The sequence below is a fragment of the Natator depressus genome, chromosome 6 (assembly GCF_965152275.1).
Source record: "Natator depressus isolate rNatDep1 chromosome 6, rNatDep2.hap1, whole genome shotgun sequence".
Classification (NCBI taxonomy): domain Eukaryota; kingdom Metazoa; phylum Chordata; order Testudines; family Cheloniidae; genus Natator; species Natator depressus.
The window spans coordinates 25,237,053-25,441,207 of record NC_134239.1 but is presented as its reverse complement, the minus strand read 5'-3'; the positions used below and the strand labels follow the sequence as shown (position 1 = coordinate 25,441,207).

The window sequence follows — 204,155 nt, the reverse complement described above, 5'->3', positions numbered from 1 at the left end:
CACGGGAAGCTGGGGGGGCGCGGCGAAGTAGAGCGGGGTGGCGCGTTTGGGGAGGAGGCGGAGCAGAGGTGAGGTGAGCTGGGGCTGGGCATGGGGCAGGGAGCTGCTGGTGGGTGCTCTGCACCCACCAAATTTTCCCCGTGGGTGCTCCAGCCCCTGTGGGCGTTCCAGCCTAAGGCGCCACTTTTGATGTGATCAGTGGGGGAGCGGCCGCTCCCTCTGCTCCCCCCCAGCTACGCTCCTCCACCCCTAGGAGCCAGAGGGACCTGCCAGATGCTTCCTGGGAGCTGCCCCAGGTAAGCACCTCCGGGACTCCCCACCTTGCCCCCCAGCAGGTGCCTCTGGCTCTTAGGGGTGGGGTGGGCACCCACTATGGTGGCCCGCGAGACCCTCCTGCCCGGTTCTGGGGGCAGTCAGGGGACAGGGGAGGGGGGTGGATGGGGCAGGGGTCCTGGGGGGGGCATCAAGGAACATGGGGGGGTTGGATGGGGCAGGAGTCCCGGGGGGCGGGGGTGGGCAACGACCCCCTCGTGGGGTGAAGAGGGAACCCGTTAAGATTTTGGCAGCTCATCACTGGCTAGCTCAGCCGCAAGTTAGACTTTGATGCAGCAATTACTGAGTGAGGGTCTATGGCCTATGCTATGCAGGAGGTCAAACTAGATGACCATAAAGGTCCCTTCTGGCTTTAAAATGCATGATCTGTTCATGTACATACTCTGTCAACACCCACCCACACAATGTGAAAAGCTGGCCAGTCTCTGCTTCGGACTGGACCCGCTGGGAGGTGTTCCTGGTCATGACTGAGGCAGAACACACTTCACTCTAAACAACCACAGGAACACAGGAGGTTTAGTTATATCTGTTTACATTTTTGCAATGCAACCCAACTATGCCCCATCCAAATTAGGGAGGGAGGAGTTGTTTATCCAACAATGACCTCTAACACTCCCAGCTTCCTCTTGATCTAGCACTGCCTGATATTGTAACAGCCTGCTTTGGTCATTGTGAGCATAAATTAGTTAGTGTTTGCGAAGTAATTCAGTAATTGTTTAGTCTGATAGATATTTCTTAGATACCCATGTAGATCCAGCCAGGACTGACACAATATTGAGTCAACCTGGAACTTATCCCTTCCCTAGCTGAATACCTGTCCTCACTTCATTTCAAACCCCTGAGATGTAGATCAGTGACCAGTTCTGAAGAACTTTATTAAACTGAAACAAAATCCCTCCATTGTCAGCATGGGGAAAGAGCATGAGCAGGCACTGTATCAATCAGACTGCAGCAAACTAAAGCACTAATTGACTTGAACACACTTAGGCCTGGTCTACACTGCGGGGTTAGGTCAAATTTAGCCGCGTTAGGTAGATTTAAAAATGACTGCATCCACACAACCAAACCCGTTCCGTCGACCTAAAGGGCTCTTAAAATTGACTTCTGTCCTCCTCCCCAACGAGGGGAGTAGCACTAAAATCGACCTTGCTGGTCGACGGTATTGGCCTCCGGGAGCTATCTCAGAGTGCTCCATTGTGACCACTCTGGACAGCACTTTGAACTCCGATGTACTAGCCAGGTACACAGGAAAAGCCCTGGGAACTTTTGAATTTAATTTCCTGTTTGGTCAGCGTGGCGAACTCAGCAGCACAGGTGACCATGCAGTCCCCCCAGAATTGTAGAGCGTAGAATGTTTCTACGCTCCCCCTATCATCTGAGGTTTTTGCAGATTAGAAGGCGAAAAAAAAGCATTTGCAATGACATGTTTTCCAAGCTCATGCAGTCCTCCCGCACTGATAGGGCACAGCTTAATGCTTGGAGGCTTTCAGTGGCAGAGGCCAGGAAAGCATTAAGTGAGCGTGAAGAGCGGAGGCAGGATGCAATGCTGAGGCTAATGGGGGAGTAAACGGACATGATGAAGCATCTGTTGGAGCTGCAGGAAAGCCAACAAGAGCACAGACCCCCGCTGAATCCACTGTATAACTGCCTACCCTCCTCCCCATGTTCCATAGCTTCCTCACCCAGACACCCAAGAACGTGGGGAGGGGGAAGGCTCCGGGCACCCAGCCACTCCACTCCAGAGGATGGCCCAAGCAACAGAAGGCTGTCATTCAAAAAGTTTGATTTGTAGTGTGGCTACAATGAGCAACATGGCATTGTCCTTCCCTCCTCCCCCACCCTACCCGGGCTACCTTGTCTGTTATCTCTTTTTTTTTTTAATGAATAAAGAAAGAATGCATGGTTTCAAAACAATAGTTACTTTATTTCAAAGCGGGGAGGGTGGTTGGCTTACAGGGAATTAAAATCAACAAAGGGGGCGGGTTTGCATCAAGGAGAAACACACACAACTGTCACATTGAAGCCTGGCCAATCATGAAACTAGTTTTCAAAGCCTCTCTGATGTGCAGCGCACCTTGCTGTGCTCTTCTAATCGCCCTGGTGTCTGGCTGCTCAAAATCAGAAGCCAGGCGATTTACCTCAACCTCCCAACACTCCATAAATGTCTCCCCCTTACTCTCACAGATGATATGGAGCACACAGCAAGCAGCAATAACAATGGGAATGTTGGTTGCACTGAGGTCTGACCTAGTCATCAAACAGCGCCAGTGAGCTTTTAAACGTCCAAAGGCACATTCTACCACCATTCTGCACTTGCTCAGCCTATAGTTGAAGTGCTCCTTACTACTGTCCAGGCTTCATGAACCATGGGAGCAAGGGGTAGGCTGGGGTAGGTGTGACCGCGCAGTGCTGACGGCTGGGAGAGCAGCCTGAGGCAGAAGCCTCCAGCTCACATGATATTCCAGGCAGGCCTGAATCTCCATGAGATGAAACTTAAAGAAGAGAATGACCTGGAGTCTCTGGCTCCCATTTGGTGCTCTAAGAGGAGGATAGCCATGACTGTCCAGGGGCCCCTGATTGACCTTACCGAGATCTGCCAGGAGCATCCAGGAGACATATGACAGCTATCAGTCTTCCTGCACCATCTGCCATAAAGGCAAGGAGCTGCTGCTGTGTAGCAATGCAATACTGCGTCTGCCAGCAGCACCCAGGAGACGTACGGTGACAGTGAGCTGAGCGGGCTCCATGCTTGCTGTGGTATGGCGTCTGCACGGGTAACCCAGGAAAAAAGGCATGAAACGATTGCCTGCCATTGCTTTCATGGAGGGATGGAGGGAGGGAGAGGGGCCTGACAACATGTATCCAAAACCACCCACGACAATGTTTTTGCCCCATCAGGCATTGGGAGCTGAATCCAGAATTCCAGTGGGCAGCAGAGACTGCAGAAACTGTGGGCTAGCTAACCCCAGTGCAATGCTCTGTAAGTTGATGCTAGCCACGCTAGTGAGGACGCATTCCACCGACTTAATGCGCTTAGTGTGGACATACGCAATCGACTGTATAAAATCAGTTTCTAAAAATCGACTTCTATAAAATCGACCTAATTTCGTAGTGTAGACAAGGCCTTAGTAACATCTGGAGCCACCACCCATTGCCAAGCGGTAACTGCAGGCACAGCTAAATCTCGATGTCTTGTACAAATCAAATCTTGTCAAACCAGGAGATCATTAATCCTGATGCAGTCCCACAGTCCTCAGGCAGATTACCTGGAATGGCTACCACCTTTCTCAGTTAATCATTCTGGAGCAACAGTGGGATCCTGCACCCTTGTACTTTGCAATGACTGGACCTAGGTAGGATACTTGTTCCATTGTCTGGGCAGTTAGAGGCCAGACTTAGAGCGGCAGAGGATTTTTAACAACATATCTAGCTCAGAAGCAGTGAGCAAAACTTTGCCCCACTGCTTGGCTGACTCCATCAGTTATACCGTCAGAGGGGCCAGACACATTCTTTCTCCCATGCAGAGAAGTCCAGCTCATGGCCAAGGGAGGCGGGATTTTTTTAGGCAAGGGCAGGAGCTCTCTCTCTCTCATGTGCACACATCTTTCCAAGCGAGGGAGCTCCAGAAAGCTCCTCCAGAGAGGAGGCCCCCCCACCCCCTAAGTGCAACGTGACTAGGAGCAGGTGTAACTTGGGAGCACAAAGGAAAAGTGCTGCAAGCCCTTATTCATGTCATGTGTCCTGTATGAGTATTCGCGCAGCAGGGGCAAGCTCGTACCTATTACATCAGTAGTCTGGCAGAGCTGGGAGGAGGCTCACCGGTGCCACAGAGAGGAGTATCACAGATCTGGATGGCAGTGCACTGGTAGAGCCATGTGGGGTTATCCAGGGTTATCTTGCTTTCATGGCCACCAGCCTCTTCTAATGCAGGCATGTGCACACAGGCATTTCCCTTGTGCCTTGCAGACTTCACCTTTGGGTAAGTGGGAGGCTCCCTGCCACTGCATACAGAACACCTGCCATCATGCACAGTAGTCCCTGCGTGTTTGGGATCCCACGTGGCAATCCGTGTGGCTGCATCATGCAAGTTCTGTGACAAAAGGCAGGGTTGCGCTCCAGCTTTGCTCAGTGGGCTGCGAAAGGAGATGGCTGATCTCCATGGGCTTGGGGGGAGCTCAATAATTTAGGGATGGATGTGTCCGTCACTGGGTAACCCAGACACCACCTCAGGTGAGAATCAAATCTGTGCCCTTGTGCTCAGAAGGCAGCAGCTCCGTCAGCTGCACGGCAGGGGCATCTGGCCCTGGCTGAGCCAGTGGCTGCGGTGTAAACCGGTCAGTTGGAAGTGTCTCTCCCTTGCATCACAGGTACTGACAGTCTGTCAGCCTGGCGCTATGGAGGAGCTGGCAGCCCTCCCCTCTCACCTATAGCTACCCTTTGTTGCAGGGTATATACCATAAATGTGAAGTACCTGCCCTCACTGAACGGGGGAAATGAGCAGTCTCCAAAAGGTATCATGCCCTGCAAACATCTGTCCTTCCCAGGGTCCACCCTGTATTATTAGTAATACCTAACACAGGCACTAATGGCACCACTGAGGGTCTGTGCTACCTGAGGTCCTTGGCTCTAAGGCTAAAGAACTGGTTTCACGTCCTGAGGCTATGTGTCAGGGATCAAACAGAAAGTCAGAACTAACCCGTCCTGTTGCCTCCATGCTGGAAATGCCTCTGCTCCACGGAGAGATGGCAGGGATAAGTGCATGGAAGCACGTGTAACAAACTGATTGCAGACTGCAGTCCACGGAGGCTGGCAGTGTAACTCCTGAGACTAGTGCCCGGGTGTGGACTTGTTACTGTGCTCGAGACCTGGGAGTGTAACTGGAGTATGGCTTCTGCAGTAGGACGGCCCCAGCTCCATCTGCAACTTGGAAAGAGAAAGCATTTCTTTTCTGCTAATACTGTTGAAGCAAATCAGCTCTCAATTTAACCGTCTGATTTGTGTGGCCATGGCAATAGGAGTGTGCTTATGTACCTGTGATTAGCATGTCTGGGGGTGCATAGGCACACACGGCCACATGTGTCTCCTTGTGTGCATGCTGGGGGTGCACGTGAATACGTGTGTTGTCATGTGTGCGCAGCTCAGGGCGTATATGCATGCACACATGTTGGCCCGCATACCCGTGTGGGGCAGGAGATGGGAGTGGCTGGATGAGTATGTGCGTTCTGACATGTCCAGGATTGTCCTCTCCCCTTTGCCCTAGTTCCAAGGCAGGGGGCTACTACACCCCGCCTTGCCTGCCACATTCCGTTTGGCCGCAACTGCGACTGCCTGTGAAACACAGGAACGGCCTTTTTCCAGCTCTCCGGCTTTTATTGACTCAGCCGGGCTGCCAAGCCTATAAATAAATGTTCTCGTGCTAAATATAGCAGCCATTGAAATAGGTTGCAGCCCATTTATTTAGCTTGTGGGCTCTTTGAAAGCTCGCCAGCCAGGATTAATTCTACCTTAGCTTTGTCCCACACCGTGCTGTGGCCACCCAGGGAGGGTGAGCGATTGAGTCAATGCAGGGAGAGAGGGTCACCAAAAGTAGCGTACGTTTCTGAGGGGTTGAGCAAAAAAAGCCTCTGTCGGGCATTCCCTTCCAGAGCCTCCAGGGCCCATGTGTGTCAGGGATAATATTGTCAGGCTTGGGGTAGCCTCTGGGGGCGGACATGTGGGGAGAAGCCTTGGGACTCCTGCTCCTGGGGAGATGGGCTCTCTTGGGTAGGAAAAAGGGGTTTGACAGCTGGGGTCTCCCACAGAACCTGTGTGATATAATCCACCCTCCCACTGGGAGGGGAGTTTAGCAGAGTAGCACATTCTCCGTTCTGCTTGCACGTACAGAGCTGACGGCTGCCCTGCAGATAAAGAGCTCCGGACTAATGGCAGGAAGCTGAACTCCACTTCTGTAATGGAATCTGAAGTCTCATTCCAGCACTCAGAATGTACCATAATGCTGCTTGACTTGCCACGCACTTGTCTCCTCCCTGCCAGAGACAGTGGACCTCACAGTTCCCAGTTTGGTTGTTGGCCATTAACCGTGGGTTGAGCGGGAGAATGAGCCTGGGCTTCCGTGGAAATGCCTGACCTCACCCTTGAGGGGGCATATTTACCCGGCATAAAGGAGTGCCTCCTTACCCCCATTAGAAAGTCATGACTCGCTACAGACCTCGGTGGAACTGCTGCCAGGTTTTCCGTGTGAAACCCATTGCTACAAGGTATCATTGAGGCCAAGAGCTTAACAGGACTGGTAGAATAATCAGACATGTTATGTGGATTGCAAGAACAGCTACAGTTACAATAATAAGGATTTTAAAATTGCTGGGGTTTGGAAGGGATATGAACCCTCAGGCTTCAGGGCATAAGCCAAACTCTAGCTACTGGGGGGTTAGGAGGAAGCTATCCGTGGGGGTTGGTTAGGTCGTAACTGCTGAGTGCAGAGTTTCTTGCACCTTCCTCTGATGTCTCTGGCACTGGCCGCTGTTGGAGACAGGATACGGGAGTAGATGGACCACGGGGCTGATCCAGGTTGGTGAGTCTTATGTTCCTTCTCATACTTTCTGAGGACTGCCGTGAGACAATTATAAATCAAGGAAATCACCCTTAATGAAGAAGCCAAGCATTCCTCTTTAACCTGGAAAAGAGAGTGACATTTCCCTCTAACAGAGCACTGGACATCTGCAAGGCATTGTGCAAACATTAATGAAACGATGATATTCCATTTTCTGCAGTATAAGGGGATTTACCCCATTTCCAGGATGCCATGTGATCCTTGGTTGGAGGGGCCAAATTCATCTTTGGTGTCATTGGTTGTATAAGAGATACGTGGTGGGGGAAATATTCGCCCCTCATTTGCTGCTCCATTTAAGCGCAGGAAGAATTGGCACTTAGGAGCCACATTTCCCTTTGTTACACCTGTGCCACTCCACTGAAGTGACTGAGGTGTAACTGAGAGGAACCTCGGGCCCTGAGCTTCAGCTGGTGAGGACACGGTTGTAACTGGTTAAGGAGTAGAACTCACCAACTGGGGAGAGAAGCCGTGTGTCCAAGTGAATAGGGCAGTGGATGCAGGCGACCTGGGTTCTATTCCTGGCTCTGCCGCTGACCTGCTGGGTGATCTCAGGCAAGTCACTTCCCCTCGCTGTGACTCAGTTTACCCGTTGTCTATCTTGTCTATTTAGACTGTAAGATTTTCAGGACCAGGATTATCTTCTACTGCATGTGCGTTCAACACCTAGCACAATGGGACCTTGATCTTGGTTGGAGCCTCTAGGACCTATTTATTCCACAAATCTGACCCATAGGGCTTAAGTGGTTCATTGGTTTATGCTGGCCTCTGAACAGGGGTGGATTTCACCCAAAGTGATTAGCTCACTAAATAAGCAGGCGAGAATTAAACAGGAAATTATTTGTGTTGGTTATGCATTGATGTAACAGCTGCACCTTTCTGGAACAGCCCCCGTTCCAAAGCAGAAAATACAGCAGGAAAGAAAGATGAGAACGCTTTGCAGCATTAGTACTGCAAGCAGGCGCTGCTCTGTGCTCCAAGGCCAACAGAAATAGGACCCTGCTTACCTTGGGCTGTGATGACTCTACTGCAGACCCATGCCAGCAAAGGAAAAAACCCAGTCACTCCCTCGAAAGCTATATCCACTCCTGGAGCAATCCAAGACATTAATAATGCTTAGCACATATACAGCGCTTTACTAATATGAACTAATCCTCACAACACCCATGGGAGGGAGCTACGTAATTATTATTGTTATTGGGCCTGATCCTCTTCTCACTTACACCCATATTAATCTGAATGAACTCTATAAAATCAATGGAGTTCCACTGGTGTAAATGAGAAGAGAATCATGCTCATTATCTCCGTTTTACAGGTGGGGGACTGAAGCAGAGAGGTCAAGTGATTTGCCCAAGGCTACAGAGGAAAATCAGTGTCAGAGCTGAGTTTAGTACTTGGGACTTTCTGGCTCCTTGTGCTGTGTTTGTAACACCAGACCACAGCTCTCTGAGTTATCAGCCCTGATCCTGGAAAGACTTACATATGATATGTGGAAGCCCCATCACAGGGGGGTTTCAGATAGGTTGGACGAGCACCTGTCAGGGATGCTGTAGGTTCACCTGCTCCTCCCTCAGCACAGGGGGGCTGGACTTGGTGACTTCTCAAGGTCCCTTCCATTTCTATGTGCTTAACTTTGAAACTGAGAGCAGTCTCATTGAAATCATGGCCATAGACACAGGGGAAAATCACCATGCTCATACTGCTGGAATCTCTGCAGCCTTTGACACAGTGCATCGCAGACGCTACTATGCACTGTATAGTAGCATGATGTAGCAGGAGTAGATGGCCTGCCCAGCACAACCGTGGCTCCAATTGTTCCTCTCCAGCAGAACTCAGAGTGGTGAGGGGTAACTGCTCTTCCACTGCAAAGCCCCTTGCCTGTGGGGTTCCAGAGAGATCCGTACTGTCCTCACTTCTCTTCAATATCTACATGTGACCACAGGGTGACAAAGTGAGCTCAGCTGCCAACCGGATGCCACTGATATTCAACAGCGTATCTCATTCTCAGCTGATGCAGCCACCATCGCGACTGCTAGTACCATGTCAGCAATTAGCGGCCCCTTACAGCCCACTGATTGGCAGATGCTACTATTTAAATCAGGAAGCTAGCATGGGGAGCTTTCTGAGCAACAATGCAGGCTCTCTGTCTGCCCCTGCCCCAGACTCCAGCTTCTGACCCTGGTTTGTTCTTGACTTTGCCATTTGCTTGATGTCTATAACCTCATGCGTGATCCCAATTCCCTGGTACCCTGGCCCTGCTTGACTCTGGCTCTACTATTTGCCTACTGCCTGCAACTTGGTGCCTGACCCTGACTTTGACATTCTGACCTGGTTGGCTCCCAACCCCGCTACTTAGCTCCTGACTGCAATTTAGCAGCTGCACACAGGCTGCCCATGGCCTGGCCCTGACGCAGACAGCCCAGTGGGGTCCCCTGTGACTCCTCACTAAGGTTGGGTAGCATCAGAATCTAAAAAAATGCCTTCTTTCACCTGTGGCTTGCTAGGAAACTTCATCCCCTCCTCCTGGACCCAGCTGCAGTCATTCGTCCCCTCCTGACTGGATTATTGTACCTGAAGCTGACTGTGAAGATGCTACACAGGGTCCAGCTGGGACAGACGGCAGCTGCCCGCTTTCACCATGGCTCAGGCCACTGTGAGCACATCAAGCCTATGCTCAAGTCCCTCCGCAGGCTTCCAGTCAGCTTCTGACACCAAGGGTTTAGCCCTAGTCTTCAAAGCAGTTAAAAGCTCAAGCCCCAGTTAAATGAAAGATCACTCATGTGGAGCTCATTGCAAGACTGGGGTCTTCGGTCTTGACCTCATGCAAACTTGTACTTGTTTACTTAAGCTAGTTTATGTTAGTTAACATAGGGCTGGCGAGGCCATCCGGAAGCTGGTTGCACGTCGTTGATCCTGCACCATCTGGCCCCAGTGTTAGAGTAGTCCTCAAGGGGCCTTCCCCCAGTGGAGAATTGGTACAGGTCTGCCCCAGCCCCTCCTCTGAGGTGCACTAGTTGTGCCACCCCTGGGAAGGAATTGTGACTCAGGCACACGCACTCCCAAGGGTGTGATTTTTCGGGAGCCCTTTACAAAGTGTGACCTGATATTTCCCCCCGGCAATGCTGCTGACCAGCGTTGCTGGGTGGTGGTGAAGCCAAGGTTCCACCCACTTTGCCCACCTGCTTGGGTGGGGTGGAGTGTGCCCTCAGAAGCTGCTCTCCAGAGCTTGAGCTAAGAGACAGGGAGCTGGGCTGATTTTCACATCCCCTTACTGCCTGGAGGCATAGGATAGCCAGGTGCAATCTGGCTCACTGAAACAAACAGAGCTTCTTGGGGAGCCAGGCGCTCTTCACCATGAGAGCTGAATCAGGCCCCCTATTGTTTTATTCACCTCTGCAGGGAAACAGGTGTGGCCTAGTGCCTCCCAGTTCCCTACCCCAAACTCTGCTTGTAATCTCAAGGAACCAGATCTGCCACCTCGGCTAACACAGAGTGGAACCTTGTCCTGCCACGGACAGGCTCGTTCCCGTAGTCACGTACTACTCCATGTGCGGAAGGGTGGAAGAGTCAGGAACGACCTGAGATACAGTGTAATGATACCCACAGGTGAGTAATCTGGGGGGCCTGAATCTGGAACCTCTGCATCTAAAAGCATCAGCTGCTACTGCCTGAGCTAAAGGACCACTTCTGTTAAGCCCACCCCAGCAGCACACACAAAGCTCTGTACATGGTAGATGCACTAGCAGGGGGCCAAAAAGCCACACTGTATTGGCCTGGGTTAGATGAGAGCAGCTGGGGATGACAAGCAACGGGCTAGTGGGGGGTATGGGAAAGAGGAGTGTGAGGAGTTAGAGCTTGCTGCATACATGTCCCATTGGTTCCTTTGAGGGAGGAGAGAGAGGGATACAGTCCAGGGCAGCAATATCTGTCAAAGAGGCAGATGCCGTAGAGGGGGGTCAGCCCTGGAAAGTCAAGTGGGAGAAGCAGACTTGCAGAGCACCACTGCAGGCAGGTGAGCAGTGGGAGACCATCTCGGAGACGTAGGCAGGGCGCAGAATGGTCATAAGACAAAAGAGGATGGCCAGCAGTTTCAGAGAGAACATCCCCCTCCCTGTGCCCCCAAACCTACTTCTTTACCATACAAGGTGTCTCTCAGAAACAGTGTGATTAAGAAGAGCCACATCCCTGGCTCCGGGATGGTTCTGTTTTTTCAGTGACTCAGAGCTGGCTGGTGACGCCGTTACTCAGAGGGCCCCATTACTCATCTGTCTGCACTGTCCCAAGGATGAGGCTTGTGTCACTCCTTTCAAGGCACTTTTATTTGCTTGTTTGTTTCAAAAGCCTCCCTCTGCTAGCAGAGCTAATTATCCATCTGAGGATTTACCACTAACCATTTGTTTGCCCCAAAGCTGAGAAGCTTCACCCTTCCACACTGACAGCCTCACGGTGCTTCTCTTAGTCAGTTCCATGCCAGAGAGCAGTGGTCGGGATGGGAGTGGGGCAAAGATAGGTGCTTGCAAAATCAGGCTTCATGGCCCCATGTGCAAATAAAATCCCCTCCTCAAAAATAAATTCCGGAAGAAGAAGGCACAGTGTGACCTGCAATCCAGACACAGCTCTTGGAGTCATACAGTGCAGTCAGGACTGCCCTATATTTAATATTAAAGAGCGGACAGCTCCCAGCATGCAATGCTCCACCTTGATCCCAGCAGCCAGGCTTTTCCTTGCATGCTGGGAACTGTCGTCTCTGCAAGCCACCCTTCCACATGAAAATGGACTTCTACTCTAAAAAACAACTCTGAAAAAAGGAACCCTTCATATGCATCTGATTTGCTCCCTGGAGGCATTCTGATTCACAGCTGCTCATTTGGGACACAGTGGGAATTTTCTGTAATATATTTATGAAGCCTATGTATGCCTCAGTTTCCCTCTGCACTTTTCCCAGTGGAGGGAAAAGTTTGAAGTCTGTACTTGGAGGCAGTGCAGGATACGAGGTGTGGGTATTCATAGAATCTAGAATCATAGAATATCGGGGTTGGAAGGGACCTCAGGAGGTCATCTAGTCCAACCCCCTGCTCAAAGAAGGACCAATCCCCGCAGTCAATTCGGTCATAAAGGAACTGGCTGGAACCCATGGAAAGCAACCCCCTATCAATGCATAATCCCACAGAGACAATGAAAAGCCCCAATGGCCAGAACATTGACCCTTAACAAACAGCCACCCAGAGGAAAGAGGTTTTCCTCCCAGCTCTCGTCAGGAAAGCTGAACAGAGACCAGCTCAAGAACAAAGGACTGAGCACCACCAGCAGGGGATGAAGTGTGGGCTCCTGGTAAGCTGTCTGCTACCTCCTATGACTCACTGCTCCCCTGACTGAAGAGGTCAGAGAAACTGAGATGGAATCCACTATAGCTTGGCTGGGGGTTTGCTCTGTCTTGACCAGAATGGACTATGCTTTAATCTTGATTTCTCTGTGCTAAGGTCAGGACTTCCAATGCTGGGCTCCACCTGACTAACAAATCCTGCTCCCTCTTGAAAAGGCTGGTAGGTGTCACTGCAAACAGTGCATGGGGTGCATTAGTCCCTGAAAGCGTACAAGTCTCTGACTGGGGCGGGGGGTCCTGTATCAATTGGACTCACTTGGTGTGAAGGAGAGCCGGAACCCAGAGGCTCCATCTAGGAGGCAATGAGGTTGGGTGGGCTTTCTCTAAGGTCTACCATACCAAAGGGGTTCCTCCAAGGGACTGTTTAAAAGCTGGATCTACGATACTCATATTAGTGGCAAAGATCCATTCTGACTACTCTTTGCTCCAGTCTGCCCTGGAGAGTCGTCACAGCTGCAGGAGAGCAAGCTGCTTTCGATTCCTTCTGGTGCCTCATCAACAGAACTGTTTACCCAGTTCTGATTCCAGGGACAATCTGTCACACCTGTGCAAACTCACAGGCAGCCGTTGGGCAGCACAGGTGCAGCAAAGGGCATAGTCTGAAAACAATGGGGTTGCACAGGTGTCACTGAGGGAAGAATTTATCCTTCAGAACCTTTATTACCGGTGCTGACGCAAGAGAAAGGAAGGGCCCAGCTTGATTTTGCAGGCTGAATTTCCAGGGCTGTCAGTTAGAGAAAGCATATTTTTACCTGTAAAATGAGCGTATTTGCTCTGGAAGCTGTTGAGACACAACAGACTTAAGACCCTGTGATGCTATTTTCACAATGCCACTGTCAAAACTGAATGGCACTTTGAATATAAGGGCAGCCTAATAAGTCTGACAAAGATATTTTCAGACTCCTTAACTGCCCTGCCAGCTTTTGGCGGTGACCTATGACAATCGGGGGTAGGGCAGAGGAATTGGGTTGGATGCTGCAGTACGCAGGAAGCTAACCTTTAACCTCTGGAGTCTGAGCTTTAATTTTTGGTTGGAGGTCAGAACTGAGAATGAGGTGGTTGGCTTCATCCTTAGCTGTTGCCACGAAGCCATTGCCCCCTCTTCTATGGGATCCTAGTCCTGGAGGGGTGCAAGGTCTGAGGTATGGTTTGTGGTAGTGCCTTCGCTTTCCAGACCTGTATCCCAAGGAGCTCACAGACTCGACAGATGGAGTCAAGTAGACAGAAGTCAAGGAACAACAAAAAGGATTTTTCTATACAAATCCACAAGATTCACCATGGCCACCATGGCAGAGGTGGGTTTTTAAGAAGGATTGAAAAGTGGAGAGGGCAGGGGCCTTGCACATGAGCTTAGGGGTGACAGGGGGTGTCATAGCATGCATAAGGGGCTGTGCAGAAGAGGACCTGGAAGCAGACAAGGCTGACAGGTTGCAAGGGGTGGGATATGAAACTCATGTTGCAGCTCAGGATCAAAGTGCACAGGGAGATCAGTGGGAGAAGGGGGGCCTGCAGGAAGGGGACTTGTACCTTTGGCACTTACATGGCCCCTTTTACAGTCGTATCAAAGAACCTCACCATCTTTTCTAATCATCGCAACACCCCGTGAGGCAAGGTTTCAGGGAGAGACAGAAAGACTAAGTGACTTGCCCAAAGGCAGGCAGGAAAATCTGGGGCAGAGCAGGGACTCTAACCCAGGTCTATGGTTAGCAGCCTAACCACTGGACTGTCCTCCCTCTCCAGTTGCGCAGTGCTGGCCTCCCCTACACTGTATTCATACACTCTTTGTCTGACTGTTAACAGTGCTAAAGATGGGCCTGAACCAGAACCTCAGCTCCGCATAATCCTGATCTTGAGGGAAGCTTGGATCCCAATGTTGGTGTGTTCTTGGTGGCTCGGACACCTCTCTGATCAGCACCATCAGTCGACCTCTGTTCCTTACCTTCACTACCTTCCCCGAGCCACAGTGACCCAATAATCCAAAGCGGCTCCAGTGGTCCGTGTGCGCTGGCTCTTCAGGCAGCTCTGTGGTTGTTTGATTAGCGGTCTGAAAGGGGATCGACCTGCCAGGCCGATGTTTATGGCTCTGCTCTGCCTTGTGGCTAAATGAGCACCTAGCACTCTGGCTGCCGAACTGACTGCAGTGAAGTCATTGCCGGCTCATTTCAGCAGAGACAGATGACATCAGTGTAATGGGTCTGCGCAGAGTAAACAACACTGTAAAGCCAATGCAAAGCAGGGCAGGCAGCTCTGTCTCACGCACACCCTGTCATTTCCTCTCTCCCTCTCTATCCGTATCAGTCATTTTCTCCTCCTGCTCTCTCTCTGTCTCCTTCATTCTAATACTCTCTCCCTCTCTTTGCTCTCCTCCTCCTCTTCCTCACTCTTTCCACCCCACTTGCCTCCTCTCCCGCTCTCTCTTTGCTGTTTCCCCTCTCACAGGGCCAGATTCTCAGATATACTATGACAACTATGATGACTTATAGGGGCCTTAATCGGAATGTAAACGGGCCCCCAGGAATACCCCCTGCACAGGGGGCCTCTGATCTAGGCTAAGGGCTCTGCTCCCAGCCCTCTGTGGAGGGTGCAGGTCAGGAGAACACTGCGCCATGGCTGTTTCCTGTTTCCCAAAGCCCATAAGGGGCCATGGGAAGCAGAGCATACATTAGAGCAGCCCTGAGTCTGCTCTAAACTTGCACCAGGGGCTGGACAGGCCTCCAAATTGCCCCAAAATATGGAAAGCAAACTCCCTTGCCCCATTTGCATTCCATTCCTGCTACAAGCCCAGGTATGCAGCAACTAACAGTCAGGGTCACAGAGATTTTCTTTCACAAGTGAAGTCTCAATACCCATGTCTATACGCATAGGAGCAAACAGAGACTTGGTGTAAGTGGCTTCAACGCCTCAGGAGTCTCTGCTTCTGCCATGAGTTCCACCCACTTAGAGCAGGGCTGAGTTTGGCTCTCAGTGTACAGGGCAAGAATGTTGGAAGGAAGCAACAGGATTGAATGCAGAGATCCGTGGTTCCAAAAAGGCCAGGCATCACCGGACTGCATGTCTGGTGCTGGGGACGCAAGGAGCAGCTCTACTCCTTCAGCCGTGAGAGCCGGGAAGTGTTCATCCCGCAGGAGGCCTGATTGATTCTCGGTGCATGTATGCACCCATACCCATGCTCATCACTGTGTCCCCATACACACACACACAGAGAAGGAGATCACCAGTTATTTCAGCACCTTTAAGATGGTCTGTGCCACATAGAACGTCGGCAGTGGGTGGAGGAGAAGCATGTGAATATATACACACCCCACACAAACATATTCATGGTCAGCAATGAGTGTGGGGTGGGGGAGAAGCGGGTAGCTATCGGCAGAGGAAATGGAAGGATCATTGGTTTAAGGCAGAAAAAATTATTTGCGGTGAAAACAGCTTTAAAAACACATCTCCCGCTGCCTGTTATCGGGACACTGATACAGACCCCAGGAGTTATCTGTGCAGACTGGAATCCATTACTCAGGGAATGTAATGGGCTGACATTACCTCATCATATCACTCCAGTTCAGAGGATTACTTCACTAAGCAAACAGGCACCAACACATACATACATTCACCCCGACGTAAACATATGCATATGAATATATACACACCCCACATAAACATATGCATGGTCAACAAGTGTGTGTGTGTGTGTGTGTGTGTGTGTGTGTATGTAACACTAACAGACCCAGGTTGTTGGCGGATGGAATTGAACCTGGGACCTCTAAAGCTTAGTGTATGAGCCTGTACTGCATGAGCTAAAAGCCACCTCTTTCTTAGCCGCGGCTGTAGCAGACTCATCAATCTCTAGCTGGTCTGTGCACCACACCAAGCAGGCATGGGACAGGGACACACACACACACCCCGTGTGTGTGTCTATACATGCATCTCCAGCCAGCCACACAGTTTGGCCCAGATTCTCAGATGATGTGAATAGGTGTAGCTTTGTAGACCTCCAATTAGCTACATGTGTTTACACCAACTTGAGACTCTGGGCCATAATTAACCTTTTGTGTTTATCTGATGGGCAGTTTATGCACTAACAGAGTGCACCCTTTATGACTAGTTAAATGTCATAAAGTCTCATGGGTTCTGGAACAGTCTTCCAATAGGTGTAGCGGAGGCAAGAAACTTACGTGGTTTTAAGATGGAGCCTGCTAAGTTTATTAACAGGCTTATATGACAGGGATGCCGGCAATAGCCAGGGACTGGGCTCTATAGCCCAGGAGGTCCCTTCTAGTCCTATGTTCCTATGACTAGAGTCTGGCTCTCTCTGGGGGAGTGAATGTGTTCCCCACGCCTGTCCCTTCCTTTGGAATAGCCCCCAATGCGAGGTGAGAAGGATTCAAGTCAAGCAAGGAAATGTCTTTCTGAGCTTTATGTGCCGAGTTAGCAGTAAATCAGTAGATTAAAGTGCACAAAGAGAAGCCAGGGCTTATCCAGATGGGTGGGGAGTGGCATGGGTACAGGAAGAGGAAGACAGCTTCCCAAACTCCAGTTCAAACTCTTATCCCAGGGGCTAAACCTAGCACCCAGCTTCAGGCCCTTCTCCTCCCACAGGCTATGCCCTGCATCCATTCCAGGAGAGTCTGGGATCAGGTCCTTCTCTCCTGGGCTGCACCTGCAGTCCAGTCCAGCTGATCACAGAACTCCCGTTTAGGTGCTAGTTATCCTGGTTCCCAACACATTGCCAGATGAGGTGACCTTCCGTATGGACCAACTCTGGCCACGGGCTCTAACGAACGTCTTCTGCTCGGGATGGCCTCCGGTAAATCCTCAATCAGATTTTCATACCCAGCGGGATGGGAGCGACTTGGTGAGCACACTGCAGCCACCCTAGCAATTGCTTTTCCCAACATTGTCCTCCGCCAGGCCGCCGAGCTGCGACAGTGCCTTGCGCCTCCACGCCCCTCCCCAGGTACAGTACTGCCTGCCAGGAGTAGTGTGGATTGACGTTTAAGGAAGGGGTGGGCGGAACACAGTTCTAAGCCCCACTATGTAAATCAAACTCTGAGGGCCTAATCCTGCGCCCTTACAACCAATGGCAGCCTTTTCACTGACTTCACTGGGCTTTGAGTCAGGCCCCAAGGGCTCCTCCATTCGTTCTACTGGTGCACTGAGCACCTGCAAGGGAGTGGTGGCTGACTAGAGATCTTCCGTCACTGACTGATGGGAAGAAAGTTTCTTTGAACTGAGTGTGTTAGCTCAGTACGGCTGAGCCCATGGAAGTCCTCAGCGGCCACGTTACTTACTGTGGGCTGAGGGGAAGCTGGCGGTGACTAGCTGATGCAGTGTTTCAGAGGGGTAAGGGGAGGCTGGTAAGCAGGAGAGGGAAGTCACCCCTCCGCAGTCACACGTGTGCTGCACTGGGGGAACGCAGGACACCCCTCCTGCTCCTGACCATGAGGAAACAACTGCGATTTCCAATTTTTTTATTTTTATTTGACTTGAATCAGATCATTAATAGGGCCTATCATGAACAAGGATGAAGCCAATGGAGCTACACCACCTTCTACTGGCTGCAGATCTGGCCTCGCTGTGGAATTCAGCTGTGTGTAAGTAAAAGGAGAATCAGGCCCGCAGGCTGCATGTTCTTCCTGTTTATTGCCAGTGACCATAATATTTGTGTGCGGTGAGAAACATTCTTCATTCTCATCTTCCTCCTCCTCCTGAATGATCCCTTCCTTCATCAAGCTTTTGTGACATTTGTCTGGCAACTAACACATGCCCATATCGCAGGGGGGGGCCTCTTAAAGGAATCACCATGGGTAAGATTCTGACCTCCACACCGTCATTGAACAGTACCTTCTCCACCAGTGGTCCCATAGTAGTCAAGGAGCCTGATTCTCCACTGCCCTGCATCCTGGACAGTCACTTACATCAGAGTAAAGTGAGTGCCCAGGTGACCCAAATGAGAATAGTCACATTTTACACCTATTTTCAAGGGTGTAAATGGTCATTGTTATTACTTGGGTTGCCATAGTCCCTGGAGGCTCCAAGATCAGGGCTGCATTGTGCTTGATGCTGTACAAATTGCTCACAGTGTACATACACTCCTTTCTCTACCGCATCAAACATAAGCTGGATATATCCACTTTCAGGGACTTCACAGTCACTCCCCACCCTACCTTTTGTAGATTCATAGATATTTAGGTCAGAAGGGACCATTATGATCATCTAGTCCGACCTCCTGCACAACGCAGGCCACAGAATCTCACCCACCCACTCCTGCAAAAAACCTCTCACCTATGTCTGAGCTATTGAAGTCCTCAAATTGTGGTTTAAAGACTTCAAGGAGTGGAGAATCCTCCAGCAAGTGACCCGTGCCCCATGCTACAGAGGAAGGTGCGAGACATTGATACTCACCTGTGATTAGCTGACTACACCAGCCTCCACTGCCCACTTGTTCAATTTTGAAACAAGCAGCTTCACGCTTTCTCCCATGCTGCCCCCATAGGCGCCAACTTTTCCCAGCGCTGGTGGGTGCTCGACACCCCACCCCCACCCCCGGCCCTGCCCCGACTCCACCCCTGCCCAGTCCCCTCCTGCCCCTGCCCCGCCCCCATTCAACCCCGTTCCCCAAAGTCCCCACCCCAACTCCACCCCCTTCCTGCCCCATGTGGACCCCTTCCCCAAATCCCCGCCCCGGCCCCACCTCTTCCTCGAGCGCGCCGCATTCCCCCTCCTCCCCACTCCCTCCCAGCGCTTGCCGCCGCGAAACAGCTGTTTCACGGCGGCAAGCGCTGGGAGCTAGGGGGAGAAGCGGGGAAGGCACGCTCAGGGGAGGAGGCAGAGGTGAGCTGGGGCGGGGCGGGGAGCTGCTGGTGGGTGCAGAGCACCCACCAATTTTTCCCCGTGGGTGCTCCAGCCCTGGAGCACCCACGGAGTCGGCGCCTATGACTGCCCTCACACTCTTGGGTGGCGCACCCCATAAACACCTGCAAAGCTGCCTCGTTATCCTCCTTCAAATCCTTCCTTAACTCTTCTTTGCTAAGAGGCCTACAAAAAACTTGACAACAATTAGGCTGTCGGTGTGCAGAAATCACTGTCTATCATCCTGAGCAGTATTGTTTCATTGTTCATGTGTACTGCCCCATTGGTCTGTCTGTATCTATCTGTTGTCTCTTGTCTGATACTTAGATTGTAAGCTTGTCGGGGCAGGGTCTGTCTTTTTGGGGTGTGTTTGTACAGCACCTAGCACAATGGGATACTGGCCCTTAGAGTCATGGAGTTTAAGGCCAGAAGGGACCACCAGATCATCTAGTCTGGCCTCTAGGGTTACCACCTGGCCAGTATTTGATCTGGCTGGATTTTTTTCTGGATTTGCCAGTTGCCAGAAAAATAATTTAATCTGCTGTTTTTTTAAAATGTGGATCTAAAGATTTGCATTATTATCACAACACACTGGGATATCTAATGTTAAAAGTTTTGTGTCCAGCTAAAGATGCTGCAGTGTTCCACTTCTGCAGTTTAAGCAATAACAGATCAAAATTGTTGCATATACAGCAGCTGTCTTCCCACCAGTACACAAGCACACTGCACGTGTGTGAGAGAGGGTTTGAGTCACATGAGAGTGAGGAGACATGCAATGTTATCACTATTATCTATATGTGTTATCTCTCTAGATACTAGAAGTGGCTGTTGAAGGACATGGGTTGTGGAATTGCCTTGTAGTTGGGGTTGCAGTGGGCTTGCCTTGTTGGGGGGAGAGCTAGCAGGTTTTTTGCATTTCAAAGGTGGTGACCCTATTGACCTCCTGTATATCACAGACGATCAACATCACCCAGCTAAACCCAACAACCAAAATTATACTAAAGTATTACAACCCACTGGAGACCAGACTACTGTGTGCCACGGGCAGAGAATAGGAGGGGCCAAGGTGCCCCAGTGCCCCGAGGCCGCCAAAGTGTCAGGGAAATTATTACATGAGAGAGAATTAGATAATCCTGGTAAGTGACCCGCACCCACATGCTGCAGAGGAAGGCAAAAAACAACCCACGTCACTGCCAATCTGACCTGAGGGAAAATTCCTTCCCAATTCCACATGTGGCGATCAGTTAGACCCTGAGCATGTGAGCAAGAACCAGCCAGCTAGCACCTGAGAGTGACAGTGCTCAGAGCCATGACCCATCCTGCCCAATGTCCCATCACCAGCCATGGCCATCCCTGAGGCTTCAGAGAAAGGAGATAAAACAAACAAACAAAACCAGAATATCCTGGGGGGAGAAAAAGGATCCTTCCTGACCCCTATAGGTGGCAAGCTGAAACCCTGAAGCATGATCTTAAAGAACATAAGATATAAATGGGAAGTGAGCCCAAGGGCTGCTGAGCCCTGCACCCATCATCACAAGCAACCCCTGATCCATGACTGGGGTGCCTAGGCACTACGTAATTCAAATAATGAAGAATAATGCTAATAAAGGGGAAACAGTAGCACGGAGAGATGAAATGACTTGCCCAAGATCGCTCAGCAGGTCAAACACCTGACAAAGAAAAAGAAGGGTTTTTAGGCAGCAGAACTGGATCAATCCCTCTGAAAGAGACCAGACCTGTTAAAAGAAGCATGACAGCAACACCTAGTGACAGTCCAATGCAAGTGCATGTTTTCCTCTGAGTGGTACCAAAATTTTGGCTCTGAAACCCTAGACCACAGGAAACTTAACCTTGTTCTGAGTTTTCTCATGAGCTGCATCAAATGAACCTGGGCCAAGTTTTAAGTCAAACAGCCTATGTTGTGGGTTTGTGTCAGAATCACTTAAGTGGTGGTGTAGGGTTTTGGTAGAAAAGGCAGTTGAGAAACTTTTCTGCTTTGCTGAGTTTTTGGACATCGTGGGGTTCACTTGAGACCAGTACTCAAACTGAAACTCAGGAGGGTGTGAAGGCCTATGAATGGGAAAAAAATATTTGTAAACATTTATAGCCCAGTGGGATTGAGGGATTGCACCAGAACTTGAGGTCTGGGTTCTGTCCTGTCTCTGCAACCTTGGGCAAACCACAGCATCGCTCTGTGCTTCAGTTTCCCCTGATGATACTTACCTTGTTTGTAAAATCCTTTTGAGATCTGTGGATGAAAACTGCTCTAGAAGACTCACTTTCATTATTTAAGGATCTCTGTAAAGTCAAAGCTCTGAGTTCAATGCAGCTCTGCTCCTAAGTAAGGGAGGGACATTATCCCCTGGCAAGGCTAGTCCCAGCCATTGGGATGCCAGGGCCCCTGCCGCACAGATGAGTGATGAAGAAGACAGTCCCTGCCCCAGGTAGCTCCCAGAGCACACTTTGGGCAGGGCATACTCTATCTCCTCCTTGCACGGCACTCTGGCTGCCTGTCTCCCAAGGATGTGGGCAGGCAGAGCCACTGACAGTACTGACTAATGGAGACATGAGGCGAGCAGACTGAAGTTCTTCCTGTACATGCACGGGGCCCTTGGCTCCAGCGCCCACCAGAGCTGTTAGCAATGAAGTCATCTCTGTATTATAGCTGATCTAGAGTGTCTGGGAGGCTCTCGGAAGTGTGGCTATCGATCTCCTCCACTTAGACTTCCCCCTCAGGGCTTCAATTTCAGGAAATCTCTGTCTCCCCTCCTCCCCCCATCCTCTAGCAGTATTTTCTCAGGGAGACCTTGAGACTAGCACTTAAAGGGCAGTAGCTGGAAGAGCTGCGAACGGGTGGGGTTTTGTTTGGCAATTATTGCCTGTTTAGTTTGCCTGGCGGTGTGTTCTGCCACTAAGGGAGGGTAAAAGAGAAGCTCGTTTTTCCACCTAGTGAGTCAACCAAGATGGAATTAATGTTCTGCATTGAAGAGCCCTGGGTGGGAACTTTAGGGACACCTGATCATTCAGGATCCCTGTGTCAGCCAATACAGGCCAACTCATGGCTAAGCCCTGTGCAAAGGGAAGGAGAGGAGGCTCCAGCCCTTGTTCCAGGACCAGCAACAGTGTGGCTGGGCAGCATGGTCACTGCATACCTACCACCATCAGTGACTCTAGCTTTTCTAAAAGGGGTGTCAGGGCTGGAGTTACCCTCCTTGCACTAGCCCAGGGAGAGGAGGGGTGGCAGCACATGCTGCATCCTCTCTCAGGGTGGGGAAGCTGCCAATATGGTGTTTCTGGGTCAGGCCCTGTCCTTGAGCTGTCTCAGGATTGGGTGCACCCTGACTGGGGGAATGGGAGCTGCACAGTGATCTCCCACCTCTGTGCAGCCAGTGGCCTGTGCTCCCCAGTGCCATGCTGGAGCCTCCACATTTATTTGACAAATAACATTTGCAGAATTTTAAAATATTGTGTGCAGAATTTTTAATTTTTTGGTACAGAATGCCTTCAGGAGTAACCAGCATTCATACAGGTAGGGACACACCCAGCTGTAGTTATACACAGGCTCTCTAAGCACCAGCTTCCCACCCTGTGGGCCCAGAGCAGCACCGTCCTGCCCTGGTCAAATCTGGCCAGTATATGGGTTTAATACCTGGTCCGTCACTCCCTCAATGTGAAGAAAACAATACACACTTGTGGTAACCAAGCAGAGATTTTCCCCAAGCACTCCAGTCAAAACTCACTGGTTTAGATTAAAGCAAAAACAAGTTTCTTAACTACAAAAGATAGATTTTAAGTGATTATAAGGGATAGCAAACAGATCAAAGCAGATTACCTAGCAAATAAACAAAAAATGCAAACTAAGCTTAATATACTAGATAGATTGGATATGAATTAGCAGATTCTGACCTTAAGAGATGATACAAGCAGGCTGCAGATTCTTAAGGTTACAGTTTGGAATCTCCAGGTGTTTCATAAATAGGCTAGAAATCCCTTTAGCCTGGGTCCAGCACTTCCCCCAGTTCAGTCTTTGTTCCTCAGGTGTTTCCAGGAGTCATCTTGCGTGGGAATGAAGAACCACAGATGATGTCACTTCCTGTCTTATATAGCTTTTGCATATGGCAGGAACACTTTGTTCCAAAGCTTGGTTCCCAGACCAATCTATGGAAAAATACTGACATCCCAAGATGGAGACCAGCATCATGTGGCCTGGTCATAGCAGCCATCACTCACAGGCTGTCTGGAGTGTTCTCAGGAAAGCTGACCAGGTGGGAGATCAGCTTCTCCTAAGGCCTATTGTTTTCCCTAATGGTTCATTCCCAACCAGCTATCTAGACTGACAGCATCTTGTCTAGTGGGCGTTACCCAGGTGTAACTACATTTGAAATACAGATACATAGTCAATATTCATAACTTCAGATACAAAAATGACACATACATACAAATAGGATAATCATATTCAGAAAATCATAACTTTTCCAATGATACCTCTGACGTTATCTGATTAAAATATGACGGTACAGATCATTGTTGCAACCACTGTTTTATATTTGCAACAAATCTTGTACAAAATGTGGCATGCAAGATGTCTATGGAAAGGTTATGATTTGCTGAATATGATTATGCTATCTGTATGCATGTATCATTTTTGTATTTGAAGTTATAAGTATTGGCTCTATACCTGGATTTCAAATGTTTGCTCCTGGGGTAACACCCACAAGGTATTTAGCCTGTACGTCTTGGAAGGACTATTCAAATTAATGACAGGTTTCAGAGTAGCAGCCTTGTTAGTCTGTATTCGCAAAAAGAAAAGGAGTACTTGTGGCACCTTAGAGACTAACAAATTTATTTGAGCATAAGCTTTCGTGAGCTACAGTTGCATCTGATGAGGTGAGCTGTAGCTCACGAAAGCTTATGCTCAAATAAATTTGTTAGTCTCTAAGGTGCCACAAGTCCTCCTTTTTTTTATTCAAATTAAGTGGCTCATCAAGCAACACTGAACTGACAATGGACCATGGAAGACGCCCATCTATCTGGAATGGACTGTCCTGTAAACGTTCTGTTTGAGGTATAGGTAATGGCTTCTACTGTGTCCAAACGGAATCATGCATGGACATGGGACTTGCCCATGTGACTCGAAACACTATCTGGTCACCTGTGATTTTCCACTAGCTGTGCTGAGGGCTTTGTTTGAAGCAATGGGTTTCCCTCCACATGGAAGAAGCTACAAAAGGCCCTGGAAACACCTCTATTTTGCCTCTTTCCTGCTCAAACTTCTGGACTATGGACTTATACTAATGGGAGCATTCTAACCAATGGACTGAGGTCCTTCCAATGATTTGGAAGCAGCCAGAGACTTGACTTATTCCATCACTGCTACATGCCTGAACGAAGAACTTTGCAATTACTGTGTGTATTTGAGTCCTTTAACTAATTTTAACTCTCACCTTTTTTTCTTTTTATAAATAAACTTTTAGATTTTAGATACTAAAGATTTGGCATCAGTGTGATTTTTGGGGTAAGATCTGAGTTATATATTGACTTGGGTATGTGGCTGGTCCTTTTATTTGATGAGACTGGTTGTAAAGAACTACTCACCTTTAAATCCAGTGTTTTTGGGGGTTGATACAAGGACTGGAATACTTAAGGAAACTGCTTTTATGACTTCTTGTTAGCCAGTGTGGTGAGACAGAAGTTTACTTTTGTTGCTGGTTTGGTATATCTTATGGAAGAATAACCGCCAGTTTTGGGGTGTAGCTGCCTTATTTCTCAGCAGTTTGTCCTGAATTTGGTATTCTCAGTTGTGACCCACAAAGGCACAGTTACCATCTCACATGACTTATCTTGTACAAAATGCATCATAATTATGCCATAAACCTCTCATAATAATATCACTGTGAAGAATATGAGGTGCAGTGTCAAAAGGGCCCATTGTAGTAGGTGCGGTATAAACACATAAGAAGACTGCCCTGGACTTGAAGAGCTTGTCCTCTAAATAGAGATAAGTTTGGAGAGAGGAAGTTTTCTTATCTCCATATTACAGATGGGGAACAGAGGGAGCGAGTGACTAGCCCAAGATCACACAGGAAACCTGTGGAAATAGCTAGGAATTGAACTGTTGAGTCCCAGCCTAGTGTCTTAACTACAGGTCCTCCTCTCCTCTCTAGATGGAGTTTACTCCTTCATACTTTTACTGTGCTGGGGAACTAAGTCAATTGTATTTCCAGAGTCTCCTTAGCTTTGGGCTTCTTACCTTTGTTTTATGCAATGATTTGTTGCCTGGCCCTGCACACAAGCCCTCAAAGACTTTCAGAGCCTGGGCAGACTTTTATAAATTAATAACTAGAGGCTGCAGATATTAGCACAAACACTTGTTGCCAACAACGGACAGGTAAAATCTTCCCCTGCGTCTACTAGCTCCACCCGGAAAATAAATATGCTCCTGACAGCAGCCATATTAAGGAGCACTCAGAACAAATGCATGGAATTCTAAACGGCCTCTGGGAAACCACAAGAAGGAGTGAATTCCAGGATATTAAAAGTGTTTCCTTTTGTCATAGTAACTTGTACACAGACAACTTCCATAGACACCAAATGTTTAGTGGTGTTATTGCTATAGTCATTATTTCCCCTTAAGTGGGGACATGTTAAAACTGTAAACCCTTTTGGGGAAGAGATCATTATTTTGCTATGTGGGTGTACAGCACCTAACACAATGGAGACCTGATCCCTGACTGGGGCCTCTGAGCAAAACCACAATACACATGATAATCCCATAACTACCTACTGCAGGGTTTCTTGTATCTTCCTCTGAAGCAGCTGGTAATGGCCACTGCTGGAGACAGGGAACTGGCCTAGAGGGGCCACTGCTCTGAGCCAGACTAGGGTGATTCCTATCCTCCCATATTCCAACCTAGAGAAAACTCTCAATGCTTGTTTTCAACTAGAATAATATCCTAACCGGCCTTTTCTAGCCCAAACCTCACTGGGTTTTCTCTGTGAGGTAATGTAAATATAATTACAATCCCACCAGACTCCTTCATTTGGCTGAATAAATTACACTGGGCAAAGGCTTTTTCCCTCTGATCCTTCTGTTAGATTTAACCCTGTAGCATGGTAAGGTGTGAGGATCACTTTTAGGCTAACCCCTCATAATTATAATGCTTCGTAGCTATGAATTATCAAGAAGGAGACTACAAAGAGCCAGGTTGCTAACACTCAGAACTACAGGTGGAGTAAACACAGTAAAACACGTACAGGGAGAGGAGTCAAAATATTCTGTGAATTTGCTAGAGAATAAAACACATATTGGTCACTGCCTGAAACTAAGTCACACAAGAGCATAGAGCACCCAGACTGCCAATTCCCCCTCTCCAGCTGCTCCGAAAGGCCAGCCGCAGTGTGTCTACTGAGGGCCTGATGATCACCCTTCCAATAAGGTGAGGGTGATCATGTGGCCCCGAAAATAACGAATGTCCCTGTTGATTTAAAAAACAAACAGTACTTTGCAGCACGCGCTCCTGCAGGCTTTGACTAGGCAGCCTGAAAGAGCCATCGGCCAGTTGACTGGTGAAACTGACAGCAGCAGGCTAGCTGAAGTCAGGAGAACCTGGCCCAGGGTAGGTATCCCTGGCTGCTACCCAGCCGGACATGTTGGTTTCATGCTGCTCTTTCTCCCCCTTGAGTAGGGTCCTGACCAGCCCATTTTTTCAGAGTTGTTCGCCAAGTTGGCTTTACAATGCCTGTTTTCCTCCCCTCCTGACCCCTGCTTTCTGTAAACCTTCTTCAGAGATGCCCCTAGCCCTGCTGTGCTGCAGCAGGAGAGAACTAAGACCCCTTCTTTGCCTTCCCCAAGTTACCAAAATCCTCCCACTGTCCCACAGGCACCTTCCTGACTTCCCACCATAACTCTCCACCATGCACTCCCCCTCCCATCACACCCACTGCCCTGTTCAATGCCTGGGACAAAACAATGAACTGGCTGAAAATATTCAAAGCAGCTTTTCTCACCCCACCTCCCGCTAACCTTAGGAGAAAAATCTTGGTTTTTAATTTGCAGTTGCTGTTTTTCATATAACCATCAGATGGTGCTATTGAGTCTTCTTTGGTACAAAAGTTCCTCCCTGGCTGTCAAGATAACAAAATCCCATCAGAGCCGCCCAATACAGTACTTACTGATGCAATAAAATGACCCATCAAAATCTGCTTCTTGACTAGACTTACATTTTGGATTTCAAGGCAGTTTTGATTTTTAGTGGAACCCTAGTGTAGTTATATTGCACTGTTTTAATACAGGACTTATGCCAGTGCTTAATTTGTAATGAAAGAAGTGCCAAGATTCAAGCAATTTTTTTACATTCATAACTGATGCAGCAAGTCCAGAGGTGCCAGGCCTATGAACTGCCAAGCCTAGAGGTGCTGGTGATCAGTCCTGGCACATATTAAGCACTGACTTACACTGATGTGACTTACCCTGGTTTCTCTATTCTTTCTTTCCTAGAACCATGGAATTATAGAACCATAAGATTGGAAGGGACCTTAAGAGGTCTTCTAGTCCAATTCCTGTGTTTCTTTCTATGGTAAAAAGATGGTAAAAAAATGTTGAATGAAAATTCTTTTTGTCCAACAAAATGCCTTTTTTAACATTGTTTTTTTTTTTCAAGAGATTTACTTTTTTGTAATTTGATTGAAAATTATTGTTCGTTGTTTTCTGGTTTTGAAACAAGAAATATTTAAAATTATTTTAAAAATTAAATATTTGTAACATCCTACTTGGTGATTAAGATGACTAAAAATCATTTAAAATATTTCTTATGTTCAACGTTGAAAATAATCAATGACACATTTTGATTTTTAAAGTAAGTGTAAAAATTATTCTTGAAACTCTACAGGAATGGGAGTGCCTCACACATTGCTGTCCTGGTCTGTGACTGGAGCTTGTAGGCGCTATGGTAATACAAATAATAAATAACAATAACAATTACAGCTTAGATTGTAAGCTATTGGGACAGAGAGTGTCCTTTTCTTCTGTTTGTACAGCGCCTAGCACTTTGGTCTGTGAATTGGACTCTTAAGTGCTAACACAATACAAACAACAATAATAACAATTCTTCATTCCCCTCCCTGTCTCTTGGCCTGTTTGCTCTGGCCATCAGCTGTTAGACTGGCTTGCATTGCTGACTCATGACATATTGATAGAGCTAAAGGGACAGTTGGGCACTACTTTCTCATTTTCGGTATTGTTTGTAGCACTCTCGGAGGAGGTCAAAAGTATTTTCTCTTTCCTTATTGGTTTTGGCCTTTTCTATTTGGCAAATAACCCCTCCCCCTCCCACACACACACACACACACACACACACACACTAGCTTGGCATTTAAAGCAGCTGGAGATGCAATATGGATGTTTATTTACTCCCTTGCTTGTACACTAACATCATCATCAATGTCTGCCCAGATCCAGGAAGGAGGGGCGCAAATAGAACCAGTGCAGGGATGGAGAAGATAGAGCTGGCACCTCCTCTGTTCAGGGGTTGTGGGGCATAGCGTTGCCCCCATGCAGACTGAAGCAGCCCCTCAGTGCTACCCTAATTTGTGCCCATGCTGCAATGGCTCCTATTGGGTTTTGCAGAGACACAGAATCTCTGAGTCCTAGGCATGCCCTGGCCAGAGATCTGCCCCCCGTTCCTCTGGCCACCCATCATCTGCCCTCGCTCCATGCTGGAACATCCCTGTCTTGGAGCTGTTGCAGGGGTGACTTAGAATTGGAGGAGCTGGCACTTTACCTGGTGTAAGGGTCCCCTCAACTGGGGGCTATTCAGATCGGGAGGGGCCTTATACCTGCCCTACAGATCCTTTGTTCCGACGTGCAGAGCCTCGGGCCCCATAACTCTGTCCGTATCCGCACCCGGAGCCGTCACCCCACTCCTATCCCCAGTGTGGGCGGGGGCACAGACAGGGGGAAGGGGGGCAAGATAAAAAGTTTGGGGACCACTGAGGTAAACACTAGTATTTACCTCAACCAAATAACTGCTTTGTCTACACTATGTTTTTAATTGTTAGTGACCATGTTAGCTAACATAGGGTAAAAATGCCTCCTTTCTTCCTAGTGAAGACAAGGCCTTCCTGTTTGAGGGAGCATGGTCTCTCCAGACCCATGACCACTCTGGGGAACAGCCATGGGGAGGGTACACATTGTCCTATTTTGATGTAGGTTCCACACTTCCCAGCCTCCTCTTGCTCCTTTCCTTTCCTTTGCATGGGGCACAATTTGGAAATGACCAGATGCAGAGATTTATGCATCAGGACACGCTGCATGAGGCTTTCCGACCAACTGTAACTTCCTTTTTCCAGACAAGTTCAGGTGTTCTCGGCCATTTGTATTGATAATACTCCGCTGGGCAAGGGACTGTCTTTTTCTGTTCCACGCATGTGCAGCACCTACCACAGTGGGGGCCCTGGCCTATGAATGGGGTTGTTAGCCACAATACAAATAAATAATCATAGCTATTATATTTTCAGGATCGATTTTATTGTCCATGATGTAAGCAAAAAATATAGCAGCTCACTCTTGTAATGTTTATTGTTTTGTTTCGGATATTTACACAAGGATTTGTAAACCTGTTAAAACTTCCTAAATAAATAAATAGTTGATATATTACTATATTATATATATATATATAAGAGGGACTGAGAGGACTGGTGGTGAGGGAGGGGGGAGGAGACAGAGAGAAAATTGAGTTTAGCCAGTGATGAAAATGGCTGCTGGGCAGGGCTGGATGAGTTCCAAGCCCAGTGGGAGCCTACTTCAATTTCACAGCATAAACCTTTGTGTGCCTTAAAATAACTTCTCTTCTCAATGCGCCATGGTCTCACAGAAGCCCAAACAGCAACCTGTGCCTCTCCCCCACACTTGGTGCTGAGTTGTCATCTGGGGGCTATTTTGAGAATGGTGATGGTGGTGTCACATGCATGGCAGACAGGCCATTGACTTCCATCCTATTGGGCAAGGAGGCTGAGAGAATTAAAGGGAATGCTCTGTAGAGTCAAACCCAGGCTTAGTTAAGAAGGAGTGAGGGGTTTGAAATAGGGAGAGAGAATTGTTGCAATTTAGACCTTGTCCCCTGCCAATGAAATAATGTTTCCCTGATCCAATCTGCAGAGATGGCACCCTCTTTATTCTCTGGGCTACTGGCTCATGTGAGACGTAGTTACAGAAGAAGCTGTCTGTGCAGAGCATTTCAGACAGACTCCTGTTCTCCCAGGCTTTCTTTGTATTGGATGGGGGTAGGGGGTGGGTGGGAATATTTTAACACTGTCATGGGACGCCTCATTTGATCCCACTGGGTCCAGTCCTGTGAGGTGCACCTGGAAGGTGCTGAGTTCATTCAGTTCCCATTGACTTCTGTGGTAATTCAGGTGCCCAGCAACTTACTGGATCAAGCCCTTTGTTTGTCCTCTTACGTATTAACTAAGTGCTGCTGACAGTCAGAGGAGTGTGCACATCCCGCTCCTTCACTCGGAACTCTGGGCACTCAGCATGTCAGTAAATCAAGCCCTTGGGCTAGATGCTGTCCAGGGGACCCTGAATCACACACATCTCCATGTGGCTTGGCAATCCAAGTCCTCCATTTGGGCTTGCAGGTACAGGAACTGGTCTTACATGGTAGGCAGCTTGCACGTGTTCGTACATACAGGGGCAGGACTGAGCCTATGACAACACCACCTTGCACTGCGCACTCATCAGAGCCCAGAAGCTAAGTACGGTCAGTGTGGACAGAGTTTGGAAAAGGTGATGTGTAAGGAACACCACATGCTTCAGGGCATGCAGGTGGTGCATGCATCCCTCTAGATTAGTTCTGGCATTAGGAGGTGCTGTGCTGAAGAAGGTGATCCTGGTGGCTCAGTAAAGGGTGTTTTCTCTCTGGCTTAGCACTGTTCCAATACCAAGGGCATGACGTAAGGGGGTGCTATACTATAGGTTGTGGTGCTGGCATCAATACAGGGAAGGTAGTCTGCAGATCACCTGACTTTCAACTTTATGAGACGGCTAAATTCAATATCTTCCATTGAAGCTGATCCAGTAAAAGCTGTTACCTCACCGACCTTGTTTCTTTAACTTTACAAGAGACGTGTCAAGAATCGGAAGTTACTGATAGGGTTTTGCAGTGGCAAATTACTGGAAGGAAATATCCGAACGCCCTTCTTGCCTCTGCAAAAGTTCCCTCGGCTCAGTTTGGCTAAAAGTGCTCAGGATCTTGAAAAAGAGGATAAAACGTTCTTTAGCTGCTCCTTTTGCTGCCTGGTGTATCTTCTATGTCGAGGCCCAGGGGAGTTTCTGCCATGTGGGAGAGGGGTGTTGCACTAATGAAACAATGCAAACAATTTCTGGGAAAAATCCAGTGTCTCCATCTTCCTCTAAAACTGGGAGGGGAAAATCATAGGTTCTGCTCCGTTTCACTTGATGGGGGCTCACATTCCACCCTCACTGAGGGGCAGATATCCTGTCCTTAATTTAAAGTTACAGACTCTGTTTCTTACCATATGCCCTTCCTCTTTCCCTGGTAGATGCTGTGACAGGTTAAATAACACATGATAGTTGATCATTAAGCAGGGCCAACCACAGTGAGTTACATTGTATCATAGAAGCTGTAGCTTGTGGGATAGAGTGTTGGGGAGCAAATACAAATCTGGGGTGTGGAGCAAGCGCTCCCTGTGAATTCTATCCCCTGGGTATGAAAGTCCTTGGGTGGTAGCATGCAGCTGGTGGTATTCCTGGGAAGACACATAAGGGCAAGTTGCTGAGCACCTCCTGGGGGTGCTGAGTGGTCCCTTTGATTCCCATTGAAATCAGTGGCAGCTGGGGGACTTTAACATCACGCAGATTCAGGCTCTAACACAATTTCCCATCTGCTGACTGTATGTATTTCAGTGCTGGACATGAGCAACAAGACAAAAGGCTTGTCTACACTGAAAACGCTACAGTGACCCAGCTGCACTGCTGTAGCACTTAGTGTAGACACTACCTATGCGGGTGGGAGGAATTCGCTCATCCACGTAGGTAATCTAGATCCACAAGAGGAAGTAGCTTGGTTGCCAGAAGAATTCTTCTGTTGACCTAGCGCTGTCTACATGGGTACTTAGGCTGGTTTAACTGTGGCGCTCAGATTTTTCACATCCCTGACCAACGTAGTTAAACCAACCTAATTTTCTAGTGCAGACCAGGCCTAAGAATCCTAAACATGATCCTAAACATGGATCCTAAACATGAGCCTTGTCTTTAGGGCCAAGGAATCCACTCTGGTTCCACCCTTCCCTGACTTTGCAAGTGTTTTGACTGGTAAAACCTGACTGAAACCCACCACAGCTCTGGCCATTGCACTGCATTGGCCCATTACATTGAGGCTTGGCTTTGGAGAGGACTTCTTTCTCTCTCAGACCCCAGAGCATACTTGGATGAGAAGGGGGCTGTCAGATACTCTTCAGGCTGATGTTGAGGAGACTCATTACTAGGACTGGGTAAAGGGGTTGGTGAAAGATCATTCAGATGGGTCAGTGTTGGGCAGACTAAATCTGAGTCTGAGTTTGGGTGGAGCCTATCTGGCCACCCTACAGTGACATGTTGCCACCCATGTTCCCCTACCACCTGCACTTATACTAGTTCTACAGGGCTCTACGGTACAAGCAGTTGTAAGCCGGCAAACTGACTTTGGTGATGAGAATCAAAATGCACTAATGACAGGTTTCAGAGTAACAGCCGTGTTAGTCTGTATTCGTAAAAAGAAAAAAGAAAAGGAGGACTTGTGGCACCTTAGAGACTAACCAGTTTATTTGAGCATGAGCTTTCGTGAGCTACAGCTCACTTCATCGGATGCATAGCATATTGTGGAAACTGCAGAAGACATTATATACACACAGAGACCATGAAACAAAACTTCCTCCCACCCCACTGTCCTGCTCGTAACAGCTTATCTAAAGTGATCATCAAGGGAGGGCCATTTCCAGCACAAATCCAGGTTTTCTCACCCTTCCCCCCGCCCCCCCCACAGACACACATACAAACTCACTCTCCTGCTGGTAATAGCCCATCCCTCTTTGAAACCTCTCTTTATAATGCGCATGATAATCAAGGTGGGTCATTTCCAGCACTAATCCAGGTTTTCTCACCACCGCCACCCCCCCCACACACACACCCCCCTCCAAAAACCACACACACAAACTCACTCTCCTGCTGGCAATAGCTCATCTTACAATGTGCAAAATGCACTAAGGTTTCTAGCTAATCCCCAAACCTGAAACCAAATGTCATTTACCTACTATTCACTTGATCGCTCTCGCTTCTTAAAAAAAAAATTTAGTTTTCTTGTAGGAGGACACCATTTTCCAGGTGTAAGATGTGCATAAATAATTCTAATACTGGGCACTCCTAGATCTGTGAATCTGAAAGCACTTTACAAACACCCTCACAACACCTTTGTGAGGTAGGGAAATACTACCTCAGTAATCTCATCTCAGTTTACAGATGAGGAAAATGAAGCAAAGGGAGGTTATTACTCAATGAGTGGTTGATACAGAAATAGAACCCACAAGTCCTTATGACCAGTCCCTTGGTTTAATCACTAATAATAAGTTCTTCTACAAAAAAGGAAGCATCTTTTTCTTCTTCTGACTGGGATACTGGGGACAGTTTCCCCCAGAGGTTTACTTTAAGATGTTGCTGTTCTTACATGTAGTATGGGCTCGACTTTCAGAAGGTCTGAGCACCTACAAATCCCGCAGAAGTCCGTGAGAGTTATGGATGCTCAGCATCACTGAAAATCAGACCCCTATGGGCCACATTTTCAGGTGTTCAGCACCCACCTCCAGGACCAGATTTTCAAAAGACCCAGCTCCCATTTAGACATCTAAATAAGAGCCAGGTTTTTTAAAAAGGCCAGTACCCAGCCTGCTCAGCTCTTTAGAAAATATGGCCCTAGTCTAGGTTTATTGTATGACTACAGTACTCTCGCTATCACAGGCAGCAATCAATGCTTACAACCAGTCATGATGGTTATTTATAAAAAATCAAATGTTCCACCCAGAAAAAGATGTTGTTATTAATATCCAGCATGATTAACAATCACATTTTGAGTTGCAGACAGTCCCATGTTGCCAGCAACATGCACTTGCCTTTTTCGAATGGCTATGCAGGAATTTTAATCGTAATATGAATAATGCACACAGACAAAGACATTTTGTCCTAGGGAAGGAGTATGTGGACGGTGCTGATTTAAAGAGCCACTGCCACATTCAAGAAAACTGCAAAATATCTTCTTTGACCCCAAAACTATCAAATTGTTATGTACTTCTACTAAATATTTATTTTCTTCCATTATTGAATATCAAAATCTGAGGATCAGAACTTCAGATGATATAAATTGGTGTAGCTGGTTACAATGGAACTATGCTGATTTTCACCAGTTTAGGGTCTGGGTCTGACTGTATAGCTAGTAGTAGTGGTATGAAATTAAGAAAGGGAAAATGAGGATCTAAGAAAAGACTTCCTGACAGTGAGATACGTTAGGCAGTAGAAGGACCTTGGTTTGCCCTCCACCACCTGACTTTTAATAGGTCAGTATGCTCCACCGCCTCTGTCTTTGCAGGATATAATATAATTTCACATAAAATGGCCTATATGCTGACAGAACTTTCCCACTCCAGCTCCTCCCTCCCCCACAAGATTTTTTTCTGAAATTATGCTCCTGGGCAGTCTCCAAATCCCAAGACCCATGCCTGGGGTTAAGGAACTCTGCCTCTCACAAGGCCCAAACTCTTGGTTCCTTTTCACAGCCTTTGAAGAGGCAGGAATTGACCGCAGAGATAATGCACACTCAGGTAGGATATTAATCCCGTTCCTGTTATCTGGGCAGCGATATCCCCAAATCAATCAGGTGGCGTGTGGGCAGGGCTGGTCTTTTGACACTGCTGACGTGCACGTGGAGTGGAGTCACTTGCAGAGGAAAACTCCTCGCCGAGACACCGTTCACATGCTGCTGCTTCTCCATCCGCTGCCAGGAACAGTGGGAGCCCTGGAAAGGCCTCAGCCAGGCAAAGTGTGTCACATTCACGGCCTGGTGAGTCCTCCCCTCACTAATCCAGGAGATTGGGGCGGGAGGGGTCTCCATGGGAACACTGATCCCTCAAACAAGGTAGGGGAGCTCTCACTCTGCTTTTAGCTCTGCTCCCCCTTACTCCAATCCTTGCCCCCAAATACCATCACTAGCCATTTGGGGAGAGAAGAGGAAATACCTGAACCTATTTAACCCATATCTTTTTCTCATAATGACTCAACTTCTGGAGAATCTGGCCCGCTTTCTCTGCCTCCACGCGTCAAGTGATCAGATACGGGGCAGTTTGGGCAAGCTCCAGACAGAAGGAGTGGCAGGCCTATCTTCCCTGGTGTAATAAACAAATAAAGGGGCAAAGTTCAATTCCACTCTTTAGCAGCCTGCCATGCAAAATCAATGTTTGTTCACCTGTTGTTGCACTCACTGTGGTGCAAAAAGTACAGTAATAATGATAAAATACAGAGCAATTAAATAAAAGCAGTGAGCTGGCACAGCCTCATTAAACCTACCACCTTGATTAATGAATCATGGCAATTCATCCTTTCTGACACCCTTTTTTATCCAGTAAGTATAGAGAAGCTTAGTTAAAAGCCAATACAAAGATCAGGTGTGAGTTCTATATGAGAAACACCTGCTCTTTTATCAACCTCCTGTTTGTACAAATCTGTTTTGTGAGACGCACAGGGGGAGGAAAGCAGGAAACATCGTTATTCACACTTGCTGTTTGATTCCACGGTAATTCTGACCACGCTGAGCTGTATTCAGTGGGCTGACGGACTCCTCTATGCAGGGGCTATGGGGGATGATGTGGCCCCCCCCAGCTCAGACTAAGACAGCCTTCAGGGCAGTATTAACTTGTGCTTCTGCTTTACTGAGCCCTATGGGGCTTTGCACAAGTGCAGAATCACCATGCCACAGGTCTGGACTGACCATGTCCCTCTAGCCCTCCCTCCCCCAAATCTGTTCCCTCCCTCCTCTGGCCTATTCCACAATGTCCCCTCTGCCCAGAACTACTGCAGAGGTGATGCAGAACTAGAGAAGACATTCTGTACCTGGATATATTGGTCTCACGGTGCCTGCGGGAGGGCCAGGGTTTATGCTTGCACTGCAGCCCCTTTGTCCCAGCTAGCTTGGGAAAAAGGGGACCTTAGGACAATGATGAATCAATCCCCTTGTCAATAAACATGGTAGTTTATTGAATACAGCAAGAGCCAAAGAGCTTACACACCCTAACCAGATAGCAAGTGTGAAAAATCGGGACAGGGGGTGGGGGTAATAAGGGCCTATATAAGAAAAAGCCCCAAATATCGGTACTGTCCCTATAAAATCGGGACATCTGGTCACCCTACTTACAGTCCAGATCCTGCAAACCCAGCACGCATGGAACGCCTGTTCACTTTTTGCACAGACTTGCCACTGAAGGATTTGTACATCAGGTCCTAATAGAGACCAAGGGCAGCAGTTGAGGTGTGAGTCAGTGCAGAGACCCCATTATATCACACATGACCATCTCACTATTTTCTTTCTGTTTGTCATATTTGATTGCTACTGCCACACAAATAATAATGGTCCAGAAGATCAATGTAGGAAGCGTTCATGAAAGAAATGGGTTGGGTTTTTAAGAGGGCTTACAAATAGAAGAGGGACAAAGGGATAACCATTGAGGGAACACTATGCCCTTAAAGCATTGCCTTCTTTCCTGGGCTGGTGAGGGGAAGACTCACCAGGTATGGGAATGTGAAACATTTTGCTTGGTAGAGGTATTTCTGGGGTTCCCAATGCCTAGGGACAGAATGAAGAAAAGAATTATTGTTAGGTATTTTGGCTCCCAGGAACCTTTTAATATATATTTATACATATTTAATATATATATATTTTTAGTGACATATGCGCTAATGCTGTGATGTATTGCAAGATGTGATATAAATGATTAATAAAATAGATGTTAATATTCCTGAGTTCATATTGTGCTGGTAATTTTCCTTTGCCATTTGCAATATATTTTCTTTGCTACGAACAGGCAGGAAGTAGCTAATCAGCCATGACAAACTCATTGTATTAGGAGTCATCTCTCGACTAAAATGGGTGTCATATGACTAAACACCCAACTCCTGGAACAATGCACCCCACAGTGAAATTGGATAGAATTCATGTTAACCACTCTGCCAAAAGTACTCTTAACAAAGAGAAACAAGAAAACATCATTCAAATGAGGGACATCTGTTCTCCAATGTTTGCAGATAATGACTGGATCAAAGGTCTGCACACAGCATAATTCTTTTCCACAGATGATTTGATCTGGTATTTTACAAATTATAAAAAAAATCCCCATACCAGCTTCGCATTAGGTATATGGGATTTCACTAGAAAGAAAGAAAACTTTTCCTACCCCACGCCGAGTATTTACAAATGAGAAACAGGAAAAACAGACTCAAGGCAATAAAGAAAAATGTTTTATCTGACAACATACAGCATGCTCTTTGAGCTTTGGTCTTTTCTGGCTCTATCACTCTACCTAATATGGCAATAATGTCCAGTAAGGAGGTTTATTATGGGAGTGAGGCAAAGTAAATGATCCAGGTTATGTCAACAGATTCCCAACTGACTTAAATGGAGGGTTCTGCTTAAAAACTGATGGCACAATATAGCCCTTGGTGAAAAATAATTCCATCATCTTTCCTCAGCTAAGGGAGAAATACCACCACCAGGATGACATGTATTCTTACCTTTGCAACTTATTTTTAGCTTTATGATAACACTATGCACTTCCATTGCATCTGTCATGTGAGCATTTATTACCACTGGAGACACCTTTAATCCTCCCCTCTGATTAGCAACAAGAAGAAAGTCAAGGAAAGCGTGGGCCCCTTACTGAATGAGGGAGGCAACCTAGTGACAGAGGATGTGGAAAAAGCTAACGTACTCAATGCTTTTTTTGCCTCTGTCTTCACGAACAAGGTCAGCTCCCAGACTACTGCACTGGGCAGCACAGCATGGGGAGGAGGTGACCAGCCCTCTGTGGAGAAAGAAGTGGTTCGGGACTATTTGGAAAAGCTGGACGTGCACAAGTCCATGGGGCCGGATGCGTTGCATCCGAGAGTGCTAAAGGAGTTGGCGGATGTGATTGCAGAGCCATTGGCCATTGTCTTTGAAAACTCATGGCGATCGGGGGAAGTCCCAGACGACTGGAAAAAGGCTAATGTAGTGCCCATCTTTAAAAAAGGGAAGAAGGAGGATCCTGGGAACTACAGACCAGTCAGCCTCACCTCAGTCCCTGGAAAAATCATGGAGCAGGTCCTCAAGGAATCAATTCTGAAGCACTTAGAGGAGAGGAAAGTGATCAGGAACAGTCAGCATGGATTCACCAAGGGCAAGTCATGCCTGACTAATCTAATTGCCTTCTATGACGAGATAACTGGTTCTGTGGATGAAGGGAAAGCAGTGGACGTGTTGTTCCTTGACTTTAGCAAAGCTTTTGACACTGTCTCCCACAGTATTCTTGCCAGCAAGTTAAAGAAGTATGGGCTGGATGAATGGACTATAAGGTGGATAGAAAGCTGGCTAGATTGTCGGGCTCAACGGGTAGTGTTCAATGGCTCCATGTCTAGTTGGCAGCCGGAGCAAGTGGAGTGCCCCAAGGGTCGGTCCTGGGGCCGGTTTTGTTCAATATCTTCATAAATGATCTGGAGGATGGTGTGGATTGCACCGTCAGCAAGTTTGCAGATGACACTAAACTGGGAGGAGAGGTAGATACGCTGGAGGGGAGGGATAGGATACAGAGGGCCCTAGACAAATTGGAGGATTGGGCCAAAAGAAATCTGATGAGGTTCAACAAGGACAAGTGCAGAGTCCTGCACTTAGGACGGAAGAATCCAATGCACCGCTACAGACTAGGGACCGAATGGCTCGGCAGCAGTTCTGCAGAAAAGGACCTAGGGGTTACAGTGGATGAAAAGCTGGATATGAGTCAACAGTGTGCCCTTGTTGCCAAGAAGGCCAATGGCATTTTGGGGTGTATAAGTAGGGGCATTGCCAGCAGATCGAGGGACATGATCGTTCCCCTCTATTCGACACTGGTGAGGCCTCATCTGGAGTACTGTGTCCAGTTTTGGGCTCCACACTACAAGAAGGATGTGGAAAAATTGGAAAGAGTTCAGCGGAGGGCAACAAAAATGATTAGGGGACTGGAATACATGACTTATGAGGAGAGGCTGAGGGAACTGGGGATGTTTAGTCTACGGAAGAGAAGAATGAGGGGGGATTTGATAGCTGCTTTCAACTACCTGAAAGGGGGTTCCAAAGAGGATGGATCTAGACTGTTCTCAGTGGTAGCAGATGACAGAACAAGGAGTAATGGTCTCAAGTTGCAGTGGGGAAGATTTAGGTTGGATATTAAGAAAAACTTTTTCACTAGTAGGGTGGTAAAACACTGGAATGCGTTACCTAGGGAGGTGGTGGAATCTCCTTCCTTATAAGTTTTTAAGGTCAGGCTTGACAAAGCCCTGGCTGGGATGATTTAATTGGGGATCGGTCCTGCTTTGAGCAGGGGGTTGGACTAGATGACCTCCTGAGGTCCCTTCCAACACTGATATTCTATGATTCTATGATTCTGTGAGTGGAGAGGATCCTGAATCTGCTAAATGGCTGCAAAAACAGTGCCTGGACCAGTCCTGGAGTGTGCAAATATCCATGAAACTAATGTCCTTCTTTTTATATGTGGTTAGTTAAATAGTGAACAATGTTGACATTTGAATGGTGGTCATTAGGCTTCAAAATGATTACCTTCCTTAAAATGAACAGAACGGTAACCATGCCTACGAGCTATGGTTCCAGGCTGTCTGCAAACTTGGGCAGTATCATTGCATCTGTTTTCATCTGGTTTACATTTGGAAGGTTATCTTTGCAACCACAAGGGCTAAAGACTTCAATGTTTTAAATGAAAGATTAGAGTCTGGAGCGTGAGATGCAGCTCGTAAGGAAAAGTACTAGCTTGCTGAACAACCATGAGACAGCCCACTTCAAACCTGGTGTCCCCCTTTGCAACTCTGTGGGGATTTCTAATGCTGATCCAGGGAAATTAATTGGTTTAGTGGATGGACTCACCATGAGTTAAGGGTTTGGAGAGAGGAAACCTAGCTCCTGAAACGAATAATTTAGAGAAAGTTTTGAGAATTCTAACTAGGGTACTGGAGTAGCCCCATTACAATAGCGTCAAAGTACCTCACAGTCTGCAATGGTTTTATTCTCACAACACCCTTCTGAAGTAAGGCAGCACAACTATCCCCATTTTGCAGATGGGATCTTAGACAGAGAGACTAGAGCCCAGATTTTTAAAGGTATTTACATATTCTGATGCTCAGTATTTATAAAGCCTAACTGCTTTAGGCAAATTTCATTTTGAAAACTTTAGGCACTTAAAAGTCTAAAGTTTTTTCTGAAAATGAGCTTTAGGCTCCTAACTTAGCTAGGCTTTGCAATGCTGAGCACCAGAACATCTGAATACCTTTAAAAATCTGGGCAGAATGACTTGCCCAATGTCACACAGGAAAGTCTGGTGGGAGAGCAAGGAATTTAACCCAGATGTCCTGAGTCCCAGTCCAGTGCTTTAATCACAAGCCTTTCTTTTTATACACTCTTATACCATAAAGGCGCTAATTCAGTGGCAGATTTAGAGTTAGTGGGGCCCTGTGCTCAGCTTCATTTTGGGGGCCCCTCCTTGGGACCAGCCAAGAAAAAGAACATTCTGTCCCCGTTTTTCATTCTTTTTTTCTTCATCCTCCTCTTATAAGTAATAGGAAGTAAATGAAAATAAAGTGAGGTACCTTGATTGTTTTAGTAGTCTACCTTATTTTTTCACAGACCACTTGAAAATCGCTGGGGGTCTCGGTGGCTCACTTAATGATCTTTCCAAATATTGTTTGTACGGTTAGCTAACGATTGTAAAGCGCTTTGGATAAGAGCACTTTATAAAAAAAAAAAAAAGTAAAAAAGCATTGGGGTGCGGGGTCTGGCCAGGACTTAAGGTGCGGGAGGGGGCTCAGGGCTGGGGGTGCAGGGTCTGGGAGGAAGTCAGGGTGCAGGAGCAGGCTGGGGTTGGGGTGCAGGGTCTGGCCAGGAGTTAGGGTGTGGGAGGGGGCTCAGGGCTGGGACAGGGGGTTGGGATGTGGAGCGCTTATCCGGGGCAGCTCCCATTTGGTGCGAGGGGTGCAGGTGGGAATGGGGGGGGGTGCAGGAGCTCCCATTTGGTGCTCAGGGTGGGGAGGATGTGGGGGGTGTGCAGGAGTCAGGGAGGGCAGGGGGCTGGGGGTGTGTGAGGAGGGTGCAGGAGTCAGGACAGGGGGCTGGGGGTGTGGGCTGGAGTCGTGGCGGTGTTCCCAGCCCCCTGCCCTGAGTGGTTCACGGCAAGGGGGTGGGTGGGGTATGTGTAGGGGGAGTGCGGGGACCCCGCCTTTGCTCCACGCTGCCCTGATTCCACCCCCTTCCCCAAGGCCCCGCCCCCGCCTCCTCCCCCAAGCGTGCTGGGGCCTTTCTCCTCCCCCTCCCTCCTGGAGTGACCTGAGTGCCGGCAAACAGCTGTTTTTGCGGTGGGGGAAGCGCTGGGAGGGATGGGGAGGGGTGGGTGCTCTCGGGGGAGGAGGCGGAGGAGGGGGAAGCTTTGCTGCTGGTGGGTGAGAAGCCTGCAGCAGGAGCCCTGGGAGCCAGCAGGACCAAGCTTCTGCCCCTGCAGCTGCCCAGCCCTGGGGTCCCCTGCCACTGGGGGGCCATGTGCCAGGGCACCCTGTGTTTCACTGTAAATCTGCCTCTGGGCTAATTAATAAGTCTTCACTAAGAGCAGGTTAGACAAACACCTGTCAGGGATGCTCCAAATAATATTTAGTCCTGCCTTGACTCCCTTCCAGTCCTATAATTCTATGTTCCTGTTAGTAATAAAATGTATGATGGGGCAGGAGTGCTGGTAGGAGACTAGTATTTATTTGTTCATCCAGTCACCTGACATGGGTCAGGATTATAACAGCTTAATGCTCCCATCACACGGCATAAGTCAGGATCTACTGACTTGAATGGCTACTGTTACACCTGTTGCATCCGATGAAGTGAGCTGTAGCTCACGAAAGCTTAAGCTCAAATACATTGGTTAGTCTCTAAGGTGCCACAAGTCCTCCTTTTCTTTTTGTGGATACAGACTAACACAGCTGCTACTCTGAAACCTGTTCCACCTGTGATATAGATAACTATTATTATGTTCTTTGTACTTGCGGAAAGTGACCTGAGACACAGAGAAGCTATATGACTCAGCTAAGATCATACACTGAGTCAGTGGTAAAACCAAGAATACAACACAGCAGTTCTAGATTAGTGGGTTCTCCTCAGCAGCTTGGAAAATCTGGCCATAGTTGTCCCAAATTTGGCATCCAATAATCAATGGATACTATTGAAAACATGAGCCCTAGTGATCTGTTTTAGGGTCACATAAAAAGTCAGAGGCAGTGCTGGGAACAGAACTCCTAGTGGTACCTTGGAGTCCTTTGTTAAAATTCTGATACCATTCTGAAGGGATGGTTTGGATGCTTTCCCTAGCCCACTCATTCTTAGACTGGCTACTTTTAATTTATTATAGCCAGAGATTATTTATTGCTGGAATTCACAGAAATTCTTCTGAAGAGAAATTTTGTGGCCTTTGGGATTGATCAAGCCTGCACTAAATGACAGATCTTTAAAAAAACAAACCAACCCCACAAGCCTTTCCCGATGTGGTCTTCACCCCCAACTCTTCACAATTTTTGTAGCTGAGCATTTTGCAGAGCCTATTAATGCAGCCCTTGATCACACAAGCTCTTATGCCCACCACTAACTATAAGCATGTGTGTAAACATTGGACCATCATCAATATATTTTTCAGAAACCAAGTATAAATATTTAGAGCAAACACTTTTCTTTCTTGGTTTTAGGAAATGTGGAAAACAAATGAACGGATTCACCAGTCCCTCAACCGCATTTTCTTTGTGAGCACATGTAACCCAGGCCCTTGGGATGTCTCACATATTCTATGCAGTGGTTCTCAACCAGAGGTCCGTGTACCCATGGGGTACACAGGGTTCTTGCAAGGGGCACATCAACTAATCTATATTTTTGCCTAGTTTTACAACAAGCTACATAAAAAGAGCTAGCAAAGTCAGAATAAACTAAAATTTCATACGACTTGTTTATATTGCACGATATATTATATTGTATATATATATTGTATATATATATTGCACTGAAATGTATGTACAATATTTATATTCCCATGAGTTATTTTCGAATTATATGGTAAAAATGAGAAAGTAAGCAATTTCTGAGTAATAGTGTGCTGTGACACTTTTGATTTTTATGTCTGATTTTGTAAGTAGTTTTTAAGTGAGATGAAACTTGGGCATACGTAAGACAAATCAGACTCCTGAAAGGAGTAGTTTAGAAAGTTAAGAGCCACAGCTCTATAGCAGTGGTTTTCAAAATTCGGGTCGTGACCAAGTACTGGGTTGTGGAATGCAAGGCACTGGGTCATCTTGCTTAGCACTCAGGGACCCTGGTGTCTGGCCAGTAAAAACGAGTAGTCCCTACCTGTTCTGACACTGCTCTGCGCCCCGGCAGTGGCGAGCAGCAGGTCCAGCTCATAGGCAGGAGGGTTACGGGGCTCCGCACGCTGCTGCTGCCCCGAGCACTGACTCTGCACTCCCATTGGCCGGGAGCTGGGGGGCGGTGCCTGTGGGCTTGCACACCACTGCCTAGGAGCCAGACCGGCTGTCCATTTCCGGGGTGCAGTGCGGTCTGCGGAGCCAGGACAGGTGGGAAGTCTGCTTCTGCACCCCGGCTGTGTCGCTGACCACGAGCCGTCAGAGGTAAACCCGCACCCCAATCCCCTGCTCCAGCCCTAAGCCCCCCCAACCCCTCATCCCCGGCCCCACCCCAGAGCCTGCAACACCAGCCCAGAGCCCTGACCCCCCTCTGACACCCCAACCCCTGCCCGAGTCCTGAGCCCCACCAAACCTGGAGCCCCCTCCTGAACCCCAAACCCCTCATCCCCAGCCTCACCCCAGAGCCTGCACCCCCTCCCACATCCTAACCCCGTGGCCCAGCTTGGAGCCCCCTCCCACACCCTGAACCCCTCATTCCTGGCCCCACCCCACAGCCCTCACCCCTGCACCCCAACCCTCTGCCCCAGCCCTGAGCCCCTCCCACACCCCAAACCCCTCACACCCAGCTCTGTTGGGTCGTGGGCATCAACAATTTTTTTCAACTGGGATGCCAGAAAAAAAGTTTGAAAACCACTACTCTGTAGGAAGTGCATGTAGCCTCTTCTTAGGGGGCAAGGCCATGCCCCCTTAACCAGAACTCAGGAGTCCTAGCTCCCCGTACTGGGTTTGAGCAGCTAGGCCACAGTGCCGTCTACTAACAATAGATAACTAACAATATAACTATCGTTAATATTAAAACACCCAGAAGGGATGGCAAATAATTAAATACATAATAATACCCAGTTCTTAGCTATGCTAATCCCCTAACGGGCAGATCAGTAATAAAGTAAAACCCCATCACAGCGATGGCCCCATGCAATTATTAAACAGGAAGCCAAAGGAATAACAAAAACAACGAAAAAAGGAGGACTTGTGGCACTTTGGAGACTAACAAATTTATCTGGGCATCAGCTTTCGCGGGCTGCAGCCCACTTCACCAGATGCGCGCACGAGGAGTCCGATCGGCTACTCTTTAAGGTGCCGCCGGACTCCTCATTGTTTTTCTGGATACAGACTAACACGGCTACTCCTCTGATAGGCGGACTAACAGTCACTCAGCGGCCCCGATCGGGGGCGGGGGGGGGGCGTCTGGTGGCAGAGGAGACACCCTGCCTGGTGCGCTCCGCCCAGCAGGGGCTCCACGTGGCCACCAGCCTGCACACCGGACTACATTTCCCATGGTGCCCCAGGTGGGGAAGGGGGGACACTTCCGGGTTAGCAGTAGTCGGGGGCGGGGGCCTGTGTGTTTACTTCCGGCCTCCCTGGGAGTGTGTCTGAGGCTAAGGGGACCCGGCGCAGCTTGGGGGCAGGAGCGTGAGCCCGGCCGAGCCGCCCGTCCGCCGCCGCCGCCGGGGGGGGCGAGGGGGCGGGGCCAGGTGGGGGCGGGCGCCAGCGCCAGCCCCGCCGCCGGGGCCCGGGCGGCCCCATGCGCAGCCCCAGAGGCCGGAGCGGGTGGTGAGCTCGGGCAGGACGCAGGAGCCCGCCCCGGCTCCTCCCCGGCCCCGCGCCCAGCGGGCGGCGCAGCAGCGGAGCAGGCGGAGGAGGCGGCCCCCGGGAGAGCCATGGACTGGCTTATGGGGTGAGTGGCGCGGGGGGCTGCGGGGGGCTGGGGTCGCGGGGGTGCAGGGAGCCTGGGGGGGGCTGAGGGGGTACGGGTAGAGCTTGGGGCTGCTGGCCTGGGTCTGGGGGGAGGCTGGGGTGGGGGGCACGGCTGGAGGGTGCTGGGTGTGAAGCGCAGGTGGCCCTGGGCGGGGAATCCTCTTGCTCTGTCCAGTGGAGGCAAGCTCTTGTGTCAGCAGCCCAGGGGTGGGTCCCTTGCACATTTCTCCTCAACTCATCTGGCTCGGGAGGGGCAGGAGCGAGGGGCAGGGTGTGTGTGGAGCGGCCTGGGGATTTCTTGCCTATCTGTGAATGCAGGTGATGCTAAGAGTGGCAAGGAGTTTCCCCTCTTATCTGGGGTCAGGAGGTGCCTCTAAGCAGCTGGTGGCCACCCGCTGGTCCCTGAGTGGCAAGGAATACACTGACATGGGGTAGCTTCAGGTGACATGGGGACCCCGTGGCCAAGTTTGAAGTGCATAGGGAGACCAGGGGACACGGAAAACACAGGAATTAGCGAAAAACCTCAGAGTGAAAAGCCTCTTAGCTTCCCCCTGAGCTATGTGGTGCCGTCTGATAGTGGCCATAAAATTTAATGCAGTATAGAGACTGTTGGTTACACCTCAAAGGTGGCAGTTGGTGAACAGAGGGGAGCATACTGGGGTGGTAAGGGACTCTATCCTGCTGAGAAGCATGGGCTCCCCAGGTTGGGAAGCATGAGAAACAGTGAAATAGCATGGCACTCCTCTTCCTGCTAAGGGACAAGAGAAATACATGACTAATCAATTGTTCAGGGCTGAAAAGACAGTACGTGTGGTCTCCAGCAGTGACATTGAGAGGAGAAATAGCATATTAGAATGTGCTTATAGGGTTACACAGTGTCAAGCTTGTAAAATGTTTGGGGTTATATTTGGGTACCTTGTCTATTGATTGCTATGTGGCAATTGGCTGTTGACTGGTTTACAGGGTAGGAGAGATGCAGAAAAGAACTTTCCCTGTTCTGCAAATTAATCTGTATAAGAGCAACTAATTTCTTTCCTTTTTTGGATATAAAAAAGGCAGGCATTGCATGTCTCAATACATTTCTATCAGTGTAGTGAGACCGCTATTTCTGCAGCAGAAATTTAGTTCTGACCTAGGAGTTTGCCAAGATCTGATCTGAATGGCTTGCTGGGGAGTGGAGGAAGACAACTCGGCAGAGATTAAAACCAAATCACTGCTGTGCCAGAGGACTTGGATAGCATGGGATTAATAGTGCTAATTACACAGAGACAGAAGGTAGAAAGCGATTTGCTGCTGGTTTTATGTTTAAAAATCTTAGCAAGAGACACACCTGTACAGTAGAATGGAGTGACCTGATATATTATCAGTGTCCCAGAGAAAGAGATTTGATAGCTTATTGCAAGAATTTTGCTGATGACCTGTACTCATGTGAACTGAATAACTGTGGATCCGAATCAGGTGGGCGGTAAATTTATGATTCAGTGACCCTTGGTCTTAAGTTAGGTGGTTTTGTACAGTAGTTTGATCCTTAGTGTGATGTTTTATTATCTGTGTTACATCCTCTAGAGTATGACAGCACTGGAAAATGGGATCACAGCCTATCTGTGTTGCTAGGTCAGATAGTATGTTTTTTACATGGAAAAACTACCCAGTTCCACTTCTTCTTTTTCTGAAACTGAAGTAACTGGATAGTTGGTAAACTGACAGCATTTGTCTGCTCTGCTCTTTTATTAAGAAGACAGATTTCTTTGGACTGGATATGTCCAACTCTAGATCCAATTGTCAAGACTTCTATAACTAGTATTAACTGTAATGTTGACTAATAAGCTAATGGGCATGGACTCCTGCACATTTTCTGGGTAGATTGTTAGTATAGCTTTCCTACAACAAATTAATTAATAGAAGTATAGTGTTTGAGACATGCAAGGCCTTTTTGTGTGATATGCATTGGAAAGCTGGCATCATGCAGGTTAGAAGGAAATACTGTTATAGTTACTAATAATGAAGATGTTGGTCTAATTGGGTTTCTTTTGATTGTGTTTTTAGCAACTACTAGGCAACTAGAGCCTACCATATTTACTTTATATAAACAAATCTAAAAGAAACTTGAGTATTGTTGTGGAGAGTTAAGTGAAAGGAAGCTTCATTTAAAAAAAAGAAGAAAAAGCATATCCCAGTACTTAAACAGAAGACTTAGACGGCTTAAGATGGTTCTTTCACTCCCATTTTGTACAAACTATTATCATAAACTAGCCAAGAACCAAACTTTGTGATGTTACTAGACTTTCATTGTATTAGAATGTAAATTTTCTCATCATTCATGTTTTTAGGCTTGTTGGAAGTTTGCTATGTATTACTGCTGCCACTGTACATGTAATCTTTCCAAGGTGGGTGAACTCAAGTTGGAGTGGAGAACGTCTCTTTGCCTACATTAATTTTCATTGATCTTGGCTTGTCTGTGGATTACGTTTGTTCTTTGCTGTTACCTGATACTTCTGTTAATGTCCAAACTTTGTGTACATTGCAGTCTTTTGCATTGTCACAGGGTGTGTCTTCACAGCACAGTAAGATCAAGTTATAACTCAAATATTACCCCTAACTTGACCCCTTTGCCCACACACAAATCTATAGTTCGAGAAAACTGCTTTAAGCTCAAGGTAGCTAGCCAGTGGAGGGACTGAAGCTGAGTGCTGCTGAAGCTTGAACTAGGAACGCAGTGGGGATGCAATAACTTGAGTTACAACATGTCATCAGAAGATAGTCTTGTCATTCTATGCTGCTAATCAAATCACTGTGTATAACTCATGTTGTTTGGAAATGTGGTTACTCTCACTCGAGCTATGTTAGCTTCAATGCCCCTAATCTAAGTGTGCTAATTTGAGTTACTTGTACTCTGGAGACACATTCTTTCTTTCAAAGTTTGTAGAAGTTTTGTGTGGACTTTGTGGGTAATAAGGGGAAGGAAAACAGTGGGTATGTGGGGGAGAGAGGAGAAGACAACCACCTCTTAGGGTTTGTCTATACAAACTCTTCTGTGGCACTGCTGCAGCGCTTCATTGAAGACACTATCTATGCCAACAGGCGGGGTTCTTCCATCAGTGTAGGTACTCCACCTTCCTCAGAGGTGGTAACTAAGTTGAGGGGGGGGAAATGACCTAGTGCTGTCTTTGCCGGGTGTTAGGTTGGTTTAACTGCATTGTTCAGGGGTGTGGATTTTTCACACCCTCTGAGCAAGGTAGTTCTACTGACTCAATTTCCTAGTGTAGACCAGGCCTCAATCTGTCCAACTGGGTGCTTCTGTCCGCAGCACTGTGTGTGTCTAAATGAAATTATTCCTCGGGTTACTGAAAAAGAAACTTATGGTATTCAGTTTATTACAGCAGAGCTTTGAATAAATGTCAGTCTGCCTTATCTTCAACTAAAACTGCAATTGTTTCCAATCTCTTGTAAGGGAAAGGAGGAGCTGCAGAAAAACCTGCACAAAGAGGGAAGAACAAAACGTTGCACTTTGGAATACCACAGTTTTTTTAATGAATTTCCTCTCTCACTTCTGCATATTAAGCTGCATCAGTCTGTTTTCTGATGTCCCTGTGTATCAATGAGACTAATATGGAAAGAGTACAATTCTTTCTTAATCAACTCTGAATACTGTGTCAAATGTGTTAGTACTCCCAAGAATGTTTTTCCTCATGTTATCAATCATATTTTTTTCTTGAATGCTGTGGACTGGAAAGCGCTCTACATGTTAAACTTTGTATTCTTATAGAAACTGGCTTTCAAAGGCAAATGAAAATTCTTTGTTTAAAATATAAACTAGGCAGAAACAGCAGCTAACCATGTTCTAGCTTCCCACTATTCCAGCTCATCTCACATTTATTGCACTTAGACCTCTTTATTCTTTAAAGGTCCTGTACAGTTGAGTGTTGTGTTGGGAAGTGGGGGAAGGGGAAGTTCTAATCATCCCACAGAGGGCAGCAGCCTAAGTGTGTCAGATTGCCACAGAGCACTTAATACAGAAATAGAAACTGGAGCCTATAAACAATGATGAATTTATCAAAGAATAGGCAAATAACAGTAAGCTTGGCTGGCCACACACCAGAGTGTCACTGTGATCAGTTTGGTTAATTGTTGTTCTCTCAAATGCCTTAAAACTGTTGGAAGTTCTAGGGGAGAAAGCTGCATAACTGAGCTATTGGCATACATACAATCACATATTAGTTTAAGACCCAAATAAATCTTAAGTCTCTCCTTTCCCTTGGAAAATGTCTTATCTTTCTCCTGAACATTGCCGTAACAATGTTACTGATTGAAGGGTGTGTTCTCTTTGGTATATATGTGTAACTCCTATTAGTTACAGTGGGAGTTGTGTCTGGAAAGAATAGAACAATAAGTTGTGCAATATCTTGGAGCTTTATAAATAGAAGAGAGAAAGCTAAAAGTATTCCCATTGTACATAGAAAATATGTACCATGGCTTTGATTGGAGACCACAGATGCTTGGATGGTGGTGTTCACTGACATCTGACAGGAATCTAGGCTATACACTTAGTATTTCATTTTGAAAGAGGATTGATTTGCTGTTAAAGATTTTTGGCTCTATTTGTAACACTAAATTTAAAGTAGCAACAAAGACAGATATTGTTCCTTCAGTTATGAAACCTTCTTAATTTGAATTTAAAACTCTTAATTGTAAAGGACAAAACCTTTTTTGAAAATGAAGTTGTAAATCTCACAAGCCTTGATTACTCTTTTAAATACGGGGTTCTGATACATAAATTGTAACATCTATGCCATCCAAAGAATGACTTTGAATATGCAGAGCAGTTTTATGTTACATAGATATTTAAAAAGAAAAATCAGTTTGCCAGCAAACTACCTGTTAACAACCAGCTACTGCTTTATGGAAGGACTGAGGTGGAGGGAGGAAAAATGAGTGAAAATTGTTTAATTAAAAAGAACGTCTTTGTATTGCACTGAGCTATAATGTTTTCTTGACTAATTTTTCTTTGTGCTGTCATCTTTTACCACGTGAAAGACCTTGCAACCTAGACAATTTGCCGCAATCAAATGCTGTTCTTAGACTTGTGTGGATATTGTTTTCTGTTGACCATGTATCCATATTCCATCCACAGTAGAGAATTGTGGCATTCCCGGTACCAGTGTGGTCCTTTGGAATGCTGGTAAAATGCGGAGTCCCAATACTGTGTCCAGATGTTTCACAAGGTATTTCCAGTACCAATAAGATTGTAGGACCTCTGAGTAAGTCTTAATGCATTTGTCCAGACTGCTTCAGTTGGAACTGTTTCAATGCAAGCATGATAGCATTGTAGCTACGATGCTTCCTTTGATCTTCCCACCAAGCTGTCACAACTTCTTCCCACCAATTCCTGGATCTATACAGGGTAGGTGATACTAACCTGGTCTTGCTTTTGCTCTTACTCCTACTCTCTACCCCTTGCTTCTCTCCCAGGGAGGAATGCAGCACACAACAGCTTATTAAAGGTAGCTATTTAGTTGTGCGATTTTTATTCTACAATAAATATTATTCAGTACAACTTTACAATAATATTTTTTGGGCCGTGGATCTTTAGCTCCTGGAAAAAATTCATATGTACACATGCTAATTTTATAGCAACAAATGTATGTGTGCCTTACTGTGGGTTGAAATGGCATGGCAGTGAAGTGGCTGCCTCAGCAGTATCTCCCAGACCTATAATATCTGAGGAGGGCACTGTATGCCCTGGTTTAAATTCTCGCTCATACATATCCATGGTATTTCAGTAGCCACTACTCAGACCTCTCTCCCCTAATACTTTCCCCAGGAGATGGACATTATTACATGTGCTGTGGGAGTGAAGAATTTTTAGGCAGCTTGGAGGGCTGTCCTTCCTTCACTCATGTATCTGACTTTTAGAGGTGATAAGAAGAAATAGTTCACCAAAATATGGAGAAGTTAGAGACTATAAACCAAGCCCCTTATCTTAAGAGTATTGGTACATGAAGTCAGCAATGCTCATATAAGACACCAGGTACAGTTTACCTAAGCACTCTGTAGCCAACTCGTGGCCTTCTGTGTTTTGAATGTAATTGAGGGAAAAGCCCTTGCCCTTCATGATACATTCACAGTGGGGAGAGCTATTGGACATTATCATTTGGTTACTTCATTGGTTTAATCCAACATAACTTTAACACCTCTCTTTCTCTAAATCTCACATGCAACTGTATAAAAATTATATATGTACAGTCATATGTATACACAGTACATACAGTTCTGTGCCTAGCACACACCTGCTACCACAAATACCTATTCCTGGAATTATGGGATAAGTAGCACAATGCACAGGTTGGTGCAAGTGCTATGTGTGGACACAGTGTATTAGTCCACACAAACAACTGTTTAGTGTGGACACTAATCCATCTGAAGAAGAATCAGTCTAAGAGAATCTCAGCTGCAATAGTCAACCTTGTGCAGAGATCCAGTCCTCTAGTGTAGAAGGGTTCCATGATCTTACCTTTACCTGGATAAGGTCAATGTATTTTAAGTTAAAATGAAGTGGCAAACCTTCCCTTCCACCAGCAGGCTTCTGACCGACTTTCTCTTCCTTCTTCAGGCCACTATGTGGAAAGCTAGAACATCCTGTGAGCTGTAAAGTGGAGTGGTAGCATTGCTGCTTTACAGATTGTGAAGCTAGTTAACAAAACCAGAATTGCATACTACTAACTATAGCACTGTTAGAAGACTTATGAGAATGCAGGAGTTCTTTATTAGAAAGCTGTGTATTCTTGAGGTAATGTCTAATTGAAAATGAACTTCATCAGCATATGCAGACTACTATTATGGGGAGAGGTCTTAACACTGAGCTACTTGTTAAATAGCTAATAACTAGAGACTAAAGGTATACAAAGAACACTTAAGTTGTAACACTTCTACCTACATCTGACTTTACAAGCAAATAAGAATCAAATATGCTAATTTTCAGCTGTGCTAGATTTAATTTTGGGCTTGTCTACGCTATCCGCTGCATTGGCAGGCAGTGATCGATCCAGTGGGGGTTGATTTATTGCGTCTCATATAGATGCGATAAATTGACCACTGAGTGCTCTCCCCTCGACTCTGATACTCCACCAGAACGAGGAGCACAAGCGGAGTCGACGGGAGAGCGTCAGCTGTCGACTTACCGCAGTGAAGACACCGCAGTAAGTAGATCTAAGTATGTCGACTTCAGCTACGCTATTCACATAGCTGAAGTTGCGTATCTTAAATCGACCCCACGTGGTAGTGTAGACAAGCCCTTTGGCTGTGCTTGGACAGTATAAATTAAATGTAAGGAAATCAGCATATAGCTAGGAACAGTGAAGAAGTATGTTGCATGCTTTGTGTTCAGGTTGGCTGCTCCCCAGTACAGTTGAACAGGTTAAGGTTAAAAGCAGTATACTCCTGGCCTGTGCAGAACAGGCATTTGTGTAAGGAAGTATTTTAATTTTGGGGATTCCTTGAAATTAACTAATTACAACAGAATGCCCTACCCCCAAAATATGGATTAAAATAAAAAATTACATTTCTACCCTTAGTTCTGTACACTGCAGTACCAGCATTTCCATCAGCTGACGTTAAAAAGGAGGCTAACTTGTTTCCCCTCGTTCCCCTTCTGCTTTTATAAGGTGATTTTTTTTTCTCTCCCCCTTCTCCTCCCCCCCCCCCCCAGTGGAGCTTTGCTAGAACCTCTCTCAGGTGCATGAATATATGCTCATTTTGATTTTTAACTGACCTCACAACAGGTGTTTCCCTTTTGTATAATCCCTGCAAAATCAGGGTTTCATGAGCTGTTTTCCCTATTTGGAGAGAGTTGAAAATAGACTCGTAAAACACAGACCTCCATGGTCCTATCAAAGAGTCACATGTTCCTCATTCACTTCCCATTCACACACATAATACCCAAGGACATGTTAAATTTATGCTCTTTGAACCCAAATAAAATTTGTACATGTCATTGGACGCTCTAAATATCTCTAGACTCTATTAAAGTGAAACTAAATATAGTTTTGCTTGAAAGAAACAGATAATAGAACCGAAAGTTTATCAAGACTGTCACAATGGGATTTTACATCTCTTCTGGCGGGTGAAGGCATGGGAAAGAGACTAATAATTCAGCTGCTGCTGCTTCTTTCGTATGGCTTCGGTAGATAGTAACCATTACAAATTTATATCTAAATTTGATAGCTATCACATTCACCAGCTCACTGCTGCGGCAACGTCCTTCAGACCCCCAGTGAAATAACTCAGATATGAGGTGCTCCATCGTTTGTGCCTGGTGACCACAGTCAGATACAAGTGTTTGCCTCATTTTCCATTTAAACAGGGTTTGTCCACATCTCCCATGAGATTCAATCTACACCAGTCTTTCCTACATAAAGCAAAACCAGCGGTTCCTCGGCAGGTTCAACGACAAGCTGTTTCTTTTGAGCAGTCGAAATGCTCCATGTGGCTCTCCATTGAGCCTCAGCATTGAAGTTGAGTGTAAGGGCCTTGATGCAGTTCCATAAAGGCTTGTGGGATTTTAATCTTGACTTTGGCGGGTTCTGCAGGTGATGCATTGTGCAATGGGATCCTCATGTTTGCCCTGACATGGCTGAGAAAGCAAAATGTCTGGGCAGCTCTTCTAATCTGTGGAGGCTGAATGTGCGATAGAACTGGGAGCCAGATATGAGCATTCCTGACACTATGCACATGCCATTGTTGAGTTGAGTATCAAGGAGTTGTGTGACTGCTGTGAGACCACACTTGCGCACAGTATTCAGCCGCAGAATATATACTTCCGGTTTGTAGGGCCCGTGGACTGAAGCCCATGCTGTTCCGGCCAGTTTCCTGATAAGCGTAACATGAGACCTGATCTTATTGCTATGTTCACGAGGTGTTGTCGAAAGGTCAAACTTTGGTCCAGTATAATGTCAAGATACTTTGGGTTAGCCTCATGGCTGACACTCTCACCACAGAACTGCACATTGAGTTTGGTATTTGCTTTCCATCTGAACAATAAAATGGCTGTCACCATGGTTTTTTTCCCCCCTAAGTTTCCAGTGTTGGAAATAATTAGCCATTATGCTAAGATCTTGGGTTAGGATGCAGTTTGATGGTATCAAGGCAATTCAGTAATTACAATACTAGGGAGATCAGGAAAAGCTTGGTGTCTTCTACTATGCTTCTGAGACATTAATGACTTTGCATGCTGTGTTGAGCTTTGGTTATTGATGAATTGTTTCCTCCTCTTGTCACTGCAGCTGCATTACTCTGCACGTAAGTGAATTAAGGCTTCCTGTAAAGAGAGTCAGATGTGTCTGAAGCTGTTTTTGCTTTTTTCCTACCCAATACTGCTTGTATCCAGCCATACTTGGCCCTCCTTTTAAGTTTCTTTCCTGTTTGCTTTCTGTAGAGGGCACAGCATAGGGATGCTCATTCCTACAAAACATTTAGAGAAGCATGTGAATATGTAAACAGATATCCTTAAAATTGAATTAAATGTACTTGAGGGGGAACTGCGCTTTTCATGCACTCAGAGTTCATACTTTGATCCACCCTGTATCTGTTACAGTGGGGTTTTTTATTCAAATTCTTTCCTAACTCAGTGCTGCAACGCTGCAGGGTGTAAATCTGGGATGACTGTGGCCCTCAGTAAATATTGAAAACGCTTACTGTCTCTTGATCTCCTTTTTTCCTGAATCCTTTTTCTGAATAACATGACATAAAATGCATCATTAGTATGATGAAAATAAGATATTTGAATTTAAGCAGAAATTAAGTTCTGTCTTCAGTCTACTGGCTGTGTGTTTACTATAAAACCCCTATTCCTAGAACTGGTCTGACATCAGTAGTAGTGCATAAACAGAGCCACTATCACTTAAGTTCCTTTTAAGCATGAACTATATTTACACTAACTGATAAGTAACTCTGGGAAAAAAAAATCTTTCAGGCTTCCATCTGGGTGTCGTATACAATGACAAGTAAATAAACTCTTAAAAAGCAGTTGGCAATGTTTTTTCCTCTGACTGAGAGCAGAGTATGAGGAAGCAGGTACTTGTTAATTTAAGTTTAGATTCCACAAATTACCTCCCCAGACACAGGCCTTCAATGGGTACACCTGGGAAGATTCATTACTAGGCTGTAACTCTTGATGACTTCCACTTTCCCATTTCCATAGCATCTGGGCATATGGCAAATATTAGAAGCAAGTCATGCATTATATTAAGCTGTTTGCAATGAACAGTACAAACAGTTAACACATTGAAACAAAATGTACTGAGCTGATTCTCTTTTCTGGTTGCCCAATCATGTATCTTTTCTATTAGCTTAGTGGGCTACTGGAGAGAACCCCTGACTAGCCAAGAACAAGTATTATTGGGGGTAGGCTAGTTACCTCACAGTAGATAATAAAGAGATGGCCTCAAGTCTTTGTTATAATCATTCTGTGGCAAAACAGTAAATGGGATAACTAACTGGATGTTTTTCATGAGAGTAATTAAAAATTTATAAATGGATCTAAAGGAAGTTTTGCCTAGCGAAAACAGGTGTGTAATGAATCTGGGGGGAAATGGAGGTTTGGGAGCTTTTGATTGAATGCAGCAACCCTGCCCAGGACAAGTTTCAGGAAGCGGCAGTTTGGATCGGATCAGCTCAAGTTTTGGTGGTCTGCATGGCTTTGCACTATGGGAAGCTTGTGGCATCATTCACTAACAGTCTGTGTACAAGAATAATTGGATGCCCATTGACGTTGAGATTATGGGATTTTTAAACAGCTACATTAAGCAAATCTGAACTCTCCTTTGCCAGGTCTGCGTATACTGCGACTGTTGTTGATCAAAGGCAGAATTTTAATCCAGGTCTCAAAGTGATATGCTAGTGAAGTAAACTAGTGTATTACCGTGTATCCTTTTCTGCAGTGCACTGTTTCCGCTCCCTAGTTAACAAGATGAGGAGACTGTGAAGCTTGTTTACTGAATGCAGTTTTTAAACATCCTTGTTAGTAGTATTCCACCCACTTTATTCTGGAATACAAAAAGCTGAGGCTGCTTCTCTTGCCATAGCAAGCTCTGTAAGGAAGGCATGTGATGCCTTGGCAGTGACGCATTGGTTTTAGTACTGTTGAGGATTGTTAAATCAGTGAGCCACACGAGCTCTCCCTTGTGAATGAAGAATAAACGTGGTCTTATTAAATGTTCCTGCCAGAGATTGTTCACACGTTTTGGGCAATTGGACTCCTAGAAGTTTCCCCATTCTTGAGACAGCTTCTTCTGCAGGAGTTCTAAATTGCCTCACTTCAGAGTTACACTTGTCATTTTGACCTTTAACCATTCAATAGCAGCACAGAAAGAGTTTTTAAAAAGACCTTGGTTGGTTGTTTTTTTTTTGGTTTGTTTTTTTTAAGGAAAAAAAGCAGTTTGGCTGCTGAAGGCAAGCTCTCATAGGGGAGAGAATCTAGTCAGGGCAACAGTTCTTCACACAACCTGTAAAGCTGGATATTTGGCTCCTGTGTCGGAAGGGAGGTCAGTGGCAATGGAAATGAGACAGTGGGCATTTCTCCATTATGCTCCGCTTACTATTAAACAGATTATATGAATTCAAGCTTCAGCTAAATGCTTGCTTCTCTTCACAGTATGGAAGCACAATAGCAAGATCAAAAGAAAAGGGTAAAGAGGGAAGAGTCCGAAATGAATTTTGGAGGCTAGTCTGTGCTCCAGCTTACTGTTACCATAAGAGAAGAACAATGGGGCAGTTGATTAAATAAAAGGATCTGCAAGGATGTAACACTAATGAAACACAATACTTAATAAACCTGTGGAACTGAAAGTTGTATAATACCACTAAAGCAACTTGCTTAGTATAATTCTGTAAAGATTAGATCATATTAACCAGAGTGTTCTCTGCATTTGTGCTAGCTACGATAAAAATGGCAAGTGTTTTCTGTCCTCGTGTGTCAAGGCATAAGCTGATCAGCCAGAGCCAGCAAGAAACTTTCCCCTACAGAGGTTTATGGTGCCTTCTGAATCAATCCATCATTGCAGTTGTCAGAGGCAGGATATTGGACTCGGTGGACTGTTGGTCTTTTTCAGTATCTCTGGACCTATGTTTCAGACATCTCTCTAAAATATATTGAAATAGCCTTTCTTCCTATTTGAGAATAGCCTCTCCTCCAATTTAGCTGCAAGCTGAAATATTTATACTACTTTTACAGTAGTATTAAGTGCACTAGTTCATTAACTTATTATCTGGAAGTTTTAAAAAATGGCAATTGCATGTATCATGTTTCTTGGTGCTGTCTGTGACTCTCCGACCATTTGCGCTTCCTTGAGGTCTTCGTACTGCAGGCTTAAGAAACAATTATCCCTCCTTCCATGCTTTTTCAGATAATGTGAACTTCTGACAGTGTCCCTATTATGGAGCTATGGGTCAGGTCTCCTGTTATGTTTCATCCCCACCCATGTTGTAAGTAAGGTAAATTACAGTATCTTAGTCTATAAAGATGCCAGGATAAATCTGTGCTCCTGATATTTACTGGTCCCCAAAGTTGTCACAACTTTGAGACCTTGTCTGTCAGTGAGCATATGTTAAAACTTGTAATGATTTCATGATACTAGGGGAAGGGAATGGACAGAATTGTCTGTTTAAAACACTCCCCTTTCCACCACCCCACCTCACGACCAGATCCAGTTGGACTTTCTGGAGATTGAACAAGTATCCCAGTCTCTTGTGACACTTAATCACTGTGGTATTTAAATTTAAGTTGTTTCCATTGTGACAGATGTGGCAGTTTCCTGCAATATCTTCGGGAGATCTTACTGTAATAATTTTAGTTATGGTTGTGGGCCTGGAACTAGGAACAGTGTGGGGAGATTGTAACACCTCCAAAGAGGTTCCACATTAGTGGTCCGGCAAGCTCCTCAGCTATCCCTTCTTAAACTCTTGGATGCAAATTATCTGGACCACTTGATTTTGAAATATCTAAGTTTAGTACCTTCTGTTTTAGTATTCTCCAGAGATTAGTGGCATAGAAAGAATCTTATCACCATACAATGAGATACATTAGCTGTTTTCTCCCCAAATACAGAAGAGAAATATTTAACATTTCTGCCTCTTTTGCATTATTACTGATGATTCTGTCTCTTCCATCTAGCAATGGAGCAATACCATTGTCAGGTGTCTCTTTGTTCCTAATATATTTTAAAAACTCCTTATTGTCCTTAATGCTACTGGCGGTAGACTTATTCTTGTGTCCCTTGGCTTCCTGTATCAATTTACTACAATTCCTAACTTCTGATTTATACTCATTAGTATCAACTTCTCCTTTCTTCCATTTGTTGTAAAAAAAAAAATTTCTTTACAGCTGCCTTCACTTCCCCTCTAAACTAGGTTTTTGTTTTTTTAAGGAGCACAGTCTTTTTTTTTTTTTTTTTTTCTTTTGTGGGACTGTGACTTTTCAGGCATCTAGTAAAGGTGGTTTTAAATTATTCTCATTGACTTGGTTTTTTGATAAATTTTTCCTCCCAGATTTGACTCATAATTGTTCTATTAAAGCACCTTCATATTACTGGTCTGGACTTGACTCTGCTTGCACATATTAAATGTGATCAAGTAGTGACCACTTGTACCCAAGGTACCATTAACTTTTAGTTCTGTGGTCAGTTTCTTTTTATCTCTTAGGATAAGGTCTAATATAGAATTCCTCTGGGTTGACTGCAACACTTTTTGAGATGGCATGTTGACCTGGGTCCTCTCCACTTCAGTCTGTATTTCTTTCTGGACAGTTTATGTACTGTCAGCTCACATACTGCTTCTGGCTTGTATGCTGAACTGATGATTCACAAGATCAGATTTTAGTAGACTTTTATATCTGAATTTGAAGTGTTTGGCATCAGTCAGCATTTCTTTTTGTTTAATCATAACCTCTGTACACTTGAATGTTTGTTTTATAAGCACTGTTAGCTCATTGTAATCCCTCAATTGGGCTGAATCTACATCCAGGAAGATCCAGTTCAAAGATGAGATCCTGGGCTGGGGGTGCTTTTGCTAAAAATAACATCACTATTGGGGATCACCCCATGTTAACACTGAAGTGTAAATTTTTTTTTTTTAATTTTTTTTTCCAAGTGTGGTGGTGGGGAGAGGCCTTTATGGAAAGGAAACATAGTAGCTGTCTTATTTTTAACTCTTAGTTGCATGCCGTAGCAAGTTTGTTGTTATTTGTAAAGAATAAGCATTGACTCAGAAACATAAAAGAAATCTATATGTTTTGAAAAGCTATGAGATTATTGGCCAGTCCTAACTGAGCAGGCCAAATATAATTTCATTCCACTGATTATATTAATGTTGGAAAAACTGTCTTATTATATAGGAAACATTTAAAGTGTTCATGTGTATATGTGAGAGGCAAGGTGGGTGAGATAATATATTTCATTGGACCAAATCCTGTTGTTGAGAGAGACAAGCTTTTGAGCCCCACAGAGCTCTTCTTCAGATCAGAAGAACCCTGTGTGGCTCGAAAGCTTGTCTCATCAACAAAAGTTGATCCAATAAAATATATCATCTCACCCACCTTGTCTCTCTCTCTAATATCCTGGTACCAACATTGCTACACAACACTGTATATATGACGCTCTTGCACTACCAAATGAAATTCAATTGGCTGAATTGGGGTAGGCATAGGACTTAATAGTTTTCTTGTAGATGACAAGGCTAGCACAAACAACTAATCAGCCAGAGATTGCCTTAAACAGGACCACATCATAAGATAATTGGGTTGTGTTTAGCTATTAAAGATGACCCTTTCTTGTTCCTTAGAATTCTTTCCTCACTACAAACTTTGTTTTTAAATTGACAACTTTACTTGCCTTCCCTGCTCCTGCTCAATAAATTACTATATTAAGATGAATTGATAACCAGTTGTAAACAGATTTAAGTGTGTTCATACAGGGTTTGTACTCATTTAGCTAAATGTAAAATGTAAGACTATGTAAAGCCCTATATCTCTTGTGCCACTACTCTTGTACATACAAAGATGTGAGGTACCTTCTCATCAGAAATGCACCAGACCTCAGGTAGCAACTCGTATGGGCCTTTGTCATGAAAATCCATCAACACTCTGTAAAACCACTTTGCTTTCCTTCTGGGAATTAGACATATGCAAAATTTGCAAAAAATTTGCAAAAGGGGGTTTAAGAAGCTCATATGAAGTTACTACTAACTTCTCTGCAAGCGTTTGAAAATAGTTTACGTAACCAGGAGATGAAATGTGAAGAAAGGTTCAGTGGCTTTTTTCTCAGATCACTTGTGCCAATGACTTGTTTATACCTTTCCTAAGGATTTCATACTAAGGGTATGTTCCTTACATATCTTGTCAAAAGGGAGTTAAAACCCTCTCTCCTTGATTTCTAGCTTATGTGCCTAATGCCAAGAGAAACTTTTACCAGATCAGAGTTGTTGATTGCCATCACTCTGATTTACCTCTCCAGCATGCTGTTTGTATTGCTTGTTACTTAATACACCTGGTCAAGGGACCTAAATATTTAATTTGAAGGAACAGCCTTATTTTAAAGATGTTTGGGGGGGGGGATTGTTGTAAATAACCTCTAAAGATGAATGTGTGCTGAATACTGTTGTGTAAATCCTACCTGCATACTGAAATCTCTTTAAAAGGCATAATTGATGAATGAACAAATCTGATATATAAATAAAACTTAATCCTTTTTTTGCAGATCAGACCAATTGGATGTGGATATTTTGTGTTGGTGTATTTTAAATTAAACTTGTGTTAGTACCCAAAATCATGAGAGCTACGGCAAGAATTTACAATGAATTCATGTGTAAAGATATTGGAGTAGTTGTAAGTGTCTTGTAATAATAACCTTGGGTGACTTCAGTTCTTGTTGTCATACCCATGAAGGAAACATTCATAAGTGAATATATAAGAGGAGAATTTGATGGTATTTCCTTGTGTGTTACAAAACCAAGATGTCTTGTAATAGAAGTAAAGGAAGGCTGTGGAACCTGGTGGGAATGTTAGTGGGGGATCAACAAAAGCCTTGTAGCTATGGAGTTAAGCTGGGTTTGTGTTTCCAATGCCAATGACATCTTGATTTATGCATACTGAGAATGTGTGGGTTTTTTTTAAACACTGAAGCAATAGGAAATAAGTTAGCCTGCTTTAAACTCTATATTTCCTGTAGGGCTACTTGTCTAACCAGAAGTCAAAGCTAACAACTTTTTCTAAGCATAATCTTATCACACTCTTCCCCTTGTTAACTTTTTGTCTGTGTTGTCAGTCTGTAAAGCTCTAGGCTTGAAGCTGTCCTTCCTTTCTTCCCTTCCCAAAGCTCCAGAATCTCTCCCTTACAGAAATAAGTTGGTAATGTGTGCAGAATACCTCCTGCACGCATCCTGTTAGCTGTTTTCTTGTCTACAACAGTTCTGTAAAAAATGTAGCTGGAGGAAGTCTCATCCTTGCAGCCAACATAGTTGTTCAGTGCTGGTACAGAAATGCACATGTTCATGTGCTGCTTATGGGTTTAGGGAAATACTCTTGCCTGTTGCTCGGGTTTGATTTTTAGCTTGTTTGGAAATATTTTTCCAGAGTATATAATCTTGTTTCAGTTAGCATGTGATCTTGGGGATTGCCTCAGCATACACAGTAAGAATAAAACAGTCTGACAGTGGTCTGAGTATTCACTCTTATTATGAAACTACATAACCGCAGGTAAGTGCAGAGAAAAAGTGTCTAGGACAGGAAACTTAAATTTTACCCTACAGATGACTCTATTTATGTATTTTATATGTGCAGCTTGCTGAGGTGAGCAAGTCTGCAAAATCCAGGTTAGCTGCACTACTCAGTATAGATATACCGTGAATATACAACTTTTAATTACTAAGCTGCCTGCTGCTGCTGAGTCTCTTGCTGGAAGTGACAGTTTCTGATGGTAATAGTATAGCATCCATTGTCAGATTGTTAAACCAGTTTCCAATGAAAGGAAAAACTTTGTTTAATATTTGCCCAAATATTAAAATTTTAAAAGTGGCCACTTTTTGGAAAGTGATAGTGAAATGGCTGTATTTAACATAAGCCCTGACACAGTATCCAGAAATGTACAGCACTAGGCTAAGATTCAGGCTTTGTAAACTGATTAGTATTTTTGGACTGGAGCAGCAGTTTGCATGGCATTTCAGTCTTTTTTTATTTTAAATTAGATTAGCATTCTGTTTTTAATGTGTGCAACAAATTGTTCTGCTGCTAAGAGAATAAAGCAAGGCACCTAAACTCTGCAATATTAGACTCCTAGACTATAAGGCCAGAAGGGACCAACATGATCATTTAGTCTGGCAGCATCACCACCTCTGCTTTGCTCTGTCACCACCTATGAGGATATCCAACAAAAGTCCCTACTTCTAGTTGTCTCCACTCCCTGGTCTTTCTCTTCGTTTTAAGACATCAAGCTGGTAAACTGAGAATATGGTATGTATTGGGCACAGGAATTGATTCCCTCTGTCCAGATGGAAGGCTCTAGGATCAGATGCAGTATGACTGGGCAGATGTAAATGAAAGCAGGCCTGGTGCACAAAACTTTCTTTTTTTTTTTTTTTTGCCCGTTGATTGCTGCTGCTTTTATATGTGCAGTGAAATCTTGTTAAGAGTACCTGATTATAGAAGAACAATGGTAAAGAACCCCCCTCCATCACAGATCTCTCCTTTGTGCACCAGATGGTGGTAGTCTACTGGTCACATGACTTGGGAAAGTGAAACTGGGATGTGCAGTATTTAATAGTATCCACTGCATTATGTTCCCAGAAGGCTTGCTATGTGGCTGTATGAGTCTTAACTCACCTTACAGTAGGGAGTGGGTTTGCTTTGTAAGGGGAAGGTCTTTTCTTAAACGTATAGAAATAGAAACAGTTAATTCACTCCCTTCCTCCTGGTGTGCTGCAACATATTGTACAGCATCCGTTCTCAAACTGTGGGTAAGGACCCCATTTTAATGGGGTCGCCAGGGCTGGCTTTGGACTTGTAGGGCCTGGGGCTGAAGACAAAATCTGAGGGCTTTAGCCCTAGGTTGGGGGGCTCAGGTTACAGGCCTCCCGCCTGGGCCTGAAATCCTGGAGCTTTGGCTTTGCCCTCTCTCCCCTCTTCCCTCCCCCCAGCCCAGGGCATGGGGTTTGGGCTTTGCTCCTCCCCCCACCTGAGGCTTTGGACTTGGTCAGGCCCAGGCTCAGTCCCCCCTCAGGGGGTCGTGTAGTATTTTTTGTTGTCAGAAGGGGGTCACGGTGCAATAAAGTTTGAGAACCCTTGTTGTACAGTATGTAAGATCCATTGACAGAAGATGCCTGCAATTGCTGGGTGCAAATAGGTTCATTCAACCTGGCCTCCATTCAGAGAACTTTCTCTTCACCACTTCTAAACATTCTGGTGTTTGTTGCTTTATCTTTATTATTCCTATGCACCATGTTATGAGAGGCAATGATTTGATACACTTGTTGCAGAACTAAGTGTACTGTGCTCAGCAACAGTGTTTCACAGCTCTCTAGTGTACTGTGAGATGCAGCCCTGTAGGTTTATCCTGAAGCAGCTGTTTTTGTTCTGTAAATGTTTCCATTGGGGGTGAGGAGGGGGCAAATGGAGCTGGTAGCTTTAGAGCCAGATTAGACCAGGCAGGTGAGAGTTTTGCCTGGGAAGCCCACCAAGTTCTAACAGTACTAGACCAGTGGAGGTAGAAGGGGGGAAGGGAGGATGAAGAGAAGTAAGACATTCTATTAGGATTTTCTTGTGGTACAAGAAACCTTCAGAATGTGGGTCTCTCTGCATGTTGTTCTTACTACAGCCCTGTTTAAAGGAGTGTCTAACGCTTGCTGCATCAGCACAGCTGGCTGGTGTGTTGCAAAAGTGAGGTGGGGACACAAGGCCTTGGTGGAGGGGTCAAAGCATCTGTGTCCTTGTCCAGGAGAGAGAGAGGATCTATGGATTATTGGATTACCTCTTGTCAGATCATGGCAATACATGCTTCCTAAATCCCTCCGCATAGGGAGGGAGTGGTATGTAATAAGGGATGGCTTATTTTAGGCAAACTGATTTAAAGTCTTTTTTTTTTTTTTTTTTTTTTTTTGCTCTGTTTCTGCTGGAAAAAATTGGAACATTTGTGTGGCAAATGGCAAGTTTTATCTTCCAAATATGTTTACTTTTAGTGTATTGCTGCACTCTTTTTGTGGGCAGAAGTTGCATGGCAGATCAAAACTGGACAGAGGTCTTACAGTAGGTATAGAGTAGCTTTGGTTTGTTTGTTTGTTTGTTTTTGTTTTTTGCCTTGGAGGTAGGGGTTGAACATTGGCTTTTGTTGCCATTCTTCTTCTCTTCTCCCTCTCTCCCCTGTTATCCCTTTTCTTCAAACATACACTGGCTAACCATTGGCCATAAAGCGGGACAATAAGTCCAGTGAAACTTATCAAGGTGTGACTTCAGGACCTAGTTTGCAAATGGAAATCTTTAGTGTTGGCTCTTCTTTAATCTTAAACAGCTGTACAACTCCCAGAATGATTGAATTTATATTTGGGGGGATTATATCTTTTAGGGTGGGGCTTGCAGCCCTGTGAGAACGTATTGTTGATTCACCATTCAACTCCAACGGACTCTCTTGCATCTGTATTTTTCCTGTCTGCCATTTGCTCTGCTTGTGGAACAAATTGAACTTTCACCATCGCACCAAAATTGAAAGGAATTGAGGCTGTTGCCATGCAATGTAATGTAAAAAGTCCAGCACCTGGGGCTGTCTTGGTGCATGAACAGCGTTCTGCAATGTCCAGGTTAGAATCTCTTTCCACACTCTTGTTTCCTGGTCTGGCAGGAGCTGAGATTGCTACGCAGGGAGTGAGTTCCTTCTCTTATGTGAGGTGAGGTATAATGCCTCTTTCGGTTTCCTCCCTGTATTGACTGTCTCTGGAGAGTGGAAGAAAGACCATTGCAATTTGAGGCTCCGAGACATACGAAGGATGGGTGATTTTTAGGGCTCCAACAAAGAGAATCCCACAAGGAGAAGTATTTGACTTGCACAGGATATGTAAAACAACCTCCCTGTGCGCTGTGAAAGTGTAAGAACTATTTTTATGCTGTGTGTTCTACAGAACCCTGAATTAGCCATCCAGCTCTTTGCAGGTGTTGCAAATATAAAACTGAGGAGAGTCGGAAAATGGTGAAATGGCTTATAGAAGGCTGACTTGTAACAGAGGCTTATGGTGAGTACTCAGCGTACTTTGGAGTATTTTGTTAAAGAAAAGGCACTTTATAAAAATAATTATTGAAGAAATAATTGTAGTAGCTGATCTGCTCAGGTTTGAGTTCTTTGCAGAGATGCACCATACTTGGCAGTCTCACTTATTGCCTAGGAAGTGACGCTCAAACTCCTGCAGCTCTAATTGCAAACTTCGTTTTTTCTCTCCACCACAGTGTAATTGGGAACATTTCACCATGGGAGTGAATTTGGCAAGAGGAAAGCCCTCTGTTTGCTGCCCAAGTAAAGCAAACAAACAAATAAGGAAAACAAAAGAAGCTCCCTGCCTGCCCTTCCTCCCTCACTCTCCCCTCCATTTTTTGTAGTGAAGTGGCTGGCACCACTATGCTATTCTGCAGGGAAGATAGACTGTCCTGTCTGGCATTCCACACAGATGGCCTGGAATAAGTCCACAGTGGGCAAGGGAGAAAATGCCACTCTCTCAGTCCTCCTCTCTTGATTATACAGAGCGAAGGCTAACGTAGAAAAGTATGTCAATTGAATCTACTTCGTATTTCAAAAAAATACATGGCAGTTTTGTCTCTTGGGTTATTATTAGCTTCCCTCCTAATTGTCTAAGAGAACCCCGGGCTTATGCCCCAGATAAATAGCAGTGGGCTTGTTTGTGTTGATGGAGGAAGAGCTCCATCATGAAGTGCCTCACCACAGAGGGCCAATAGGTTATCTGAGTAAAGGGCAGGCTAAATGGGTTTAAAAGAGCCTCATGAAGAAAACCATTTTTCTGCCAATCACCTTTCTCCTCTCTAAACAGAAACAATTTGCCTCCACCTGTAAGAGCGATCAGGTTTCAGCCCCAGCTCAGCAAATACCAGTGCTGATCAGGCACTGAGGACAGCCAGTTGCTGTACTTCCAGTGTCAGTGAATTGTGTCCATGAAAAATCTGATTTCCTCTGGTCTGAGTTAGTTCCACAGATACCACGAACCTAGACTTTGGGTACCATCATGCATTAATGACTCCAGATCAAGCCCAAGCAAAATATACGGTAAACAGTGACTTTGAAAGTCCAGAACTCTAAATCCAGTTTTAGGGTAGTGCATATTAAGAATAAGACACACTTCTTCTGCAGGCAATCAGGCATTCCCAGATTAGGTGCTCGTCTGGGTTGCTTTTAAGTGAAGCCTTCCACACACAATTGGGTTTGCAGCTTCTGGCTGTGTGCTGATCAAGTCTGTCGATAACATGAGCGTTGACAGTTTCTCCTTTCCTGTAGCTTTTTATGTTTGTTCAGACACCATTAAGGAAGCAGAACAGAATTGAAAGATGTGATAAGGATATTTTATATCTATCCAGCAGGCAAAGGCTGTGTCACGTATTGTTGTGGTAGTTAAAGGGGGAAGCTAAACTTTGTCAAGTGGAGTAGATTATAAAAAGAACTCTGGCAGTGACCTGATGGGCTGATGCCACAACAGTCTTGGTGAGTAAATCTTTTAAAAATACTAGAAGTTGACCCATAAAACCAGTTGAAATGACCGTTCTTTGTATGCATTTAGAATTTGTAAAATGTCCCCCATCCATACAAACACCTAAATAAAGTTATGGAGCTGGAGAGCAGCTTCAGTGTATACTTAATGACTAGGCAAGTTTGAAATTGTGTTGTCTTCCCATAAAGAAGTATTTTAAAAACAGAACGATGACGCACTCTTCTCATAGGGAACAGTGGCAGCAGTAGGGTTGTGCTACCTAGATGGTTGCATAAGGCCCAACAACAGATGAGCACACCCAGCCCGAGCACAATCCCACGTATCCCTGTTGCCAGAGGGCTGCAACAAAGAAAGTGTTCCCTAATATGCATCCCTCTCTTTCCCCTAGCATGCAAAATTGAACTGCGGCCCTACCTCCTGGTTCATATAGAACAGCCCCTGGTGTGATGGTGGTGGCAGACAGTGTAGTGTCATGGGTATGGAGGAACCTAGTCATAGGTGTGGAGATGGAACTAGATGTCTAAGTTGGCTGAAGCCCAGCCAAATTCTGTGCCAAAAATATTAAAATTCTGCAAATTATTTGTTAAGAAATAAATGTGGAGGCTCCAGCACGACAGGGGGAAGCACAGGCCACTGGCTGCACAGAGATGGGAGATGACCCTGCAGCCCGTGCCTTCCTCTCCCCCCGGGATATGGACTCAGTGGTGAGGCTGTGCCCCAATCTTGACTCAGCACAAGATCTGGGCCTGTTCCAGAAACACCCCAGCACCCTATTCCTCTGTGCCAGGTACATCGGGTGTGGGCAGGCAGGCTCAGCCCAGCAGAATCCAAGTGTGGAGGGGCTTAGTGTGGAGGGGTCCAGATGTGGGATGTAAGGGTTTTGTGTGGAGCAGTCTGGATGCAGGTGTCCCAGTGGGGGGTCTGAGTGCAGAGGGGGATCTGGATCCGCAAGGCCTTGTTGTGGGATTCCAGGTGCAGGGGCAATGGGATTCTGCAGGGGGGGGTCCAGGTGAAGATGGGCTTGGCAGGGGGGTCTGGGTGTGGGAGGCTCAGTGGGGGGTCTGAGTGTTGGGGGAGTGGAGCATGGTGGGGTGGTTCAGGTGCAGAGGGTGGGGCTGCTTGGGGTGGGAGGGGTCTCGATGCAGGGGGTGGGGCTTGGTGGGGGTGGGTCAGGTGCAGGGGCACTCTGGGTGGAGGGGCTGAGGCTCGGTGGAGTGGGGGTTCTGGGTGTGGAGGGCTTGTGGGGGGGTTCTGAGTGTGTCAGGGGGTGAGGCTCCATGGGGGGCAGGTCTGGGTATGGGGGAAGGCCCTCATGCATGGGGGTTGAGTGGACAGGAGCATCTCCCCACACAGTGACCCCTCCCCCTGCTGCTGATGGGAGCAGGAAGTGGGAGGGTGCAGCGCTTCCTGCAGCCGGGGGAGGTTTCTGGGGGTAGTCCCAGCTTTGGCTGCTCCTTGCAGGGGAAGAGGAAGTCTCCTCCTTCCCTACCCACAGCCCAGCTGGGACTAGCAGTTGAGCCTACTGCAGGGTAGAAACCACCAGACAGGGTGTCATAGGTGTAGTTTGATTGCTATATTTTTGGGAGGGGGCGTGTGCATGTGCCAGTTGTCCGCTTCTCTCCCCCTGCCTGACTGGCCCTTACTGCTGCCTGGAGTCGTACCTCTGCTGCCAGTGTTTGGAGGGGATGGGTCTGCTTAATGGGGGAGCCCCAGCTACTGCTGAGGGGATGCCACATGCTGGGCTCCCCCTTTCTCCCGCCCCTTGCCCCACCCCACCGGAGGCACTCACCATTGTAGTGGCACCAGGATGGTGGCCATGCAGGGCGCCCAGCACTCATAGAAGGGGAAGATGACCAGCACTAGGACCCAGGAGGCCGCTGCAGAGTCAGTGAGCCAGAGCAGCCACCCTCCCTCACCTGGCAGGAGAGGAGCTGCTGTATGCCACCTCTTCTGCTCTCTTCTCAGGCCCAGCTTGTGGGGAGAGGAGCCTAGGGAGCCAGAAACATGCCCAGGGAGAGAGCGTGGGAATGACTGAGCACCCTCCCTCCTGGCAGGCTGAGCAGAGCAAGTGTTGAGTAGCTCAGCACTTGCAGAAAAGAGCAGGGGCAGTGACACTGCATGCCCCCTCTCCCCTCTTTGGGAGGGCAGTGCCCCCATGCCCCCACAAACTACACCCATGGGTGTGTCCCGTTTTCCCTCCCCCATGGCAATTTACCTCTCTGCTGGCTGCTCTGGGCACTTGAAACAATGCACCTGTGCTGCTCGGGGGAGGGAGGGGAGGTGTGGCTGATCTTGCAGCGTCCCTTTGCTCCCCACCAGAAAGTTATTTTTCTGCGGGGAGGCAAAGAAATCTGTAAGGGACATGAGTTCTGCAAGTGTGCAGTGGCAAAGAATTTCCCCAGGAGTAAGAGCTTACACTTGGCCCTGCTCCAGATTTGTGAATGACATGAGTGATTGTACTGTTCCCCATGTATGGTTAAGGCCCCAATAGAGTAAAGCATGTATCTACAGTTAAATATGTGTTTCAGTGCATTGCTCTATTGGAGCATGGGGAGGTGGCAAAGCACTTTGGGAGGAAGTAATCTTCCTCTGCCGACAATAACACATTCTGGCGGTGGCAGATCAGAAGCATTATGTTGATTCTTTGGACAGCTGAGTTTGAGTCAAGGTTGAGTGCTGTGACTTGGGGCAGTTAGAAATGTTTATATTTTGTTGGTGCTTCCTGTGGATAAAGACAAGTGCATATCAAATATTTTAGCATTGTTTTAGGAAATTTATTTTAGGTGTGGCTTTGTTTCAAAGCGGAAATGTACAAATAAAAAGCCCCTAGCCCAGCAATTTATCTTAAAGCATTTGATTTTGCCATGCAGCGCCCCCATCTCCACCTTTGAATCTCTTAAATCCCTTTTGATACTGTTTTTATATACCTTCATGGGAGTAAGCGTCCTAAAAATCTCTTATGTTCACAGAAGCTTCTGTGCTGAATATCTCTGTAAATTCATATGCAGTGTTGTTGTAGCGATGTTGGTCCCAAGAGATTAGAGAGACAAGGTGGGTGAGGTAATATCTTTTATTGGACCAACTTTGATCACAGAGGGCCGGGGGTGAATGACCATGGGAACTGAACTATTCTTTCATGGTGGCTCCTCCAGGTCAAGGCTACGATATATTGCCAGCATGGTGGAGCCAAAGATGCATTTCTGCCATCCGTGCAGTGCCGGTTTTGTGGATGGAGAACTTCAGTTCTTAGAGCAACAAATTCAACAATTGTCATCAGCCATTAAAAATAAGAAAGGAAAATATTTAAATATTAAAATGTTTATCATTATGCTTCGGAACATCATACATTATTCAATGTTTTTTCCAAAGCACTTATGCACAATGATTATAGGACTTCTGCCTGGACGCACCTTACAGAAAAGACTATAGAGACAACCAGTCTGTGCAGTCCAGGAACATTGCTGTAGTGCTTTGCCAGCTTTCCCTGTATAGTGCTTTGACCCTGGAACACTGCAGTACTCTTTGGCAGTACTGATTAGAAAAAAAGAAAGGGGGAAAAATAACCAGAATCTGAGAGAGAAAGGACAGAGCAGAGCTAAGAGGGTTCAGGCAATCGCACTTAACGCAGGTCTTCTACCAAAATGTATAGAAGTTTGAAGAGAATCTACTGAAGTTTGATTGTATTACGATGTAAGTGGGTTACTAAACAATTTATTTACTGTATGTGAGTAAATAGAATAGAAATGGTGGGGCAGGATCACTTTGTGAAAAGTTACTGGAATACTCAGGTATTGTTCACTCCACTCAACCTAATCTTAAAATCCTGAGAGAGAATTGATAGCAAAATAATGATTCCTTGTATCACTGGTCAGGTATTAGACAGACAAGGTGGGTAAGGTAATGTATTTTATTGGACCAACTTTTGTTGGTGAGAGACAAGCTTTTGAGCTTACACAGAGCTCTTCTTCAGGTCTGGAGCATGTGTTAAGGGTGTCACAGCTAAATAGAAGGTAAAACAGATTGTTTAGCATAAGCAGTTGACACACATTTCAAGGGACTGTTCAAGGTGAAGTGGCCCATTAGCACATCTCCAGGTGTGTTTGTGTGTGTGTGGGGGGGAAGCAGCATTCAGATGTATGATCCTGGTCCAAACCACTGAAGGTAAAGGGAGCCTTTCTGTTGACTTCAGTGGGCTTTGGATTAGGCCCTCTGAATTTGAAAAGCCAGTTTTATTTTGCATTGTAATAGCATTACGTACATGCCTCATCAGCTCTCATTCCTGGATCTGTGCAGCTGTTTGTCTCAGAAGATCTCTTGGAGATTGCATGTGTTCTAAAGTAACATACTGAATATAAATTGGTGCCCCAGTTCTCTAGTTACCTGGCTAGCATAGTCTGGTACTTACGGCCAGTGTTGTGAGAGAGGACCCATATACCCTATAACAGGAAGTGGTTTCCTTCAAAGTAAGTCCACAGATATCTTCCATGATTAAGGACTTATTTTACCCAATTTATAATAAAAACCTTGATGGCAGTGTTACACTCAAATGTTTCATCCTTCACTCTCCCAGGTCTTTTTGTTTAAGAATATAGACCCATTTCTTTGGGGGAGAAAAAGCAGCTTTGGTGAGCCTTTCACGATAAAAATGTTTAAAAGGTATGTCAAACTTTGGACCTAACCAACTTCCCAAATACCCATTCTGAAATGATCTCTGTACTGCCTGTGCGTGAGCATGCACACATTTATCTGACCCTCCACTCTGCACGTCTTGCCCTGTACTGGCTGTAGCACACAAAGAATTTAAGTCTAATACTACTATGCAAGTCTGAGTTTTTTACTGGTTACCACAGGTGTATACACCAGTTCAGGCCATGTGGGGGCTCTTACATCAAAGTATCATGTCCTAAATATAGTTAAGAAGAAAAATGTGGTAAAAATAAAGGGTTTGAAGAGCCATGTGGCAATCAAAAAGAAGCTCTCCGAAGTAATCAGCTTTATGTACTAATTTGTTGTATTTCTTTTTACAGATAGTATATTTCTCTATTTTGTTGCATAAAGTTCCACCGGAAGGTAGACCACCACTACCTATCCAACAGGATCCAACAACCTATAAACTGAACACTTCTAACAAGAGAAAGTTAAGGGTAACCCTGGCTAGTGAGAATGCATCTGTTTATGAGCAAGTACATAGCATAGCTGCAGTTCATCTCCCCTTTCACTTGACTTGGCAGGCGAAGGGACGCTGGATTGAAAGAGCTGCATGGCTTGTTAGAACAAGGATTGCTGCCCTAGCCTGATTCAAGTGATTAATATGAACATTTTTTTAGTGGGGTGAAGAGGAAGGAGATATTAGAAACTAGACTTCAGGTAATACCATTTTTGTAGTTATCCAACAGTGATTCTCTCCTGGCAATTACACTTAAAATCAAAAGAGGTTATGAAATACGCAACAGGAAGAACAATTAAGACACTGGACAGGGAACTGAACATAAGAATGGCCATACTGGGTCAGAGCAAAGATCCATCTAGCCCAATACCCTGTCTTCTGGCATTGGCCACTGTCAGGTGCCCCAGAAGGAACGAACAGAACAGGTAATCATCAAGAGATCCATCCCCTGTTGCCCATTCCCAGCTTCTGGCAGTGAGACTTGGGTTCTGTTCTTGGCCTTCTGGGTGAACTTTGGCAAGTCACTTCACCTCCCTGTGCCTTAGTTTCCCTGTCAGTAAAGTAGGGAACCTCCTTTGTAAAGTACTTATATAGCTGTTTTCATCAACTCTCATACAGCTAGGTGGTGGTCACTATTGTTCATACTTCTAAGAATATCAGCTAGATAAGCAATTGATTGAATAAGAGTGCTTTGACATTAATGTGTGTGAGAAATAGCTAGACAGAGGAATGGATAGATGAGCTACTTTTTTCAGAAGGTACCGGTTATCTTGGTTCACTCTTCAAAAACAGAGGGTACTGCAGGGTGCAGCATATTGCAGAGGTTGGGATAAATGATACCACAAGTGCAGAAGGAAGATTCACTACACCAACAGGGTAGAAATCAATGGTTGGCAGGCACAGCAAGGACCATCAGCCAATTGATGGGTCCTTTGTGGCAGCCAGTCGGTTCTGTTTAGTGAGAGCAACATTTGTCCATCACACGAGACTTTCATCCAGCTTTGGACAGAATAATGCTGTGGTGATGGCAAAGATGTCCTTCAATTTAAGATTGATTCACTGACGCTTAACTGCAATCTGCAAACCTTCTTAGGCTCAAGGTATGTCTAGTTTTCTGGAAGAAATTTTGCATTTATCTGTCATTTCTGGAGAAGCATGAAGTCTTGCAGGCTGTCTGCGTGTGTGCGTGCGTGTCAGTCTCTCTCTCCATTAATAGATTGACTAGACTACTTTTCTTCCTTTCATCCTGGCCTGGTCATGACACTTCATCCTATTGATGTTGCTTCATGAAATATGTTAATAAATGTGCATGCACAGACCTGCAAATCAGCAAAGAGCTTCAGGGTGATAAACTAACCTGCTTCTGTATTGCTCATGTTCCTTAGAGAGAATGAGTTAAGGGAATCAGCTCCTGTAACTTATAGGTTTTATTGTTTTGAGGTATGAAATCTTTCACTTACTTACCATTATTTAATTATTTAACCAAAATTAATTGCAATTGCAGTTTTAATCACACTGTTAAACAATAATAGAATGTCAATTTAAATTTATTATAAATTTTTTTGGATGTGTTTCTACATTTTAATTTCAATTAAAACACAATACAAAGTATACAATGCTCACTTTATATTTCTTATTACTGTAAAAAAGAAATAAAAGATAGTATTTTTCAATTCACCTCATACAGGTATTGTAGTGCAATCTCTTTATTGTGGAAGTGCTACTTACAAATATAAAATTATTTTTTTACATAACTTGCACTCAAAAACAAAATATAAAACTTTAGAGCCTACAAATCGACTCAGTCCTACTTCTTGTTCAGCCAATGGCTAAGACAAACAAGTTTGTTTACATTTATGGAAGATAATGCTTATTTACCATGTCACTTTCAGGTGACATGGTAAATAAGAAGCTGATCTCATTATCTCCCATAAATTACATTTTTTTTAATAGTTTGATAGTCCTAATTTTTGTGTGGTGAAGCTAATTTTTTTTATTTGCCTGCAGAGTACTGCTAAACATGATTCTTTGTCAATAACTTACTCTGACCTTGAAATCACCTTGTTTTGCCAGTCTGTTGAATGGGGATGGCTTATCTACCTTTTAAAAAAAAAAAAAAAAAAAAAATCTACACATGTATGTGGGGTATAGAAGGAGAGGTAGTATCTCTGAAAGTGAGGGCAGTTTCACTCTGAGAGTATGTCTACACTTCAGTTAGACACCCGTGGTTGGCCTGGGCCAGCTGACTTAAACCAGCCCTACAGCATGAAACTAATTGCAGTGTAGAGTTTTGGGCTCAGGCTACAGCCTGAATTCTAGGACCCTGCAAGGTGGGAGAGCCCCAGAACTTGGGCTGTAGCCCAGGGCTGCAAGTGTACACTGCAGTTAAGCAGCTCCACAGCCCAAGGAGGCTGGGCCAGCTGCAGGTTTTTCATTGCAGTGTGGAGGTACTCTGAATGATTCTGTTTAATTGGTCCTCACTTTGCATCCAGCTCTCACCTCTGCCTCCAAGGAGCTGTTAAATGTGTGGCAGCGGCCACGAGTGGCAACACTGCTTCCACTGCCTGTCTAAACCAGGTGGAGTGTAACTGAGGGATAAATGCCCATTCCCATCATGCTAAGGCTGCATCTACACTTGGAGCTAGGGTGGTATAGAACTAAAAAGCATCCGTCACTTTGAGAGTACCATCTCAAGTGACAGTTTCCTGGATCAAGAAATATCAAACAAAATATGAAAGGCAATCCAGGCTTTTGGAAGACTTTGCTATAGGATATTCAACTAGCATACTATCAGACTGCCAAAATCGGTGACGTACTGTGCAGTAGTGATAGCATCCCTTTTATTATGGTGTGAAACATGAACAGTTTACTGAAGACACATTCGCTTGAAAAATTTCACATGTCCTTTGAAAGAGCAAAACCAACCAGCATGAAGGCAATGATTATCAAAGCTCAGCTTAGAAGGACAGTCTTATCGGAGTGGATGGTGCTGGAGGACTCTTTTCATGTCTATGGTGAGCTGAAACTTGGAAAGCGGAGTAGGGGTTGTCAGTGTAAAGGTTTCAAAGACCCCCCCGCTCTCCCCAGTCAGAATATCAATATTTATGCTGCATAAGTTGAGAACTTCAAAGACACAGCCAAGGACAGATCTTATTGTACAGCAATTATCAATAAACGTTATGAACACTTTGAGAAAGACAGATGTGAAAAACTGATTGAAAAAAGGGCCAGCTGTCATGCCAAGTCTTGAGTGGGAGCCTACACTCTGTGTTCTTGACCTTCCTCCTTGCAAATTGGAGTATACAGCCACAAGAGAACAGATGAGATGCTGCAATGTCCTCATCAGATACGAGAGCTTTTACTCTAATGGTTTCACATGGTGGCTGACCCCTGTAATTGAAGTAGGTCCTGTTCCCCTATGTCAGAACAGGTGTTCCCATTCTGTCAATTTAAAAGGGTGGGGTGGCATCTAGAGTCTATAAAGGTTCCCAATGAGAGATTCAGTGAGAGAGACCTCATGATTCAGAAGAATCTGAGATCATGGATTGGTGGAGCAAAGGTAAAGGGCAGATAATCACTGCCTGGGAGAGACAGTCTGCAGAGAGCAGGAAGCTCTGCAGACCCTCACTTGGGTAATAATGAGGAATTGGCTAGGAGACCAGCAAAGGGGCTGGTTTGTGGACCTTCCTGAGCCAGTCCTGGAAGGGGGAAAAGGGCTGAGTTGTTGGACAGTGTTTTAGGCAGATGAGTCATGGGACTGATCACTTTCAGGTGGATGGCCTGGATAATGGGGACCTGGAAAAAGGGCAGAGAGCAATTGGGAACTGAGTGCTAGTCAACTCAAGCATGAGGAGCATGGATAATTTCTGTACATTTCTATGTTTTACTGTGTGGAATTGAGGGAATGACTTTTACTATGAGGGTTTTATGGATTATTGTATATGTATGTGAATAAACTATGTCCAAAGATAGGATTTTGAGTAGACATCGGGGGAGACTTTTTTTGTTAATTGGTGAACTGAAGGGAAGCTGAGGCAAGCACACCTGACATGCCATGACCTGCCACAAGAGAGCACTCCAGGTGGGGCCACCCTATGACAAATGGCTATTCAGTGTCTTCAGAAATGGCTTGATGGTCTTAGTTCGCTTCCTAGCTGACAGTTTCACTGATCATACAACCTACTACATTTGGTGCTTTTGTTGGCAAGTCTTGGGAAAGAACTGAGTGGTCTGCGAGACTGATCTTAATCCTTTGATCCTTGTTCAGGGATGGAACCCTTTCTAGGAATAACTGTTCCAAAAATGTGCGTGGAAGCTTGTCCTACTGATGCCTATGAAATACCCTGTTCTGAGGATAGTTTACCAACTTAGTGTTCAAATTTAGGTGCTGTCAGTGCAGCGCCCGTACCTTTCAGAAATGCTCTAGAATAAACTGTACATCAGTCGTTTAATTCACTTAAGTTGTGTTTAAAGAGCAGGGTCGGGACCATCTTCTTTTATTAAAGAAGATGGGCCTAACCCTTAGAGAGTATCAGATGGGTATTAATTCAATTTGGTATTTGAGGGAAGAGCAGGTGAGGGGATGAAGTACATTTTTATGTAGTAGCAGTATTTTTTCTCGCTTAAATAGGGAATAACAATCGTTTAAGGGAAAGTTCAGTGGAATGTAAGAGAGAGAGAGCTAAGAGAAGGCTTGTAAACCCAGATTCACTGTGCCAGAAGCCCAAAGGAGGAATTATGTTTGTGATATAAACACAGTTGTCAGCCTCTATAAGGAATCTTACAAATTAAATAGGAAGCATATTTTAAAAGGGGATGTTCTGAACAGCTTTTACACCATTTGGTTTCAGTAGCCATTCTTATGCTGGGGAACAGCCTTATTTGAAGAAACAATACTTCACACAGTAATGAAGAACCCAGGCACTCTTACTGTCTCATATTTGCAGCCACAGTGTGAACTGGCTAGTGCCAGACCTGGACATGTACAGCCGGGGCAGCATCAAATCTTTCTAAGTAAACGAAATGGAAGGGTTAAGGAACAAATCACTTAAAGGAAACAAGCTGAAATTTTTGTTTACGGATGTCTCCATCTGGGCTTCCTGAATACCAAGAATGTACAACCAGAATCATTTCTCTAAATTAGAAGTGGATTTTTAAAGCCAGGTGGTCAATGTTGCTTGCACTTTGACTTTAGATATGTACATTGAAATAAGTAGCAACCATGCTGTAGCCCAAGAAACAAGCGGAGGTGTACGAAGACCTGTATTCTAAATTGTCAAAGGTAATGGTCCAACTTGGCTCATCTTACAAAGTTGTTTATAGAAGTAAACAAAAGTCAGAGACAGAAATACTGGATCATATAAGTTAAACTGTGATAAGGAGTGAGCTTCCCTGTTATAACTACTGCTGCCACCACAGTCTTTTGGCCTGAGCCAGGGAGAAAGAAACAGATGACATCACCAGCTCCCTTGGCTTCAGCTGAAGTTTGAGCTACAACTAAATGTGAATCTGAGGTTCCTCCTTTCATTCCCGCCCTAGTCATTTTCCTTCTTCATGTTATGGCTCCTTTATATCTTTGTCTTCTCTCTAAGCCTGGCTTAGATGCTGAGACAACTCCACATTTTGCAGCAGTGCTGTGATCTTGTGACCAGAAAGGCAAACTGCAAGCAATGTCTTACAGTCCAACACTGGTACAAGTTTGCCAGGTCTCTGAGTCCGAGACCACATGCATGACTGTAATTTTTCTTAGAAGCTAGGTTGCAAGCAAAAGTAAGTATCAGACTGAATCCACATTAGGTATTTTTTTACTATCCTTTCTTTCTCTTTATGGTGGTTGCCTTGTTTTGCGTTTAAGGCAACGGGGTCAGACTTCAACAGTTCAGAAACTTGTAATTAACTTTCCCTTTTCTTTCAAAAAGGAGAATCAACGCTGCCTAAAAAGAAAAGAAAATTACAAGGGAAATCTGTTTTTCTTTTTAAAAAGGCCTGCCTTAATTCTTTACGTTCCAAATGTATTACATGTTTTCCTTTTTCTTTGTTTTGATAAAAGGTTAAAATGATTTTGAATGGTGGTTGTTAAAATGGCAGTAAACCAGAGATAACTTTACACAAAATCCTAGACCACAATTAACTTTTGAATGTTGTAATAGTGAAAAAGGGTTTCACTGACATCTTATCCCTTATTGGGACCCCCTTATCAGAACAGTAGCCCAAGAGCATAGAAAACAATGCCATGAATTGGTCATAGGACACTTGTAGTAAGTTGTTTGAATGTATGCGTGTCCACAAGCAAGCATGCTTTTTGCCTAACCCTCACATGGAGTTCCTTCACTTGTTTACATAACACTCTAGTTTAGGGTCTTACCTCCTCTGCCAGAATAAAAGAACTGAAGTGATTCAAGGCTGAGAATTTTCCTTTCCTTTTTGAGGGAGAGATTTTGCTGCTGAGTGCTGTGGTTATGAAACATCACCTCATTTCTTCCTTATTTATGAGTGGTTGTGGGTGGGATTTTTTATTTAAAACCAAATTTCTCATTGTCAAAATATAAAAATAGCATCTAATGTGGTAAGATGCATCTCATTGGAACATAACATTTCAGTGAAGGAACTGAGGCATTTACCAAACAGGAAGCTATTCTTTCACTTGTCGCTTGCTTTGCCCTTTAAGCATGCCTCCATATGTTGTCACTTATATAGCACTTCATAGCTTCAGAATGCTTTACAAGAACAATACAGTATTTCTCACAACACTCTTATGGTGTAGATGTTATCCCCATTTAACAGATGAAGGTACTGAGAGACTGACTAGCTCAAGGCCACAGAGGAAGTCCGTGTCAGTTCTGGAGTTGTAACTCAAATTCCTAGCTTCTTCACATCTGCGCAGAAGTACACTGCACTGCCTCAAATGAATCAAGAACAGAAATGTTGAACAGAGAGGATGCTGCTGATACCGCTTTTATCACCAGAGTAATAGCATAACCATGGAAGTTCGTGTGAGTGGAAGGAAGTGTGGAGGATTTCCTGCATTAGTTCTTGTGACTGGAGAGATTCTCCAAATGGTTGCACAAGCAATAGAAGTTGTTAGACTGGGGATAAGTCTTTGGTGTGAAGCAGCATATTTCCATTTGATGTCTGTTTACATGCCATATTTAGGATGCTGTATTAGTCAAGAAGTTGGAACTACACAATTATGACAACTTGCTAGACCAGTACAGTACACTGCTTGTATTTTTGCTTTGGTCTCCAAAGGTGGTATTAGGAAGTCCTAAAACCATAATGCATTATTGCTTAAAAACATCCTATAAGAACTGCATCTTTAAAATCTGCTTCACCCTTGTGGGAAGAGCATCAAATAGGCATTGAATAGTGTGTGTGTGTGTGTACACATGTGCGCGTGCATGCGCACACACACACACACACAGCATTAGATATAAAGTCCCAATCCCTGTTTTGGGGCCTTTAAGCACCACAGTCGTTAAAATATTAATAAAAAGGAAAGATGTGAGTGTAGTTGGGACCATAGTACAGCATCTGTAGATAGACCTCGGCCAGTTATTTGCTTTCCCTTATAGATACAAATAGCTTTGATTGTTGTTGAATTGTACTCATTGCTGTCCTAGATCAGATTATGAGGACAGCTATTGTTAGGTATTTGTCATAACTGCTGCACCAGGGTTTGTAAACTGAATCCAGTGAAATTGTGGTGTATAATCTCTGCCCTTTGGCAGGTGGTATGATTGCTGACACCACTGTTCATCAGAATCATGTTGATCTTGCATTCAATATCCTGTATTCTTCACAACTTTTAAAGTAGTCGTACATTTGTGTCTGTAGTTCCCTGCTCAGCAGCAGTAGCTTGGTTCCCTCCCCCACCTGGTTCCTTTCAGTCAGTAGCACAGCTTTATTTAGTTCTGGGACACCACAAAACTTGGTAATCAAAAGCAGTTTAACTTCAGAAGCTGCACCCTGTTTAAGTTACATCATTCTGAAACTTGAGATGGAAAAAGAATTTCTCACATGTACTCTTCTACCTCTTATTTCTAACTTGTGATTTACTGTACATGTGCCTGAGGACTGTAATGGGACATATCTTAGAAATCTGTGAATAGTCCTTGCCTACATTTTTTTTAAAATTCAGATTGGCCTATCTGAGCCTTCTGCTGGCAAGGTCCGTTTGGCTGAAATGTGAACTTGGGTCCAGTGAACGAGGCATACCATACAAAGAGTAAGGAGATGTATGCTTCATTTCACTTGTATGACCTTGCGCAAGTCACTTAACCTCTGTCTCAATTTTCCAGTCTATAAAAAGGCGATAATGGTGCTTAGCTACCTTGGTAAAGTGCTTTTAAATCCATGGATAAAAAATACTATATGGCCGTTGGTCAGACCTCCAATGTGATTCCTTCAAAAATCGTAAAGCATTTTTTATCATGTTCTTTAATGCTGATTTTAATGATTAGGGACTAACTGTCTAACACTGATATTTTTGGGTGACCAGGGTAATCGCTAAAGTGGATCACTTGCAGAGTCCAATAGTATACTTTAGAGCTGTTCGTTTCAGCACAAAAGATGATTGCTACGTAGGAAAATGGCTTAATGCTTCTAGCTAACTTTTGCAGACAAAATGCTACCACTATAAGACTGGCTGATTTTTCCTTCATAAGGGAAACCCTATGGTAGCTGTGGATAACCCCTTGTGAATCATGCAGACTAGAACGCCAAGGGCTTGTCTTTACTCAGGGATTACTAACGTTCATTAGTGGCAAAGAGTCCTGTGGCACGTTATAGACTAACAGATGGAGCATAAGCTTTCGTGGGTGAATACCCACTTCGTCAGATGCATGATAGCTAACGTTCATTAGCCATCCCAGTGTAAAAACATAGTGGTGACAAGGCACTATGGTTTTTCTGTGAGGTACGCTTGAGAATTCAACACAGGCCAAGGAGGGGAATATTGCGGACCTTGCTTAACTATCTTACAGTAAACACTAAAAGTATCTTGTCTCAACTTAAGATTTTACAGCAAGATAAGTATTGTGTTTTTTCACACTGTAGAAACAAAAAACAAAACAATCCCCCACCATTGCCTTTTTAAACACTGAAGACAAAGAATGTGTGTGATGTTGAGCATGGTCCTCCAAACCTACAGTCACAGGGTATGGCTACACTGGGGGGTGGAGGGGAACAACCTGTGGCACTGTCTCAGAGCCTGTGTCTTCGACGTGCCTGTGTCTCACCAGGTCTTGTGATGCGGAGCTAAAAATAGCATTGTAGATGTGCCCACTTGGGCGCCGAGGCCCTCCCCCTTGCTGGGTTTCAGAGCCTGGGCTCCAGCCAGAGCTGGAATGCCTATACTGCTATTTTAAGCCCTGCAGCCCAAGCACTGCGAGCCTGAGTCAGTTGACCCAGACTTTGAGGCTCGGTGCCATGAGTAGTAGTAATTGTTGTTGTTGTTTTTGTTTGCAGTGTAGACATACCTACAGTACCTTGTACTCACACAGTAGTGTACCTTCGCGTTCCATGGAAGCAGAGGAATGGGGGAGGTGAACTGAAAAGCAGTCTCTGCATATGGAGTGGTAATACATAGAATCTCTATTGGTTATGATTTACCTTTCTGCTGTTTAGTAGCACCGAAGAGTGAAATTCTATTTGCAAATTATGTTGCTTTAGAAGTGTACTGAGCTACAGCGCTGCCTATTTGCAGATCTTTGATGCCAGTTTTCTAAGAGCATGGCTACACTTGCAGATGTGGAGCACTTTGAGTTAAACCAGTCTTCGTAGAGCGCAGTAGGGAAAGCGCTGCAGTCTGTCCACACGGACAGCTTCAAGCGCACTGGCATGGTCACATTTGCGGCACTTGCAGCGGCATTGGGAGCGGTGCAGTATGGGCAGCTATCCCAGCATGCAAGTGGCTGCAGCGTGCTTTTCAAATGTGGGGGGTGCAGTGAGACAGGGATTGTGTTGTGTGTATGTGGGGGGAGAGAGAGTGGGTTTTTGGGGGGCTGAAAGCATGTCAGCATGCTGTCTTGTAAGTTCTTCAGCAGCAGCAGACCCCTCCTCCCCCCACCTCGCTCTCACACACAGCATTCCACACTAATGGTTGCTTTGTCTCGGAGGAGATAAGCAGCAGGCTGTCAGAAACGGAGCTTTCAGCAGGCATTTCCGCATTCCTACAGCTGATTCCAAACAATGACAAGAGTGGCCACTTGATTTAAGGGGATTATGGGACGTTTCCGGAGGCTGATCAGAGCGCAGTAAAGCAACACCTTGTTCACACTGACGCCGCGGCGCTCCAGTGGGTGGGCAGCAAATGTTATTCCACTCGCTGAGGTGGAGTACCAGTAGCGCTGTAGCCACGGAGTCAGAGCGCTCTACGTGCCTTGCCAATGTGGACAGGTAGTGAGCTAGTGCGCCCGGGGCTCCTTTATTGCTCTGTAACTCGCAAGTGTAGCCAAGTCCTAAGACTGCTAAATCCAGGCCTGAATCAGAGTAGTTGCTGCTCCTTATTCTTGCTCCCGAATCTTGTTAATCTCCGAACTGGTTCCATAACATTACTTCAAAAAATGTTACTTGTGTCTGCCAATCTTCCCATACCTGTGGCTGAAGTACATATACTCAGACACGTGGGTACGAATATATGGGTACACACAGACATGGACTACTGCATTAAGCAGCTGAGCTGTACGTTTTGGGTCTCACGTTACTTGTATGAGCTGGGAGGCTGTCACACAGCATTTTACAATATCCATTAAGTCACAATAAGGTAAACATTACTGATATTGGTAATAATGTGAAAAGAACTTTTTCTTTGCACAAGCCACTGACGTGAACATGACTGCCAGTGTTCACCCAGTGTCAAGAGCTTACTTTAGTTTCCTGCTGGAAAGAGCTCCTTGACCAAAATCAATACATGTGCATCAGACAAGTTGTCCTATGCAGTTTGCACTTCGGCGCTGAGCATACAAGATCCGGTTTGAGTCACCTTCGCTATAATGGCTGGAGGAATGAATAGTTCCGAAGGACACTGTTCTAATGAATATTGTATTGCATTTGCCCATTTCAGCATTTCTATTTTAGGCTTTAGTTTATGTTGAAATACAGTTTGTTGTCACTGGATAAATACCAATATTGAATAACACTGAGCAGCTAAATACAGCACAGTGGCACCACTGCTGAAGGATACATCATGGGGAGCAACCAAAAAAGTGAATACCAGTCCCCTAATGTGTAACACTGGGGCTGCTGAATTACCACCACTGACTGAAAACACAGCGGGTGGCACATTTATAGAACCACGCAACAAAATCCAATCCTAAAATCCAAATTTATAATAATTGGGTGGACAAATGAGACAGTTACCTCAGTGCATAACCACAGATTGAGCACTGCTATTCAAAATATGTAAATAATGCAAAAAACAGTCTGGCCTCACATACAATGGGATAGTGAAATAGCACATGGCTGCCCCACACAGAATGTTGTGAGGGGTGCAGGAGGTAACTACTGTAAAAGTGTATTCAAACACCATTTTTAAACCTTGCAGATGCTTAAACTTAGTCTTAAAAGAAATAGAGATCTTATGGTTGGGATGGGGTGGGCAAATTTTGTGGCCCAAGGGCCACATCAGGGTTGCGAAACTGTGGAGGGCCTGGTAGGGAAGGCTGTGCCTCCCCAAACAGCCTGGTCCCCTATCCGCCCCCTCCCACTTCCAACTCCCCCTGCTCCCTGTCCCATGACCGCCCCCGCCCCCTTACTATGCCGCTCAGAGTGGCAGGACTGGAAGCCGTGACGCCTGGCCGGAGCCAGCCGCGTAGTGGCGTAGCTGCGGGGGAGAGGGGATGGGGGGAGAGGGCCTGGGGGTAGCCTCCCTGGCCGGGAGCTCAAGGGCCGGCCAGGACGGTCCCACGGGCCATAGTTTGCCCACCCCTGGGTTAGGAGTTCATTGCAGGCAACGCTTACTTTTTCCCTACTTTTTGTTCTCAACAGTTTTATACAGATTCAGGGCACAGAACTCTCTCTCTTGAAAAGGCTCGCTCAGGAATTGATTCCTTCCCCATAGACTATCAACTGGGATGACTGAGTGTGCAGCCATTTCTCTTGTGTCTGGATTTAAGATTTTAGTTGGAGCTATTTCTACACAAGTATGTGTAGTAAAATATGGGATTCTCTCTTGGAGTTTTTTTATACCAGTCCAGACACTTGGGTTATAGTTCCTTCCCAGCGCAGATGAAGACAGAACACAAAGCCTTCTGATTGCGTCGTAGTCGGTAAGGAGTTAGCAGTTTCTCTCAGTCTTATCATTGAAGCCTGAGAAGATCTCAAAGAGCAAACTAATCAGGTAGGAAAAATAGATCTCCTTTCTTAATAGCTACATAACGTGGTCAAACTCTAAATTGCTTGATGCCATACATACCATTGCTGTTTGGGTTCTTCATCTGTGTGCATTTCCCCCCTTAAATTCTTGTTGTCAATAAGACTGACTGACTGAAACTGTTTAGTTTCTCCAACAGAATAATAGGAGTACCCTTACAGAAGCTTGTGCTAGATAAACGGTTTAAACTGTACAAGGACCAATATATTATGACGCTATTTTGAACAGGTTTTATAACCCTCGAACAAAATCTGCTGCAGTGGAGTGGAGACCCTGGGGAAGATGTGAACCTTTTTTAACATAGAGCCACAGACATAGTAAGAGAAACTCCACATTGCATGCTTCCTGAGGTAGGGAGTAACCATTGGGATTTTGTCTAAAGATGACGAAAAAGTGTCAAATAGTTCAAAACATCATGGTTTAGAGGACAAGGATAGCCAAAGTGTCGTTTATCTAGAGCCTTATGTTGCAGCGTGTAACTTACCCAACTCTTCTCCTCAATATAGAGCAGCTGCCTGTAGGGACTAAAAATCCCAGGATGTGTTGCTTCACAAATACCTGCAGGTCAAGTTAAAACATGCTCGGTTCCTAGTTATGGGCTGGTCATATTAGTGAGGGCAAATTAAATTGGTTCCTCTTTATGCTAAATAGGTGAAGTCAGTGCAATCCTAAGATGAACAATGCATGAGTGTGCTTAATTCAAAATGATCACTTTCTCCTAGTGGATTTGTGTTATCCTGTTCTACCATATTTTCATACCATAATTTTGAGGAATCTTTTTTTTTTTTTTTTTTTTTTTGCCCCACTCCCTGTAATCAAGCTGCTTGCTTATATTGCCTTGTTTATAGCGCAGAGGTCTGAGCAAAGCTGCCATTTTCACTGCTTTCACTGTGTTCGTGGTTGAGGGGCTGGAAGAAGTGGATACAATATCCGGTCATCTTGAACAAGCACGTAGCTTCTGTGGTCTACCGAGTCTTTGTCACTTACTGTTGCGCCTCATAGGAATTTTTGGTCTGGTTTTTAATGAATGTGCAATTGCTGAGGTTGATCTATCCTAGTGGGAATTCTGTAAATGGTGGATTTCGGAAACAGAACATAAATATACATAAAATCGAAGTGGCAGCATGTAGCACTACTGTGTGCGGTGCAGTGACAACCAGCATAAATGGATTGCTTTGTCCACAGACTTCCTTGTCCACAGACTTCCTTGATGGCACATGCTCTTGCATGTGCAGGGGAGGTGTTGTAGCAGGCTGAATATTTCTCAGCTGGAGAAACCAAGCTTGTGGGTGCTGGAGTTAAAGGGTGATCAAAAGTATGGTGATGCTGCCAAGCAGAAAGACATGGTTACAGTGACAAAGCATGTGGTGATCCTCTAGGCCAGAGGTGGCCAACCTGAGCCTGAGAAGGAGTCAGAATTTACCAATGTACATTGCCAAAGAGCCACAGTAATACGTTAGCTCCCGCCCCCCAGCGCCTCCCGCCTGCTGGCAGCCCCACCAGTCAGCACCTGCCGCAGTCAGTTGTTTCGCACGCACAGGAGGCTCTGGGGGGGAAGAGGGGAAAGAGTGAGGGCATGGTAGGCTCGGGGAAGGGGCAGGGGCCTTGGAGGAAGGGATGGAGTGGGGGCAGGGCCTGGGACAGAGCAGCGGGTTGAGCAGTGAACGCCCGCCAGCACATTGGAAAGTTAGCAACTGTAGCTCCAGCCCCAGAGTTGGTGCCTATGCAAGGAGCCGCATTTTAACCTTTGAAGAGCCGCAGGTTGGCCACCCCTGCTCTAAGTTTACAGATACCTGTTCTGAAACTCTTGTGCGTATGAAGGGAAGAAAATGGATAGATTATGTCTAGCAGTTCTCTCTCATCCTCATTGTGCTGACGTGGACGTTCTGCTATTATTTTCAGAGGATACACATTTTATTTTATGCATGTATTTTATGAAGCTCCGCTTCTATTCTTTTGTCTTTAAGAATTCTTTTTTAAAAATACTTTTTAGCTGAGATCCTGAATTCAGTATTGATGTAATTAAAGCAGACCTGATAGTTTCAGAAATATGTAGTTGTAGATCAGTACTAAAACATTTTGCGTAAAATAAGTGTTTTGTGTTTTGTGTGATGGAATAACCATCAAGCAAAGTAATCCAAATAACCACTCTCTCATGGTAACCAGGCGGGTTAAGGTTACATGTCCAAAATGGTAATACGGGCAGCACTGAAGGTACTAAGGTAAGGAGAGAACAAAAGGAATTCACACAATTATAAAGTATTGTTTTAATCAGGCTAGCTACTGTGTTGATACACTTACATGGGCCTACAGTGAATGTCTTTGAAACTACATCATGTGCTATATATGCTATGTTGTACTCCTTTTATAGATAGAACAGAGAGTCCACTTTCACTGTGGCTTCATCACAAAGAATCATAGGTGAAGCTTACTTTGAAGGGAGATTCTCTACTACTGGGATGAAAGTTCTTCTCATCTATACATAGGTCTGCTTGTTGGAATCAGTAGTTTGGATCCTTATTTTCCTTAGCAACTAAGGCCTAAGGATGAATTTTGTATTTTCAAGATAAAAGCTTGCTTGGAAGATGCAGTGTTCTTTCCCCAGAGACCATATTCTTTTTAAAAGAAGAGATGCAATGAAAAAAGAGGTCCAGGTGTGCAGTTTTGAGTAGGATATATCTAGCTTCTTACGTTTTCTATGTATTTTAGGGATTTATGCTGTCGTCCATCACCATAGTATCTGAGCACTTTCCATATAAAATCAATAGCAATGGTGAAGTTCCCAGTGGATTTAATGGAGTCTCTGGTACCGCCACTGTTTCAGGGTCAAAATTCGGTTTGGGTTAGGTTTTTTGTTTGGCCCTTTGGTTGCCGTGTGTGTCGCGGAGAGGGTTGGAGGGGTTTGGGAATAAAATAGGAGTTTTAAAATTGTGAGTACATGGATAGAGTTACAGCTCTTTAGTGTATTTTAAAATCTTCCCCAGTAAGATATGGAGAGGTCCATTCGTGTACCATACAAGCTGACCCATTATTTTCTGAAGCAGATGTCAGAATGTTCAGCTAGTGAAGTGTTCTAATTACCTTGAACATTCTAGGGTGTGGTTTTTACAATGAACTTGCAAAACCACAAAATATACTTCTTCGTAGAAAGGATAGGTGTCTTTCTTTCTGAGAAGTCTTGCATGAAATGAAATTTTCCTGGGGCCCAAGAGTTGGTATACCTCCCAAATAGCGGAGGAACACTAAAGCGGTAGCAGCGTTATTTTTAGGGACCAATTCCATCAGGTGTTGAGCACTTTTGACTCCTATTGACACTAGTAGATGTTGAGGGTGCATAGCACCAGTGGTGAGCTGGAGCCAGTTCGCACGAACCGATTGTTAAATTTTGAAGCCGATTTAGAACCGGTGGTTAAAGGGGTGGGCAAACTCCGGCCCGCAGGCCACATGCAGCCCGCGGGACCGTCCTGTCCATCCTGCCTGAGCTCTCGGCTGGGGAGGCTCCCCTGAGAATTTTTACTCACTCAGCGGCACTTCGGTGGCGGGTCCTTCGTTCGCTCCGCGCCGTCAGCGGCGGGTCCTTCAGTGCCGCCAAAGACCCGGAGCGACTGCAGGACCCGGTTCTTCAGCTTCGTGCAGCTCATCACTGCATAGCACTGCAGAGGATCAGGCCTTTATTTTCTCCACAACCAGCCACGGGCTCTTTTTCCACTGGTAGAACTCTTGCACAGTCATTGCTGAAGACTGAAACTAAGCAATGGATTCTAAATAGGTCTAATCACTCTAGCTAGCCTGACACAACCTGTTCTTTCGGGGAAGCTGACTTCATGTCTCACCATTCATGCAGCTGGAAAAGCAGGCAAATGGCTCCCTCTGCAGCCAGCTAGTTGCCAGTGCTTCTATGGAATCAGCTCAGTATGATGTGGTTTAGAGTGTTTTGGATGATTTCTAGGGAATGGAATCGGCCTGCAGCTATGGAAACTTGCCGAAGTGCACAGAATGTTCTTCCTTTGAATTGGAAGATTTTTTTTTTTTTTTTGCTGGCTGCCGCTAGCTGGGGATCTTGGGCTTGAGGGATGAGAGTCAGGCTTCTCAAGTTCCAGGCCAGCAGAAGCCAAATATACTTCCAAAGTGACATGCTTAGCTCTGTTTGGAAAATGTTGTGCTTACATCTCTCTTACGAATTGAAAGACCTCATGTTCAACAAACCCAAGCCTTGCACTCCCTGACGTCCCCAGCAGATAGATCATTCTGCAAATGTCATTTTGTGCTGGTGAGAATGGAACGTTCTACTTTCCAGCACTGTAGGGCTGTTCAGCACTTCAGGTATCCAATATTTCAGACTATTATGAACGCTTAAAAACTAAAACTTATGTTTTTAGGTTTCTCGTGTGTGATAAAAATGATCAATGGCTAATCACAAACAATCCCGAACTACTGATTGTCATAGAGCACACTCTTATCAATTTAAGAGACTCCTACAGTCATATATTGTATCTTCAAACAATAGTGGTGTAGTGTTGCAATACTAAGACTAATCCAGGTGAGCTGAGAACAGAACTTCAGCCATAACTCCTGAATTTACTTATTTTTGTGAGTTCAAATTAGATTCCATATCAAACTGTTAAATAACTATTCCCCCAGCACTCAGATTTTGAATGAATGCTAAAGACTGCTTCCACCTGCTCTTGTGGTAGGGCATGGGTCTCCAGCCCACCCCCCTTGTGGCCTGTCATGGCCCTGCAGGCACATTGCACTCCACACCTGTTGGATCTTTTCAGACAATTACCCAGACCAAATTAGTTTAACCTCCCGTTGTGGAATCTGGTTTATTCACTCATTCTGCTGAGGGGAAATCAGTTACTGAGCTGCTCAAGTTCATGCCTACTCTGGGTCCATGTAAGAGTCCTGGTCTGTTTCCTCTCCTGTTCAGGAAATCCCAGCCATCCTCTCAGAGCTGGGTTTTACTTTAGATAATCCCTCTGTCCCTCTCCTCAAGACAGGAACATCTTAGCTCTCTTCCTTGGAGCTGGAGTTCTACTTTAGAGCAGCTGTAGAGTCTCGTGCAGCTTTTTCTACATGGCCCTTTTCCTTACCAGCCCTTCCCCACTCAGGCTAGGAGAGTTCAGCAGGCAGATCTTCCTCTGCTGCTGTCTTCTCCTTGATCACTCAGGGCCGTGCAGTGTCTATAGGTATCTGCTCTGTCTGCTGAAGGAGGTGGCAACATTTATGCTGTCTCCTTCTCCCAGCCCATACCTGATTAGCAAGGTGAGAGGGGAGCCCAGCCCCACCTTCTCTGAAAGACTCCAGGTGTACCAGAGCATCTCAAAGTCTTAAAGGGTCATGCTGCATGATAGGGAGGACTGACCAGTAGGCAGTACTACCCTTAGGAGCCAGGCTACCATGTCACATCTCCCAACTATAAGATACTTCAGTGGTTGTTAAAACTCTATCTCTGAGGTGAGAGGAAATGAAAAACTTGCAGCTTTTTGAAGAATTCTGTGCATTTCGGTAAATTTTTTCTGCTGTGAGTTTTGTTAAGGGAGTCTGTGAATATCTCCTTTATAGGAAGATACTGTAGCAGAACACTGAACCAAGGTCTCCTGCTTGGATGTAGGAAGAAGTCAAGTAACTGGATCTGGTTTGTTTTAACAATAAATGTCAATGAGGTTATTGCTTAGCACCTTCATAGTACCTTTATATCTTGAAAGTACTTTTTTATGAACATTTACAGACTTTGCTTCATTTCCTCATAAAAACTGGGGAGACACTATGCGACTTTCCAAAGTCGCATTAGGAGTTATCCTAGAAAGTTCACTGCTTGGATACCATGGTAAATAGGTGCCCTAAAATACCTGAAAGTGAGGTAAGGACTTACATGAAGAAACCTCTTTATAATGCAACTGAAGTATGATAAAACCGGTAAAAATTAATTGAATTCCATTCTGTTCAAGAGATTAAAGTTGCCCTAGGGAGCTTACACTGTTGAAAGTTTTCTATGAGCATGGAAAATGCGGCCTTATATTTGCACTGGTAAGGTGTGTGTAAAATTGTTGAGAGCATTTCAATTTTCAAGTGTTTCTGGTTTTCGAGAAATATAGCTCTTATTACTGCTGAATAGCTGTACCCATTGTAAAATCTCTTTATTGCTTTGCTAACTAAGTGGGAAGATAAGACCTCTAGTTCTGATATTGTTAAATGAAAGTGGCATCAAGTTTATTTGTACCATAGAGTCAAGTTTTCACTATTATTCAAGACTTGAGCAGGGTATTTGCAGTTATGGAGAGCTTGCTAAAGATCACTTTCACTCGAGCTGCATGTGTTTTGTGACATTGGTGTGTAGGAGAAAGCATGTGAAGTATTCACTTTCCCAACAATGCCTAATGACTACAGAGGTAGTAGGAAGACTCTAATTTCATTGTGAAACTCTTTATTTTATAAAATACATGTATTTGAACAGTTTATAAATCTTTTAAATAAGGATGTTGGTCAAAGCTGGGTAGTGACCTTTGATCAAGTACTTAAATGGGCTCTTTGCAGATTTATTTTTTTAAGAATGGATAATAAATTGACCTGTGCATAACTAATGCAAAGACCTGTCACTATTGGCACAAATAGCACCTGAAGAAGAGCTCAGTGTAGCTTGGAAACTTGTCTCTTTTACCAACTGAAGTTGATCCAATAAAAGATATTTGTTACACCCTGACACTGCAATATTCACCACTCTAATGTAATTAGGATATGTCTTATACAAAGTATGCCCTGTGGGGTGTCGTTCTAGAAGTCTTGATCGGCTAGGCAGTAATATCTTGTTGGATTGTATGTGATATCGTTGTATGTGAAGTTATGAAGTTTGGCTATGTATGTGTTGCTGAAACATGTCCTGAGGTTGAAAACACCCACAAGCAGCCCTTCAGGTACGACAGTAAAAAGGCCAAAAAATGTTAATGGCTTATTGCGGAAATGCACACAAGGATTACCCCAGGAACTGTGTAAAATAGAAACCTCTCAGAGGTTTCAATGGGAACTGTTTTGACCCAGGTCACGGCACAATAGCATTCCAGCACGTGGGGAGAAGATATAAAAGGGGGAAAATGACATCCTGGGGGTACCTCACTTTCCCTACAACACACCTGAGGAACAAAGACTGAACGGTGGGAAGGGGAGGTGATGGTCCCAGGCTAGAAGGCTCTTTAGCTTGTGTATGAAAACATGGGAAAGCCAAGGCAACTTGTGCCTTAAGAATCTGCCAGACTTTATCACTCAGGGTGAGAATTTGCTAATTTATATACTACCTATCTAGTGTGTTAAGCTCAGTTTGCAGTTTCTGTTCATTTACTAAGGTAATCTGCTTTGTTCCTTTTTCTATCCCTTATTATAACTTAAAATTTACCCTTTGTAGTTAATAAACTTATTGTTTGTTTCAAAACCCAGTTTGTGCAATTCAGATCTGGGGGGAAGGGGGGAAAAAACTGTGAATATCTCCCTCCACATTGAGGGAGGGGGCGATTTTTATGAGTTTGCACAGTACAGATCTCTCTCTACAGTGCAAGACAATATATCCTTGGGCCTGCACTCCATGGGAGGTGGGCACCTGAGTGCTGGGACAAGTCCCTTAAACTGAGTCTTCCCAGAGCTGATCTCAGTGTCTGTGTCTTTCTGCAGCTGGGTGTGGCCATGCCTGTGTGTGTGTGCTAGAGGAGGCTTAAGAGCCTGCCTCAGCAAGGCAGGCTAAAGGGGGCCCAGGCTCAGTGGTATGTCAGTACACCAGGTGGCACCTTAATGCGGGGGGGGGGGGGGAACCCGTCACAGTATTACATCACCCACCTTCTTTCAAATATCTGGGGAAAAACACTGCAAATAGCTGCCAGTGCAGGCAAGGTTGATTTCCAGTTTCTATCCTAGCTCATTTTAGTTTCCCATAACTTCCTTTTGGGAAATTCCTCTTGGAGTGCAAATTTTCATTGCTTGCTATACTACCAAAGGTTGACGTTTTTCTTTGTTGTTGTTTGTTGCTTAATTCTGGTGGTTTGAATTATGATCTTGCTATGGGAGGGAGGGGAAAACACTTCTCCCCCAATTTCTGATAAGCTTTTGGTATTGCATAATTCAATCTGAACTACTGGAATTTCTTGACTTTTGGTCTCTCAACCTTGATGCTGTATTAACTTTTAGTTCATGGCATTTAGAGATGCATCAGTTTTAAAAAAAATCACACTTTTACAAGAAATTTTTCACATTTATGTAAGTAATAGCTAACATTACTATAACTGAAAGATTAGGGGGGGCGGGGAAAAGCTTGTCATTCTGTTTACTTTCTGCATTTGACAGTGCTTCCTGTATAGACTGTTCCCCTGTTTGGGATGGTGTTTAACAAAGCAACACAAAGAGAAAATTGATAACTAGGCAGATGTGGGTGGCAAAACTACAAAACATTAGTAATGAGGATTCTGGCACAGGTAGATTATCTGAAACTACATTAATCTCAAAACAAAATTGATAAGAAACTCAAATGGATGGTGTTGCTTTAATGCATTGTTCCTTTAGGTATTTCATTCATTGCTGTCCAAAAGAACTGCTGAAGGCTCAGTCACACTGACCCTAGATGACTTATATCTGACCCTTTTGGGTTTGTGGGCACACCTGTTCTTTGTGCTTCCTTTGTCTGTATCCACCTGTTCCCACATCATATACTTAGATTGTCATAGGTGGGGCAGGAACCATCATTTTATGCCTAGCACAATGGGACACTGATCTTTGATGAGGCATCTAGGTGCTACTGCGCTATAAAGTTCGAAGTAAAAACTTTTGATGCAGTTACTGCAGTATGTAAGTTTGTAGCTTTCCTACCCCCTAAGCTTCAGTATTCCCACAGGAAAAGAGAGCCGCTAAAATTTACTAAATTTACAAGGGATTCCAGCAAAAAGGGGAAGTGCTATACACACTTAATTTTTCTACACTGAAGAGGGTGTAGCTGTCATGGTTTTTAGTTTTTACATGAATACTTTGTTCACTAGAGGGCAGCACTGGCCCAATTATCTTTCAAATATGGAGAAATGCAATAGTTATAAGTAGAGCCCTGTGAAATGTTTTATGTTTTAATAACTTTTTGGGGGGAATTCATTTTACATTTTATCTTTGTTGTTCAGGGTGTTGGTGATAGAGAGGTCAGTTCCTGCCCCCAGGAGGGTGGACTGCCTTGGAGGTTGGGGGGATATGTTGCAGAGCGAGCCTGCCCCACACTCTATCCTACAGCAGCACCTTGTGTCCTGTGAGGCTGGGCCTGGCTCCCTGCTTTGGGTTTTGTTCCCGATTCCTGGGGTTGCAGCGTTACTCAGATTTGGCCTGGCTGCCCCTCTGTGATGACAGAGGTGGCTGGGCCAAATTTGAGTGAGTGGCATTGTGACCCTGTGTGCCAGGTCATAATGCCTGGAGTGGGGAGTTGGGTCCAGCCCCACAGCATAGTCACAGCTGCAGAGTGAGTTACTCTTTTTTATTTGGTTTTATATGTTTGCATTTGTGAAAAACACAGGGTTCTACCTATAAGCAGTGTGTATAGAAGAAAGCCTGTTGCTGGCCATTCTTAAGTTTACACACATTCTAGCAAGAACAGAACGTAATTTTATGCATGTTTTCCTTTCAATGTGATTTTAAGATTTTGTTTTAATAAGTTGCCTAGGGAGGGGTTGTGAAGGCTGTCAGAATTCTCAGGTAAGGTTGGGGTTGATCTAGTACAGTGGTTCTCAAACTAGGGGCACTGCTTTTTCGGGAAAGCCCCTGGCAGGCCGGGCTGGTTTGTTTACCTGCCACGTCCGCAGGTTTGGCCGATCGCAGCTCCCACTGGCCACGGTGGGAAGTGGCGCGGGCCGAGGGATGTGCTGGCCGCCCTTCCCCGCAGCCCCCATTGGCCTGGAGTGGCGAACCGCGGCCAGTGGGAGCCGCGATCGGCCAAACCTGCGGACGCGGCAGGTAAACAAACTGGCCCGGCCCGCCAAGGGCTTTCCCTGAACGAGCAGCGCCCCTAGTTTGAGAACCACTGGTCTAATATTACAAGACAAAGAGATTTCATTAGCTATTTTTGTGCCCTTCGTAGGCCTTTAAAGTTAGGGCTGCCATATTTTCAGGCAGCTGTGCAGAGGCAATTTGCAAATGTCTTTGGTTCCCCATCCTTTCACCTCTGGATAGAGTGGGTATTGAGCCCAGTAGCTACCTGCTTAATGCTGTGCAGCCGCTTCTGGAAGCAATGTGCTTGCTACACACTAGGTCCAGGAAGCATGAGTATAATCACAGCTGCTTGGCGCTAGAGTAAACACAAATATTGACTCCAGGAGCATAATGTACTTGTTGCTATGGGTGAGCAGGTTCTAATGCTGACTCTAGTGAATATGCCATTAAAACAGCAGACAGACATTTGGGCACCTGGTAGATTGCATGAAGAAATTTCCCTGATTGTTTACAGCAGGGGTGGGCAAACTTTTTGGCCTGAGGGCCACATCGGGGTTGCGAAACTGTATGGAGGGCCAGGTAGGGAAGGCTGTGCCTCCCCAAACAGCCTGGCCCCCACCCCCTTCCACTTCCCGCCCCTTGACTGCCCCCCTCAGAACTCCTGACTCATCGAACCCCCCCCGGCTCCTTGTCCCTTGACCGCCCCCTCCCAGGACCCCCCGCCCCTAACTGCTCCTGGGGACCTGACCCCCTATTCAACCCCCCCTGCTCCCTGTCCCCTGACTGCCCCCCGGGAGCTCCTGCCCCTTATCCAAACCCCTCCCTCCCCAGCCTCCTTACCATGCCGCTCAGAGCAGCAGGATTGGCAGCTGCGTGGTCTGACCAGAGCCAGCCACGGCACCACACTGCCCATCAGGAGCTCGCAGCCCCGCCGCCCAGAGCACTGGTGGCACAGCGAGCTGAGGCTGCTGGGAGGGGCCGGGAGCTCAAGGGCCGGATGTGGCCCGCGGGCCATGGTTTGCCCACCTCTGGTTTACAGTAAGTAAGTTGTGCCTAGAATCTTTTTTCAGATTCTTTTTTGCCATTAGTGCCTTACAGATCTTCTTCAAGCAAAGATCTTCCTAAATTGAACAACAAGCTGAGAGAGAGGGATGGGAATTCCCTGAAATCTCATAAAAGAAAAGCAGGCTTGGAGCACTTTAGCACTTTCTAAATGTAAGAGAATGGGGTTTAGAAAACTGTCAGGATACAGTAAATATTTTGAACTTCAATAGTGTATCAATCCCTTGGGACCCATCACCTAACGTGAGGTTTTGGAAAAGTGTAAAATAGACCATTTATCTGTTGTTCTAGGTACTCTATTGCCACCTTAGCCTTGAGCATTGTGGAGAACTGTTTTATCTCTTTGCCAACTATTGAGAGACTTTGAATGCTTTTCAGGAGGGAAGAAGACAAAGGTACGCAGAGGAGTTTGCTAAATATTCTTTCTGATGGGAGCAGTGTGCTTTCTTGGAACAGGCTGTCCTGAAATATGAGCCTGTAATTTTAGTACCCATTAGGAAACTTACTGATAACAACTCTCTGATAGAGAAAAGAGAGGCAAGCTGCACCTTCCGTTTTCTTGAGCAGCTCTCTTGTATGGAAGAACTCAGAGCAGGTATCTTTTACTGGAAGATAATCCTTCTCCCAGTTCCCCCCTCCTGCTAGAAGTTCTGTCTTGCTGAAACCTGGAGAAGTGATCTTGCAAGGCCTATTCAATTTACCAGATCTCGAGGATCTACAAACTCCTGCACCTCCCATATCCTTTTCCTTGAGGCTTTAGCACCACAGAGTCTGAAATATTATCCTGATCTTTTTTCCACCTCCATCATATTGGAAAATCCCTGCTGTTAAATTTGTTGGAATGGAATTCATCATCTGCTCATCCTGCTGGGGTTGGTAAGAGGATTCTTTATATTCACTCGCTACTGCAGACAAGTTTGGGCATGTATTGATACTCCCTAGGCAGGCGAAAACTGGGAAGGGAGTTAGCTCAAAACTGCCTGGTGGTGGTGTAGCTGTAGAAGGGAAAGAACAGTCAGCATAATGCTTAGCCAGTGTTTTTCCTGCCTCGGACTAGCTTTTTCTTGTGGCAATAAGTGCTAGTGGCGTTATCGTAACCAACAATTTTGCCATCTGTATGAGATAGTAGTTTCCATCTCTTAAATGCTCTGATATAAGAGGCCCTCAGTCAACAAGACCCACTTCCTCACTTCTGTGCCATCCACTGATGAGGTCCTAGGTGGCAGCTAACATTCCTTTGTCAAAAAAGAGAATTAAATAGCATATCCTTTGGCATCTGTCTTGTCACTTACTAACTGGCTGGAGGAGTCCGAGGACTGGTCTATGCTTAAAATTTAGATCAACATAGTGATGTCCTAAGAGCAGCCATACTGGGTGAGACCAAAGGTCCATCTAGCCCAGTATCCTGTCTTCTGACAGTGGCCAATACCAGGTGTTTCAGAGGGAATAAATAGAACAGGTAATCATCAAGTGATCCATCCCCTGTTGGCCATTCCTAGCTTTTGGCAAACAGAGGCTAGGGACACCATCCCTGCTCATCCATTTTTGAACCCTGTTATAGTCTTGGCCTTCACAACATACTCTGGCAAAGATTTCCACAGGTTGACTGTGCGTTGGGTGAAGAAATACTTCCTTTTGTTTGTTTTAAACCTGCTGCCTATTAATTTAATTGGGTGACCCCTAGTTCTTGTGTTATGAGAACGAGTAAATAACATTTCCCTATTTACTTTCTTCACACCGGTCATGATTTTATAGACCTCTAGCATATCTCCCCTTAGTCGTCTCTTTTCCAAGCTGAAAAGTCCAGTTGTCTTATTCTCTCCTCATATGGAAGCTGTTCTGTACCCCCTTATTATTTTTGTTGCCCTTTTCTGAACCTTTTCCAATATATCTTTTTTGATATGGGCGACCACATCTGCATGCAGTATTCAAGATGTGGGCATACCATGGATTTATGGAGAGACAATATGATATTTTGTGTCTTACTATCTGTCTCTTTCTTAATGATTCCCAAAATTCTATTCGCTTTTTTTGACTTCTGTTGCACATTGAGTGGATGTTTTCAGAGAACTATCCATAGTGACTCCAAGATCTTTCTTGAGTTGTCACAGCTAATTTAGACCCCATCATTTTATATGTATAGTTGGGATTAAATTTTCCAATGTGCATTACTTTGCATTTATCAACGTCATTCCAGGGTATAAAAAAATCGCTCCCCTGAGTGCTGTAGCTATGATGACCTAACCCCTGTGTAGACGTGGCTGGGTCACAATACTCCCATTGACCTAGCTACCACTTCTTGGGGAGGTGGATTACCTACTCTGACAGAAAACCCCCATCCATCACTGTAGGGAACATCTGCACTCCAGCGCTACAGAGGTGTAGCTACAGTGCCCTAGCTGTGCCACTGTAGCTTCTGTAGTGTAGACAAGCCCTCAGCTGAACCAGGCATGCGGGGCTGTTCCCCGCCTGGACTATATGCATTGTGACCATAGCATTGGTCAGATAAGGTGTTAGTGAGCAAGAGATGGGAAGTTAGTCACAGTTCCTCATTTGGCAGTACAGAACTCTTGTCACTAGGCCACCAAACTGGACACTGTAAGAACTTGGATGAGAACTTCTGACTAGAAATGTTTGTCACCTGCTCCACCCTCACTAACACGAAGGTGAATACTTGACACAGTTCAATTGTTCTTTGGCTCCCAGTGTTGTTGGACAAGGGATATGTGGTGTTAATGTTAAGGAACTTATGAATTTGGAGTGCATTTTTGTTTTCTGATGACATTTCTGGGTTATATTTGGCAGCAGATAGTGTGATTTAGGATATTTGTATGTAACTTTCCCATTCCTGTGTAATTGGACTCCGTTTCCCCTGTAAGTCTTACCTACTTACTTGAGATTCAAGAAAATAAGTATATTCACTACAAAGGCAGCAAGGCTGCATGTAAAGACTGTAGGAAAAAACAGTACATTGTTTATTATAAGATTTACTAATTCTTAGATCTTGTTGAGAGGGGAAGCGGGAGGTAGTTCACATAAGCACATGGCTAGTGGGAGGAGTACAAGGTGGCTGTGTTAAAACACTGGAACAGAGTGTATATGGCTGACTAACTGCAATGGCCCAAAGGTACTTTCTGGATTTACCTATGTTCTTATGTAGCACTCTTCAGCAGATATCAAAGCACTTTACAAAGGAGACAAGCATCATTATCCCCATATTACGGATGAGGAAACTGAGTCACAGAGGTGAAGTGATGTGCCTCGGTCACCCAGCAGGGCGGTGTCCAAGTCGGTCACTGATGTTTCCTTTTGATCCCTGGCAGAGCCAGACAAGGAGCCCTTCTTTCTTTAAACTAATTTTTGACAGTGCCATCGTTATCTCGATATGTTTTATCACAGGACTGTTATTAAAGAATAAAATTTTTCTGCCCTCACCTCTGTTCTTTAGATTTTCCAAATTCACCAGATGTTGTAACATCAGTTTATTGCTGTCTGAGTAGAAATATCTGTCAGTATGAAGGGTGCGGCAAGCGATTTCATTTGGATAGTTTTTATAGAGTTCTGCCCTGTGTAATACAATGTTGGTTGCAGGACACAGATATAATCTATCGGGAATAGAATGTTAACTAGCAAAGATGGAGCAGTATCAGGCAGGTGGTGATGTTATGAACTAGAAGTATGGTCGTCTTTGCCAGCTTCTGTGGTAGATGTGGCTGAATGTGGGTGAAAAATTTTACTTCTCTCCCACTGATCTCTGCCATCTTCAGTGTCCAATTTTCAAACACTCCTGTTCTCCTAGTTTTAGCAAAGCTGATGGGCCACTCCTTTCAAAATGCTGATGACCTGTTCCCTTCCACACTTTTAAATGAAAGTGGCTTTTCTGGTTGCTATAACCTCAGGTAAAAAGAGTGAGGGAGTTGAGTGGTAGTATCACAACCACCATATACAGTCTTCTATAGAGAGAGAGTTTACCTTCATCCTCACCTGAAGTTTCTTACTAAAGGGGTTTTCACATTAACCAATCAGTCTTTCTACGGACCTTCTTCCCAAAGCTTCATTTGCATAAAGATAAGGAAAAGCGCCACACTGCAGATGTGAGATGAGCCAAAGCCTTTTACCCGGATCAAATTAAACCATTCGTCAGTGCAACTGTTCATTGCAGTAGCAGACAGGCAGACAGGCTATCCAGTGTCCACCCAAAGGATCTCTCTTTGGATATCTAATTGTATTCGCTTGTGCTACCAGTTGGCTAATGTGATGCTCCCAAATAGAGAATTTGCTTATTCAACTGGGTCTGAGTCAAGTTCTGCAGCCTCTCTGGCTCTCATGCACATCTTGGACATTTGTAAGGTGGCAACTTGGTTATCGTTCCATACGGTTGTCTCTTGCTACACTATCTATCAGCAGTCTAGAGATTATGCCAAATTTGGACAAATAGGTCTCCATTCCTTGTTCGAGTAGACTCTGAGCCCACTTCCAGTTTAAAGTTCTTGAGTCACAGTTGAGTGGACATGTGCAATCACTTGAAGAATAAATGGCTATTCGCCTTTTTTCTGTAACGGTGGTTCTTTGAAATGTGTTGTACATGTCAGTTCTCCAGCCCTCCCTCCTCTTTATATTCGGTAAGAAGGAACTGAAAGGGATCAGAGTGGTTCTGCCCTTTATACCTGGACGCAGTAACCTGAGGAAGCAGAGGGTGCTCGGGTTGCCCCGATGGGTACTGCTGATGGAAGAATATCTGACATTGGTGCACTGGGTATGCCCACATCTACAGTGAAATGGACATGTGCAACTCATCTTGAAGAACTGTTACAGAAACAGGTAAGTAACCATTTCTTGTTTTACCTTCTTTCCCTTTGTGGCTTTACACCACATATTCTTTCCCATAATAGACACCTGCTCCGGTGTATTTTTTTTTCTTCTTTCTCCCCCTCCTCAAAATGTCTGATGGAATTAGTTTTTTTTTTAAATGGTACCTCTTCCCTCTTCTCACCATTCGTTCTCACATAGGTGTTGGAATTTTTTTCCAGACACCAAATGGCTAGAGACTAAACCTATTAGCCAAAGGCTGATATGAAATTGTACAGGTGGGGTGGAGAAGGGAGAACATCCAGGTCACAAGCTAAATTCCTCGTCATGCTGTATGTACTCAGTTGGATTCCTACCAGGTTGCTCTCTATGAACCCTGCCTGGGGACTCCAACTTTCATATTAGTGTAGTTTCTTGTTAGTAGGTAACTGATAAATTTAAAGCCCCACTCCCTATGGCTGTAGAAAAGGAGAAAGTGATCCTTCCAGGTCATGGTGGGGAAGTTCATTGTGTCTGCCTGTGCGCTAATGACTCTGCAGCTAGAGCACTTCATTCGCTAGGATTGTCAATCTGGCTCACTTCGCCTATGCTTCATTAACTATCTTCTTCAACTGAGGTTGGTATTGTGATAACTGGTTTTAATCTGCTCGTAACTTACTTTTCATATACTGGTATGAGGGAACTATAATGCTTGGGCCAGATCCTCTGCTGATGTAAATAAATGCAGCTCAGTAACAATCATCCACAGGGTATGGAGATGTAACTGTGGACTGAAATCATCCATGGTGGAGCTACATCTTCAAACAGTTGAAGAAATAATGGCAACAAGGAGGAAAAACAGGAACCTCAAAGTGATTTACCAAGGACAGGGAGTATAATGTGGACACTTCTTAGGAGGCAGTGATGTCCTCATTGAGGAAGTTGTTTCTGTAATACCTTTTGCGGGGGGGGGGTTGAATATGACTTTTGAAGCTGGTATTGCCCTTACAATCAAAATGATCATGGGCTATAGCTGAAAGAGGAGGTACTCGAGAACCAATTCATCTCTGGCTCACCAAATGGATCAGAGAGAGAAGACTGCTTTCTAGAAATATAAGGTGATGTTTCATTCGCTATAATTAAAAGTAAGGGATGCCTATCTCAGTGAGCCTTGCAAAATGTGAGAATCAACATGTTGTGCATATTCAATTTCTTTTATGTTTAATCTGGTTTTGTTTCCGATTTCTTAATGAAATCTTGTTTTTAATTATACCACACAGTCTGGGAATTTCATGCCAACCATTCCATAGAGAGAAAAGGAGACAAAATGAAGGGAGAGTCTCTAAAGTGTGCCCCACTGAGGGTTTTTGGTCCAAATAACACACAAGGGAATCTCCTCTCCTAAGGTGTCTATTGCAGTGCTGTTGTCCGATACAGGAAATGCCTAAGGACTACAGATGGCAACAGAGTTCAAGGAGCAAAAGGTGACAACTATCAACATTTTAAAATCTTTTTAAAGTCTATTTTGTAGCTCTTCAGGGCCACCCTTTTAAATACTCTGAATGTCATTCCTCCCCCCTGTGCAGCGAATGCTAACTGAGCTCCAGAGTTCACTCAAAGCTTTGTTTGTTGAAATGTGAACTGAATTCCTTTAACAAGTGAGAACAAGACTCATAACACTGCAATACATACATTTCCTTTTGTATAGTGTCTTCTGTTAATTTATATGAGGAAATAGCACTTAACCCCATCATCTTCTCCTCAACAGAGAGAGATGAAGAGCCCCATCTTGGACTTGAAATATTGCATGTACTTGTTCTATCACTTCCTTTGAAATGCATAATTTTTCTTACTCTGCTTAAAATTGAGATATTTTTCCTTCTCGGACAGGCTCTAGCCCAAACTCGTCTTTCTTTTCAAGGGCTTTTTCTGGGATGCTACAATTTCATTCTTTGTATTGTGCCTGCATGCCAAAAATGAGGATTTTCCTGCCCAAGGACTACATTGAGATCATCTTTTGTTGCTCCACATTCTGAATGGAGAGCAGGCACTGGTCGAACACGCTTGTGTTGGAGCAGATAATGTTAGACTTTACAGCATTCAGAGCTGGTAGCTTTAAATAATTTGCATTAAAACCAGCATGGATTCTTGGAAACGGGGTCTCACAGCAGTGAATAATATGCACCTGGTGATGTCCTATCCTTGAACCTGAATGGAGCCAAAAAGATCCTAAATAAAGCAATGTCCAGTGCTGCTTCTGGATTCACCCTAATTCTTCAGTGTGATTTACTAACCAGCATTCAGGAGTAGTTATATAAATTTTGCCCTTCCAATTATCCCAGTAATCATCAAGTATTTTTTTAAAATTTACAGGACCGCTTTGTAAATCAAAGCCATGCTGTCAGCTTTAAACTTCTAATCCCCCAGTGGCAAGAGGGAGGTAAATGGAGTGGCTCCTCTGCTTTCAAATGGTTTCTTTGCACTCAAGAACCTGACGGTAGATCGGTATTCGTTTCGGTTTACTAGATAAGGCTTAGGCCATGCCTACACTACCACTTTTGTTGTATATCTTATGTCACTCGGGTGTGGGGGAAAAAAACACCCCCAAGTGACGTAAGTTACACTGATGAAAGCACTGGTGTTGGCAGCTGTGTTGGCAGAGGAGAGCTTCTCCCGCCAGCATAGCTACCACCACTCGTGGTGATGGTTTTATTATGTCAATGGGAGAGCTCTCCTGGCATAGAGCGGCTACACAAGCGATCTTATAGTGGTACAGCTGCATCGGAATAGCTGTGTCGCTGTAAGCTAGTTAGTGTAGATATGGCCTTACTCAGTAGGGTGAGACCTTTAGTACTGTTATGAGTCTGCAGGGAGAGTAGTGGTGGTCTGCCTACTTGATCACCTCCTGGAGATTGTTCCTCCAAGTCAGGGTTAAGTTCATTAGCAAGGCATCCTGGGGAAGCTTGCACTATGGCTGCACCCATTGTGTGAATAAGCAGAGAAGTCCAGTTTACAGGGCTGTCATTCCAACCCCTTTCACAAGTTGTACAATTTAAACAAGCAGAGCATAGCATATTTAGTAGGTTTTTGTAATTTGAACATAGTCAAATGGGTTAGCAGATTGAAGGGAGAAACACAAACTAATTTCTAGATTAGAGCAGTTCAATAAAAGCATTTTTTATTCACAATTACTAGCTTTTTTTGGTTGGGTGCATAACAATATAAACAAATGCACTTGAGGAACGCCCCCAAGAATTTTCCTGTTTCCCTCTTCTCTCCCCCCCCCCCCCCCCGCCCCATGAACCAGACTTGCTATGGGAAGGGGTAGGAATTGGACTTGCTTGGTTGCTCCTGCTGGGCCAGAAGCTCAATTTCTTCATTGCTGGCTTGACCACTTTGCCAACTCAGGCTATTCTCTCTGCTCCTGTCTACCGTTGCAGGTACAGCCTCGGCAGGGAGTCTCCTGAGCTGGCAGGAAACACGTCCCATTTCTGGTCTTGTGTCCAGCCAACCGGGAAGAGGTCACTGAAGGAAGTAGCAAGGGCAGAACTGAAGAGCTGAGCATTGGAGCTGTCCTGCCCACCAGCAAACTCTATAAGGCCCCTTGGGAGGTTGTAATCTGTAAAAACCTGCCTTTAAGCCCCATTGCATTTTAACAATTAAATATCAAGTAAGGACCAGATAGTAAAATGCTAAATATGAGATATTAGTGTATTGACTTGTGTGACTTGCGCCTGAATAGTAGCTGCACTGCCTTGTCATTAATGGGTTGCAGTTAACTCCAAAGTTGGCATACTTTTGATTATCACTCCAATCACTCCACCTGGGTATTGTTTGACTTTCAGACAGAAGAAAATGTGTGAAACACTGTTCAATATTTAAATATATTAGAGTAGCACCAATGAAACATTTGAATTTTTGATTGTGAAGTACAAGACACAAGTATAAGACTGTGCTTCACTCACCAGAGAACTTGTCCCAATAGGCTGGTCTTAAAGTACAGTCTGATTGTTCAGGGACAACCCTCATAACACCACCTTGAGTGGTGGTAGACCATTTGGATAGGCTTAAAGTGATTAGAATGTAACAATATATGGATTTGAGTGTCCCCGTAGGAATGCTCCTTTTCTAACAGTTGTTCTCAGTAAAACATGAATGACTTGCTGGAACCATGATTTAAGGCAGTCCTCTCTTTATTTGGGAAGTCGGAGTTGGTCTGGTTTTTAGAGCTGGGGTGGTGACTTGACTAACCTGTCTTTCCTGGATATAGTTGCTAATTTGGCCATTCTCAAAGCAGTGTGCTTTGCATGTATTGTGATACTGTTGTATTGGGGCTGTGAGGTTGATGGATAGTTTGTACATGAAGACCAAAATGACACAATTAACGAATGTGACTTGGCTGGGGATTGCCCGCTTGATAACAGAGATGTGTGGTTTAACTCCTGAATGGTGAGTTAAGCACCAGCAAAGGTACATAGATGCCTGCTTGATGAATGGTGGCAAAATGGTAGCCATGATTAGTTCTCCAAAATGTTCCTGAAATAGTATGTGACTTTGAATGACGATCTACAGGAAGTGCATGAAACTGGAACGCCAAACTTCAGCATAATACTTAGCTGTTAAATAACAGAAGAGAATATTTGTAATGTTACAAATGTAGTGCTAAAATGTGCTAGGTGTTTTCCAAAGGAGAACATGATCCCAATCCCAAACACTGTAGCATTTCTGTTAATCTCCCCAAGATGTCCCAGTCGGATGCAAAATACTAGCATGTTTTCTCCTGCCTTTGTTGCCACACCTTTGAAATGGTGGAATGAAACCTATATAAGGTCACTCCATGATGCCTTGGATGGTGAAATAGCTTCTCTCTGCCTTTGGGTGTTGCCATCTGGTGCAGTTGTCCCAAGCTAGAGATGAAGGTGATGGCTATCTGGGATGGTCAGATTAAAATTTGCTCACTAGAGTAATAGCTATCTCTAGTTCATAAAATTTTTTTTTCCCCCAGGAGTGGTCTCTTGCAGAGGATGGAGACCAAAAGCAAAGGCAGTTCACTAAATCTGGAATCAAGAACTAATGATTGTCGAAGCAGGGTTTTGCTTTCGAAAGAACATGCTGTGTTTGCTGTGAAGAAGCAGAAGCTCTGGATGCCTCACATTGGTTTCTGAGCTCCTTTGCTTTGTTGTTGGATTTTGCTAGAGAATCAGATCAGATATCTACAGGGCTTTGTAGAGAGTTGATCATACAAAGTGTGGCCCTGGAAAGCAGAGGCTATTAAAAGGTTTAAAACATTGATGGAAGACAAAGAGGGTATTGAGGAAAGTTTTAGAGAGAAATTGAGAGAGGGCTTTTGCAGTACAACAGAGCCGAGTCTGTGTGATATTCAGCCTGCCTCTCACTGTTCCAACAGCCTGTTGAGAAGCAGGCCAAGAAAAGACTCTCCAAGACCTTGTTCCCCTCAGCTGAAGGTTGCCATCTGGACAGAGGATGCTAAAGGATTCCTGGAACATATAGAAAGGAATCTTGAGGGCTGAAAATAAATGCACTGTGTCCAGTGGAGACAGGAAGTGTCTGAGACATGGAAGGATAGAGGCAGGGAGCTGCTTAGCATTACTGTACTTTCGGTCAGTATAGCAGTAAGGATGAGAGGCAGATGAGGAAAACCACTGTGCTGCACTAACAAGCACACAGCCTTCCTTTTCAGGCCTAAATAGAATCCATTTAGTGCTTGTGCATGCAGGTTTTTTAAGTCGTGGAACTATTTTACCTACCTTGTCGTTTTCCTATATAGAAATACCTCCTTTGTCTGCCCAAAATAAACAAAGCTTTTTAAAGCTCTTATTTTTGCATTAAAACAAAAAGTTTGACTGGGTTTATATGTCTAGAAGAGGCATCAGGCCTGACTTGCTGGAACGTGGCCTGATGCTTTCATTTGTAGCAGAATGTGTGCTGCGTTCTCTGTTCTAACGTATTCATATTCTCTCCTCCGCGCCCCCTCCACCCCCCCATAGTAAGGCTAATGAACAAAGGTCTGTTATTGTACTAAGGGATAGTAAATGGGGGTTTAACATTAGTGAAGAACAATACTCTTCCTCCTTGACTTGTGAGAATGGTGCTTAAAGGGTGTGGTTTATATGTATAATGCACTGGAGCAAAATTTTCACCTAATCTTTTCAAACCTCTTTCCACCTGCAATGAAATGTTGTAATGGATATTTTTTCATTTCCACACAGCCTTATATTAATTAAGGGGAATCTACTAGAATCTGGTAAATGTTTTTGTGTATTGTGGGTTTTTTTTCTTGGAGGTAGAAGTTGAAATGAGGTAAGATTATTCCTCTCTCAAGATATTGCAATGCGTATGTCTCTGTGTCGCCAGATGTCATTTCTAGTGGGTGCTATGACTAATATTAACTAATTCTGTGTCAGTGCCCTCTGATCCAACTGGCAGACCGAAGTGATTCGGCAGACCTAAACCGTGTGGCTTGTTTACACCTAGTAATCTGTAGAAGAGGACATAGTTGTAGGAGAGGAAAGTGGGGGTACAGAAAGAGAACCTTTCTGTATACTGTCAAGAACTGCCCCATTAATTTGTTGTTTGTCACACCTGAAACCCCTGTATTCTTACGTAGCTAAAAGCTCAAATTGAATCAACAAAAATCCTTTATGCTTGTGAACTCCTAATTGTTAAATGATCTACAGTTCTGAGTCTTTAAACCATATAAATATTGCATACCTGTTGTCTTCTTCCAACAGAGCTGGGGGCAGGGGGGAGCCTTTTATGCACTGTGCACCTTACAACATTTGCCACAGTGACTTACAGGCTGCTGAAAGGTTTGCCTTTTGTTTTCTCTTCCCTGTAATGCCTGTATATAACTGTCACAGACCTGTTTATCAGGAAGGGCTATCAATATTTCAGTGGTTTTGTACACAGCCAGTGTTGGAGCTGTAATTAAAATAAGTTGAGGGTTAACTCTGCTCAGTAGTAAACTGCTCTCCGGTTAGGGTGCGTTTTGGAGTCCAGAGGAAAGAGGTGTGACTGGACAGAATTGCAAAGCAAAGCTTGGTACTGAAGGGGTGTGTGTGTGTGTGCTTAAAACACCATGTTTTCCTCTTTAACTAGACAGTCTTAAAATTGTTGCATTCACTGGGTATGCGGACCTCCCAGCCCAGGTTGATAGTCTTGGGCTCACACTACCTTGCTGAAAATAGCTGTGTGGCCTCTGAGGCTCGGGCTGGAGCTCAGGGTCTGGATCCTAAGGAGGCAGGTGGGCTTCAAAGCTCGAGCTGCAGCCCAAGCCACAACTTCAAAGCACTGTCCATGCAGCTGTTTTTAGTGTGGTAGCACAAACCCCAGTCTCTTGACCCAGACTGGGAAACTTGCTGCCACAGGCTTTGTAGACGTACTACTGACATTTAGCCCAAAGAAAAGTGGTGGTTTTTCTTGTACCTCATGCACACCTTAGCGGTCTAAAAATGTGACTTGCTGTCTGTCACAGAGTGGGAGTTTTCTGTAATATTTTTGTATGGGTACTGTGTGCCTCAGTTTCCCCCATATGCTGCATTGTTAGGTGGTGGGAAAAGGTTCTTGGGCATTTTCTGTTCAACCCTTGTGTGTGAGTGGCCTCTTTCTGTTGATGAATTCTCTGTGATAGTGAGGTTGCTGGGTAGTGCCCAGAGATAAAGGAGTTAGTCATCACTTTGTGACTGTGCCAAATGGCGTGCATGCAGATAGGGGGCAGGGGAAAGTGGCCTTCAAATTGGACTTGTTTAATATGTCTGAAAACCATGCTGTGCTATCTCAAAGTAATTTAGGTGTGTAATACAAAATATATAATTCTCTGTTTGTAAACTGCCTTGCAAACATTACCTACCGAGTAGGCAGTTTTTGATTAGTTAATATACCTCCATTTTACAGATTGGGAGACAGGCACAGCAGTTAAAAGATTTAGGCAAGGACATTGGCAAAGCTGAGATTAGAATTCAGAGGTTCAGGCGTCTAGCCCTGTCTTCAGATCATACTGTTTCTCAGATAGTCAACCAGTCAATTCACTGCTGTAAACTGAGTTTTTTGCTTTGGGTGCACTGGGGTGGTTCATAACACGTTATTGTAACAGAGTCAGAGGGAGTGTAGAGAGTTCAATAACTTATTAGCAAAATAGCATTAGAAGGAAGAGGGCAAAGTGCAATGGGAATAGTTTTCTGAATGGTGATTTGGAAATTTTCAAACGAGAGGTGGGATTTCAGTTACCTGAGTACAATGCAGTAGATTGGATTTGTAAGTAACATGTTGGGTTAAAGAACTCTTGATGTTCATGTCTTGGCAATGTGAATGTAAACAGCCATTCCAGGAATGTAACAGTTATCTATTCTGGAGCCAATTCAGGTCTGAACTTAACAAGAAATGGGGAGTTTCTCTTGAACGCCTGTAAGATTCTCTTAAAGGAATTTAAAGAGGCTGAGGCAAGGGGGTTGTGTAAAGGGGGTTGCGTAGGGGGCACGGGGTGTATATATAATTAAAGGCGGAGCAGCATTGGTAGTGCCACCTGTAGTTAAAGTTGTCTGACGCTTTCCATTTATAAGACCCTGTTATCAGTTGCTTATAACTTGATCCGTTCAAGCTGAAATTTTCCATGCTGGGTGTCTGTCTCAAATTGAATTTTTTTAAAGTTTCAGGTAAAATGATTGATCTGTTCCTGAGAACAAGATTAGGAAAAACACTGCTTTGCCCTTGTGGGATTTTTTGGTTGTTTTTTGTGTGCCAACTGTTTCATTTAGAAGCTCGTACTAGAGCTCTATTTTGGTTCAGGGACTTGAAATTTGTCCGGGGGTTATTCTAGTATCAGGGACGCACCTTCTGCTGTTGTATTAAAAACTACTCAAATGTGGCCAAGTTATGAGCCTTGGAAAATTAGCTGTTTGCACATGCCTAGACTTGTTTAGAATTTGGCAGCTAAATTCTCCAAAGATTGTCTGCACTGAGTATGCTGCAGCCTGGGGCTGAGCAGGACTCCCCCTGTAATTGCTCGTCTTATTGGCCTGGGGCCATTGTGGCATTGGGCACCGCAAAGGAGAAAAGAGACTTTCTTTGCTGTGCTCTCCATGCTCCCCCTATAACACCAAGGAGAAGGGAGAAACAGCCTTTTGAAGGCTGGGAGGGGAGGGGGGCAGAAGAAGAAGGGGTTGCAGGAGCTGGGAGAAGGAGGGAGCAGAGCAGCAGGGAACTGGGGAGGGGAAATACTTGGACACAGAGAGGGAAAGAGCTTAGGGCTTGGGGGACTGGGGTACAGGGAGAGGAGGGTTTGAAGTGTGGGGGTACAGTGGAAAAGCTGAATAAGGGAAGAGCACAGGGTCTCCAACCACTACAGTACTCTCCTCAGTCTCTGCATTCCACTGCCCCCAGCAAATAGCTGTGAAACTCATTGACAGAGTGTGTGCTGTGTAACCTCAATTCCAGCATTTCCGAACTTTTCAGTGCTTTACTTTGCAGCCTTAATATTCTTTTAATGTAATTTTTTGGATGTCCTATATTATCTTAAAAGCCGGAAAACCAGAAAAATAAATGATTGGAGAAACATTGGCAGTATAATAAACTGAGGCTGTGCCTGTCGTACAGTTGTTCTCTGACAACTGAGTGAGAAGCAGTATTGGGCAGACCTAGGACACCCAGTGGTATGTGTCAAATCCTGCCCCCGGACATCCGATTGAGGGTTGTGCCTGCCCAGAATCTGAAAAAAGGCTCACCTGAGGTTCTCTGACTTCTTCCTATAACCCATCATTTTCCAGCCACAGACTTTTACTGTGTTTCATTCCTAGGGAAGAGTGCGCGCATGCACACACAGAGACACGTGTATATATATTTTTCAGCTGTGAGGTTTATAGACACTGGTCATTCAGGATTGGAGGATGTTGAAGGAAACTAGTTGTATTTTTGAGCTGTCTGACTGCAAGGAGGCTATGTGAGACATTCTGTTTTTTCATGTGTATATTTTTTCTGGATAACACAGATGAGGCTTAATTGTAGCATAAGTAAACTTGTGTTTGTCCACCCTCAATGCAGAATATTTCTTGCTGCCCAAGTTTCATTCTTGCAGTGAATGGTCATACTCTCTCAGATATGATGGAGACATACAAGGGTGGACAGAGATACAGTGTTGTCTATGGGACTGTGTGGCCTGGTGGCCAGCCACTCTATAGCTGTAAACTTAGCTCCACCACTAATTCACTAGTGCTATCCTAAGCCATTTAATTCATTCTCTGCGTCCGTTTGCCTTCTGTGAAGTAGGAAATATTTCACCTGCCTTGCAGAAGTGTATAAGGATTGTAGGTTAATTGTATGCAAAAAGCTTTGAAAATAGTAACCTTCTCTAATTGGTAGTGTTTCCCTTACATAAATTAAGTTAAAAAAACAAAAGCAAAAACATAGAAAAGAGATATTCCACATAGCAACTCAAAAGAAAATGATTGTGCAGTTGGTTTTGCTATACAAGTCTGACAAATAGGGTAATCTTCCCCAATATACTGGATAAACCTCACTGAATTAAGTTAAACGTCATTGAATTAAACCTAATATCATGGGGCCCATTGTATTAAAAATGCAATTGTTTATGGGATCCTGGGGATTGTATATATTTCCATGGGAACGGTAAAAACACAGCTCCTCCAGGAACTGAGAACAGTGAGGGGTGATTAGTCAAAGTCACTCCAGTTGTAACATTTCCAGGGAATATCCAGTCCCTGGAGAGGTTCACATAAACTTGTTAGTTCAAACTGGATTCTCCAGGAACCATCAGAGATTTTTGGGTCAATAACCTGATGATAAACTGACTTGAGGCTTTTTTTCTGATCCAGCAAAAGGACAGCACCTCTGGTTTACAGGGGCTCTAACACTTAGAGAAGGATTCAATGGTCTTTGGCCCACTGAGGCCCCACAAGACTTGGCTGCTGGTTCTGAGCTGAACTGTGATGAACTTGTGACCACAGGAGAAAGCCCGTGTGTGACCTTTTGAAGGACTAATCACCAACCAGAACCCCTGTTGGAGTGATGGGTTGATCTCTGGTCTGCTTATTAGTAGGTGTATAGGTTTTTATTGTTCTGAATGTTTTTGTCTGTAATGCTTAATGCTTTCACTTTAAAAATAAATGTGCCTGCTTATATAAAGGTCTGTGTGGTAACTTAACTGTGGCAATTGCAATGTCTACCTTCTCTGAGTAGAGAAGTGAAGCAGGTCTGCTTAGGCAGTCTGTCTTTTACTGGAAGATATCCTAGTATAGTCAGGGGACTGTGCAGGCTGGACATGCACTGGTCCGGAGGGAAAGATGCTTGTCTTCACCCAAGAGACGTGATGGCTAGGAAGCCTGGAGCCTAGAATAGGAATACTGGTGTAGTTGTCCTGAACTGTGACAGAAAGGTCATCAAAGGGCCAACCTAAAAACCTTTCCTCTCAGAGTAGTTTTAATGAAAGGCTCTTGCACCCAATATCACTCTTCTAAATTATGAAGAGATCTAGGTTAGTTAACTCTAAATAGTTTTGCTTTCTGGCTATACCCTACCCCCCACCAAGCAATGAAAAGATTTAGGGTACCCTGTTTCCCCAACCCTGAACTCCAACTCTGTAGGAGTGGGGGAGACCTTGTCACATGCCCACACAATACCCCTGCCTTGCAGCTGAGTTCCCTTGCCTCTTTGCTGTTCTATCTTTATTCAGATCTGTGGGTCACCCACAGCAGCTAATGGATTTGTCCTTTAGCCTAATACCCTTTTGTTACAAGTCTATGCCCTTAGCCCAAGCAGGCTAGAAGTTGATAAAAACTGATCGCATGGAACTTCCATTCAGAGAAGTGAAGATCGAATTAAATGGAGAAGGGAAGCGGAAGAACACACAATTTGACCTAAACTAGTTTGGCAAGGTGGGCAGGAGAGAATTTTCTGAGGTGAGGAAAGGCTGGACCCATTGCCTGGCATACAAGGCATAGATCGCGTTACTGGAAAACTTGGATCAAATATTGTAGGTATGCGAGCTGAAAGCTGGGAGAATTAAAATACCGTGTCTGGTTGGCCAGAAGGGCAAGCAAGGACATGGCTGAACCCAGAATATAAGATTTTTGTTTAAACCTTCCCAGCAACACCCAAGAGCCTTTCTGACCACAACAAGCATTGTGGCAACTTCAATCTGTGGCATGAAACTTTGTGACGAAGGGCACGGCTACACTAGAGAGTTTACAGCGGTGCAGCTGCATTGCTGTAAGCGCTCTAATGTAGCTGTTGTAAGCCGGCTGGAGAGAGCCTTCCCATTGGTTTAATTATTCCAGCCCCCACGAGCAGCAGAAGCTATGTTGGTGGGAGAAGCTCTCCTGAAAACATAGCGCTTTCCATGCCGGCACTTATATTGGTGGAACTTATGGCACTTGTGGGGGGGGGGGGGCGAGGGCGAGAGGGGTGTGAGGTACTTGGACTGCAGCCTGGCCAAAGCACAGAAAAAAGCTACACATTTTGGTGGTGTCCCAGAGGAGTTCTGCATTTTACTTCAGGGAACACACACAAACTCCAGCAGTTACTTGGAATATAATTTTTAGCCCTGGAGGAAGGGTGACTTTGCATTGCTCTGCCAGGACACACCTACTGGTGAGTCTGATCAGATAACTCATTTCCTCTAAAGGAATCTCAGATCAGCCATCCTGGCCTGGGAAGAGCTTTAGGAATGGTAAACTGTTATGCAAGGAGAGGGGATGTTATGTAAGTGGGGAAGGAGAATAAAAATATGTATTCAATCATAGATCTCGGAGTAGCAGCTGCGTTAGTCTGTATCCACAAAAAGAACAGGAATACTTGTGGCACCTTAGAGACTAACAAATTTATTAGAGCATAAGCTTTTGTGGGCTACAGCCCGCTTCATCGGATGCATAGAATGGAACATATAGTAAGAAGAAATATATATACATACAGATAAGTTGGAAGTTATCATACAAACTATGAGAGACTAATTAGTTAAGATGAGCTGTTATCAGCAGGAGAAAAAAACCTTTGTAGTGATAATCAAGATGGTACATTTAGACAGTTGACAAGAAGGTGTGAGGATATTTAACTTTAGGGAAGTAGATTCAATATGTGTAATGACCCAGCTACTCCCAGTCTCTATTCAAACCCAAGTTAATGGTATCTAGTTTGCATATTAATTCAAGCTCAGCAGTTTCTCATTGGAGTCTGTTTTTGAAGCTTTTCTGTTGCAAAATTGCTACCCTTAAATCTTTTACTGAGTGGCCAGAGAGGTTGAAGTGTTCTCCTACCGGTTTTTGAATGTTATGATTCCTGATGTCAGATTTGTGTCCATTTATTCTTTTGCGTAGGGACTGTCCGGTTTGGCCAATGTACATGGCAGAGGGGCATTGCTGGCACATGATGGCATATATCACATTGGTAGATGTGCAGGTGAATGAGCCCCTGATGGCGTGGCTAATGTGATTAGGTCCTATGATGGTGTCACTTGAATAAATTATGTTGACAGAGTTGGCATCGGGCTTTGTTGCAAGGATAGGTTCCTGGGTTACATTTCATGACAGTCAGGTTGATTTTCACTGGATATAAGAGGGTTATCATGCAGGAAGTAGAACCAGACAGCAGTTGGGGGAAATGTAGTGCTGGCAATAAGAATTAGTTTTTTAAAACTTAGGGTTGGGAAGATACAAAGTTAGGTTCTTAAGGTTACAGTTTACTAAACATCCTGCCTTGGGAGTGGAGCTGCTTTATTTTTTTATTTTTTTTAAACTAAAGATTTCTGCTGACAAATTGTAGGGGGAGGAAAAATGCCACTGGCCAGAGCTGAAGACTTCTCTTTTTATTACCTTAGGTTAGAGGCCCATTGAAAGATACTGTGGTTTAGAGTAATGAGGATTGAGCTGGAACCTGAGGAAATCTGTTCTTAAGTCTTTCTCTCTCTGTGTGGCTTTACACAGGTCACTAATAATAAAACCCTAGCACTGATACAATCTCTCTTAATCCATAGATATTAAAGTGCTTCACAAAGATGGAAAGTATAACTATCCCTATTTTACAGTTAGAGAAACTGAGACATAGAGGTTGAGGGTGTCTCTTCACTAGAAAGTGTTCTTACCTTCTATGAACTAAGACATGGCAACAAACACAAGGCAAAATCCTAATCAAGACAAGACAGTTTGTAGTTTTTCACACAAGTTAGCAGGTCCAGGCAAAGACTGTAGAGGAGCCAGTCTTTGCCTGGACCTGCTAACTTGTGTGAAAACTACAAACTGTCTTGTCTTCACTAGGATTTTTTCTGTTTGTTGCCATGTCTTACCTAACATGAGGTAAGAGCCTGTGTTTTCCCCTATGAAGACAAGGCCCAAGTGACTTGTCCAAGGTTACACAGTGAGTCAGTGGCAAAGATGGGAATTCCTTTTCCTCTGCCCTTGCTGCTGAACTACAACTGTTTCCTACCTCAGTTTCCCCATCTGTAAATTGAGAATAATATTTACCTACCTCACAGGGGCACTGTGAAGATTAACTAATGTTTGTACAGTGGTGGTGGTGGGGCGGGGGGGGGGGGGATGTAGAATTCTGTGTTCTAATATTATTTCCTTGTGTGAGGCCTAGACTCTGACTTGGGTGAAACATTCTTTCCTTTCCTTGAAGGTTGGGTGATCTGGGTTATGTTTTTAAATATGTCTGCAAAAACCTCATCTTGCACTGGAAACTTCAGTGCTTGTGAAAATATAACTAATAGCGGCCAAAGCCCAACTCAGTGACGGGTCTGTTAGTGTAAGTTTCATAAAAAGGCTAGTGTTGCTCATTGAGTGATTCATGCTGCTGCTTGTGTCATTGGCACATAATATATCGCTCACTCTGTGCTCACATAAAAGGCTGTTTTGTGTGTGCAGACATAATAATATTGTATAAACTGTAAAACCACCACTGAAATTAAATATTTTATTAGAGATGTCAATTTCATACTCCCATCCTCTGAGATGGGATGCTAAACATGTCTGATATATGGCCTGCATGTGGAAGATAAGTGTATGGTGTTTGGTATCATACTCAGTTATTGCAGTTTGTTCCTTTTAAAAGCAGTTGCCTGTCTATTTTTAGAATTACAGTGAAATAAGGATTAAAACTGCTATTCATGGTGGATTTTATACAATATAACAGCTTCTGCATGTTTTTAGACATTTTAAAGTTTTTTCTTTAGATAGATAACACAGAAGTATGACTATATGAAAATGCAACCTTATAGTTCTGGCTTCAGTAGCTTCTTGATTGCCTCAAATATCATCATGGTACACTTTTTTTTAATTATTTTTTTGGTCAAGGCGCACAGACTACAATATAGCAAGAACAGAAGAATGCCTTTTTGTTGGTGATGGGCCATCCTCTTTCAGAGACAGACTGACGGCCAGCTTGATTCATAGTTAGAATAGTTATACTCCATTTGTAGCTTTATTTATTATGTGAGCTTTGTTTCTTACTCAAACTCTTGCTTTGATTTGTGTATTGGACTATTTAATGATTGTTGTTTAATTGGTTAATTCTTTTCTCTGGGTCCTGGGCTTACTGCTAAATAAACCACAGGCTTTATTTCACTGTCAAAGGGAGGGAATTGTTAGGGCAATGGAAGCATGTTCAGTCTAGGGATTCTGAAGGAAGGTAAATGTATTGTTACAACTGGCTTATCCTTTGGATTTTAAGGTACTGTAACTTCTCTCTGTATAATGACAGGTTTCAGAGTAACAGCCATGTTAGTCTATATTCGCAAAAAGAAAAGGGGTGCTTGTGGCACCTTAAAGACTAACCAATTTATTTGAGCATAAGCTTTCGGGAGCTACAGCTCACTTCATCGGATGCATGCATGCATCCGATGAAGTGAGCTGTAGCTCCCGAAAGCTTATGCTCAAATAAATTGGTTAGTCTCTAAGGTGCCACAAGTACTCCTTTTCTTTTTTCTCTCCGTATATTTACTTGAAAGAACCAGGGCCTGCCAAGTTTGCATTGTCAATTAGGTGTTTCTATAAAAAGGATTTCATCTTCCATTCAGGATTGGTACAGATGAATGACTGATCATTCTACTTGTTTAGCCAGGCTTATTTTTTGTATCGATTCTTAGTGGGAGCAGTTGGACACTTGCCCTTTGTGATGGATGTGGGTCTGTGATTTATGAATACTGTTTGTTGACCCGGTTATTGAGATGTTTACTGTATTAATATATTGGTTTAGTTTAACAGCAGGCTGTAAGAAAAAAAAAATGAGCAGGAATGTAAAAGAGCTACTGCTTAGCAAACACTTTATGGGTTTTAAGAGACAGTGGCAGAGGCATTGGCTTTGAGTCGTCTGGCCTGACCTCCTGAGCCTCCTCGTCTAGTTTTTGACAAGCAGGGTCAAAGCGTGGGAACTGACCCAACCAAAGGCTGAATGTCAAGGTGCTCTCTCAAGAGAAAAGGCAGCCGTTCGGGAGCTGTTTGGAGAAACAAGACTGACGCTGGCACACGCTGGGGAATCTGAAAAAGCTAGACCACTATCGTATTAGTGTAGAGTTTTAGGTAAGTTAGACATGTATAGGCTGTCTTTTTTTAAATCCTTTTTCACTAAATGGTTTGTTTCTGCTATTATGATTAAACAATACTTAGTTTTTTAAGAAGTCTGGCAACTGTACACAACTGGTTAGGAAGAACCGTAACACCTTTGATCTAGTGGCATGAAAAGGAATAGTATGCTAGTGCGCTTAAAAGCTCTAGGAAGTACAATCTTGCAGTCACTTCTCCCTCCCCCCCCCGACACACAGTTGCAAGGGTCAATTTCTACAAACTTGATCTCAGATTTTCACATCTGTGTTTATTGAAAAGCTTTAAGGGAAATCACAAATAACTCTATAGTCAACTGTCTATGTTCAGCTAAACGGCTTAAATTTCATGGATATAGTGCCAAGATTTCCTCATGATTGTAAACTCTTTGGGGTCAGGACAGTGTCTTTGTGTTCCAGTCTTGATTGGGACCTCTAAGTGCGTCTCTGTTAAATAGCTCCAAGTTGCTTTAAGAAATCAAATCTCTTATGTGACTCCGGGATAAGAATTATTTTGGTGGCAGAGGCTCAAATGTGATTGACTTCAGTGTTGATCTCTGCAAATGGTTAGTGTCTTTGAAAGGGGATAGATCAAAGCACACTACACTAAAAGTTCCCTATAGCAGCAGCGGGATCCACATGGACAACTGGAGTGGGGCAGGCTAGTGCAAGGCAGTCTTACACCCCATCTTACTGCAGACTGACTGTTCATATGCCTTTCATATAGACAAGCCATCAGTTATGTGGCTGCTCAAGCTTATTACTGAATACCATGTCAAATGGACTGCTGATTTTAGAATAGCTGCCATGGGTGCAGGATCATTGCAAGTGAGAAATGTCCTCTGGAACTATACAGAAATGCTTCAGCAGCTGATTTCACTATATCTATTGCTTCTGTCACCCATTTTTATATTTGAGACCTTGCATTTTTGTGTTTTTATTCAAGTTTGTTTTTATCTTTGAGCAAGAAAAGGAATGAAGTGCTGCTGTGTGGTGGTAAAAAAAAATGAATGTCAGATTTTCCTCCAGAAACAGAAACTAATTTTTGTCCTGGGAAGGCATACAAATGTGTTTTTCTTCGATGCACTGAAGAAGCTAAGCAGATTCTTTTACCTTATTTTATTTTAGTTTTTTGGACTCAGCAATGTCTGTTCTTGCAACTAATGGTGATGCTTTCTTTTCTTTCTACTTTTTAAGCTGAGAAAATGACTTTGCTATATTAAGTCTTCTTGCAGTTCTTAAAAAGGCTGACATGATAGTGATGCATCCACATATAAGGCTACAGGGTTCTATAATGTGAAAGCAAAGGGAACCGTGGCAAACAAAGAAACAATCAAAATCTACAGTAGTATCCTAAAAAGCAAGGCTCTTAAAGTAGCCTGCAGAAATTGGGGAATGGGGGAGAAGGAAGGGACAAATAGACATGTCCAAGATTAATTCTTATGTTTAGATAAATGTAGTCAGTACAACATTGCTCTTCTTGTCAGCCAAATATTTGGCCCTGACTATGTTAAGAAACTGCTAATGTAGTTAAACCAGTGCAAATCTTAATGTAGTGAAGACCTAACAGTGAAAAGGAGACACTTTTTATAGGAGGACAATCATTCAAGGCTAAACATGCCCTTTAGTTTATTGCTGTATTAGTGGGTGAAATTGCAGTTATCTTGGGTGAAAGTGTTCTGTTAGGGGCACAGTTCGCACTGTGTATGTGGACACATATACAAGGGCATAAAATACTTTGGGAGATAAGACTCTTCTGATATGTAATTCCCTGTGGTTAGGGCCCAGAGTATTGCATGGCTGCAGAACGCTTCCCTTGCTGCAGATTTATGCTCCAGAATAAAAAAAAAACAACCTTCTATTCCTTACTGTTGTGAAGAAACAGTTCTGTTCACGTGTTCAGGTTTAACTGATGTAATGTTTTCTGTCTGAGTTTGCAGGAAGTTTGCAGCAGTGGTTCTGAAAGGGTTGAATTGTCCCCATTCATCTGAGTGGTTATTTGACTCTGAAACTTAAAGATGATTTGAAATGTCCATGTTAACTATGCCACTGCTGATAAACTTTGCAGAAACACCCTATTAATGTGCTTACTCCCCAATTTCAAACTGTCCACTGAACTGCCAAAAGCCCCAACCATTTGGTCCGCAGGTATCTAGTCCCCCAGTAGTTTCTACAAGGCAGTTATACATTTTTCAATACAAAATGCCACTTTCATAAACATAGTGCAGTGTACCATAAAATAAACTGATTACTGTACTAATTGTATTCGCTTGTGTTCATTTTTGTATTTAATTTTATTAAACCTCTGTGACATATCAGGGGTAGAATTTGGACTAGTGTGGGTGGGGGTATCACCCTGCCTTGCAATTGTGAGTGCCTTACAATGCCTTGCTGAAGTAGTTCCCACCTGGGCCTCTCAAAAACAGCCTTCCAGCATGTAAGCCACACCCTGAATGTCTGTATGTAACTGCAGCTTGCCAGCTATGTCCTGGCTCTCCCAGCCTGGGTTATACTGCAGGGTGACCCCAATGCTCCCCCAGTCCCAGATCTTCCCTCAGAAATGTATGTCCTGTACTGCCCAGCCCTCTCCTGGACTGTACAGATATATATTAAGTCTGTTAATTCCTTTGAGGGAATAATATGCCAGTTTATTACCTTAAATAGTTACCCAGATACTTCAACTTAAACTCACTGGATTAGATAAAACAGTAAAAAAGGTTTAATAACTACAAAGAGAGATTTTAAGTGAGTACAAGTATTGAGGCATAAAGTCAGAAATGGTTACAAGAAAAATAAAGATAAAATGCTTACTAGCATCTACTTAAGAAACTATCTTAGTTGCAAAGCAACCTTTCTCATCATGTGCTCGAGCAGATTACTGACCAAAACTTTCAGGTCAGGACCCTTTCCCCCAACGTACAATGGCTGTTTCCTTTTGTCGTCTTAGGTGCCAAGAAAGCAATGGCCAGGAGGACAGAGAGGGTTGCCTTTTGGTGGTTGTCCTCCTTTTTATAGTTTCAGTCCCCCTCTTGAAAATAATTTCGATCTGAGACCCAGGAAACAAAGAATCTAAGTGGAAGGATATTCTCTGGTGGGTTTTTTTACGCCTGTTTGGACTTCCTTTGTTTTCCTTCCTTGCTTGATGACTCTGTTTACTGCTTAAATGCAAATTCAGGCAAACACACATTCCTTCCTTTGTTTAGAGCAGACCTGACTTCTGCCTGGCAATGCTGTGGGGTTTGGGACATGTGTTGTTAACATCAGACAGGGGGAATCTTATAACTTCACATACAGTGTTGCCCCACACATTTTACCAGGACAATACTGACCAGCAAGTTGTTTTCAAATGATACCTTACAATGATACCTTACACTTTGTACAAAGTTTACTACAATAGTGTGGAGAGAGTGAATACAGGAGTGTATTCCATCACAATCTCCATTTGTAAATGTATCTGAAACTGGTTCAGAATTCCCAGATTTTTCGCCTGAGTGGCACAGAACTTAGTTGTAGGTTGACCTTGCCTCTGCTGAACAGTGAATTATGCTGACAATTGATCCTCCTTTCATCTCCCCAAACAAACATTTGGGGCAGAAAGATCTGTGCTCATCAGTTTTGGCATACCTGACTAGGGGGCTGCACATGGGCCACTTTGCTGATCTAGGGGAAGCTTAATTTCTTTTCATCTGTCCAACATAGGTCCAAATATGAAACCTTTAAGGTGGATGTATCTCCTACCTGGTTGGTTTATCCAATACTACTTCAGTGACTCCTTCACTTGGTCTCTTCACGTGTTGGGGTGTGGGAATAAGCAGCTGTGGTTCTGTTGGAGGTCTGAGTCTAGGGCTGTTGTGAATTCCTTCCCATAGGTAGAGGAAGGGAAGAAGTGGAGAATCTCTTCTGGCTGCAGTAGTGCTAATGGGTGGGGTTGGGGGGGCTGAGGGTGAAAAGTTTGTCAAGCCAAGAAAAAGTTGAAAGGGCAATGAGCTAGAGGCGAGGGTTCCCTCCATTTTAATGTGTATATATTTAAAAAGTGATGTTTTCAATTACTATTAGACTGTTAAATGCGTAACGTCTACATGGATCGTTCTGCTGTTAATGTGTTATATTGCATTAGGTGTATTATAAAATAAACACATATCCATGTGCATTGTCTAACTTTGTTTCAGATTTAAGCTTTATTTTGATCAACATTACAGCCTCCTTGTTGACATTTTAAATCTTTCTCTCCCTTTCCCCTCTAATGGGTCTCTACTAGTGTTTAAAAAACAAACACATGCACACACAAAGACCCCACCTTCTCTCTGGGTTGAGAATCTGTGTACTATTTCTACTGAAAGTTCTAGATTTAATTTTTTTTTAATATCAGTTTCAAACTTTTTTGTTGGAGAAGTACAGTTGGGCAGATTTTACCAACCTAGTAGTGAAAGCGCTTAGCTAAATTAAACACCAAAAAAAATAAAATAAAATAAAAACCAGATCAAGTTATAATGTTGTGTAATCCAAAACTTCCTAGTGTTTTTCCACTGGGTTTATAACCTCCAGGGTTTCCTAAGTGATTGTCTTGGCCTGGCTTTTTTTAGCTGAAGTCTCATTCTCAGAAATCTGTCTCCCACTCTCCCTCTGCAGGTTTCGGAGTAGCAGCTGTGTTAGTCTGTATTCGCAAAAAGAAAAGGAGTACTTGTGGCACCTTAGAGACTAACAAATTTATATGAGCATAAGCTTTCGTGAGCTACAGCTCACTTCATTGGATGCGATGAAGTGAGCTGTAGCTCATGAAAGCTTATGCTCAAATAAATTTGTTAGTCTCTAAGGTGCCGCAAGTCCTCCTTTTCTTTCTCCCTCTGCAGTTCTTCCAGACTTTCCTCCTCCTAGATAGTATCACTGGCTAAATTTTTCAGCAAAGACTCTTATACCAACTGGGAAAACTTGGGTGGAGCAGTTTGGCAAGTCATACAGTTGCTTCCTGTTGTTGGACTGAAGGGGCAGTGCCTGCTCTAAATTACCCGCTTGCTGCTTTTGCACAGAATTTAAAATATAAAAATCGGTCTTCCCATGTTTTTTTTCTATTTACACCATTTTATGAACATGCTTCCTTAGTCAGGATTTTGGGTGCTGACCTGAATAGGTGTCTTCATGCAGTTAATTTTCAGCTACTTATTACAGATACGTGCATAAGCTCCTGTTAACATGCTCAGTTACATCACCAGTCTTTGTGAAGCACAGTAACTTTTTTCACATCTAGCCCAAAAATGTGAAAGAGTCTCTTTAGTGTCTTGTGTTAACTCTGTGTAGCCTCTTTTCAGCAGGGTAGAATCTGTGTTCAGGTCCAGCTAGCTGCTTGTTGTGTGCTTTTAGATATAAAGCTGCAATCAAAGTCAGCCTCATTCTAAGCAATGTTAAGTACGCTTCAGCTCTGACATTAAATTTTGCCTTACTTAACTCTTCATGACATTCCCTCCAAAAAAAGAAGCTGCCTGTGTTCATTCACTCACGAACCTACCCTCAGTATGCTACAAAAAGTGTGGGATCGAAGCAGATTTATTTATTTATTTATTTATTTGGTACGGTTTGGCCCATGTTGAAAATTAGTTCTTTCCTGTGCATGGGCAGATGCCTGTTAAGAATGATTCGGCAAATGATGATAAAAGGCTGTTAAATCTAGTTTTGTTTGAGTTAAGCTCTGAAATGAGACTTTTTGGGTGGTTTTCTTCTAAATTTATAAAATCGTGGCTTTTATCCCTGGGGTAGTGTGGACCCACCCTTTTCTATTTCCAGGCAGAGCACTCTGTATTATTTCAGTTCCTTTGCTTCATTGGCCACTGTCCTTGCTTATTCTGAAGCACTTGCAGTAAGCTTTTCAGTGTTGATGGCCTCTTTACCTTCAATCAGGAATGCCCATTGTATTTAGTTTAAAAAGTTCTTCCCTTAAAAGTAGTGTAGATAAATAAGACTCTGAATGCACTCTGTGGCCTATTTTATATCGGACATGTCACGAAATGGCTTTCACAGCCATGATAACCCTCCTGAACCATGGATGCAAAACTTTCTTTTATCTTCTACACCAGTCCAGGCACCAGATCTACAGGATGATATTTCTTAACTAATCTGGTAAAGAATGCTTAGGTCTGAAAACTGAAGCAGCATCTCTTTCATGTACCAAGAGTGGACTAGCAGAGCCCGTTAATTTTAAGAACTGTTATACTGACCACTGGGGTCTTTTTTGTGGCAAGTACTTTGACCTTGATAGCACTCGGGGACTTCAGCATCAACATGGTTAGCTCTGATTCTGATTGGGCATTTTATATTTAGCTGCTGGTCTCCTATAATAGCTTTCAGATGGAGATATTAAAGAACGCATACCCTTGTGCTTCTGTAATCCGCAGAAGAGCCTGGGGGGAGGGTGTGAAAGAGAAAAGAGCATTGATAGATTTCAGCAGGAGTAGAGTTTGGAATCGCCAGCAGCTGGTTGCTGCAATGGAATGCTAAAACTTATTTTTAAAGTAGTGAGATAGCTAGTAAAAACAAAAGGCTCATAAAAATCTGTGGGTAGCTTACTTTAATTGTGCATGCATAGAGAAGTTAAGGAACAGCTAAAAAATGGCCATTTTGGGGTAAACCTTTCTGATCTTTCTCCTAACATCTTACAGTATGGTATTGTACAGTGGTTTTTAATAGTCATCAGAACTAAAGTCACTTCCAACTCCATGTATTATTACTGCTGGTGCAAATTAGCATGCACCCAAAACCCTTCAGGCCTCTCGTTATCTCCGACTGGTTATACGTGCAGTGTTTAGTCAGTTCTCCATCCTCTCCATGTCATTCTTCTCAGTGAGGTGTTTCCTGTTGTCATGACAGCTGGCAGAGGACCAGATCTTTGCTCTGAGCCTGGGCTTAGGACTGCACATCAGGAGGGACTTCCTAGCTTTCTCTGCCAGGTGGGGCACACAGCAAACTCCAGGTCACCCGCTATAGCAGAGCTTTCACAGCTTTTTTTTTTTTAAAGATTAACTAAATTGCCTCAGTTTCTTCCTTGGCAATTTTGAGAAGAAAAATAGTGAAGTAGAACTAAAAGGGGAAGGGGGGGAACCCTGTAGGCTTTGAGGCAGGTCTGAAGGACATCATTAACTCCCCTTTCCCCCTCACATGGCTGGCAGACAGCAGGCTGGAGGAAACCAGCTTTCAGCTTGGATGTGGGCAGAGGTCTGTGCCAAGACAGTTAAGTGGACCACAGTAAAATTGCCTGCCATTGGGTGTGGGTGAGGCCTATGTTGAGATGGTAGAGCAGGCCACATGGAAACTCTATTCACCAAATCCTGACAGCAGGCAAAGTTCCCTTGTAGCAATCCAAAGGAAGAAATTCCTGCTCCCAGCTAGCATATAGGTAAGATCCATGTTAAGATTGTGGAGATGGCCACAAAACATCCTCTTCCTGCAAGTTTTTTTTTTTTTTAACTTGCAAGTCCTCAACAGTCATGAAAAGTGTCAGCTCCTATGACTTTTCTGATGCTAGTGAGTCACTTGTCTCCAATGGCTGAAGCTCGCTCACAGTCTGTGCGTTCAGTTCCCACTCACCTTGGACTCAGGAGCAGGGGGCGTGGTGTAAAATTATTGACATCCCCTTCCTTGGGAGGAAGACTGACCTGTCTTTCCCCTTCCCGATTCCAGGGAGATCCCACAGGGAGTCAGAAAGTGGCTACCCTTTTCCTTAGGGAGACCAACAGGATACGTACCTGCAGGGTGTCCTTTCAGTCTCTCTAGTAGTCTCCTACCCCTCCCTCTTTTTCTCTCAGGGGTTTGGACCAAGGACTTGTGAAGGATATTGCTCAGAATCAGCTGTGAAAGGAACAACACATAGTCTTAAAACCTCTCATAAGAGTCTCTCCTCTAAAAAGGAGAAATCTCTAAAACTCGAGCTTTGAGCAAGATACCTCAGACTCTCAACTAAATTTAATCCTTTAAGCACAAATGAGAGTCTGACTTCATGGACACTTATGTCTTTAGAAAATGAAATGCCAAACCCTGCACGCGCGCACACGTGCCAAATCTGAATACAAAAAAACCTTGACAACCTTTTCGTGTTGCACAGGGCCCATCAACAGTCATTAAAAGCCTTCAGAAACATGGTTTTCAGTGAACAAGTCATCAAACTCCAGCATCAAAGGTATCACCCCAGACTGTCTTTGTTTCAAAAGATACTTACTGAGATGGTGTCTGATTAGCCAAACATTAGCACACCTCTCTTAAGAGTCTCTCAATTAGCTCCTGGGCTAGGTGGTCTGATGTGTGGATACCTGGCACAATTCTCACTTCGCTTCCAGCCAACAATTGCAGCAAATTGGTATATGAAGATCTTGGCTCAGATCCAGTGTTTGTATCTCTTGGGGCTAGTCTACACTGGCAACACTAAAGCGCTGGCAGCGCTTTAACGTGGTTTGTGTAGTCATGGCAGAGCGCTGGGAGAGAGGTCTCCCAGCGCTCTAAGAAAAACCGCCTCCACGAGAGGTGTAGCCACCCCTTAGCGAGAAAGTTGTAGTGCTGTAAAGTGCCAGTGTAGACAAGCCTAAATTCATTCTTGGTATCAACAGCCCCTGATGTTAGATCCAGAAAAGCTGGTAATCAGAACAGATACCATACCCCGTGTAGGGGGAACATATCTAGACTCCTATATGACTTTGGAGAATGGGGAGATTGAGGTGAAATCTGTACCCCATAGTACTGACCTTTTAATTTTATAACTGCTCCTTTAAGTAGATCTTGCTGTTTTAGTACCTGACTGGTTTCGTTGTTGGGAAATTTCCTTCAGTGAAATACAACTGAAGTGTAATAAGAAAGTAAGTGGTCCTCTGCAAGTGTTTGGAGTGCTAAATGTCAACCTCGGCGCCATGGAGGTACTGGCATACAGCAGCAGTTCTTAGACAATAGCAACCCGCGGACCCACATTTTGATCTAAAATTTTTGGCCGACTCTCAAGTCCTCCTGCTCAACCCTGGGCCCTTCCCCCACTCCACCCCTTCTCCCAAGGCTCCACCCCTGCCCCATCTCTTCCTGCCCCCTCCCCTGAGCGTGCCCCATCCCCGCTCTTCCTCCTCCCTCCCAGCACCTCCTGCAGCTGTTCTCTGGTGTGCAGGAGATGCTGGGAGGGAGTGGGAGGAGTTGATCAGCAGTGCCTGCGGACCCCCTGGAGTATTCTTGCAGACCCCCAGGGGTCCATGGATCCCAGTTTGAGAAACGCAGGCATACAGCATTGAAGAAATTACCACAAAAAAGCTACCGTAGCCTCTCTTTGTTAGAGTATTCTTTTGCGTACATTTTTTATGATGTTTAGTGCAGTCGAGTGAAATGGAGCTAATTTATTCCGATAAACAGTACAATGGTTATTCTACTAATTTTCATTTGTTTTAAAATCAAAATTAATTCAAATAGATTTGAAGTGCAAAATGTTGTCATCCTCTCTTACCATAGTTCTGTACATACTTTCACCATCACAAGTTGTTGTTTAAAACAGCTGACTTGAGTCAGTTAAAACAGGTGGCTGCTGTATAAAGTGTGTACATCAGAACAACTTATAGCACAACAGAACACTTAATATGTCAAGGCAGAGGAGGGAATGAGAGAAAGGAAAATAGTATCTGTAAAGTAAAACCGTTAATGCCCTCTGTGTATCTCTTCTTCTCCACCATAACTTGCATGTGAATTTTTAATTTGAAGTTTTTGCACTAACATGTATGCAAGAGGAAATTCCTCGTGCAGTGACAAACACCACTGAGCTGACACTCCTGCTCATTACATAGTCTTGCCCACTCCTCTGTATGTCTACACCGAACTATAAACCCAGGGTTTGAACTCGGGCGCAAGCCTAACCCCTCTTCTGTCTGCACACATATGCTAACCCAAGGTCCCAGGACCCCACAGGGTAGAGAGTCCAAGCCTAAGTCAAGCCGGGACCCCAGGCTCCAGCCCTATTGCTTTGCAGTGTAGATGCAGCCCCACTGGACTTGTGCTCTGGGAGTCTGCCAAAAATATTCTATAATCCCGTGGGTTGACTTTGTCCTCTGGACAGTCAAATTTTGTGGACAGTCAAGTTTTTCCGATAGTACACCACACATGAAGGGCTAGAGCAGCCACATTTTTTGTAGGGCTACGAAGTCTGGGATATGGGTGGTTGGACTTGGGCCCCCATAATGCTGTGTAGATGCTGGAACCCCAGGTTGGGACCCAGGATTCAAAAATTCCAAATCTGGGGTTACAAATGAATGTGGACACTCAGCCCTAGGTTAACAAACGCAGAGTCTAACTAGAGTTCTACTAACTCCAGGCTTACATGACAGGGTAGAGGTACCCTTGCACATTTAAGGCATGAGGTTATTGGGTGGAACCACATACCTTGTGACTGGTGAGGTTCTCCCCTATGTCTGCATAGACGCATACATTGTCATCTGGTGATTCTCATTAAGTGCATTATGAAATGCAATTTTTGTAATACTGAGAGAGACCAGGGGAGGGTCTTTTACTAGACCAACTTCTGTTGGCAAAAGAGACAAGCTTTTGAGCTCCACAGAGCTCTTCGTAATAGTGTCAGTTAAAATAACAATTTGGAAACTGGTCATATAGTTGCTTCTGGAGAAATAGCCGGAAGAGTTTGCTACTGTTACTGGTACAACAGATGAAAAGTCATGTGTGAGATATATTTTTAATGTTAATGAGTTTGAGAAACCTCTCAAGTGGCAAAACTATTCCAGGTCTCTCCCTAGCGAGAATAAAGATTCCACCCTCCCACATATGTATGCAGTTTTCTAGCTGTAATGAAGAAATTAAAAGGGTTCCAGCCGTTCTTACTTCACTATTTAGTACAAAATATTTTCCAAGCTTACAGTATTTGTGGGGAAAGCATGTAACTTTCACCATTTTTGTCATAACATCTTGATCCTTTCACAGGTGGTAAAATAACAAATATCTAGAGAAATTTATTTTCAATTTATTTAACTGATACTATTCCAGGAGTCACACAGGGCAGCTGTATAGTTCATAGCTATCACAGAAGGGTGGGTTGAATAGGAAGGGAAGCAAAGCAACCTAATCAGAGACACTGTAGATCCTGTGATTTATGCAGGGCAGATTGCCCAGGACTGGGCTGCTGGAAGATAATTTTCTCTGCAGTGTGCAAGTGTGACTTCGGAGCTGCTTGTTTCAAACTAGCCTCCTACAAAAAATAAACCTTTTTAAATATTTTGTAATTATCATGTGTCCCCCTCCACACAGCTGTCTTCAGCTTGATTTTTTTTTTATGACTTTAAAGGAACATGGACACTATTACTCTGGCTTGTTGCTGAATTACCTTGTATTTTTGAGGTTGTGATGAATATTTGAGTAATAAGTCATAGCAAGAGGAAGAGAGACTATTTGAAGCTGTTTCGACTAACTGGAAGAAGAGAAATCCCACCAATAAACTACATTATTCCAAAAGCTTTTTCCCTTGAAATTTGTATCTGGTGGGGTACCATACAACTCTTTTTAATCTTCCTATCCAATTGTCAAATTTCTGCTTCTCTTTTGAAAGCGAGGCTTTATGATTTTTCAGGGAGGGGTGAGGTATTTTACACTTCAAGGCTCTTGTTTGCCTGGGCTGACTTCCTCTGCGCTTCCTGCTAATTGGCTCTGTTGGCTATTTCTCATTGTTCCCAATTGATGACTCAGAGAAACAGGAAAGAGATCCCTTGATTAACAAAAGAAAGACCTACCAACAAACAGGTGCCTCTGTTCTGTCTAAATAGAGGACAAACCATCATTCTGGATTTTTTCCTAAGATTTCTATCCACAAGCATGAGGCTTAAGAGGAATGGGTCATACACATTGAGCAGGTAAGAAATAGACTGCATACATATTTACTCCTTTGACTCTGCCATTAAATCTGCACAAAAATCAAAACCTTTTTTTCTGGTGATAGGACATGTAAAACTGCAACAAAAATCAGTGTTTTGTCTTAAAACAAAAACAAAAAAAACCAAAAAAAACCCCAAAGGTAGATGTCCAAATATATAACATGCAGCTTAGTTAAATTTTTATTTAGCAGTTTTAGTCAGCTTTGTTTTAAAATGTGTTCATCTAGAAGTGTGGTGGGGCAATGGCTCTGAGGGTTGAAGGAAGCTGCTCAGTTAAAGGTACAAAGCTTTAGGAAGTCTCTCTCTTTGGGGGAAGGATGAAGTTTAATTTTTTGTCTTTGTTTAGTTATGAGATTAAATTCAGTTTTTAAACTAAATTTCAAGTTGACTACGTTCCCTTTAGAGGGAGCATAATTATTTGAAAAGTTTAATCTTTGTTTTGTAGCAAATAAGTGCTGTTTAACAAGCAAAGTTAGAGCTTCAGATACTTCAAACTGCCCAAGTCACCTTGTCAAATGTGTTTAAAAATTTTTTTTCTGTTTCAAACAAACAAACAAAATCTCTCCCCCCTGTTGCTGGTTGCTTTGTGAAAGACTCACAAAAACAAGGGCTATTTGAGAGAGAAGGTGAGTGAGGTAAAATCTTTTATTGGACCAGCTTCTGTTGGTGAGAGAGACAAGCTTTCTGGCTACACAGAGCTCTTCAGGTCTGGGAAATAACACCATGTAAAGGAAACAGAGCTTTAAAGAAAATATTATTTTCGTGTTCAGCTAACACTTCTAGTGTGTTAGCAGAAAGATTTGCTCCGGATCGTTGCACACTTTAGTTTGGAAGGCCATGTTCTATTTGTCAGGTGCATTGACAGACCTGTGGTTTAGGCTGCTTTGGAAGGCAAACTGTAAAGGTCTGCATGCTGGAATGTGATATGGTAAATGAGGGCTGTTAGAAAAATTGCTTTAAAAAAAAAAAAGATAGAGGCTACTATGTCAAATGGCTGCGAACAGCCCTAGATACCCTAGTACACTGAGGTATCTATTTTCAACTCGGTGCACAGAATGTTGCATGTTTTGTAACTACAAGGGGGACTTGTACAGCCAGATGAGTGTATCCAAAAGCATTCAGAATGTTCAAAGAACCCCCACAATCTGCAGTTCCATCACCCCACTCAAAATATCCTGAATGACCGGAGTACCCAGAATGGTGTAAAACTGATTGAATAAAATGTCGGTGTGGTTGTCAAGTATAACTGATATAATGTGAATTAACTTTTGATGTAAAGTCAGTTGATTTCTTTGAATCTAGACATTGAAATAGATACTTAATTTTTGTAATGAATAGCTGTTGGTTAAAACTAAATAAAATGCTGTGTATATCATTTACTGGGGGGAGAGGAAGGGGGCTCGAATTTTGTTGAAACGTTAACCTTAAAACAAAAATACAGTTTGGTTGCAGTTTCCTGTATATACTGTACCCGTAAATGTTTTGAACAGATCATATTTTTAAAACAAAATTAGCCTAACTTGCAACAGTTTCTGAATTTAGTGAGCAGATACTGACTTCTGTGGAGTTTATTGTAAAGATTTGACCTGTATGCTAAGTCACATACATTCTGTTTTAATCAGAAATACCCACAAATCTTTCCATTATGACTATAAACTTCAAAAGTGCATCAGATTTCACTTAAATAGAACATTCCAAAGGGGAGAATAGCTGTTTTCTTCACCTCTAACTTCATTACTGTCTGATGCAAATAAATGTCCGGGGATATGCCAACTTGTTCGTTAGAGGTAAATAATAGACTGCATTAAACTCTGCTACAGCTGCTCAGGATGCAATTGTGATATGATTGGTTAATCAAGTTCCAGATCTTATTATTTGGTGCTAAGAAGGTAAACAGATAATTATTTAACCCATTTCTGTCTTCAGCAAGTCAGAGGCAGAATTTTTCTCATGTACAATGTAGTAATTCTTTTCACTTTGGCTTTCCTTTATTTTTTTTTATGCATGAATAAGTTGATGAGTGTTGGTACAGCAGTTCTTAATGTTAAAGTTCTAATCAACAAACATCCAAAGACCTCTCTAAATACTACATCGTAACCCTATTCCCTCTTCTCCAACAGCTAAACTAGAATTTCCATGCTTTGATGATACATGTTTAGTTAATGTTGTCTCTGAACTGGTCTGAGGCATGAGCAGTGGAGATTTGACTTTAGGAGGGGACACTGCATTAAGTGACATGTCATTGTATTGTTGCGTGAGCTTGTATAATCCTGGAAATCTAGGTACTACTGGCTGACCTTGGTATCTTTTTGTGCTGAAACGTCAAACCCAGGTTTGAATCAACTTGGGAACTTGTCTCATGCTATGGATGGTCAGGGGCTGACTCAGCTCAACCGGCTAACACTAGTTAAAATACAACTTGTCCCATCTTTTCTATCCTTCACTGCCTCTTATTAGAGGTGAAAGATTTTTAATACCTCTTTAGAAATTTCATGAAAACCATCCTAAGCTGTCTAAAACCATGAAGGTGTAGTAAAATAGAGGCCTGGTCTACACTACAGATGCTACAGCAGCAAAAGGGGTTTTTCTATTGCTGTAGTTAATCTACCCCCTCAGGACGCAGTAGCTAGGTTGATGGAAGAATTATTTGGTTGAAGTGCCTGGAATAAGACCTTTGAATGCTATTAAATATAATATACTTAAATGATAGCTCCTGCTCCCTCCAGACTTCTCACATATCCTGCTGCACTTTGTCATTAATTGTGGGCAGAACCATAGCTGTGAACAGGAATCTCTCCTAAGTAGACATAAGCTTGCTTATAAATATATGGCTCTAGGGTTTTCACTGAACTGGTATTACAGGAGTGTTGTGGACCTGTGTGTGTGTGTGTGTGTGGTGTGTATTTGTAAAAAAGTAAAATTGGGGTTGTGGGCAACAGGAGGGCAGAACTTTTATGTAGGCAGTGAAGTCTAGTTCAGTGAATTTGTCAAAGGATCCTTCCTGAGGATGCTTGCCTTAATTCTGCCAAGAATGAAGCAGAGCCTTACAGCTGCCAGCATCATCTTGGCACTTCTGTGAAGTCAGCTTTACTGCTGAAATGCTGGTTTGCAATATGTTGCCCATATTTCTTTGCATTGCATATTTTCCTTTTGCAAATTGTGTGCTTTTGCAGTCATCCGAACTCTGCTTTTTTTATTTGCTTAATGTTGTACTTATTGGCAATGAAAAATGCACCAGTGCATTAACTTATTCTGTTCGCAGGTGCTGTGTTTTTCAGGATTTCTTTTCCCTGATACCCTCTCCATGCTAGTCAGCGCCTTTCTTCTTGCACAAGAGGCCTGGGAAATCTCTAGCTTTATTTATTCTGCCTCTCCTTCCTCATGTGTATTGTAAGTCCTCCTGCTTGTTTAATTATAGCAGGATATACGACCAGGCATGGATGCTGGGGAAAATAGACTCCCGACCCACCTAGAGTGAACGTATACTCTGAAAATAACGGTGTGTTGGGCTTGCTTACTCATTGATTTCCTTAAATCATTAAGGGCTGGTCTATTCCGTGTTGGTTTTTTTTTTTTTTTTGTACCACTATTTATAAAGGTGCCAGTATAACTGTCCATGCTATGTGGTTGTACCGTTTTAACTAGTCAACTCTTGAAAGATTTTACTGATATAGCTCTACAATACTGTGCTAGCAAAGAGCTTCCAGTGGTGTGGACGCAGTTTATACTAGCAAAACCGTGCTTTTGCTGGCATTGCATATTTGCATATTCCAGGCATCTGTTCCCTCTCCAGCCTCCCCCCCCCCCCCCCCCAGAGCACAAAAAGCTGTATCATCAAAAACACAGTTTTGCTGGCTTAAGCTGTGTCTATGCTAGGGGCTTTTGCTGGCACAGCTGTGTTTGTCTGCCTCATCACATCCCTGACCAGCATAGCTATTGGGAGAAAAGTTTGCAATGTAGATGTGGGCTACGTCAGTTTCTAAACCGACATGGTTACAGAGGTGCAAAGCCTGTGCAGAGTCTTAAGGCTGGTCTGAACAGTGCACTCTGCAATTCATGTGTGGTGGTCATCCCAAACTCATGGCAATGAAAATCTTGCAGCACATCATATGGTCTATACTTTAAGGCAGACATCGCTGGTACAGGGTGAAGATTTTAGATAGGCTATTTCCCAGAAATGAAGAAAATATATATCACAGAAAGGAACTTTCCATTGTTTTTCTGTAGTGAGTGTGCAAGAGCTTGTGGGCTTTCTCGGTCTCCTCTTGGTCTGTTATAGGACCGCTTAGTCTGTTATAGGACTTCTAATCTCTTATGTAATTGGAGCATTGCACTAAAAGGGTCTTATTTAATTTAATTTAGTTATGACAGTTTTATTTTCAGTAGGTCCCAGATTTGATTTCTTGCTGCTAAGTTAATGCCGGTTGGTATGCATTACGAGCCCCTGGTAAGAGGAAAAGGAATGCTGGGTGATGCTGCATTGAGGGGGCAGGCAGGATGAAGCCTTGAAAATGCAGTGTTTGTGGTTAACCAGTCAATTAGCTCCTCAGTTGCTGATTAACCTTCATTTTACGCTCTTGAAAAATCTTTGTTCAGCCTGCTGTGTCAGGTGGCTTTGTTGTAAATTCAAACAGCTGAGACACCAGAGCTACTTTATTTTCTCTCTCCAGCACTATATTTGACAAGACCACTTTGATTTCTCTTGTGTTTGGAAATGCTTGTTTGTGCCTTTCAGTACAGCATGTGGTCGGAGGTCTCTGATCGTTGGTGGCTGCTTTCAGAAGAAGTGTGTGTAAGGCAGCTTCAGCCACAAGCAGCTAAGCAGAGTCACTGCTTTGTTTATGTATGTTTCCATTGTATGGTATGCAGCCAAGTTGTCACTTCTCTACCTGTCTTGTTGAGTTTTCTGCTTGGTTTAAACTTTTTTTCCCCTGCAGTGCGTGTTTAACAATCCAGAAATTGTGGCTTATCACAAGAATGAGTGCAGTGAGAGCCTGTTGATATTTGTATGGAAATGACATTCCGTGCTGGGATGCCCTGTTTCCAACTGAGTTGGCCCAACAGCCTAGTAGTATGGCTTTTGCTTTTATAGGGCTTGTTTCTTCCCAGTCTCCCTTGCTCACTAATAGTTGGAAAGGGCTAAGAGTTGAGCTTGCATAATCAAGAGCCTTTTAAAAAAAGAAAAGGAGTACTTGTGGCACCTTAGAGACTAACAAGTTTATTTGAGCATAAGCTTTCGTGAGCTACAGCTCACTTCATTGGAGCCTTTAGTTACAAATCAGAACCTTTAAAGAGGCAATGCACTGCTTTTTGGGGTCGGGGCAAAGAAGAGGGAATGGTTAAGAGTAACTTGTGATTAACTGACTCCATCTGCTGATGTAAACATTTTGTTGGCTCCCAAAATTAATCTCTTCTAGACCTTGTGTAGAAGATCAGAACTGGGGGCAACAATGAATGTGGCTACCATAGATGTTTCGCTATATTAGGAAACATTTTTTTGAAGACTTTTAAAGGAAGTGGTTTTAATGGCAAAAAGACATAAGGCTAAGGTGCAATGCCAGCACTGCTCACTGAGTGTTGAGTGACTCAGGCTGAAGGGAACCTTGTTTGTTTCCTGGTCAGCAATGGCCATTTGTGCCCATTTCATACTTATTAATGGGCTGGAGTTAGCAGTGGTTTGGGGAGGTGCTTTTCCATTTTCAGTACAGTAGCGAATTGTGACCTCAACTCATTATAGTCCAATTACAAATGAATGGTGTGGGTCGTACATAATGCTGTACTGAAATGCTGGCACTAAAATGCTTTTTTAACCAAGCAATTTTAGATCCAGGGTTAAGCGTGTTTAAGTAGAATCAGGCAGTTTTGCATATCGATCCAAATCTATGCAGTTTGAAGAAACTCTGATTGCAGAGTAGAGCTCAGTGAGATCTGCCTAAATGATCCTAGCATCATTTTTCCCAGCACAGTGAAGCTTCCTTTTCCAAAAAATTGGAATTTTTCCTGTATCTCACTATCTTTCCTCGCGTCCCAGTTAGGTGAAAAGTGCCATGTTGTTGCAGAGTATTCAGTGTGTGAACATGTGCACAAAGTTTGAAAGGGATTTTGAGTTGGAGAGGTATGTGTGTTTGCTTAAGGAAAGAAAAGTGTGCACCAGGTCACAGCAAGGCAATAGGAAACGTTAACATGGAGAGGAGATTTATGGTTTGAAAGAATAGCATCTTCTGTGCTAAAGTGAGTTCTGAAATCCAGCAACTGATTTTCCTCCACCACCACCACCACACACGCACACTGCCATTATGTATCCTGGTGCTGCCCCATGACCAGGGTTGTCCCTAGGGGAGTGCAGGGCCTGGGGCAGAAGTGATGAATCTATCATACCAGCCCACGGGGGCCCCCAAAGCATGGGGCCTGGAGCGGTCGCCCCGATTTGCCGTACCCAAGGGCTGACTCTACCCATGACCATTATAAAATGTACTACATAGGCTGTAGACTGTGTGTGTATGGTTGACAACCACCTGAGATTCTTTAAACCTATCATGATTAAGTCTACGATTTTGTCACAGAGGTCACAGAATCCATGTTTCTTCCAGAGACCTCCATGACTTCATCCCGTGGGTGGTGGGGGGCCCCGAGCAGCTCCCAGCTGCCGCAGAGGGATCCCACAGCTCTGATTTCCCCATAGGCTTCTGTGAATTTTTCTTTATTGCCAATGACCTGTCCATAACTTTTACTAAAAATATCTGTGACAAAATCTTAGGCTTAAATTCATGATCTATCTCAGGTGGATGAAACTGTTTTCTGGATGCTTGTTTACTTTCCAGTGTACATGATTTTGTGGTGATGGAGTAGCCAAAGACCACAAATCAGGACAGACACCTGGACTTGCTTACTCAAGCCAAATTTATTTAGCTGTTGGCTAAAAACATTGGATGTGTATTTATAAACTTGGGTATAGCCCACATTGGCTCTGGCCTGATTGAATAGCATCTTAACCCTTCACAAAATTGAATTGGCTGAAGTAAGTCCCTTCAGATAAGGGCTAGAAGCTACCACTTACCTCATAATCATGAGTGTTGCTAGGTATGATTATTATTGACTGGGTTGTAGCAAAAGGAGTCTTCAGGGGCCATAAGGGTATCTGAAGCCAGGAGTAAGGCCTTCAGAATGAGGTAAGGGAGCCTGTAGCTGGCAGTGGAAAGAGGTGTGAGGCCATCTGAAACTGCCTAAAGAGAGCCAGCAAGGGCAAGGGGTTTTGCAGATGACACAAAGATGGGAAAGCTGGTACTAAGATGGTGACAGAGAGAGCTATTGGGGATGGAATTCTAGATTAGGAAACTGACCACCTAAATCATGAACAAAGTGCACTCTGATTTGGGATTGTGGTGGGATGACTGCAGACAGGCATGTTACTGAAGGGTTGTTGTTTCTTCATGGTTTGGAATGTTTCCACAGTGTACTGGCATTGCTTGTTTACTTGAGAAATGGGCAGCTACCATAACTCAGAAGTGGTTAACGTCCCCTTCCAATATGTGACACACAAACTTCAAGCCCCTAAGTATGAGATTTCACTAGGACTTGCTCTGCAAATTGTAGTGTGGTATTAACAAAACTGTTTGACAAAGTGGATTTGAAACTGGCCCTTCTTCATGGTGACTTGGACTGTATGTTTTTTAATGATCAAATAGTCTTTGATACCCTTTTGATCAGCCAATTATTCAGATCAGCAGAGCATGTAATATAGACTTATACTGTAACATAGGTCTGGAATGGTAATCCTTTAGTGCTAGACTTTGTTTAAAAGAAATTAAAGATTTTTGTCTGTTAAATGGAAAACTTGCTTGTGTTTAAGGCAAACTGTACAGTCTGTTAAAAAATGAAAGAATCAGGACACAAGATGGAAAGATGCTCATCTTTATCTTTAATAGACCTCTTAATCTTGTTGGGCTTTAGTCACTCTCCCCCAGCTTTCACTCCCATCCTTTGGGAATATTATAAATCAGTGATCATATTTTACATGGATTATTCTTTCTAATGGATTATTAACTGTACACAACCTACCAATAACTCTAACATAGACTTAATTTAAAAAGGTTCCAGAAACAGAAATTGGGTTCACAGCCGCAGCTCATGGTATCCCAGGAATTCTCAAGTCTGTGTTAATGTATTCTGTCCCTTTTTATCATTTTTTTTTTTCCCCCCTAGCAAGTACTTGTTATACCTGGAAATCTTTCAGTGTTCTTTTGTATGTAAACAATGCAATGGTGCATCCTCTAGAAAGCTGTCATCTATATTTTAATGCCGAATCTTAACCAATTAATATGCTCCGATTAGGGCTGGGGTTTTATTTTCAAATAGGTACTTACCATTTTAAGCTTGGTTCAGGATAGGGTGATGGAGATAAATTATCACTAAATTCCAGCCTTGACATTTCCAGTTGTTGACTTCACACCACCTCTAGTAACCTGCACAGTGGAGAGCATTGTGGGGAGAAGGGAAAAGGCTTATAGCCAGGGTAATGCATATGCAAAGGTGGAAGAGTGCCCATTAAAATTGAGTATTTAATTTACCGATTGGTGTACACCAGAATGACCAAAGTCCTAAATTATAATTATCTAAGGAAAGTAGAGGCAACAAATTAACCCTACTAAGATTCCTGCCTTCTCTCCGATGCCAGTGATCATGAATACCAAATGTAATCACTTGATATGTAAACACTGAACAGACCAAGGACAGTTTCTTTACTTCTCTTCTCTTCAGATGATATACTAAGACTTTAACTTTTTAACTTGTTCAATAGTTTTTCAGTGAATTCAGGTGTTTAACTGAAACAATATAACAACTCACTTCCCCTCTACTCACACTGGATCCCATGTCGTACAGTTAACTGGGATATAAGTTGCAGCATCTTTGCCTCCTGCTATATTAAAAGATCGAGCTTTGTTGTGATCTGTCTATCAAGGCTCTTCTACTAAAGCCACGAAAGGAAAATACAGATGCAAGTCTATTAATGATTTCTCTTCTGCTTCTCAGCCATCCTCTCTCTTGCCACAGTGCAGGATGCAATATCAGTAATTTCACGCTGCCTCTAGCTCAGCTAAAACAAAGATGTGCTTTTCTCTGTTTTCCCCTAGGGGAGCACAGCAGAAGGGCTGGAAAGAGGCTGATGAACAGGTGATACCAATACTAGTCATGTCTTAGGTGGTCCCCAGCAGTTTTAAGATTTCCATTGCACTGAATTCTGACTCCTTTTCATAGGTGCATGAATGTTTTATTGCTTTGGAGTCGGTTGTATTTCTTAGTCCTGGGTGACGGGTCAGTTAATTCTCATTTAGTACTTTCACAACCCTGCACCTCTCTCGAGACACTATGATGCTTTGGGGCTTCTTCAGACCAGTAGGGTTCCTGTCACCGCTTGCCTGTAACCCTGTTGCTTCTGTGCTTTTGGCTCTGACACTAGCAACATGCTTGCCGCACAATGGCCTCACCATGGCTTCCACCAGCCTGGCTAATCCTTGCAACCCTTCCAGTCCTGAATCTTCCCCAAATCATCTTCCCTGCAGTGTCTTGCCCCTCTCGTTGGATACTCACAGAAGTTGTTCGCTGCCTCCAAAGAGACAGAGCACACACCAGCCTTTTAGTTTAGCTGAGGACCTCACCCTTCAGTTTAATACACGGCACTGAGAGGGTTTTATAATTGGACAAGAATAAGTTTATTACCAAAGAACAGATAGTTAAGTGGTAATAAGTAAAAACAGAAGACCCAGATAGGATTACAAGTAAAAGAAAACCAAACATGCTTTCTGGTGGCTAAAACTTAAATTTCAGTAAGTTACAATCTTTGTCGAAGCAGGTTTCTCACCGGTAGTCAGTTCCAGATTCTCTTGGTTTTCAGGCCAAGAGAATCTACTTTTCATGAGCTCAAAGGTCGCTGCTCCCTCTTTGTCCTCCAGGAGATGGAAGCCAAAATGGCTTTCTATTTCTGTTTATATTTCCCAAAGTGTGCGGAGTCTGTTTCTAAGGGCCAGGAAGGCTTCCTGGGGATGCAGGCTCTGTTACCCAATCATGATCGTTCAGTGGTTTTCCTCCCGCCCATTTAACTCCATTGCTTTGTTTACTTTCTATGTAGATGTACTTGTCCTCTGAGGTATTTCCTGGCTCAGTTTTGATCGGAGACACAGAAAAACAGGCAAAGGGTTTGTCTAGGACAGATTGGGCTTCTGCACTGCTTGCAAAACAACTTTTAAGAACATATTTCCAGCACACATCTATAATTCTTATATACTGCCCATGCATACATCACACAGTATTATTAATGACCAGCGTGTTACCAGTCTGCATATGATAATTTACATGACACCTTTTAGATACAAATTATTACAACAGTGTGTTGGGGCAATGAGTGTGTCAGGCCTGATGTGTGTTGTGGTGTGGTGTGCCTCCTCAATGCCAACTGGCAGAGGGCACAACTGCTAACTCTTCCTTGTTTAAATAAGAGCTAACACTACTTTAAAAATATTACTCCTCGTTATGATAACTAGGATTATTAGTATTTGCTTTTGAATGTAGGGCAGTTGTGGAAGTTCATATCTCTTCCTTCCCATCTGGCCCCATTTTCAAATTGTTGAAAACTTTGCAAGACTGGAACAGGTATACTAGCTTTTAGTCACCCTTTGGACTGTTGATGATATTTAAAATGTCCTGAACACAGGAGCCATGGTCTGTGAAAGGGGCATCATTGGTTATTCAGCCAGTGTCAAGTATATGTGAGCACCGTAAAGGAGTCTTGGATCTGAGTTTCTACTCTTGGCTAATCTAGATTGTGTATAAATAACTCTTAAAGCCAAATTGTGCTCTGTATACAATGCAAGGTAAAACCCTGCATGTTGAATCAGTTTTTAAAATATGTTGGAGCGGTTTTTGGAAGTTTTCTTAGGGCAGGTTTTTATCTAAAGTAGTTAAAGATCTAAAAGATTCTCTACAATGTTTCTTCCAACCAGCATCTGCACTTTTGATCGAAGCAAACAGAAAACCCCCACGGTTGAGCTGTGGAAGCAGTGTTTTTGTCAAACTCTTCAGATTTTCTGCTAATGGGGAATCCTGAGATGACCATAGGTAGTTTGTTTGCACATCTTTCAAACCTGTTCCTCAATACAGTTGCTCCAAAGGAGAATTTGCCTTCTGGTTAATTTGGCTTTGAAGCTGCATATTTCAGGCTCAGAAATTCCTGGTATTTAGGTGGTGATTAATTTGAAAGTATGTGTCTAGAAGGGTTGAAGGATAGCAGTTTCTGTAAGAAAGTTATTGACATCCTTCTAGAGAGAACATATTACAGTTTGTCCTAGTAGCATTTCTGTGGTTCACCATCCTTTAAGATAGATTTTTGTTTCTAGGATCAGATGTAGTCCCTAGAAATAAATGTCATGTCCACTTGTTGTCTGATGTATTCTCTAGGACTAAAACAGCATGGGCTCGTTTGTAAAATGGGAATGATAATGTCTTGTCACCTTTCTCACAGGAGTGTTAATGACTAGTTAGTTTGTACAGTGGTTTAAAAAAATGAAGATTGCTGTGTAAATGCTATATAGTGGTGGTCCAAACGGGGCCTGAGACATTCTGTTGGGCATATGATGTTTTGATATGTTAGCCCAGTGTAATGGATCAAAACTCAAAACCATACTGCTTTTTGCCCCTTTTATATGTGAGTGATGGAGAAATTCATACAGATGAGTCAAATGCTGAAAATTCAAGCAAAAGTAGTATTTTTTTCAGATGAAATGAGCTTTAAATTTGTAAGTAGGATTACATGAAATATAAATTTAAGAACTGTAGCAGAGCGAGGGGTAAACATCAGTAAATCCAGCCATCCTGTTGCTTACCTTCAAATAATTAATAGCCTTCATTTTAAGAACAAACCTTAATGGTGCCAAACTCCACCTTTTCCCTGCTGAGTCTGTGTGGGAGAGACTTTTGGATCTATCTAACTGCTATTTCCTGTTTCCCAGACAAGGGAGGGGAAAATCTGGATGCATTTTCTTGTTTTGAGAAACAAAGGAGAAAACAGAAGGCAATGGCTACAAGCACATGCAGCTCCTGCTAAAACAAGCTTGAGTTGAACGTACAAACTGTAGAAGGATAGAGTACTTTGTTTTGGCTTTCCGCTAAACTGAACACTATTACCATCAATCTTACTGGTGGCACTTCTTGAAAATTTTATAAATTGATAGAAAAATTATTACAGTTGAAACAGAGGGCTAGACACTTCTTTTATTATGTCAGTTAGATCCAAAATAATGTCCCTTTGAAACTGTGAAAACCGTATCTTACAGTATTTTTGCAGCAGGTCTTCCAAAAATCCATTGCCCTCCTTTTTAACGTACCACCACATATCCAAGGTTGTTTTAGGGAAGCTCTCCAATAACAGGCCTGTGAAGGGAGGATGGATGGAGAAAGACCACATGCTCATTACTGAAATATAATCCCTTCTAGGGTGTAACACAGAAGCTGTTTCTGTTAGTGACAATACACAACAAGTAAAGAATAATATCTCCAACTAAAACTGGTAAAGTTATATTGAAGTGCAGGTTTATATTCGTAGCCTCAACCTCAAGCTTTCTTTTCCTGAGGCCCCTCCACCTCTTTCACTGACCAATACTCTTCATCCTACTCCTTGCCTCCTTTAATCTCGTTTTTTTTCCTATTTTGTAGCTTAATCAAATTTATTTTAATCCCCAAACCCAGTACTTCATATAAGGATTCTTGCCTCTCAGTCAGTCCTTTGCTAACCTGTGTTCCTTTAATTACAGTACTAAGAATATATAACAAAACAGACCATCTCAAACTTCCAGAGTATCCTTTCATATACTACATGTATATTCTGTGGAAAAACAGCTGTGGCATTACTACCATTCAACCATTACATAAACAAATATTTAAATGAATAAATATAACTAGCCCAGTAAGCTTTAATTCCTGTTCAGCAACCTGCTGTCAGTCCACTTTAAACTTTCTCACCCTCATTTTCTACCATCTTGCACTTTGTGCAGACATTTACATCTGTGCACTGTGATGTAAAACACTAACAAATCAAAATGATAGTTTCATACCAACTTTGTATTGGTATAGATTACTGCTGGCAAAGATTACTACCCAAGGTGTTAAGCAGTGGAGGATCAGGCTCTATGTCCACAAAAAATTCATTCACATGGAAGCTACTTTCCCTAGCTCGAAGCTCTCCTAATTCATGCTTAACGTCTGCTTCAGTTAAGAGAACTGTATGTACAATATTATTGCTTACAGTGAGGTATGTAGTTACGGTTCCATACGCATGCTTCGCAGGCATTAAGTGTGTGTGTGTGTGTGAGAGAGAGAGAGAGAGAGAGTGTTACTCTATAGACAAATATCAGCTATTTTAAAATGTAGATCTAGTATTTAAAGCAAAACAAAAAAAGTGAGGAGATGGTGGAGCTACCTACTGATAAGTTGTTTTAGGACCCCCATGTTGTCATGTCTGTCATTTAAGATATTTAGTGAATCCAGTAATGGAACTCCTTCCTTGGTGTAAGGGTTCTCTTCTTCCATCTGTCATGTGGCCGTGCTGGACACTATCAGCTCTTTCCTCTCCCATAGTAGTTCACTAGCAGCTTAGATAAATTACGTTTCTTCTCTGTGCCTCAATACCCCTTCTGTAAAATCGGGATGATAATGTGCTCAGATTTTTGGGAAGAGCTACATAAGTGCAAAGTATTTGTTACTCTATTAATGTTTTGATATCATCGCATCCAATGGACATCATTAGCCTTTCTATAAGATTATTGCATCCAAAAAACTCTTAAAATAACATTAAGGTTACAAAATCAAGCACTCAGAAGTTAGAATATGCCGGAATTAATGTTTCCTGTTGCTTCCCCAGCCTCACTGCTCCTATCTACACACCCTTCTGAGCCCCCTTTCCTCTCCTTCCCTACCATTTCTAACTCATTTGTATTCAAGGCCTGGGTGCCAGCAGGGTGAGGAGTGGAGGCATTTTGGGCCGAGAACTGACAATCTCTCATCTTAGTTCAGGGGGAACCATTTACTGGGAAAGTACTCATCATCCCTGGCACTCCAAGGATGGAGCATGCTGAGTGCAGACACTCTTCGGAGAATTTAGCTGACAAACCCTAACAAGTCTGCTGAGCAGATGTGAATTTTCAGATGGTCATAATTTGGGGATATGTATATGGGACCACAAAAAGTTGTTATACCAGGGTGACCACCTTCCATATTTTGAGCCCTTGCTCCAAAAGCACGAAGACACTAGAGCGTCTCAACAAAATGGATTTCAGAATTTTTTAAGCCTGGGCATGATGTATTTTTCCGTAATCTCATTCTCTGAAATGGCTGAACCTTTTTAGCTGATACTTTCTTAAAATATTCGGCCTTGAGGTATAAACCCAGCATGGGAAATGTCAACCTGAGTGGTTGACGTTTGGGAAAGTATAAGCTGCTGAATACAAGAGCTTTATAATGGGAACTGTCTGGCTACCTTAATTATAGGTAGGTTCGGCACATCTGGATTTTTATTTTTTATAATTCTGATGCTTAATGTTGATTATTTTTAAGCATTTTTTATTAACTATTTTAATTTTTACAGTTGCAGTAAAATAAGGGGAGGGGTTAGTGTTAGAGCAGTGCTTACAGTGACGCTGCAGGGGGCCTGAGACACCTGGGTGTTGGAGAGGCCATAGTCCTGGCCCAGCAGAGCAGGGACCCCCAGCCAGGGCCACAAGGAGGGAAGAGGGACAAGCACTTTGGCATGGGAGAGGCCACCCCACTTTTGAATGGCTTTTGCCTTGGGGTGGCCCCTGCACTCCTGGCCATGAGTGAGTAAGCAAAACCATGACAGTGGGGCTGCAGAGGGCTCCCTGCATGGCTCCAAGGCCAGTGACATCAGATCCTTGTGGGTATGATGGATGCTGTGCTCGCCAGTTGTCATTGATGGATATATTTTCATGGATTTGTGGAATCAGTGTTTACTGACAAATGATTTAAATCGAAACCTGCCATGTCTAACTAGAGGTGGCACCATCAGCTCTATCTACAATAAAATACTAACCCTGAAAGGATGTCTCCTAAACTCCAAGGTGGATTGATTTAAATCACTGATTGTAATCGTGATTTAAATCAACAAGTGGGAAACCTTGGTTTAAATCATCAGTTTTAAGCTTGTTATACATTTGGAATTTTTTTATTTTCCTCAAGAAAAGTTGATTCTCATTGGTATAATTTGGTACTTCATTTTGCTACCCAGAAGCGTACACTATATCTAAACACATCTGTTTAAGCAAACATGTATTTTAACATTTATTCAGATTCTTAATTTTTATTTTTTTAAAGAAATGCATCATTCATCTTCTGTTTACTAGCTTGTGGGGTTTTTTAACTTATGATTTGTGTCAAGCGACATTTGTATGGAAATTGGAATTAAATTAAAATGCAAAACCCAGCATTTTAAAATGTATTACTTAAAGAAAACTACCTTCATGTCCTGGATACATAAGAGAGTAGATTTATCAAAACATTTTTTTCATTTAAAGCTGCTTTATTAAACAAAGGAAGTGTCCGCAATTAGCGAATAGAACTGATGGTTTCTGCTCACCATGTCCTTCAAGATTTTACAACAGTAGCTCTCATCTTCTCATACCTAATTTTTCTTCATAGACTGGGAGTTTAAAAACAAGAACATTTGTTTTCCTCTTATAATCAGTTTCTCAACTTTGAACGAACTAGTCATTGAACTGAACTAGTTGAATAAAATTAAATGAGGAAAACATTCTCTGTACCTTCAGAAAAGCAGAAATTGATTGTTTTATCTGAAATGCAAGACTGTTTGTATAAGGCTACAAAAGCGGAACAAGTGCTAAACTGCTGGTCTGTTGCCCAGACGGCTTTTTTGAAATCTGCCAAAATAGGAGTTGTGATATCAAAGCTGATATGGCCTGTACAGGATGGGGTTAAACAGTTGTTTTTTGTTTTTCCTGTCACATGAGGAAGAAACACTGGCTTTCAAGATCATGTTGATTGATTTTAATGGAGATGAGCCAATAAATGAAGCACCAAATAAGTGTTAACCTCAGTTTGCATTCAGGTATTAATAGAACATCTTGAAGGTGGAGGATTACATAAGCAAGCTTTGATTTACCTATTAACAATCCACTAAACCCTAATTGTTTTTCATCCTCCAGTCAGGGTTCAGCAGTTCTTGGAGACTATGGGGTGTGTTTCTGTTGTGTTGGTGAGGCTTTCATTTCCATTATTTTTGTGGTTGAATGTATTTAGCTTTTCAATACAGGGTTCAGTTCCTGTACTCACAATTAGGATGAATTTAGTATCTATTTTGTTTCAAGTGTAAACTTATTTGCCTCACCATGTAGTTTGGTAATTTTGCACTATTGCAGTCTTTCTGCCCAGGAAAAGCTAAGTACTGGAATAGTTGAACTGTGCAGAATGGAGAATATCCACATATACCTGGCCAACTAGTTTTAGTAATCCTGTAAGGAGCAACATGTTCATTGTCTCTTCCCCCAAATCTCCTTCACCAAAAGATTAGAACAAAGTAGGGATGAGGCATTTGAACATGTGCGCCTAAGGGTATATCTTCACTGGGGAATTAACTTATCTACACTCAAAGTACTCCTCAAGTTAGCGTAACTTGAGTGAGAGCAGCCCCTGCGATGTAACATGCTGGTGCTATACTTGTATGTGGCGCTGAGACTTCTAGGGGCACGTTCTCTGGTTCTTAATGCTGCGGTAAGGTGAGCTGCTCTGAATGAATTCTCAGTGAATTATGGGAGAACTGGTTTCTCTCTTCTGGGCACCCAGATGGAATTGTGGGAGGACATTGGTGTAGAATGGCACTAGCCTTTGTCCATACTAAAGAGTGTATGGCCACCTTGGGCCAGCCAATTTGAATCTAAACCACCACTGTAGTTCAGTTTGTGTGCGCGGCAGGGACTAGAGTTAGGGTAACACTTGAGTAATAACTCGACTTAACTTTGTGGTGAAGATAAGGCCTGAAAGAAAACATCCGATTTTGTGTTGTGGCCTCCATGTGTGTAGGTGTTCTGAGTGATTATACTGTAGTGTCCATGGTAGCAAATGGATTACCAGAGTTAATTTTTCTTCTCAAGAATATTTGATCAGATATAGCGAAACTTGTGTGGGATTGAGTCTTGGCCATTGTTACTGATTTGATTAGAGATGCAAAGATTTTTTTTTCTTAATAGACAAGTAACGTTAGTATTCAGAGAAATTCTGTAGAATACTCAAGGGAAACAGTGTAAGAGACAATTTTACGGTTGAAGCCCACTGACAGGAAGATTTGCAAATAAACTAAGGAGCTATTTATCCTCTTGATTGACAGCACCTCCCCTCTCCTCCAGTACACTGAGAGGATTTCTGATTACAGCTATTACGAGTCTTAGCGCTTGTTTCACTTTAAAGTTATTTTAGATTAAGGCAGAGTATGGGTTTAAAGCACAATAGTTATTCCAGAATAACTCTCCCTGTGGACACCAGAATGAGTGCCTTTTTCTGGTTTAGCTTTTAATCCATTTTGGATTCTGCTTATTCCAGAAAAGTGTGTCCACACAGGGCTGTATTCTGGAATAGCTATTCCAGTTGATTTTCCCTTACTCCGGGAGTTGGTGTTACACAGTGATAAATTTATTTTGGTTAATGCAAAGTTTTTTTTTACCCTAGGGATTAGAGCTGTAGCTGACTGATTTTAATGTGTTTTTATCCTGTTCCTGTTAATAAGGAACTGTAATCTCCGTCACCCTGCCTCAGAAAAAGGTTTTTATAGAATATATTCATTCTCTGAAGTTCTAAAAGCACTTAAGTGGAAAACTGTTTTTAACCTTCCACCATGTTTCTGTACATTGTTTAATAATGTAAATTTGGTTACATTTTTCCACCTGGGGTGGATGGGTGAGGAGTTGATGTACTTCTGTGTCCAGGCATCACCATGAGATTAAAGGTTGCTCCAATCTTATCAATCATTGTTGCTGTTGTCTTGAATAGGAGCCCACCACAACTGAGGTCATTGGCTTCCACAGACTAGTTGGCCTTGTACTCAAAGTAAAATGTGCTGGTTTATGTAATCAAGTATGGGTACTTCGGTTGATTCAAGCATTGACTGGGATAAGTATGTAAATAAGATAATACTGGGCTATCCCTGTTCTGAAGGATCTGGAGTATTTCATGCTACTGGAGAACTAACAGAAATGCTTGTGAAGTTTGAATGTCACTCTCAGCACTTTACTACATTCTATTGGTGGTAACTGCTGTTAATGCTCATAGTGCGTACACACATCAAAAGTAAACTGTACCCCTCTCTGATGTCAAACATGCAAGTGCCTATTTTGTGCAAGAATGCTAGTGGAAGCCCTTTTTCTTCTCTCTCCCCTGTTAACCGTATACTTCAAACTGATTTTTTTTTAAAGAAATGAAACTTTAAGCAGGACTGAGAAAAAGACAGAACACTAATTTATATGCAAGTTTTCAAAAAGTCACTCCTGTTGAGAGACTTTAAAGAGACATGGGAGTTTGTGTGGCGAAAAAGTGAAGAGAGCATAACATTTTTATAAAAAGTAGTGAAGTTACAAATAACTGTTTCTTAACCAAGAGTATCAAGTGAAAAAAGATAGTTTTGAACTAAGTGTGTATGTGCATGTATGTATTTTTATAATGTGGGGAAAAAATATAGCACACTAATAATAATTGTAAATATTTGTCTTCGTAGCAAGTGTCCTGGTCATGATGCAGTTCTCATCAGAATATACTGTAAGGGGAAGGTTGCTATTTATACTCCAGAAGGGAGTGTATTTTTCCAGAGTGTTGCATAATTTTTAGACCAAAATGTCAAGGAGACAAAAGATTTGCTTGTTATGGATTGGGGCTAGTTGCCTCATGCACATAACTTGCCTTTGTAAGGTGCAGTAAGTGAGAAGGAGATAAGTTACATATATTGCACCCCAAATATTGTTGGCATTATGTCTGTTCTGCACTAAAAGGCAAACGTACAAAAAATATTTTAGCAAACTAGCCCTGATACTAATGCTAATAATTCTCATATATTGTGCATTTCATCTGATCACAAATTACTTTATACACCTCTAACAACCTTCCTATTATGACAGGTAGGTAATCCCTACTTTACACATGTGGGTAGAAAAGGAGGCACAAATGGATGCTAAATTCTGACAGGAAGTCAGTTGCAGTTAGTGGCAGAGTTGGACTTGGAACGTAGGAGTCCTTACTCTCTACCCATTAGAACATATTATCTCTCTTTTCCCCTGTCACCTGCTTACCTATTCTGGCACCATTAACCTTTTCTGCAGAGCTTTCTCCTAGTAGCAATGCGTTTTTCATCAGTCATTTAAAAAATAGGATTCTATTACAGCCTTCTGTTCCTCTCCTAGAATCCTGTTGGGTATCAGTCACTGCCTCATTAATTTGTGTTTGTACAGTGCATAGCACAATGGAGTGTTGGTCCGTGCCTGCGGCTCCTAGGCACTGTAGTAAATGAAATAGTAAATAATAATTGGTCTATCTCATTTTGAGGAATCTGAACCCCTTTTTCAACCCCTTTCTTTCACACAATGTGTCCCCTGTTCAGATTGGCTGTTGTTCAAAAGCCTAGAGGATGTTGACATTGTTTCATTCTGGTTATAATTAAGGTCTGCTACCTGCATTGGTAACAGTGTAGCATTTATATTGTGGTAGGACATGGGCATTCTGTTGTGCTAGACTCTGTACATACAGATACTAAAACAGTCCCTGGAGCCGATAGTTTATGGCTTAAACAGACAAGACAGATGAGAGAAGGAAGTAGTAGTATTTTGCAGATGGGAAACTGAGGCCCAAAGACTAGGTTATGTGAAATTCATACACAAAGTCTTTGATAAAGCCAAGAGTTTAACTCCAGTCTAAGTCCCAGTTCAATCCTTAACCTCAAGACTTTCTCTCTAGTATAGCAGCCAATTTCAGTTAGAGCAGGTGAATTTTCTTACTACATAATAGTGCTGGCTGCAAACATAATCTGCTGCAGTACAAAGCTAGAAATACTGCAAGTAGTGAATAGAGAACTTCACAAACAGTGAATCTTTTCTGTTATCCACTGCTTTTTATTCCTTTCTCTAGCCAGTGAAGGCCCATTCCAGAGCCCTAACAGCTAACAAGGAAAAAAAAGTAAATCTAGTCAAGTACATGTGGGTGAATTAGAGATTGTAATCTGAATTTAAAAGTTTGGACAAGACAATGGTAGCAAACCAAGCAATGTCACCAAAACCGAACCCAACAACCAGAGCTCTTTAAAGAGGGAGACTTCCATCCACACTTGCACCTAACTTTGTTTACATATTTCCCCTTTTTATCTCAATTAATATGATGCTTAATCAGGACCTATCCCATATGCTTTCTGTGCCACTTTTTTTTTTGCCTTCTCATGGCCTGATGAGACTCAAATTCTTAAAAGCTTTCTTTTATTTTAGTTTTTGGTCAGTCTCTAAAAATATAGCCCGTCTGTTGGGTTTTTCATTGTCTATATCAAAGTTACAAGCTCTTAAAAACCAGGGTATATCACAGTGCATGAATGTGTCCCTATAATAACATTTATGTCACTGGCATGATATTTTAACAGAAGCATGGGAGACACTTGCATCATAAGTGGTGTGTGTGTGTGTGTGTGTTTCTGTTTTTTTTTTCTCCAAGCATTTACTGTTTTCTGGGGAAGTTACACTAACTTTGAGACCAGGGAGGAAACTTGACAGTTTGAGAAAATTAAAAAAACGTATCTAAGTGGATATATTATAGTGTGAAGAAAGAAATAGTAGTTTCTATCACTCAGTCTTTCAGATGCTCTTTGATAATTAAAAAACCCTAAATTAAACTTTTGCACAAATTTAGTTCAATGAATATTAGTGTCCTGTTTTTGAAGACATTTTTGTCTACAAATTATGTAAGTTTAAAAAATGTGAAGACCGTATGCATAGGATTCTGTTTTCTTCTAATTCCTTAATATACCAGACTGCTGTGGTCCAGATTCATGTGCTCCATCAATGTCTGGGGAATGAAATACTGAATACAGCATAAACCAGTCTTACACTTGAGTACTCTGGATACTGGCCAGTCATTCTTTAATCTGAATCCACTGTACCATGTTTGTTTGAACATGTGAGTATTAGATTGCACAATCCGTTCAAATTTTGTGTTCTCTGGAAAGTGCGGTACAATGAGTTATATAGTCTCCAAGCATTTAAGATGTGAATTAAATGGATAAATTGTGTTCAGTCAAGTGTACCAACACTGTCCTCTTTAACATCAAAGTGAAAACTAAATTCATTTTTGTAATTTAAGATTTCAGAGACATGAGAAGATGGAAAAGGGGGGTGGGGGGAAGGGAAAATGCATGTGCACACACAATTTGTGTGCACTAAAATTTACAAGTGCAGAAAATAGAACATACTCACCAGGGAGCCAAGTTGCAATTGGTATGGGAGCCATGTCATTACTACTTCTTGTATGTACAACTCAACTATAACAAAGTGTATGGAGGTGGAGTTTTTGTGTTTTCTTGTAAATATACATTTAAAATTTTTTAATTTTAAAATTTTACTTTCCCTCCCTACCCTATCATTTAAAAATATATTTGTAAGTTGTCAAAAGTACTTCATAATCAACCGATAAGATTTCAGCAATATGTCAGACTTGAGGGTGACATGCATCCGACAAAGTGGGTATTCACCCACGAAAACGTGTGCTCCAATACGTCTGTTAGCCTATAAGGTGCCACAGGACTCTTTGTCCCTCATAGTAACAATCCTCAGCATTATTACTTGGGGTTGTATTTCTAACCAATCCTTTCTGACTTACATTTAGCAGTAAGTAGGTCACTGGGATGAGGTACTTGTTAAATTCTTTCTGCAGCTGTGTCTGCCTCTCTCTCATGCCGTTACATGCACAGTGTCCAAACAGGTTTTACCTTGGGGTTGTAAAGTGGTCCTTTCCCCCCTAAACTGGTCTTCTGCAATACAAACAACAGTAAAACAGCTCAAGACCCAGCTGCATCTGGGAACTTTTTGGTCTCAGAAGCTCCTACAATTTTTGGTCTTAACTAGACTGCTTATGGTATATTTTACATCGTAGGAGCTGATGTGCACCTATCTCAGCACTGGATTAAGCTGGCACTGCTAGGTGTTTTGAAAATAGGTGAAGGTGCAGCACACGTGTTCTATAGGTAAAGCTAATCCTGTAATAAGCCTAATTGTGAGGGATGCTAACAAGTCCTGGGCTTGGGGTGAACCAAGTTCGTTTTGTGCCTTCAGAGTTTTGTGACCTTGCTTTTAATAACTGTAGTTGAGACATTTTTTGTTAGGTGTTGAGTTGCACTGAATAGCTTCTACTGTTTAATCTCACATAATGTAAGCTGTGTTTCCACATGTATTTAATATAGCATGCCTGGAGAGAATTCTCCTCAAGCATATTTCACAGTTACTTTTATGAACCCTTGTTTTCTCTGTGCCCTCATCTAAGTGTGACATTATCAGATAAAATCATCTACAGTAATGCTGCCTGGAGCAGACTGAAATGAGGCTGGAGTTATAACACCAAGTAGGGGGAGAAACTCGTGCTTCTTGAATGGTGCTCTGTGTCTGGGAAAACTCCAAGCAGTCTCCACTTATTTCCTTCCACTCCTTTCCCACCCAAAGCATGGGTAGTCTTGTCCAATGAGAACTGCTGACTCCAGGAACCTCCCTCTCTATGCTGATTACACCTTGTAGCCCTCAGCCTAGAATTCCATGACAGCTTGCAGTTTGGCTTCGTTTGCTATGCCATATTGACGTAAAACTGAAAACAGTAGTTGTGTTGTACACCTTACAGGGAGGTTATGTATATGTGTAGAAAGTAGTTCAGAATGTTAAATGACCCTGGGGAGAATTTCTTAGCCAAGTTTTAGAAGCTCAGCCTTTTAATATGAAGCTAGGGGTCTTGTGTGTTTGTGGGACGGAAGGAGAAGAACAGGAGTCTTTCACTTTAGCTCTTTAATATTAAAATACATTATTACACTAATCCTTCCTTGGAGAGCAGGCCATTTAAGCTTCAGAATTAGGGCAAGAAAATAAAAGGAATAGTTAAGTCTGAGATAAAACTCCCATCTCTTATGATCTCCAGGAAAAAAAACAATGGTTAGGAATGACATAACTGAGCGCCCTGTTTTTTGCGGTCTGCGAGGAGCAACTCATCCATGCTGCACTGAGGCAGATATGTTTTTTCAGTAAGATTGCTTTCTCTGACTTCACTTCTTAGTATGTATGTTGCAGCCATGTGCTGGTGCCTTCTGAAGGACATATGTACCAGATCATCAGTATACCTGTACTTTTTAGTAGAAACTAAACCTTGTTTGTGGATTTTTTTTCTTTTTCCTGTTGAGGGAGAAAGAATGTGAATATCTTCTTGAAGGGGAGAGAATGTAGAGAAATGAAAGGGTTTTTTATCTTGTCTAAGGTGAATTGCGCCTTCCAACCACACACTGCTGTGCTGTCTAATTTGGCATTGGGTCATTGCAAGGTTTTCACTTGAATTTGTAGAATGTAGATAATTTGCATTAACTCTGCATTGAAGACATATCCTAATTCTAGAGACTGGCCCTCCAACAGCATAGCAGTCCTGAACAACTCTTGGGCTTTTTTTCAATAGTGACACAGGCAAGAGTACCATCTGCTGAACCATTATCTTTACTCAAACATCTCCATGTTCTTTAGAAGTGTCCCATCCAAATACAGATCTGACTTAGCTCCATTTAGCTAGAGATCTGAAGTGATCTCGGCACAAGGTGGTATGGGTGCACGCCTACATACTCGCTAGAAGTTTTCTGATCAAACTCCTCATGATTTATTTTTGCTTAGTACATGCACTAACACTCACTTTCCTGTTTTTGGTAAGGTCTAACTTTATTGAGTCTCAATGACTGTCCTACTTTTTGTGGGTCTTGCCCACAATTCAAACGCTTTAAGAAGTCCAGTTGGCATTTGAACAATATCTTGAAGACTTTTGCAGGTTCACATTAGGCTTCTTCTGACTTCCACACTCCGACTTGCTGCTCTTGCCCCCAACAGAACAGCTGGCTGTTGCGGGTGTTTTGCATTTAGTGAGAATATTATGTACCAATCTCTTCTCTCCACCTGTTGCAGAGCAAAGCATAGCAATAGATGAAGCTAAAGAAAGTGGTTGCTGCTCCAAATACTGACTCTTAACCATTGTCACCACAGCTTTAAGAATACAGTAAAATACTGATCAGTTTAGGTACCATGTCAACGTTTTGTATTTACAAAAGTATTTATCAAATTTGATGAATTTTCTGAAATTCTTGCATCAATTGAATTACGGGGCTTTTATCTCAGCACGCTTTGTGGTCAAGAGGGCGTGTTCCCTTCCTGAAGTTTCTGGGTTTGAGTTGAAAATACATTTCTGACATCTTTCCTTCTTATAGGATCCCCACCCCAACACTAAACTGCCTCTGGGTTGACTTCACTCTTAAGGCCTATGTTAAGGTTGTCATCTCTGAGGCACAGAAAAGTGGGCCACTGACTGTGTGCCCCATCCCACCCCTGCTGCTGGTGAGTCCTGTCCCTGGATGATGGGTCTGTTTCCCCCACTTCAGTCCCAGCTCCAAGAGAAGCTGCTGTGGCCCTGGCAGCCAGGAGGCAAGGGCCTGGCATGCTGCATGCATGCGGAGTAGGGCACCGTCCAGGTTGTGACACTCCCAGGAGCCAAGACTGCTGCATGGGCAGCAAAAACAAAAAGCGTCTGTGATGTTCCCCTGGTGTTATCCGGACCGGTGATCTGCTAGGTCACTCCAATCCCTGACTCTGGGAGCCAGCCTTACCCTGCTCAGCTGTGAGAACCCCCATTCCTGGGCTGTTCACGCACAGCCTCTGGCATGTAAGCTGCTCCTTGGATTGTGCAACCGAATGACACTAGCCAATATCTCTGGTCCCAGACACAACCATAGGAACCTCTGTCTTGCAAAATCCAGTTATGCCCGCTGGACGCTGCGAGCTTATATGAATTCATCAATTTAACAAAGAAATTGATATGTACCAGGCTTGTTATCCCAAGGAGAGTCTGACACACTTCAAACCAAAGGCAGTGCTTCAGGTAGAATAAACAAACAAATTTATTAACTATAAAGATAGATTTTAAGTGATTATAAGTCAAAGCATAATGAGGCAGATTTAGTCAAATGAAATAAAAGCAAAATGCACTCCAAGCTGATCTTAACACTTTCAGTGCCCTTACAAATGTAGGGCTTGTCTACACTAGCACTTTACAGCACTGCAACTTTCTCGCTCAGGGGTGTGAAAAAACACGCCCCTGAGCGCAGCAAGTTTGAGCACTGTAAAGCGCCAGTGTAGACCGTGCACCATCACTGGGAGCTACACCCGTCGTGGAGCTGGGGTGTGGGGTTTCTTTGTTTGTTTTTTGATTTTTTTTTTTTTTAAGAGTGCTGGGAGAGCTCTCTCCCAGTGCTCTGCCGCGACTGCACAAGCCAAGTTAAAGGGCTGCTGAGGTAGCGCTTTAACGTAGCCAGTGTAGACTAGCCCTTAAATGCTTCTCATCACAGACTGGCTGGTTGCCCTTCAGCCAGGCTCTCCCCTTTGATCAGCGTTTCAGTTGCTTGGTTGTGATGTCTGTAGATGGAGGTGGAAGAGAGAGGAAAAGCGTGGTGAACGTCTCTCCCTTTTATCATGTTCTTTCTTCCCTCTTGGCTTTGCCCCTCCCTTCCCCACCCTTCAGAGTCAGGTGAGCATTACCTCATCGCAGTCCCAAACTGACCAAAGGAAGGGGGGTGGGTGACTCACTCGAGAGTCCAACAGATCCTTTTGTTGCTGCCTAGGCCAGCATCGTTTGTTCCTGTGAGGCTGGGCTGGGTTTGTCCCATACATGCCTTGATTAGGTGTGAACTGCCTCTCTGCTCTTGAAGAATTTTTGCCTGGGCTTATTTTAAACCACAAAGACACCATTTTCAGCCTCCTAACTATATACATGAAATTATAACCTTACTATAACATCCTTATAACAACCATGCTCAGTGCATCTTGAGCCTTCCGAAGACACCCGACATAACATGCTTTGCATTGGATACCACACAATCATTTTACAAGGATGAACATGGGGGTGCTGGGTGTTTCCCCGACGTACTGAGCATCACAGCGGCATGCCACATCTCTGAGTAATAGGCAAGACAGCATTAAAACTGGCTAGGCCAGTCAAAAACTAGCCAGCTGGCAACCCTAGCTCCTCTACACAGAGAGGCAATGTATTCTATGGGTGTGTGGTTTTTAAAGCACCTCCATGTGGTGCACACTAACTGGCCCAAGTAGACCCTGCTAGCACCAACAAAAAGTTCCGTAGTACACTTTAAAACAGTACTATGTTAAAGCACACTAGGGAATTTTTTGGTCGTACCAGCATGGTCTACACAGACCAGTTAATGGACAGAATGTTGGAGCACTTCGCAAATCAAACCCTGCAGAGCGCATTGCAGCTCTGTGTGGACAAGCCTTCAGTTTCTGTCAGGAGCTATGAGACTTTGGATTTGGACAAAACACCAAGTGCTTTTCCCCTCCCGCTGTTGTTGGGATGATAGCAGAATGAAGACTGAAATTACTTTCCAGTGTAAATAAGACTTGGAGGTAAACTAAATGATGTAAACGTTCCTGCTGCTAATTCTTGAGTGGTCCCAGAGCGCTGGGGACATGTTCTGTGGTAATTAGAAAGGTTACTTGGCAAGGTAGGAGCACAAGCACATTAAAGTCAAACAAAAGGGGCAATTAGCTAGCTGAATTGAAATATTACATGGGAGGCAGAGACACACAATAGACTGCAATTTAATTTAAAACAGAACTTTACAATCTGACATTACAAGCCCTCATTTCTCATATAAATGCTGAGTTGCACTTTAACGGCCTCTGTTTTTGTTTCTTATATTATTCGCTTGTCTGAGTGGTTTTGACTTGCTCTTTTCCAAGCCTCTAGATACAACTATACTTCCCTGTGTACCTGCTTTATGCTGCTTTTATGGAACCCTGAAAGAGGCAAATAAATAGCTAACTGAGCAACAGTTGGTTATAAAATGGTTGTAAACACACACAGCATTATTCATAAGATTTTGAATATCACTCCTTGACCTGATGGGTCAACATTCCCATCAGGGTGAGGTCTGAGTGTAGATGGTATCAACCATAAAGCTCTTTGTCTTTGGTCTGGCAGTGGCTGGAGTTAGTATGGAAAGTGTGCCCTCAGTATACAGTATATGCATGTGTTTTATGAATAGATGTCAGTGGGTGCTCTGCCTTTTTCACTGTCTTTGATTGGTACCTTTTCTTACCCTATGTCATCAATTATGAGATTAACCTTAATTTATCTTGTGTACTGGGAGAATCTATGCTCAGATGTCTGATTCTGCTACTATAACAAAGTGTGTCTGTAACTGGCCCACCCCTCTCTCACACCCACTGTGGGGATCTGACACTTTATTCTCTAATTTCAGTGCACCTTCCAAAAAAAGCCTCATTATTATCCCTGCGTTGTAGGAAAGGGATATTTTGGAACCACTTCTCCCACTACTGAAAAGGACATATGTCCAAGGTGGAACTCAGGAGCTGTTAAACAATTGTGCAGAATTTTAGATAGCATATGAAAACTATGTATCCAGGAGGAACTTTCAGGAGAATTTAAAGGGGAAGAATATAATTGAGTGTGAAGTCTGCCACTGGACCTTTAATGTACACCATTGTTGTAATTCAAGTGAATATCACTATGAACATACATCATTATTTTCAGTTATTACACCTTCAAATAAACATGCTGCATTTGAGTACTCCTTTTTGGATATGACTGTTTTCAGATAAATCTGTTGTCTGTTCATTGAACTTATGATCAAAGTCTCTTGTTTTAAAATTCTGAAAATCCAAAGTTATCACTTTCCATGACACCTAATGGCCATGTTGCACATATTTTTAAGTTACTAAATTTGACACCATACATTGTAAACATACCTGCTCAAAGTGGTTGAGTTGTGCTTTCTAAAAACCTTTACTTTCAGGTGCATGATTTTGGGGTATTTAAAATAAGAACTGAGATTCAGCATCTTTAACTAAAAGATGTTGTTGGATTTTATGTAAGCGTACAACTGTATAGTACAATCAGCCCAAAGAAGGGATGCAGCTTGCCAAACAGAGAACTGATAATTGGAGAAATAGAGGAAAGGAAGAGTGCTCTGGGGGTTGGGGAAAGTTTCACAAAAGAGCATTGAAAGTAGAAGTGTGGTACAGAGGTTAACCATCTGCAAATGGATCACTGATTACATATGTCAAGGGGAAAAGATCACGTTTTCAAATTGTTCAAGTCTTCGTTTCTTGTTTACATCCTTCTCGAGAGGTGTATCACGTAAGTTCCTAACTTCGGTCCTGTATATGAGGATGTTGAGGCCCTCTATCTGATAGTGTGAATCTTTTAGCTTACTAATGAGGCATGGAGAGGCTAGCTTTCTTGTTAAAATTGTTAACAGTGTTATCATAGCGTTTCATATTTACCTTCATTTGATCCATGAAATCGTCTTTAACTTACCTGGAAACAGTAAGGTTTTTCCTTAATATTTTGTCCATTAGTGCACTGTAAATTTTTTTAAAATGCTTATTGTTTTACAACTGACTTAAAAGGGCTAAATGTCTGTGTGAATTTTAGTTGGTGAATAAAGTGTGTGGGTTTCCCTTGCTACTGTGTGTTCCTTCTGTGGGGATTCTGCCTCATTCTAGTAGCGTGATTGACTTAATATAACAAGTTTGCATTATTTAGGGGGGAAAAGTTTGGGCAGTACCAGACTTTTCCAAGAGAGAGGATGATCTTGTGATTAAGGCACAGGACTAAGAAGTTGGAGAGAGAAGTTTTCTTTCCAGCCCTTCCACAGAATTCCTATGTGACATTGTAGAAGTCACTTATCCTCTGTCTCAGCTGGATCACTTGGAAGAACAAGGATGATAATACCTCCTACTGTAATATCCCTCTACTTAACAAGGATATTGAGACTAAAGCTAATGGATTACAAATCCTGTGGATAGAAGGTACTACATAAATGCAAAACAGTATTCTCCCTGGGCTTTTTGACTAAGCCACAGGCTCCCTGGTATAATTAGATGTCCATAGTCTTCTGATGCACATCAGTTGCAGACCTGCTCTTGTCCATTCTGAATCCTTAAAGGAAGTGGTGCATATATGGCCATTATTGTTGGCATTGTCAGTGCTTTGCTTAGTTAAGGCAGGGCGCCAGTCCTACAAGTGCATGCAATAGGAAGACTCCTCAGAAAACCTCTTGTTGGCAAAGAGCTTGGGAGTAGTTACCTTGTATCAAACGGCCACTTTTGGATTAATGTAAAACTACCCTGGAGCAGTTTCAGTCTGCGTTCTAGCCGCCTTTAGGAGTTGTTCGTGCTTGTCAGGGTCACAGATAATACTCTGATTTTTAGATCATGTTTGCTTGAATATTTTGGGCCGTTTTGCGCCTCTCCTTCCTTTTTTGTGATTTTGACCATAAGTTGCTACCTTAGTAGGTCACTGGTATCTGGGACAGAGTTAAGAATTGCACTTAGATAAATAACAGGAAGACACCAGATCAATGATCATTTTCCATTGTTAAGGGATCAGTTATGCAGCATCCCTTCAAGGACTTATCAATGCGTATATGAAAACTCTTGGTGAGATTTTTTTTTCTAAATTCAGTATGCTGCTGTTTTTTCACAATGTATGTCTTCCCTTGGATCCCTGTTAGATCAATCTCTGTCTTGCAGGAATATAAGGCCAGTTAAGCTTACTTGTCCTCAATCTGGGAAGAGTAGGCTTGCTGTAAAGATTGTAATTGTGAAATAATCTGCTTGGTGGTTTTGTTTTGTTTTTCTTCTTGTTCTCCCTTCCTTTGCACACTCCTTCCTCCTTTTGTTTAGGGGATTCCTTCGTATGTTATGTTTTTAACATGGAAAGCTATGTCTAACATGACTGGCCTGGCCAGTTTTGTGGTTTCGATAGGCTGTGCCCTTATGCTGAGCTGGTGTATGAGGGCATGTCTTCACTGGCAACGTTAAAGCGCTGCCATGGCAGTGCGCGCTGGGTGCACTGTCTACACTGCCACATTACAGCGCTGAAACTTGCAGCACTCAGGGGTGTTTTTTCACACCCCTGAGTTGCAGCGTTGTAAAGTGCCAGTGTAGACAAGCCCTAAAGAGCAACACACTACCTTGCTGATAATGAAGTATAATTATTCCCATTTCTAGCAGGGCTTTCAGCATGGTTACGTCATTGGACTCTGCACAAGCTGCAAACAATAGCGTGCTTGCTCACTGTCTTGAACAACCATGATCCTATAATGCCCACTTGGTCTTGTTTACTATTGGCTGCCTATAAATTTGTAAATTGACTGCTGATTGCTGCCTATAAATTTGTAAATTGATTGCTGCTGATTTTGAACTTCATTCTGACTCTATCTGCACATCTCTTTTAGGGAATTCACTAGCAGGCCTTAGGTTATTAGGTAATTGTCTTTGCTGTGGATACTATCCCCCAACCCCTTCACATCCATCTTCTCTCCCTTCTTCTCCACTTAAAAATACCTAAAACTTTTACTTTGTCGATGATGTTTTGTTATGCTGTATTTGGAACAATTTCACTTCTCTTTATGTAGAATTTCTCCCTCTGCCTGGGTTTTTCTGCTTGTGGTATTAATTTATTATGAAATTATTGTGCAGTGTCTTGCAGAGCATGGTGGAGGACTTCAGAAGCTGATATTGTTAGAAATGGGTTTTTCTGTGTACTCCAGTGCACCCTGGTCTAGCCTTTTGCACTGGGAATAAGAATGATAAAATATGAAGTTTGGTGTAAAAGTGCTGCTTCCTTTCCTCTACAGGGATTAGTTAATGAAATACGTCTCCCAACACAGTACTGCAAAGAGCTTGGCTGAAAGAGGCTTGCTTATCCCCCACACTACTACTCTTGTCTTGCTGCACGGCTGGCGCCGGTTTGAAAAGGCCAATTCAGATGCTCCCTTATTGGCTCTGGCTCCTCAGACTTGGCTCTAGCTCAGAATATGCTTTTTAAAAAAAAAAAAAAAAAAAGAGCAGCTGTTTGTCTTTTCCAGCTGAGGTTTTTTTCTTTCTCTTGCTGCTTGCTTATTGGCGGAGGAAAAGAGGGAGGGAGGACTGGGTGAAGTAAGCTGTGTACACTCTGTGAATGTGGTTGGACTAGTTTTTACAGGGAGAGAGACTGAAAGAGTGGAGGTGAGGCTGTACTGGCCATTCCCCTCAGCTTTTCCCTCCCGTCCCTCATTTTCTCTTTGTGCCATGGTTGGGGATCATTGTAACCTCTCTGGAGACAGACCTGTACTCTCCCAGAATCCCAAACCTGGATTAAGCTGCAAAATGGTTCTACAGGCGGTGGGTAAAGTGCTAAGGTAACAATCAGGTTGTCATCATTTTAGAAATTAAGGGAGAGGTACAGGGCAGGGAGTTGGCATGCACAGCACAATGGGGAGTATTTTATTTCATTTGATTTCATAAGCACAAATAAGGTATGTAGTGGTGGAAACTCTTTAAAGACACTGTTGTAAAGTGGAGATACATTGTGAGAGGGGGACTTAAGCAATGTTGTGAGGTAGACAACTGGCAAAGTAACTGGTCTTGTCCAACTTTTTTAAGGAATGGGGAATCGAAAGCTGTGTTGATTGTCTCAAAAACTTAACTGGAAGCCATTAAATGTGGAATTTCTCCCAAAAACTTCTTGAATCTATACCAGTGTTTAAAACTGTTTGTCAAATGTAATACTGTAGTGAAATAGAGTTTGAAGGCATCTGAGAGTGCTGAGTTTCAAGGGGATGGTTGGTGAATGGGTACTTGTTTTCTTCATTGGTAGTGTTACTCGAGTAAGTAGTTTGACCAAGAATCTACATAATGCACGTGGCTTTTTTGTCTGTATATTTGTAATATGCTGAACTAATTTTTTTAATGTATTCTAAACATACTGTTATGGGTCTGATTGTATGTGTGTATGTAAATATCAAGACCAAAAGGAAAACTTTTGTCAAGTATAATACCTTGATCGGGGAGAGGTCTGATCTGTTCTGGGTTGAGAGGAAATTTTCTTCACAAATATTAGGAGAAACAGGCTTGATGTTGGGGAAAATGTAGCTTTTTATTTCCGTTAACATGAGCTCAAATATCTTTCTAAACTGAAGAATTAGTGCCCTTAGTGCCAAAGAGGGGCTTTGTTGCATGCACATAACTTTATTTGGCAAGCCTCTGCTTGCGGCTGTTTCCTCTTATTGATGGCAAATTGTTAAAAACGTTTGTCAACAGAAACATTATCCCAAGTCTTCCTTCCTTGATTTATGGGTTCTCTGACACCACAGTCTGCACTGTGACGATGCTCATTAAACTTGAGCTTTGTGACAACTAAGTAAAGACAGGGAAAACTGGACTAAGATCTGACTTTCATTTCTGCTAGAGAACTTGACTGTGCTTAAGTTAGGTGGGATGCATTTTTTTAAATTGTTAATTGTAAATAATAGCTATCTTCCCCTTTTCCCTTTTGCTTGCTCTGTCATTCCCCTTTTCATGCTTTTGTCTCTCATTGATACTTTCTAAGGGGTAGAGTTTTGAGGAATGGTAAGTTCCTTTCCCAGCTTGAGTGTTTCAGAACTGTTTCAGGTTCCATTCTTTGTTTGCAAGCTTTTTTTTAGGTTCTGTAATTCAGTGTGGTGGTATGCAGTAAGTCCTATCTTAAAACACTTTGGCCAGGGGCTGGCTATTCATGTTGTGAACCTTTTTGAAGTTTAGTAGCTGTTCTATTGGCAGCACTCCCAGATGTAGATACATTGGTGCCTCTGAAGGAAAGTATTGCCAAAGCCTTTGTTCAGGGTCTGTAATAGCTGGTCTTAAATACAGGTAACTTCCCATGACTTACAAGTGAAACATATATACATTTGTATGTTTGAGAGATGAATAATTTGACAAGTCACAATGAACTTTGTCTTACTGATTTTTTTCCCCTATTTTGAGAGTGCATATGTTACATTTCTGTATAATTTATTTTTGGTAACCACAGAGTAATTTCTTCTGAAGTTACTTGTGCTATGGCATGTCTCATTTTCTCAAGCATATACCATAACTCTAGCATGAAAGAAGGGAAAAGCTGCTGCAGTATGTGTAATGTTTTGGGCCTGGATGATGAAGAAATGAGGTGGATTTTATTTTGCCTAGGCTACTATTGGACAGGTGTTTGTGGATAACGTATGGATAATGCACAACTACTTTCTCTTCTCCTACATTTGAATACTTCCCATGAATTGATGGTTCTTGTGTGTCGCTGTCCTTTTTTGTATTTGCCTGTTTGTCCTGGGCCACCAGCTTCTGCATCCAAAAAGAAGAAAATGTGAAGTCACCTCACTGTCCCTGCCAAACAGCAGCCCAGCCCAGCCCAGCCTGTTTGGACTCTGGCCGGGGACTCAGATCTGGGTTCGTTTCCTGGATCTGCTGCAAACTCCTCATGTGCCCTTGTGTGAGTCACTTAATCTCGCTCTGCCGCAGTCTGTGAAATGGAATAATACTTCCCTACCTCCTAAGAGTGTTGACGATAAATTCATCACCCTATAAAGAGCTCAGATACTAGGATGATGGGGGATAGTAAGAACATAGGTCTGAGATTGGTCTAAGGCAGGGGAAGTTAATAGGTGGACCACAGGCCAAATCTGGACTGCCAGATGCTTTGAATGAACTGCGGAATTTTTTTATTTACTACTTCCTATCATTACTGTTGTTGTGGTATAAAAATTTGCTCTGGAGTTTGGACCTTGACTATAACGTCACCAAGAAATTTTGATCTTGACAAAAAATTGATTACCTCTCGTCTAAGGAGTGAGGTGTGCAAGTTTGTTGCAGAAATAGTCTGCTAGCACTTCATAGCCACATGTGAGGCCAGTGATGCTGTTGATGAAAGTGGGAGAGACATAGGCCTGGTTATAGGAAAATTTTCTTCTTGCCAATGATTGGTGTCATTGGTTTGGTACTTGTCTGACTTCAAGCGTAGGGCATAAGAACGGCCCTACTGGGTCAGACCAAAAGTCCATCTAGCCCAGTATCCTGTCCTCTGACAGTGGCCAATGCCAGGTGCCCCAGAGGGGATGAACAGAACAGGTAATCATAGAGTGATCCATCCCCTGTCACCCATTCCCAGCTTCTGGCAAACAGAGGCTAGGGACACCATCCCTGCCCATCCTGGCTAATAGCCATTGATGGACCTATCCTCCATGAACTTATCTAGTTCATTTTTGAACTCTGTTATGTTCTAGTCTAGAACAAAATCTATTCAGCACAGTTATGAATGTGGCTTTCTTAAACCATACCAAACTCTGTTTGTGGTAGTCTACACTGAAGTTGAAGTGGTGTGAACTTCTGAATGACGCCCATTGGCAGTGACCGGTAATTTTCCTGTGTAGATCAGGCCATGAAACTACTTGTGGAGAACATCAAAGGAACTGCTATTAGCTGGGTGGAGAAAGGCTTGGTGGATTTTTGTGTGTGCCAGTGCTGAGTATGTAAATAGTCTGTGACCTTTAAGGTTTTGTCTACACTGGCAAAATTAGAACCCTAAATTCCACACTGGTGCAGCTCCACTGTTGGAAGTTTTGATGTGGACGTGGCTCAGCAGTGACAAAAAACAGTGGTAAAAATTCCACTGTCTACACAGAGTCCACCATTGCTACCTCTTGTGGAGCTGCACAGGCTGAGAATTACAAGTGACACATTTTCTAGTGCAGATGCATTACACGTTAATCACGACAAATATGTTGTTTTACTTAAATGTAATGTTTTACAGTTAACTTTTTCTCTGCACTGCAATGCCCCCCACCTTTGTTTTTATCTTCTGTTAGGTGGTAATGTAGGGTTAATTCGTCTTTGTTGTTGTGTCAGGTAATGTCTCCAAACCATAGGGGAGAGACCAGTGGGGAAAGATTAATGTATACGTTTCAAAAATAGTACACTAAAGAGAGATTTTTGGGACAGAAGGAAAAGAGGGAGAATATATAGGGAAGGTGTAAGGTAACAAAGTAGGGAAAGAGAATGGGATGTCAAGTGGGTGAACAGAGGAAAAAGAAGAAACAATCGATAGCTTAAGAAAATATGAACCATAATCCTTTATAGGAAAGAAAAGGGGAAAACCAAATGAAACCAGGAAGGGAAAGTAGGGGCAACAAAAGCAGCAGATGTATTGTCTGTCTACTTGCATTTTTTAAATGAGACCTACTCTTATGTTTTTAATATTCCTTTAAATTGTAGGGGGCTTGTCTTTGGAGAGCTGGGCATAGTTCCTCTTTTTCATCCTGTCCATACTTATAGCCTGCAAACTTTACCTAAAACTTACTAGCCCCAGTACAAAGCCTGCTGATTTTTGCTGAAGATATAACAAATTAAAAACACCATTAGAGCAGTGATAAACTCATCTCAACATAGCTGACCTGAAGTTGCACATGTCACTTAGCAAGGAGTTTAATAGGATTTCCAGGCAACAGGTAAAAGGCTCTCTGATATATAAATGCCTTTCTGAAATATGTTAATTTTAACTATTTCCCCCCAAACATAGATAAACTCTGGACAGTTATTTTTATCCAATTATAGAAAGAAAATTAAACAGATAACGTTGTGTACTATTTCTTCTGTTTAGCACAAGATGGAGATATTGGGGTGGGTGAGTGTGGGGGGGGGGGAGAAGGCAAAAATAATTATGCAAAATATTGTAAGCACACTGAACTCCGTTTACCCGTATGTCACTCTTCAAATATTGGTAAAACTCCATGCACAAGAAAGCAGGAGGTTAGTATAGACTGTTCATCAAAGCCTTCTTTTTAGTCACCTTGAATAATTAAAAGGTAATAGAGGAAGTAACACTAATCTATCCAGCCAGCCCTTCCTTATTCTGTTCCCATTAGTAATTGACCTGGGCCAGTTGAACTCTTAATACTTGCTCTGAGCTGTGTTTTAATACTTTTAAGACACAATTTTCTCTATCTGTGTAAATATTTTCATCATGTGAATAGACACCCAAATGTGATTCAGAACCTGAGTCAGGAGTGGGAGTGGTCTGTGGTATGTCTGCTTTTCCTCTGACAGCTTCGATCCTATGCAGGCAATATTCAGACATGACTGACTTCATTTATCATGTAGCATCTCTTCCCATGCCTTTGCATTTCCTTTTAAGTCTCTGCTGAAATCTAGTCATCCTGGGTAGTTGCCTTGTGTCACAGATATATTATGATGTAAATTGGGTCTTGCCTGAATTATGTAATCTAACGACCCCGGTTATTAGACATAGTATGCATGGTGCTTTACATCCGCCTACATATTTCACCTCTCGGAGAGTCTGTAAAAATAGGCTACTTTAGACTCTTCTTTCTGGCTAGCACTCCCCCTTTCTTTGTGGTAAGTTATGTAAGGCAATTTGCAAGCAGAAAAATACAAATGTGTGTCTGGTCTCTTATCAAGCTACTGTAACTTGCCTTGATGCTTGATACATGAATGCATTTTTTTCATAGACTGATTTGTCTTGGCGTCGGATTCTCATAGTTGTGCAGTATCTTTTGTATGTTATACACCAAAAAATATTTAGGAATTCAGAAACAAAGCTCCCACTCCTTTAGCCTTCTCTCCACCAAATGGTATTGGGGAGGTTAAAAAGAAAACAAAAAGCGTAGTCCTGACATTGTACTCTGTTTTTTGATAGTATCCATACTGTAATCTCCTATTGCACTTTATTCTTGTCATTGAATGATCTCTCTGCCTCCTGCCCCCCACACCTTTTCATGTGGCTCAGTTTGCTTCCCCCAGCACTTACCTGAAAACTGAGTGGTATCTGTACTGGCCTTTTAACCATGTTAACAAGCTTTATTTAAAAGCTATCCCAACTGGTTTTTAATGAGGTTTGAAGTATGCAGTGCAGATAGGCCAAACGGTGTCTTTTAAAATAAATAAATAAATAAATAAATTTCTAGCCTAGGTTAAAACACTATTTTAACAGTTTGGCCCAGACTACAATGTTAACTATATTAGCTATAAATGTCTTTAAATAGCGTTCCCTAACATGGTTAAACATATTCCCTAACATGGTAGATTGGGGCCATTTAGAACTGTCCTGATTATTTTTGTCTTGTTCTTTTTCTAACTTCCATTGTGCTAAAATAGTTTAAAGGAGAAATGCGTGACACATTGTCTGCAGTAAGAGTTCAGTGTCTTACCTTTTAAAGTGAAACATGATTGCTTTTTAATCAAAATCACTATAGGCTTCCTCATTACATCATTGCAAAGAGATAGAAAGGAAGTGACCTGGGACTGAACCCTCTCTGACATTAGAGACTGGGCAAGATTTATTTTATTTGCCATTGCATGATAAGGAAGAAGTATACAGGGGACTCTGTGGGTGGCTCTTTTCCTAATTTGGTGTGTGAATCAAGTGCTAACAAAAATGAGCTATTTCCAGCCATCCCTGGAGACTGAACTCTTCCACTTATGCCCAGAATGGATACAGTCTAGGCAGAAGCAGTGCAGGCTTCCCCACAGTGTTGATGGGGAGACCACTACTTGAGGGGAAAATGTAGCTAGTTCTCTAGATTGACTCGGAACATAAGAACGGCCATACTGGGTCAGACCAAATGTCAGTCTAGCCCAGTATCCTGTCGTCTGACAGTGGCCAATGCCAGGTGCCCCAGGGGGAATGAACAGAACAGGTAATCAAGTGATCCATCCCCTGTCACCCATGCCCAGCTTCTGGCAAACAGAGGCTAGGGACACCATCTCTGCCCATCCTGGCTAATAGCCATTGATGGACCTATCCTCCATGAATTTATCTAGTTCTTTTTTGAACCCTGTTATAGTCTTGGCCTTCAGAGCATACTCTGGCAAGGAGTTCCATAGGTTGACTGTGTGTTGTGTGAAAAAATACTTACTTTTATTTGTTTTAAACCTGCTGCCTATTAATTTCATTTGGTGACCCCTAGTTTTTGTGTTATGAGGAGGAGTAAGTAACACTTCCTTATTTACTTTCTCCACATCAGTCATGATTTTATAGACCTCTATCATATCCCCCCTCCCGTTAGTCGCCTCTTTTCGAAGCTGAAAAGTCCCAGTCTTATTAATCTCTCCTCATACGGAAGCCATTCCATACCCCTAATTATTTTTGTTGCCCTTTTCTGAACCTTTTCCAATTCTAATATATCTTTTTTGAGATGGGGCGACGACATCTGTATACAATACTCAAGATGTGAGCATACCATGGATTTATATAGAGGCAATATGATATTTTCTGTCTTATTTTTATCCCTTTCTTAATGATTCCCAACATTCTGTTCACTTTTTTGTCTGCTGCTGCACATTGAGTGGATGTTTTCAGAGAACTATTCACAATGACTCCAAGATCTTTCTTGAGTGGTAACCGCTAATTTAGACCCCATCATTTTATATGTGTAGTTGGGATTATGTTTTCTAATGTACATTACTTTGATTTATCAGTCCTTACTTTCTTTGCTTATGTGGCCAACAAAATTGCTTCTAGTGCTGGTAATAAGAGTGGGCTTTTAGATGGTAGTTTTTCTGCTTGCAACTGGACTGCTACGAGCCGTCAGATGCTGTTTTTTCTTTCAAAGAATGCTAAAAAGTTTATCTACCAGTTGGGCTGGATTTGAAGTGGTGATCTAGAGAGAGGCTCTACATCCTGTTACCAGCCCACTGAGCCATGCAGTTCTCCATTTCACTTGAATAAGTGGAAGGATATTCCATCTGTAGTTGCTGTAGAAATGTCATGACCCATATGTATTTATAAAAGTGCTTATGTTTATGTACCATCTTTTGGAGTTAGCTTAATGGAGTGGAGTCACTGTTTCTTCACAGGCATTTACAGCGTTGTGCAGGTATTTTGGTTACATATTTTTTTGTCCTGCAAAGTGGTAGCCAGAGGGGGTAGGACCACTAAATTTTTTTGTTTGTGTGTGTTGAAATAACCCTTACTGTATTTTCCCCCACTAGTGTGTGTGTGTGTGTGTGTGTGTGTTAAGTTTTTATGGTTAAACCTTTCTTTCCTCAGCTTTGGTACAGATATTGGTCTTTTTCTAAAGATCAGTCCAAGGCATTTTGGGACCCTGTGGGCCCAGTCTTTGGGAATAATAAACCGTTCACAGAAATCTTAAACCCTGAAACTGTTCTGCTATCCTCTGTCTCTTGACTCCTTGCTGTGGGTCTGTGTCATAGGAGTTGCTTTACATGTCAATTACTGGTTAATTCTGCCTTAGATCATGTTCTCTACTCCTGTGCATACAAGTGATGAACGTGCAGCATGAACCTTTTTGAGAATTCCCTGGAATCTTTGATTTCCCATTTTATCTTCCATGTTTTAATAACTCATCCTTTTATTGAGTATTTGCTCTCATTTGATGGGGGAGGGTGCCTTTATCTCAGAGATTTTAAATAAGTATCCAGCATTCTGTGTGAACTGAAAGTCCATCTGTGCCATGTTTTCTCATGCTGTGTAAACACTCCCAAACCCTTTACCAATAGAGTGTGTATAGGCCACAAAATCAGTTCTGTTTTTCTCTTGACAGAGCAGTTTCTCTTGTTTTTTAACTAACATTTTATAACTCTGCTCCTTTAGGGCAGGCTGCTGATTGGAAATATCTTACTAAAACTCTGAGCTCTTTTTGCTTGACACTGTCTTTGAGAGAGATAGGGCCAGATTTACCTGCCCACCAGTCAAACATCAGTTTGCACTAATGTAGCCAAGTCACGGAAAATAAATAGCAGGTAAGAAATTCTTGTGTTGGATAACTAGGAGAAGTAACTTTCTAATCTTGTTTGTATCCTCTACGTTATCAGGCACATCAAAACTTCAGACTTCTGTATCCTAGGGTACAGAAAATGAGCCTTTACTTGAACATTTATTTACTATGGTGCTATATAAATGCTTAATCATTTTATTTAATATTTGTGTATATCACCAAGTGTAGGGGTATGCACGGTGCTTTAATAGTGGAACAGAAATCTAGTTGGCTTTGTTAAAGTACTTCAATTTGCTTTGACTCTTATTTTAGTAAACAAGCAAAATTTAAATTTATATTTAGTCTGTTGATGACTTCAGAATATCTGCATTCTGGTTCCGCCACTTTTGGGACACTAGTTCTAGTGCAGGTTTTGCTGCTGCATTATTTATATCTTGGAAACGTAGTGTTAAGTTTGGAATCATCTGAAAACAATATTGCAACATCGAGTTGATCCGAAATGCCTGTCTGAGGCCCATCAACATTAATGAGAGTCGGGTGTTCTTGCTACTGGCCAATGTTAACAAAAAATGCCCATTCTTTACAGACTATCCTGTCTTGATGTGCACAGATTCTGCAGTTATGATAGGGAATTGAAAATGAGAAAGCGATTCTCTTGTTGGAATTTATTTTTATTGGTAAGAGAAAACAGTGAGTTGAAGTCCTGCACCCATTGATTTTAACTTGTGGACTGCCAGTACATAGTGTGTCTGCATAGTTCTTTGGTCACTGACACTTTATTATAGAAATAAGTGATTGCTTATCCTCCTGAAAGGGAACCTCTGAATGTGGATTAGCCCTGCATCCACTCTTTCGAAGAAAGATGATCAAGTTTTCGGAATTAATGTAAGCCCTTAATGATCTGTATAAGGTTCAGTGAGACCACAGATATTGGAAATCTGTTTGATACTGGGTAATTCAGAGTTCAGCAGAAAATGCCACTTCAGACCAGTCTTCCCATTTTCTCTTCCTTCCCCTTTCATCTTAGCCATGTTCCCTCCCACACATTTTGAAGGATAAGTGGGGTTCAGGGCTTGTCCAAAGAGGACAGCTTAGATCAGAGAGAGAGCGAGAGAGAAGTTCCCTGACTAAAGGGGTAAGGGAAGATATTCCAGACAGAAGGAGTATCATAGGAGAGGTGCATATGTTGGGTAGGGAAAAATACAAAGTAGGTATACAAGGAAGCAGCAGTGAAAGTAACAGGCTCTCCTCCTCTCACCCCACTACAGAAGTATCTGTATCCTGTGTTTATATCTACTTCTCAGTGAAAAATTTCTGAGCAGTCTCCTTGTTCATGATGAACAGATTTTGAATAGTTGTACATTTCTCATAGAGTAGCTGGTGCAATGAATTAGCAAACTGGCTTTCTTCTCTGAAGGCAGAAATTCAAATGCCACTTAGATCAAATTTAAAGAAGGGTTTTGGTGGCTCCATCCACTTTCTAGTGGTCTGTAATCCATATCACTAATCAGCCTGATTCAGTCTGTGCTCAAGAGTATCTAAAACTAACTTAACAGTGTATACCTTAAGTCAGAACTGGGATTCATTGGCAATGCTGAGGTGAGGAAGTTTACAATAGACTGGACTCTACAGTGAAGGACCCATTTCTCAATTTTAAGTGTGGGTGGAGTTATCACCTATGTTTTTCTTGCTTTCTTTCTGTAGAACTGCTCCTGTTTGTTTAGTGGCACAGACTTTATAAGGTCTGGAAACCAACATTAACACATGCCTGATTTTGATTGATTGTTTTTTTTTATTTTAAATCATATCCTTAAGGTATTTTGTCTTAGTTATGTGCCTTTTAATATAATCATGTTCTTGATATTTGATGAGTGAACTTTCATTTCAATAAGCTCTTTGAGTTAGCTTCCCAAGGTTAAAGGTATTTTTTAATTGCTAACAGTTTGGTAAATATCTATAAAATTCTATTAATTACGATTCTTTTCAGTCTCCCATAGTTTGTAACTTTACACAATACTCTGGGGTCACTTCTAATTGGGATCGTAAATCCCTATTCTCTCTCAAACCAATTAACACTCACCAGTTCGTGTCTGTGATGGACTCTGCGGGGTACAACCTGGAACTGTGGGACCATTGTGCCTCCTTAACTCTCCATCCTGGGTTGTCTCTCACAAAGCTATGCCAGTGACAAGCAACAAACCCCTCCAGGCGCTGTGACCGCTCAGCCATCAGCATGTAGAGTCACACACCCAGCTAAATTGCATGAATGCTCCCTGAGGCACTCATGAATCATACAAAGAGAGGCCCCAGCCAATCACTCCAGCCCCCAGCCTTGCACCCTGGAAATACACCACCTTGCACTGCTCAAGACTTCCTTGGATAGTGCAAGCTCATTAGTTAGTTTGCCACTTCTTCAAAGGAAAATGGACATGTACCAGCCTTTGTAATCTGAGCTGAGATTTCCCAAGCACTTTAACCAAAAACACACTGTCTTAGATAAAATATAAAACAGATTTATTAACTACAGAAAGATATATTTTAAATGATTATAAGTAGCAGGCATAGAGATCAGAGTTGGTTACTTAAGAAATAAAAAATAAATTTGCAGCCTAAATTCTGCAGACCTAAGCAAGATTTGAATCAAGTAGTGTCTCACTCTCTAATAGATGTTACAGGCATCTCACAGTTCTCAGTACCATTACTCACACTGATCTCCCCTCCAGCCTGGGACCAATCTCCTTGGTTCAAAGACTTTGTCTTCCATATGATCTTCCGGGTGTTGAGGATGGAGGGGTGGGGGAAAGAGGCCAAGTGATGATGTCGCTGTCCCTCATTTATACTTTCTTCCAGCTGCTAGAAAGATCTTTGACCAGACTTGGAGGTCAGGTGGTTCCCACTGCGTAAGTGCCCTCTCCGAAGGAGCCTCTGGGAGAGTGGATTCTTCTGGGCCATTAACGCCTGTCTGGCCAGTGATAGCTGTTCTTTGTTGCAACTGTGGGCATTTCCCAACCTCACAACATATTTCAGTAACACATATAGCAAGAGTTCATAACTTCACATATAGTTCAACAGGATATTAACGTTCAACAGATCAAGACTTTTAAAATGATACCTCACAAGGCATGCATTGTACAGAACATATCATATGACAGTGGTGAATATGGGGGTCCAGGGTGCTACTTTGAGGTACAGAGTGTTAACTTTCTAACAGAACTGTTACATTGTATCAGCCATTCAGATACTCACTCCTTATTTTAACCCTGATTCTATAGGTAAGGTTTTTTAATCTGTAACCCAGCAAAGCTAAAGCTAGTGACAGAATTTCACGTTGCATTTTTTCCTTAACCAAGACAGCTACAGTTTGAGTATCTCGTTACTTAATGTGTACATACAGTGTTTAAACTCTGTAGCAACTTCTTCAGATTCAAAATACCCTTTGTGTGTAAAGGGTCCTTACAGCCCAAACTTGATTACTCTATGCTCATGCATGAGATGAAGTTATCCAAGGTGGAACTGTATCTATAATGGATGGTCATGGGTGGTAAGAGGTAGAAATACAGATGCAGAGGGCAGGTGTGAAAAATAAATGACCATCCCCCCCCACCCCACCCACACATACAAAAGAAAGTAACCAAACCCCTTCAGCTCAAGGCTTTTCATGCCTGAATAGTTAGAACTTGTCCAATCCTGCAAGAAGAGCTAAAGACAGCCCTTTACTGTTTCTCCTTTCTGGGGAGCTTGAGAGAGAAACAACTATGACTGAGCTCAGCTGAGAGCTGACATGTTACACCATGTTGAAAAATATTTCTTTCGAAGAGCTCAGCCTGTTGGAAAGAGTATTGTCATTAACTCCTTGGGACAGTCTCACAGGATCTGTACCTTTCTTCCTCAGTAGTGTGGTATCAGTTCTCAATTATCTTTGGGAAAGTATTTTTGTAGATTTCTTAATTGAGAAACTGTTTTAGAAATCCAATTACAAGTATATAGAATTTTATGTGCACCTACAAAGATGTTGGGTTTTTTTGCATTTCCAAATATTCCATTTAATCAGGCTAACAATTTAATTAGTTGCAGTTGACATAATTAGTGTGTTAAACAAAAATCTCATTCAGCAGCAATTTTTGTACTTTGTACAGTAGAAGCATAAGGAAAAGCTGAACACTAGCCCTGCCCACTCCCAAAACGCAATAATGGGATAGTCTTGCAGCCACCCTTAGTTTGCTCCAGTTCAGTAGGGTAGATTTTTATCTTCTATAGCAGATCTAGAAAAGAGATTAAAGAACATACATAGTAACCAAAAGAACTTTTTACAATAAGTTATATAAAAGCGGCACATTTAAAATTTCTTCCTGGGCAGGACTGTCTTCAGACTATTAAATCTGTTTAAACACAGTCCTCATGACCCATTATATAGCCACTCCTCTCTGAACTGGAGATGATAATGCACTGTGCATTAGCATACTGAAACCTGGCCTCCTAATGCTCTAGCTAAAACTGAAGTCTTCCATCAAGTTTGTGACAGAAAGATGTTGGTAGGTCGGAATGATTGTTGCTGGCTTTGTCTGCATCTCTAATGTTTTTGACTTAAAATAGATTTTCTGCAGGCTAGTGTAATACTCAAAACTTGTGTGATGTGATCGTTGCTTGTCGGGGAAAAAGACAACAGAGCCAAAGAAAAACAGCTGCAATACAAAGACAAACCAGTCTAAACCCTGCTACCCTCTGCAAACAGCTATCTGTCTGCATTTGCATGTTTTGAGTTATAGAGCAAAAAAGTCTGTCACTGCTAAAGCCAGGTTGCCATGGTGAAATTATTCCCTGCTATTAAAGCGTGATTCTACTCGACTCTGTGTAAATGGCATTGTGAAATTCCACACTTAGGATGCCTCAAAGATTTCCTGATCAAATTTGCTCAGTTTACAAGTAAAAAGAGCGCTTTGCTAACTGCCAGCGCTATAAACTCATCTGGGGTTCTGAGAGTCAAACTGAATCCTTTCTGGTGTGCGCAGTGTCTGCAGTGTCTGCGTGCCACATTCTCTCCTTGGTTTCACCCATGCATCAACATTGTCTTCAAATTCTGTCTTTAAAGAAAACAGAGTTGCATGGAAGTAACCAAGAGCAGAATTTGGTCCTGCAATTAGAACTCAGTCTTACTGATGATAAATGAACCAAAATAAATCCTTCCCCCCTCCCCCCACCCCCAATATATGTTGGCTCTGCAAGACAGTAGGAGTGGAAACCTATCAAAGCTTGTTTTAGTCATCAGATATGTCTGAATACACACAGACAGGGAGCATATTCTTCTAAGATTACACACTTTTTAGAGCAGAACTTTTCTATAAATGTTTAAGGATTGCTGCAATCTGGAGATATTTGCTTTCCCAAAAGCATGGGGGACTGAAACACCTCTTTTCCAACCAACAATCTTCATACAGGTCGTTTACACAAGCTTGTCTCTGCGCTTTGAAAGTTCAGTACTCCTGTTGCAGGAGGCTTCCTGTCTGCAGTCTGTATCCCAACCAGTTTGTGCATCTCTGTTACTCACTTTGTCAGTTGAAAACCTCTCCTTACCCTTGCCTGAATCTCTGTGTCTCTCCCTATTTCATTTAACTTTGCAATTGTATTAATTCTGTAAAGCATTTTGGGATAGCTGGGAAAAACACTATACAAAATAAAATTACGATTGTATTTTGTTGCCAAAACATACTGCTTATTCTCACAACAGTGTCTCTCTTCTGCTTGGAGTGAAGCTTTTCTGTAGTACTTGCAAGGATAATTACTTATCATCCAATTTTTTTCTCACTCCTCCCTCAGAGGAAGTCAAGGACATTGTGTAGATTTTCACAGGTTAACCTGGGCTAAGTTGTGTGGGTGCCAGTCACTAGCTTACACAGGTGCAGCACATCTACATTAGGGCTGTGCACCCATGTAGCTACACTGGTACAAAAATCCCCAATGCAGACACGTCCTCTGACTTTTTTTTTGTTCAAATAGACATGTAACAGGTCAGCACTCCTGTTTCATATACCATTTTAAAACATTAGTAGATGCAAGGTGACCCCTGCCTTCCCTGTCCCTCCTGAGGAAACTTTACCTGCAAGATCTGTCTTTGTTAGGCAAACCCTTCTGTCTAGTTGCAAGCTGGGTAAATTTCAGCTCACATTTTTGCGAGTGAAGAGGAGTTGGGTCTGTATTTGATATTAATGAGAGTGATTCTTCTGCATGGGAATTAGATACAGTAACATTGTAAGGTCTTGTCTACACTGCCACTTTACTGCCCTGCAACTTTCTCGCTCAGGGGTGTGAAAAAACAACTCCCTGAGCGCTGCAAGTTTCAGCACTGTAAAGTGGCAGTGTAGATAATGCACCAGCGCTGGGAGCTACTCCCCTTGTGGAAGTGGGGTGTTTTTTTTATAGCACTGGTGCTGCAACTACACAAGCCACGTTAAATTGCTGCCACAGCACTGCTTTAACATTGCTAGTGAAGACGTGCCCTTACCTTCTTGATTTTTAAGGGTCTTTGATGGGTTAGGCAGGGTACATGTCCTGGGGACTTCTTACTGAAATACACTACTTGGTTAGCATCCTGTTTGACAAGACATGGGACCCTGGAGCTTCCCCACATTTGTGTTCTAAACTGATGGGCTTTTGAGAGGTAAAGACAGTGACATTGCTGTGAAGAGCTACCCAGGACCAAATTCTCCACTGTGCTGTGCCTGATTTATGCCACACCACTGTTGCAAAGTGATAGCCTCATAGCAAACTATCATTCTAGTGTAGGGAATCTCCTGTAGGGGGAAGGTCCAAATAGCAGGGCAAATGCGCACACAGATCATGAATGTAGCTGGCGTAGTCAGGACTTTCCTGAACCTTGTGCCTTTTCTGTTGGGATCAGCAAGGTACACAGGTGCCCCAGGAGGCTTTAAGCCACCTTGTAGTCAGGGTGCCCCTCAAACTGATGGGCTGAGCTCCTATACATAAGGCCAAGAATCTTGAGACTGTTATTAACCTGTTATACAGAACTAAAAGTCAGCTGAACTATATTTCTTAAGGGAAAAAGATAATATTTTACTTATTAGATACTTTCAAAAAATTATTGGGAGTGAGAAAAACTACAAATCTTGCATTCCTGGCAAGCCACATTCAGCTGCCTTTTGAAAAAAGGCATTCATGTGAGGATTTTGGGGTGGTCAGGAACTGGTACTATTTTTGATTTTTTGTTATCCCTTTTAATTCTATTTTCGGGACATTAGTTCAGATAAGTTTATTGTGTATAACACTATTCCATCTGTGACCTATTGCGTTTACCTTATATACACACACAGATAATCACAGCTCTGTGCAGAGAGCTCTTGAGAATGGTTCAAAGATTTGGAAGAGCAGTAGACCTCTTACTTCCCCACTACCTGAAATCAGAAGGGTTTTTTTCTAGTAGGTGATCTTAGTCTTAAACAGATTACACTGCAAAATATCCTTCAGGATAAGGAACCTGCTGAGCCTTCATGTTTTTGCCTATTGGTTCAGGCATATGAAGGCTTACTGGCTCACTGAGGAGTTAACTGTAGTGGATAGAGTCATAGACGTTGGAAAAGGAGCATTTAAAATTAGTAAAGCAGAGCTACGTCATTGAGGCCACGTAGAGTGCTTTTGTCGGGTTGGACAGTTTCCTACATTTTGAGCTGTTGAAAGTGGCTGCGTCTGTATTTCAGCATTGCCTCCCGGAAATAAATCCACAAAAATGTTCTGTTCTTCCAGCTGACCTTCCTTTCCTGACCCATGCACACAACTCGCTCTCCCCCGCCCTGCAAAAGAGTTGATGAAAGGGGGACCACGGAAGAATGACATGGTGATTGTACAGTCAAAAAGAGTCAGCAAAGATAACTGGAAGTTAGATCCATCCTCTAGTTTTGGGGGGAGGGGTATTACTGGTGGATAGGTGCTCAGGAAGGAAGAAGGAAACTCTAGTTCAGTATGTTTTACAACAAGAATGTACTCTGCTATGGAAACAGAAAGAGAAAAAGGAGGATTTGGGGGTAGGTGTTTTAGTTAATTTAAGGATAAAGTAAAAGGAAACCCTAACTACTTGTTTTCTTCCACACTGCGTATTCCTCTAGCATTAGCTGAACTTTCTGCAAGCTCCGCCTTGCTTTTGTAGTCCTCCTTCCCAGTGGTACACCAATGGAGAAAGCTGCGAATACCAGGCAGGAGAAGGAGTAGTACCAGAAACTGGACACCAGCAAAGACTTGTAATTGAGTCTCTTCTGTCAATAGACAGCTGTTGTGATAGGCAGTTATATGTGGCTTGCCAGGAGCATGTAACCACTATGTGCAGGCAATGTGATAAGCACTTGTCTACTTATTTCCTTTTTTTGTTAAAAGCAGGGGAAAAGAGCAGACAGGACTGGGAAATTCTGCTGTACCAATATATGCAGTGGGTACCAGATGCACCCTGTTCCTCTTGCTTCCTAGGTAAGGCCAGCTGGAGCTTAATTTGGTCTTAAACTCAAAATCTGTCTATAGAATGTTTGTACGCTTTTTTTGAGAAGCAACATTATGAAATAGTGTTATGGCACTTGTCATCCTTAACATGCTTGCCATGCCTTGGCACCGGCTGTTTACAGCATAGCATCCGGAGGCTAAGTAAAGATTGCCTTTTAAGGTAAAGAGCAGCTATGAGAATATGAAAGAAAAAAGTTTCCCTGGCATGCAGGGAACATTCTTCCTTCCTCCTCCTCTTAAATAAACTATTAGTAACTTTTAAAAACAGAACAAAAATGAAAAAGCAAGGCCAGGGATGCTGCCAAAGACATTTTATTCTGCACGGCCCCCTTAGAGCTACACTGTAACTGGGTTCTGGAAATGACTCAGGATGGGAGAAGAGAAGAATGAAACTCTGAGGTGGGGTCTGTCACAGGGCTAGAAAGGGAGGAAAACATAATAGTTGCTGTGCAAAAAGACTGTCTCCTTCCCTTCCCGATGTCCCATGGAAATAATCTGACCACAACAGACTGCGAACAAGTTGGCTGTGTTGTAATGGAATCTAGGGTTCCTTTGTAACGATACTATATACAGCCCTTCTATATTGATGCTCTTCCTTTCTTTTCCTTTCCAACACTGAAAATATGCACATTTCCAGACTTCTCTTGATATGTTGGATCTAGCACCAGATGGTGTCTGTCTTGTTGGAGTGGCACTGACTCTAGATAATACAGGCTATGCTACTGCATAAAAATTTAGCCTTTTAAAATCTACACTTGGCATGCAAAGCCAAATATTACCAACTGTGAGAGGTCTAGAGCCCTGATATACAATATAGCACAGCCCAAAGGAAAGGGAGGTTGCAGCTGCCACTTTGGCATCCTGGCAGATGATGAAACCATACATAGTATTATAGTGTATGCTCTTGTCTGCTATCCTGCGGGGGGGGGGGGGGAGGACGGGAGAAGCTGTATCTTACATTTTCATTATTGATAGGTAATGGTTTTGTAGGGAGAGGGAAATGTGAGAATAGTCTCAGACTGTTGTCAAGGGAGATCAGAGTTAGTGGGTGTACTTTGTCTCTTCAAATGCAACCCAGCATTGACAGTTGCCTTGCCTACCATAGAAGTAAGTTTTTGTTGTTGTTTTTAAGTCTTTGATTATGAGGGAGCTGTCTTAAGGTGTGAGAATTCCCCCCCCCCCTCCTTGATATTTAACTAAAGTAAGAAGTGTGTTGTTTTTTTTAAGCGAGGGGGAAGGGTAGATGGGGACTGTGGTTTGGTGGGAAGAGGAGAGAGGTTCAGGGAAGGGAAGGGCTGAGAGTGGGAAAGCAGCCACCTCTGTCCTGTAAAAACATCAGTGCTGTTTGCTGCTTCATTGTTCTTGATGGGAGTTCCTTGCCTAGAACTTAAATGGAAGTCATAAATGTTAGGTCATAAACTGTTTCCTTCCTTCTGTGAATAGATTAAAAACTCTGACACTTAGGCAGAATAACCCTAAGTAGAAATTAACTGATAACTGATTTCCAGTAGAGGAGCCTGGGGCTTTCAATTTTTAATTAATCTCACACTGATTATGCTGATTATGGAGAAAAGGATAATGGTAATGAAGAAATCTATTAATGGTTAATTTACATTTCCCCATAAAGCCTTGGACTTTCTCGTGGATGGCTGAAATCTCTGGTGTTGTCTTCTGGGGAGAGAACACATAGAAGCGTGAGATTTTTCTTCAAGTTGTTTATACTCACTTTCGCCTTTCACCCACCTCCCATTTGATTTATTACACAGAAGGGAGGTGGAGAGAGAAGCTGAAATTAAAACATCCAACAAAATTGTCTTCTTGAATTGCATCCCTTTTGAGTTCTCTTCCCTGCAAAGCATCAAACATAAAGGAATTCAAGGCCTAGAAGAGATGATTAAAATATTGGCTCACTGCCTGTATAATTCCACATTAGCTCATGTTTTAAGAGGCCAACTTGTGTCTTTGGAGACTACTGAAAAGGTAGCATCTGACAATGCTTCACACTATAATTTTATCAGTTGATATTTTTTAAAAAAAAAATCTAGATGTGTATTCATTCCTTTTTCTTTTTGAAATCTCAAGAATAAAATCCAGACAAACATGTTTTGGCATAGTGTCTTGGCTTATGATGTTAATATGTACAGTAATATGGCAGTAAATGTGTGTAGGTGTAAGGCATTATAGCATTTCTGGGTTGCTGGGTTTGTAAATAACCCACTCAATTGTTCCAGTTTGAAACACAGCATTTAAATCCACATGTGCATTTCTTTAACAATTTTCAAAACATTCAATAATTTGAAAATGTGCAGAGTTTGGGTATTAGTATTTTGGACTAGTTTATAAGTAACTAAATAGATAACTTCAAATAACTTCTTTGATTTATGTGTTTTCAAAATGAAATTAGTAAATTTTATATGGGTATCTTTTTGTTTTTAAAAATTGATAAACGTTAAGCTTTTGGAAAGATTTTTTTATTCAATTTGCTCAGTAAAGATTTTTTTTCTATGCTATTTTTATATCCACTATTTTAAGTCTTTGAGTTCACTTAATTTTAAAAAAATTGCACATTCAGACCACTAAAGCGAAGCGGTCCCAATGTAAGGGAGGTGCTTTGCCCTGAATCTCCTGGCTTTTGTTAGGATTTATCACTGCACAACCTTAATCTTGGATGATACCTGAGATCATGATTTAGCCATTGTAAAAAGTCTCTATAAATTACTAGCTTCAAATCAATATTTCATTGGCCTGAACTCCAGATTCTTAATCCATTGTCTTCCTTTCTCCTTTTCCTGGGGATTTGGGATGGGTTGTGAGTTTTGAGGCTTGGCTAATGGGGAGAAGGAAACCTGGCATAGGACGCCTATCAGACTTCCTGTGTCAATTTCCACTGAAATTGATTCTTGGGTTGGAATTTTGACATTGGATTACATTCCCCCGGAGGCGGGAGGGGAGGGGGAGAATAAGTGGGGCCTTGCATGCAGGTGTCTGCTCCTTTTCACTGCTTTCTATTAGCATCACTTTAGACTTTTTCAAGGTTGTGACACGATGCTGTTTATAAAAACGCCTCAGATAGGCAAGCCATTGGTGACTGTGCAAAACTAGTTTCAGAGTAACAGCCGTGTTAGTCTGTATTCGTAAAAAGAAAAAAGAAAAGGAGTACTTGTGGCACCTTAGAGACTAACCAGTTTATTTGAGCATGAGCTTTCGTGAAGTGAGCTGTAGCTCACGAAAGCTCATGCTCAAATAAACTGGTTAGTCTCTAAGGTGCCACAAGTACTCCTTTTCTTTTTTCTTTTTGTGCAAAACTAGTTAATTTATGTTGGGAGTGATGAAGCAGATTTTCTTTATTAAGTAAATCCAAATGTTAGCTATATTCTGTGAAGTGTCACAACAGCACCTTAGAAATAGCTACCATGGGTTTGCTGGATAAAACGCTGGAACAGTGGAATAGTGTGATGCTCAACTTAGATCAAAGTAAACTACTGAATTTGCTAGGGAAGTTATTTAGGCCTGGTTTGTGTCACTTAAACTTGTGAAAACCCCATCGACCTGTTTAAATAACTTCATTTTAACTCAGTAAATTGCCATTGCAAGTTAAATTGATTTAAACAAGGTTAAACTTCATCTATGTTGTGCGGGAGGGAGGTTATGTTGGTTTTACTGGGTCAGTTTTAAAATCTGAGTTAAATTGGTGCAACTTTTGAAAATAGACAAGCCAGTTTCCACTTGTGAAATAGGAATAATACTTACTTCATATGGTATTGAGGCTAAACAGTTGTTCAGTGCTTTGACCATGTAAAGCTCCAAAGTGGTATTTAGGCCAATGAAGTTATTTGGCTTCTAGTCAAGGAAGATATGAAAGAGGGGTCGGGGAGAGAGATGGGGTTTCACATCTTGATTAACTGAACAGATATAACAAAGACACCTGGGAAATAGCCACTTTTACTAAATCTCTTTTAAGAAAAATAAAATGCAGCTAGTTAAAGGAAGTGATCAGTGACCCAGGTGGCTTGTCACTCATTGTGGTTGTTCTCTACGTCCTGTTTTTCTAGAGCTATTCCAGGCAGGCTTAGAGCTCAAATGTTTTCTCAGATGAATACAAAGCAGAGAGTATGGAAACCCTGCAAGAAGCACAGCTGTAATGAGCATATTGTCTGGCTCTAGCTAGTTTACTTAACCTTCTTCTTTTACGTAGTGACCCCCCTACTGTCTGTGTCCTTTCTTCTCCCTGCCCCCACCCCCCTCAGGCCCCTCTGCGCTCCTTCCCAGTCTGGTGTGATTTGTGCCTGTGGCATTTTCTTCAACAGAACTCTTTTCTGATATAACCTTTACTGGGAGCAGTATGAAGAATTAGTTTGCAGTCTTGCTTTACCTGTGAATAACCACAGCTGAGCTGTTTCCTCAGAGAGAGCAGAGGAGATGTGAACTGATCTCTCATCACAACAGATGAGGAAGAAAAAATGCTTGGATGCTTCATGAAGGATGTTTTCCACAGGCATTTAAACACTGATATGGGGCAAATTTTCAGGAAGCCGCCTTAACTGTATCCAACTACCGACCAACGAAACTTTTATACAGAAAGACAAACGCATGTGCATACTCTGCAGGTGCAGCTAGGCCTTGATAAATATTGGTATCAGAAAAGGTTAATTACCGAGTTCTCTCTGCTCTTTCTCTAGAAGGGCATAGATGCAGAATTTGAATCAAGACTTGATTTGTTCTAGGTGTTGACACTGCAGTGCAGGGCTAGGAATGCTGCTTTTTGATAGGTGCCATCTTTTTATTTATTTATTTTTTTTAAGGTCACATTTTTAAGGAGACATTGGATCAAGCTCTCTAGTGATTTACCCAGGTAGATGGTGGATTCTGTGATGTTCCTTGAACACACTGGAAATAATTCCAGTGTCCTGGTTATCACCCTCCCTCTTATTTTAAGCAGCTTCTAACATCAAGGGCTCCAGGAGCTATTGCTGCTCATATTTGTTAGTAGATATCACGATCAGTGTTGTTTTTTCTTCATCTGAGAGAATGCTCTGGGATATCTTGAAAGAGGCTGCATAAGCCATTTTTCACTTATTTGTGGCTTTTTTATATTAAATCAAGAATGTGCATAGGGCTTCTGGACATATGCTTTTTATAACCTATAAAAAGCATGAAAAATATTTCCTCAAGAGCCTTTGGAAATGTTTCATAGTGAGTGTTTTCCTAGAAGCAGCCTCTCAGCTGAAGTAACTGTGTAAACTTGATTGAAGGATTGGGGTGGGAAGGAGGTAACGTTTTAACCTATATTTGTAGGTAACTATATTTGTCAACATTAAATTAATGTATGGGCCTCAGTTTGACCAGTTTATTTGGGATGTAGTACCAACATTTGTGCTCTTACTCAAGTGTGATCACCTTTAAAAATGTTTCTGTAGTGTTGGGGCATGGTGCAGTGAATATAAACATGTAAAATACTTAGTACTGGCTATTATCTTCCACACTAGAACCAGCACTTTGCACCTGGGAATCTGGAGTTAATGAAAACAATTAATTCAGCTTCGGTTGCTAGGCTGGAGCGTTGCTTTGCGATTTCACAAGCTTGATCAGTCCAGCACTTGATGTTCTTAAGAGTCTCTTGAGCCTAATTATTGTGCAGTACAATATTTTTTATTATATATCACCTATTACCAATACACACTGAAAACTCACTGGTAGAAACAACTTTTATGGTGGTTCTTCAACACTGCACTGATGCAGCTATGCCCCTGTAGCACATCTACTAAAGACATGCTATGTCGACAGGAGAATGCTCTCCCGTTGGCATAATTACTCCCATCTCAACGAGAAGTGGAAACTAGATCGGCGAGAGAGCATTACCCACTGACGTAGCATGGTGTAGACCCAGCTTTAAGTCGATGTAACATATGTCACTCGAGGGTGGTTTTTTCACACTCCTGAATGACGTAAGTTGTATCGACTTAAGCGGTAGTGTAGACAAACCCTTAGTAGCTGCACAAGGTAAGCAGAATTTTTCCTACTGTCATCTGAAGTTTGATATTCAAGTGTCTTAGTGATGTGAATAAACCTTCATTTTTTGTGATCATGTATCTATTTGGCAAGTGGGATATTTCCCTCAAATTAATATTTTTGAGAAGGGGACTAAAACATTGGAAAGGGAGCTAGTTCTCCTTCAGGTAGTTCATCTCCAGGGTACTGGAAATCTAAACTGGGCATTTTATAGAGGGATTTGGTGCCCATTGCAATGTCGCAAAGACACAAAATGGTCAAATGGTCAGCAGCATAAAACTGCTATTCCTATGCAGAGGTAAACATTTTTTTAAGATTGAGCATAGCCTTTTGTGTGCAGAAACTTGCAGACTCAGTGAAAGTAAATTGCTCTGTACTGAAATTGTATTATTTCTGGATGGGGAGAGGCATTGCATGAGGTAGGAACAGCCCACTTACTCACTGAAAAACTGTCTCAAGCACCGCACATCTGGCTTTCTCCTGCGGTTCCCCCCAGTAGCCTGTCTGCACGACAGGCCAGCTTTGACCTCTTAATCCCTCTTTCCCACTTCCTCCTGCCCATGGAAGGTTGCTCTTGCCTGATGTGGCGTACATTATTCCTCCATGTCTTAGGCATTTGATGTAGCACTATCCTGTAGAAGAGAGAGGAGTCAGATTCTCTTCTCCCTCAGAGCATAGTTTTACACTCATCTCAGCCAATAGCAATTTAGTGAAACTTTTCATGCCAGCCTCTCAGGGATGAGGACATTGAATGCACCAGGCTTCTTTTTGCTCCAGTTTTGAAAACACCACCTGTCTGTTGTTCTGAATGCCCTGAACCATCCCAAAACATGATTTTATTTTGCATGTATGGTAATTTCCACTAAGACCCTCTGCAGGTGTAAAGGTGCAGTACAGAACCTGCCTAGGTTGGTTTGAGCAGTGGCGGGGTGATGTAGGTCTCTGCTTGGAATGGAGCAATTCAGTGGCCTTGAGTGCTTTGGGTTAGCTAGGGGTTAAGTACATAGTTTCAACTGGATTTATATTGTTTACTGCCAGGATAAACTGGTTCCAAGTCTGAGTATAACATTCCTGCAAAAGAAAGAGGTCAAACAGGCTGCTTCATCTGTTTACAGTCAAGATACTTAGATTAAAACCAAAGACAGAAACCTGAAAAAGACTGTTTCTTCTGATGTTAAAATAGTTTTTCAATTATGAAAACTTCAAGTGCTGTGAAAATTTGAGTAGAACTAGAGACAAAGCATTCAAGTATACATTGCATAAGTTGGTTTATGTCTCTCAAAGCAGCAAGTGCATCTTTCCTGAACCTTTCTCTTGTCTATAGCTCCGACATTATACTTTGAGGTTCACTGCAGCTGCAGGGATGAAGGCAAGAGTTACGTTATCAAACCCAGAGTTGTTCTAACTTTGCAGCCCTCCACTGTTATACCTCTGTCCACTGTAAAACATAGGATTTTAACATGAAGAAAATGTATCCAAGTTGACACACAATGTCCCCTGGCTGGGAAGTAGTCTGAAGAATTAGTTTGTAGGCCAGGTTCTCTTTGTTAAACAAACTCAGAAGAGAAACCTTGCAGACTTTTTTAAGCTTAGTTTGAATTCAGTGTTCTGAACAACAGGAAGGCAGGGGCTGAGTGCGGTGAGAAGCAGTATAATAAATCAGCCAGTCTTTGTATAGCTGGTTTTTAGTTTACTTTCCTAGGCCAGTCCTACTAGTTAAAACATGTTTGGGGTTACAAAAGTCCTCTTTCACAGCCATCTCATTAACCCTTTCATTATTGTCGTTAGACGAAGTGACCTTCCCCTAACTGGGACTTACTATGACATTTCTGTGTATCTGTGGCTCGTAAATACGTGTAAAATGTACAAATAGACAAGATGAGGCATCCTCTGCAGCCTTGAAGATCTCCCTGATTTTTTTCTCTTCTTTACAACTGTCTTAGATAACATGCAAAGTCTTGAGTGCCTTCCTTCTGGCCAGTAAGTGGGGGTGGAGAGACAACTCTTGAATGTAAAGTCAGAATAGAGCAGGGTTTCTCAAACTTCATTGTCACAACCCCCTCTGACAACAAAAATTACTTCATGACCCACGGAAGGGGGACCGAAGTCTGAGCCCTGGTGTGCGCGTGTGTGTGTGTGCGCGCGCGCACACACAGCTTGAGGGCTTCAGCCCTGGGCGGTGGGGCTCGGACTTCGGCTTCAGCCCCGGGCCCCAGCAAGTCTAACGCCAGCCCTGGCAACCCCATTAAAACGGGGTCGTGACCCGCTTTGGGGTCCCGACCCACAGTTTGAGAACAGCTGGCACAGAATAATATGAGGCACTCTTACATTGGCTTCCTAGTTTCTACCATCCCAGGGAGCAAGAGACCAGAAATCAAATCCAGGTCTCCCACACAACCACATGAGTGTTTAAAGGATTTTTAAAGGGGTACACTTAGAGAGAGTACCTAAGGAGTTAGATTCTGATAGTCATACATCCTTTGGCGGAGGAAGGTTCATACTCCTCATTCAGGTTTTACTGAACCTTCAAGTGCCCTTTCTAGGAAGGATTTGTCTGATCCTTTGCAGCCATAATTACAGTTTACATACATCACAGACGGGCACTGTTTAAAGATTCTTTTGAAGTCTATATGCTGTCCTTTTACAGCATGACTTCAAGGCCAGGTTTTCTTGGGACAGAATCCAGGCTAATTTCAATAGCGCAATTTAAAGCAATGATCTCCAAAGGTGAAGTTGTCTTGGTTTTCTAGATTTGAAAAACATTTTGTCCTAAACCAAGAATGCCTGAGGTAAAATAATCTGAGCATCTGGTACCCAACGTTCATGTTCCAGTGCTAAGCGTACAATGCCTATTGTACTTGTTCAGCACCAGAATAGTCCCTTTTCCTTTCAGTTAGGTTTAATTGTGAAACTGGAGAGACATGGGAGACAGGTAAATAAACAAAAGCTTGACAGCATACATTGCCTTTTTGTTTAAAAACCCATCAGGAGCAGTGAGCATGTGGTGGGTCAGCACATTCAGACCATGCATGATTCACTGAAGTCTAGCCATGGGATTGTTGGCTTGGGTTGAGACTTCAGTCTGAGAACCTTCAGGACAGACCATGAGGAAAACAGTGGTAACTGGGACAGGCTTTGTTTCTTCTTTGTGAAACTGGATGAGAAAAAAGGCAAAATGTACCATATATGCAGGTCTACATCACCGCTCCCGTGTCTAAAAAGTGAGATGTCTGGTTTTTATCCTAGTTCTTAGTGCTCAGTTCAGAACACCTCTTAGTCCCCACTCAGGAAAGGTGCAGAACTGGAGTAGCAAGGAGTGCTGCAGCTCAGGAATGAGCTGCAATATACTGGTAGAGAAGGGTTGGGGAGAGCTTACAATGCATTTCCTTGTGTCGTTCCCTCATTACCTCTGAATCTTTTTATTGCTCGTTCCCAACATCTGTCCTGTCCATCCCTCCCCATCACAGGTACAAAATACTGCTGCATACAGCACAGACTGTAGTAATTTTCATTGTAGTAGCTTCTGGAGGCCTCAACCAAGCTCTGTGCCTCCTTGCAAGCTCTTTAGGGCAGTGACAGTCTCTCACTGTGTGTTTTCACAGTATCTTGAGCAACCTAAATAGACAGTGCGAAAGATGTATAAATTAAAAAAATCTGAAGTTCATGAAGCATCCAAAAGCTTTCATAATTTCACATAATTCATAACTATGAAATTTATAAAGTCACTCGGTATGGGGTTTTTAATTATGTGGGTTTTATTATTATACCTTAATAAAATAAATTGGTGGAAAAAAGCAAAACACTTAAAGGTTGCTTGCTTGGAGTTTTGTAATTCTGAGTTCCTGCAGGGTTGCATATCTTTTCTCTGCTAGTGCTGATAGTATGCTCCAGGCAAGGTGTCTAATAGCATAGAATCTTTCTCTATTTGCTAATATTAAAATTAATTAGACTATGTACTACAAAAGAGAACACATGGAGTGTACATGAGTGGGGGAGTTTGGATAAACCAGACCATATCAGTATGCTCCTTACCAGGAGTAATGGTAACATTTCTCTCTTTTTCTAATCCTTTGCAGGAAATCCAAGGGAAAACCAAATGGTAAAAAGCCAGTACCAGAAGAGAAGAAACTCTACCTAGAGCCAGAATATACAAAGTTGAGAATTACTGACTTTGAATTCAAGGAGCTAGTGATGTTACCACGAGAAATAGACCTCAATGAGTGGCTAGCCAGCAATAGTAAGTAGTATGAACACAGCTCACTGCCTGATGCCCGTGCCCAAAAGGGGCTTTCATTTACATGTTTTCTTTTTACTGGTTTCAACACTAAAAGCCATTGAATGTTTTTGCATGTTTACTATGCAATGCAGGTCACAATATCTTGAGTGGTAACTAAGCTGTGTTTAGCATAAACCAACTGTGCTCTACAGGGTGGAAATGTTAGTGCATCTCCCCTTCTTCCCCCTCTCATTGTGACATTGGTGAGGACATTAAACTTTTTTGAGGTCTCTCTGAGGACCCTCATTTTCCTTTTGAAGGGTCTATTAAAACTGCTGGTTCAGCAAGTTTGACTGTTGGAGGCACTGGTCTTCCAAAAAACATTTTTTAAGACCCTGACTTGCAGGCAAGTCCCAGTAAAGTTCCTTTGTTTGTTTGTTTGTTTGTTTTTTAAGATAAACCTAGAAGTCTTTTAGCTGGATTTTCTTTCTCTCTCCATCTCCCCTTCTAGCCCTTGTGGAGTTATTTTGAATTTTAAAGTTTACTCAAAGATAGTACTGACAGAATTGGCTGACTAAAGATTATATGCTATGTATGTTCCCCACTGCATCTCTATTCTGACCTGCAACACCACCTGCTGCTACTCAGATAGCTCTGCCAGTCCTAACCTTCAGTCACACCCAGTCACGTTTATTTCTTAGCAGTGTGTGCTAATTATGAGAGATTCATCTAAACTGCATGCTGGTTTTGTTAGGTGTGCAAACAGTCATTTGGGTTTAGTCAGACACCACACTCACATTTGTATCTTGAGCAGCTTTTGGGTTCTGATTTTAAGTCAGTACATTGTAACATTAAGATCTCCAAGTTCAGGAGTGTTAGGCCGCTTTACCTGTTCATTTGTGGATTACCTGTCAGTGTTCTGATAAGTAGCTTACATCTCTAAAATTATTTTTCCTGTCTTTCTTTTTCAGCAACGACCTTCTTCCACCATATCAATTTACAGTATAGTACAATCTCAGAATTTTGCACAGGAGAGTCGTGTCAGACCATGGCAGTGTGCAATACGTAAGTGACAGCCTGCATGTGTTCACTGCTTGGACTGCTCCAACAGAGCCTCTAGACTCGGTGGGGATGGGTGTGTGGGATTTGGAGGCGGTTAGACAGGGAAGTAAGGAAGGATCTCCTTATGATCTGTTAAGGACATGACAAGTGCACACCCTTCCTGGAAACAGTGGAGGGAGGGGGAAATCCTGCTGATTCAGTAAAGGAGAGATGACCTCTTGGAAAACCAGCTCAGTCAGAAAAGCAGCAAGGTCATACTGCAGAAGGAAAATACCTTGTTTGGGGTCTTGTAGGGGAGGAGTGGAAAGTAAAACGGTGTAGTCTGGGAAAGCTGATGGGAGTCTATAGAAGGCAGGAAGGATAAAAGAAGAATAGTAAAAACCTCAGGGGTCCCTCTCTGTGGTTGGAATGTGAACCGGGCACCAGACCATTTGACAGATAACCTCCAGTCTGATGTGAGCCATTGTCTGCCTCAGCTCTTGGACATAGAGGGCACAAGTGGAAGTTTCTCAAAGGGCAAAGGAAATGGTCTGGTTTTGTGTCTTTTCCTGCTCTAGGAGCGATCAAATCTTTTAAGGCTGGCTGGCTGTCTGTCAGGTGTGAAAGAGAGCATTGGTGCTTTAACATGTTCCCGACGCAGAGGAAAATGCAATTGGCTCAAAGTGGCCATTTTAAAATGGGGCTTTACTGCAACCTGCTGCTCTTGACTGAGAGATTCAGACATGAGGGAATCTGAGAGCTCCAGCAGATGCGCTCCTGTAGTTTCCTCCTCCCTCTCTTCCTCTTCCCCCCCCCATCCCATACATTCACTGATAATCCCACCCCCTTCTCCATTATGCTTCTTGAGATCTCTTCAATCTGTAGTGAAGATGGGTTTTCAAGAGGAAAACAAAACAGTCGTTAATGTCTTAGCACACCAGCAGCTATAAAGATTATCCACAGCAAACACAGGCCTCTCTATTAAAATGACTCGTAATGATTGCAACATATTGCTATGTAATGCCAAATAGGTGATTGCTGCCTATACTGTGGCATTTCAGAAGAACTCCAGAGTTGTGTATTAACAGCTCACACTGACACTGTTTCAGGGAGGGGACTTGAGAGGCGCTCCTGCGTTCATGAAGATGGCGTATGTGAAGTTATAAAGGATACTTTTTTCAGATGTGAAAATTAACAGCAGGGTAACTTCCAGTAGCAAGCTCAAAAAGAGGACCTTGCTACTAATGATTACCAAGAGGGAACGTAGCTCCAATTACCCAAGAAATACGAGCTTTCTGAACATTTTGAAAGCAGTCTGGAATGTGGAGTGATAAATCTCCCCCACACAAAAATGAGGATAATTGTCCAAAAGCTAGGAAACCGGTTAATCAGTGGACAGAGAAAGCTTGTCTCCTTGTAAAGGAGATGTTGATTAGCAGGATGAAAGGTACTCCAGTAACTTTGCCGTGTGGTTTTCTAGTGCAAGGATTCTCAACATGCTATAAAAATTCCATGGCCCACCTGGGCCACAACAACTGTTTTTCTGCATATCTAGTAGATTAAAAGCCAGGGGGTAACGAGCAGGGCAATTGCCTAGAGCCCCACACCACAGGGGGCCCTGTTGAAGCTAAGTCGCTCTGGCCTTGGCTTTCAGCCATGGGAGGCGGGACTCGGGCTTCTGCTTTTTGCCCTGGGCCCCAGCGAGTAACGACTGTTTTGCTCTCTGGTTTATTTTGGTGGACCCCCTGAAACCTGCTCACGGCCCCCCAGGGGGCCCCAGACCCCTAGTTGAGGACTGCTGTTCTAGTGTGCTGATTCCTGCTCTAGTCCTTCCCATCACATATAGGCAAGGCCTAAATCCAATTGACTTTCAGTGGGCAAGGTTTTGTGGCCTGCGATATGCAGGAGGTCAGACTAGATAATCATGATGGTCCCTTCTGGCCTTAATGTCCCCCCCACTTTATTTATTTTTTTTATATATAAGCCCTTGAAGTGGCCTGCCTACGTTTAGTGTTTTGAGTCCCTTTCACCTAACATTTTCGCTCCAATCTGACTTTTTTGCTTTGTCCACTCTACTGGAATTGCCATCATAAGTCACTAATGACCCTATTAGGTCAGACAGCTTCTTCATAGTCCCAGTACTGAATTCAGTCAGGTGCATATGCACAGGGGTAGCCAAAATTTGGCGTACTGGGGGAAATTTCAGAAACATGCAAGTGACTTAGGAGCCTAAATTCCCTTTTCAGAAGTGACTTAGGTGCATGACTTTCATTGACTTTTGTAAATAGGACTTAGGCTTCTTAGGCACTTTGTAAATTTACCATAGTCTTCAAGCACTTCTCTGTGTCCTTCTTGTCAGATTGGCTCTCTTTCATAAGAACGGCCCTACTGGGTCAGACCAAAGGTCCATCTAGCCTAGTATCCTGTCTTCTGACAGTGGCCAGTGCCAGGTGCCCCTGAGGGAATGAACAGAACAGGTAATCATCAAGTGATCCATCCCCTGTCGCTTATTCCCAGCTTCTGGCAAACACAGGCTAGGGACACCATTCCTGCCCATCCTGGCTAATAGCCATTGATGGACCTATCCTCCATGAATTTATCTAGTTCTTTTTTGAACCCTATTATAGTCTTGGCCTTCACAACATCCTCTGGCAAGGAGTTCCACAGGTTGACTGTGCATTGTGTGAAGAAATACTTCCTTTTATTTGTTTTAAACCTGCTGCCTATTAATTTCATTTGGTGACCCCTAGTTCTTGTGTTATGAGAAGGAGTAAACAACACTTCCTTATCTACTTTCTCCACACCACTCATGATTTGATATACCTCAATCGTATCTCCCCTTAGCCGTCTCTTTTCGAAGCTGAAAAGTCCCAGTCTTATTAATCTCTCCTCATATGGCAGCCATTCCATACCCCTAATAATTTCTGTTATCCTTTTCTGAACCTTTTCCAATTCCAATACATCTTTTGAGATGGGCTGACCACATCTGCACACAGTATTCAAGATGTGGGCGTACCATGGATTTATATAGAGGCAACATGATATTTTCTGTCCTATTATCTATCCCTTTCTTAACTATTCCCAGCATTCTGTTCGCTTTTTTGACTGCCGCTGCACATTGAGTGGATGTTTTCAGAGAACTATCCACAATGACTCCAAGATCTCCATGCACTGTTCAAAGCAGGACTTTCCTGTCTCCCTGTCTGAGCTGGAAGGTAATCAGGGTTCTTTGTGCATAACTGAACCTTTTGGAATTTCTCCTCTGAATTTTACTCTCCTCTGTGGCAGTTGCAGCTTCTTTTTAAAGCACAAACAAACCTTGCTGCCGATCACTCGCTTGCCAAGTGAAATCTGTAGAGGTGACACCAAAGGTTTGTGTCACCTCGTCTCTCTGTCCCCAAGACATGTACAGTTTCTTTAACCCTGTCAACATCATGCACAAATCAGGGCAGCATCAAGAGGGTCTTAACACTTTTCTTTTAAGCACTGTTCCCTCTGCATGGTTCAAACACCATTTTTAAAATAGGGCCAGATCCCTCAGAATCCTTTGCTGCACAGAGCACTTGGAGTTGCTCTTACTGGGCAGCTGTGGATTTCTGCAGCATGGGAGAATCCTCTGCTGGTGTAAAGCTGGCATAGCCAGCTCTCCACCAGCTGCTCCTCCCTCTTGGCACACGGGTGTTCCAAGGCAGAAAAGTGCAGCTAAAGCACAATGTGTTCCAGCAATTGTGGGCCAGCATAAGTTAGCGCCAATCCTGTGGCTGCAGTAACTTGAACCTGGGACAGATTGGCTTTCTGGTAAGTGACGTGTGCTTGGTGCAGCTCAGGATCCAACCCATTGTTTATTGCAAGCATACCGACTATTTTTAAGGGAATTAAAAGTGGTGGTGGGGAACAGTCCTTCTGGAGTGCAAGAATGAGGCCACATATAAGTGTGGGTCTTAGACACCTAGTGTGGCTCCACAGCAACTTGCAACTGGTGCTTTTCTGCCTGAACATGCCTTCTTGTGCCCTTCTAGAGTCAATAATGCTGCTTTAGGTAACTATGAACAAGATATGAATGACTAGCACCATGCAGTGAATAAGTGTATTAAAACAAAAAGGTGTCTGCAGAAGTCTTGATAACTTCCTGCAAATTGAGGAAAATCCTACAATTTTTTTTCCCCTCGTTTTCTCCTCCTCTGTTCACTGACACTGCTAGCCTCTGTTGAAACTGCAGTTCTGTAATGGAGAACAGTAGCAGTGAAGGCTGAAGTATTACAGTCGAGCAGAATACAACAGCCACTAGGAGAACCTCATGAGGTTTCCTTTTTTTGCTTAGCACTGGGGACATGAACAGTGTCCTTAGTGTTTCTAGAAAAGCATTTGGGACAATGAAAACAAACTCATTGTTAATAGAACAAACCTTTCAGTTGCGCCTTAATCTTGAAATCAGTGTTTTCCTTTAATTGTTTCGAGACTGTTCTGTGCACACGGTTCGTGTACACATGGAACTTTACTTTCCAGCCTGTGACCCCACATCCTTCCAGTTGAATGCAGATTTTTCTGCAAATAGCAGGCAGACAGCATCTGTCATGAAGTCTTCCTAGCTCCTTAGCCAAGATATGAGTGAGTGTTCTTGGGTGGACATTACACCCACTTTATCAGGGATTAGTGATAACATAGGTGGTTCAACTTTGTAGTGAAGCAATAGTTTGGCTAGGGATACAGCACTAATCTCCTTTTAATGCTTTTCAAAAAGTGACTTCTCTGAGGAATGTCAGATAACACATCTCGTTGGTCCAGTGAAGACAGCTAAGAGTTCAGTAGTTGGGCAGGTGTGCAAAAGGACTGTGCTTGATCCTTGGCATGAGGAAAAATATCCCTGGCCAATTCAGATGCACAAACAATACTGGCTGGTGGTTTCTACTCTGCCTGGCAAGCCCTGCCCATCCTGAAGTATGAAATGGGAGACACACCAATTCAATCAATTTCTTACACTTAGGGCTGGTCTTCATTACCTCCGCTGCTGCCTCAATGCAGCAGGGGTCGATTTAGCGGGTCTAGTGAAGGTCCACTAAATCGACCACAGAGTGCTCTCCGGTCGACCCCAGTACTCCAGCTCCCTGAGAAGATTAAGGTAAGTTGATGGGAGAAGACACTGAGGTAAGGTGACCTAAGCTACGTTGACTCCAGCTACGCTATTCACGTAGCTAGCTGGAGTACCGTAACTTAGGTTGACTTACACTGGTGGTGAAGACAAGCCCTCTGGTGATAACTGAGGAGTGTCCAGAACTGAGTCTTTCACTCCTAAAGGATGACTAAGGAATACGAACCGAAGTCTCTTGTTGTGACCTTAGTCAAAATGCTTAATTTCTATTGAAGTTTCCCATTTGTAAAATGGGGATACTTTCTTTCTCCGACCCTTTGGCTGTTCAGAGTGTAGTTCTTTGGGCATGTCTCTTAACAAATAAATGTACAGCACCTAGAACAGTAGATCCCTGATTTTGGTTGGGGCCTCTAGGTGCTACCATAATATAAATCAGTAATAAACCTGCTTTATCACAATTATTATTAGAATTCAGATTCACTCCTTTTAATGATTATAATTATAAATCAAATGCACAGCTACAAAATGGGGAATGACAGACTAGGTGGTAGTATGGCTGAAAAGGATCTGGGGGTTACAGCGGATCTCACATTGAATGAGTCAGCAAAGTGATGCAGTTGCGAAAAAGACTAATATCATTCTGGGCTATATTAAGAGCAGTGTTGTATGTAAGACACAGGAGGTAATTGTCCTCTGCAGTGGTGAGGCCTCAGCTGGAGCACTGTGTCCAGTTTTGGGCACCACACTTTAAGATTTGAACAAATTGGAGAGAGTTCCAAGGACAGCAACAGAGGTGATAAAAGGTTTAGAAAACCTGACCTACGAGGGGAAAGGTTTAAAAAAAAAAAAAAAAAAAAAAAAAAAAAAACCTAGCCATGTTTAGTCTTGAGAAAAGAAGACTGGGGAGACCTGATCGTTTTCACATATGTTAAGGGTTGCTACGAAGAGGTTGGTGATCAACTGTCCTCTGTGTCCACTGAGGACAGGACAAGAAGTAATGGGCTTAATCTGCAGCAAGGGAGATTTAAGTTAGATATTAGGAAATCCTTCCTAATTATAAGGATAGTTAAGCACTGGACTAGGCTTCCAAGGGAGGTTGTGGAATCCCTATCTTTAGAGATTAAGAACAGGTTAGACAAACACCTGTCAGGGACAGTGTAGGTATATTTTGTCCTGCCTAGGTGCAGGGGCCTGGACTAAATGATCTCTCGAGGTCCCTTCCAGCCCTACATTTCAACGATTCTAATCATTCTGTTCGGTGGAAGGGAGCTAGTAGAACCTCAGAGTTACAAACGCCAGTCAACCGCACACCTCGTTTGGAAGTAGAAGTACACAATCAGGCAGCAAGGGAAAAAAAGCAAATACAGTACAGTACTGTGTTAAACATAAACTACTAAAAAATAAAGGAAAAGCAGCATTTTGCTTCTGCATAGTGAAGTTTCAAAGCTGTATTAAGTCAATGTTCAGTTGTAAATTTTGAAAGAACAACCATAATGTTCAGAGTTATGAACATTTCAGTGTTCTGAACAACCTCCATTCCCAAGGTGTTTGTAACTCTGAGGTTCTACTGTATCTGTGGTTCTTTATTAAAATTTCCTGTTATATATTAACAGTGGATTTATTTGAAGGCCGCTGTTAATTGATATGGTTAGGGGCTAGTAAACTTGAATTATACTTGTTACCTTTTCTTGGAAACAGTTTGCATGTCCCATGCCCCTTGAAACAGATCATTCACATGTTCCACAGTGCTGGGGGAGAGATGGTAGAGTTCATAGAGTGAGTGGAGAATGTAAATGCAGACACGGGGTTAGATGGAGGGGGATGCAGAGGGGATTCTAACATTTGTCCAAAAATTAGATTGAAGATGGACTAAGCTGTTATGCTAGTTAAAGAAATGCAGCAGGTACTGGAGGGAGACGAAAACTGGGTAGCTAGCATTATGGTGCCATCTCCTGACAGCAAATGTTATTACACTGAATTAACATTGTGTTGGCCTAAAGCAGGAGTTCTCAAACTGGGGGTTGCGAGGTTATTACATGGGGAGTCGTGAGCTGTCCACCTCCATCCCAGACCCCACTTTGCCTCCAGCATTTATAATGGTGTTAAATATATAAAGTATTTTTAATTTATAATGGAGGGTCGCACTCAGAGGCTTGCTATGTGACAGGGGTCACCGGTTAAAAAAAAGTTTGAGAGCCACTGGCCTAGAGTCCCTCCTCCCCAGTTCTGGTAATTTTGTTTAAAGCATTGGGAGGGTCACAGAGTATAATTGACAAAGTACTTTATTTAATAGTGATGTGGCTGTGCTTTAGCAAGCACTTTGCACTTATAGTGCTTTCCATCGGAGGCTTTCTAAAGTGCTTCGCAAACAATTAAGCTGTACAGTGTGGTGGGTATCATTAGCCCTCAAAATGTTTTGGAAAATAGGCACATGGAGGGTAAGTGACTTACCCAAACCTCGCAATATGTCACTGTCAAAGCTGGGAACAGAACTGTGAGAGCCTGCTTTAACAAAGCTGCCTCCTGGCATTCTCTTTAGCCCTTTTCTGTGGATTTGTCCTGTTTGGGGAAAGTAACACTCTGGTGATACAGGCCTCCAGTTTGGGCTTATCTTATGGAGGACTTTCCTGTGCAAGTTGTCGGTGTTGCTAGTACTGCTGACAGCATTGAGTGAGCTCACTGGCAGAAGTGGAACGGTAAATGGAAAGTTCTGTACTGCTTCTATAAAGGAGATAGTGTCCGGACTTCCTATCTAGGAAACCATTCTGAAGTGAGTCGCTATAGGAATCCATGGCCTGTACTTCAGTAATGTTATTGGCTCGCTTAAAAGCCCAAACAGCTTGAAAAAATAAATGTTGTCTCTTGCCAGGCATTGGGTTTTGGAGGAAGTTTGACATCAACATATATCTGTAAGTGTCCTTTTTTAAAAAAAAAAAAGAAAAGAAATCTATCTGCTGCTGCTGAAGTTCTTATAGTTTAGTTAGAGTGTTAAGCTACTTGGCCAGAAGCATGTGCCTGTGTACTTTTATAAGTGTGCTGTAAATCAAGCTGAGGGTCCTAAGTGTAACATACAACACTGGCAATTCTCTCCACAGACAGTACTACTGGTATGATGAGCGGGGAAAGAAGATAAAGTGCACGGCCCCTCAGTACGTTGACTTTGTCATGAGTTCGGTGCAGAAGCTAGTGACGGACGAGGATGTCTTTCCTACAAAATATGGTATGTTTGCTCCTGGGAGAAATGTCCTCTGATCTCTCTCTCTGAAAGGGGTGTTCATCATCCAGAAGTCACAAACGCTGCACTAAAGGTGCAGAAGTGTACTTCATTTGTGCTGTCTATTTTTAATTTATTACTCTGAACTTGCTGATTCTTTCTTTCTGGGCTGAAATTTTGCATGCTTGGTCTAAACCCAAATATGAATGTTTTGAAAAGCTAGAGCAAAACTTCTAAAGCTGGTTTTTAGTTACAAAAGCATTTTGATTGGAGGGAGAGAATACTGGGCCTGATTCATCCCTGAATTGCAGTGGGGTTACTCCAGTGATGAATATGGCCTGTTTATCTTTGCCATGTGCATCAGGGTTGTCACCCTGATTCTCACAATCCTTCAGTCTCTCCTGGTGTGCTACTATGATGAGCATTTTCCTTTTTCACACCTTTCCTTGCACACTCTCCCAGAGCTTGGATCTAGTAACAGTACTGCAGGAGACAACGGGACAAATTGATCCCATTATTTCCTATTTTCATAGCCTTGAAAGCCAGAAGGGACTATTACATTATCCAATATCACAGGCCATCACATTTTGCCCAAATACCTCAACGTTTAGCCCAATGATTCCAGTTCGAACAAAGCGTTTTAGCCCTTAGGAAACTGAAGTGTTGTGTGCCACAGGCAGAGAAGAGGGGACAGATGACAGCCTGTGAGGTAGCAGGAAATAAACACTGCATCCGTAGAGTCACAGAAAACCCATAGTCCCATGGTTAATCCAGGAAAAGTGTGTTGACTTTTTACGGGGCTTCTCAATACATGGTTCACGTTCTATAAACAGATTGGATAGTGCTGGGGACACCTCCCCTCCCATTCACAGCTGCACAACATTGCTGTGGAAAAATCAGTTGCCTACCTAGACAAGTGATATTTGGAAAGCGTTTGTTTACTGCTAATTGTCATGTTCGTGGCTCCAGTCACCCCCACTCCTCCTTGTGCAGCAGCGAGGCTGGGCCTCCCTGTTTCCAGCTGCTTTAGCAGGGATCTAGGTTCTTAATTGCAATGAAGTAGTTACTTCACTGCACAAGTAGCTGGAAGTAAGGAGTTGGCGTTACCACTCTGCTACCTGGCTTTCTGTGCAGATCACCAGCAAGTGTTCTGCAGACTAAGGACTGTGGAACTGTTAAATCATTAACACGCAATGCACGTAGCTTAACCCGAGGAGCGAAAAGGAAACCATGAACTCCTAGAGATTTGCAGAGCCACCTTTTTGCCAAACCAGCCGGTCTTTCCATCTTCTTCCACTCCCTTAGGCCCTGTCCACAGTTGTCGTGGCATGTAGGGTATGCGTAGCTACATGTGGCAGTGAAAAGCTCTGGCAAGGGGAGACTGCCAGCAAGGAGCTGCTGGGACTTTTCCCCATTGTGTCCCTTAGAAAGAGCCTTTCTGCACTGCCAGAGTCTTTCACTGGGGTGGGGAAAAGCTCTGGCAGCAGGACACCACACTGCTAAAAATAGCAGCGTAGACGTGGCAGGCACTGCTTGGGCATGTAGGATACATACCCTAAGGGTTCTGGCCTGTCTATTCAACTCACCGAAAAAATACCTCCCCACCTGCGCTGTATTTACACCCATGCTGGGTGTGTAGTGCCTGTACTCTCTACAGGCCACCGTAACTGTGGACCTACCCAAAGTCCTTTTGAATTATTCTGGAGGAGCCAGTTTTCAGAGGGGGGAAATTATTTGTGAGCTCACGGAGGTAGAGACCACCTTCACGCCTGTTTGGATAGCACCAGCATCTGACCTCTGTAATCCCTTCACACCATTGCCAGTGGAGCACTGGAACGTCAAAGGGGATGAACCAGTTAGCAGGCAGCTGCAGGAGATGAAACAACCTCTTTCTACAACTATTTAAAAAAAAAACAAAAAACCAACTTTCTACGCAGAGTGGTGGGGAGAGTTTGGGTTGCTTTTGCCTCTTTAGTCTGAAGTCCTCCCCCCCCCTCCGTAGAAAGTGATGTACCTGCCACCTTATTCCATATCTGTGTCTTACTGAGTGGTGAATCAATAAACCCATCTAGGACTTGAAATGTAAGGAAAAATGCAATCTTAGCAATATAGCCAGGCCTCAACAACGTACATAATCTGAAAGAATTACTGTACCTTCTAGATGTGATTAACTAGATTATTATGGGGGTGGGGGGGGGGAACAGTCCCCTTGTATTCATCATGGAACCTGCACACTAGAATGGCCAGCACACTGGGGAACGGATGTAATCAAGAACTAAACAGCTGCTTCAGCCCCCAGAGAGAGACTTCGCTGTTACATAGACATGTTGTGTGGAGCTACTAGCTGAGTAATAACAAGCATCTGAATGTGGACCAGAGGCATGTAGGGGTGAGAATATCATTCTGGCAATCGAAGCAACTAGCTCCTAGCTAAGCCAGTTCCTTAACCCCTTTTTGCCTATGAAATTTTTTAATTTAGTTATTACAGGGGTCATCAGGATCTCATATTGGCCTACTTCACAAGCAAATGTGGCTGTCACAAAGGAGCCAAATGAGAAGTTGCACGTATGATTGTCCTAAGTCCTCCCCTACATGTATGTTTGCTGTCCCTGGATGTTTGAACAGCACTGAATATAATCTGACTACTATCATGATGAGGATGAAGGCCAGACTGCTGGTCTGGTCTGCACCTAAATCCTGGGTGCATGTTAGGATGAAAATGAAAACTGACCTCCTCATGAGTGCCATCAGACAGCAGTTGTGTCCTGCACTTTAATTGGAGTGTGCGTATGTTTCTAATTCTGCATGTGCTCTCCCCAGAGTGCGTCAGGGAGCCAAGCCACCAGAGGAACATAGCTGTGTAGCAACCTGAGAAGGCAAATCTGTTTCTCCTGTTGGTTGGTGCTATTAACAAGGAAACTGAGGAGTCTGTTAAAAAGAAAATAAGTTTTCCATCTTGGGTTAGGTGCACGACTCTGGACACGGCACTCAGGTGCCTGTCCACAGGGCAGTATGCAATCTAAATTTAGTTTGTCCAGACTTGTTTTGTAGCAGTGCAGATCCTACTGCAGGGTGTCATCAGGCTATAAAAAGTCCTATTGTCTAGGACTAAGTAATCCTAATATCACGAGTCTAAATTAGTGCCTCTAGATTATGCAGTACATGGTAAATCTTGCAATGGACAACTTTGTAGAGGACTTTATACCTGTACTGCGCACACACCAGGGCCTAGATTTGTGCAATCTGGTACAGGTATGGAACTTTCTTCAGTTCCCACTCCACCTACGAATGGATCCCCCAGCTTGCGGGTACTTGCAGCAGCATCTAGGCCCAGACCCAGACATGTGGACTGAAAACCTGGGGGGTGGAGCAGAAGTGCGGTTACAACTGAGGAGGGTGAACAGGCAGGCAGATGAGGAGTTGTCTGCCAGGTTTCACTGGAGTTGTGGCCCCCAAAATTGAGATATTAAAAACAATAAATGTGGGTGTTTGTTTGCTTCCTAATAAACTTGCAAGAGTTGGCAGCCCTGGAAGGGGAATAAGCAATGGCACTGTTGACTGATGGGCTCCATCCAGTTAAATCCTACTTCTCCATTACAGCTTTAAAGACAATATCCCGCCTTTTAAAAAGAAGTTGCACCAGTCTGTACATTGGCAGGGACAGATGCTTCCCTTCGGCTGAAACGATGGATTTGATCACCTAGCACTACGTGTGTGTCTCAGATTTTCTTTCTCTCCTCTTCACAGGCAAAGAATTCCCCAACTCCTTTGAGTCCTTAGTGAAGAAGATTTGCAAGTATCTGTTCCATGTGCTGGCCCACATCTACTCCTCCCACTTTAAGGAGACTTTGGCACTGGAGCTGCATGGACACTTAAATACACTCTACACACACTTCATCCTATTCATCAGGGAGTTCAACCTGGTGGACCCTAAAGAAACCACCATCATGGATGACCTCACGGAGATCCTCTGCAGCAGCGGGAGCAGTAGTAATGGGAGTGGCAACAGCTGCGCAGGAGCACAGAACCATGTGAAGGAGAGATGAGCCTTCCTCTGGAGCAAAACTAACATTAACATAAAAACAATATTATATATTCTATATATATGTGTGTGTGTGTATGTGTGTGTGTATATGTGCATATATATATACAGACACACACAGCGATGAAAGTTTAAGAAATTATGCTGCCACCACAGGACGTGTAGTCGTGTGGGACTGTACGGAGCTTTTGTTAATGCACCATCTGGTGAGAAGTTGCACCAATCTTATTTTATTGTTTTCTCCTGTTCCTTCTTTCTTTTCCCCCTGTCAGATGGCTGACGAATGCTGTTTTTAGAGAAGAACCATGTGTTTGAGTTGGGCTGCTGTTCTTTTTTTTTTTTGGTCTTTTTTTCCCTCAGTCTTGAGTGCAAGCCCTTCTGTCTTTCTAGGATGGTGGTACTGCCATTTTAAAAATATATATTATGTTATAAGAAGTGACTTTTACTTTGAAGTGGCTTAAATGCAGATTTTGTTTTGGGGTTTGGTTTTTACATAGACTCCCCCTCCCAGTTTTACATAGAGTCCCCAGTCAATTGCATCTTGCCCTTTGCTGGCTTGGAATGGGAAGAAGAGATGCCTGGCTTGACTGCAGTAGCGGTAGGGGCTTGCTACAAATGTAGTGGGTGTGATGCTTCATCTGTCTATGAGCCTGCAAGAGGATCCACAAGGCTTTCTGCTTGTTGCTCCAACAAAATATGTATACTTGTTTCTCTGCCCCTCCCGTCCCAGGCACACATCCAGAAATAATAGTAGTGAGATCATTGGGGTCTGTAAGAGCCACCACCATTAACTTCCCATAGAAAAGGGGGTCAGGGGGAGAAGGGTGCACTGGGTCAGTCACCGGCTGTGATAGAGAGATGGCTGTTGGCATAAAATTATATTGTTGGCTTATTTTTAGTTCATCTGTTCAATAATAAAAAAATTTCTATCAGGCACGAGCCTTGTTTTTGTCTGCAGTGACACAAATCACTAAATGTTTGCTTAAAAGATGCAGAGGTGGTTTGCCAGGTGAGCGCATGGGAGACTGTTAGCCTGGCTAGGAGCTGCAGAGAGTCTAATTTTGAAAGGATAATGTCAACCAATTTTAAAAAACCTGCTATTTTCCAACCCATACATTGCGTTTTGTTCATTTTATGCATTGCTACCATAATAGAAACAAGTACCCGCAGAGGGTGCTGCAGCGTGATAAGAACTGCATTTACCTGTTGGTACAGAATAGGTGCTGAACAGCTTACAGTCTCCGAAGTAGTGGGGACAAGGGATATACACACCTGTGTGAACTTTTCATGCACATGCACACTTTAATCTCCACTCTGCATATTGTTTCTCATTACATAAAGACTTCTCACCAGTTGCTTGGCTAATTTCTTGTTGGCACTGTGGCAGAAGTCTTGAGGTGGGACTTGGAGAGACCAGTAACCTTATTAATTAGTTCAGGGAAGGTGTCAGCTTAAGGTATACTCAATCTTATATCCTAACGAGGCTGTTGCAAACATCGTTCTTTTGTATGTACTCCCTTGTTTGCACCATATTGTAGAAACACCAGAGCAGCTATTGGACCAATAATTGCTTGCTTCAAGGGACATTCAGGCACTGATTGGTGTTATGAAAATAGTGGTGATTTTGAAGTTAAGGGAGGGGCTGATCTATTTGGGCTACTTTGAGCATAAACTTTCACAACCCTGTCTGCTGGACAGCTATATGTTCAGAAATGCCATGATATGCCAGGTGTAGATTTCCCACAACACTGTACCTGCTCAAGGTCAGGGACAGAAGGCTAGTGACTGTCCTTAATCTAAAGGGAAAGCCTCTGCCCTGAGGTACAGTACCCTGCCTATGTAAAGGGGAGACATCTTTTTAATGGATAATTAGCATCGGACAGTTACTTCCAACCAGTAAGCTGGTTTAGTAGGACACAGGGTAAGTTAAGAATTCATTAATTTAGTGCCTTTACAAAAGTTAGAAAACTACTAAGTATTCATGCACAAGCCCATGACATCACCTAGCCCCATTTAAAACAAAAAACCATTCCTCCCATTAAAGACAGATGACTAAACAGTGTTAAATGTATCGTGGTCTTCAACTGCATTCTATGGGTAGGAGAGCAGCCAGTACAGAGTACAAAAGTGAGAGCTAAGAATTCCTCAGTTCTCATCCTGGCTGCCCCCTAACCTCTGGGCAAGTTAGCTAGGGCCAACTTCTCAAAAGTAAACAGTAATTTTGCGGGGGCTACCACTTTTGAGAACCCAACCTGAGACACCCCTTAAAGGAGCCTGATTTTCAGAAAGTGCTGAGCATTCACCCTCTGAAAATCAAAACCTATAGAAGTGTCGAGTTGGGCACTCCAAATCAGGAGTCAGTTTTGAATATTTAGGTGTTAGAGCCCAGTTCTGCAGTCATCAAAGTTAGGGCAAAGCTCCTGTTGACTTCACCCATTCTGCTTGAATTTCCCTATGTCTAGCATGGGATTAAATTTCTCTCCTGCCTAAGAGGAAACTTGTGTTGGTGTCTTAAAATCATTGCAGGCAAGCCCATGTAGACACTTACCTTGGTTTAAAAGCACCTTCTATCTGTTAGGTTAAGTCAGTTCCTTACCAACTTAAACTACAATTAAACAAAAGCCTTCTATGTGGTAAGGTCCGCAGAGCCATTGGACTGAGACATTCCCATCTGCTCGTAGCTTGGGGCAGAATCAGATCTGTCAGGCACTGGCAGTAGGCTGCATCTCACCTGAAGTTCCAGCTAATTTTATCTGCCTCACCAGCAGTCAGCAACTCAGCCACACCTCCCTGCTGTAGTGGTTTAGGGAGGAGAATTTCAAACTTCTCCCTAATAACAATTTGGTCCTAGCTGTCCCTGCCTTTTGATAACATTGTCCTCACAGTTCCACTTGCCCTTCTCTGAGGCATGTGTTGCTTCAGGGATAGATCTAAGCTAAAAATGCCAGAGTTAAAAGAAAGGTCTGTCTCCTTGGGGAGCTCAACCTGCTCTGGG

General features: G+C 43.3%; 1 protein-coding gene across 6 annotated transcripts; it reads left to right on the top strand.

The window, feature by feature from the left end:
- Nucleotides 1-45,491: 45,491 nt before the first annotated feature.
- On the top strand, nucleotides 45,492-202,078 carry MOB2 (MOB kinase activator 2). Of its 6 annotated transcripts, XM_074954830.1 has the most exons (6): nucleotides 96,731-96,794; nucleotides 177,430-177,519; nucleotides 187,635-187,795; nucleotides 188,746-188,839; nucleotides 197,000-197,124; nucleotides 200,866-202,078. In XM_074954830.1, the coding sequence occupies exons 1-6, from the start codon at nucleotides 96,760-96,762 to the stop codon at nucleotides 201,162-201,164; spliced, it is 804 nt and encodes a 267-aa protein (XP_074810931.1). In that variant the 5' UTR covers nucleotides 96,731-96,759; the 3' UTR covers nucleotides 201,165-202,078. The 6 variants fall into 6 exon arrangements, with proteins under 6 accessions (XP_074810936.1, XP_074810931.1, XP_074810933.1 ...); XM_074954835.1 differs by lacking the exons at nucleotides 96,731-96,794; nucleotides 177,430-177,519 and adding an exon at nucleotides 45,492-45,619 and having other exon boundaries at nucleotides 200,866-202,077; XM_074954832.1 differs by lacking the exons at nucleotides 96,731-96,794; nucleotides 177,430-177,519 and adding an exon at nucleotides 102,132-102,190 and having other exon boundaries at nucleotides 200,866-202,076.
- Nucleotides 202,079-204,155: the final 2,077 nt, after the last annotated feature.

What these genes read in the sequence shown, in the direction of transcription:
- MOB2 (XM_074954830.1), top strand. Translation starts at nt 96,760, where the DNA reads ATGGAATTCATCATCTGCTCATCCTGCTGGGGTTG. An exon ending in TGCTCATCCTGCTGGGGTTG is followed by an intron (nt 96,795 to 177,429) that starts GTAAGAGGATTC and finishes TTTTGTTAAAAG; the next exon opens with CAGGGGAAAAGAGCAGACAG. An exon ending in TGTCTTTCCTACAAAATATG is followed by an intron (nt 197,125 to 200,865) that starts GTATGTTTGCTC and finishes TCCTCTTCACAG; the next exon opens with GCAAAGAATTCCCCAACTCC.